Source organism: Chiloscyllium plagiosum, unplaced genomic scaffold (genome assembly GCF_037043375.1).
Source record: "Chiloscyllium plagiosum isolate Xiang-an unplaced genomic scaffold, Cpla_swu_hap1 HiC_scaffold_1, whole genome shotgun sequence".
Lineage (NCBI taxonomy): Eukaryota > Metazoa > Chordata > Chondrichthyes > Orectolobiformes > Hemiscylliidae > Chiloscyllium > Chiloscyllium plagiosum.
The window spans coordinates 83,300,050-83,546,583 of NW_028270139.1; the positions used below are offsets into that span (position 1 = coordinate 83,300,050).

Sequence of the window (246,534 nt, forward strand, 5' to 3'; positions counted from 1 at the left end):
TTTATTTATTCACTCCTGGCACATGGGCATCGCTGACTGGGCCAGCATTTATTCTGGATTAGTGGTGCTGGAAGAGCACAGCAGTTCAGGCAGCATCCAAGGAGCTTCGAAATCGACGTTTCGGGCAAAAGCCCTTCATCAGGAATAAAAGGACTTTTGCCCGAAACGTCGATTTCGAAGCTCCTCGGATGCTGCCTGAACTGCTATGCTCTTCCAGCACCACTAATCCAGAATCTGGTTTCCAGCATCTGCATCATTGTTTTTACTAGCATTTATTGCCCGTCTCTAGTTGCCCTTGTGAAGGCATTGGTGAGCTGCGCCGTTGAACCTCTGCAGTCCATGTACTGTGGGTTGACCCACAATGCGCTCAGACAGCGAGAAATTTCCAAGTTAGGATGGTGAGTGTCATAGAGATGTACAGCATGGAAACAGACCCTTCGGTCCAACCTGTCCATGCCGACCAGATATCCCAACCCAATCTAGTCCCACCTGCCAGCACCTCGCCCATATCCCTCCAAACCCTTCCTATTCATATACCCATCTAAATGCCCCTTAAATTTTGCAATTGTACCAGCCTCCACCACATCCTCTGGCAGCTCATTCCATACACGTACCACCCTCTGTGTGAAACAGTTGCCCCTTAGGTCTCTTTTATATCTTTCCCCTCTCACCCTAAACCTATGCCCTCTAGTTCTGGACTCCCTGACCCCAAGGAAAAGACTTTGTCTATTTATCCTATCCACACCTCTCATAATTTTGTAAACCTCTATAAGATCACTACTCAGCCTCCGACGCTCCAGGGAAAACAGCCCCAGCCTGTTCAGCCTCTCCCTATAGCTCAAATCCTCAAACCCTGGCAACATCCTTTTGTCTTGGAGGGGAACTTGTTGGTGATTGTAATCCCGTGTATTTGCTGCCCTTGTCCTTCTAGATGGAAGTGGTGGTGGGTTTTGAAAGGGCTATATGATGACCTTTGGTGAACCTGTACTTACTAATATGATTGCTGCATGTAGCCAGTCCTAAATGTGTTGTCGAATAACTCCATACCTCGTTAGAGAATCCAAGTTCATGCAACACTCTTAACACCTAAAGCCAGTCTGGGGTATTTAGAGGAGAAAGTGAGGTCTGCAGATGCTGGAGATCAGAGCAGAAAATGTGTTGCTGGAAAAGCGCAGCAGGTCAGGCAGCATCAAGGGAACAGGAGAATCGACGTTTCGGACATAAGCCCTTCTTCAGGAGGGCTGAGTTTCCTGAAGAAGGGCTTATGCCCGAAACATCGATTCTCCTGTTCCCTGGATGCTGCCTGACCTGCTGCGCTTTTCCAGCAACACATTTTCAGCTCTGGGGTATTTAGAGACAGCCTGTAACCCTTAAACACTTTCATTATGATCCCAGGTTCTCACTGCATTTGTGTGAAGTGGAACACATTGTGGAGAGTGAGATTCAGTGTGCTCCTGGCCTTGTATGTGCTGTTGTTCTCCATCTGCTGCAACAGCAATGACTTTATCACAATCATGATTTGGAGATGCCGGTGTTGGACTGGGGTGTACAAAGTTAAAAATCACACAACACTAGGTTATTGTCCAATTAAACTTGTTGGACTATAACCTGGTGTTGTGATTTTTAATTTTATCATTATCTTTTTTTTAATATTGACTCCTGGGAAATGGGCATTGCTGGCAGTGTGAACATTTATTGCCCATCCCTAGTTGCTTTTGAGAAGGCGGTGGTGACCTGTCTTAAACTGCTGCTGTCCAAATGCTGTACATTGATCCACAATGACATTAAGGAGCGAATTTCAGGATTTTGACCCAGTGACAATGAAGTAAAAGTGATAGATTTCCAAGATGGTGGGTGGCTTGGAGGGGAGCTTACAGATGGTGGTGTTCCCATGTCTCTTCTTGATGGAAATAATCATGAGTTTGGAAGGTGCTGTCTGAAGACTTTTGGTGAATTTCTGCAGTGCATCTTGTAGATAGTACACACTATTGCTATTGAGTGTCAGTGTTAGAGACAGTAGATTCTTTTGGATGTAGTGCCAATCAAGCAGGCTACTTTGTCATGTATGGTGTCCAGCTTTTTGAGTGTTGTTGAAGCTGCACCCATCTAGGCAAGTGGGGAGTATTCCACATATTCCTGACTTGTGCCTTGTAGCTGGTGGACAGGCTTTGAGGAGTCAGAAGGTGAGTTTTTTTGCTCCAGTATTCCTAGCAGACAAGCAGGAGGCTGAAAGAATGCAGCAAGCCAGGCAGCATCAGAAGGTGGAGAAGTTGATGTTTCAGGTGTAACCCTTCTTCAGGACTCAGTATTCCGAGCCTCTGACCTGTTCTTGGAGCCACCATGTTTATTGACAGTCAAACTGTGTTTCTTGTCAACAGTAACCCCAAGGATATTGATAGTGGGGGATTCAGTGATGGTAACATTATTGATGTTGAAGAGTGGTGATTAGATTGCCTCGGATTGGGAGATGGTCATAACCTGGTTTTTGTGGAGCATGAATGTTACTTGCCACTTGTCAGCCCAAGCCTGGATATTTTCCTGACCTTGTTGCATTTGAACATGGACTGCTTAAGTATCTGAGGAGTCATGAATGGTGCTAAACTTGGTGCAATGATCAATGAACATCTCCACTTCTGACCTTATGATGGTGGAGAGGACATTGATGAAGCAGCAGAAGGTGGATGGCCTGCAGACACAACTCTGAGGAATTCCTGCAGAGATGCTCTGGAACTGAGATAATTGTCCTTGCACAGCCATGACCATCTTCCTATGTGTAAGCTATGACTCCAACTAGCGGAGAGTTTGCACCCAATACCCATTGTTTCCAGTTTTCCTCGGGGTCCTTGATGCCACACTGAATCAGTGCAGCCTTGATGTCAAGGGTTGTCACTCTCACCTCCTTTCTGGAAATCAGCTCTTTTGTCCATGTTTGAACCAGGCTGTAATGAGGTCAGGGGCTGAGTGGCCCTGGTAGAACTCAAACTGTGTGTCACTGATCAGGTTATTGTGAGCAGGTGCTGCTTGATAACACTGTTGATGACACCTTCCATCACTTTACTGATGATCGAGAGGAGACTGATTGGGGCTATATTTGGCCGGGTTGGATTTGTCTTGCTTTTTATGTACAGGACATACCTGGGCAATTTTTCACATAGACACCAGTGTTATAGCTGTACTGGAACAGATTAGCTAGGGTAGTGGCAAGTTCTGGAGCATGAGTCATCAGTATTATTGAGAGAATGTTGTCAGGACCTATTGTGTATGCAGTATCTAGTGCCTCCAATCATTTCTTGAAGTCATGTGGAGTGAATCAAGTTGGCTGAAGACTGGTATCTGTAATGCCGGAACCATTGGAGAAGGTGAAGATGGATCTTCGACTTGGCACCTCTGGCTGAGGGTTGCTGGGAATGCTTCAGCCTTACCTTTTGCACCGATATGCTGGGTTCTTCCATCATTGAGGATACTGATATTTGTGGTGCTTCCTCCTCCAGTGAGTTGTTTAATTGACCCCCACCATTTATGACTGGATTTGGCAGGACTGCAGAGCTTAGATCTGATCTATAGGTTGTGGTATTACTTTAATCTATCTATCATTTTTTGTTGATACTGTTTGTCATGCAAGTAATTCTGTTTCGTTGCTTCATCAGGTTGACCCCTCATTTTCAGGTATGTCTGCTGCTCCTGGCATGCCCTCCTGCACTCTCCATTGAACCAGCGTTGATCCCCTGGCTTGATAGTAATAGTCTAGTGTGGGGTATGCCGAGCCATGAGGTTGCAGATTGTGCTAGAGTACAGTTCTGCTGCTTTTGATGGCTCACAGCACCTCCTGGATGCCCAGTCTTGAGTTGCCAGATCTGTTCGAAGTCTGTCCCATTTAGCACGGTGATAGTGCCACACAACACGGTGGAGGTTATTCTCAATGTAAAGGCGGGACTTTGTCTCCACAAGGACAATGCAATGGTCACTCTTACCTATACTGTCATAGATACATTTGCAGCTGACAGATTGGTAAGGGTGAGGTCAAGTGTATTTTTCCCTCTTGGTTCCCTCATCGTCTGCCACAGACTCAGTCAAGCAGCTATGTCCTTTAGGACCCAGCCAGTTTGATCAGCTGTCCTGCTGCCGAGCCACTCTTGGTAGTGGACATTGAAATCCCCCACTCAGAGTACATTTTGTATGGCCCTTGCCATCCTCAATGCTTCCTCCAAGTGTTGTTCAATATGGAGAAGTACCAATTCGTCAGTCAAGGGAGGGCGATAAGTGGTAATCAGCATGAGTTTCTTTGTCCATGTTTAATCTAAAGCCACGAAGCTTCATGGGATCCAGAGTGAATGTTAAGAACTCCCAGAGCAACTCCCTCCCGACTGTATACCACTATGCTACCACGTCTGTTGGATGTGTCCTGCCACTGTGACAGGACATATCCAGGGATGGTCATAGTGGTGTCTAGGACAATGTCTGTCAGGTATGATTCTGTGAGTTTGACTGTGTGAGGCTGTTGGGAGACAGCTCTCTCAATGTTGGCATTCGCCCCCAGATTTTACTAAATAGTCTTTACAGAGTCAACTGGGCTGTTCCTGCCATTGTCTTTTCTGGTAGTCAAGCAGGGGGCTGGAAGAACACAGCAAATCAGGCTGTAACCCTTTTTCAGTCCTGAAGAAGGGATATACTCGAAACATTGACTTCTCCACCTCCTGATGCTGCCTGGCTTGCTGTGTTCTTCCAGTCTCCTGCTTGTCTACCTTGGATTCCAGCAACTGCACTTTTATTGTCTTTTCCAGGTCTAAATCGATGCTGGATGGACCAACCAGTTTAATTTCTTTCTTAAGTCTTTGTAGTGATTAATACAACTGAGTGGCTTGCTAGGCCATTTCAGAGGGCAGTTAAGAGTCAACCACATTGCTGTGGGTCTCTAACATTATCATGTCAGACAGTGGGAAGGGGTAGACAGATTGGGAAAAGTCTTGTCAGGAGCTGATCTCTCCACTGCCCAGTTTGGCTGACTGGTTGGCTCTGTGCTGTAGATTTGATTTAATTCTGAACACAGCAGCAAGAGAGGAGGCAGCAAGTTTACAAAGAGGGTAAGGAGCAACTTCATTCTGAGCACGGTACTGAAAGAAGTGGCAGTGAATTTAAAAAGAGCGTGTAGAGCAGGGAGTGACGTTGTTCTGAACACAGTACCAAGAGAGACTAAGTGTGGAAAACAAAATTCAAGAGTGCTGTCACAGGAAATCTGAGTTTATTGGATGTTGAGAAGCTGCTCTTAAGGAGTAGTCTAAATAGCTAAAATCTTAGAACAAAGTATAATTTGTAAAGAATAGGATTTCAGGAAGGAACATGAGCAAAAGGAAGGTCAAATTAAATCAAGTCAAAAGAAAATAACTTTATTTCCTTCAGTTTTACTTTATTAATTTTTTTGTATTTAGTTTATACTTATCCTAAGGATAACAAATAGTTTTTAAGAGTTACGAGATGCTAAATCAATGGGGAAAGTGGAATGTCTCTCCCATGGTATGTGTAAAGTCATGGACATTATTATGTCCCAAACAAACACATCTAAAGGAAATGTCACTGCTTGCACAACCTTGAGCACTTGGTTTCTGAACTTGACCAGCAGCAGGAGACACTGTTGTGTTTCCGTGAGGCAGAGAATTACATAGATAACACATATAGAGGGAGGTTGTCACACCACAGATTAGATTCATCCAGGTGGAGAGGGAATGCCTATTACCAGACAAACTAAGGAAACAAGTGAGGTAATACAGGAGTCTCCTGTGTCTCTTGTGCTTGCTAGGAAGAAGTGAGGACTGCAGATGCTGGAGATCAGCGTCGAGAGTGTGGTGCTGGAAAAGCACAGCAGGTCAGGCAGCATCCAAGGAGCAGGAGAATCGATGTTTTGGGCATAAGCCTTTCATCAAGAATGAGGCTTGTGGATTGGGGGGAGGTAGCTGGGAAAGCGATTGGTGGATGAAGATGAGGGAGAAGGTGATATTTCAGAGGGGGGGGCAGTGATGGACAGACCAGAGGGCGGTGCCAAGTTGGAGGCTTGGGATCGGGATAATATGGGGGGAGGGGAAATGAGGAAGCTGTTGAAATCCACATTTATCCCATATGGCTGCAGGTTCCCAAGACGAAATATGAGGCGTTCTTCCTCCAGGCATTGGTTGGTAACGGTTTGGTGGTAGAGGAGGCCAAGGACCTGCATGTCCTTGATGGAGTGGGTGGTGGGGTTGGTGGGTCTGGGTGTCCCAGAGATGTTCTCTGAAACAATCTGGAAGAAGGTGTTCTGTCTCCCTGATGTAGAGGAGATCACAGCGGGTGCAATGGATGCAGTAGATGACATTGGTAGAGGTACAGGTGAATTTCTGACTGAAGTGGAAGGATCCCTTGGGGCCTTGGATGGGGAATGGTATGGACGCAGGTTTTGCACTCCCTGCAGTGGCAGGGAAAGATGCCAGGTGTGGGCTGGTGGGGGGTGTGGACTGACAAGGGAATCGCAGAAGGAATGGTGTTTTCGGCACACTGATAGGGATGGGGAGGGAAATATATGTCTGGTGTTGGGGTCTGTTTAGAGGTATGCGGAAGTGGCAGAGGATGATGCATTGTATGCGGAGGTTGGTGGAGTGGAAGGTGAGGACCGGGGGGTTCTGTCCTTGTTGCGTTGGGAGGGGTGGGGTTCAAGGGTGGTGGTGTGTGAAGAGGAGGAGATACGCTGGAGGTTATCATCAACCACGTGGGAAGGGAAATTGTGATTGTGGAAGAAGAAGGCCATCTGGGATTTTCTGAGGTGGAATTGGTCATCCTGGGAACAGATGCAGCAGAGGTGGAGGAATTGGGAATAAGGGATGGCGTTTTTACAGGGAGTAGGGTGGGAGGTGGTGAGTCTAGGTAGCTTTGGGAGTCGGTGGCTTGTAGTATATGTTTGTGGTTAGTCACTCCACATTTTATCGACTCTGACTGTGCAGCACACGCAGTCCTCACTATCTGTCAATTGAATCTCTTTCCATGGAGGAGAGGAAACCATCTCATAAAATGAACTGTAGGGGCAGAATTGTTCAGGTAGTGGGGCAAAGAAAATGTAACTCCGCATCTCTTTGACACTTCATGGACTGGAGGTGAGATTTCAGCCTGGACAGGTGGCCTCTACTGAAACTCCAGAGTGTGACAGAACTGCCAGCTGCCCAAATTCAATATACTGTTTGCAATGGTAACTAGAGAGATGCTGTGAGGAACAAGTGCAATGAATAGAGTTGTTTGGAGGGGGGGGGGGTGGATGCTGGTGTATAGGTGGTGATTTGGTGACTGGGTTCGAAAGGCCAGGGCTGTCCCATCTGCTGAGCCTTCCACCCTACCGCTGTTTGACTTCCTCCCACCGGTTTTCTCATCGTGGCTAGGCTAGAAGTTGGATTTAAGTTGCTAGTAATTGGGGTGAAGGTGGATGGGACACTATAACTCTTCCCCACCATCCCATTAAATCTGTGGAGAGGTTTGGGGGATAGGGTGGATGGATGGTGGGAAGGGCACTCTGGGAAATCTCCCAGCTCCTCCTGCTGCAAACTCATCAGTGGGATCCCTTAACTTTTCTGTCCCAGTGTCACTGATTAATGAAGGGGTAAGGAGTAAGTTACTTGAAAGCCGATCATCAGTAATTGAAGTAGGTGGCTTCCCTCAGCCCCCCATCACTCATGTAAGGTGTAGTCAGAGGCAAAGAATTTCCATGTGTTGGAACAGAGCAGCTATGCGAATGAGCGTTTAGTAGCTTTGTTAAGTACAAGATGTGCAATCTTCAAAAGTTTGAGGATTTGAATTTAACACAAATGCATGGGAGCAGAATGTAAGAAAGTTTCCATGATCTTTAAGGCATAATAGCATAATTGATGAACCTGAAGGCTGAGAACAAAATTCATGCCCAGATTAAATAACTAAATGGCACTGATTGTTTTGACTTCAAATATACTTGAAAGCTATTTCAGTTAAATTGTAACAATATACTGTTTGCATCCTGCTAAGATAATGTAAAATGCATTGAAGCCCCACAATCAATTATCTTATGAGTAGTGAGCCACTTTCACTCCTTGTTACAATCCAAACATGATATAAGAGTTGCCAAAGGAAAAACACAAATGGACCACATTATCTGTTCCCAAATAATGTTCATCCTGAACCTGGCAGAGGAATAAGTGTGCAATACAAAGTCCTACTGAAGAAGGTATTGTTATAGAAAACATTGCGATACAATAATACACTGACACTAATTTCAAGAAAGATAGGAACACTCATTCTCTGCTTGGTACAAATTCAGAAGGTCGTATCTTCATAACTGTAGACTTTAATGAATACCACCATCCATGCCAAGTATACCAAACAATTCCATCATCTGTTTTTGAAGAGAAAGGTCCTCTCTTGTAATAATATCCATTCAGGTTAGCAGAGTGACATCTGCAAAATTCAAAATGAAAAATCATTTAACAAATGGAAATATTAAAGAAATTGGCATTTCATGACAGTAACTTCTATTAATATATTTCCCTGATTAATGCTAGTGCAGACAGTCTGTATTTCAAAGTAACACAGACTACCCTATCTAAGTTGCAGCCTTAAAACTTAATGGTGAATAAATTACTGCTTATAATAATTTAATTTATACTAATAGTAGAATGTAACATAATTTCCATTATATCTTTCTTTATTTCCTAAATCTATCTGTGATTATAATAGGTTGCTCTGTTTGTTACTATTCTTTCTCCCATTTTTTTCTCTATAAATCTTTTGTTATTGTGACAATTGGACTTATGAATACTGGTTGGTTGGAGATGGTGTCGATTTTTCTGTTCCTTGGGTGCTGCCTGACCTGCTGTGCTTTTCCAGCACCACTCTTATTCAGTGATATTTTAGCAGGTGGAGGGAAGCCTGTGACTTGGATGCACAAGATCATTTTTGATTATGAGCATTTTATATGGCCTAGAGGTTGTCAAGTTTTTGGAACTGAGTTCCACTGTCACTGTTTGAGAACATCTGTAAACAGATTAATTCCAGTCTGCGGAGCACTTTGTGATATGGACTGCAGGTCTTAGCAAGTTCCCTATGTATTGGCTTCTCTAGTGTTAGAAGTCATGTATGAAAGTCCAAGTATCATATCCCATTGTTAGCGAGTATTTCTTAACATTTGTTCTTCAGATGCAGACCAGACTGGTGAGGCAGAAGGAACAGCTCCTGAATCCATGAGCAGATCTCCTCCAGTCTTTGTTTCTACTCCTCTACGACTACACACCTTTATTGGAGCCGACACAAATATGGAGTAATCTGATTTGCCTCACCAACCTATTCCTAATCCTCCAGATTTCCCTGTCTATATGTTCATGGTTCTGGCAATTAGCTGAGAGTTGTTGACAGCAAAGCAAATAGTTTTTTCTTTTTCCAAAAACATATGTGTGGAGGTGCAGCATCCTAGGAGGTGGAGACAAAGACTGGAGGAGGTCTGCTTATGATTGACAACAGCTACCAGAAGTGCTTTGGAGCCAAGAGCTGTTCCTCTTGTCTTACCTGTCCGAAGAGCTCTTGCATCCGAAGAGCAAATGTTTAGAAATTTTCACTGTCAATCGGATATGACATTGAATTTTCTCAATGACCATAAGCATTTTCCTGGAGTAGGTTAGTCATGAGTGCAAGCGAAAAGCAAGGAATTAACATTGAGCTGATGCTATAGATTTCTTTTGTCAGCTTTATACATGGCCTTTTGACACCAGAGAAACCAATATACAGGGAACTTCCTAAATCCTGCAGTCCATATCACAAAGTGCTCTATAGAGTGGAATTAGTCTGATTACAGATGTTCTGAAATGATTTAAGTGGAGCCCAGTTCCAAAGACTTGATAATCCTGTGGCCGTATAAAATGTTCGTATTCAAAAATGGTCTTGTGCCTCCAAGTCACAGGCCACTAAACCATCACACCATTAACTCACTCAAGTTATTGAAATAATGTCCAAGACCCATTCTGGGATTGGTTTCAAGCTTCCTGTTTGAGCAGCTCACTGTCTCTAATCTGGACTCAAAATCGATCCCAGATTTATCTTTGTTTCTTAGTGTCTACCTGCCCTGTCCCACAACCACTAGATTACCTCATTTGCTGAAAGCACACTGAATATCATTTTTTCACAATGGTAATATTTTTTCATATATTGCAACTGACATGAACATTAGAAAACAGAATTTTTGCGAATGAATGTTGGGACTTCTAAAGGTTACTTTAATATTTTTAAAGACAGGTACAGTGCCCAGCTGCGTCCATTGAGAAGTAAAATTCATCCATCATGAAGGAGAAGGTACTGGGAAAGCTGAAAGGTCTGAAGGTGGATAAATCACCCAGACCCAATGAACTACACAGAGGAAGTGAGGACTGCAGATGTGGGAGATCAGCATTGAGAGTGTGGTGCTGGAAAAGCACAGCAGGTCAGGCAGCATCCGAGGAGCAGGAGAATTGACGTTTCGGGCAAAAACCCTTCATCAGGAATGAGGCTTGTGGGCGGGTGACTGAGGGATAAATGGGAGCGGGAGGTGGGATTGGATGGGAAGGTAGCTGAGAATGTGATAGGTAGGTGAAGATGAGGAAGAAGGTGATGGTCAGAGAGGAGGGTGGAGCAGATAGATGGGAAAGTTGACGGATAGGTCAGGAGGGTGGTGTCAAGTTGGAGGCTTGGGACTGGGATAATGTGGGGAAAGGGGAAATTAGGAAACTGGTGAAATCCACATTTATCCCGTGTGGTTGCAGGGTCCCAAGGCTGGATATGAGGCTTGTGGGCCGGGGAGGGGTTGAAAGATCAATGGGATGGGGGTGGGGTTGTCTCAGCTACGTTCGCACCCCCAACCCCACCCCTATCCCATTGATCTCTCAGCCCTCCAGCCGACAAGCCTCATTCCTGATGAAGGGCTTATGTCCTTCAGGCGTCAGGTCCTAAAGGTTCGGCGATGGAGGAGGCCCAGGACCTGCATGTCCTTGGCAGAGTGGGGGAGTTGAAGTGTGGGTGTCCCATAGATATTTTCTGAAACATTCCACAAGTAGGTGTCCTGTCTCCCCTGATCTTCAGGACATGGCTGAAAAACCTCAGGGCAGAGTAGATGACCTGTGGAGCAGTGAGAGAGCGGCGCACTGAGATCCTTGTAGAGCGAGGAGGATAACTTCTTCAAGGTAGGCATCCTTGGAAGAGCCTTCACAATAGGGTTGAAATCAATTAGGAGAAAGTGAGGACTGCAGATGCTGGAGACCAGAGTCGAGAGTGTGGTGCTGGAAAAGCACAGCAGGTCAGGCAGCATCCGAGGAGCAAGAGAATTGACGTTTTGGGCATAAGCCCTTCATCAGGAATAAGGCTTGTCGGCTGGAGGACTGAGAAATAAATGGAATGGGGATGGGGATGGGGGTGGGGTTGGGGGGTGCAAAGGTAGCTGAGACAACCCCACCCCCATCCCATTGATCTTTCAGCCCCCCCACCGGCCCACAAGCCTCATTCCTGATGAAGGGGTTATGTCCAAAATGTCAATTCTCCTGCCTCTTGGATGCTGCCTGACCCAATGGACTACACCCTAGAGTTCTAAAAAAGATAGTTGACAAGATTCTTGAAGTATTGCTGGTTATCTTTCAGGATTCAGGGAGGGTTCCAGATGACTAGACAATGGCTAAAGTAAAGTTTAAGAAGGGAGAGAGGCAGAAATCAGAAAATTATAGACCAGTTAGCCTGACTTCAGTTGTTGAGAAAATTTTAAGATCCAGTATTAAGGAGAATATCTCAGAGTAATTGGAAGTGCCTGGTAAAATAGGCTGAATCAGAACAGCTTCATGAAGGGAACATCATGCTTGACAAATCTGTGAGAATTCTTTGAGGAAATAACATGCAAGTTAGACAGAGCCAATGGACATCATCTATTTGGATTTCAAGAAGGCCTTTGACAAGGAACCATACAGGAGACTGCCAAATAAAATAAGAGCCCATGGTGTTAGGAGCAAGGTACTAGCATGGATAGAGGTATGGCTGACTGGCAGAAGGCAGAGAGTGGGGTAAAGGGATTTTTTTTCAGGTTGACAACTAGTGAATAGTGGGGTTCTGCAGGGATCAGTGTTCATGTTATGTATTAATGATCTGGATGAAGGAACTGAGGGTACTGTTGCTAAATTTGCAAATGACATCAAAAGTAGGTAGAGGGACAAATAATGTTGAGGAAGCAGGGAGGCTACAGCAGGACTTTGACTGGCTATAAGAGTGGGCAAAGAAGTGGCAGATGGAATAAAATGTGGGTAAGTGTGAGGTTATGCATTTTGGTAGAAAGATCATTTTCTAAATGGGTAAGGTTTCGAAAATCTGAAGTACAAAAAGTCTTAGTTCAGGATTCTCTTAAGGTTGACATGTAGGTTCAGTTGGCAGTTAGGAAGACAAATACAATGCTCGCATTCATTTTAATGGGGTTAGAATACAAGAACAGAGATACTACTGAGGCTGTACAAGACTTTCGTCAGACTGCATTTGGAATATTGTGAGCAGTTCTGGGCACCATATCCAAGGAAGGGTGTGCTGTCATTGGACGGGTCAAGAGGAGGTTGACAAGAATGATTCTGGGGATGTCATATGAGGAGCAGTTGAGGACTCTGGGTCTGTACTCAGTGAAGTTTAGAAGGATAAGGGTGGATCTCATTGGAACTTACAGAATACTGTGGGGCCTGGATAGATGAAGAAGATGTTTCCACTCGTAGGAGAGACTAGAACACATGGGCACAACCTCAGAGTGAAGGGATGACTCTTTTGAACTCAGCCAGCATGTGGTTAACCTGTGGAACTCATTGCTGCTGAAGTCTTTGGAAGCCACATCATTGAGTGTATTTAAGACAGAGATAGATAAGTTCTTGATTAAGGGTTATGTGGGAAGAAGGCAGCAGAATGGCATTGAGAAAGATATCAGCCAATGGTGGAGTAGATTCGATGGGCCAAATGGCCTAATTCTCCATAGGAGAATTCTGCTCCTATATATTATGCTGTTATGGTCTAAATTGTTGTGGTGCTTTAATCCTTGAAACATCATCGTTTCTGTTTGGCATTACAAATTCAATTGTACTTGGCCCTATTTCAAGCAGCAATAAATGTTCTGATCAATAATTCGCTCTCTGAGTGGTTTTCAGGAACTTTGTGTTTTTACCTTGCATGGATGATAATTCAGAGATTGCTGAATTCAGAAACTAAACAGCAGTTAAAATCATGTCAGTGCCTCATATCCTGCAGACACCTTTATCTGATTGAATATCTCTGGTCTCATTTCCTGGAGAAAGTTACATTTAGTTTCATGCATTCTACTGTGAGAGTACAAAATGGAGGAAGGAACATTTAGCTTACATGTAGATGTTCAACTCCACAGTTTCAAATTTCACAGATTCCTGAAGAAGGGCTTATGCCCGAAACGTCGATTCTCCTGTTCCTTTGATGCTGCCTGACCTGCGTTTTTCCAGCAACACATTTTTAAGCTCCACAGTTTCAAATAAAAGGCTCAGTTTGAGTGACTCCCCTATTTGTCAATTGCAAAATTACCTGCTAATGTAGTGTGGACAATTGTCATTGCTGGTTTAATGGATAGAAATTATCCTGTTTAAAAATGAGTGACAGTAAAGTCTTTCACATTCTGGTCTAGCACTAATACCAGTAATATATGAACTATTGGCAAATGCATTCAGCAAGAAAAATAACTAATCTTTCACAAACCTGTTATACCACCAACCAGCTTTGTCTTCCCTTGCACAGTTTCCCTCATAGCGGTCATTATCTCTGTCCTTTGTGCTGAACCTCATGCCATTGTGATTGGCCCACCATGCAACTTCTGGATGAAACGTACCACTCAGTGAGTCTCCTGCAGTTCCAGAATAGTCACCAAAGGTTAACTGGTATGAATTCTGTGAAGGAAAAATAAGCAATGTACATGTGGGTTTGTTTTAATTAGTGTTCCTACAAAGCAGCGTCCATCATTAAGGATGGTATCAAAGTTCTGCCTTTTGCCATGTGAGACCACTGTGTTCTGGTGTGCCACTGTTGGCCCATGAGTTAGACTTCTTGGTTTAGTGAATGCTGTTTCTCAGGACAAGGATTAAAAAAAAGGAGACAATTCAACAAGAGTACATTTGGTACAATGTGTGTCTGCAGATCGCAAGGTTATATCAGGACAGACAAAACTAAGTTGTCAGGCTGATCACCTGACTGAAAAATAATTTTGTTCACAGGCCATCAAGAATTGGATGCAGAGAATGATCCTTGCCATTGAAAGAGGCTGAAAGTTCACCTGACATGGGCCTATTTTGATTGACATCCGAAAATTGCTGACACTTTGATGTCCCCAGGCAGCTCACTCATGGAGTGGACTGAAAGACGTGATCATTGCATCCCTCCAGTAAATGATGAAGAAGATTGAGCAGGGCTGTGATTTGGCTCTGAGGGAGCATAGTGCTGCTCTGGAGAAAGGGTAATTAGATTGGAAGAGAGTTTTTCAAATTTGACAGCATTTATGTATGTAAATTGTTGCCTTATTTGTTTAACCATTACATGAAATGGCGTATTAGTTGGACAATATCTGAGTTCCTTGAATCCACAAAAAGAGCTGCAACATTTTTGACAAGGTTTCTGTTTCAATTACTTAACATCACATTCCTTCTCGAAGTTTATTAAAAGATTTGGTTATTTTCCCTTGAATTTAAAAACATATTTCCATTGCACTCATGCAAACAGGTACAACAATATGAATTACAGCAAAGACCAAAAGATACAATTATAAATTTGATTAGCTCAGACACTTAATAGTCCTCACCTGCTCATTTTGCACTCTGAAACTTCTATATTGGGCATTACGTTTTTCGCCATCCCAGTCAGTAAGATCAATTTTCAAATTATAGTCTCCTGATAGAAAAATATGAAAAACTTAAGTTTTCATCTATTTGTCGGTTAGTTTGTCAAATGACAATCCTGAATGACCTTGGTTGTTTGTGATTAAACTCTGCCCCCACTTCTAGATTCCTCCATAAGAGGAAATATCCTTCAAGGATCTACCCTGCCAAGCCCCCTTGGAATCTTATAGGTTTCATAAGATCACCTCTCAATTTTAGAAACACCACTGAGCAGAAGTCGAACCCACTCAGCCTTTCTTCATGAGACAGCGCCTTCATCCCAAGAACCAGACTAATGAACCTTCTGTAAGTTGCTTTGGGTGCAAAGTTATTGTGTATCCTTCCTACAGTAAACACCAAGCTGCTGTACTCGAAGTGCAGCCTGACCTGTTCCCTGCACAGCTGTAGCCAAACTTCCCACTTTATACTCAATCCAACTTGCAATAAAGTCATAAATTCCATTTGCCTTTCTAATTATTTACTGTACCTCCAGGCAAACATTATGATTCATGGACAAAGATACTCAAATATTTGTATGGTAGCATTCTGCAGTCTTTCAACCTCAAATTTTCCCATATTATTTGATTTGATTTAATTTATTATTGTCACATGTAGCTAGGTACAGCATAAAATTGTGTGTGTGGTACAGGCAAATCATACCATACAAAATGCATTGGGATGACAGAACAGAGTGAAGAATACAATGTTATAGCTGCAGAGAAGATGTACAAAGAGTGAGATCAATGGTTAAGTTTAAAATTTGAGAGGTCCATTCAGATGACTGATAACAGCATCTGTTGGTATGTGTGTTTTTGTATCTTTTGCCTGATGGAAGAGGTTGGAAAAGGTAATAACCAAGGTGGGAGGGGAGTTTGATTATGTTGGCTGCCTTCCCAAAGCAGTGAGGATGTATAGATGGAGTCAATGGATAGAAGGTTGGATTGCATGATGGGCTGTGTTCACAACTCTCTGTAGTTTCTTACGGCCCTAGGAAGAGCAGTTGCCATATCAAGCTGTGAATGCATCCAGATAGAATGCATTCTATGGTGCCTATGAAAATTCTTACGAATATTTATGTACATGCTGATTTTCTTTAGCCTCCGAAGGAAGTAAAGGCATTGTTGGGCTTTCTTGACTGTGGGTGGACCAGAACAGATTGTTGGTAATCATCACTCACAGGAACTTGACACTTTCAACAATTTCCACCTTACCACTGTTGATATAGGCTCTTTGAAACCCCATTCTTTCATACCTAACTTGATATGATTCAAAAAACTTATCTACAATACTGTGTTTCCCTTCATCAAATTCATCACTGCATTTCATAAATTGTTGAGGTCCCAGCACTGATACCTTCAGCAGTCCATGAGTTATACTGGAGTAGTTATCCTTTATCCATGCTGGTATATCAGCCCAATATTATGAAGTCACATCTTGTGCAGTATTGTTTTATGTGGCATCTTAGCGAATCCAAAATTACTAGATGCACTAGTTACCCTCTATCCACCTATGCTGGTTAACATTCTCAAAGAACTTCAATAAATTTATCTGAACAAAATTCATTTAATGAAACTATGACTCTGCCTGATTATTATGATGTTCTAAGCGTGTTAACAACTATCTCGTTCATCATGGATTCCAGCATTTTGTAAATAACACCTCTTAGATAACTAGCATGAGGTTTCCTGACTCTCTCTTGAATTTGTGGTTTTCGAAGCTGCTGGAATCTTTCCAGAGTATCAGAGATTTTGCAAGATTCCAACCACTGCACCAAGTGGTTGCACGGCTATGTTGGTTCAGTTAGCTGGACAGCTAGTCTGCAATACAGAGTGGCGCTAAGAGTATGGGTTCAATTTCCACACTGGCTGAGGTTACAGTGAAGGGTTTTCCTTCTCAAATTGTTCCCTGACCTAAGGTGTGGTGACCCTCAGGTGAAATCACCTTCAGTCATCTCTCTCCAAAGAGACAGCAGCCTGAGTTGGTCTGGTACGAGTTTAGTGATTTTTCTCTCCATCTTACTGTTCTGAATTCATGTGTTCAAGCTGTATAACTGATTTTCAACATTGAGTTCTGCCAACATTTGTGGTTCATAAAATTCTAGGGCACTACAATACATAAACTTAAGATAGCACCAATTTTTGTTCTAGTGAACTGGCACCTACACTGCTCTTGTACTATCTGCTGCAAACTACTTGTATAATGTGTCTTACCACATGCAGGGTCCATCTTAATCTTATTCTCTAAATCAGTACATAGACAGTATCTGACCTTTTTACCAAGTGTAAAATCAAGTGATGATTTTTCTTCACCATGAGTGTCTTGTTGGTCTTTTATCAGTTGCTATTCCTCCATTGCACTGCCAGGTATCAGTCCTTTGGTATCTGAGAGTTTGTGGTGAGGTAAGGTGGGTTGGGGGGTGGGACACATGGAGAGCAAGAAGTGCTCAAACCATTTGAGGTTTGCAAATTAGAAGTTACTGTGGGGTGAAGGTACCTGGAATGTGAAAATACAGTCAACTCAAGGGATTTAACTCTCATTGGCTGTGGCTTCAGCAGTGGATGGTCTGATGTGTTGAGCACCATCTCCTCCATGAAATGTACATGTTGCTGTACCTGTTTACATTCTGCTGCCTTTACTACATGCCTTCTAACTCTGAGAGAGAGGAAAGCACCAGTGAATGTGATAAGTTTGGTCTTGTCAATGTTGAATAACTGTCAGTGTATGCAAGATGTGAGGTGGACGAGAGGCTTGCTACGTATGTGAGAAAGAGGTAAAGCTTTGAAGATTACGTAGGTTATGATTGAAGAGATGAGTAGCTGAGAGATTGATCCAATGAGCAGTGGGAGAGGTAGGAGGTATAGTTGTAAGAAATGCATTTGAACACATGTTCACTGACCTTGATCACTTGCCTGCAATTATTGAATTATTTTATTTTTTCACATTCAGCTCCTTAGAGCTTGACTCCTGTCATAGATATTCTGTCTCATTGCCTTCTGAAAGGCAGTGAGAAAGAGGGAAAGGTCACCCATGAGTTCTGTGGCAAAAGAATTTGTGAAGGGTTTCAATGGGATGGCATAAAAAGAAAGGCTGATACTTGTACCCACTGATTGCTTCATGCATTGACAGGCCTTTCTGTGTACAATGTTTAGGAACATGGAGAAATCCAGCACCATCTTGTTTGAGGGTTTTGCACCAAGCTTAAGTTCATGCTCTCCAGTGTCGTAATCGTGACCCTGTAACCACTTGTGGATGCATCCATTGTGCATAGCCGAGTGGCAATGACTTATCTTTCATTGCAGAAACCAGCCAATATCTGGATGCTGCAGTGGGAGCTCCAACTACTCTCCTACAAGCTCAGCTTGGAACTACCATGAACAGATTGCTGTCACCATAGTTATGAACACCAACATTCAAAAGGGGTTTGTTAGGTTTCATAGAAAGTATGGTGCTCAAACCTATTGTCCTCTATCAGGATGACAGCTTCAACCTCCCCCTGTAATGGTATCTCATCACCAGATCATCCTTTACTTACACATGGAAAGTCCTTGATACTGATCCAGCTCCGAGGAGAAAGTGAGGACTGCAGATGCTGGAGATCAGGCCTCAGCGGTGTAAAGGTCAGTGCGCCAAACTACTACCGCGCATCCCTTGTCTGCCGGTTTGATAGTGAGGTTGGGGTTGGAACGGAGGGAGTGGAGGGCTGCATGTTCCGACAGTGAGAGGTTGGAGTGGTTGAGAGGGGTGGAGATGTTGAGGCGGTTAATGTTGCGGCAGCAGTTGGCTATGAAGAGATCGAGGACGGGTAAGAGGCCAGCACGGGGTGTCCAGGTGAATGGGATGTGTTGGAGGCGGGAGAAGGGGTCGTCAGAGGGTGGGCAAGAATCCTGGTTGAAGAAGTAGGCACGGAGGCGAAGGCGGCAGAAGAATTGTTCAATGTCACGCCGCGTGTTGAACTCGTTAATCCGAGAGCGTAGGGGAATGAAGGTGAGGCCTCTGCTGAGGACTGATCTTTCATCCTCAGAGAGGGGTAGTTCTGGAGGGATAGTGAAAACACGACGGCTGGGAGCTAGGACCTGGTGTGGGGCTGGAGCTGGGAGTGGGGGCGGGGACTGAGATCGGCATGGGGGCGGGTTTGGGCGTGGGGGCGAGGACGGAGATTGGCGTTGTGGCGGGGTTAGGCGTGGTGACGGAGATCGCCGTAGGGGCGGGGTTAGGCATGGTGATAAAGATCGGCGTGGGTGGGGTTAAGCGTGGTGACAGAGATCGGCGTGGGGGCGGAGACACATGCGGCGTGGTGGTTGTGCAGGTTAGTGATATCACTGGGGGCAGAAGTGGCTGCGGCACGGTAGTAGTTTGGTGCACCGACCTTTACACCGCTGAGGCTAAACGCCAGCTTGCGGACACCTCCCCCTACTCACCCCTTAACCATGACCCCACCTTCCATCACCAAACCATCATCTCCCAGACCATCCATAACCTCATCACCTCAGGGGATCTCCCATCAACCGCCTACAACCTCAGTCCCACAACCCTGCACCGTCTGTTTCTACCTCCTGCCCAAAATCCACAAACCTGACTGCCCCGGCCGACCCATTGTCTCAGCCTGCTCCTGCCCCACTGAACTCATCTCTGCATACCTCGACACGGTCCTGTCACCCTTAGTCCAAGAACTCCCCACCTACGTTCGGGACACCACCCATGCCCTCCACCTCCTCCATGATTTTCGCTTCCCCGGTACCCAACGCCTTATCTTCCCAATGGACATCCAGTCCCTGTACACCTCCATCCCCCATCACGAAGGACTCAAAGCCCTCCGCTTCTTCCTTTCCCGCCGTACCAACCAGTACCCTTCCACTGACACCCTCCTTCGACTGACTGAACTGGTCCTCAACCTGAACAACTTCTCTTTCCAATCCTCCCACTTCCTCCAAACCAAAGGAGTAGCCATGGGCACCCGCTTGGGCCCCAGCTATGCCTGCCTCTTTGTAGGATATGTGGAACAGTCCATCTTCCGCAGCTACACTGGCACCACCCCCCACCTTTTCCTCCGCCACATCGATGACTTATCGGCGCTGCCTCGTGCTCCCACGAGGAGGTCGAACAGTTCACCCACTTTACCAATACCTTCCACCCCGACCTCAAATTCACCTGGACCGTCTCATATTCCTCCCTCCCCTTCCTAGACCTTTCCATTTCTATCTCGGGTGACCGAATCAACACGGACATTTACTATAAACCGATCGACTCCCACAGCTACCTAGACTACACCTCCTCCCACCCTGCCCCCTGTACAAATGCCATTCCATATTCCCAATTCCTTCGTCTCCGCCGCATCTGCTCCCAGGAGGACCAGTTCTAATACCGTACAACCCAGATGGCCTCCTTCTTCAAAGACTGCAATTTCCCCCCAGACATGGTCAACGATGCCCTCCACCGCATCTCCCCCACTTCCCGCTCCTCCGCCCTTGAGCCCCGCCCCTCCAACCGCCACCAGGACAGAACCCCACTGGTCCTCACCTACCACCCCAACAACCTCCATATACAGCGTATCATCCACCATCATTTCCGCCACCTCCAAATGGACCCCACCACCAGGGATATATTTCCCTCCCCTCCCCTATCAGTGTTCCGAAAAGACCACTCCCTCCGTGACTCCCTCGTCAGGTCCACACCCCCCACCAACCCAACCTCTACTCCAGGCACCTTCCCCTGCAACCACAAGAAATGCAAAACTTGCGCCCACACCTCCCCCCTTACTTCCCTCCAAGGCCCCAAGGGATCCTTCCATATCCGCCACAAATTCACCTGCACCTCCATACACATCATTTATTGCATCCGCTGCACCTGATGTGGCCTCCTCTATATTTGGGAGACAGGCCGCCTACTTGGGGAACGTTTCAGAGAACACCTCTGGGACACCTGGACCAACCAACCCAACCTCCCTGTGGCTCAACACTTCAACTCCCCCTCCCACTCCACCAAGGACATGCAGGTCCTTGGACTCCTCCATCGCCAGACCATAGCAACACGACGGTTGGAGGAAGAGCGCCTCATCTTCCGCCGAGGAACCCTCCAACCACAAGGGATGAACTCAGATTTCTCCAGTTTCCTCATTTCCCCTCCCCCCACCTTGTCTCAGTCAAATCCCTTGAACTCAGCATCACCTTCCTAACCTGCCATCTTCTTCCTGACCTCTCCACCCCCACCCCACTCCGGCCTATCTCCCTTACCTTGACCTCCTTCCATTTCCAACGCCCCTCTCCCAAGTCCCTCCTCCCTACCTTTTATCTTAGCCTGCTGTACACACTTTCCTCATTCCTGAAGAAGGGCTCATGCCCGAAACGTCGATTCTCCTGCTCCTTGGATACTGATCCAGCTCCCTCAAAGTCAGCTTGCAGAGTGAACAGGATGTCTGACACCCAAGTTTTTAATCAGTCAGCCAGTGCTCCCTGATCAGCCCAGGTGAACAGCCCCAATCAGGGAACACATATTCTATGACGTCCACCTGGCTGAACTTGTTACAATCACTACACTGACCTCTGTGACTATACAGTGTACACGAACACCAACTAGTCACCAAAAGACATGACCCACTATCACTAGCATCCTTGCATTCAGACAAAGAAGGACGTCACTTTGACTGGGACAACACATCAAAGGATAGACCAAACAGAGACACGCACGGGAATTCTTAGAGCCTGGCATTCAAACCGGAACTCCATCAACAAAAACATCAATTTTGACCCCATCTACCATCCTCTGAGAAAAAGAACCGGAAATGATACTACCCACCTTAAGAGACCAAGACACATAAATAGAAAGTGTGACATAACACCAGCACTTCACCGTGCTGAAAAGTCTGAAAACAAATCTGCCAGCGCAGCACGCAAACTTACAACCAGAAAACTTCTCTTCCTATCTGCCATTTCCAACAGGGATTGCAATGTCGTGTCAGAACATTTGGGAACATGCCACTGCACTGTCACATCACAATTTACTCTTCTTCCTATTCAGAATCACTGAACAAACTATTCCAGCAAATAAGATGCAAGTGAGTTGCAAGCTAACTTGAAGTGTGGCATAAATTTGAGTGCCTGGTGAGGCATGCATGTAACCAATAGCACATTTGGCTTGAGCTGTATCGAGGAATTCTGCAAATTAACAGGCAGCGTGAAGTTGGTCAAGCAATCTAAAGGGGCCAAATGGCCTCAGCCTGCTTTTACTTATTACAGGTAGTTCTTCTATAACACAATGGTTGCGTTCTTGTGAAACCTCACATTTTAGAAAAATTGCACTTTCAAAACAGCGCTTAAAGTGTTGGTGATGTAATTATGTTGCAGCCAACATATGTTTTAAATGTTCGTGCTTTAGAAACAGTGTCCCCAGTCCGTCAATTGCATTACAACAAATTTGCGGTAAAGAAACACTTGTTATAGCAGAACAACCTGTATGTCTTTATGGTTGCATGACAAGGAGATGTGGAGATGAAGTACTCATCATAATCCCCAGACCTATTTGCAGCTTTTATCAACTTCTTGGCCCTCTCCCAAGCCAAGTATCTCCAATGTCCTCCAATAATTATAATGGATTATACATGATTTTAAATTTGCAATTTATAAAATTTTTGATTGCCAAGGGTGATGTACATTTTGCATCCAGCACGGTGTCTTTAACTGATACAGTGATGCTTATGTTATCCTTGTAACTGGGTCAGGGATCCCACAATATTGAAAAATCCAATAGATGATTTTTACAGCTCACCAATATATACAAATATTACATTCATAGAAACTTCAGTGTCTGCACTAACATTGAGCTGTTTGTTTACAAGCAGTGGTCTGTTTCCATCAGAATGCCATGTTTCAAATGACCACAGCTGAGATGGAGTCTGAGATCTTTACATCCTCAGGTCACATGCTATGATGATATCCTGCACATGTCTCTTAAAGGTATGTTTACATACTGTGTCTGTTAAAGGTATATAGATTAACTGACTGTGAGATATAACACAAGGTGTATTTAGGGATATGGAACCAATATGATAGTTGGATAGATCAGCTCCTGTTCCTATATTCATATAAGTAAAATGCTTTAAAAAGAAAATGAATGAAAATATTGAAAGAAAATCGTTAATATATATATTGAGTCCCAATCTACATAGTTTCTGGCAGCAGTGGGAAATAAATGTCATCTTTTGTTTATTAATTATCACTTTAGGTGGAAAGGAAATGGGATGCTGGGAATAATTGCAAGTTAAAAGTGAGCAACTGTGTTTGTTGTTCTGTTCCTGTCTTGCAGTGCATTGAGTGTTTATGTTTCTTTTGATGACAAAGGCACTCATTTGATTCAAATAGAATGTTGTGAATAAATCTAAATTGGACTCCTGTGATTAATAGCTGACCACTGAGTTATTTTAGTGGCATAATGAGAGGCACACCCAGTAAAGCCTTTCCCTGAAGATACAGAGGTGCTAAACAACAAGGTTTAAACCTTTTGGTTTGGTACAGAAAAACAAAGGTCCTACAACTAATGCCCAGGTCTCGATCCTTCCCAATTTGCCCTTCCATTTCCCAAGCCCAAAATTTTGGCAGATGTATTGTAACTTCCTTGGGTGTTGAATTTTCCCCTGCAAAGACATATAAATGAAATTCAGTGGTGAATATCAACCAGAGTTCACAGAAACACCTGAGCTTCTGATCTATGCATAGTGCTGGCTTTCTGCTCAAGGTATATTATTGTCTAAACGGATACAGATGGGTGAATTATAATTAGGGGCAAAAGTATAGTCCGCGTTGCAGAACATACTTTCCAAATTAGGACTGGATTTGTTCGGACTATAATCACTGAAGTTTAGAAGAATGAGGGGGGGGGGTCTCATTGAAACTTTTAAAATTCATATAGATTAGACAGGGTAAATGCAGGAAAGATGTTTCTGATGACCAAGGAATCCAGAACCAGGATCATAGTCTAGGCATTTGAGGTGTCCATTTAGTACCTGGGTGAGGAGAAATTTCTTCACCAAGAGTCAGTGAGCCTATGGAATTCTATGCCATAGAAAGGGCTTGAGGCCAAAACATTGCAAGTTTCAAGGAGTTAGATATAGTTCATAGGACTAAAGGGATCAAAGGGTACAGGGAGAAAGAATGAACAGAATGTTGAGTTGGATGATCAGCTATGATCATACTAAATTACAAACCAGGCTTGAAGGACCAAGTGGGCACCTGCACATCCATCAATGTCACTTATTGTATCCATTGCTCCCGATGCGGTCTCTTCTACATTGGGGAGACTGGATGCCTCTTCGCAGAGCGCTTCAGGGAATATCTCCGGGACACCCGCACCAATCAACCCCACTGCCTCATGGCCCAACATTTCAACTCCCCCTCCCACTCGGCCAAGGACATGCAGGTTTTGGGCCTCCTGCACCGCTGCTCCCTCACCACCTGGCGCCTCATTTTCCACCTCGGACCACTTCAACCCCAGGACATCAATGTGGACTTCACCAGTCTCCTCATTTTCCCTCCCATCCCACCTTACCCCAGTTCCAACCTTCCAGCTCAGTACTGTCCTCATGACCTGTCCTACCTGCCAATCTCCCTTCCCACGTATCCGCTCCATCCTCCCCTCTGTCCCATCACCCCCATCCCCATTCACCTATTGTACTCTTTGCTACCTTCTCCCCAGTCCCCCCCGCCCCCATTTATCTTTCCACCCTGGAGACTCTGTGCCTCTATTCCTGATGAAGGGCTTTTGCCCGGAATGTCAATTTTCCTGCTCCTTGGATGCTGCCTGACCTGCTGTGCTTTTCCAGCACCAGTCTAATCTAAACACTTGAAGGACCAAGTGCCCTACTCCTCGTACTGTTTTCTATGTTTCTATGTTTTTTTTTATATTTACAACCCAAAAACATATAAAATGTGCCTTTGCGTCCTGGTGCCCAGTGTTGCTACAGACTGCAGGGGAGTGGGCATGTCATGACTGTATCACTCTACTAATAATCCAGATCAAATGAACTCAAATTTTTGTAACACATTGTTGTAACTTGATATTAAAGTCAATCTAAAAATAAATATTGAAAATAAAAATGCATTCAGCAAAAGTGTTCATGAAGCTGTCAGTTTGCATTAAAAGCCAACTAGTTTAATAATGATCTTCATGTAAGTGAGGTAGGTAGGAGGATTCTGAATTCAGGAGTGGAGGAGCCTCAGCCCTTGACCTTGTTCAACAGGTATGAGATTTTTGCTCCCTATATGGATGAGGAAAAGGGCTCTGGACAGGATGAGCCAGCTGACCATGGCAGCATGGTGCAGAAGGCCATTCAAGAGGGGGGAGCAAAAAGACAAGTAGTTTTTAGAGGGGATTCTATAATTAGGGGGACAGAGCCGGATCGGGAGTCCTGCATGATGTGTTGCCTGCCCAGTGCCAGGGTGCAGAACATCTCTGATCAGCTTGAAAGGATATTGGAGCGGGAGGGAGAAGATCCAGTTGTTGTGGTCCACTTTGGCACTAACAGCATAGGCAAGGCTAGGAAGGAGGACCTGTTTGGGGAGTATCATGTACTAGGAAGGAAATTGAAGAACAGGTCCTCGAGGGTCATAATCTCTGGATTACTGCCCGAGCCATGTACTAATTGGCATAGGGATAAAAAAATTAGGGAAGTAAACATGTGGCTGAGAGATTAGTATCGAAAGAGGGATTCCATTTAATGGGACATTGGCATCAGTTTTAGAATCGGGGTGATCTGTACCGATGGGATGGTCTCCTCCTGAATTGATCTTGAACCAATGTTCTGGCAAAAAGGATAAATAGGGTGGTCACTAGGACTTTAAACTTGTGAGTCTGGGGAAAGGAAAGGAAAAGCAACAGGGAGTATGGAGTCAAGGAGAAAGATAAGCAGCAGGTTAGCATGTGTGCAGGGTTTAAGTTCAAGGCAGACTAGGAATGAAGCAAAAGGGAAGGATAACTTAGGACATATTACAAGAGATGATGGAAATCATGAGGATAAGAAAATTAGCATTAAGGTGCTTTACCTGAATGCTCGTAATATTCGAAACAAAGTCGATGAATTAACGGCACAAATCATCATGAATGATTGTGACGTGGTTGCAGAGGGTTCAGGACTGGCAGTTAAACATCCAAGGATTCACAAATTATCGAAAAGACAGGGATGTGGGCAGTGGAGCAGGGTTGCCTTGTTAGTTAAGAATGAAATTAAATCTATGGCACTGAATGACATAGGATCAGATGATGGGGAGTCTGTTTGGGTGGAGGTGAGGAACCACAAAGGCAAAAAAACCATAATGGGAGTTATGTACAGACCTCCCAGCAGTGGTCAGGACCAGGGGCGCAAGATGTACCAGGAACTAGATAGGGCATGTCAGAAAGGCAAGGTCACGGTGATCATGGGGAACTTCAATATGTAAATGGACTGGATGAACAATGTTGCTGGTGGGTCCAAAGAAAGGGAATTCATGGAATGCTTACAGGATGGGTGTTTGGAACAGCTTGTGATGGAGCCCGCAAGGAAGCAGGCTATTCTGGACTTAATGCTCTGTAATGAGCCAGACTTTATGAAAGATCTTAAAGTAAGGGAACACTTTGGAGGCATTGATCATAATATGGTAGAGTTCAGTCTGCAATCTGAAATAGAGAAGGCAAAATTGGATGTAATGGTGTTATAATTAAATAAAGGTGCATGAGAGGGGCATGAGAAAGGAACTGACGAAAATTGACTGGAAGCAGAGCCTAGTGGGGAAGACAATAGAGCAACAATGGCAGGAGTTTCTGGGTGTAATTGAGAACATAGTGCAGAGGTTCATTCCAAAGAAAAGAAAGATTATCCAGGAGGGGGTTAGACAGCCATGGCTGACAAAAGACATCAGGAAATGTATCAGAGAAAAAGACAGAGCCTATAAAGTGGCCAAGAGCACTGAGAAATCAGAAGATTGGAAAATCTATAAAAACAAACAGTGGATAACAAAGAGAGAAATAAGGAAGGAGAGAATCAAATATGAAGGTAAGCTAGCCAGTAATATTAGAAATGATAGTAAATGTTTCTTTCAATACATAAGAAATAAACGAGGGCAAATGTAGAAATTGGGCCGCTCCAAATTGATGCAGGAAGGCTAGTGCTGGGAGATAAGGAAATAGCTGAAGAACTTAATAAATACTTTGTGTCAGTCTTCACTGTGGAAGACATGAGTAATATCTCAACAATTAAGGAGAGTCAGGGACAGAGTTGAGTGTGGTAGCCATTACAAAAGAGAAAATGCTAGAAAAGCTAAAAGGTCTAAAAGTTGAGAAATCTCCTGGCCCCGATGGGCTACATCCTAGAGTTCTGAGGGAGGTGGCTGAAGAAATAGTGGAGGCGTTGGTTGTGATCTTTCAAAAATCACTGGAGTCAGGGAAAGATCCAGATGATTGGAAAATTGCTGTTGTAACCCCCTTGTTCAAGAAAGGATCAAGACAAAAGATGGAAAATTATAGGCTGATTAGCCTAACCTCAGTTGTAGGTAAAATTCTAAAATCCATCGTTAAGGATGGGATTTCTAAGTTCTTGAATGTGCAGAGTCGGATTAGAACAAGTCAGCATGGATTTAGTCATGCCTGACAAACCTAGAATTCTTTGAAGAGGTAACAAGTAGGTTAGACCAGGGAAACCCAGTAGATGTTATCTATCTAGACTTCCAAAAGGCATTTGATAAGGTGCCTCACGGGAGGCTGCTGAGTAAGGTGAGGGCCCATGGTGTCAAAGGTGAGCTACTGGCATGGATTGAGGATTGGCTGTCTGACAGAAGGCACAGAGTTGGAATAAAAGGTTCTTTTTCGGAAAGGCAGTTCATGACCAGTGGTGTCCCGCAGGGTTCAGTGTTGGAGCCGCAGCTGTTCACTTTATATATTAATGATCTGGATGAAGGGAGTGGGGGCATTCTGGCGAAGTTCGCCGATGATATGAAGTTAGGCGGACAGGCAGGTAGTACTGAGGAAGTGGGGAGGCTGCAGAAAGATTTAGACAGTTTAGGACAGTGGTCCAGGAAATGGCTGATGAAATTCAACGTGAGCAAATGCGAGGTCTTGCACTTCAAAAAAAAAATACAGGGACGGACTATTTACTAAATGGTGAGAAAATTCATAAAGCCAAAGTACAAAGGGATCTTGGAGTGCTCATCCAAGATTCTCTAAGATTGACTTGCAGGTTGAGTCCGTGGTTCAGAAAGCAAATGTAATGTTGTAATTTATCTCGAGGGTTAGAACATAAAAGCAGCGATGTGCTACTGAGACTTCATAAAGCTCTAGTTAGGCCACATTTAGAATACTGTGTTCAATTTTGGGCCTCACACCTCAGGAAGGGCATACTGGCACTGGAGCGTGTCCAGTGGAGATTCACATGGATGATCCCTGGATTAGTAGGCCTAACATACGATGAATGGCTGAGGATCCTGAGACTGTACTCATTAGAATTTAGAAGGTTGAAGGGAGATCTAATAGAAACTTACAAAATAATGCATGGCTTAGAAAGGGTGGATGCTGGGAATTTGTTTCTGTTAGTTGAGGAGACTAGGACCCGTGGGCACAGCCTTAGAATTACAGGAAGTCAATCTAGAACGGAAATGAGACATTTCTTCAACCGGAGAGAGGTGGGCCTGTGCAATTCATTGCCACGGAGTGCAGTGGAGACCGGGACGTTAAGTGTCTTCAAGGCAGATATTGCTAAATTCTTGATCTCACAAGGAATTAAGGGCTATGGGGAGAGTGCAGGTAAGTGGAGTTGAAATGCACATCAGCAATGATTGAATGGCGGAGTGGACTTGATGGGCCAAATGGCCTTATTTTCACTACTATGCCTTATGGTCTTCATGGAAGGAAATAGGCGTTCTGTCTGGCTTGGAAGTGACTCCAGTCCCACACCAACATGGTTTGTTTTTAGCTACTTTCTGAAATAAAGTTGCATCAAACTGCTGGATTGCACTGATTCGAATCAATCATCACTTCCTTAAGGCAACTAAAAACAGGCAAAAAAAATGCCAGTTTGGCCAGTGAAACCCACATCACAAAAATAATTTTGAAAATGGACGAAGGATATTTGTTTAAAAATTAACATAATTTTTTGGCACAATGACCAAGATTGAAAATTTTTTAGAAAAAGACAAAGGATATTTTTGAAAGTTATTTTCTTGTGAGGCTTTAATATCCTTCATAATGTGAAAAGAAAGTGAACCTAAGGATGGTAAGGAATCTGATAATTTAGAAATGCTGAAAAAGAATGAATTAGGTATGAGACTATTTCCCACCACTGTGATGAAAACGTTTGAACACTCAACACATTATAATTTTACAGTGTGACGGGCTGAATGTTGCATTGGAGAGCTTTAGGGGACAAACTAGGCTGGCAAGAGTTTTCACCTGCCCCACGAAAGCCACTCTGACCAAAGCAAACTTTTCAGAGACAAGATCTTCAAATATTTGGAGCTGGTGCTTCTGCCATTTCATGGCACAGCCACAGTGCTTGCCTTGACTGTGCACTGACTACAGCATTAGTGGTCCCAGCTTTTCTGCACAATCTGTTTTAAAAATAAAGTTTTAAACTTCTAAGTGCCTCTCAATCTTTCAGCAATAATGGGACGAAGGGTCAAAGAGGCATCTTTTGTGCAGAATCTTCACTTTTCTTTGAACTCTGAAGACATTAAATTTGTTTCTGTTCTCATGAAAAAACTGGCAGGAGGTCATTGCAGCTATTGTAACCTGTCAGATCAATTTATATTTCAGCTAGAAATTGGTACAGCCCATTATAGCGAAGATATTGGAATACTTACCCTGTGATGTCAGATGATTCAAGTTATCATTTCCAATCCAGTATTCTCCATTGGCAGATTGAAAGTTTCCAAAACCTTCTTTGTAATCAGACCAGACTCTTGATTTAAAAAAAGCAATGTATTATATTTCATTTTTTTTGAGAATTAAATACAAAAGCATGTATAAGAAAAAAGTAACCAGGAATGGAAGTCATTGATGAATACCTCATCTGAGGATACTTTCAAATAGGATTAATTGGTTTCTACATGCTCAGGACCATAAACCATACCTCATGTAAATTGTGAAAAATGATTTAGTACAAAGCACAATTACATATTCAACTGCTGATAAGCTCAACAATATGAACTGTCATTAATGGTCTTGGATTTCTTCAAGCTTAACAAGAATATGCATGTATTATTAATTTGATGTGAGCACATCCATTATGAAATATACACCAACATTCATTATTAATCATCCTGAATATCCATAATTCATTAGAAATGGAAACACCTTATCAATTGAATAATTATGTTTAAAAGTAACCTCCTAGAAGTTATGAACACAATTTTTAAAATGAATCATAGGCTTGGGAACGTAAATACCGAAGGGAGGTAGGAATTTAAGGAAGAAACACTTCTGCTGGGACTTTGGATTGTTCACAATTCTGGGCTATTTACATTGCCCCTATCATTTCTCCTGGCAGAGGTGGTGGGGGTTGAGCAGAGTGTGACAGGTAGCTATCTTCAAGAGTGCTGCGGTGTTGTGTTGCAAGGGGCTTCATTAGTGGCAATGATTAACACTTTCAGAAGAAATAAAGGAGCCAAATATAATTTGAGGTGTCACAAGATGATTCAGCATTCAATAAAAATTAATCAGTAAAAAATATTGGAAAAAAATGAACTTATATTTATTCATTTCTTCTGGTTTTCAATGTTAGAAGAAGTTATCTAGAAGCATTAGATCGTGCTACTAGGGTGAGCAAGCTGATTCAAATATATAGGTACAATCATTAAACTGGGCTGATGCTTTCACATCAATTGATACTTCAAAGTAAATAAAGTAGTTAATACCAGTGCATTTAAAAATATCAATACACCCAGAAAAGAGGATTTTGATTGGACTTTTTGAGTTTTGCCATTCTAAGGACTAAACAAGATTCACAGGCAGATTAAGCAATCAGATGTGTACAGTCATCTGTTTTTATTGAATTGTTCAGTCAATATAAATAATATATATTTCACTGGCTGAAACCACACCCTTTACTACGTATATTAAGATGTATATTTTCACTGGGACTGAGTTGATAGCTCACAATGGTCTGCATGTTCCTTTATTTCTAATCTCCAAGAATCTATTATGTGTAATTTCCTGTTTCAGAGGCACCTTTTTTTTTAAAATAGCCTTATCTTTACAGAATGTGGAACTGTTGGCTTGGAGAACGTGGTGATGACAGTGAACTATCTTCCTGAACTTCTGCAGCCCATGTGGTAAAGTTGTTAGATATAATGTTCCAGGATTTTGACTCAGCAATCATAAAGGAATTGCACTATTCAAATGATGATCTGAGTTCAGCAGCATAAATTTGAATGGATTACTTTCAAAAAGACACTGATAAAAATGGATGAATGATGTTCTTTAAGATCAAATCAGACAACATTTGCTTATTGTTCAAGCAAGTGTTCTTCATTTGTTTCTGACTTTCAGTCATAAAGCACAAATCTCGTATCATACCGACAGTGTGGAAGTGAAATGTAATAATGTGACATGTTCTTTATTATTAAAAGCTCTGATTATTTGGCAGAGGATTTTCCCATTGTGATATTTGCTGCAAAATCCACAGAAATTTTATCTTTATGGAGGTTGTAATTATTTAATTGTTATACTTCAATGAAAAGCAATTTTGTGCATGTTAACAAGTAATTCTATGGGTTTTTTAAAATTACACTCTCCTGCCAATATATGTGAAGTCAAGGTAGCTTGTAAAATACAGTTCACAGCCATGCCTTCTAACTGCCTGCCCAACCAGAACCTGAGATATTGTACAGGGCTTGTGGGTGCATCAGTCATTTTATGGTTAACTCATGGCCAATTAAGTGCCTCATCCCACTCCCATTGTTCTTTTCTCGCGGCAGGAGGAAATCAAATCTAACAGCTTTCATTGCATGGCTGGTGTTGGACAAGGGAATCCTTTGGGGATTGCATGCAACCACCTCCCCTACTTAACACGCCATCTCCAGGCCTTTCAAACTGAGTTCCCTATCCTCCTCATCCCTTTGGATCTGCCACCTTCTCCCTAGTGATACCAGGAATTAGCTGTAGCCCAGCCTGCATTAGCTCCAGTTCTTCATGCAGTAATCCTATCAGTGATGGACCTTTCGTGCTGACCAAGTAAAATGTCAACTCTGGGAAAAGGCTCCTTCCAGATGACAAACATTAAATGTCTACAGGGCAGCTACCTCTCTGTGTGAGAACGTTATGTAATTATGTTTCGTCAGTCAGAAGACCCCTTTTCAGAGCAGGTTTCTGTCACAAGGGACCCCATAAACTCCAGCCCTACATTTTGAGTAACAAATTTTAATGTCAATTAAATTTTCAGTAAACTTCAAATGCTTACATCCTTTCACAAAAACAGTTGTAATTTGTTCAAGAGCAAAGCAACACATTGTACCTCAAAGCAACACATTGTAAGAAAAATTATACTCCTATGAACTATGAAAGATTCAGCTCATTTAGTAACATAAAAATATTAACTTCTGAGAACAGCAACATCAGGTTGAAATTTTGATGGAAAATTGAATGACCATATTATGGAAAGAATTCTGAACGTTTCTACCAAAAGAAGGGTCAATGATATGTGAGCGTTTTCTAAAGGATAGACTCAGCAGGATTATAAGCATTGTCCCCTGCTCTTTGAATGCAGTGTACAGCTGCACATTTAATACTTAATTATTGCTTTGAAATCTTTTTCTCAACAGATTAATTCATTCAAAATACATTCAAGACGTGTTATGTAACATTTAAAATTAGACCAAACCTGTCGAAATTTTCACTGCCATCAGTCCGTCTTTGGATGACTGTCCAGCCACCACCATCTCTCATATCACAGTACACCTTGAAGCTTGTGGGAGATGACAATGGTTGAATTCTATAAAACATACTCCGTCTATTTCCATTGTTGTAGATCTCGGCACAGTCTTTATGGAAAATAAAATTTCAGAATTTTATCAGTTCGCATTACTCCTGAGGAGGAGGTTGAAGGATAGAAGAATAAGTGTAGGGAAACAGGGAGAAGGATAGAAAATAGGCAACATGAAAGACAATTAGAACGATGCAGTTGGTAAAAAATAAACAGTGAAGAGGTGGCAAAGCAAAGAAAATCTTCCAGTAGGGGAATTGGATACGATTCATTCTTGAGAGGGAAATAATAATCTATTTAATCACAACTCCATTGAGGATAACCTGCAAAGGGTATGCTGTTTAGGGTGTGAACCTGACTACAGTGGTTTGGGATAATACATGCTCAAAAGCCTAAGTAGCTTATTATTTTCTTTACTTATTAATGAGATAAGGGCAAATAAATGAACTTTTTAAAAAAAGTGTTATTCTTTCACAGGGTATGGGCAAGACCATTAAGGCCAGCATTGTTGCCCATGACTAATCACCCTTGGCCCAAGTGACTTGCTGGTGCCATATCAGGGGCCAGTTAAGAGTCAATGACCTTGCAATGGATCTGGAGTGACATGTAGGCCAGATCAGATAGGGATGGAAAGCCTCCTTTCCTGAAGGACATTTGTGAATCAAATGGGTTTTTACACCAGTGATAGTAGTCGTAATCACAAAACTGCAATTAGCTTTTTAATCCATATTTCATGAAATGAATTTAAATTTCATCATTTCCCATTCCCTATACTTCTGGATTTCTTGTGTAACAGTACACAGTGTCATCAGAGAAAGAGAGTTCCAGAATTTTTACCCAGCGATAATGAAGATACAGTGATATGATTCGCAGTCTGGATGGTGTATGGTTTCTAGGAGAACTTATAATTGATGATGTTCACATGCATTTGCTGCCTTTATCCCTCTTGGTGGTACAGGTTATGCATTGGAAGATATACTTGAAGACGTGTTGGTGAGATGTTGTAGATCATGTACACTGCAGTCACTGTCTTCCATGGTACAGGGAATTAATGTTTAAGGTTGTAAATGGAATGCCAATAAAACAGTCTGATTTCTCTTCATTAGCAACTTGAGTGTTGATGGAGCTGTAGTCATAGAGGCAAGTGGAGAGTAACACATTCCTGACTTGTGCCTTGTAGGTAGTCTTGCTGCATGTGGGCTAAACTGTTTCAGTATCTGAGGAATTGCGAATGATATCAAACAATGTACTATCAACAGGAGAAACTGTCAATTCTGATCTTCTGATGGGCAGAAGGTCATTGGTAAAGGAGTTGCAAATGCTGGGACTTCTCCCGAGGACTCCTACAGAGAGGCCCTGGTGCTGAGATGATTAACCTTCAACAATTACAACCATCTTCTTTTGTCTTAGGTATAACTACAATCAGCCAAGAGTTCTGCTCAAAACCCCATTGACTTCAAATTTGCGAGAGATCCTTACTGCTATACTTGATAAAAAGTCAAGAGATGTCATTTGAACCCACCTTTGGAGTTTAATCTTCACCAAAACTCTAATGAGGTCACCTTGATGGAATCCAGACCAAACTTCATTGAGCAACGTTAATGATGAGTAAGCACCAGTTCATAGCAATGGCAGAGACAGAAATCATGGGATCTGGTGCTTCTTCTGTTTCCAGGCACCTTGGATCTCTTCCATATTGGTCCCCTTTAATCTTCAACAACTTCTGTGATGCATCATGTTTTGGATCTAATAGAATACAGTCATGGAACAGCGAAGGAGGCTATTTAACCCACCAAGACTTCCATAGTACTTTCAAAGGGAAATTCAGTTAATCCCACTACTACCTTGTTCCATTTATTTTTAATTTCCTCTTCTGCAAATATTCATCACAATTCCTTTTATAACACTCATTGAAACTGTAATTATCACAATAGTTGGAAGGTGTGTATTCTAAATTCTAACCAATGCTTCTGTAAAATCTCTTCCATCTGTTTCATTTGGTTCATTTCTCAATAAATGTAAATAAATTGAATCTGGGCCATCTGATTATCGATCCATCACCCATTGGAAATGCTCTCTACTCTGTACCCTCATAATTTCATATGTCTCCAGCAAATCTACACAGACCTCTTGGCCCTCGGGAGAGCCAACACAGCTTCTCTGTAATCTCTACTCCTGTCGGCATTCTAGTAGATCTCTTCTGAATACTCTATAAAGCCATAACATTCTCCCAGTGCCTCAAATTGGATTCCACAGTCACAGTGGAGTCGAACTGTTTATATAAGGTCAGCAAAACGTCTTTACTTTTTCACTCCAAGCCTTTATTTATAATGATTTAGAGATGCCGGTGTTGGACTGGGGTGTACAAAGTTAAAAATCACAACACCAGGTTATAGTTCAACAGGTTTAATTGGAAGCAGTAGCTTTTGGAGCGCTGCTCCTTCATCAGGTAGTTGTAGTGTATAAGATTGTAAGACATAGAACTTATAGCAGAAGTTTACAATGTCATGGAACTGAAATCATATATTGAAAAAGACCTGGATTGTTTGTTAAGTCTCTCATCTGATAGAATAATCATGTTGGTTTCAGTTCTTTCATATGTAAATCGCAAAACCTTTTTAAAAGTAATATTCTCAAGTGAACTTTAACAATTGGTGTCATGTTGGCCCAGATAATGTATTGAAGGTGTGAACTTCCCTGTGTGACTGTCAGACTGATTCTAATCTAAAAAAACGGATTTACAGAATCTTACATGAATTCATGGACACAAACTCCTATACATACACACTCCGACACACACAAACTCCTACACACTGACACACCGACACACACATACACACAAACTCCTGTACACACACATACACACACTCCTACCGACACACACTCATGCAGACCCTCATACACTCCCACACTTACACATGCACCCTCTCACAGATTTATACCCCTTTACACTCACATATACACACTCTCCCACAGACACCCATAACCTCCCCCCACCCCGACACACACACACACACATATATACGTTTGTGGGGTGAATCTGCAGAACTATGTTTTACTTTGCTGAAAAACTGCATGAATACATGCAAGATTCTGTAAATCCATTTTTTAGGTTAGAATCAGTCTGACCATTGTGACACAGACAGCCTCACAGGGAGCTAACACCTTCAATACCTTATCTGGGCTGACATGACACCAATTGTTTAAGTTCACTTGAGAATGTAACTTTTAAGAAAGTTTTGGGATTTACATATGAAAGAACTGAAACCAACATGATCATTCTAACAAATGAGAGACTTAACAAGCAATCAAGGTCTTTTTCAATATATAATTTCAGTTGCACCATACTGTAAACTTTTGTTATAAATTCTGTTTCTTACAATCTTATACTCCACAACCATCTGATGAAGGAGCAGTGGCCCGAAAGCTAGTGCTTCCAATTAAACCTGTTGAACTATAACCTGGTGTTGTATGATTTTTAACTTTATTTATAATTCCCATTGAAAGTTCAGGATTTCGTAGGACCCACTTCACCATCTTTTTGTTAGACAGTTGCACACATGGTCATTTATATTATGCAATCAATTTTTTGAATGTGGCTTTTTGCAGAATCATATTTTACAAGGGCTCTTTGTGAGATTTTTCTTATAATTTGCAGAGGCTACTTCTTACTTACAGGTGCTTATGTCTCATGAATTCATTTATTTGGTGATGCAGTTAGATCATAACAATATTTTCTGTACTTGACTCACACAGAAACTCAAATTAGAAGAATTCTATTAAACTTAGAACAACAACACACAAAGAAGGCAGTGATTTCCTAGACAGCAGTGTTTAAATTGGCAAAGAGAACAGGCATAATTTTGCAATAAAAGTATTTTTGTTAAAACAACTCACAGACACTTTTGCACAAATAAAACCGTCGCCCTTAACACTGCTTCTGCAAACTGGTGAGGTCATAACTAAAGCTGCTCCATCACATATACCAAACGTTGGAATATTTTAACCAGGCAATTGCAATCTTTTTTACTGCATCTCATGTCTTAACCATAGAATTAAATTTAATAAATAACAGAGCTAATTAAAATGGCATCCAATAAATATTACCCAAATATTATCTCCTGATCTTATGCAGTTTAGAGATTCCACTTTTATTTTTCAAGCAGTTAATTACTTTAGTGATTTTAAGCCTTTCTGGCTCCTAGGTAGTTGAGTGTTCCATTACTGATTGTTCTTTCTTTGCAGCCTCCTCTTCTGCCCACTCTTTTCCAGCTTCCAGCTTCCTTCTTCCCTTCCCCCAACACATAACAGTCTCCTTCTTCGCTCCTACATGACAGCTTCCTTCTTCTCCTTTTCCCAACAGCCTCCTCCTTTCTTTCCATCCACCACCCCTTGAAGTCTCCTCCTTCCACCCCTGTACAGATGTTCCCTGTGAACTCAGCTAACAGCAAACTCCCAGTACCAGATCCATATACAGCAACCTAAGGCCCACGCCAATAACAGAAAATCCAGTGACTTGCTCATCATGATAATTTACCTTCCGGGTTGCTACTGTAAGTATAAGCTGGTTCTGTCTCATGTGAGCCTAGCAGTAAATGTGGGAGATAGATAAACTCTGATAGGAAGAGCATGAGAGATACAGAATCTTTCATGAGAAGAGAAACTCCTCACAAATTTTGTTCTTCTGGTGAGCAGGGATGACCTTGTTCTGACTGGTTGAGCATAGATCCTCTTGAAAGTATTGACATTGTGCACCCCCTTTCTTGGAGCCTGGCTAATTACAGTATTAATTACACTAGTCAGCACTTTGCTGCTGATCAGAAATGGATTGATGGGATGGTAATTTTCTGGATTTGATAGGTCATCCCTTTTGTAGACAGAAAACCTAACTAGGCAACTTTTCACATTGTCAGGTAGATTGCTGTGTTGTAGTTGCACTGGAACAGCTTGGCTCAGGTTACAGCTAATTCTGAAGTTCTGCAATGTTTCTTACCACAGCTCAGATGCTGTTGGCTCCCATGGCCATTGCAATATCCAATGTCCTCCATCATTTCTTAATTTACATATAGTCAATCAAATTGTTTAAAGACTGACATCTGAAATGAGTGAGATCTCATGTTGATGCTGGGATGGAATGTCTATCTGACACTTTGAGGTAAATGGTTCCAAGGCTTTAGTCTTGTCCTTTGCACTGATGGGCTCTCCCTTCATTTAGAATGGGATGTTTTTGGCAGCTCTTCCTCCTCTGGTTAGTTAACTGTTCACCACCAGTCTCAATTGGATGTGGTTGAACTGCCGAATTTTGATTTATTTCAGGATTTTGTTTGTGTGCTGCTTTTGCTGTTCAGCATACATGTAATCCTGTGTAGTAGCTTTTACTGATGCTTCTCCTGATATGCTTTACTACAGTTCTTATTGAAACCAGGATTGATCCCATGGTTAGGTGATGATGCAACAGAATTTTTGACCCAATAATCGTGAAGAACTGAAACATTCAATGTGATGTCATCAGTGTGAAGACAGGGGCTTTGACTGCTCAAGAACGGTGTTGTGGTCATTACTTCCATGTCTGTCATGAATATGGACAGGCAGATTGGTGAAGGGGAGGGCAGCAGATTTTTCCTTCCTGCCTGCTGCTGGCCTGAATTCTGGCAGGTATGTCTTTCAGAACTTGGCCAGTACAGTCAGTCATGATGTTATGTTTATTCTTCTTCCAAATGGTGTTTAACATGATGAGAATCAGCAGTAAGTACATGTGACCATACAAAATGGGAGCAGAATGAGACCCTCAAGCTTGTTCTGGCACTTAATTACACCATGAGTGATCCATTTAATTTTCAAATGCCACATTCCATCTGCCCCGATATCCTTCATTCCCTTTCCTAACAGGAATCAATCTAACTCGGTCTTAAAAATATTTTATTTTATGACCCTGTCTCCACCACATTCTGAGGCAGAGAATTCTGAAGTTGCACAATCCTCTGAGAGAAAAATATTCTATTCTCATGTGGCCTGAGAAGGGGACCCTTAATTTTAAAACAATGCTTCAGGACTCACCCACAAGAGAAAACATCTTTCCATATCCACCTTGTCAAGACGATTCAGGGTCTTATACATTTAAAAGAAGTAATCTCTCATTCTTATAAACTCCAGTAGAAATAACACCAGTCTGTCCAACCAATCTTCATAAGACAAACCACTTAATCCAGGTAACAATCTAGTAAACTTCTTTGAAATTGGTTCCTATGTATTAACATCTTTCCTTAAATAAGGCGAATAAAATGCCACAAAGTATTTTAGATATAACCTTACCGATGCCCTGTATTATTGAAGCATAACATTCTCACAATTATGTTAAGTTTCCCTTGCATTGAAGGATAGCATCCCATTCACCTTTTTGTAACATGCTGTACCTGCATGCTAATTTTTTTGTGATTTGAGCATAAGAACATCTAAATTCCTCTGCATCTCAGAATTCAGCTGTCACTCTCAATTTAAATAATAACTTGGTTCTCAGTTTTCCAACCATATTAAACAACTTCACATTTTCCCACATTATATTCCACCTGCCAGATTCTTGCCCACTCAATCTCTGTGTCGGTCTGAAACCACTTCTTCAAGGGGCAACGGGCAGGTGTTTGCATTTGCTATTGTTGGTGCATAGTTTGATGATAGGTGGTCCATATAACTTTACTCTCCTTATTTGACTTTTCTGTCACAGTTTGATGTGAATTATCTTGCCAGCCAATTTCAAAGGGTGACTGAGAATCCAATATGTTGTGAGTCTGAAGTACACGTAAGACTGGCTGTGCGATTATCCCAGACTTTCGTTCCAACCGTTTAATAGTTTCATGATCATCATTAGGAGTCTTTTTATTCCAGATGGAGTAATTAATTAAATTTGAATTCCATGAACTCCTGTAGTGAACTTGTGTCTTTGATGTAATATTCTGGGACATTGGGATTACTAGTCTTAGTAACACGATCATTACACTACCATTGCTACAAGTGACCTTATACCTGATACCTTGTAGCATTCAATATTTAATATTTCTCTACAATTGGCATGAAATTTTATTTATGTATGCGTTGAATTTTTATTGCTATGTCAAAAGCTTTAAATCCAGTCTCCATGTCTCTTACAAGCAAGTTGTTACTTAGATATTGGAGGATCTTAGAAATAATTTTTGGCTAGTATGGTGGGAAAAATGCAATCTGACTTGTATTAAGAATGTCCAGTGGGAAGGTTTTCATTCTTTCAACTTACAGTAGTTTGCAGGTTAACATTTAGAAACAGAAACATTGACCAATTGCATTTGTCTGTTGCAAAAGAGGTCTCAGGCAACTCCTACATTCCAGCTCTTGGTCTGTAGCTTTGAACATTACAGCATATTAAAGCAGTTCTTAAAAAAAAGTGTTTTTGCTATCACAATCCCTCAGGCAGTAAGTTCCAGACTTCACAATCATCTTGGTATTTTTTTCCCAATTCCTCAATTCCCTTTAAACCTTCACTATGCCTCCCATTATTAACCTCTTTGCTAAGGAGAATTGATCATTCCAATCCAGTCTCTCCAGGCTGATCAGAATTTTATTCACCTCTCAGTCTCCACTTCTCCAAAGAAAACATCTGCAGCCTAAGCAAGCTACCATTCTCCAGGCTTGGCAATTTATTATAAATTGTGCAGAGAAAACAGAGCTAATATTTCAGATCCAGTGACTCTTCTTCAGAAGGTTAGCCATGCTTTCTCTCCACAGATGCTGCCAGACTGGCTGAATTTTCCCAGCAATTTCTGTTTTTGATTCTGATTTCCAGCATCTGCACTTTTTTTTTCATTATAAATTTCTTCTGTGTTTATATCCTTTCTATAATGTGTGCGACTAATGCTGAATGCAGTCCTCTAGCTCTAATATACTAGTGATTATTACAAACACAACATAACCACCTTGTTCTGGTATGTCTCAGCTAATAATAAACAATATCCCTTATGCCTTAACTAACTTATACTGTTGACTGTTCTGTTCTGCTGCCATGTGTAACAGGCAAATGTTCATTCATAAATAGACTTACCTGACTAAGAGTTTCAATAAACTTTGAAAGAAAATATATTTATTTCTTCAATCTTAATATAATTTAAGTAGATGGCCCAGGAAATGTTAAACTGGTTGCTAATTCTGTACCCAAATGTTACTAAACTGATGATGAACTCTAGTAAAACATCCTGGTATTTTCATTAGTTATCTGACTGCTTTGTGCATTTTGTAGTATGTTTCTGTTTGCTTATTTTCAAAGTTTCTATTTCTTTTAAAATCACAGTGACTTTAAGCTTTTTTTGTCATCCTGGTGACTACCAACATAACTTCATGCTTATAGAATCTTAGGGTTAAAACTAAATTATATGTGACCTGCAAAGAGATTTCTTCCTCTGAGATCATTAGTAGCATCATCTTCTGAAGCACCAGTGTCACGCATATTTTCCCTTTCATTTAAGAGCCGCTGAATCTGTAGTTGCTGCTGTTTAATCTGTAATTCCAGAGCTTTCACTTGAGCTCTCAGTCGTTCTTGTTCCTGTTGACAGTCAATTGGTGCCTATGGAATCAAACAAGCTCTTCAGAATATATACCTTCAAAACAATCTCCCAAGAAAATTGTGAGGTATTTCTATGGTCAAATTGTCCTAGGAAATTATCAAGTAGATGGGGACAAACATATTCTGGATGGTGAACCTGGAATGTTGTCTACTCCTTTTAAATCAAAGGCCAGCTTTCTTGCAGTAAATTCCTACCATCACCAGATGTTTGCATTAGTTTATACGACCAAATCAGAAGTAACAGTGCTGACATATCAAGAGTAGACCATGCTTACATCTGAAAATTTAAGTGGTGCCACATCACATCACAGGTAAAATACAGCTGGTATGTGTAGATGTGTGCTGCAAAATATGTTCACTTCTCATTGCAAAATTGAAATTTGAAAGTGCCAGAAAGGACAACAATTTTTTGTCATTTTTTTCTTCAGTTTTAATTTTGAGACAGATATAAGCAGTGATTTGCACGGCTATGATTATCTAACATTTTGTAATTCTGAATCTTGAATTGATTAAAATATTAGTTCAAAGATGATAAATGCAAAAAAGTGAATATTTTAGATATTTCTTTAAATTGTCTATAATACTGCATTTAAATTTAATATTAAACAGCTGTAAACCTCGCTAACTTTGCAAAGTTCTCCCTCTGTAATTACATGGGTTCCCGGGATAACAGGAAAAGTCGAATTGAGGTGAGAATCATTGGGGAATCTTTCTAATTTACATGGACCATTCCTTTCCTGGTACGTATGGCTGAGGAAACTAATTTTTTAAAAGAATAGGGCATTGCCAGAATCAGTGTACTAAACTTCAAATCCCACTCAACTGTTAAGATATCATGCATGCATTTTTCTGTCAAAATAGCAGCCTGGGGTAAACAAAACAGCGACGTAAGCGGAAACCAAATTGGTTTCCTTCAGCGTCGTACTGATCGCTAAAAGCGAAATTGACACTTGTACAGCTCTTTATCCCCAAAGTACTTAAAATTCCTCAACAAGTTCTCTTGTCAGCACCGCTTCTGCAAGCAGTAAGCTATCGGGAGTGTGTATAAGAAGTGCAAAGTTCACGTAAATTGTGAGATGGGAAAAGGATGGGGGGATGTGGGCGGTGTAGGCAGGGCCGAGGTCAGAAATACAATAGAAAACATCTGGCAGTTTTTTTTTCATTCACATCCTCTCTTTCTGTGTTGTGGGAAGGTTTTCCAATGCAACCGCGTTTTTGTATTATAGACGTTCAATGAACTAACCAATAAATACAATAAATAACTTGCGAGAGATGTACTTTGCTATCCGATTGCAATGCTTGAATTTGAAGTCTCTTGGAAAAAGAGAAATGTAGCACGCACACCCACTTCCCATCACATTGTGCTCACTTACCGCGCGGCTGCAGTCCTGCAACAAGACACAGACCAAGAGGGAACACGCACAAACCAAGACTCGCTGCATTTTGGAACTTCTAGTAAACACAACATTAAGAGAGAAATATATTAGCCCCAGCTCAACATTATCACGAGACGAAGATTTCAACTTTATGATATGGAAGCAATCAAAATATACTGAATAACTATTCAAAGAACAAAGATGTAACACTTACTTCGTTCTGAGAATGGGAGTAACAGAACTCCTCCTGTGAGCTCCAAGGCGCGGGGACTTGAAGAGTTTTAGCTTCAGCTGCTTTCAGTGTTTTTGATTTTATCTCTGGTGACTCAGTGGGCAGGAATCTTTTCCAAGACCGTTGTCAGAAGAAAACACGGATCAGCAAAGCCAAGGAAACTCGAGGGTGACCACAAGGAAAACAGAATTAGGAACACATCCCAGTGCACAGATAGCTGGAGCTAATGAGATTGTTTTTTTAGAAGAAAAAACCGCAATTTAGGTTTACACTTCATGCAATGAATTAAGACTTGGCAGTTTCTGCTCGGGGCCGTACTCTGTCCTTCACCAAATGGGATGGTAAACAGGGGAACATCTGTGACCAAATCATGACATTTAAAACAAAATTAAGAAATAGCTCAGTGCAGGAGAATGAAAATAAACCAAACAATGAGGATTTTTAAAAGTGTATTTAACTCAATAACGGGCAGGGTATCACTCTTGCCTTCTAATGGCAGACCAGGGCAGGGAACCTTCTCTGCCGCAGTCGGGCATGAGTAATGATGTCAGAATGGTAACATGAACTTGTCCACCATCTTAGGATGAGATGACTGGGTTTTCAAACTGGCAGGCCAAACTTCTAACAATGCTTACAACTTCTTGTAAGAGTTCATGCAAGTTAGAGGGCTACAGAGAAGGGCAGGAGAGTGGGACTAGCTGAGTAGCTGTTCTGGGAGCCAGTGCAGATACAATGGCATCCTTCCGTCCTGTTAAATTCCCTGATTCTATGATTCTTAGGAAAATCTGTAGAATGGGACACTGTCCATGCCTTCCTCCTTTACCACAAGTCAAGAGAGATTGTCCATCTCAACACTCTGCTAACCTGCCCCTCACCCTGTCAACTCTGACTCACCATCAACCCTGCTCTTTCTGAAAAAAAACATCCAAATTGCTGAGGCAAAGGGAAATTCACCACCACAAGTCGTGGTTCATGAAATAAATTACACACACTGTAAAAAATGTTGGGTATGAAAGAGAACAGTACAGAGAAATATGTTGGTTGTGCGATATTAATTACACAAAGAGAAGGTTTTATTTAAGTAGTATGGACATGCTTCCATTTATTATGGTACCTTACCTTCTTTTAATGACTTCAGCGGTAAGCTTCTTCTCCCAGCCAAAGCCCAGTGAAAGATGGCTTCCAGCAGCCCAGAGTGGCAGTATAGGCCTGGTGCCTGGTGGGGAGGTTTCCCATTTGGTGGTCTTTTTGTGTGGTGATCTTATCCAGGAAGGGTGGTCTTACCCTCGGGTAGAGGTCTTCTTTGGCGGTTTCTGGGTATGCCCGCAGCTCAGCTTGTAGATCTAATGCTGGTGGGGAGGATTCATCTTGGCTTGGAGGTCTCGTTCTTCCTTTAGAGGCAGTTTCCAGTGGCCCAACATTGGAGGTCTAGACCCTGTATGGAGGTCTCATCTCAGTATGGCAGAGCAATCTTGGCATGGTGTAGCAGTCTTGGTCCAGCCCTGTGTGACGGTTTCAGCCTTGTTTTCCAGGGTACCCTGCACCCAGGAGCTATTAATTGATTTGTGATGAACTTTTACTATTCTTCTTATTGTTATTGACTTCTGTCATTAATTTAGGCACCATGGTAGAGTGACTTTTAAAACTTGTCACTGTACGTTTTGTGAAAATACACATGATAATAAATTGCTATATGTTGAATTGCAAAGTCTATTCAATATAAATTATTACCAGGTTCCCCAGCTATCCCAATTTAGTATTATATTTATTTTTGTATTTATTTATAGCCTCTGCTCTTCCTATCATTGTAACATTTCCACTTCTACAAATGCTCCACCTGGGTTTCTAGATCTCTGCTTCTTTCAACCCTCATCTTATGAATGTCATCTCCATTTCAGGTAGCTCAGTGGCTCAGTGGTTCGCACTGCTGCCTCACATCACCAGGGACCCTGGTTCAATTCCTGCCTTGGGCAACTATCTTTGTGGAGTTTCCACATTTTCCTCGTGACCGCCTGGGTTTACTCTGATTTCCTCCCACAATCCAATGATGTGCAAATCAGGTGAATTGGCTATGCTAAATTGGCAAGTCGGGGTAAATATAGGGCAGGTTATTCTTTGGAGGGTTGATGTTGGCTGAAGGGCCAGTTTCCATGCTGTTGGGAATCTAATCTCTTTGGAGGCTTTGTCTTATCCATGAAATGTTAACTCTTTCTCTTTCCACAAATACTGCCTGACTTTCTGCGTATCTTCACCAAATTTTATTTTTATTTTAATTTTTAGGATATCTTTTGGTCACTTTTATCAATAATGACTTCCATGGCTCAGCATTATTTTGTCTGATTACCTTTCAGTGGAGCATTTTTGTGTTGGTTGCAACAATAAAAGCATTTTATAAGAGTGACTTATTTTTATTGTTCACTAAGGGAGAGGCATGGGCTCATATATTTGATCTTATGAAATTTTTCCACCGTCAAAAGTCATTTAATAAAGCTGCAAATATTCATGGATTCATACATGGTATTTTCCCCTTATCTTCCATAAGTTGCTTAAATCTAATTATTCATTTTTCTCTGCATGCAGTCTCTCTAATATGCATAGTGTCTGATTCCAGTTTGATAGGTGATGAAGTGAGAATATTATGCAAATTCCAGTGAGCAATCTTGCTGTTAAATTGGGTAATTGCCTTCAGGCATGAAGCAAATTTCATTTGATATCATATTAAGAAGAGCATAGTCAACTGCTCAGTGGCTTCGTACAACTGTTCAAAGAGAAATAGTGTTCACTATGCCCAAATAATAAAACCTCATAACTGAAAATTTTGCTGGTAAGTATTTTACAAAACTGAAAATAAAATTAAAAATGCAGGATGAAGAATTTACAGAAGGGAGACTTACAAACACTTAAAAAGTGCAAAGAAGCCAAATTGCATTGCATAATTAGAAAAATGGGACAAAGTTGAGAATGTAAGTTCATTTTGTACTGGCACAAAACTAATTAGTTAATTAAAAGCTGTTGGGCAATTCCCTCAGAAGTTGGATTCCAGTTCTTCAGGCCACATCAATGTTGTCCTGTTATCCTGAAAGTTGACTTGACAACTTGAGCCCATTTCAAAGCTGAATCAAAAACATTATATCAAAATGTAGAAATATGAAATGCATTGATACAACAGTGATAGAAAGCCAAATTCCAGTATATTACCTGGAGATGTAGATTGGAAAATTTGTATATATATCACTTGATTCTTTGATGCTATGGAATGCGCTTTGCCTCCAACATTTTTTTAATTCATGGATGTGGCCACCACTGGCTCAGCTAGCATTTATTGCCCACTCATGAATGCCCAGAGGGAAGTTAAGAGTCACCCCATTTCTGTGAATCTGGAGTCACATCTAGGCCAGACCAGATTGGGATGGCAGTTTCTTCCTTAAAGGACATTAGTGAACCAGATGGGTTTTTCCCAACAATCTGGATGGGCTCCAAATTCATGGGCATCATTAAACTCCTAACTCTAGATTTTCATTGAAGTCAAATTCCATCTGCAATTGCAGAATTTGAACTCAGGTCCCTATGTGATAGTGTAAACATCAGAAATTTAATAGCTGTTCATAGATTGAAAGAATCAATAAAGGTAAACTGTTACACACTATGAAGCAGCAATAACTCCATCTGGAATAAACTATTAAGGGGCAAGGATAAACCTAGACAGAATTTGAAAGCAATTACCCATGTCTGGAAAGCGACAGAAAGAAAACCGTTTTATCAACTGCTTGATGAATGGCCACCTATGTCACAAGGACAAATGATTGCCCTGCAGAAGAATTTAAGGAATTAATCACAGGACAGCCGTGTCTTCAAACACACAGTTAAGGCCAGAGGAAGGCAAGCTGCAGATTTGCAATATTTTGGATGAAAGAATTTAAAGGATCATTAATAATATTGCATCATGGACCTGAAGGATGAAAATTTGTATAAGACTCCAACAGCAGAACAACTCAGCAGCAGAATGTTTTGAAGAACAATACTGCATAAGGACTGAACCTTGGGCTCATCCAAGACAGATGTTGTTGGTTGGAATCATAGGTAAATTCCATCTTTAATCAGGGCATAGGTAAATTGAGTTGTGGGATTTAACTTGCTTACTTGACATCTCTTATTTTGGTTGCTACATGTAATAACATTTAAATAATTGTTTCAGTACTTGATTGTGAGATTTTTTAATAAGTAGCTGAATTAAAGGTGATTTACTCACAGTATCCAGAATATTACCTGGGCCTCTGGATTAACAGTTCAGCAGCAGTACAACTAAGCCTCTCCTTCTATGTTGGCATACAAAACAGTTTAGATTAAATTAGATTAGATTCCTGACAGTGTGGAAATAGGCCGTTCAGCCCAACAAGTCCACACTAACCCTCTGAAGAGTAACCCACCCAGACCCATTTCCCTCTGACTATTGCACCTAACACTATGGGCAAGTTAGTATTGGCCCCAAAATGTTAATTCAGAAACTTTGGAATAACTTGATCCAGTAATACGTAAACAGCTATCTCAGGGAGAGCGGGTCAGTCATTCTAGCTTGTTGCTAGTCAGTTCTACAGTGTTTATGCGGGATAGATCTCGTTACCACCTCTGAATAAATAACAATGTCCCTTACCTACTGTTGTTAATGAGTCTTCAGGCATATAACCTGTTTTCTTACTATTATGTAATAAACCACTTCTTGTTACTCAAATATCAGTCTTTTCTGCCAAAGACTTAATTGTGTTTAACCCTTCACCATTAATATTAGTAAGTTTGTGTGCTTGTATTAGAAGAAGGGTTGGGAGAGGTATAGCTAGCCAAAAAAGATTCTACCATGACCAGGTGCCAGCTGCAGGCATCTCTTACAAAGTTTTTAGCATGAACAAATATTTTTGGTTGTGCCCGGCATTAGTGAGTAGGCAAGAAGTATGCAGAGTGCTTGATTGTGAAATAGGAATGTATGTAAAATTAGATGGATGTTTTGCAAACAATGCTGCTATTTTGGAACTCAACATTTCAGCTACCATCCTGTCTTAAGCAACAGTGTATACCTTCAATGTCAGAAGGACCTCATAACAATGCTTTCAAAATGAATCACCTTCCCACTTCAGATGAGATGATAATTACTATCTACTGGCTGTAACTGCAATTGTGGGAATAGTTGGTGGTCTCTGAATTGTTTAAAGTTAGTGAAGTCTACAAGGGTGTTATGGAAGTTACTGGAAAATTTTGTTCTTATGTCAAAGATTCTGCATAATCCATTTGCTTCCAAACATGGCTTCAGTAGTTTATATACCCTTTGGCCTACATCATATTGAGGAGAATGAGCATTGCAATCTGCAAGTTGCATAAACAACAATCAAATGGTACATGTTTACATAAATTGTAGCTTGTGAATCAGAGGAGATTTTCATTTTCAAGGATCTCCTTTCATTTTCACTAACTTCATCAGCTGAGCTGCAGCCATGTAGAGACCATGTAGGTGCTTTCTGTACTTGTGTTGATATCCTACTTGGACAAGTGTGTTGTTCAAATCAAGCAAACTATGCATAAGATGCAACTCCAAGTGTAGCAGGAAGTAGTGATGAAAGAATGGCCCGAAACATCTAGGACACACCTTTCACTATAAGAAAGTTTTGGGCTATAAAGATGCCGTCACTTTAAAAAAGTTATTTTAACCTTGGTTTTTTTGAAGAGGTGTCAGAGAGTCTAGTTTAACAATGGAAGGGGAGTGGCCAGTTCTCTCAGTTCAGTTTTTTTCTAGTTTGTTTTAGCTGTAGCAGTCACAAGACATGTAAGTCCAGGGGAGTTGCAAGCTTCAGTAAAGAATTCCTCTGACTTTCTTCTGAAATCTCTCTTTGGATATTGTTCCCTCCTGCTTGTAAGAATCTGTGTTTGAATTTACCTTTTTGCCAAGGTGTGTTTATGAGATGTTACTGTATTGGAACAGTTAATTAGTAATAGTTGCTGTATCAAGTCAGTTAAGTTTTCCAATAGTTAAGTTATTATAAATTCAGCTTTCTTTTGTTCGTGATTCAAACTGTAGTATTTAAGTAAACTCTGTTTTGCTTAAAGCTGAGCGGTTATGACCAGCTGCAGCATCACACCTGGAACACTCACTTTACATCTGCCTTTAAAGAAAGAGAAAGGGTCTTGGCCACCTTCTTAAAATTTTGAGGGGGTCTGGCCTGATCTATAACAGGGCAGACAGAGATGTAGTGGTTGTTCAAGATGGCAACTGGTAAGAATTAAATTTATCTCAATATTCCTAAGAAAATTAACAGAGACACTGAAGAGCATCCACGTGTGCTATCAAGAAATTGAATCTATTTTGTGGAATGTGAGTGAAGTGTTTGCCTAGCCAAATATAAGCAATTAGATTAAGTACCACATCAGCTGGAACAATGCTTGTAACAGATACTAAGCTATAGAGTTGCCTATGATCCATGATATCCCAGATAGATCACAGCTGAAACTTGGAGTAGACTTCTTCCCTCTCACAATGACTGATAGCTTGTCATTGTTAGCTAATTTTCTGACTACTGAGTGTTGGCATGACCAATTATCAGTATTGCTTTCGAGTGTTTGAAAGAACATTTTAGTCATTACAGCATTCAAGACTGTGATTAGTTTGTGATTTATCTGTATTTTAATATCATTTATTTTCGATTTTGAAATGGTGACATGTAGGTTTTGGTCTACATGTCTGATTGTAATGATTTGTAAATATTCCTGTAGTCATTTCATGGTGATTACAGTGATTTCTTTTAATGCATGGTATTAGTGAGACTTTCTGGAGAGTAATGGTGTTTGGTAACAGTGGGAAAATTCACGAATGAACAAATTAAACAGTGTAGTGCATTAAGATTTCAGATAGAAGATTTTGGGATTTATTGGGGGGAGGTGGGGGTTGAGGGGAAACACCTAAAGTTTGGAACAAAACACTCTTTCACTTCTGTTTGGGCAGTTTGCAAATGCCTTGGCTGAAATTGGATATATAAAACATTTGGCCCTGAGAAATGAGGTAGGTTAGGATTGTTAAGAAAAAGATTACCTCAATGTAAGGAATTCAGTTTTAAAGTTCTAGATTAGAATTGTTTAGTTAAAATGCTGAAAGAATTATGTGAAGCTGAAGAAATCTAAGTTCAGTTATATGACAAATCAAGGAAGATGGGGAATTGAAGCCACAGTTTAATTAAACCCTATAGATACGACAGGAGGGACTCTGGTATGAGTACTGTAAAGGAGTGTTTAGATGATTATTGTATTGGGATTGTATTTTACTGTATGTTTTGAAATCTTTAAATTTGTGTTATATGTAAATAATTGGATTTATTCTATTTTATCTTCATTTCACTTGTGTCATAAATGTTAGTTTTATTGTTAAACCTGAATCTGCAGCATTGTCTGTTTTTGGTTCAGTGAAAGACCACTGAGTTAAAAAAGAAAGATTTATCAAACCAGGTTTCAGGCTGGAACATGACTTGTCTCGAAATCATTTCAGGTAGGATCACAACAAGGCACTGTGATAAGAGACAACAACCCTCAAGTCACAAGTAAAGAATTCAGTGACTTCTTTAAAATTCAATACCATACATCATCTCCACATTTTTCCCAGTCAAATGGAATGGCTAAGGCTGCAGTGAAAATCAGCAAAGGGATCGTAAAGAAATCGAGCAAATCCAGTGCAGACTTGAATAAGGCACTCCTTGGGTGGAGAAGTGACCAACTGAAGGCATCAAAAACATTTTGAGAGCAAAGAAATTTCTAAATTAGGAGTCATAATTGTGAGCAATTTTGGGCCCCATACCTCATGAAAAATGTATTGGCCCTGGACCGGGTCCAGAGGAATATATGAGGATTCTGGGACAGAGTGGACGTTGGAAAGATGTTTCCATTGGCAGCAGAGTCATTGGAGCAGAAATTATGCTATTTGGCCCATCGAGTCTGCTCTGCCATTAAATCATAGCTGATAGGTTTTTCAACCCCGCTTTTCCATTTTAGACAATAGACAATAGGTGCAGGAGTAGGCCATTCAGCCCTTCGAGCCTGCACCGCCATTCAATATAATCATGGCTGATCATTCCTAATCAGTATCCTGTTCCTGCCTTATCTCCATAACCCTTGATTCCACTATCATTGAGAGCTCTATCCAACTCTTTCTTAAATGAATCCAGAGAGTGGGCCTCCACTGCCCTCTGGGGGAGAGCATTCTACACACCCACCACTCTCTGGGTGAAGAAGTTTCTCCTGAGCTCTGTCCTAAATGGTCTACCCCATATTTTTAAGCTGTGTCCTCTGGTTCGGCACTCACCCATCAGTCGAAATATGTTTCCTACTGCCAGAGTGTCCAATCCTTTCATAATCTTATACGTCTCAATCAGATCCCCTCTCAATCTTCGAAACTCAAGGGTATACAAGCCCAGTCGCTTCAGTCTTTCAGTGTAACCCCATAACCTTTGATCCCCTTGGCAATCAAGAAATTATCTATCTCTGTTTTAAATATACTCAATGACCTGGCCTGTACAGCCCTCTGTGGCAATGAATTCCACAGAATCACCACTCCCTGGCTAAAGACAAAAATCACACAACACCAGGTTATAGTCCAATGGGTTTATTTGAAAGCACTAGCTTTCGGAGCGCTGCTCCTTCATCTGGTGGTTGCATGGATAAATAGAGATAGATAATTTCTTGATTGTCAAGGGGATCAAAAGGTTATGGGGAGAAAGTGGAAAAGCGGGGTTGAAAAACCTATCAGCTATGATTTAATGGCAGAGCAGACTTGATGGGCCAAATGGCATAATTTCTGCTCCAATGTCTTATGGTCTTAATTGGTGTGATAAACAAAATCAAGATGAAATATCAAACAATAAATTTTACCTTGATAAAACTAGTAAGTTGTCATATCCACACAGTGTGGAAGCAGACCATTCAGCCCATCGAATCCACACTCCCAGACTCATCCTATCCCTGTAACCCTGCATTTCCCATGATAGTCCAGCTAGCTTGCATATTTCTGGAAACCTTGGGCAATTTAGTGTGGCTAATCCACCTAATTTGCACATCTTTGGACTGTGGGAGTGTACCGGAACAAACCCAGACAGACACAGGGAGGATGTGCAAACCCCACACAGTCAGTCACCCTAGGGTGGAATTAAACCTGGGTCCCTGATGTTATGAGGCAGCAGTGCTAACCACTGAGCCACTACTACCAAATTCATTACCAGAACTGAGAACTGGACAGCCTATAAGGGTACAAATCTTCACTCTCAACAAAAGTTGGGTTATGTGGCATCTTGGGAGCTGTGGACAGCAGTTGTCACCTTTATCGCATATGGTGAATATGAATGACTGGGGGTATTATCACACCCCAAAACATATATAAACAACTTGAGAAGCACTTCCTTCACTGTAGGCAATGGATCAAAAAGAAGTGATTTCATCACCTTCAGAAGATGTGGAACAACTGTCACAGAATCCACTGTTTCCCAGTAACAGAAACGGATCAACAATAATTACTCAAAATAACATTTGCCACGGGAATTATTCTAAACAGAGCAGGAACACCACCCCATATCAAGCAGACAACAGAATAACCGCCAAAGACAGCACACATGTACAAATAGGATACTCGCAAAACTTAAAGATGCATGTGCAAAGACAGACAAAATGGAACTGACTGGAGTTAACATGTTTTTCTGAATGAATTAGATTTTTCTTTGTGACCATGTATATTGTATAACTCATAGACTGTCTACCTGCAAATGATAGGTCATGCATTTTCCTTCATATACAGTAAATGCCTTCTGGACATCCATTGGAAAACCTTACTAGAAACAATTGATAAGTGTTTATTCTATTTTATAAAGAGCTACATTTTCAGCTTTATTTAATGGAAAACTCTGTTAAAATCTGATCACTTTAGTTTCCAGCTGGATTCAATGAGTTGTACTTGGCTGGGCATTTTTTTATTGAATTCCAATTACTGTTTCTCAAGGCAACTTTAGAACACAGTAACCTGAGTCTGCCTAATAATGAGTTTTTGGGTTATGCTCAATACCGGGATTGACATACAGAACTGGAAATGTTACCCATTCAGCCTCAGCTCATGGGCAGCTAGCCACTGATATCTCTGTCAGATTTATCAATAAATTTTTGATTTATTGGCATTATTTGACTCTGACCATTAGACCCTACACAATGGGTTTCCTTGAGGTTGCATTTTGATTTATGAATAGAAAGTATGAAAATCTCCTCTTGGAGAGGTGTTCTTTGATACCTTTAGCTAATCTTTCTAAAGAAGTTCTTTGTTATTTGTACTTACGCAAGGTATTGTTCAACGGGAAGCTATTACAGTGAACTTTACTCTGCAGCGAAGTCTGCAAAACACCATTCTGGCTTCATGCTACACTCTAACTAGAAAAGAAAACATCTTATTCCTGACCACAGTTTGAGCCAGCTGTTTTGAATTAACTTGAGTATTTCATTGATGTTTATGTCATTCCAGACAAGGTCACTCTGCTTGCTCTTCACCCTCTATTCTTTTGATGGTTTATTCTATGTGAAGAAAAATAAAAGTGTACAATTTCAAAAACAGTGGATGTAAAAAGATTTATTGTTTAAATTATTAACAATTGGAGAACTTCATTGAAAAATTCAAACTTCACAAATGGAAACATTCTACCCTATCAAGAATACGATTTATTTAAAAACAGGTTTTATTGTCTTTTCCTTGCCAAATTTCTTTCCTCACTCTGCTCCAGATGTTACTTTCTCCTTCCTAAGTTTTAGGTTTCACAAGTAGCTCATTCAAGTGGCAATTTAAGCTTTGGCAATGACCTCAGAGATCATTATAAATTAGTCTAATCCTATATGGGCATGACGTCTGTACTCACCTCCAGCAGGGGTTCCTGGAAAATAATTAGGAGCCAAAATCCTTGTCAATATTTCCTTCACCCTTAGGTTTCTGAGGCCAATTTTAGCACCATGACAATTGCCTCTGGCAAGATCATCAAATACTGAATTAACCGTGACTCCCTTCTTTTATACGGTTCAATTTATTCAATTTGGATGGGATTATTGAGATGCATTGAAGAAATATTACTATTTTTAAAACTGGAAACAATATTGTTCATCATTGTTTTTTTCTCTTTCTTTAATAAAAATATGGCATAATTTAAAGGGACAAAATAAGCTTGACGTGTGATTTCTATTTCCTACATCGAATAGGAACGTCAGAACAAAAATAGGTCACTCAGCCCCTTAAGGCTGTTCTATCACTGAACAGCATCCCAGCTACCAGCTCTAATGGTTTCTTGCCGTCTGCTCCATCTGTCTATATTTACAGTTTGAAAAGTTCTATTAAATAATTTCAAACAGTTTGGGCAGAGTCTCCCCAACCTTGAATAAAGTAGGAATTGGCCAGTCAACAGGAACATAGGGTGATATTGGCAGAAATATAGTACTTGATTTGGAGAGAAAAAGTTAAATTCTGCAACAAACTTGTAAATGGTGGGATGACAATCTTGCTAATGAGGGGATCAAAAAAACTTAAAGGCAGGGCAGGTACCTGGCAACTCCAGTTCACTGTTTCCTCTTTAGGGACCCTATCTTGGACAGTAGTTCAAAGTTTCTCAGATGGGAATGACTGGCTGCACCCCACTTGCAAGAGTGTGGGCACTGAGTATGTACCAGCCTTTTATCCATCATCATGGTACATCTCCAATCTACTTACAATATGGTTTGCACTCCAATGCTGCACTTTAGAGCACATACCTTTGATTCCTTTAATCCTAAGAAATATAATTAACACCTCTTGGCTTCAACCACTCTCCGCAGCAGAGAATTGCATTGGCTCATCAGTCTGGCTGGACTAAGGATGTGGAGGGATGCAATAGTGCATTGGAGGACACTGGTTACTGTGGGGTGAGTCATTGATGGTTGGGAGAGGGGACAATGAGGAGTGATGGTGAAATAACTGCACAGAGGCTGATATTCTGTGACCAAGTCATCCTTTATTTACATGTGAAGAGTGCACTGCTCTGACCAGCCAGCTCAGAGTCAGTCCCTAAACTGAGGAGATTCTGAATCCCCCGTTTATGTTTTTGTTTTTTTTTACCCATGGTGTGTGTGTGCAGGTGTGAGACACAGTGAAAGACACAAAGTGCACAAATCTTTATTCAAATTCCACCACCAGGAAGATAGGAAAAGACCCGGGTGGCCAGTGACAAACACTGCCCTTCACATCAAAGGGCAGTGCTGTGTGATCAAAAAAATGAAGGGGAGGGTAGGGACTAAATCAAAATAGAGTTGGAGGGAGAAATAATGCACTCCACTCCCTGCGGTGCCCACCTCTCCCTGAACAACTCCAGGGTGTTGGTCGACACCACGTGCTCATTCTCCAAGGACACCCGGGCCCCAACGTAAATCCCCTGTTTATTTTTTTCTTTTTTTAAATTTTTTTTTCTTTTACACTACCACCTAAGTGCGGTAGTGCTTATTTTATCCCCAGCACCCATAGTGTGTGTATACGTGTGAAACACAGTGAAAGACACAAAGTGCACGAATCTTTATTCAATTTCCACCACCAGGAAGACAGGAAAACACCCGGGTGGCCAGTGATAAACACTGCCCTTCACATCAAAGGGCAGTGCTGTGTGATCAAAACAGTGAAGGGGAGGGTAGGGACTAAATCAAAATAGAGTTGGAGGGAGAAATAATGCACTCCACTCCCTGCGGCACCCACCTCTCCCTGAACAACTCCAGGGTGTTGGTGGACACCGCGTGCTCCTTCTCCAAGGATACCCGGGCCCTAACGTAAATCCCCTGTTTATTTCTTTTTCTTTTCTTTTTTTTTCCTTTAAGTGCACGAATCTTTATTCAATTTCCACCACCAGGAAGATAGGAAAACACCCGGGTGGCCAGTGACAAACACTGCCCTTCACATCAAAGGGCAGTGCTGTGTGATCAAAAACAGTGAAGGGGAGGGTAGGGACTAAATCAAAATAGAATTGGAGGGAGAAATGATGCACTCCACTCCCTGCGGCGCCCACCTCTCCCTGAACAACTCCAGGGTGTTGGTCGACACCGCGTGCTCCTTCTCCAAGGACACCCGGGCTCTAACGTAACCGCGGAAGAGGGGCAGGCAGTTGGCCCTAACGACCCCCTCCACGGCCCGCTGCCTGGACCTGTTGATGGCCAGTTTGGCCAGGCCCAGGAGCAGACCCACGAGGAGGTCTTCAGACCTGCCCTCCTTCCTCCGTACCGGGTGCCCAAAGATCAGGATCGTGGGACTGAAGTGCAGCCAAAAACAGAGGAGAAGGTTTTTCAGGAAATCAAAAAGGGAGTGCAAACGCCCACACCCAATATATACGTGGTCCACGGACTCCACAGCGCCACAGAACAAGCAGTTGGGCTGGGAGTCCGTGAACCACCGCAACCTGCGGTTGCAGGGGACTGCTGCGTGCAGCACCCTCCACCCCAGATCCCCGAGAGAAAGGGGGAGGACTCCCGCGTAGAGAGCCCTCCACTGGGGATTCCCACCGCCCGGTGGCAAATGGGCACGCCAAGGCATGTCCGGACGGTGGATGAGGGAGAAGAGGTGGACGGTGTGCAGCAGCAGTCTGTACAGGGTTCTTCTTTTTATATCCCTAAACCAAACAAAGTTAAAATTTCGGAGGCGGCTCAGGTTGTGGGGCAGAGGCTCCCGCGGGAAGTACGGGACCTTGGGGCCAATGTGAAATTCCGTCCGGGCTGGGGTGAGCGTGGACGGGATCCCACCGCACACCTGAGCGTCCTTCAACTGGTGCACTACGTCGGGTCCGAGCACCGCCATTTTAAGGCGTCGGATGGCGGTGGCCACGTACTGGACGTCTACCGCTGTCCTGCCTGCTATGTCCTGCGGCAGCGTCCAGCCCAGGCCCCCGGCACCCAGCACGTCCCCGACCCTGGTCACCCTCGCCGCCACGGCCCTCCCCTCCGACAGACACTCGAACCCGCGAGATCCACTGTTTATTTTTTTTTCTTTCCCACCTCTAATGTCCCATTTATTTTTTTTTCTGTTTTTTTTGGTTTCTTTTTTAAACCTCCACACTACCACCTAAGTGCGGTAGTGTTTATTTTATCCCCAGCACCCATGGTGGATCCCCTGTTTATATTTTCCCTTTGACACTCCTGTTTATTTTTTAAATTAAACAAATTACAAAAAACAGTTTACAACAAAGTTACATTTACAGCTGCAGACAAGAGACAGCAATTTTACAAGGGAGAGGAGCAAAGCCAGGCCCCAAAACCTACCATTCAAACAGTTTACAGGGACATGAGGACAAACCTCAAATCCCAGTTTCACAAAGATATAAAGAGACAACAGCAATGACAGTTGTACATTAGACAGTACTGTTACATACAAAAGTGCAGACAATACAGACTCAGCAAGCCCCCATCCCTCCCACCTTCCGACCACTCTAAGGCAGCCCGCCCCTACCCACCTTCCGGTTCTCGGTCCACCCCACGCCCCTTCCAGTTCTCGGTCCGCCCTGACACATCTTTCGGCCACCTCTAGGACAGCCCGCCCCGGTACCCGCCCAGGGTGACAGCGGTCAGGACAGCCTACCCACCTTCCGGCTTATCCCCCTGTTTATTTTTATTTATTTATTTATTTTTTATCTTCTTTTTTTTTATTTTAACTCCCACACTACCACCTAAGTGCGGTAGTGCTTATTTTATCCCCAGCACTCATGGTGTGTGTGGGTGTGAGACACAGTGAAAGACACAAAGTGCACAAATCTTTATTCAAACTCCATCACCAGGAAGATAGGAAAACACCCGGGTGGCCAGTGACAAACACTGCCCTTCACATCAAAGGACAGTGCTGTGTGATCAAAACAGTGAAGGGGAGGGTAGGGACTAAATCAAAATAGAATTGGAGGGAGAAATGATGCACTCCACTCCCTGCGGCGCCCACCTCTCCCTGAACAACTCCAGGGTGTTGGTGGACACCGCGTGCTCCTTCTCCAAGGACACCCGGGCCCTAACGTAACCGCGGAATCCCCTGTTTATTTTTTATTTTTTTTTAAAAGGAGAGTCCTTGCACATACACTCACAATAGGCAAACACTCAAGTGGCCAGTGACAAACACTGCCCTCCCCTGTTTATATTTTTTTTCTCTTTTATAGTCCCCTTCAAGGAGAGTCCTTACACATACACTCACAATAGGCAAACACCCGGGTGGCCAGTGACAAACACTGCCCTTCAGGCTTGCCTCCATTTTTTTTTCTGTGATCAAAACAGTGAAGGGGAGTGAATTCCTTGTTAATTTTTTTTTTTCTTTTTCCCCTTTCTTTTTTAACCCCCACACTACCACCTAAGTGCGGTAGTGCTTATTTTATCCCCAGCACCCATGGTGATTATGTGCAGGTGTGAGACACAGTGGAAGACACAAAGTGCACCAATCTTTATTCAATTTCCACCACCAGGAAGACAGGAAAACACCCGGGTGGCCAGTGACAAACACTGCCCTTTCTCCTGGTTTTCTATTTTTTTTTATTTTTAACCCCCACACTACCACCTAAGTGCGGTAGTGCTTATTTTATCCCCAGCACCCATGGTGTGTGTGCGCAGGTGGGAGACACAGTGAGAGACACAAGGTGCACGAATCTTTATTCAAATTCCACCACCAGGAAGATAGGAAAACACCCGAGTGGCCAGTGACAAACACTGCCCTTCACATCAAAGGGCAGTGCTGTGTGATCAAAACAGTGAGGGGAAGGGTAGGGACTAAATCAAAATAGAGTTGGAGGGAGAAATGATGCACTCCACTCCCTGCGGCGCCCACCTCTCCCTGAACAACTCCAGCGTGTTGGTGGACACCGCGTGCTCCTTCTCCAAGGACACCCGGGCCCTAACGTAACCGTGGAATCCCCTGTTTATTTTTTTTTTCTTTTCTCTTTTTTATTTTTTTTTTCTTTTTTTCTCAGTGAGGGGTAGGGTGTAATCCCTGTTGATTTTTTAAATTTTTTTTTTCTTTTTATTATTTTTTTTTCTTTTTTCCCGCACTACCACCTAAGTGCGGTAGTGCTTATTTTATCCCCAGCACCCATGGTGTGTGTGCGCAGGTGGGAGACACAGTGAGAGACACAAGGTGCACAAATCTTTATTCAAACTCCATCACCAGGAAGATAGGAAAACACCCGGGTGGCCAGTGACAAACACTGCCCTTCACATCAAAGGACAGTGCTGTGTGATCAAAACAGTGAAGGGGAGGGTAGGGACTAAATCAAAATAGAGTTGGAGGGAGAAATGATGCACTCCACTCCCTGCGGCGCCCACCTCTCCCTGAACAACTCCAGGGTGTTGGTCGACACCGCGTGCTCCTTCTGCAAGGATACCCGGGCCCTAACGTAACCGCGGAATCCCCTGTTTATTTTTTTTTAAGTGGCCAGTGACAAACACTGCCCTTCACCTCAAAGGGCAAGCACACCTGTTTTTTTCTTTTTTTCCTTTACCCCCACACTAACACCCAAGTGTGGTAGTGCTTATTTTATCCCCAGCACCCATGGTGTGTGTGTGCAGGTGTGAGACACAGTGAAAGACACAAAGTGCACGAATCTTTATTCAAATTCCACCACCAGGAAGACAGGAAAACACCCGGGTGGCCAGTGACAAACACTGCCCTTCACATCAGAGGTCAGTGCTGTGTGATCAAAACAGTGAAGGGGAGGGTAGGGACTAAATCAAAATAGAATTGGAGGGAGAAATGATGCACTCCACTCCCTGCGGCGCCCACCTCTCCCTGAACAACTCCAGGGTGTTGGTGGACACCGCGTGCTCCTTCTCCAAGGACACCCGGGCCCTAACGTAACCGCGGAATCCCCTGTTTATTTTTTATTTTTTTTTAAAAGGAGAGTCCTTGCACATACACTCACAATAGGCAAACACTCAAGTGGCCAGTGACAAACACTGCCCTCCCCTGTTTATATTTTTTTTCTCTTTTATAGTCCCCTTCAAGGAGAGTCCTTACACATACACTCACAATAGGCAAACACCCGGGTGGCCTGTGACGAACACTGCCCTTCAGGCTTGCCTCCATTTTTTTTTCTGTGATCAAAACAGTGAAGGGGAGGGAATTCCTTGTTAATTTTTTTTTTTCTTTTTCCCCTTTCTTTTTTAACCCCCACACTACCACCTAAGTGCGGTAGTGCTTATTTTATCCCCAGCACCCATGGTGATTATGTGCAGGTGTGAGACACAGTGGAAGACACAAAGTGCACCAATCTTTATTCAATTTCCACCACCAGGAAGACAGGAAAACACCCGGGTGGCCAGTGACAAACACTGCCCTTTCTCCTGGTTTTCTATTTTTTTTTATTTTTAACCCCCACACTACCACCTAAGTGCGGTAGTGCTTATTTTATCCCCAGCACCCATGGTGTGTGTGCGCAGGTGGGAGACACAGTGAGAGACACAAGGTGCACGAATCTTTATTCAAATTCCACCACCAGGAAGATAGGAAAACACCCGAGTGGCCAGTGACAAACACTGCCCTTCACATCAAAGGGCAGTGCTGTGTGATCAAAACAGGGAGGGGAAGGGTAGGGACTAAATCAAAATAGAGTTGGAGGGAGAAATGATGCACTCCACTCCCTGCGGCGCCCACCTCTCCCTGAACAACTCCAGCGTGTTGGGGGACACCGCCTGCTCCTTCTCCAAGGACACCCGGGCCCTAACGTAACCGCGGAATCCCCTGTTTATTTTTTTTTTTCTTTTCTCTTTTTTATTTTTTTTTCTTTTTTTCTCAGTGAGGGGTAGGGTGTAATCCCTGTTGATTTTTTTAATTATTTTTTTTTCTTTTTATTATTTTTTTTTCTTTTTTCCCGCACTACCACCTAAGTGCGGTAGTGCTTATTTTATCCCCAGCACCCATGGTGTGTGTGTAAATGTGTGAGACACAGTGAAAGGCACAAAGAGCACGAATCTTTATTCAATTTCTACCACCAGGAAGATAGGAAAACACCCGAGTGGCCAGTGACAAACACTGCCCTTCACATCAAAGGGCAGTGCTGTGTGATCAAAACAGTGAGGGGAAGGGTAGGGACTAAATCAAAATAGAGTTGGAGGGAGAAATGATGCACTCCACTCCCTGCGGCGCCCACCTCTCCCTGAACAACTCCAGCGTGTTGGTGGACACCGCGTGCTCCTTCTCCAAGGACACCCGGGCCCTAACGTAACCGCGGAATCCCCTGTTTATTTTTTTTTCTTTTCTCTTTTTTATTTTTTTTTTTCTTTTTTTCTCAGTGAGGGGTAGGGTGTAATCCCTGTTGATTTTTTAAATTTTTTTTTTCTTTTTATTATTTTTTTTTCTTTTTTCCCGCACTACCACCTAAGTGCGGTAGTGCTTATTTTATCCCCAGCACCCATGGTGTGTGTGCGCAGGTGGGAGACACAGTGAGAGACACAAGGTGCACAAATCTTTATTCAAACTCCATCACCAGGAAGATAGGAAAACACCCGGGTGGCCAGTGACAAACACTGCCCTTCACATCAAAGGACAGTGCTGTGTGATGAAAACAGTGAAGGGGAGGGTAGGGACTAAATCAAAATAGAGTTGGAGGGAGAAATGATGCACTCCACTCCCTGCGGCGCCCACCTCTCCCTGAACAACTCCAGGGTGTTGGTGGACACCGCGTGCTCCTTCTCCAAGGACACCCGGGCCCTAACGTAACCGCGGAATCCCCTGTTTATTTTTTATTTTTTTTTAAAAGGAGAGTCCTTGCACATACACTCACAATAGGCAAACACTCAAGTGGCCAGTGACAAACACTGCCCTCCCCTGTTTATATTTTTTTTCTCTTTTATAGTCCCCTTCAAGGAGAGTCCTTACACATACACTCACAATAGGCAAACACCCGGGTGGCCAGTGACAAACACTGCCCTTCAGGCTTGCCTCCATTTTTTTTTCTGTGATCAAAACAGTGAAGGGGAGGGAATTCCTTGTTAATTATTTTTTTTCTTTTTCCCCTTTCTTTTTTAACCCCCACACTACCACCTAAGTGCGGTAGTGCTTATTTTATCCCCAGCACCCATGGTGATTATGTGCAGGTGTGAGACACAGTAGAAGACACAAAGTGCACCAATCTTTATTCAATTTCCACCACCAGGAAGACAGGAAAACACCCGGGTGGCCAGTGACAAACACTGCCCTTTCTCCTGGTTTTCTATTTTTTTTTATTTTTAACCCCCACACTACCACCTAAGTGCGGTAGTGCTTATTTTATCCCCAGCACCCATGGTGTGTGTGCGCAGGTGGGAGACACAGTGAGAGACACAAGGTGCACGAATCTTTATTCAAATTCCACCACCAGGAAGATAGGAAAACACCCGAGTGGCCAGTGACAAACACTGCCCTTCACATCAAAGGGCAGTGCTGTGTGATCAAAACAGTGAGGGGAAGGGTAGGGACTAAATCAAAATAGAGTTGGAGGGAGAAATGATGCACTCCACTCCCTGCGGCACCCACCTCTCCCTGAACAACTCCAGCGTGTTGGTGGACACCGCCTGCTCCTTCTCCAAGGACACCCGGGCCCTAACGTAACCGCGGAATCCCCTGTTTATTTTTTTTTCTTTTCTCTTTTTTATTTTTTTTTCTTTTTTTCTCAGTGAGGGGTAGGGTGTAATCCCTGTTGATTTTTTTAATTTTTTTTTTTCTTTTTATTATTTTTTTTTCTTTTTTCCCGCACTACCACCTAAGTGCGGTAGTGCTTATTTTATCCCCAGCACCCATGGTGTGTGTGTAAACGTGTGAGACACAGTGAAAGGCACAAAGAGCACGAATCTTTATTCAATTTCTACCACCAGGAAGATAGGAAAACACCCGAGTGGCCAGTGACAAACACTGCCCTTCACATCAAAGGGCAGTGCTGTGTGATCAAAACAGTGAGGGGAAGGGTAGGGACTAAATCAAAATAGAGTTGGAGGGAGAAATGATGCACTCCACTCCCTGCGGCGCCCACCTCTCCCTGAACAACTCCAGCGTGTTGGTGGACACCGCGTGCTCCTTCTCCAAGGACACCCGGGCCCTAACGTAACCGCGGAATCCCCTGTTTATTTTTTTTTTCTTTTCTCTTTTTTCTTTTTTTTTTCTTTTTTTCTCAGTGAGGGGTAGGGTGTAATCCCTGTTGATTTTTTTAATTATTTTTTTTTCTTTTTATTATTTTTTTTTCTTTTTTCCCGCACTACCACCTAAGTGCGGTAGTGCTTATTTTATCCCCAGCACCCATGGTGTGTGTGCGCAGGTGGGAGACACAGTGAGAGACACAAGGTGCACAAATCTTTATTCAAACTCCATCAACAAACACTGCCCTTCACATCAAAGGACAGTGCTGTGTGATGAAAACAGTGAAGGGGAGGGTAGGGACTAAATCAAAATAGAGTTGGAGGGAGAAATGATGCACTCCACTCCCTGCGGCGCCCACCTCTCCCTGAACAACTCCAGGGTGTTGGTCGACACCGCGTGCTCCTTCTCCAAGGACACCCGGGCCCTAACGTAACCGCGGAATCCCCTGTTTATTTTTTTTTTAAGTGGCCAGTGACAAACACTGCCCTTCACCTCAAAGGGCAAGCACACCTGTTTTTTTCTTTTTTTCCTTTACCCCCACACTAACACCCAAGTGTGGTAGTGCTTATTTTATCCCCAGCACCCATGGTGTGTGTGTGCAGGTGTGAGACACAGTGAAAGACACAAAGTGCACGAATCTTTATTCAAATTCCACCACCAGGAAGACAGGAAAACACCCGGGTGGCCAGTGACAAACACTGCCCTTCACATCAGAGGTCAGTGCTGTGTGATCAAAACAGTGAAGGGGAGGGTAGGGACTAAATCAAAATAGAATTGGAGGGAGAAATGATGCACTCCACTCCCTGCGGCGCCCACCTCTCCCTGAACAACTCCAGGGTGTTGGTGGACACCGCGTGCTCCTTCTCCAAGGACACCCGGGCCCTAACGTAACCGCGGAATCCCCTGTTTATTTTTTATTTTTTTTTAAAAGGAGAGTCCTTGCACATACACTCACAATAGGCAAACACTCAAGTGGCCAGTGACAAACACTGCCCTCCCCTGTTTATATTTTTTTTCTCTTTTATAGTCCCCTTCAAGGAGAGTCCTTACACATACACTCACAATAGGCAAACACCCGGGTGGCCAGTGACAAACACTGCCCTTCAGGCTTGCCTCCATTTTTTTTTCTGTGATCAAAACAGTGAAGGGGAGGGAATTCCTTGTTAATTTTTTTTTTTCTTTTTCCCCTTTCTTTTTTAACCCCCACACTACCACCTAAGTGCGGTAGTGCTTATTTTATCCCCAGCACCCATGGTGATTATGTGCAGGTGTGAGACACAGTGGAAGACACAAAGTGCACCAATCTTTATTCAATTTCCACCACCAGGAAGACAGGAAAACACTCGGGTGGCCAGTGACAAACACTGCCCTTTCTCCTGGTTTTCTATTTTTTTTTATTTTTAACCCCCACACTACCACCTAAGTGCGGTAGTGCTTATTTTATCCCCAGCACCCATGGTGTGTGTGCGCAGGTGGGAGACACAGTGAGAGACACGAGGTGCACGAATCTTTATTCAAATTCCACCACCAGGAAGATAGGAAAACACCCGAGTGGCCAGTGACAAACACTGCCCTTCACATCAAAGGGCAGTGCTGTGTGATCAAAACAGTGAGGGGAAGGGTAGGGACTAAATCAAAATAGAGTTGGAGGGAGAAATGATGCACTCCACTCCCTGCGGCGCCCACCTCTCCCTGAACAACTCCAGCGTGTTGGTGGACACCGCCTGCTCCTTCTCCAAGGACACCCGGGCCCTAACGTAACCGCGGAATCCCCTGTTTATTTTTTTTTTCTTTTCTCTTTTTTATTTTTTTTTCTTTTTTTCTCAGTGAGGGGTAGGGTGTAATCCCTGTTGATTTTTTTAATTATTTTTTTTTCTTTTTATTATTTTTTTTTCTTTTTTCCCGCACTACCACCTAAGTGCGGTAGTGCTTATTTTATCCCCAGCACCCATGGTGTGTGTGTAAACGTGTGAGACACAGTGAAAGGCACAAAGAGCACGAATCTTTATTCAATTTCTACCACCAGGAAGATAGGAAAACACCCGGGTGGCCAGTGACAAACACTGCCCTTCACATCAAAGGACAGTGCTGTGTGATCAAAACAGTGAAGGGGAGGGTAGGGACTAAATCAAAATAGAGTTGGAGGGAGAAATGATGCACTCCACTCCCTGCGGCGCCCACCTCTCCCTGAACAACTCCAGCGTGTTGGTGGACACCGCGTGCTCCTTCTCCAAGGACACCCGGGCCCTAACGTAACCGCGGAATCCCCTGTTTATTTTTTTTTTCTTTTCTCTTTTTTATTTTTTTTTTCTTTTTTTCTCAGTGAGGGGTAGGGTGTAATCCCTGTTGATTTTTTTAATTATTTTTTTTTCTTTTTATTATTTTTTTTTCTTTTTTCCCGCACTACCACCTAAGTGCGGTAGTGCTTATTTTATCCCCAGCACCCATGGTGTGTGTGCGCAGGTGGGAGACACAGTGAGAGACACAAGGTGCACAAATCTTTATTCAAACTCCATCAACAAACACTGCCCTTCACATCAAAGGACAGTGCTGTGTGATGAAAACAGTGAAGGGGAGGGTAGGGACTAAATCAAAATAGAGTTGGAGGGAGAAATGATGCACTCCACTCCCTGCGGCGCCCACCTCTCCCTGAACAACTCCAGGGTGTTGGTCGACACCGCGTGCTCCTTCTCCAAGGACACCCGGGCCCTAACGTAACCGCGGAATCCCCTGTTTATTTTTTTTTTAAGTGGCCAGTGACAAACACTGCCCTTCACCTCAAAGGGCAAGCACACCTGTTTTTTTCTTTTTTTCCTTTACCCCCACACTAACACCCAAGTGTGGTAGTGCTTATTTTATCCCCAGCACCCATGGTGTGTGTGTGCAGGTGTGAGACACAGTGAAAGACACAAAGTGCACGAATCTTTATTCAAATTCCACCACCAGGAAGACAGGAAAACACCCGGGTGGCCAGTGACAAACACTGCCCTTCACATCAGAGGTCAGTGCTGTGTGATCAAAACAGTGAAGGGGAGGGTAGGGACTAAATCAAAATAGAATTGGAGGGAGAAATGATGCACTCCACTCCCTGCGGCGCCCACCTCTCCCTGAACAACTCCAGGGTGTTGGTGGACACCGCGTGCTCCTTCTCCAAGGACACCCGGGCCCTAACGTAACCGCGGAATCCCCTGTTTATTTTTTATTTTTTTTTAAAAGGAGAGTCCTTGCACATACACTCACAATAGGCAAACACTCAAGTGGCCAGTGACAAACACTGCCCTCCCCTGTTTATATTTTTTTTCTCTTTTATAGTCCCCTTCAAGGAGAGTCCTTACACATACACTCACAATAGGCAAACACCCGGGTGGCCAGTGACAAACACTGCCCTTCAGGCTTGCCTCCATTTTTTTTTCTGTGATCAAAACAGTGAAGGGGAGGGAATTCCTTGTTAATTTTTTTTTTTCTTTTTCCCCTTTCTTTTTTAACCCCCACACTACCACCTAAGTGCGGTAGTGCTTATTTTATCCCCAGCACCCATGGTGATTATGTGCAGGTGTGAGACACAGTGGAAGACACAAAGTGCACCAATCTTTATTCAATTTCCACCACCAGGAAGACAGGAAAACACTCGGGTGGCCAGTGACAAACACTGCCCTTTCTCCTGGTTTTCTATTTTTTTTTATTTTTAACCCCCACACTACCACCTAAGTGCGGTAGTGCTTATTTTATCCCCAGCACCCATGGTGTGTGTGCGCAGGTGGGAGACACAGTGAGAGACACAAGGTGCACGAATCTTTATTCAAATTCCACCACCAGGAAGATAGGAAAACACCCGAGTGGCCAGTGACAAACACTGCCCTTCACATCAAAGGGCAGTGCTGTGTGATCAAAACAGTGAGGGGAAGGGTAGGGACTAAATCAAAATAGAGTTGGAGGGAGAAATGATGCACTCCACTCCCTGCGGCGCCCACCTCTCCCTGAACAACTCCAGCGTGTTGGTGGACACCGCCTGCTCCTTCTCCAAGGACACCCGGGCCCTAACGTAACCGCGGAATCCCCTGTTTATTTTTTTTTTCTTTTCTCTTTTTTATTTTTTTTTCTTTTTTTCTCAGTGAGGGGTAGGGTGTAATCCCTGTTGATTTTTTTAATTATTTTTTTTTCTTTTTATTATTTTTTTTTCTTTTTTCCCGCACTACCACCTAAGTGCGGTAGTGCTTATTTTATCCCCAGCACCCATGGTGTGTGTGTAAACGTGTGAGACACAGTGAAAGGCACAAAGAGCACGAATCTTTATTCAATTTCTACCACCAGGAAGATAGGAAAACACCCGGGTGGCCAGTGACAAACACTGCCCTTCACATCAAAGGACAGTGCTGTGTGATCAAAACAGTGAAGGGGAGGGTAGGGACTAAATCAAAATAGAGTTGGAGGGAGAAATAATGCACTCCACTCCCTGCGGCGCCCACCTCTCCCTGAACAACTCCAGCGTGTTGGTGGACACCGCGTGCTCCTTCTCCAAGGACACCCGGGCCCTAACGTAACCGCGGAATCCCCTGTTTATTTATTTTTTTCTTTTTTTTTATTTTAACCCCCACACTACCACCTAAGTGCGGTAGTGCTTATTTTATCCCCAGCACCCATGGTGTGTGTGTGCAGGTGGGAGACACAGTGGAAGACACAAAGTGCACCAATCTGTATTCAATTTCCACCACCAGGAAGATAGGAAAACACCCGGGTGGCCAGTGACAAACACTGCCCTTCACATCAAAGGGCAGTGCTGTGTGATCAAAACAGTGAAGGGGAGGGTAGGGACTAAATCAAAATAGAGTTGGAGGGAGAAATAATGCACTCCACTCCCTGCGGCGCCCACCTCTCCCTGAACAACTCCAGCCTGTTGGTGGACACCGCGTGCTCCTTCTCCAAGGACACCCGGGCCCTAACGTAACCGCGGAATCCCCTGTTTATTTTTTTTTTTACCCGGGTGGCCAGTGACAAACACTGCCCTTTCTCCTGTTTTTTTTTTCTTCTTTTTAACCCCCACACTACCACCTAAGTGCAGTAGTGCTTTTTTTTTCCCCCAGCGCCCATGGTGTGTGTGTGCAGGTGTGAGACCCCTCCTGTTTATCTTCTTTTTTCCACAGTGAAAGACACAAAGTGCACCAATCTTTATTCAATTTCCACCACCAGGAAGATAGGAAAACACCCGGGTGGCCAGTGACAAGCACTGCCCTTCACATCAAAGGGTAGTGCTGTGTGATCAAAACAGTGAAGGGGAGGGTAGGGACTAAGTCAAAATAGAGTTGGAGGGAGAAATAATGCACTCCACTCCCTGCGGCGCCCACCTCTCCCTGAACAACTCCAGGGTGTTGGTGGACACCGCGTGCTCCTTCTCCAAGGACACCCGGGCCCTAACGTAACCGCGGAATCCCCTGTTTATTTTTTTTTCTTTTTCTTTTCTTTCTTTTTTTCTTTTCTGAGAGTCCTTACACATACTCACAATAGGCAAACACCCCGGTGGCCAGTGAGTCTCCTGGTTTTATTTTTTTATTTTTTTTTGTGAGACACAGTGGAAGACGCAAAGTGCACCAATCTTTATTCAATTTCCACCACCAGGAAGATAGGAAAACACCCCGGTGGCCAGTGAGTCTCCTGGTTTTATTTTTTTTTTTAAAGTGCACAAATCTTTATTCAAATTCCACCACCAGGAAGATAGGAAAACACCCGGGTGGCCAGTGACAAGCACTGCCCTTTCTTTTTTCTCCATGGTGTGTGTGTGCAGGTGTGAGACACAGTGAGAGACACAAGGTGCACGAATCTTTATTCAAATTCCACCACCAGGAAGATAGGAAAACACCCGGGTGGCCAGTGACAAGCACTGCCCTTCACATCAAAGGGCAGTGCTGTGTGATCAAAACAGTGAAGGGGAGGGTAGGGACTAAGTCAAAATAGAATTGGAGGGAGAAATAATGCACTCCACTCCCTGCGGCGCCCACCTCTCCCTGAACAACTCCAGGGTGTTGGTGGACACCGCGTGCTCCTTCTCCAAGGACACCCGGGCCCTAACGTAACCGCGGAATCCCCTGTTTATATTTTTTTTTTTTTTTTTTTTCTTTTTTTTTTTCGGAGAGGGGCAGCACCGCCGGCACACTGCAGGAGAATCCCTCCCTTCCAAGGGCCGGTGCCTCTTCCCCAGAGAGACCGGGGGGGATTTATTTTATTTTTTTTTTTTTTTCTTTTTTTTTTTTTCTTTACCCTACACTACCACCTAACTGCGGTAGTGCTTATTTTATCCCCAGCACCCATGGTGTGTGTGTGCAGGTGTAAGACACTGTGAAAGACACAAAGTGCACGAATCTTTATTCAGTTTCCACCACCAGGAAGACAGGAAAACACCCGGGTGGCCAGTGACAAGCACTGCCCTTCACATCAAAGGGCAGTGCTGTGTGATCAAAACAGTGAAGGGGAGGGTAGGGACTAAGTCAAAATAGAATTGGAGGGAGAAATAATGCACTCCACTCCCTGCGGCGCCCACCTCTCCCTGAACAACTCCAGGGTGTTGGTGGACACCGCGTGCTCCTTCTCCAAGGACACCCGGGCCCTAACGTAACCGCGGAATCCCCTGTTTATATAGGTCAGCCAGGGCTTCTTGATTGGCCAAGGTTAACAACCCCGATTAAGGCATAGTCAATGAGATACATTTGTTTCCAACCACTATAGATGGTTAGCATGACTGAGCTGTTGGGTTAGGGTTCACGAGTAATGTTGTCAGATGGAGGAGTTGACAATGTCCATGCACCTATGCCCGGATCTCAGCCTCTCCGTCCACCTTTTTTCCCCCCTCTTTTCTCTTCAGTTTTTTGACGGAAGGTGGCTTAGTTGGGGTCTGGAGCGTGGTGGCAGCTGGTGAGCCCAGAGCGGGACTCTGGCAGTGGCGTTGAGGAGACAGCTGGCTGAGGGGCAAGCAAGGGAACCCGGTATCAGCTGCTACCTCAGCAGTGGTTGAATAGACAAGGTGGAAGAGGGATATTTTGTGTGGCTACTGCAGTGACGATGGTGGTGCCTCATTACATTGCCGCTATGTCCAGTGGGTGTGTTGGATTGAGTAAAAATCCCCAATCATCTAAAGTACAGGACGGGACCCTGGACTTCCCTAACATCTAAAATACTGGGCCAAAGCCTGAGCTCAGGCTGCAACAAGTACACACAGAGCCAGAATGATTTCAGTCTGTGACTATTGTTCAGCCTGGAATTCCAATGTACACCTCTAAGAGAACAATCAACCAAACCTAAAATTCTAGACTGCAACTAATTTTTAATACCTCAGGCTATCCAGCACAGATAGTACTCTTAGTTATCAGGAAGTCAATTGACCTCAAAGGAAACACCAGAAATACAATGGCAAATGCATATTTGGCACGAGGATGAAGCCCTGAATCAATATCATTGCAGGCCCCGATCACACCCAGACATTTATTCCTGAGCTGCAATCCCCAGAAGAAGAACAGTTATTTTCAAGAGCTATCTCCATGAGGGGAAGCCTGACACCAAATCCGAGAGCTACTGACACAGGCTTGTTCTAAAGTAGGGGAATCAACAGCAGCCGACCAAGTTAACCACGGACCCAAAGACTCCACAAGGCCTCAGAAACGTCCTGAGGGGAAATCAGGCCCACAAAACCAACAGAAAGTAAAGAAAACCAAGTACTCATCCAATAGGTCCAATATGCATCCGACTGCATCAACCCAATCTGAAGGCCTATGCCATCTGAAGTCTTCATACAGGTTCCTGTTATGGCAAGTGGAAACAGCCAGCTGTCTTTCAAAGTTGTGTTTTCCTCAATGGTGAGCTTAAACTCGTGAGACCCCAAAACTTCCAACCTAGCTAGCAAGGTGGTGACAGTGCATGAGACCCCAAGGATGGGAAGCCTGATTAAAGTTTCTGTGATTACAACTACTGTTTAAGTTCCAATAGTGTTTAACCCATGCTTAATTTAACAGTGTGTTTGATTACTGTTCTCTGTATAACCGAGTGTCAATTTCACTGTTTGTTGCATTTACCTTTATTTTTTGTATTACACTTATCTTTTTGTATTTAAATAAATGCAGAGTTTCTTTTGTCCCGAAACACCTGTCTGCTGCCTTCTTCATTTCACCTTCCTAAATAGGTCCAATGTCTAGAACCTGGGATCTGGGAGTGATTCAAACCACCTAAAATCAACAAATTACTGACTGAAAACAAGAACTCGACAGGTGGCTTCAGCAGTGGCTTCCTGCCCAGGATTCCAACGACCCAACATGGAAATCCTGTACCGGTACTGTCTTTTCCCAAACGAGGAGTCGGGAATAGAACTAAGATGAACTTTGTCTTCATTATTTTTCTTATCCATGTCTTCTGCTCTTAATACGAGGCACCATGGTGTGACACCTTAAATGTTTTTCACTTTTTTTTGTAAAATATAGAAATGACAATGAATGACTATTCTATTCATTCAAAGTGGTGTGTGGGAATATGTCGTAGCTCAGCACTGATGGACTCAAAAGGAATGCAAAGAAGAAAGGAACATGGAGGTTTGGTGTTGGGGAGGAGGTCCTTGATTTTCAGGCTAAGCCTGCAACATACAATGCCAAATAGCCTGCTTTTCCTTTTCTTTTTGGTTGTCTTCATTCTCATGAGAATCACGACTGCATAGAAAATGGCTGCAATGACAGATGGAGTGAACAGAGTAGGTTTTCTTTCTCTATCTGAGAACAAGGGCTCTATGTATGAGAGATGTGAAGCCCTTAAGTGGTAATTGTGTTAATCAGGCACTTCCGCTGTATAGGTTACAGTCATTGGTGATCATATTACCTGCATGTGAAAGGCATACAAATCGTGATCACAAACTATCTTGACCATGATTAAATACAGTCATTACTGTGAAGCAGAAGTAATGAGAGGAAATCTTAAAAGTATCACTTACTTGTCACAAATCACAAAGACAATCCAATATCTTAAGAATAAATTCAGAAATTGCTGTACAAGAATTTCTTTAGAAGAAGGATCACTGGACCCAGAACATTAACTCAGCTTTCACTCCATAGATGCTGCCAGACCTGCTGAGGTCCTCCAGCAGTTTCTGATTTTGCTTCTGATTTCCAGCCTCTGTGGTTTTTTGGTCTGATACCTTGAACTGCAGATATTCACCAACATGCTCTTATAGGAAATGCTGCCTTTTTTGGATTATGTGGGAGTAGGAACAAGGTAGCAGCAATCATACAGCATTTAAAATCTCCTACAATATTTTGAATGACATGGTTGTGCTGCATTCACCAAAGTAAGGTGTCTTTGTCAAAGTTCTATCTACAGACATTCCATGGCCACTTTTTTTGTGGAGTCCACCATGTTCCATTGTTTAGAGGAATATGTTTTTTGTCAAGGCTTGGATGCCTTACAAGAATAGTTCTTGGAAGACAAGGGCTACTCTCCACAAGCAAGCCTGACAACTCCATTTTACAAGCATTTGAAGGCTTTCCAGCATGCAATTGTGTGACGTTGAACAATGTAAATACGTTACACCATACTTGGCATTAGGAAAGAGTATCACTCCCTCACACAGGCTTCTAATATGGGTGATACGAATAGTGTAGGATTGATCAGCTTCGGATTGGTTCTGCAGGTCAGCGCTGTAATGTTCTATGTTCTATACTAAAGTGTAATAAACCTGTGTAGCTTGGATTCTAAACAGTAATACATTTAGAAATATGCAACTGTATTTGCAATGAAGCATCAGCCATGCTACCTATGTGGCTTGAGAAGCATTACTCTTTGGTTCCCCTCTGATTATCTGCACAATGAAGGGTAACTCCAGACTGGAAACACTTGAGGGATGCATGACGTTGAGGTGCCAGTGTTGGACTGGAGTGGATCAAGGATGGACATCTGAGTACCTCACTCTAACACAAGTCCGTGGATAACCTGAAGATGCTGCACTTCTCTAGCTTCTACCCTCGACATGTTAAAGAAGCCATTCCCTATGGACAACCCTGAGTAAAGACAGGACTGTTTGGATGAGAAGGAATGCGACGGACACCGAAAGATTTTGAAGAATGCCCTCATAAGAACAGGATACGATGCTCTACTCATCAATTGCCTGTTCCAACATACCACAGTGATAAACAGCACCAAGCTCCTCACAAGACAGACAGGATATGACAGATAAAGTTCCCTTTGTTGTCCAGTACTTCCCTGGAGCACAGGCACTTCACCATGTTCTTCACAGCCTTCAAAATGTCATCAATGATGACAAGCATGTCACCAAAATCATCCCCATGCCTCAATTTCTTGCCTTCCAACAACTACCAAACCTTAAACAAGCTATTATTCGCAGCAAGCTACCTGGCCTTTAGGATAACATCGACCATAACACAACGCAATTCTGAAATGGCAATCTCTGCAAGACATGTCAGATCATTGGCATGGATACTGTCATCACACCTGGAAACAGTGTCCACCATATACATGGCAGATATTCATGTGACTTGGCTAATGTTATCTACCTCATACACTGCAGGTAAGGATGCCCCAAGGCGTGGTATGTTAGCAAGACCATGCAGACACTGCGACAATGGATGAATAGTCACCGCACAATAATCACCAGATAGGGATGTTCCTTTCCAGTCGGGAACATTTCAGTGGTCAAGGACATTCACCCTCCCATCTTCGGGTAAGTGACCTCCCAGGCTGCCTTCGAGATACGCAACAACGCAGAATTACCGAGCAGAAACTCATAGCCAAGTTCCATACCCATGGAGATCACCTCAGCCATGATCCTGAGTCCATGTCATGTTACATGTGACCCCACCACACTGTGCTGTATTTGTAAAATCTTCTTTACTGTCCTGTTTTAACACCATCCCCTTGTTGTTATGATCTCTCTTCCTTAGCTTGTATAGTTTTGGATTACTTATTACTTTAGTTAGACACTCAGCATGCACACTTATACCTATTATGTTATTCCAATCTTTTGATTTGTCTCCAGCACCATTTTATTTTTAGTTTTTTGGAATTATCTCTGCCTCATTTAATTGGATTACATGTCATTTGCTTTTTATTCAGCTACTGACACTTTACTCATGCCATCTGACACTTCTGGTCACCTGCAGAGAGCTATTATTCAGCCTGTCGACATTCCACTCACACCATTTGGATGATCTTTTGCTCCCTCTGACCATTGAACTCTCTGCCTATAAATTCTGTGCCTGTGCACTTCTCTCTCACTTCACCTAACAAATGTTCCGAAAGCTTGTGATTTCAAATAAATCTTTTGGACTATAACCTGGTGTCGTCTGCCTTCTGACCTTGATGAATGCATGGCTGGGCTTTAAAAAATAGCATTGGTGTCAGGAATCCTGGCAAGTTCCAACAGTAGTAAATATCTCCACTGTTGAGAGGGAAGATAGAACGAGCAGCTTGTCATTGGGTAATGGAATTGTAGGTGATGAGGCAGGTCTCAAAGAATAGGCTGAGAAATCTCATGAGGGTTTTTGGAGAGAAACTCACCAAAATTAACATGGCTGAGTTTCAATTACAAGGAATAGTGTTGTCTCTCCTCATCAGTAAATAAGTCAGTTTTTAGACCAGGTATCACTTTGGCAAACTGATAGTGAAATCCCTTCAAAGCTAATCAAAATGTGTACAGTAATTACATGACTATGAATACAAAGATGTGAAATAAATTGAAAAGGCTTGGCAGTACAGAATGCTACAGGGTTGTCAAAAACATGATGCAGTTTCAAAATTAATTTTCCTGAGTTAAGATCAGAGTTTCATTAGGAATCCAGAAAATGTAGAAATAGCTGCAAGTGGCTAATTATGTGACCGTATGTGCATTCCCAGAGACAAGATGCTAAAGGAAGTCAACCTTTTATATAAGCCATCATGATTCAATTAGTCACAGATACAATGCACTCATCTACAGTTACCAAAATTAAAGACAAGCTGAGAGGGTGGTGATGAGCTGGTGCATTGGAATCCACCTCTAAGTTCCACTATTGCCTGACCACTTTGTCTTTTTTACATCCCAAGGGCTGCAGAATTTGGTCTCTTGTTTATTCCATTGGAAATTTGGTCTGACTCAGTAAGTTACTTAGCATGTATATTAAGTTCTGCTCAAATAACAGAACTGTCCATACACAATTTTTATAATTTCTGTGGTATAAGAATTAGTTTGCAGCAAAAGATAGGCAGACATTTTGTTTTTCTCTTCTCCAATGTAATGATTCTTTTCACTTCATCATTACAAATTCTGGTTACAACTTCCAAAAAGATGCATGGAAAATACAAGTTATGTGCCAAACTAAAAATCTGGAGTCCAGATGAAAATATATTTGCTGAACAAGTAAAGCCCCTTAGTGGTGATCTGACAATGATTTATAAAGATGACTTAGTCACAAATTATACAATACTGCACAAAATCAGTTTCTGTGAAAAAGTCAATCTGTTCTCTTTGGCCATTCTGCCTTGTTTATTTTACTTAAAAATACACTACAGGGTGACTCAAAAACTCAAAGTGTCTTGGTGGAATTAAGGCGAGTAGATTGTATTAGGGTTTGGAAAGTGAATTTCAGAAAATTGATATTCGTTTGATCTGTCTTTACTGATGCATCTCTTAGGCAATCAGTCCTCTTAGGTTACATTTCTGTGGTAGTTTGTGTTCTGTCTTATACTGCTGAGAGATTTGTCCCCTCAGACAGTATTGTCCTTACTCTTAATGTGCTACACCTCAATCTCAGAACATTGGTTAGGCAACTTTTAGAATGCTGTGTTCATAGAAACTTGGAGAAGCAGCCTCCTCTGCTATTCATCAGGATCATGGCTGATTGTCCCACTCAACAGCCTAATCCTGCTTTCTCCCCATAATCTTTGATTCCATTCACTCCAAGTGCTATGTCCAACCACCTCTTGAATACGTTCAGTGTTTTGGCACCAACTACTTTCTATGGTAATGAATTCCACAGGCTCACCATTCATTGGGTGAAGAGGCGTCTCCGCATCTCCGTCCTAAATGGTCTACCTCGTATCCTCAGACTGTGACCTCTGGTTCTGTACACACCCACTATTGGGAACATTCACCCTGCATCTAGCCTATCTAGTCCTGTTAGAATTTTGTAAGTCTCTATGAGATCCCCCCATATTCATCTGAACTCCAGCAGAACAAGGTAAAAACAATGACTGCAGATGCTGGAAACCAGATTTGCTGCTCGTCGGATGCTGCCTGAATTGCTGTGCTCTTCCAGCACCACTGATCCAGAGTCCAGCAGCAACAATCCTAACCTAGTCAATCTCTCCTTATACATCAATCGCGCCGACCTGGAATCAGCCTGGTCAACCTTCGCTGTACTTCCTCAGAAATGGTGACCAAAACTGTGCATGATATTCCAGATATGGCCTCACCAAGGCCCTGTATAACTGCGACAACACAATTGAGCCTAGGGACCTGTCACTGTGAGTAGCTAACCACTTAGCCACTGTGTCACCAAGTTATTTGCAGATAAAGTATTTAAACAAAACAGACACTTAATCACGCAACAAAATGGTTTATATATATGCATGTTGCATGATCAGTTTTAATTCTTATTTCTCCCAACTCATTTCTCTTGCAATTAGTGACCAACCAAATGTATTCCATGTTCCTTTCATATTTACCTTAATTGTCTCTGATTCCAGTTATTCTCCAAGGTAGGAAATTTTATTTAATACCTCTTCACTGTGACTGCCTGGTTTTGTAGCTGTTTCAATGCTTCCAAGTTAATTCTGTTTATTCCTTATTTTTGCTACAAGAAACTATTTCCCTTTGGAACAGATGTAAAATTCAGACGAGATCTGATGCAGCTATTTAAAGTCATAAGGAATCTGGACGGAATAGATCAGAAGAAACATTTCCCAATGGTGAAAAGATGAAAAATAAGAGTACACGGATATAAAATAATCATGCAAAGAAGCAATAGTGATATGAGAAAATGTTTTTCATGCAGCAAGCGGTTAAAATCTGGAATACACTGTCTAAGAATGCAGTGGAAAGGTGCATTCAAATGTAAGTTCAGTTGAAGATTAAAAAGGAACAATATACAGGGTTATTGGAGGAAGACTGGAGATCGGAAATCAATGAAAAGCAGCAAGAGAAGAGAGCCAGTGTAAACACCCTTGCACCAAATATATTCCTTTTGTGCTCTAATAATTCTATCAAATTTTTGTGAAATTATGTTAAAATAATGATAAAATTTCTCTTCTTCCTGCATTCAGCTACCATTCCTATCATCAAATTAGTAGTTGATTCCTGTAACTCTCCTCAGTGATAAGCATCTTTCATTCCTTCATTCTTTCATGAAATCTTATTTGTCAGAAATTTCCCTCACTTTGAAAAGACTTATTAATATATTTTTCTGAGACTCCCTTTTAATTGCTCAATTTCTAAATTATTTCCTATGTTAGTTTTTCAGGATACTGTCTTTAGAGTAAAATATGTTGCAAATATATCAATGTTTGAAATCTCTAGGCGTATTAATTTGCACCAATGTAATTCATGGTGGAATGCCATCTAGTGAGAAGGCTGCAGTACTGCACTCTACAAGAATTTAATCTTTGATTATCTTGGTTATTCTAGTGGAAGTACTTTCAGTCTTTTTTATGGACATAGAATTACACTTTGAAATTTTTAACAATAAAGCAGCGATCTCATTACTCCTTGTTTACTCTTTGATTCAAGTAACATAAAGCAGCAACCGTTCCCTCAGCAACCGTGCTGTCAGTAATGAAAGTGCTAAACATGAAACCTGAACTATCAAATTCGAATTGAGCCTGAACACAACAGTCAGAAACACCATCAGGTGATTGAATGTAGAATGTGTACGTGGCAGACCTAAACACTTGAAACAATAGAGAATATGTTTTTTGAAAAAATGCAAACCCCAAGTACACCACACTTACTGTGGGGCGTAGAATTGAAAAGTGGGAAAGTTATGCTAAAAACTTATCAAAGTTTGGTGAGAGCACGTTTGGAGTATTCTATGCAGTTCTGATGTGCCATTTTAAAAAAGATATCGAAGCACTAGGAAGGTAAAAACAATTTTTATTCAAGAAGTATACCAGAAATGAAATATCAGAAAAAGGATTGATTGGCTGAACCTGTTTCCCTTGTCAAAAATTTTTTTTTTGAATTGTGGAAGGTTTGGGTGAGTGAAAGGTTTCCTTTTTAGGGGAAGGATGTAACCATAGACTGTCAGTAAGAGATAGTCAGTGAGAAATCCAATAGAGAATTCAGAAGAAACTTCTTCACCAAAAGAATAGTGACAATTTCAGTCTCACTACTACTATTAATAAAGTTAAAAATCACATAACACCAGCTCCTCCACATTAGGAGTATTAAAAACAGAGAAGGGAGTAGAGGGCCAGTGATTTAGATAAGGAAAGATTAGAGGAGGCTCAACTGAAACATGAACTCCACAATTGGTTGGGATGAATGAGATTTCTGGAATGATTCTGTGTCTAATAACCTTGGAACATGAGAACTTAAGTGTAAGTATAGGCCATTCAGCTCCTCTAAGTAATCCTATGACATAATTATGATCTTCGTTAAGACTAGTAAATACTTTTAATATAAGAAATCTAAAATCCTAATACTTTACTAAAATGATAAAATCACAATATTCCACAGTTAAACAAAATAAATTGTCCAATACAAGAATCAAGTTAAGGCAAACACTAAATAGTTGGATCATCATCTACACTCAAAGTCAAAATCAACATAATGTCAACATGAATTAATATGCAAATTGTTGTTGATTATTGAGAAATTACACATTAAATGGCAGATACAATGGAGGCACATTTTACGAAGTGGCTCCACACTCCACTCAGGAATGTATATCATCAATCTCAATTAGAAATTGTTTCCAAACTTGTCCTCCTTGCAAGGAATTTCAGCTCTTCCAGAATTCAAGTTTTATATGTTTCTATAAATGCCAAGTGATTAATGTTACCATATATAAGCATTTATAGAGTCACAGAGTCATAGAGATGTACAGCATGGAAACAGACCCTTCGGTCCAACCTGTCCATGCTGACCAGATATTCCAACCCAATCTAATCCCACCTGCCAGCACCCGGCCCATATCCCTCCAAACCCTTCCTATTCATATACCCATCCAAATGCCTATTGCAACTGTACCAGCCTCCACCACTTCCTCTGGCAGCTCATTCCATACACGTACCACCCTCTGTGTGAAAACGTTGGCCCGCAGGTCTCTTTTATATCTTTCCCCTCTCACCCTAAACCTATGCCCTCTCATTCTGGACTTCCCGACCCCAGGGAAAAGACTTTGTCTATTTATCTTATCCATGCCCCTCATGATTTTGTAAACCTCTATAAGGACACCCCTCAGCCTCCGACGCTCCAGGGAAAACAGCCCCAGCCTGTTCAGCCTCTCCCTGTAGCTCAAGTCCTCCAACCCTGGCAACATCCTTGTAAATCTTTTCTGAACCCTTTCAAGTTTCACAACATCTTTCCAATAGGAAGGAGACCAGAATTGCACACAATATTCCAACAGTGGCCTAACCAATGTCTTGTACAGCTGCAGCATGACCTCCCAACTCCTGTACTCAATACTCTAACCAATAAAGGAAAGCATACCAAACGCTGCCTTCACTATGCTATCTACCTGCGACTCCACTTTCAAGGAGCTATTAACCTGCACTCCAAGGTCTCTTTGTTCAGCAACACTCCCTAGGACCTTACCATTAAGTGTATAAGTCCTGCTAGGATTTGCTTTCCCAAAATGCAGCACCTCGCATTTATCTGAATTAAACTCCATCTGCCACTTCTCATTGTGACAAAATTTTCAAAATGTTTAACAACAAGTAATAATCTTAGAGTTTCTTTTTCCACTTAGAGTTCTCTTCTGATACTGGTTACATTTCTTTGAAAACTGCTCCGCTGGTTTCTCTACTACTAATTAATCATCTTGAAATAAAAAACACACTCACCCCACGTCATTCATATCAATTGTCACGTTAAAAGATTGAGTGAAAACGGGTTTGGATGTAAGTTTGCTTGCTGAGCTGGAAGGTTCATTTGCAGACGTTTTGTCACTCTACTAGGTAACATCTTCAGTGTGCCTCCAGGCAAAGCACTGCTGATGATTCCTTCTTTCTATTTATATGTTTGGGGGTTTCTTTGGGTTGGTGATGTCATTTCCTGTTCTTTTTCTCAGGGGATGGTAGATGGGGTCTAACTCGATATGTTTGTTGATAGAGTTCCGGTTGGAATTAGATTAGATTACATTACAGTGTGGAAACAGGCCCTTCAGCCCAACAAGTCCACACCGACCCGCCGAAGCGAAACCCACCCATACCCCTACATTTACCCCTTACCTAACACTACGGGCAATTTAGCATGTCCAATTCACTTGACCTGCACATCTTTGGACTGTGGGAGGAAACTGGAGCACCCGGAGGAAACCCACGCAGACACAGGGAGAACGTGCAAACTCCACACAGTCAGTGTGGCGGGAATTGAACCCGGGTCTCTAGCGCTGTGAGGCAGCAGTGCTAGAGAATGTCATGCTTCTAAGAATTCTCGTGCGTATCTCTGTTTGGCTTGTCCTAGGATGGATGTGTTGTCGCAGTCGAAGTAGCGTCCTTCCTTATCTGTAGGTAAGGATTCTAGTGAGAGAGGGTCATGTCATTTTGTGGCTAGTTGATGTTTATGTAGCCTGGTGGCTAGTTTTCTGCCTATTTGCCCAATGTAGTGTCAGTTACAGTTCTTGTCTGGTATTTTGTAAACGACATTAGTTTTGCTTGTCTGTATAGGGTCTTTCAAGTTCATAAGCTGCTATTTTAGTGTGTTGGTGGGTTTGTGGGCTACCATGGTGCCAATGGGTCCGAGTAGTCTGGCAGTCATTTCCGAGATGTCTTTGATGTAGGGAAGAGAGTTTCTGGACGTGTTATGTTTGCTTCTTTGGGTTTGTTGCTGAGAAATCGGCGGACTGTGTTCATGTAAATAGAAAGCAGGAATCATCAACAGTGCTTCGCCCGGAGGCCCACTGAAGATGTTACCTAGTAGGATGACGAAATGTCTGGAAATGAACCTTCCAGCTTAGCGAGCAAACCTATATTCAGAACCTCAACCTGAGCTACAAATCTTCTCAAAACTTGTCAAGTTCATTCATTAGGATTGCGTTCAGCTTGACGAAAAATATTTTGGAACTCTTTTTGTCAATACCACCTTTGCTTAATTTTATAATAAACCTGTTAAAAGTGCAAATGAAGTCCTAAAATAATGCATGAATTTCTGATTTAAAAAAAAACACACATCCCCAGACATATTAAGGATTAGTTTCATGAACATAGAATTCTTTCAAATCAGTCTTTTACTGTTCTTGGCAACATTTGCCCTTGCCTTACGATGTGTCCCACTTCCACCACTTGACTGAGTTTACTCTTGACAATATTTATTATGAAGCCAGTTCAATGTAATGGTTTAAATAATTATGCTAATTGTTTTACATGTTATTCGCAGATGTTTCTCTGTATTCAGACAGTGTCTAAATAAATTACATATTTAGGCACACCAGCTACCACTTGATTCATAAGTGTTTGGAAAGTAACTGGGACACTTTTAAACCCAAATAGTATAATTTAACTCTGATAGAAACCAGAGTCGAGAGTGTGATGCTAGAAAAGCACAGCAAGTCAGGCAGCATCAGAGAAGGCAGGAGAACCCCTTCATCAGGAAACCCCTCGATTCCGATCTCCAGCATCTGCAGTCCTCACTTTCTCCTCTGATAGAAACCACTTGGTCTAACAAAAGCTGATATCTCTTTAGCTTTTGGTGATAATGTGACTTGTTCTGATGAAGGACTTATGCCCGAAAGGTCAGTTCTGACTTGCTGTGCTTTTCCAGCACCACACTCTCGACTCTGATTTCCAGCATCTGCAGTCCTCACATTCTACTTTGATAGAAACCACCTGGTCTAACAAAAGCTGATATCTCTTTAGCTTTTGATGATAATGCGACTTGTCAATACCCCTTCAATGTAACATTTTAGTAATGAATGAGACATTGCCAAACCTATCAATACAATCCTCTATCAAGGAATTGAATATAGATCTGCTTTTATTACTGCATTTTATTTTTAGAAAATCTATTTGACTTATCCAATTTAGGAACTACTGCCATTGGTGAAGTATAATTGCTTTGACTCAATAAAGAGACTTTTTCACTTTAAATCTCCATCTCTTCTTGAGCTTGTTTTACTGAGCTTAAATTATGTTGTTTTATTGGTATTGATTCTGCTACTATAAAGATGACTTACTTTTATTTTTCTTTATCTTGGATTGTGGATCAAAATTGGGAAATAACTGTTTTAGTTGAAGGACTGTGGAAGCACTTGCTGGATTTATGAAAACAAGCTACAGGAACTCATTCTCAGTTATGTTTACACTGTGGCTTTGTTCGAGCAGTGGACAAAGATGTTGAGTCTGCTCACGTTCTTGTGCATGTGTGTGGAAGAATGATTCTAGCATGTTGATCAGCCAATCATGGTTAATAAGTTAAGGATGGCATCAAATTGAAAGAAAAAAAAATCCAATGTGGCAAAGATTCCTGGTAAGCCAAAGGACAGGGAAAGAGTTATGGACTAACAAATGACAACCAAACAAAAAGTAAAATTGTAAGTTATATCAAAATTTAGATAGCAAGACCTTCTTTAAATATATAAAAAGGAAGAGAGATGCCAAAGTTAACATAGGCCCCTTAGAGAACAAAGCTGGGGAAATAACAATAGGCAACCAGGAAATGGCAGAGGAGTTCAGTGAATATTTTGCATGTGTCTTCATGGTAAATTATTCTAATAGCATTCCAAAATAATCAAGAGCAAAAAGAGATGAGGAAATAAAACAATAATGATCACAAGAGAAAAAGTGTTCCGGAAACTAATAGAGCTAAGGACTGATAAGTCCCTTGGACCTGATGGGATCTGTGTGGTCTCAACAGAGACAGCAGTTGATTGCTGAAGATGAGCTGCATGACTGAGTAAGGCTTTGAATTTTGGCTAGTCTTTGAGAATGATGTCTTCAATTTGAACACAAATCTTCCTTCTTGAAGCACGTTTTATATTGAAAGAAAAGATCCCATGTCTGTGCGGAGAATTTCCAGCCAATATTAGACATTCTTGGTTAGATGAAGTGTGGTGAACTTTTCTCCATGCCCCAAAATTTCAAATATCAGATCAGCAATCCCTTACATATTTGTATTCCAACCAGCTTGCTGATTTTGTGTACAAAACATTCTGGACTTTAAGGTAGTGACTTTGCCCACCAGCTGAAAGGTTTGGGCACAACGATTTTCAGTGATTTAGGAAAACATGACTACTTTTGGGACTGAAGTAGTTACTTCTGCAGTGAGAGAATGGGGATTTCAGAGTGTAATTGGGATTGGAAGGTGACCTTGGATGCAGTGACCCAAAGCCTTAAGAAATTAAGAACATAAACAGGAGCAGGAGTAGACCATTCAACCTCTCAAGTTTAGCCTGCCATTCAACAAATCATCTGCCATAGGCCACAACCTTTGATCTTTCAAACATCCATCTACCTCCTTGAAATATTTAGAGTCATAGAGTCAGAACAGAAACAGGCCCAACTCATCTGTGCTGCCCAGATTTCCGAGTGATCGAGTGTCCACAACTCTGTGGGATCAAGAATTATTTTCTTAACACCTTCACACTCTTCTCATATTAACTTTTTAGACTTGAGGAATGCTTGGTCTGTCAGACAGTATATTCTGGTGGGCATCAAGCAGGGGGAAGAGGTGCCAGTGGTGCTAAGAGTTGAGGGTTTGGGAATGAATGTTGTGTTGGTCATAGGTACCCTGGCTATTGATGCCCACTCACATGCACAAAAGCTACAGCAGGCAGCAATGGTAGCTCAGTGGTTAACACTGCTGCCTCACAGCATTAAGGACCTGGGTTCAATTCCATCCTCAAGGGACATTCTGCGTGGAGTTTGTACAATCTCCAAAGATGTGCAGTTAGGTGAATTGGCCATGGGAAATTACCCATAGCGTCCAGGGATCTGTAGTGAGGTGCATGAACCATGGGGAATTGCAGGATTACAGGGATAGCGTCTGTATGGGGGATGGGATGCTCTTCGGAGGGTTGGTGTGGACTCGTTGGGCCGAATGGCCTGTTTCTACACTGTAGGGATTCTCCGGGATCAAAGGCAGGAGATACTTGGCTCACTGTGTTGGAAGGTGTCCTAACCAGAAATAAGAAGCAAAAGGCCTCCTTGGAGGGCAATTAAAATCAAGGGAAATCCCTGAAAATACAGGACAATTGGTCATTGGTTTTACTTTCACAAAATCACTTGAAAACCCAAGGTCAGTAAGCAAGTTTTGTTTTAAAACACCAAAACAATGTACATGTGTGTCTGTGCAGATGTTTTTTAAATCTCCACCTCCCGCCACACACCAAAACTACTCTAGTTCACCTCTATCCGAATATTTCGGTTTGCCGGGCGGTCAGAGGCGGTTAAGATTTATGTACCCGGATGCGGAAGTGGCGGCTGACCCCCGCTACCTCGCGCTGGTTGTTGTTGTCCTGCACGTGCGTCATTTCCGGCTCCATCTCTATGGTTTCGGTAACGGTTGCGGCGGCGCTCGTGGGGGGTTTGGCGGGAGAGAGCGCGCTCGAGCCCGCGAGGCGCAGAGGGGGTTCCGTTACTGAGCTCGGCCCTTCCCCCACCTCTCCAGAGCCAGAACCAGGGAGCCGCTTCCCCGGGAAGCTGAGTGAGGAGCGGACATCGAGCCGGGCCGGCGGGGACAGGGGAAGAGCTCCTGCTCCTGCTCCTGTTGTTGCAGGTAGGGATCGCCTCGTCGTTGTCAGGGCCTTCGCTTCGCCTTGGGGCTCCAGTCCCCTCCCCCCGCCCGTTGCCCGGGGTGACGACTCCACCGAGCCGCCGCGATTGCCACCATCCCCGATCGGTCTGAATACAACAACTCGTGGAAGTAAATTATTCTTTAAAACACGTTCTTGTTTCTAATTACAGGGATAGTTGGTTGTAATTTTTTTTGTACACCTGTGCTTGTTGGATGTTTCCCTTTGCGATCCCGCATGTGTAGATTTTGGGATGGAAGGAGGAGCATGTGACAGCACCTTTCACTGTCTCAGGATGCTTTGAAGAACATGAGAATCAGTGAAGTATTCCGAACTTGTTATTCAGGCAGGTTGGCAGTCAGTTTACAGACCGTAGAGTCTGATAAACAGCAGTGTGGTAAGAGTTAAAAATCACACAACACCCGGTTTAGTCCAACAGGTTTACTTGGAAGGATAAGGTTTCGGAGCGCTGCTCCTTCGTCAGGTAGCTAACGGGCAGGATCATAGGACACAGAATTCATAGTAAAAGATCAAAGGGTCAAACTAACAAATACACATTTAGTGTATAAACTCAAAACATTAACTCTGTTTTCTCTCTGTGGATGGTACCAAACCTCTATTTTTGTGTGTAAAACATTTTTGTTTTTGAATGAGAAATAAACTAGGTTCTTCTATAATGAATGCATTGAAATATATCTACCTGACAGGGTAAACAAGGCCACAGTTTAATGCCTATGACAGGGCAGCACTTCCTTGGTCAAGCTAGATTTGGCGCCCAAATCTCTGGATTGGGACATCAGCACACTATCTTCTGATTCAAGCTAGGATGTGAGAATTCAGCCTTGGTTGAAGACAATAGAAGAGACATTAAATGATGTACTGTATTAGAAGGCATTTTTGATTAAATATTTTCACTTAAATGTTAAAATAATCTGTGTGATCTTCAAATGTAATGCTAAATTATGTACCAACTGTCTTGTCTCTAGTAATTGGAGATGGCAACTGGTGGTGATCCTTTGTTTGAGGAAAGTATTGAAGATCATAACTGCACTGTGAATAATGGAAGTCTGGATGATCAACTTAATAACCGGGTAAGTCAAAGTTATTTCAGTTGAGTTAAGATTCCAAGAAAATATGTTAATATTAAATTGGTGATTATCAACAGGATGATGCATTATGGTAGAAATTCATTGCTGGGAATTTTTTCATTGGTGTCAAGGACAGATAAGTCTGTCAAATATAAGGCAGCTTGGTTTTGAAATAATCAGTTTGTTTATTCCATTTGCTTCCTTTGTGATTTCAAAATACTGGCAAAACCGGTGAACAGATAGTGTGGAGCCATAGGAATTACGAATTCTCTGCAAATGCCCTGACTGGATAACTTTGTGATATTGTGATGTAAGGTGTGTGTTTTGAACAAGTGACATATAGGTTTTTAAAAATTTACTTGTGTGATGAGGCCAACTCTGGCTAGGTAAGCATTTATTGACCACCCCACGTTGCTGTTCAGAAGATGATGGCGCCTTGAACCACTGCGATGTTTTTGGTCTCGATACATTTTCTATGCTGTTGTAGGATTTTGACTCAACAACACCGAAGGAATAATATATTTTCAAGTTAGGATGGTGAGTGGCTTGAAAAGGAATTTGCAAGTGATAGTATTCTCATATGTTTGTGCCTTTGTCCTTCTAGGTAGTAGCGTTTGAGAGTTTGGAAGATGCTGTCTAAGGAGCTTTGCTGAATTTCTGCAGTGCATCTTGAAGAGGGTACCTACTGCTACTGAGCTTTGCTGATGGAGGAAGTGAATGTTTGTGCATGTGGTGTGAATCAAGGTTGCTTTGTCCTGGTTGAATGTTGTTGGAGCTGTGCCTATCCAGGCAAGTGGGGAGTATTCTGTTTCACGCTCCTGACTCGTCCCTTGGAGATAATGGGCAGGCTTTGGGAATTAGGAGGTGGGTTACTCACTGCAGGATTCCTAACCTCTGACCTGCTCTTGCTGCTACGGTAGTTCACTGACGACACGGCTGTTGTAGGTCGGATCGCAAACAATGACAAGACAGAATACAGGAATGAGGGAGAGTGTTTGCTGACATGGTATAAAGATAAAAATGTCTTCCTCAACGTCAGCAAAACGCAAGATCTCTCATTACTTGAGGGAACAAGTTGCAGGGCATGTCCCTTTCAACTTCACTGGTGCTGAAGTCGAGATGGGTCAAAAGCGTCACATCCTTAGTAGTGATGATCACTGACAATCTAGTTAAGCATTCAGGAGTGATCTGGAGCAGTTTCTATGTCAGAAACAGTCCTTGTTTGAATAAAGGAGCTAGTTAATTTGAGACCGAGATGAGGAAACATTTTTTCGCTCAGAGGGCTAAGAGACTTTGGAATTCCCTTTCTTAAAAGGCTGTGGATGCAAGATCTTTAAATATGTTTAAGGCAGATGTAGATAAATCCTTGATTATCAAGGATCCAGAAAATTACTGGGGGGTATGTGTCAATGTAGAGTTGAGGTTGAAATCAGATCAGCCATGATCTTTTTGAATAGTTGAGCAGGTCCAAAGACTTAGTCTTGTTTCTTGTTTGTATGAATTAATGCATGCAAGCATAATTTGTGTAGTGAAGCTCAGTGATTGCATTTGAAGTGACGATGGTGTAAATTGCAAAGTTCCCTGTCCATGTGTAATTTAAATGAGTCATCTCCATGCCTGTAGTAATTTGCTGGAGGAGAGAGACACTATTTCAGCAATCATGATGGAGAACAGGGGTGATGTGATGTCACAGCCTTGTTTGACCCCCAGCCTGCACGAGATAGGGTTTGTGATGGTGACTTTGTTTGGGCTTGCAGCTTGCATGTTATCAGGGAGTTTCCAGAACACTGTCACAAATGTCGGAAGGCAGTCAACTTTGAGTCTACATACTTGACAGTCTAAGGATTTGGTAAAGTTCAGTAATGTAGAACTATTAATGCTGTTCTTTTCATTTTTCTTATTGCTATGCAGTGAAGGGCATGTTTATGGTGCTCCTGTATGTGAAAATGGTGTTGCCACTCCTTGGCCACTTTTTGGAGGTAAATGAGGAGAACTCTGCAATAATTTTTCCTGTTTCAGATAACAAGAAGACTCCAGTTTTGGATAATTTCTGCAGTTAATATTGACTGCCTTTGGCAACCTGATGAAGACAGTCCACATATATGGCTTTCACTGGGTTAAGTCCTTAAGTGCTTGGGCCATAGATCATTTTGACAGCACTGAAGAAGCCTTGAATCTTATTGGGTAATTGAGAGTTGCTGAAGTTTCTGTGGGTACTCTTTGTACTCAGCAATTGTTCTTTGTGGTGAGTCTTATGGCGGGACTACCTACTGCAGAAAGACTGGAGTGACTGGGCTTGTATACCCTTGAGTTTAGAAGACTGAGAGGGGATCTGATTGAGACATATTAGATTATTAAAGGATTGGACACTCTGGAGGCAGGAAACATGTTTCCGCTGATGGGTGAGTGCCGAACCAGAGGACACAGCTTAAAAATACGGGGTAGACCGTTTAGGACAGAGATGAGGAGAAACTTCTTCACCCAGAGAGTGGTGGCTGTGTGGAGTGCTCTGCCCCAGAGGGCAGTGGAAGCCCAGTCTCTGGATTCATTTAAGAAAGAGTTGGATAGAGCTCAAGGATTGTGGAATCAAGGGTTATGGAGATAAGGCAGGAACAGGACACTGATTAAGGATGATCAGCCATGAGCATATTGAATGGTGGTGCAGGCTCGAAGGGCAGAATGGCCTACTCCTGCACCTATTGTCACTGAGTCCTTGCTGGATCTCGCCACTGCAGGTGCCATCAATGCCATTGGGTACTGCACTGGTACCTCCATGAGCCCGCTTTGGGTCCACCCCAAACTTGCCTTTGCAACAGCAGCCATGAATCGGTGCTAGAATAATCTCATCAGTGCAGAAGCCATTGGGAATCCGCAATCTCTTCCAGTGTCACTGCCACAAATCTGCACCGGGCTAACCTGCTGCAGCCAATGCAGTTGCCGAGAGCTTTTCAACAATAAGTAAATAAAATAAAAAAGAAGCAAAAGCAAAGAAAGATAAGAGGATAAAAAGAGAAGAAACAAGAAGAATAGATGGTCCCCAGGATCAGTAGTCCTACTCCACAGCCACCTTAGCAGATGTTTTTGGTGACTAGGCAATGGCAAATATTTGAAGAATGCATAGAGGATTTTCAACAACTCTTCATTCCTCTCTGGCACAAAAAGAAAGCCAGAAAGGTGGCCTAACTCTGGCTCAGAAAGGGAAATTAGGCATAATATTAGATTCAAGGAATACAAATGCACCAAAAATCATGGTAAAACCTGAGGATTGGGGACACCTTAGATTTCAGCATAGGAGGATAAAGGGATTGATTAAGAGAAGGAAAATAGAGCATCACTGTAAGCTTGCAGGGAAAACTATTGAACTTTAACACTCCTATAGGTAAATTAATAGAAAAAGACAACAAATGAAGGTCCCTTACATCAGAAACAGAGTTAAAAATCACACAACACCAGATTATAGTCCAACAGGTTTAATTGGAAGCACACTAGCTTTTGGAGCGCTTATCCTTCATCAGGTGTTTGTGAAGGATTCTGAAGGACTTGTTTCTTATTCCTGTATTTATCTACATGTCTTTTAAAAGTTGTAACTGTACCCGCATCGACCACTTCGTGTGCAAGTTCATTCCACTCTTCGAAAAAAAATTGCCCCTTGTGTCTTTTTTAAAATCTTTTTCCTCTCATCTTAAACATATGTCCACTAGTCTTAAAAAAAGCCCCACCCAAGGGAAAAGACACCTGCCTTTCACCTTCTCTATATCCCTCACAATTTTATAAACCTCTGCAAGGTCGCCCTCCCTATGTTGAGATTGGCCTTGCTGGACGTCTTGACTAATTCTGCCACAAATCTCACTGTGGCCCATGTAGTCCAGGCTCCTCTGAAATTCCAATGCATAATTTTTCAAATCTAGAGATATTTTCCCAAAGATGACTCCACAAAGGCACATTATTATGATTGGTATTCAGTCATCTCAGTTGCAGGTATACTGTGTGCAAGAGATAGGCATGCATGGGGTTGGACTGAAGAGTCTGTTTCCATGTTGTATGCCTTGATGTCATGAAAATTTGTGGAGTTGTGGATAGTGAGGAAGGATATCAAAAGATACAGAAGGATATAGACCAGTTGGAAAATTGGGCGGAGAAATGGCAGATGGAGTTTAATCCGACAGGTGTGAAGTGATGCAGTTTGGGAGGTCAAATGCGAGAGAAAAATACACGGTAAATGGCAGAACCCTTAGGAGCATTGTTATAGGGAGGGGTCTTGGGGTGAAGTCCATAGCTCCCTGAATGTGGCAACATAAATGGATCAAGTGCAAAAGAAGGTTTATGGCATTCTTGCCTTTATTGGTTGGAGCATTGAGTATAAAAGTTGGTAAGTTGTGATGCAGCTCTAAAACACTTCAATTAGATGATATTTGGAATATTTTGTGCAGTTCTGGTTACCATCCTATAGGAAGAATGTGGAATCTGGAGAGAGTGCAAAAGACAATGTTGCCTGGATTGGAGTGAATTAGCTATGGACAAATTTGGGTTATTTTAGTTTTAAGATTTGGGTTTAAGTTCTGAGGAACGGTCACTGGACCCAAAATGTTAACTCTGATTTCTCACCACAGATGCTGCCAGACCTGTTTAGCTTTTTCAGCAGTTTTTGGTTTTGAATTTGGTTGTTTTGGTTACTGCATCAGAGGCTGAGGGGCTACCTGATACAAGTATCAAAAATTGAGAGGCAGCAATAACTTGAAATCTTTTTCCCAAATTGGAAATGTCAAATGCTAGGGGCATAGGGGAAAAGTTTGAAAGTGATGTGCGAGGAAAGTTTTATTACACGGCGGTAGGTGGATACCTTAAAGGTTAAGTGCTAGAAGTAGAGATGATAGCAGTGTTTAAGAGGCACTTGGACAGACATGTGAACAAGGGCATAGAGGAATATGGGCAATGTGATTTAGTTTAGAATGGTGTCATGGTCAGCTGAAGGGTCTGTTCCTTTGTTGTACTATTTTGTGATAAGAAACATTTTTGCCACGCAAATATTGCATAATAACCATCTCTGCTGAGAGAAAATTCAACCATCATCCTTGATATTCAATGGCCTTATTATTGCTGAATCTCCCAATTTCAACATCCGAGGGGCTATTATTGACTAAGGAGCTGTGCTGGATCAGCTGTTTCAATAATGAAGCTACAAGAACAAGTCAGATCCTCCGAATTCCGTGGAAAATAACTTTCCTCAAAGCTTGTGCAGTATGATGTGTCAACATTGGGAATGTGATGGAACAGCCTCCATTTTACTGAGGGGGACCTTTGCAGACATTTATAAATAGACAAGGTCTTTTCCCTGGGATGGGGAAGCCCAGAACTAGAGGGCATAAATTTAGGGTGAGAGGGGGAAGATATAAAAGGGACGTAAGAAGAGGCACCTTTTCACATCGAAGGTGTTGCATGTATGGAATGAGCTGCCATAGGATGTGGTGAAGGTTGGTACAATTACAATAGTTAAAGGGCATCTGGACGGTATATGAATAGGAAGGGTTTAGAGGATTGTCAGGGATGAGATTTCTGAACACTTGGAAGTGTATGGTAAAATAGGGCAAAGTCAGCATGGTCTCATCAAGGGGAGTCATGTCTGACAAATCTGCTAGAATCTTTTTGAGGGCGTAACAGGCAGTTTAGACCAAGGAGAGCCGATAGATGTTATCTACCTGGACTTCAAGAAGGTGCTGCACACGAGGCTACTGAATAAAATAAGGGCCCATGGTGTCAGAGGCAAGGTATGGATAGAAGCTTGGCTATCCATGCTGACAAAAGCAGAGAGTGGGAATAAAAAGGTCCTTCTCAAGCTGGCAGCTGGTGACGAATGGTCATCTGCAAGGGTCAGTGTTGGGACTGCAACCTTTCACTTAATGCGTTATTGATCTAGATGAAGGAGCTGAGGGCTTTCTGGCTAAGTTTGCAGATGATACAAAGATAGGTAGAGGGCAGGTGAGCATTGAGGAGGCGGAGAGTCTGCACGAGGATTTAGTCACATTAGGAGGTTGGGCAAAGAAATGGCATATGGATTACAATGTGGAAAAGAGATATAGATTACTTTCAAAATTGGGAGAAAATGCAGAAGTTTGAAGTGCAAAGAGACCAGGATTCTCTCAACGTAAACTTACAGGTTGAGTCAGTACTTAGGAAGACAAATACAATGATGGCATTTATTTTGAGAGGACTTGAATATAAAAGCAGGGATGTACTTCTGAGGCTCTATAAGGCTCTGATCAGCCCACGTTTGGAGTATTGTGTGCAGTTTTGGGCCCTATATTTTCAGTAAGGTTGTACTGGCCGTGGAGTGTGTTCAGACGGGGTTCATTAGAATGGTCCCAGGAATGAAAAGCTTAACATATAAGGAACCTTTTAAGACTCTTGGTTTATATTCAGTGGAGTTGAGAAGGATGAGGGGAGATCATTTTGAAACATACAGAATACTCTGGACAGAGTAAATGTTGGGAAGATGTTTCCATTGATAGGAGAGACTAGGACCTGAGGGCATAGCCTGAGAATCGATGTTTCTGGCATAGGAAGAAGGGCTTATGCCTGAAAAGTCGATTCTCCTGCTCCTTGGATGCTGCCTGGCCTGCTATGTTTTTCCAGCACTACAGTTTTCAACTCTGGTACTCCAGCATCTGCAGTCCTCACTTTCTCCATATCCTGAGAATAAAGGGAAGACTTTTTAGAATGGAGATAAAGAGAGACTTCAGCTCGAGAGTGGTGAATCTGTGAAATTCATTGCCACAGAAGGCTATGGAGGCCAGGTCATTGAGTACCGTTAAGAATGAGATAGATAGGTTCTTCAATATCAAGGGGATCAAGGATTGCGGGGAGAATGGGGTTGAGAAACTTATCAGCCATGATTGAATGGTGGAGCAGACTCCATGGGCTGAATGATTTAATTTCTGCTCCTATGTCTTATGGATATGGGTGAAGTGCTGGTAAATACAACTAGATTAGTTTAGGATATCATGGATGAGTTGGACCGAAGGATCTGTTTTCATGCTGTATATCTCTATAACTGGACAATAGCAACTCCAAAAATACTCAAGAATCTCCAGACCATTCTGGGCAAAGCAGTTTGCTTGATTGGCACCCTATCCAACACTTCCACAATTGGTGACTGAGCAACAGCAAACGGTAAAAGTAAAGTTGCTGTAGTGTTGCATCTCATTAGAAAGAAACAACTGGTGGTAGTTTAACCTGAGGGTCAGCATGCTTCAGGACAGGGGAGGGGTTGAGAAGGAAAATCCTTCATGGTAACTTCAGCTGGAGTGGGAATTGAACCCACACTGTTGGCATCACTCTGCATTACAAACTAGTTGCTCAGCGAACAGACACTCCAAAGTGTGTACCATTTATAAGATACAAAGATGCTCTTTGTACAGCATCTTCCACATGCACAACTTCTACAATCTAGAATAAAAAGGTAGAAGATGTATGGGAGCACCACCCCTGCAGGTTCCCTGCCAGCCACACTAATTTGGCGATTTATCATCATTCTTTGACTGTGGCTGGGTCATCTGAAATTATCTCAGTAACAGCACTGTAGATATAGTGATGCTGTGTGGACCGCCACCACTTTTTCATTAGGAATTGCGGATGTGCAGTGAAGACTGGTCTAGTCAGCAAATCCCACATTCTTAGGAAGGAATTTAAAAAATATCAAATTGCCTTCATACGTATTGACCCATTTTGACAAGTCAGCTTTGACTCTGATTGCTCTAACTTTCTTACTGGGAGATAGATTTTTAAAACTCTGGTTTGACCAAGTATTTCATTATCTGTCATTTTTCCTTATGTGACTAACCTTTTAGTTCTCTGAGAAGTGCCCTGAAATTCAATTATATTAAATGTGCAATATCAGTACGAATTCTTGTTCTTCCCAGAGAGATCATTCTATTTCAGTAAGGGTTATTTCATGGTCACTGCAGTTTACTTTGAGTTCTTTGGCTAGTGCTCTTGCTTCATTGCTGATCACAAATTCTCTGCCATTGGGTTTGCAATGAAGCAAAATGACTTAGACATTGACCAACTATAGTATATATAGGAGACAACCATGCTGAATGTTAGAGAAACAGTTTTCAAAAAGCAGGCAGGATAGTACTTGTTAATCTTTACACAATTTCTAGAATAGCAGTGCATTTTTGCAAATACATGTGTTTTTCACTTCAACTGTATCTGGATAAAATTGGAAGATTGTAAGTCGTCCTATATCCACCCTCATATCTTGTGTAACCTGGGGTAAAAACTACCCAGACTAGACCTAGACCACCTGTAGCTCTAAACATGGCCAAACATTTCAAGATTGCCTATCAATTTTCACCACAAAAGTTAACTACCATCTCCATTTATACTGATATTGTTAGTATGCTTTTTTTTGTGTATGCGGTGAATATTTGAGCCTTGTCCTTCATCTCAGCTTGTATCACTCTTTTTGCCCCAACTAGGTCACATAAACTTGACTTCCTTGACAATCAAAAATCTGTCTAACTTAACTGTGACCCCAGTTCTGATTCCGTCATGAGGGGAATCTTCCTCTTAACGGTCAAACTCCCCTTAGAATCTTGCATTTCAATAAGATTGTTTCTTGTTCTGTTAGAAGCTCCAATGTCTATCGACATATTCTTTCTCCACTAGAAAACCCCTTTGACCCCAGAATCAGACTAGTGAATCGTTGCATGCATCCATTACAAGTATGTCCCTCCTTAAAGGTGACCAGAACTGCACACAATTTTCTCTGATCTTCCCAATGCCCTCTGAAATTGTAGCAAAGCCTCTTTACGAATGTTTTTAGTTCCCATTGCAATAAAGGTCAAAGTTGTACTTGCTTTGAGTCTGTACTATAGCTGCATGCTTACTTTTTTATGATTATAAGCACACCCACATTTATCTATACCATAGTATTCTGCTGTGACTATCTGTTTTGGATGATTAGTGGCTTTTATTTAACACAAGTAATCAAAAAGTCACTGCACTGGTAGCCATAGAACAATGTGATAAAGGCTCAAAATATATTGTATTTTTGAAAATTAGGTTGTAATATAAAGCAAAAATGGATTTTATTTTTCAGTTCTGTGATATATAACTTATTTGTATCACTGATAAAGCCATAAAACCATTTTGAACAGTGAACTAAACAAACCATTTCCAAGAATTCATGTGTGTATAGCTAAATGACAGGTAAGGTATCCTTCCTGTTCCAAAACTCTGAGGAGTAATTACTGAGATGTTTTCTGGCTTGAGGTTTACAATATACCAAGAAAGGGGGACAGAAAACTGCCTCTTTTCGAGAGAGGAGGTGTATTACAGAGGTGCTGTAATTGACAGTGTCAAAAATTGTCATGACGCAGGACTGGAGAGAAATCAAAGTTGGAAACATCAAGACTGAAGAAGTAAAGTGCTTTGGTGATGTCAGTGAGAAGTGCATCATACAAGACAGTTAGATAAATGAGTGTGTGGAACTTGTGTTCAATATAAACAGTGAACAAGAAAGCAGCAAAAGATGTCAGAGGCATATTAATTGATGAAAATTGCATACAGTCATAGAGTCATTGAGATTTACTGTGTGGAAACAGACTCTTTGGTCCAAATTGTCCATGCTGACCAGATATCCTAAATTAATCTAGTCCCATTTGCCAGCAGACAGCCCATATCTCACCCAACCCTTCCTATTTGTGCCTTTTATATGTTGGAATTGTATCAGCCTCCTCTGGCAGCTCATTCCATATACACATACCCTGTGCGTGGAAAAGTTAAATCTTTCCCCATCTCAACTTAAACCGATGCCCTCTAGTTCTGGACTCCCCCATCCCAGGGAAAAGACCTTATCTATTTACCCTATCCATGCCTCTCATTATTTTGTAAACCTCTACAAGGTCACCCCTCAGCCTCTGACACTCTGCAGAAAACAGTCCCAGCCTATTCAACATCTCCCAATAGCTCAAACCCTCTAACTCTGGCAACTTCCTTGTAAATCATTTTTAAGTCCTTTCAGGTTTCACAACATCCTTTTCATAGGAGGGAGACCAGAATTGCACACAACATTCCAAAAGTGGCCTAACCAGTGTCCTGTACAGCTGAAACATGACCTCCTAACTCCTAAACGCAATGCTCTGACCAATAAAAGAAAAGCATAACAAACGCTTTCTTCATTGTTCTACACACCTGCAACTCTGCTTTCAAGGATCAATGAATGCACAGGAATTTTCCATAAAAACAACTCAAGCCATGCCAGCTTTAGCATAGAAAAAGCAGCCACCTTCAGTGAAATTTGGGTACCCCTGAGGTTATAATTGGGATATAAGGGTTGCCTCTTTACTGCTGATATTTGTAATGTATATGTTTCAAATAATTCTTTGTACTATAGTTTGTTCCTTTGTCTTTGATGTAATAACCATTTTTGTTCTTTTGTGGAAAATACATTATCTCTTGTGAAAATGTTCAGGGACTGACTACCACTGTAAACAAATGGAAAATCAAAACTTGTCTATCAAGTCAAGTTACATTTTGGGATTTGATTGTCCAGTGTTGCAGTCAGCTGGGATCATGACAACATTTGTATTTTTATTTTCAGGATTGGAGTCTTCAGTACAAGAAAGCTAACAGGTCATCTGAGAAGAACAAGAAAAAGTTAAGTGCAGGAAGTGAAAGCCGACTTACAAATGACATCTCTCCTGAATCCTCTCCAGGGGTTGGTCGACGAAGGGCTAAAACCCCCAAGAGTTATCCTCCCACAAAGCATGCGTCTCATTTCTCTGTTGCAGACTCGGCAGAGCTTGAAAGGCTGAAACAGCGTATAAATTTCAGTGATTTGGATGAGGTAAGTTAAGAGATGAAATCTTGCCTGAGAGATATTTTAATCTTCATTTTCTGTAACCTTTTTGGAAAATATTTGGTAAGTTCAATTTTTCCTATCAAAATCTCAAGAGGAAGTGTTCAAAATCGCAAATATGTTTGATGTGTGTTTGTGGGTGGAAAGGGAATGTCCATCCTTCCTTTGTTCAGTAAAAAATAGAAATTTCACTGTCCCAATGCTGGTTTAGTCTTTATGTGCTGACCTTCTCGAAGAAAGTTTGAGATAATGCAGCAAACACAACACTGAGATTGTAGAAATTAGTTAAACTGAATAAGTCATATGTTTGGTTGATCTGCTAGCCAACATTTCCTTCTTGTAGGGGCTTTGGGAACATGAACTGTTGTGTTTAAACCCACCAGCCACAACTGAAGTAGTATCATTTGTCACATTTATAGATACTGTTCAGGTTCCCTTAAGTTGTGCAAATTAGAAATGTAGAGTATTCTATCACACTTTGATTTTTGCTCTGAAGAAGGCGGAAAGGCTTTGAGAAGTCAGGAAGTGCGCTATGTGTCATTGAATTTCCTACCTCTCAGCTGCACTTGAAGCCACAGCTGTGATATTATTGGTCCAGTTCAGTTTCTGGTTAATGGTAAGCCCCAGGATGATAGTAAAGCTGTTGAATGTCTCAAGAGGAGATAATGTAAACTTTTCTTGTTGCTGGTGGTCATTGTCTGTCATTTGTTTGACAGGAATGCAACTTGCCGGTTTAAAAATAGAAGCCTGAAAGTTGAAAAATTGAAACTGGAAGCAAAATTAATATACTTAATAAGAATAAAGGCTTGTTATTAGTCTGAATGAAAAGATTTGCATACTAGAATTAATGTATTTTGCACTAAATATTGTGATGTTTTTGGTCAGCGGAGTATTGGGAGTGATTCTCATGGCAGAGCCACAGCTGCAAACAACCAGCGTCCACCTGTTGAAAATAGAAAGCCTTTCAACTTTCTCCAGCAACAAATTAACAGCAACAAAAGCAAGGAACTTGATATCAATCCACAAAGAAGTGAAACTAAGCTGTCTACGTCAAGGATGGACTTGTTCGCATCCATAAGCAAAGATTCGTTGCCCAGCGATCAGATCTCACTTGGAGATGATCAAGGAGAATCTGAAATAAAGAGTAGTCAGGTGAGATATCGAAACTTCCAGATATGTTTTGATGGGTTAAAATAAACGAATGACTCTTGCTGATTTGGAGGATGAAAGAAATGGATCCAAGTAATTAAGTATTTGAACTGAAAGTTACTAGTTCTCTTCATTCGGGTCACTTAAAGGTATTGCTGTTCATAATGAGGCAAAAAAGATAGAAATGTCAAATAGCAGGGGACATGAGTTTAATGTGAGAAGGGAAAATGTTTATAGGAGATGTGTGAGGAAAATGTTTTATACAGCGGGTGGTAGGTGTCTGATATGAGCTGCCAGGGGAACTGGTAAAAGCAGATTTATTAGCAAAGTTTAAGAGGTATTTAGACAGACACATGAATAAACAGGCATTGTGGGATATGGGTAATGAGCAGGCAGATGGGATTAGTTTAGAATGACATCATGGTCAGTGGGACTAACAACAAGTTCATGTGCTGTACTGTTTTATGTTTGAAAAAGGTAATCTTGCGTCATTCCATTCCCATTATGAAGGATTAACTTGTTTAATAGTTTGGTGCTTTATTTAATATAGCGAATAATGAATTGTTTCAGAATTGGTGAAGCGTTAATCTGCTAATATCTTTCTACATGTTAAGTTGCTTTCTAAGTTGTGTCCTACATTTCTGTTGCATCCTACTTGTTCACATTGAATGGTTCTAGAGTGATGTTGTCTTGCCTCAATGGTCGACATGATTATTTCAAAAATTATACTTGGTCTCAATTGATTTTTGTCTTCACAATGCCAGAGTTTTTACTCTAAGAATTACTCAATTCGCATTCATCCAAAAATATGATTTTGTTTACTTTACCTGATCTCTTTGCTCATTTAAAGTAACTTTGCAACAAGGAATTCAGTCAGCTGTGAACTTTTGAATGAAGGTTGCACAATATGAACTCACTTGCAGGTGCTGGACAAGCCTCACTCACTGATCTGAGTGAGAAGGTTATGGCTTGAGTAAAAGTCTAGCCGCTTGAATATAGCACTGAGGAAACACTTTTTTTGAAAATTATAAATTAAGCTAATTAACATCTGCCACTCCTCCTGACAGGCAGTTGACTAAGCAACTAAGATAGTTCTTTACCTTGGTAATGCATCTTAACAGTGTTCTAATGATGCACCAAATGTATTGTAATAGTGTACCCCAGCCCTCCAATTTGCCTTGATCCACTGTGGTTCACCTACCGTGTCATCTTCCTGGCCTTACATTCGTCCCTGAGACATTTGGATATCAAAGACATTGATAGAACATGGAGTAATGCAGCGCAGAACAGGCCCTTCGGCCCTCGATGTTGCACTGACCTGTGAACTATTCTCAGCTTGTCCCCCTACACTATCCCAAAATCATCCATGTGCTTATCTAAGGATTGTTTAAATCTCCCTAATGTGGCTGAGTTGACTACATTAGCAGGTAGTGCATTTCACACCCTTACCATTCTCTGCGTAAAGAACCTGCCTCTGACATCTGTCTTAAATCTATCACTCCTCAATTTGTAGTTACGCCCCCTCGTGCACGCTGACATCATCATCCTAGGAAAAAGACTTTCACTGTCTACCTTCTCTAATCCTCTGGTCACCTTGTATGTCTCTACCAAATCCCCTCTTAGCCTTCTTCTTGCCAATGAGAACAGGTTCAAGTCTCTCAGCCTTTCATCATAAGACCTTCTCTCCAGACCAGGCAACATCCTGATAAACCTGCTCTGCACCTTTTCCAATGCTTCCACATCCTTCTCGAAATATGGGGACCAGAACTGTACACAACATTCCAAGAGTGGCCACACCAGTGTTTTGTATAGTTGCAGCATGATATTGCGGCTCCGGAACTCAATCCCTCTACGGATGAAACCTAACACACCGTATGCCTTCGTAACAGCACTATCCACCTGGGTGCCAACTTTCAGGGATCTATGTACATGGACTCCAAGATCCCTCTGCACATCCACACTACCAAGAACCTTTCCATTGACCCAGTACTCTGCCTTCCTGTTATTCTTCCCAAAGTGCATCACCTCACATTTAGCTGCATTGAACTCCATTTGCCACCTCTCAACCCAATTCTGCAGTTTATCCACGTCCCCCTGCAACCTGTAACATTCTTCCACACTGTCCACTACTCCACCGACTTTAATGTCATCTGCAAATGTACTAATCCATCCATCTATGCCTGCATTTATAAAAAAGACAAACAGCAGTGGTCCCAAAACAGATCCTTGTGGCACACCACTAGTAACTGGACTCCAGGTTGAATATTTTCCATCAACCACAACTTGCTGTCTTCTTTCAGAAAGCCAGTTTCTAATCCAAACTGCTAAATCACCCTCAATTCCATGCCCCTGAATTTTCTCCAACAGCCTACCATGTGAAACCTTATACTGGATACCCTGTCAACTGTCCTACCCTCATCTACGTGCCTGGTCACCTTCTCAAAAAACTCAATGAGGTTTGTGAGACACGACCTGCCCTTGACGAAACCATGTTAACCATCTGGATAGTGAGGAGGGCTATTGTCGGCTGCAAAGGGACTTAGATATGATGCAGAGCTGGACTGAGGAGTGGCAGATGGAGTTCAACCCTGCCAAGTGTGAGGTTGTCCATTTTGGAAAGACAAATAAGAATGCGGAATACAGGGTTAACGGTAGGGTTCTTAGTGAGGTGGAGGAACAGAGGGATCTTGGGGTCTATGTTCGTAGATCTTTGAAAGTTGCCACTCAGGTGGATAGAGCTGGTAAGAAGGCCAATGGTGTATTAGCGTTCATTAGCAGAGGGATTGAATTCAAGAGTCGTGAAGTGATGTTGCAACTGTACAGGTCTTTGGTTAGGCCACATTTGGAGTACTGTGTGCAGTTCTGGTCGCCTCACTTTAGGAAAGATGTGGAAGCTTTGGAGAGGGTGCAGAGAAGATTTACCAGGATGTTGCCTGGAATGGAGAATAGGTCGTACGAGGATAGGTTGAGAGTGCTAGGCCTTTTCTCGTTGGAACGGCGAAGGATGAGGGGTGACTTGATAGAGGTTTATAAGATGATCAGAGGAATAGATAGAGTAGACAGTCAGAAACTTTTTCCCCGGGTACAACAGAGTGTTACAAGGGGACATAAATTTAAGGTGAAGGGTGGAAGGTATAGGGGAGATGTCAGGGGTGGGTTCTTTACCCAGAGAGTGGTGGGGGCATGGAATGCGCTGCCTGTGGGAGTGGTAGAGTCAGAATCTTTGGTGACCTTTAAGCGGCAATTGGATAGGTACATGGATGGGTGCTTAAGCTAGGACAAATGTTCGGCACAACATCGTGGGCCGAAGGGCCTGTTCTGTGCTGTATTGTTCTATGTTCTATGTTCTATCTCCAATCAAATTGTTGCTTGTTCGATGATTATAAATCTAATCTCTTATAATCCTTTCCAAAAACCTTTCCTACAACAGAAGTAAGGCTCACTGGTCTATAATTACCTGTGTCATCTCTACTGCCCTTCTTGAACAAGGGCACAACATTTGCAATCCTCCAAACCTGTAGACAATGACGATTCAAATATCAAAGCCAAAGGCTCTGATGTCTCCTCCCTAGCTTCCCAGAGAATCCTCTGATAAATCCCATCCGGCCGAGGGGACTTGTTTACTTTCACTGCTTCTAGAATTGATAACACCTGTTCATAACTAACCTCGATCTTTCCTAGTCTTAATATCTCGTACCTCATTCTTCTCCTCTACAATATTCTCCTTTTCCTGAGTGAAAAACGATGAGAAATGTTCGTTTAGCACCTCTCCGATCTCCACAGGGTCCTCACTCAATTTCCTGCTTCTGTCTTTGACTGGCCCTATTCCTACCCGAATCATCCTTTTATTCCTCACATACCTATAGAAAGCTTTAGGGTTCTCCTTTATTCTACTTGCTAAAGACTGTGCGTGTCCTCTCTTTGCTCTTCTTAACTCTCTCTTTATAACCCTTCCTAGCTGATCTGTAACTCTCCATCGCCTCATCTGAACCATCTTGCCTCATCAACGCATAACAAGAGATGCACTTTCTGTTGTAAACCACGGTTCCCTTACCTTACAACTCACTCTTACTTGTTGACTTTAGTTCTGCCTTCAACACCATAATTCCAACCAAATTCATCTCCAAAGTACGAGACAAAGGACTCTGCTCCCTCTCCCCCTGCAACTGGATCCTTTGACTTGCTAATCCGCAGACTGCAATCACATAGGATAGGCAACAGCACCTCCTACACAATTATCCTCAATACTGATGCCCCACAAAGCTGTGCACTCAGTCCCTTGCTACACTTTTTATGCACTCACAACTGTGTGGCCAAATTCAGTTCAAACTCCATTTACACATTTGCTGATGACACCGCTGTAGAGGGTCAGACCTCAAACAACACTGAGACAGAGTATAGGAAGGAGACAGGCAGCTTAGTGGCATGGTCTAAAGACAACAATCTCTCCCTTAATGTCAGTAAAATGAAGGAGCTGGTCATGGACTTGGGAAAGCAGAGTGGAGGGCAATGGTACTGAGGTGAAGGTAGTAGAGAGCTTCAAGCTTGTAGGAGTAAATTTCACCAATGGCCATGTCGACGCTACAATCAAGAAAGCTCATTAATACCTCTACAGCCTCAGAAGGGTAAGGAATTTCAGCATTTCCTTAATGACTCTTATCAATTTTTATAGATGTAGAAAGCATCCTATCCAGATGCATCACAGTTTGGTATGGCAATTATTGTGCCCAAGACCGCAAGAAATTAGAGAGTTGGGAGTGCTGCTCAGACTAGCAGGAAAACTAGCCTTCTTCCCATTTAGGAGAAAGTGAGGACTGCAGATGCTGGAGATCAGAGCTGAAAATGTGTTGCTAGAAAAGCGCAGCAGGTCAGGCAGCATCCAAGGAACAGGAGAATCGACGTTTCGGGCATAAGCCCTTCTTCAGATTCCTGACTTGCTGCGCTTTTCCAGCAACACATATTCAGCTTCCTCCCATTTACTCAGTCTGTGCTTCCCACTATCTTGGGAAAGCAGCCAGCATAATCAAAGACCCCTCCCATCCCGGTTAAACTTTCTTCTATCCTCTTTCATCAGGCAGAAGATACAACAGATTCAAGAACAGCCACTTCACTGCTTTTATCAGACATGTGAATGGACCTCTCATATATTGGAGTTGATCTTTCTCTGCACCTTCTCTGTAGCTGTAATGCTATATGCTGCATTGTCTATCACCCTGATGTATTTATGTAAAGTATGATTTGTCTGGTTAGCATGCAATATAACGTGTCACATGCAACAAGAAACAGTGAAAATAACAAATCAAATCAGAGAGTCAGAGAGACCCTTTGGTCCAATTCATCCATGCCGACCAGATATCCCAACCCAATCTAGTCCCTCCTGCAAGCACCCGGCCCAAATCCCTCCAAACTCTTCCTATTTATACACCCATCCAGATGCCCTTTTAAATGTTGCCATTGTACTAGCCTAACCATTTCCTCCGGCAGCTCATTCCATACACATACCTCCCTCTGCATGAAAAAGTTACCCCTTAGGTCTCTTTTATATCTTTCCCCTCTCTCCCTAAACTTCTGCCCTCTAGTTCTGGACTCTCCCACTTCAGGGAAAAGACCTTGTCTATTTATCCTATCCATGCCCCTCATGATTCTGTAAACCTCTATAAGGTCAGCCATTAGCCTCCGAAGCTCCAGGGAAAACAGCCCCAGCCTGTTCAGCCTCTCCCTAAAGCTCAAATCCTCCAACCCTGGCAACATCCTTGTAAATCTTTTCTGAACCCTTTCAAGTTTCACAACATCTTTCTGATAGGAAGGAGACCAGAATTGCACGCAATATTCCAAAAGTGGCCTAATCAATGTTCTGTACAGCCGCAACATGACCTCCCAACTCCTGTACTCAATACTCTGACCAATAAAAGAAAGCACACCAAACACTTTGTTCACTGTCCTATCTGTCTGCTACTCTACTTTCAAGGTCTCTTTGTTCAGTTATGCTCCCTCGGACCTTACCATTAAGTGTATGTGTTGTGCTAAGATTTGCTTCCCCAAAATGCAGCACCTTGCATTTATCTGAATTAAACTCCGTCTGCCACTCCTCAGCCCATTGGGTCATCTGATCAAGATCCCGTTACAATCTGAGATAACCTTCTTCGTTGTTCACTGCACCTCCAAATTTGGTATCATCTGCAAACTTACTAAATATACCTGTTATGCTCACATCAAAATCATTTATGTAAATGACGGAAAGTTGTGGACCCAGCACCGATCTTTGTGGCACGCCATTGGTCACAGGTCTCCAGTCTGAAAAACAATCCTCCACCACCACCTTCTGTCTTCTACCTTTGAGCCAGTTCTGTATCCAAATGGCTAGTTCTCCCTGTATTCCATGAGATCTAACCTTGCCGACCAGTCTCCCATGGGGAACCTTGTTGAACGCCTTACTGAAGTCCATATAGATCACATTCATTGCTCTGCCTTCATCAATTCTCTTTGTTACTTCGTCAATAAATGTTTGTGAGACATGATTTCCCACGCACAAAGCCATGTTGACTATCCCTAATTAGTCCTTGCCTTTCTAAATGCATGTACATCCTGTCCCTCAGGATTCCCTCCAACAACTTGCCCACCACCGACGTCAGGCTCACTAGGCTATAGTTCCCTGGCTTGTCCTTACCACCTTTCTTAAATAGGGGCACCACATTAGCCAACCTCCAGTCTTCCGGCACCTCACCTGTGACTATCGATGATATAAATATCTCAGCAATCACTTCCATAGCTTCCCATAGAGTTCTGGAGTACACCTGATCAGGTCCTCGGGATTTATCCACTTTTATGTGTTTCAACACATCCAGCACTTCCTCCTCTGTAATTTGGACATTTTGCAAGATGTCACCATCTATTTCCCTACAGTCTATATCTTCCATGTCCTTTTCCACAATAAACATTGATGTAAACTACTCATTTAATATTCCCACATCTCCTGCAGCTCCACACAAAGGCCGCCTTGCTGATCTTTGAGGGGTCCTGTTCTCTCCCTAGTTACCCTTTTGTCCTTAATATATTTGTAAAAACCCATTTACAAGTTTGGATTCTCCTTAATTCTATTTACCGAAGCTATCTCATGTCCCCTTTTTTGCCCTCCTGGTTTCCTACTTAAGTCTACTCCTACTGCCTTTGTACTCTTCTAAGGATTCACTTGATCTACCCTGTCTATACCTGACATATGCTTCCTTTTTTTTCTTAACCAAACCCTCAATTTCTTTTGTCATTCATCCAGAATTCTCTACACCTACCAGCCTTTCCTTTCACCCTAACAGGAATATACTGTCACTGGACCTGTTATGTCATTTCTGAAGGCTTCCCTTTTTTCAGCCATCCCTTTACCTGCAAATGTCTGCCCCCCCATCAGCTTTTGAAAGTTCTTGCTTAATACTTTCAAAATTGGCCTTCCTCCAATTTTGAACTAGATCTAGTCTATCCTTTTTCCTCACTATTTTAAAACAAATAGACTTATGGTCGCTGGCCCCAAAGTACTCCCCCAATGACACCTCAGTCACGTGCCCTTATTTCCCAAGTGCAGATCAAGTTTTGCATTTTCTCTCGTAGGTACATCCACATACTGAATCAGAAACATTTCTTGTCCACACTTCATAAATTCCTCTTCATCTAAACCCTTACCACTCTGGTCGTCCCAGTCAATGTTTGGAAAGTTGAAATCCCCTTCTTACAGATAACTGAGATCTCTTTACAAATTTGTTTCTCAATTTCCCGCTGACTATTAGGGGGTCTATAATACAATCCCAATAAGGTGACATCTCTTTCTTATTTCTCAGTTCCACCTGAATAACTTCCCTGGATGTATTTCCAGAAATATCCTCCTGCAATGCGTCTGTAATGCTATTCCTTATGAAAAATGCCAGTCCTCCTCCTGTCTTGCCTCCCTTTTTGTCCTTCCTGTAGCATTTATATCCTGGAATATTAAGCTGCCAATCCTGTCCATCCCTCAGCCATATTTCAGTATTTGCTATGATATCCCAGTCCCTTGTTCCTTACCATGCCTTGAGCTCATCCGCCTTCCTTGTTAGGCCTCTTGCATTGAAGTAGATGCAGTTTAATTTATCAGTCTTACCTTGTTCTCTGTTTTGTCCCTGCCTGCCCTGACTGTTTGACTCACTTCTTGTCTCAACTGTGCCAGTCTCGGATTGATGTCTTCCCTCACTATCTCCCTGGTGCTCACGCCCCCACCTTAATAGTTTAAATCCTCCCGAGCAGTTATAGTAAATTTCCCTGCCAGTATGTTAGTCCCCTTCCAATTCAGGTGCAATCCATCCTTCTTGTACAGGTCACTTCTACCCCTGAAGAGATTTGAATGATCCAAAAATGGTGAATCCTTCTCCCATACACCAGCTCCTTAGCCTTGCGTACATCTGCTATATCCTCCTATTCCTACTCTCACTAGCTCGCAGCACTGGGAGTAATCCAGGTATTACTACTCTTGAGGACCTTTTTACGTTCCTGCCTTATTCTCTATATTCTCCTTTCAGAATCTCATCCTTTCTCCTTCCCATTTCATTAGTTCCAATGTATACAGTGACCTCCTGCTGAGCCGTCTCCTCCCTGAGAACATTCTGTCCCTCTGTGAGACATCCTTGATCCTGACACCAGGGAGGCACCACACCATTCTGATTTCTGCTCCTGACCACAGAAATGTCTGTATTTGCCTCTGCCTAGACAGTCCCCTAACACAATTGATCTCTTGGAACCCGGCGTATCTCTCGTCGCATTAGAGCCTGTCTTGATACCAGAAACTTGGCTGTTCATGCAATATTCCCCTGAGAATCAATCACCCCCTACATTTCCCAAAACATCATACTTGTTTGAAATAGGGATAGCCACACAAGAGTCCTGCAGTACCTGCCTACCTTTCCTGGAATTAACCCATCTATGTGACTGTATCTGCAAATTTTCTCCCTTCCTATAACCGCCATCCATCACACCCCCTTGTTCTTGTAATTTCCTCATTGCCTCTAACTGTCTCTATAACTGATCTATTCTATCTGATAGGATTTGCAACCAGTGGCATTTATTGCAGTATAATCGTCAGTATCATGTAAGCTCTCCCTAAACTCTCGCATTCAACAAGAGCATATCACTCTACTAAGGGTCATTTTTGCTTCTTTCAGTCTACCGACAATCAATTAGAAATTGCACTTTTTTAAACAGACTGCATATATTTGTTCTGCTTAATAGGTTGTGAGCAGGCTCATCCAGATTCGGGATTATATCAGCAAAGCTCATTCTATGCGAGATGACCTTATGGAAAAAAATGAAAGATCTGCTAATGTTGAACGCTTGTCTCAGCTGATAGACCATTTGAAAGAACAAGAAAAATCCTACATGAAATTTTTACAGAAAATGCTGGTATGTTTTAGAACTTTGGCAGTTTTTTGTCATAAAATGAATGTATTTCTGGCTTATTTGCATAATCATACGGAATTTGATTTCATAACCCATAAAATGTAGCGCATGGGGTTTGTACTCTTTTTCTACTGCTCCAATCAGTTCTCTTTTCTCTCTTGAAGTTGATTTATGCTTTTTGGTTCTGAGTGTAATTTCAGCCAATGAAATGACTGACATCGGATGAGTAAAGAGATGGTCTCAGCCGGTTGTTTGCAAATGGCGAACATTAGAGCCAAGTTTGATGTTCATTAGTAACATGGAATGAATGTTACTGGAATGTTTTCAGAAATTGTGGCCTATGTTTCAATGTAGATTTACTTTATGAAATTATTCTGGAGGAAATTACCATCCTTCGATACAAGTGCAACATGTTATAGAATATTGATCATAAAGAAGCCTCATCTTTATTGGAACACATAAGACTCTTGTCAGGGCTTGATGTGGTAGTCTTGTGTAATTGCCACCTCTTGAGGGAGAGCCTAGAACCAGAGGACATAATCTCAGAATAAGGGATCAACTATTTCAGACAGAATGGGGAAGAATTTCTTCTGAGGGTTGTGAATCTGTTGAACTTTTTTCTGCAAAAAGCTATCAAGGTTGGGTCGTTAAATATATTCAAAGCTAAGATAAGCAGATTTCTAATTCAATCATGAAATCCAGGATTGGAGTCTGAGGCTGGAAAGTGGATTTGAGGATTGTTAGATTAGCATTGATCTAATTAAATGGTCGAGCAGAGTTGATGGGCCAAACGGCCTACTTGTGCTCCTGTGTGTGTGTGTAAATTTGTTCATAAAACATTGCTAACACCTACGTCGTAAAATCTTCATCTTCCATCTTCATGAAGGATTAGTATGTGATTTTCCTGGTTTGTAACAAATTGTTCTTAGATGAGAAAAGAATCCTTCTTGAAAATCTTTTCTACTCCCCATTACTGCTGGTTGGACATTTTATCCACACAAACCGAAGTATGCTATTTGATCACAAATTTGAGGACATGACTTGAGTTTGAAATCTATAAATTATTACTGCAACTGACTGGAGTACTTTTGTGATTGCCTAGCACCTTACTGTAATTTTGTCTTTTTATCTCTTTTTCTTTACCACCTCCTCTCCATCCCCATGCTGGATATTTTATATTTTTTTTGAGTAGATTAGATAAAGTTTGAATATATCATCAGTCATTGAAATCTATGAAAGTGTAAAAATTGAACATTTTCATAAATGTAAAGTTCTCAACACTAAGTTAATTAGATCTTTTCTAAGTGATTGTTTCACAATACAGAGCTTAAAATTGCTAAAAGGAGGCAAGTAGCCAAAGATTTTCAACTTGGGCCCATCAGGGATGAGTTTGCATGAAACAGTCTTGAAGAAAAGGATGTTAAGCTGTATGGTGTGAGAAGAGGGTGCTCATTCGTTGGGCCAACATTGGCATGAAAATACATGAAGAAGAATTAGCTAAAAGTAATTGTTCTTGAAACAGGCATGAAGATTCTGCTGAGTCTTCATGATACACTAGAATTGCAGCAGAGGTTGGCAGTCTCCAATTTTCAAGTCTCTTTCTTGCATCTTATTCATGATGTGTGCAAGATAAAAAGATTAGACCTTTTGTCTCCTTTTTGCAGTTTTTTATAAAATGTTTGCAATTGCTTAATTCATGGTGCTTTAACAACATTGACGCAGTCTGAAAGCATTAGAGTTTCATCATAGGTAGTGAGAAGACACTACAGTGAATTTGCTACTTTGTGCTCTAATGTGTACATGATTCCTTGATGCAAAATATTTGAACCTTTTCAGTTGATCTCATTCCTGAAGACAAATAATTTGTTTATCGAAAAATCATTATGGTGTTAGTTTCACTTTTAATGATGCAGATAAAACAGTTGATTATAATTCATGACCTGGCTATTGGCAATGGCTGAAATAAAATCAATTTAAAAATAATAAATGGATTACACAATTGTCAACAATTTAGTTCTGCAAATAATAGCTGGATCTTGCAAAATTTACAGAATAGAAATTAAAGGTCTAATGCATCATGAATTTTTGGTTAAAGTCCATAGATCATTATGTTAGAATGATGGTAGTTCATGGAATTTTGAACTATTAACATATTTTGTAAGATTTTTTCATAATCCATGCACTCTGTTTGTTATTTGTTAAATGGTGTGAAACCAACTATTTGCTTTCTTAAGCATTTGATTTGGTAATCCCATTTAAGATTACTGTTTGTTGTGCAGTCTCGGCATCATGTAAGTTCATGACTGGGTGTTTGGAATGAAGTGGGGTTGTGCATGAACTGCTTTAACTTATTGCACTTTTGGGGATTCGTAATCAGAAAGAACAGAAACAGATCCTTCAGTCTAACTCACCCATGCTAACCAGGTTTCCCAAACTAGTTCCCATTTGCCTGTGTTTGGTCCATGTCCCTCTCAACTTTTCCTATTCACGTACCTATCCAAATTTTTTAAAAATGTTGAAATTGCACCTGCATCAACCACTTCGTCTGGCAGTTCATTCCATATACAAACCACTGATTGTGTGTAAAGGTTGCCCCTTGAGTCCCTTTTTAAATTTTTCTCCTCTGGCCTTAAAATTATGCCCTCACTTTTTGAACTCCCCTACCCTATGAAAAAGACCTATGCTATTCACCTTATCTATGTCCCTCATGATTTTATAAACCTCCATAAGTTCAACCCTCAACCACCTCTGCTCCAGGGAAAAATGTCCCAGCCTATTCAGACTCTCCAGTCCGGGTAACATCCTTGTAAATTTTTTTTGTGCCCTCTCCAGTTTAATAATGTCTTTCCTATGGGTGGAACTTAGACATAAGAAGGGGATTCAATCCCTCTTCTCTTGACAATCACGAAGTCCTGGCTGACCAATATAAACAGGGGATTTGGAATCTCCTCAACTCAAGGCATAGACTCAGAGCTGGCTGGCCACAGCCAGTGTACTGTGGACACGTCAATAAAGGGTGACTTGGTGATGGGATACCAGCCTCTGTGCAGTTATTACATCAGGGTAAGGTGAAGGATAATTGCAAGAGATTGTGCAAGTACATGAAGGGCAAAAGAGCAACTAGGGATAGAATAAGGCTGCTTAAAGATCAACGCGGTCATCTATGCGTAGAACCAGAGGAGATGGGAGATTCAATCTCGCATGATTGAATCCCCTTCATTATGATATTTCAATGTGTCCCCTTAATTATGATATTTCAAGAAAGTCACACATTTGCACATTTCTAGTGGAAAAATAAGTATCACCATACCATTGATTATGATGGCTAAAAATATTATAGTGTCGAATTCAGTGAAGACCCTAGCTTGTGGTGTATTTTAAGTAGATGTATTGGTACTGAATTTGTATAGAACACTTGGTTGCCAATTATAGTGAGGGTGGGATGATAGTATTATGTTTTGGATTGTTCCAACAAAGAACTCGGGCAGACATGATCACAAAAGGCCACTTTCTGTGTTGTAATTTTTAAGGATTGCAGGAGGATATGGTGTGCCCAAACGCAGGCAGGTAGAACTAGTTTAGTTTGGGAAACATGGTTAGCAAGGACTTGTTGGACCAAAGGATCTATTTCCATGCTGCATGAGTCTTTGGATGTTATAGTGCACGTTTAGTATGGATTACGAAAACCACTTCTTTTATTTATGATGTTCAGCTGACATGGTTTTTTTTTCTAAAAATTGTTTCAGGCGAGAGAGAATGAGGAGGATGAAGTTGGCACAACGGACTCTGCAGTGGGATCTGGTTCTGTTGCTGATAGTACATCTCTAAATCTAGATGTTCAGTCTGAGGCATCAGATGCAACGGTAAGGTGGAAGTCATGTTTGCAAATACTAAGTTAAGTGCAGTTGATTTTATAACCTGGACTTTAGAACATGTTTGCAGTCTACTGTGGATAGCATATTTTGGAGATAGATTGTACTGAATTTTATCCTCACACACTGCTTTTATTAAACAAAGTGTATTAAAGTGAGAGCAGATTTTGTTTAAAAGTTGCTTATCTTGGGTTTCATGAGCGTTTTAATCATAAATGTCTTAACTAAACTGTTTAATAAAGGAGGCATCTCGTAGTCTGAGTGTTCGGCCCTGCATTGAGGACAAGCTAGGAAATGCAGCCTCCCAAGCACAGGGCTCTTCAGTTACTTCAACTCCAAAAGGGGAAACTGACAGGCTTGGTCTGAAAGACAGGAGAGTCTGGCATAGTGGGATTAATGGCAAGGAACATGGAATTTCCTCCAAGGTACCATTTCATTGCATAGTCCTTGAAACATGTAATCTATTAACTTTCAAGTCTAAAGTTTTTTTTTGTTCTGCTGATCCTTTTATAATTTTAAGTTGATTTCATTATTTGGGTGATTTTTTTTTCTTATTGGCAGCTGTTCAAATGCATGTAAGAGTTATATCTGAATTAGTTAGAATTATTTTAATTTTGAGATTGAAACACTAATTGAAAGTTACCTAGTACCGTGAAGACAATCATGGAGCCTTAATTTTGTGAAGACAATCATGGAACCTTAATTTATATATTCTATCAGAAACGTAAAAAAATGTTTATTACGACTTGTAATCAAATATTTCAAGTCTAATCAATTGACCAATTCATTGAAACAAAAGATTATACTTGAGTATGTCAACTTAAAAGTACTTCTTTTCACCCTTTTCTCCCTGCCACACCTTCCTCCCAACAAGGTTTCTCTAAGTTTATGTCCAATTAGGATATTAGTTTCAATCTGTAGCTTCCCTATTCAGGCAACTAATCCATTCACATCAATAATTGTTGATCAAGTAACAAAAGAAAATATTTCTTTTAAAAGTTGATACTACGTTTTACAAAACTTATTAAGATGTAACTTATCATGCTAGATACAGGGCTTCCTGTTTGGTGTCAGTAAAATAGAAAGGAACTTGTGAAAGCCTGTACCTACGTGTAGGAGATTGACTTTGTGCTGCCATATGGAAATTTTTATTACACCCCAAGGAGTAGGAGAACCAACACATTGAAAGTTGTCCATGGTCAAAACTCTTAACATCTGAAGAATTGTGCATAAGTTTGATACCAATTGTTAATCTTGATTAGTGGCCTCATCGTAGGCTAATTTAGATGGCTGAATTAACACAATTTGAAACCTTGATGTTGGTTTGTGATCTTTTGTGGGGAAAATAAAAAGAAGTATCCTGTTTAATGTTTACATTTTTGGGCCTCAGCATCCTGAATCTTGGTAGAATCTTTAATCTATCAAATTTGAGCTGTTAGTGTCACGACACTTCTAACATGAAAAATAGGTAAGTAGAAGTGTATTACAGGTTTTATTTTGTAATTCTGAAACGAGCCTCTCAAATTGAGCTACCTTTGAGACCAAGTAGGTTGAGAAATGTTGAGGGAAGGTGAGAATGATAAAAATGAGGTCATAAACAAGCAAGGAATATGTTGAAGTATTAAGTTTAAATTTGACAATGTACTTCATGACATTGATTTTAAGAAACCCTATCTATAAGTAGGGTTGCAACTTGGAAAACCGTGGGCTGCTCAAACATGATGTTTTGTTTGGCACAACGTTGAATAAGTCAATGTACTTGTGCAATTGCACATTGAGATAACTTTAATTTTTCAAATTTGTAGTTAAAAAGCAGGCTGGTGGGTTGGTGGTGGTGGATGAGCTGATGCAAACATTAATTATTGTTTAATTATTATGGTTTAATTATTTTCTTGGATTTCAAATGTAAGGGCATATTTAAACCCATCTGAAATGTGTTGCTGTGGAACATGCTGTTTTGGCCTGGTTGTTTACACCACAAAACTGGGAATTAGATTATGTATGAAAATCTCGTTGTTTAAACATGATGACTCTTAATTTATTTTCCCTTATGAATTTTAAAATTAATTTGTCAAGAAGGTGGAACCTTTTATATAAAATTAAGCCAATGGCGATTAAATAAAATTGCTTGCTGAGCTGCTCAGATTTATGACGTTTCAAGGTTTGTGAATGAATTCCTAGCTATCTGTTCACAGTGCAGGCGTGATATTGCATTAGGGTTCATCAGAATGGCTCAGTAGTTCGCACTGCTGCCTCACAGCACAAGACACCCGGGTTCGATCCCTGCCTCCGATGACCCTCTGAGAAATTTGCACGTTCTCCTCGTGTCTGCGTGGAATTCCTCCTCTTGTTCTCGTTTCCTCCCACAGTCCAATGATGTGCAGCTTAGGTGAATTGGCCATACTAAATTATCTATGGTGTTCAGGGATGTGTAGGTTAGGAGCATTAATCAGGGATAAATGTAGAATAATAGGGTAGAGGAATAGGTCTGGGTCGGTTACTCTTCAGAGGGTCGGTGTAGACCTGTTGGACCAAATAGCCCGTTTCCGTACTCGAGGGATTCTATGATTCAATCCTATGACGTGATGACTGCCCTGATCAGAGAATTTCTCTGTGTATATTGTGCAAGTTAATGAATGATTCTGAAGCAGCCTGTTTTGGTCCTCAAAAGTCCCCAGTCTACTTCAAAGTAAGGTATCATAAAAATTTGAACAACAGGTGAAACAGCATACAGCAGCAACAAGAGTGGTGGTCACGTGGAACAGGATGCCATTGTCAAGCCAAAAAGATATTGAGCCGATTGCAAAGAAGAATAAGCCTCTTTTTGAATTCAGTGCCCCTATGCTTTCATCTGGGTTGGTCGTATGTCTCAAAAGACTGGCAGAATACATTCAAAAGCATATTGCTTTCATTGTTTACAGCAAACGAATTGGGACGCTGCTTCTAAAGCACAAACTTTTAAAGCATGCGTTAGCTGTAACGCGATTACGTCGCCAACACTTTAAGCTCTTAATTTCTAAAGGGTGTTTTTTTCTATATTATGGGATTACACAAGAATGCAATCATCATGTTATAGAAGAACTACCTGTATACTCAACTAAGTATCCTCCAAAATCTGGAACAAAGAATTTCAATGACTTATAAACATGTGAGCAAAAAACGTTGTTCTTATCTCCATCCAAAATGACTGATCCTTTAACCTAAAACCAGTCTGTCCAACAAGGGAGAAACAGTCGCTCACTATATGGTGTTATGGGAACAAATATTTCTTGAAAGGGAAAATTTACGTTGCTTGTTTGGTAACCAAAGACCTCCTGAAATGCTATCCATGAACAGACAGATATGATCAAAAATGCTTTTGTATGGATCTATTACACTATTATACGATATGGAACCTTTAACTGAATATTTTGACATCTGGTCGATTGTTAAATTATTTCACCTCCAAATAACATGAGCGTTATGCCAGGTACTGTGCATGTGGAATCCTAATATCAAGAAATCAATTATTAGGTCAAAGAATCCCTATAGTGTGGAAACAGGCCATCTGGCCCAACAAGTCCACACTGACCCTCCGAACAGTAACCCACCCTGACCCATTCCCCTTGCCCTATTGCTCTATATTTACCCTTGACTAATGCATCTAACTTACACATCCCTGAATTCTATGGGCAATTTAGCATGGCCGATTCATCTAAGCTGCACATCTTTGGGCTGTGGGGGAAAACCACAACACCTGGAGGAAACCCACGCAGACATGGGGAGAATGTGCAAACTCCAGACAGACAGTCACCTGAGGCTGGAACTGAACCTGGGTCCTGGTGCTGTGAGGCAGCAGCGCTAACCACTGTGCCACCTAAAATGGGTATTTTGGGGGTTTTTTTGAGATTGTGGAAACGATCTCTGCAGTGATTATAATACATACTTGACAATGAGAACTGAACAGTGAAGAAGCTTCTCAGTTCAAGCTGGAAAAAATGCAAATCGTCATTTTATACTACAGGAGTTGAGTGCTGAAGGCTTCCCATTTTCCAACAGTTCTTTTACCTGCAAACACCTGCCCCCAAACAGCTTTCGAAAGTTCTTGCCTAATACCATCAAAATTCAAAACGTTCTTCTGTAACGTGATGGTTGCATTCTTGTGTAACCCTATATTATAGAAAAACCACCCTTTTGAAATTAAGAGCTTAAAGTGTTGGCGATGTAATCACATTACAGCCAGCACACGCTTTAAACGTTCATGCTTTAGAAGCAGCGTCACCAATTCGTCAATCATGTTACTGCAAATTTGTATTAACAAAATGTGCGTTATAGCAGAACGACCTGTATTCAGATCATCAATTAAATTTTGGACATGAGATTGATCAAAGCATTTGGGGATGGAATGGGCAAAGGTTTTGGTATAAATGAACCATGGTATATTGAATGACAGTATATGCAGCTCTGGAGCCTGCTTGTACTCCTAATTCTTGTGTAATTTACATGGTGCAGCTACTCTTCTCATTTTTGAGAACTGACAGTCCATTCTAGTATTCTTGAGGGCAAAACATTTGTATTTTGTTTAACCTCCCTTTTCACAAATTCTGGTGGCTTCCCAAAAGAAAAATGACAATGGGCAATACACTGACAGGTTTAAATATTCCACAAAGGTTTTTTAAACAGTTATTCTTAAATGTTGCAATTCTCAACAAAGTGATAAGTATGCAAAGAGAGAATGCATGTACAATAAGCAATTAGAAAGGCAAATGACATTGTGGTTTTTATTGCAAGGTTATTGGAGTTCCTGAAAAAGCAAATATTGGTTTTACAGAGCTTAAGGTGAGATCGTTCCTGAAGTTCGGTACTTAGTTTTGGTCTCCATGATTTAAGAACAATGTTCATGGACTGGAAGAGTTAGAGGTAATGTTCACAAGATGGGTTCTTGAGATAAGAAGTGATTAGATTGTGCCAATACTTCCTGGACCTCAGGCAAATGAAAGTGATTTCATTGAAACAAGAAATGAAAGGATTTAATAAGGTAGGAGCTACTTATTGAATGATTAACATTAGAAGAAAACTGGCTAATTTGTTCTAAGGGACCTTGCATGGTTGCTGAAATAAGTTGTCTACTTGGCACGTCTCTGAATGATGGCTGCAAGTGCTTTGTATTTTACATTCCTCTTTGGCTCTGCCATTATTGAGAATTTATGGAACCACTCTTATTTCATAGAGCCCACCAGAGTGGCATTGTGGTTCAGTGGTTCGCTCTTCAGCGTGTCGGTGCGGACTCAGTGGGCCAAATGGCTTATACCTGCACTGTGTAGGGATTCTATGATTCTATTCTATTTTGAAGTGTTTTAATAGAATTTGTGTGTCGTTGGCAAGGTCAATATTTATTATCCATCTCCTAATTGTCCTTAACTTAGACTTACTAGGTTATTTCAAATCTCAGTCAAAAAGTGTGGTGCTGGAAAAGCACAGCCAGTCAGGCAGCATCTGAGGAGCAGGAGAGTCGACATTTCGAGCATATTCCCTTATAGGAATCAACTGCATTGCTCTGGAGTTGGAACCACTTATTGGCCAAACAGGAGATTTCTCTGGCAAAAGGACATCAGTGAACTAGATATGACAAGAAGGCAATTATGTTGTCCTCAATAGGGCAGGAGTGAATGTTTAAGGTGATAGTTGGGATGCCAATTAAACATTAGGTAGTATCTTAGGTCACGGGACCTGAAACATTAACTTTGCTTTTTCTGCACAGCTGCTGCCATAGCTGCTGAGTTGTTCCAGCAATTTCTGAGTTCCAACATTCACAGTTGTTTGATTATCTTGTTAAGCATTAGGTAGAGATTATTAGTTCAGTAACATAACCTCAATGGTGCCATTTTTACTAACTGGAATAGTTCACCACAATTTGCGTCAGGACGAGGAAAGGTAGAATGTGGTAAAGTTTGATCTGAGGAATTGGTTGTAGGATTAGTGTGCATACATTCTTAATTTATTAGTTACACCATGTAGCAATGCATAATTCACCCACACTTACTTTCTAAAATGTATGAACCTCCATTTTAAAATTAACAAATGATCTTCTGTTGATTGCCATTTGAGAAAGAAAGTATCAAACTGCTCCCACACTTGCTGTGAGCAAGTGTTTCCAAATTGCTCTTCGAAAGGTCTTGTACTAATCTGTGGACCATGCCTCTTGTCCTGGACTGCTCATTAGCACAAATGAATAGGCTAGATGAGGAAAAACTGTTCTCATCAATATTTTACATTTGAGTCATATCACAACCCTCAGCTTTTTGGGCTACTCCTATGTGTAGTGATCTGCAAAAGAGGGTTAGTGTTTCATCTAGTAGAATTATATGTTGACATTTCATGGTTGTTTACACGTTAGTATTTCATTATTCATAATGTAATGGTAGATCTTGTTGGATACAGAAATCTCGGCAGTGTGTTCTGTTAATTTGAGTTTATCAGGCAAATAAATTAGGGTCTTCATCTACTTTGATTAAATCTTTAACTTTTGTGATGACCCTGGGAATAGTGGAACTTGAGCATCAGAACACTTTCCTAAATGAGTCATCACAGTCCAAATCAAGAGGGCTGCTTTGTCTCAGGTGGCATGAGGCTTCTTGAGTTTTTTTAATTAGTCTGTTGGGTGTGAGCATCGCTAGTTGGGCCAGCATTAGTTGCCCTTGAGAATGTGGTGTTGAGCTGCCTTCTTGCACTGCGGCATTGTGTTTGGTGTAGGTGCAACTACAATGATGTTCTGGAGGGAGTTCCAAGATATTGGTAGAACAGGAATGGTGACATATTCCCAAATAGGATGGTGAGTGGCTTGGACAGGAACTTACAGGTGATAGTGTTTACATTTATCTGTTGCCCTTGTCCTTCTTGGTGGTAGTAATTGTTAGTTCGAGAGGTGCTGTGTAAGGAGTCTTGGTGAATTTCAGCAAATCATTTCGTAGGTGATACATTCTGATGCTTTGAGTGTCACTGGTGAATGCCAAGCATTCAAACAGTGAATGTTTGTGCATGTGACAGCAATCCGTGAATTGCTTTGTCCTGGTGGGGTGTCAGGTCTCTGAGTGTTGCTGGACTGGCATTCATCCAGGCAAGTGGGAGTATTCTATCTACCATCTGACTTGTGCCTTGTTGTTGGTGGACATGTTTTGGGGAGTTAGTAGGTGAGTTGCTTATTGCAGGATTCTTAGCATATGCCCTGCTCTTAACCTATTTTTCAAAAATCAAATGTTCAGAGATGTTATTACACCCCTCTGGACAAGATAGGACTTGAAACCAGGCCTCCTGGTCCAGGGGTAATGACACTACCACTGTGCCACAAGAGAATCCCAGTTACCGTATTGTTTATATGGTTAGTCCTGTTCAGTTTCTGGTCAGTGGTGCCCCAATCAGCAGTTGATAGTGGGGGATTCAGTGTAATTCTCTGTCTTAGTGGAGATGGTCATTGCCTAGCAATTAGATGGCAGATATGATGCTTGCCACTTGTCAGTCCAAGCCTTTGCTATTCCCTGGTCTTGTTCCATTTGAGTATGAACTGCTTCAATATTTGAGGAATTATGATTTGCAGTCATCAGCGAACAACCCCACTCATCATCTAATGATGGAGGGAAAGTCGTTGATGAAGCACATGAAGATGGTTGGGTTAGGACACTACCTTGATGAATTTCTGCAATAATCTACTGGAGCTGAGATGACTGACTTCCAACAACAACAACAACAACCATCTTACTTTGTATCAAGTATGAACTCCCATCTCCATGGAAAGTTTTCCCTCTGATTCCCATTGACTCCAGTTTTGCTCGGGCTCCATGATTACATAAAGCAGTTAAATGTAGCATTGATGTTAAGGGCAGTCACTGTCTCCTCTCTCTGGAATTCAACTCTTTTGTCCATGTTTGAACCAAGGCTGTGGTGAGATCAGGAGCTGTGTGGCCCTGGTGCAACTCGTACAGAGCATCAGTGAGCAGGGATTTGCTCAGCAATTGTCGCCTAATGGCATTATTAAAGCTTTCCATCCCAGCTAATACTATGAGAGTTGTCTTATGGCTTCTTGTAGCTTAACCTTTTGAAGTCCACATATCATTTTGTGCACTGACCTAAGAATCAGGTGCAACAGTTTTCCACATAACCCTGCAAACCTGTTCCACCTTTCCAGACAATCATGGCTGATCGCCACATTGCTGCAACCCTGATAACCTTTCTCCCAAAGCTTAGTGAAAATGCATCTACCCAGGATAAAAAATATTCAAAGATTCTGCTTCAACCATCTTTTGAGGAAGAGAGTTTCAAAGACACTTGGCCCGCTATATAGTTTGATGTTTTGGTATATGTGGTCAAGTTACTGAAGTCTTCTAGACACAGCTTGCTCAGGAAAGAATCTTGGGATATTCTTTCGATTACTCTTTCAAAAAAATAGGTTTAACCCTGAACTGATGAAGAGCGTTTCCTTTCAAAAATGGGAGAGATTAGTTGGGTGACTTGTTCATAGCGAGTCTTCTCCAACTCTGCTTGTTCATAGCATGCCGTCCTCCATCTCAGCTTGTTCTTTGTAAACTTTCCTTCAGCTGAACCAGATGAAACAAGAACCTTGTCAAGCCAGTCACTTTTCAAAACTTCCTTCAGTGACAACATGTTTAGCATTCATTCTCTCTGCCACCAAGACACAGCGACAGCATTGTATGAGATACACACGATGCATTGCAACAACTGTCAAAGACGTTTTTGACAACATCTTCCAAACTCAACCTCTTCCCAGCTGGAAGGACAGGGGCAGCAGAACATGAGAATATCATCACCTGTAATTATATCACCATTCCATCTCTCCCTGTGGGTCAAAATCATGGTATGCCCTTCCAATAGCACTTCAGGTGTACCTATACAATATGGACTGCAGCAGTTCAAGAATGCATCTCACTACCTTGAGGACAATTAAGTATGAGCCATAAATATGAGCCTACCCAGTAATGTCCACATCCTATGAATGAACAGAAAAAAGTGAGTTGTGTGTCGATAAGCAAGAGTAGAGGCATAGAGATGTACAGCATGGAAACAGATCCTTTGGTCCAACATATCCATGCCGACCAGATATCCCAACCCAATCTAGTCCCATCAGCCAGCACCTGGCCCATAATCCCTCCAAATCCTTCCTGTTCATATACTCTTCCAAATGCCTTTTAAATGTTGCAATTGTACTAGCCTCCACCACTTCCTCTGGCAGCTCATACCATACAGGTACCACTCTCTGTGTGGAAAAGTTGCCCCTTAGATCTCTTTTATGTCTTTTCCCTCTCACCCTAACCATATACTGTCTAGTTCTGGACTCCCCCATTCCAGGCAAGAGTCTTTGTCTATTTATCCTATCCATTCCTCTCATGATTTTATAAACCTCAATAAGGCCAGCCTCTGACGCTCCAGGGAAAACAACCCCAGCCTATTCAACCTCTCCCTATAGCTCAATTCCTCCAACCTTGGCAAATCTTTTCTGAAACCTTGCAAGTTTCACAAAATCCTTCCAATAGGAAGGAGACCAGAATTGTACGCAATGTTCCAAAAGTGGCCTAACCACTGCAACATGACCTCCCAACTCCTGTACTCCATACTCTGACCAATAAAGGAAAGCATACCAAAAGCCTTTTTCACTATCCTATCTACCTGTGACTCTACTTTCAAGGAGCAATGAACTTGCACTCCAAGGTCCCTTTGTTCAGCAACACTCCTTATACACTTAATGGTAAAGTCCTAAGTTCTGCTGAGATTTGTTTTCCCAAAATGCAGCATCTTGCATTTATTTAAATTAAACTCCATTTGCCACTTCTCAACCCATTGGCCCATCTGATCAAGCTCCTGTTGTAATCTGAGGTAACCTTCTTCATTGTCCAGTGCACCTCCAATTTTGGCATTGTCTGCAAACTTACTAACTATACCTCTTATGTTCAGATCCAAATACCTCTTATGCCATAAGGGCTCATGAATGTTTCGCGTGTCTTGTAGATTAACCTACTTTTTAAAGTAATTGCAGATTTTCATGTCATCTTCAGGAAGATGATCAGCATCGGAACGCAAAAGAAGAATTGGAAAATTTGAAAAAGCAACATGAACTTTTGAAGAGAATGTTAGAACAACAAGAACAGTTAAAGACACTTCAAGGAAGACAGGCAGCACTTCTGGCACTGCAGCATAAAGCAGAACAGACTATAGTTGGAATGGAAGAATCTGGTATACCACACATTTATGTACAATAGCATGCACGTTTGATTTGTCGTGGCATATTTAACATGTTTGAGATGATCATATTGCAGTAACTTTTGAGGAAGGAGGACTGTGTATCACTGATTTCTGTCTTGTCCTTTCCTGATTCAGGTTGTCCCTCATTGGCCTGATGTATTGAATTTTGCTTGATGATGTGGACTTAGTGAAGGAAGGATATAAAGAAAGAAATAGGAAAGTAAAGCTTTTCCTCAAATGTGGCAGATTTAGAACTGACTTTGAGAGAGGAAAGAGGACTTGTTGGTTTAATTTCATACTTGCTTCAGTTCTGATTATTAAAAACTTAATAACAGAAAGTACTTTTTGTGGTGCTAGTTCTATATTCAATTGATGAAGCAAGTAGAGTACAGCATCTCTTTACATATGATGTTAGGATATTTGGCTACTGTTCATCAGATTTTATGGTTCTGTTGCTTGGAACTAAAATGATTGGTTATGTTCAATGCATTAGTCAAACTTGGTTGAAATCAGGCAACTGAAATTGATGGAATGAGAATTGGGTTCACTGAGCAGAGAAGATTTGGATGGGCATTGCACTAGCTAGACCTAAGTGTCCTAGAATTTAGAAGAAAAAACGATCGCATTTTTGGATGATGTTATTCCAGTGTAGATGGAAGTTGAACGTGGAGACCTTGCTGAAATCCATTGCAGCAGACTTGAAACGAATTGCCAAAAAATTGAAGTTTCCCCTGGACAATTTCTCTACCATAGGTACCCTCCAAAAGTATCTATTTAACTTCAAGATTCATGAGGGTTCCGATGAAATTAAATCAGTAGTTATTCCAGAAAGATTAAACTATTAAGTACATAGAAAATTTCATCATCTAACTCCTGAATATCTAATCAAATGACCTCAAACTTCACACTCACATTGCTAAGCTATACCACCCCCAGTCCACTTACACTTCCCAAACCCTGTAATGCTATTTAGCCACTCTAGACTCACTATTCCTCAAGTCTTTGGTTTCCCTCCTACCCCACCCTCCATGGACCTGTCCTTCCGTCCCCTCCTCTGAACCCAAACTGCCTACCTGGGACCCCTTACTCAGGTCCTAATCTCCCTTGCCTGACCTGCCACTAGAACCATAACATGAAAAATGTACTAATGTTTCCTGCCCCTTGACAGATGTGGTACTCCACAACCACCCACTCTGACCTGCCCTAATTACTGCATCACTTACCTGGTCCAGTTGCCACCTGTGCCTACCCCTACTTGTCATCCTACATACCTGTGTGGAAACATTGCATATAAAATGTCATATACTGGCTAAATTTGGCAATTGGTTAAAAAGTCAGTATGTAATTTAGACTAAAGTAAGGAAAGGGTAGTTGACCTGTCATTTATGTTGTACTTCACTAAAACTTGAAGAGAACCCAAGAGTCTTATAATTCCTGATAGTTATTGCAGCTTACCCTGTTATCCAGAAACTTGCTGAGATAACTTCCAAATGATTGTATTAAACTATACCATGGTATGTTTTGAATTTTCCCAAAGGATAACTTAAAAGGAACTACTTGCAAACAATTCCCTTCAAAAACAGTTGTTTCATTTATAATTCCTAATATATTGGTCAATCTAATCTTCAGTTCAAAAGCCTGAGATTTTGAAGCTTGTAGCAACTTTAGATGAGACCAAGACATAATTTCTTATAACAATTTGAATTTCCTTGTTAGGCCAGATATTGTCTAGTGGCTGCACTTGAGTAGAGGAATAATACGATACTTTGTGATATAGCCCCTTTTCACGGGTCTTGATCAAAAAATTGAATGAAGTGCAGATGATTGACTAAATTTCATGCTGTCTAGTAGTTAGTGTTTTGTGCTGAAAAGTTATATAAACTAGCACTAATACAAAGTTGTATTGTGAAACAAAACCCTTAAATATACTTTGGATGCAAAATACTGTTGATTTTTGTTTTGTTACCTAATAGTTGTAACTGAGACAACTGGTAGTGTCTCGGGACTAAGCTTAACATCCGAGCTCAATGAAGAACTGAATGATTTGATCCAGAGATTCCACAACCAGCTCCAGAACTCCCAGGTATGGAATCTCATAATGATAAATTATCATTGCCAGAAGGCTGAGATTTTTTTCAAAGTTGTACACAACTTTATGCTACCATCTTTAGTTTATTCTGGGAAACTGGAGAAGGGACTTAGTAGCTGGGGAAATGACGGGAAAACAGGTGTGGTGGTAAAGGATGATGGACAGGTGAGATAGCTGCAGAAAGGCAGAACAAGATGGAGGAGTTGAACAAAAGATTGGGGGGCTCTTGTGGAAAAAGATTGATGGAGAGAGAAGGTGAAAGGCCTGGTGATGTGAAGGTGAGATCAACTGATGAAAGCTGCAGAAAGCGAGAGGCAGATGTAACTTTTATTTTAAGCTGATGTAATGTTCTTAATAAGTTTTACAACACCTTTGCAATTTGCTTCTGTTGAAATTATTCATGCTCTAGTCAATATGCGTTGTTTTGCAACTACAGTCAGTCCCTGACAACAGGAGACAAGCAGAAAGTCTGTCACTGACACAAGAGGTTTCCAGGAGCAGAGGTTCCTCTACATCAGACCACTTGTCAGAACAAAAAGTCCAGCTGGTTAATAAGCTGAAAGTTTTGCAAGGCAAGAAGGAGAGAATGGATAAACTACTTGATGAATTGCATATACTCAGAGACCAGCATGTTAACAATAGTTCCAGTAAGTGCCAAGATTACCATTTGGACAATGTGATTGCAAATGCAAGACAGATGATCTATGATGCTAAATGTCATTAAAATGTTTTTATATCCTGAGTTATATATTTAAATATTGGGACCAGCTTATGGCATTTCTGGCTTCATAAATAAGAGGCATAGACTAACAAACCAAGGAAGTTACAGTGAACGTTGGTAGAACTTTGGCTGGAGTTTTGTGTCTGGTTTTGGGTACCACTCTTCAGAGAGGATATGGCTGCAGAGAAGATTAAGTAGAATGGTTTCACAGATAAGAATTGTTAGTTATGTGGGTAGATGGAAAAAGGGTCCTTTTTCTCATGTTTGAGAGAAGAATTGATTGGTGTTCCAAATCATAATGGATCCATTCAGAATGATTAGAGAGAAACTATTCCATTGGCATTAGGGCCAGGAATCAGAGGAGATAAATTTAAGATAATTGAAGAAGCAATCATGTCATAAGAAAAGCTTGTTTTGCTGCAAGTAGTATGGATTTGGAATGCTTTGTTTGAGAGCATGGTCGAGGCAGATTCTGTCGTGACTTTAAAAAGAGAATTGGCTAAGTGCCTATAATTTTAAAAAGTTGCAGGGCTCTGGGAAAGGATGGGATAGTGGGACTAGTTTAATTGCCCTTGCAGAGTTGGCAAGGACTTGATTGGCAGAATGTCTTCTTTGAGGAGAAAGTGAGGTCTGCAGATGCTGGAGATCAGAGCTGAAGGGCTTATGCCCGAAACGTCGATTCTCCTGTTCCTTGGATGCTGCCTGACCTGCTGTGCTTTACCAGCAACACATTTTCAGCTCAGAATGTCTTCTTTCCCCACTGTAAAATCAATCTATGATTACTTCATTCCAGCTCTGAAGTATCAGATTGTTTGACACAAATGTGGTTATTGATTATTTGTTGAAACTACAGTCCATGTCACATCAATTCCAATTCATCTAACGCCAGTGTGCACATTGATTTAATTTGATTTTCAATTTCCAGATTCCTTAAATCCTCCCTATTTATAATCTGTTTGAATCCCACCCTAGTGCAGTCTCTGCTTGTTTGATCATGATCTTTGATTGTGCAGCCCTGTCTTCACACACCTGCTTGTGACTATTTCTTGAAGCCTACTGGCTGAAAACATTCTCTTATTTCAAATCTATCATTTTGCTTTCCTTCAACATCCACGGTTCATAGAATATGATTATATTATATCCTGCTCCGCCATATAATAAGCTCATAACTGATCTATTTTTGTTCGAATTCCACATTCCTGTCTATCCCAATAAAGTTTGATCCCATTGCATTACAAAAATCTTTCCTTCTGTTTTGAAAGGCTGTATTTGCTGACACTAAGAAGTATGCATAGTAGCAGTGAAATCTGAAATAAATTGAAATTAAGGATGATAAACACTGACCAAGCTCTTAAAAGTGAAAAAATTAGACAGATGAAGAGAAAACCACTCTCTTAAAAGACATTTTTATTAATTTTAAAAATTCGCTTTATTTTAGGAAGTGACCACGTGCAGCTGGGATTTAGCATTAGTTGGTTGGTGTGAGTAAACCATTTAATTGTGAAAATATTCAGTGACACCACTTCCACTGCCTTCTGAGGCCAAGTGTTCCAAAGTTGCACAACCTTCACAAGAAAAACGTTCCCAATTCTCTGTCTGAGAAGCATGACCCCTTATTTTAAAACTGTGATCCCTAGTTTTGGACTCACCAACTCCTTCTCATACCTTATCAACACTACCTAAATTCATTAATTCTCGGACCACTTCCTTAAGTACTCTGAGATGTAAATTCTTGTGCCCTAGGGATTTATCAGCCTTTAATCCCATCAATTTTCCCAACACTGTTTCCCTACTAATACTCATTTCCTTCCGTTTCTCCTTCTCAATATTTTTGAGATGTTATTTGTCTTCATTGTGAAGACGGAAGCAATCCTTTATTAATGGGGCTAGCCCTCCCCCTTCACCTAGTTTTTTATTCTGCTTGAATGTCATGTATCCCTCAATATTCAGGACCCAGTCCTTATGCTGTAGCCACTTGTCTAGAATGTCTATCAGATCATATTTACTTCAATGTGTGCAATCAAATCGCTTGATTTATGAATAATAGACGCATTCAGAAATTTAGTTTTTGTCTTTTTGTTGTCTTTCAAGTATCTAGCTTTTGATTAATGAGGCATTCTGTGGTTCTTTATTCTCTGCTCCTTCCTATCATTCATATAGACTGCTGTTGTGCAGCTTTTGGTGGGTCCTCAGAGGTTTGGGAGAGGATAGGAGATCAGGATGCGGGTTGCGTTAAGAGATTGGGATGGTAACGGCAGGGAGGGAGGTCAAGAGGATCAATGGAGGGTGGAAGAGTGCAGAGGTCAGGGTGTAGATCAGATCAGATCAGGACAGGACAGGAGAGAGAGAGAGAGAGCCAGTGAGGAGTGTGCAGAGTGTCTCCCTTACCCCTCACTCCACTAGTTTCTGTGACCTCTGCATGCTCTCTCCTGAGTTAATTAGTTCACAAAATATTGGTTTTAGCACCATTCAAATGTACATAGTCTCAACAGTACAATCCCCACTTGCTCAGTACTGGAACCCATTTCTTCCACACCAGTCCTTGAACCACATTTTGATCTCTTTAATATTCTGTACTTTCTGCCAATTTGAGCGTGAGATTACATCTGTTTGAGTAGACAAGATGACATTTGGCCAAATCTGCCTTGGATAGTTTCTCAAAAGAACTATCCAATTAGCTGTATCCTTGTATTTTTAAGAGAGACCCATGCAAATGTTTGTGCTTTGTGTAAAATCATATCAGTTGACTGAAAAATGAATTATTAGCTTGTTAAAAATAATCTAGTGTTGTTTTGAACCAGAGAACAAACACCATGTGTCAAGTGGATGATCCAGGGGCAAGTTTTAAATTTAAGTGTGAAGTTGCTTTGGTTTGAGTTGAGGAGTTTGTTCTCCCGTTCAAAGGTTGTGAATCTTGGAAATGTTGCACACCAGAGAGCTGTGGAAGCTCAAATAACTGACTATGTTTAAATTAGAGATTGGTATTTAGAAATATGTCAGTGACATAAAGGAGCTGGTGTGCAATTAAGGCATTGAAGTGGATGATCAGCCATGATTGTATTGAATGACTGAATATTTGAGATGGATTGAATGGCTAACTCCTGTTCCTGTGTTCCTAATTAGTGCATCACTCCATTTGTCTTATGTTTTCAATGTCAAACTTTCAGGTCTTGGTTAAATGCTTATTTCTTTGTGACTGTTCAAGGAGCTCAGCATGTATGAAATATATAAATTTTATCACTGATGTTTAAGTCAGTAAGATCATATCACTGTACCTTTATGGTAAAGTTAGTTGGTTAATGTAATGACAGCTATGTTGAAGGTAATTAAAAACTAAATTTTGGTCTTGCTTTCTAGTTTCCTCCAGTGTTCCTGCTGTACCTTGCTCATCTCACAAGAGTGATCAAAGAAGTTGTCTTTCTGCACCAGCAGAAGCTGGCGCTGCCATCAACAGGGAACCCAGTAGCTTGGCCTCCTCAGCATGCATTTTGGAGTCACAGCATGAGAATGATGCACAAGATAATTCTAATCCTAGGAAGAAGTTAAAGTATGATTCAAAACCAGATTTTAAAATCAATCTATACTTCAGCATAATCCTATATCCATGGTTACAGCAGGCGATCCATACAAGTGCTCAGGGTTTCATTTATTTCTTGAGAGTTGTCATTAAAGTTTGCAATTAAGAACATAAGTCTAAAACATATATTTGCCCTTTTCCTCAATTTTGGTTTATTAAAACTATGTGAGAGGATGGACTTTGAATCCCTATTGTTTGGGATGAAGTTAATTAATTAAGAATGGGAAACCTGATGTGCCACAAATGCATCTGCTGGCATTTTTAATTGTGTCATTTTTATGGGTTTGCAAAGAACCACTGCCAACAGGTAATTGGTGATTGTCATATGTATTTTGGTAACTTTTAAATTTTACAATGGGTTTCCCAGGGATTGGTAAACCTAGCAAAATTTCATGGAAGAAACAGGTAGATGTGACATCTATGTTTTATTTTTAATTGCATTGCCTTTCGGTAATGAAGAGCATCATGCTAATCTCAGATCTACCAGCTAGTGTTTTCCAAGTTGTTTGACATTCACCAACTGTTCTTGGCTGCGGCTTTCTGGCAGCATGTCAATTTGTCCAGCTGTCAGACAGGGAACGGAGTAAAATCATTATGACATAATATAAACGTCAACAGTTCGCACCGGAACAGTTTGTATGCAGATCATGAAACCGTTCTAAACTAATCCCATCTGCTTGCACTTGATCCTTATCCTTCTATTCTCTGTCTATTTATGTGTTTGTCTAAATGCCTCTTTTGATCTGCTTCTACCACCTCTCAGGCACTACCACTCTGTGTAAAAACAACTTGCCTTGCACATCCCTCTGTAAACTTTCTTCCTTCTCACCCTAATATTTGATATTTCCACCTGGGAAAAAGACTCCCACTATCTGCCCTATCCATGCCCCTCATATTTTACTTACCTCCAGCAGATTGCCTTTAGCATCCAACACTAGTGAAAATAATCCTAGTTTGTCCAACCTCTCCTCAGAGCTAATGCACTTCATTCCAGGCCACATCCTGATAAACCAGTGGCAACCAGAACAGCACACAATACACCAAATGTGAGCTAACTAAAATCTTGTACAACTGCAATGTGACTTATCAACTTCTATACGCCAATGTCCTGACTGACACTACTTTAGATGTTGCTGACTTACAGTCTGGAACAAGTGACAGTTTCAGTAATTTAATTTTTTTACTGAAATAGAATTTAACTCCTTTTTAATAAAGAAAAAGTAAAGGTTTAAGCTTTCACTCAAATTCTTAGCAAAAACTTTTCATTGCAAGGTGTGACACTGATTTTGCATATACTATATAACAAAATCTTGGTTTATTGTCTACTTCCTTGCAAACTGCCAGTTAGGTTTGTTGAGTTGGAGTTTATTCAATGTGCTCCCACACTTTTGCCTGCACTGCAGTGCCATTGACTGGAAAATGCAAAAGACAAAAGAGCAATTCCTTTCTTTAGAACAGCAATATTGCATCTGGTTAATTCCCCATCTTATCTAAAGCTCAGATTAGAGCACAAATGGAAAACCTGCTTGGTAACACTTGGGCATTATGCTACACCAGGAGCTAAGATATTAAATGATGTTTTGAGATGTGTGAAAGCAACCTTTAATGGTTTTTATGGAAAGAAATCTGAGCAAATAATAATATTCAAAAACTATGACTAACAATATAATAAATTATTTTTTATTGTGAAAGGAACTCTTAGCTAATGTCTTTTATTGGAAGTATATACCATTCAATGCATCTCCTGTAAATTACATTAGAAGATGTTTGTAGCTCTTGACTGCTTAGAATTCATCCTCCAAGTAGCTGGGCCAAACAACATAATATGATTCCAAGTTCACTGATCTAATCTTTGGTGTAGATAGTGGTACAGTTGGCCTCTCTGCCCCTGCTTAGTGGAAGAAAGGTTATTCTGACTTTCCAATGTAAACACTATCCAGTGCTGAACTATGTACATAGAATGAACAAAACGCTCACTCATGTGGTCCCAGGCTGAATAATCTGTTGACATGCCAAATGTAGTATAATGGAGGTTAGTGATTCCCATAACTCTTTCTATGGAAAGGTATCAATGCCTTCAGGAGAGGTGAGAGAAAATAAGAGGAAAATATATTTGTATCAAAAGTTGTGTCCAAATAAAATTTATCAGATTGAGCAATTTCACATTTTATTGTATTTTTTTTTCCAATAACTTAAACTGTGGTAACAAGTGAAAACTTGACATTATTCAAATAATAGAATGTATGCACATTGCTGTTGTTACAGAATTTTAAGTGAGCAGACTCAAGCAAAAAGTTACATTTGAAATTAATGTTAATTAAATGTGAAAAGTTATGTTATTTTCTATTTTATATCATTGCAGTGGATTTCATTGTTGAAATTTATGGTTTACTCATTGAGAGCATATCCTAAAAGTATATTTTGGAATTAATTTATTTGACATTTGGAACAATGATAAAACACTGTGAGAACTCTGCATTATTTTTCAGAATTCTGTGTTGATACAGTACTGTTCACTATATTAAATTAAGTGTATGATAAATTTTATTATTTGGAATTAACTACACTTAACATATTTAAGTTTCTCCCCCTCTGTTGTTAAGGGATTAACTGATTTTGAGGTGAGGATTCCATGATTTAATGGAAGACTCTGCAATATACCAACTCATGAATTTCATTGGTACCTGAATTTGGAACAGGGTCATATTTTAACAGCAGTCTCTCATATAGCTCAACTTCCAATTCAGCCATGAAGTTACAGCTTTTGGCAGAATAAGTCGGTTGATAATGTCATTATTTTATCTATTTCTCTTTGGTAGCTTGGGTTTATCATTCCAAGCTCTACTTTTTTTTTCTAAAACTGTTTTAAATCAAATTGGCATGATGAACTGTTTGAAACTCCTTTCCTTAGAAAACTCAAGGAAGTTCACAAGAGGCTAAATGAATTGCGTGAATTGATTGATTATTATCAGCAAACTTCTGACATGATGACTGATGCGGTCAATGAGCATACAAACGAAGATGATAATGAGACTGAGGAAGAATCTTTGTATTACTCTGACCAGGGGAATCCAGAAACAGTCACAAACATCAGGTGAGAATAAGTAAGCAGTGGGATAAATATTTTTTGTTATTTTGCTGAAGTGATAAAGAACAGAAGAACTCAATGTGTGGATTTATCAGTAGTTTAGAAGATTATGATGTGATAAGTATTGTTTGTTCATGATTTAATATGGATATGAAAATTGTTGGAGGCCTGCTTTTATTCCTCATCCCAAATTGCCCTTGAGTTTTCCTATTTTCTGTGGTGTTGGTGAACTGCCTCCTTGAACTGCTGTTGTCCCTGTGCCTCAAGGTCTGCAAACAGTTCAAGAAGTTGAAAAGTATAGCGTTGGAAATGTACAGCAGGTCAGGCAGCATCCTTGGAGCAGGAGGATCGACTTTTCGGACATAAACCCTTCATCAGGAATGTTAATGAAGGGCTTATGCCAGAACCGTTGATCCTCTTGCTTCTCAGATGCTGCCTGGCCTGCTGTGCTTTCCCAGGGCCACACTTTTCGACCCTGACCTCCAGCATCTGCAGTCCTCACTTTCTCATTAAGAGTTCAAGAAGGCAGCTTGCCATCACTTTCTCCTAGAGATGGGTAATGAATGCAGTCGTAGTCAGTGGAGTCCACATCCCATGAGCAAATATACTCAAAACATTAGGTATGCTGTCTGTACAGCAGTTCCAGGGATATGACCCAGCCATAATTATGGTTCCATGTCAGAATGTATGTGGCTTGGAGGGCAGCTTGCTGCTGTTGGCTGTCTGATGCATTATTGCTCGTGTCCTTCTAGGTGTTAGTAGTGTTGGTGATGCATCTTCTGGATGGTACTCTCTGCAGCCACTGTGTGTACCAGTAGTGGAGGGATTAAATGTTCAGTGTGGTGGATGAGTTGCCAGTCAGAAGGGCTGCTTTTCCCTGTGTTGTCAAGTTTATTGAGTATTATGGACACTGAGACCAAAACAAATACGAACACGATAAGGCCTTTTGACTTTTCCAGCCTGCTTTGCCATTTAGTAGGGTCTTAGCTGAACCAACATTCCCCACATCAACTTTACATCCCCATAACCTTTGATTCCACTACAGGTCAAAAATCTTTCTATCTCAGCCATAAATATATGCAAGCTGTCCCACAGCCCTCTGTGGTATGGAGTTCCAAAGACACTCCACTCCCTGAGAGACAAAAATCCTTCTCATCTCCGTTTTAAATTAGCGCCCCTCAATTCTGAGATTATGCTCTCTGATCCGAGAATCTCCCATGAGGGGAAACCTCCTCTCAGTGTTTACCCTGTCAAGTCCCTGAAGAATCCTATATGTTTCAATAAGATCACCTCTCATTCTCTAAATTCTAGTGAATAAAGTCCCAAAGTGTTTAGCCTTTGCTCATAAGACAATCCCTCCATATCAAGGATCGTCGTAATGTATCTTCTCTGAACTGCGTCCAATTAAAGATGTATACTTTTAAATAAATGGATCAAAACTACTGTCAGTACTTGAGATACGGTCTCACCAGCACCTTTTACAATTGCAATAATAAGGACATAAGAGTAGGCCATCAGGTACTTGAGCCTGCTCTACCATTCAATAAGATCGTGCATGATCTTTTTGTGGCCTGAACTCCACTTACCTTCCCTAATTCCTTCACTGTTCAAAAAATTATCTACCTTGGCTTTAAAAGCATTTACTGAGGAAGCCTCAACCACTTCAGTGGGCAGGGAATTCCATCGATTTATAACCCTCTGAGTGAAGATGTTCCTTCTCAATTCAGTCCTAAATCTACTATCCCTAATTTTGAGGCCATGCCCTCTTGTCCTAGTTTCATCCGCCAGTGGAAAAATCCTCTCTGCTTCTATCTTATCTATTCTGCTCATAATTTTATATGTATCTGTAAGATTCCCCCCCTCACTCTTCTAAATTCCAATAATATAATCCCAGTCTACTCTGTCCTCATAGTGCCCTTCTAGTGCCAGTACATTCTTTCTCAAGGAGGCTAAAACTGCTAATAGTACTCCAATGTGGCCTCTTCAGCACCTTATACAGCTGCAACATAACCTCTCTGCTTTTCAACTCCATCCCTTTAGCAATGAAGGACAAAATTCCATTTGCCTTCTTGATTACCCGTTGCACCTGCAGACCAACCTTCAGTGACACATGAAGAAAGATACACAGCTCCCTCTGCAGAGCAGCGTGCTGCAATTTCTTGCCATTCGGGTAATAGTCCTTTTTATTGTTATCCTATCAAAATGGATGACTTCACATTTATTAACATTGTACTCCATCTGCCAGAACTTTGCCCACTCACTGAAGCTATCTTTATCCCTCTGCAAAGTTTCACAGTCTTCTGCACACTTTGCTCTACCACTCATCTTGGTGTCCTCCACAAATTTTGACAGACTACACGTGGTCCCCAACTCCAAATCATCTATGTAAATTGTGAATAATTGCAGTCCCAACACCGATCCCTGAGGCACACCACCAGTCACTGATTGTCAACCAGAATAGCACTCATTTATTCCTGCTATTTCCTTCCAATTGGTTAACCAATCCTCTATCCATGCTAATACATTTCCCGTAATGTCTTGCATTCTTATCTTATGCGGCCACCTTTTGTGTGGCACCGTGTTGAATGCCTTTTGCAAATCTAGATACACCACCGACTAGGCCCCTGTTGTCCACTGTGTTTGTAATTTCATAAAATTCCAAATAATTATTTCCAGGTGCTCACCTACCTTTGTCTCTATGTCCAATTACTGGCACCGTGAAGACCAACACAAAATACCTATTCAGTGCCTCAGCCATTTCCGCATATACCATTACTAAATTACCCGTCTCATCCTCTGAAGGACCAATGTTTACTTGAGCCACTTTTTTTTGTTTTATATATTTATGGAAACCTTTGCTACCTTTCTTTATATTCTGAGCTAATCTTTTCTCATAATCTAGATTACTTTTCTTTATAGCACTTCTTGCGGCTTTCTGTTTACTTTTACATCTTTCCCAACCTTCTAGTTTCCTGCTGATGTTGGCCACTTTGTATATCTTCCCTTTCAATTTTATAGCCTCCCTTATTTCCTTAGACACTCATGGCAGATTATCCCTTTTCCTACACTCTTTCCTTTTCAGTAGGATATACTTTTGCTGATAACTTCGAAAAAATTGCTTTGAAAGTCATCCACTGTTTGTTAACTGTCCCACCATTGAACCTTTGCTTCCAGTCTTCCCTCATCCTGTTGTAGTCTCCCTTGTTTAAGCACGGATCCTAGTATTGGATTTTATTTTCGCACTTTCCATCTAAATTCTAAATTCAATCATACTGTGATCACTCCTTCCAAGCGGATCCTGAACTCTGACATCATTAATTATTTCTGTCTCATTATACAGGACCAAATCTAGGATAGCCTGCTGTTTCGTTGGCTCCATTACATGCTAGTCAAGAAAACTATCGAGGATTCTTTGAATGAACTCCTCCTCAAGGCTACTCTGACCGAGCTGGTTCGACCAATTGATATGTAGATTAAAATCTCTAAAGAGAATTGCCCTACTGTTTTTTTGGGCATTAGTTATTTCTTTGTTTATTGTCTGCCCCAATGTGGTGATATTATTTGGTGGCCTATAGACTACAAGTGTCAGTGACTTTTTCTTCTGAGAATTTCTAATTTCCACCCAAATGGATTTGACTTTACTCTTCATAGAACTCATATCATCTCTCTCCAGCGCCCTTATGTTGTCCTTAAATATCAGAGCTATACCACAACCCCCTTACCTCCCGGTCTGTCCTTCTGAATAGTTTGGTACCCCTGGATATTAAACTCCCAGTTGTGACCATCCTGCAATTGTGTCTCTACAATGGCTGCGCAATCATGTTCGTTTGTGATGATTTGTGCCGTTAACTCATTCATCTTGTTACGAATGCCAAGAGTGTTCAGATAAAGTGCCCTTATGCCCTCTTTATGAATTCCAATGTCTCCAATAATAGTATCTCCTGAGGTATCCTTCCTTTTTTACTTCTTTCGTAGTCTGCCATGTAGTTAAATCTCCAGCACATGTGCTAACTGGCTGCTTTCCTTTTTAGTTGCCACCATACTTTGTTGTATTCCCCTTTCCCTTCCTCCTGACTTCCTACTCTTATGCCATTGGAAATAAGGGCCACATTTTCATCAGCCTTCCTGATTACATATTGCATCTATGTGCTAGCTTTGAGTTTCATGTACAGGTCCCTCTGTGTTGCAGCTTACTGCAGTTTTTTCCATTTTAAATAGTACTGTGCTCTTTAGTTCTCCTTTCCAAATTAAATATCTTCACACTTTGACATGATACTCTATTTCCCAATTCTTTACCAACTTACTTAGCCTATCAATATTTCTGTGCAAACTGTTTCATCACATTATTGATTCATGCGCTATAGATGGCAGTCCATCTTGGCCAGTCAAAGAAGGTGTGTCATGAGTTGAGTTCTTGCCTTATATTTCCTAACCTCTGACCTGCTCTTGTCACCGCATTTTTTATGTGACTGGTGCAATTCAGTTTTTGGTCAGTGGTAAACTACAGGATATTGACAGTAAAAGGGAGGGAGGATCAGTGCTGGTCCATTGCATGTCAAGGACGAGGTTGAATTCTCTCTTGCTGGAAATGGTCATTGCCAGCATTTGTGTCGCATGTAACTTATCAGTCTAAATCTGAATATTGACCAGGTATTGCTGCACAGGTAGGTACTGCTTCCATATCTGAGAACTTACGGATGGTACTGTACTTTATGAACAGCAGCAGGTATCCCCACTTCTGACTTAGTTGAAGAGAGGTAATTCATGAAACAGTTGAAGATGGTTGGGACTAGAACGCTGTCTGAGGACTGTGAAGGTTCTTATGGTGCAACGCTAAGAGCCCCTACCTCTATGAGAGAAGGTCCAGGTTCAAGTCCCAACTGCCCCAGACATGTATCATAACATATCTGAACAAGTTGATTAAATATCTACTCTGAAGATTAACAGAGAGGAAGATAGTCCTGATTGTGGATATTCTGGGATTGGGATGACACACATCCAACAATCATGACTATCTTCCTCTCTGCTCTGCATAATTCCAACCCATTGATTAACTATTGACAAATTGTCCCATTGATTTCAGTTTTGATGGGCTTCTTGAAGCCATGCTCAAGTGCTGACAAAGATGGTCTCTTATCTTACACCTGGAGTTGAGCTCTTTTGTCTGTGTTTAGACACTAGTTGTTTTGACCTTAGAGCTGAGTGGTGCTGGTGTGACTCACTGTTTGCATTGTGTTTGAATTTGTACAAGCTAGTATATTTAATCATGTTATTTGTATAACCAGTAAGCTTTAAAAACTTGAAAAGTAAGAAGGTTTATTAATATCATGTTTTAGATGAGCAGTCGTTCAACTTTGTGACCTAGCTTTGGATCCAGTACAGGGTGATGCAATGAAACTCTGCTGTTGTCGCATGGTTTGAAAAAATGTTTCTGATTAGCACTAACCTTATAATGATCTGAGTGGTTCAAGAATGGCTGTGGAAACTGTCATCTGTTCAAAGCAACAGTCATTGTTTGAGGCTACCTTACATTTTTGGAGCAGTTTAAACAGCTTTGCTTTGTGTTTGGCTGTATCTCACCTGGAAGTGTTGCCCAACACTTCTGCTGGAAATAGCATTGTACAGTTTGCCAGTACTGTTGCTGCTTTGAGCACAAAGCATAAATAAAAAATAAATTCTAATTGTGAATGTTTTTTGAGGCTATGTCCGTATGAATTATTTCAAGACACGTATTGAATCTGATGTTCATGATTTTTCAAAGTGAAGAACTAGAACTAGTTATATAACTTCTGCATCATTCTGCAAGAGGTGGAGAAATTCATTTAAGGGAATGGAGTTCTTTGGAGCAGTAGCATGTCAAGAAGTATTTTCATTGAAGAAATTGTAGGTGTTGCTAGGTTTGCAAGAGATATACTTGGAAAACCAGTCTCTCGAGATAGAAATAAGTCTTTTGGGGAAGAGTGAGATAGACCACACAGAGTTGAAAATGTGAAGGAAACTTACTTCAAATCTGTTGTTCAGGATAATAGCACAAAACAGCCTTGGCACATGTATTACTATAATGGCTAAAAGTGGGAGGTTGATTAGCATATGAGCAAAATGATCCATGTTTCATATGGAAAAACTGACATAGCAAAATGAAATTCATACTCTTTCTGCTGTACTATATATATTGAGTTGAAAGAAATGTTCAATCTGCAAACAAGTTCAGCTCAGTAAATATCAGTGAAAATGCGTGGGGGTTGGTTGAGCCATTATTTGTGGAAGAATTGGAGAGTTTCCAGGCTGGAGTATGAAAACAAATTTGCAGTAAGAAAATTTAGTGTATGAAAACAAAATTGTATGTAAACAACAACAACCTAAATTTTAGTATTCCATCAGATGCAGAATGTCAGAACTGTTGACATTAATCAAACTGAGGTGATGACAGCCTTGCTGATCTGCATTAGAGGAAGAGGAATGCTAGACATCCTAGGGAAAATATTTAATGAATTGGGAATAGGATTCCATAAAATGATGTTTGCAAGATAACAGTCACGGGAAAGATAAAGTGTGATAAATCCTTGAGGTCAGCTAGTTTCTACTCCAGAGTTTTAAAAGAAGTTGTTTGAAAAATTGCAGAAGACGACAATTTCCTGAATCAACAGAACTTTAGAACAATTGGTTTAGGTTGAATAATTGCACATATCACACCATTATTTCCAAACAATCACAGATCAAAATCAGTTTATTTCAGGCCAGTTTGTTTAATCGTTTTTGCTAGAGTTCATCATAGAGAATAAGATAACTGTGTACATTGATTTTTTTTTAATGGCGAAACAAACTGTGTTAGGATAATTTGTTTTTTAGTTGATATAAGGGATATGACTGTCTCTTGAATGCTTGCATTTGTGACTATTCCTAATTACTTTTGGATAAGTAATCAAATAGGCCAATGAAATGCTGATATTAAATGTAGAGGATTAAAATAAATTAAAAGGGAATAGAAATTTTGCTTAAGCTATCTGAACCTTTGATCAAATCAGAATTGCAATATTGTGAACACCCCTGGTCACCACATCTTAAGAAGGATATTTTGGTTTGGAGGGAAAACTGCAAAGAATGACCTCAAAGACTCCCAAGCGTTGAACTGAGAGGAGAAATTATGCATGTGATACTTGGGTTGTATTCCCTGTAATTTTTAGAAGGTAAAAGAGTTATTTGGGTGAAGATTTCAAGACATGAATGGGACCAAAGAGGGTTATTTGTGTGAAATTATTTCCAACACTTGGGAAGTTTAAACCTTGGCTGCATAGTCAAAATAATTGGACACACAGCTTTCAACAGTGACTTAGGAAACAGTCTTTTCATGCTAAGAATGGTAGAAATTTGGAACTTGCGACTTCACTTGTTAATCGAAACATGTGATGGTAGATATTTGTAACCTAAAGGTCTTATGGGATGTGAGGCAATGGTGGGATTGTGGTGTTGGTTTATAATTAACCATGATCACAAGGAATAGTGGAGCAAGTTCAGCAGCTAAGTTGGCTAACTTGTTTTTGTGTTGTCAAGGTGAGAAATAGAGGAGTTTTATGTTATGTTGAAAATGAGGCCAGAAAACTAGAATCTGTTCCACTTTTTATCAGATGTAACTGCATAAAGACTGTATGACAGAGTTTAAAAAATAAATATAGAAATAAATTGATGAGTTGGGACAAGAATGGATGGAAATAGTTAATGAAGTTGAAGTCAGTGGTGGGAAGATCTCAAGACAAGCTGAAGTCAGCAATGATGAAGGAAGTGAAGGCTTAGTATTCATACATAGAGCCATGGCTCAGAGTCAAGCAGGAGCAGTTAAGAGAATGAGCATTAAGTCTTAACAATATGAAAGGTTTTCTATCCGTGAACAACCTTGACTCCTTTGTGTTGCAGATTTAGTGTTGCAAGCTCAGAGGAGACTTGATGAAGTGAATGAAATGCAGAGACTAACATGGTTGATATCCCACTCCTATCTATTATTTCTTTTATTCATTCATGGAATGAGGGTGTCACTGGCTAGTCTAGCAGTTATTGCCCATCCCTAATTGGCCATAAGGCAGTTTAAGAGTCAACCATATTGCTGAATCACATGTAGGCCAATGCAGGTAAGAATGGCAGTTTTTGTACCTGCACTACCATGTCTAAAAGGCATTAGTGAACCAGATGGGTTTTTCCAATAATCGACTCTCAATTCCAGATTTTTTTTAAAAAAAATTCAAATTTCACCATCTGCCATGGCAGAATTCGAACCTGCGTCCCCGGGATGTTGCCTGTGTCTTTGATTAATAGTCTAATGATAATACCACGAGGTTGTCATCTTCCTCAATAAAATGATCCAGAGATGAGAAGACCACTTGGAAAGATTGCACATTCTAAATAAATGTAAAAGTGTCAGATGTATGCAAAAAAGCCTTATGACTAACATAAACATCATTGGAAATTTGCAACAAAAAGGAATTTTAATAGTTTGAGGAGCTGTACCTATTGTAAAGCATCAATGCTTATTCATATATGTGGTCTGAACAATTGTACACAATTTCCTTTTAATGTCTCCCAACCCTTTTTGACAGGTGACAGGCATTATTATTTGGGATATGGAATATGTAATACTTTCATTCTGTAGTTTTTACGTTTGTTGTGGTTTTGATTAAAGTGGGTTTGAGCTTGATGATATATCTGAATAAATGTATCATTATAAAAATAGCTATTTAAGGCATTGTTTACACCTATATTTTAACAACTACTATGTAATTCCTGTAGAAACCCACAGAGGAGTAACTGGACAGATATCAGTGGCTCTTCCAGGATCGTGGCACAAAATAGAACCAGTTGCCGGAATGGGAGACTTCTGAACACAGAATGTGAAATCAACAATAGGCCAACAAATCTACAAACTTCAAAGATGCCACTTCCTTCAGATGAACCTCATGCGAGCTACACTGAGTGTAAGATCAAACATCTCTTGGAAGAATTCCATGTCCCTATGTGCTGTACCATTGATCCTTGTGTGAAGAAGTCTGCGTACAAAGAAATGATCTTGCTTTTCTAATTCCAAATTGTGTCAGTTTTAAAAAAATTAATATGGTTAGCGCATTTTGAATCTTAATATTGTAAGTTTTGAAGTGCACACAGTCAACCTGCTCATAATCAATCCGTTAGTTTCCTTGGTGCATAGAAATATCTTTTAAGTTTCATACTCTCACACCACAAATCACCATCTTGAGATGGTTGGGTTATCAAGCTCTAAAATGACTCATGGCATTAGGCTGGTTTGGTCTCATTGCATCTAGATCGTGGTACAAAGCTACTGATACTTGCAGCTTTGAAGCTGGTTTTGGCACATTTGTTCCATTAGTGGCTCAGTGGTTAGCACTGCTGCCTCACAGCACCAGAGTCCCAGGTTCGATTCCAGCCTTGGGTGACTGTCTGTGTGGAGTTTGCACATTCTCCCTTTGTCTGTGTGGTTTCCTCCAGGTGCTCTAGTTTCCTCCCACAGTGCAAAGATGTGCAGGTCAGGTGAATTGGCCATACTAAATTGACTAGTGTTAGGGGCACGAGTCAGAGGGGAATGGGACTGGGTGGGTTACTCTTCGGAGGGTTGGTGTGGACTTGTTGGGGTGAAGGGCCTGTTTCCATACTGTAGGGAATCTAATCTAATCTAATCTAAGTTGATGCTTTGCACTTATTGTTGTCGAAAATCATAGTATGAGTCATCAGGGACCACATTATGAGCCATGATTCTAGCTGGTGCCTTTCTATTTATCAGTCTTGTTGCTGAATTGCATCTATCAGATCATGAAAACAGAGACAGTTGTTGTCTGGTCTGAAAGCCAACATGTGTGCTTTGCTCCATTTGATCCACAATTCCTTCATCGCTGTGCGGGCAGTAAAATCAGAGCTGTTAATGGTACAGAAAGATTACCATTGGACTTGTTGAGTCCATGCCAGCTCTGTCCAGAGCAACCTAGTCAGTTCCACTGTGTGCTCACTCTCAATAGCCCTGAGAGACACCAGCTGGACACTGAATAAAAAATAAAAACTGCAAGGACTGTGAATACTGTAAATCAGAATCTAAAGCTTAAATTGCTGGTAAAGCTTCACAGGTCCGGCAGCATCTGTTGAGAGCAATCAGAGTTAACATTTCAGGTCGAGTGACCCTTCCTCAGTTCTAATGAATTGTGCCTCGTAAATAAAAGCATTCTGATTACTTCAAACTGAGAATAACAACATATCTGAACCCCTTTTGTTTATCTTCAATGTGTAGTTTTGTTTCGTGCGTCCAAATTGGATGCATTTTAAGTCCTTCATGTTCAAAAACTTATTGACGCAAAGCAGATTTTATTTTTGCTATTTACTATACAGGTGCCCGTTACGATGATGAAAAGGGTGAAGATAGGAATGGTGTTACAGTGCAGGAACAAGAGATCCAGGGGGAGTGTGCAAGTGAGGGCACCATATCGAGTCGAAGAAGTAGTTTTATAGAAGAAACTGACCAGGATTTTGAAATACAACAGAAAATTAACAGATTAAATGCTGCTAAACAAAAACTCAGACAATTGCAGGAACTTGTCGCCATGGTACAAGTAAGAACTTGAGATTTTGCTGTCCAGATGTACATATGGTGTTGAATATCAAAAATGTGCCAGTGTTGTGTATTTTTGTCTTCACAGTTAGAACAGGTGTAGGCCACTCAGCCCTTGGAGTCTGCCTCACCATTCTGGAACGTCGTTAAGCATCTCCATAACAGCATATTCCCACACTATTTCCACTTCAGTGGAGTTGTGAACAGTGCTGAAGGATGTTGCCAGTTAATTTGTTTGAATTTGTTTTGAACATTCTCATGATTAAGCTTCCACCGCACACTGGAGTAAAAAATTCTGAAGATGCACAACTCTGAGTGAAGAAATTCTTCTTTACTTTGATCTTCAATAGCCTGCCCCGTATCATGAGATTATGTACAGTTCAAGATGTTTCCTGTTATATGCCTCTGTTTCAAGATTAAAAGGTACGCTCAGGACATACAACAAATTGTAAAAGTACACACAAAACTATGGACAAAACTTAATCCCAAAGTGATGTATCAGTGTGTTGCACATTTAGAAAGTGACTGTTTCTTTTTAAGGCAATTTAAATTTAGCCAAATTAGGACACAACTGTGGCTTCAAATCTGAAGCTGTCTTTTATTGCCCAGACAATTTACTTTGATCCAGTTTTCTAATCAACCTGATCAGAGATGTTACTACACACCTGTGGAGCAGGTGGGACTTGAATCTGGACTCCTGCTCCAGGGGTAGGGACACTAGCACTGCACCACAAGAGGGCCCTGACAATTTGCTTTGACAATTAAACTACAAAGTGGCGTCACTTTTAGAACATAGAACATTATTGCGTAGTGCAGGCCCTTCGGCCCTCAATGTTGTGCCGACCTGTGGAATCAATCTGTAGCATATCTACCCTACACTATTCCACTTCCATCCATATGTTTATCCAATGACCATTTAAATGCCCTTAAAGTTGGCGAGTCTACTGCTGTTGCAGGCAGTGCATTCCACGCCCCTACTACTCTCTGAGTAAAGAAACTACCTCTGACATCTGTCCTATATCTATCACCCTTCAATTTAAAGCTATGTCCCCTCATGCTAGCCATCTCCATCCAAGGAAAAGGGCTCTCACTGTCCACCCTGTCTAACCCTCTGATTATCTTGAATGTCTCAATTAAGTCACCTCTCAACCCTCTTCTCTCTTAACAAAAACAGCCCCAAGTCCCTCAGCCTTTCCTCATAAGACCTTCCCTTTATACCAATCAACATCCTAATAAATCTCCTCTGAACCCTTTCCAGAGCTTCCGCATCCTTCCCATAATGCAGTGACCAGAACAATACGCAATACTCAAGTACAGCCGCACCAGAGTTTGTACAGCTGCAACATGACCTCATGGCTCCGAAACTCAATCCCTCTACCAATACAAGCTAACACACTGTATGCCTTCTTAACAATCCTATCAACCTGGATGGCAACTTTCAGGCATCTGTGTACATGGACACCGAGATCTCTCTGCTCATCTGCACTGCCGATAATCTTACCAGTAGCCCAGTATTCTTTATTCCTGTTGCTCTTCCAAAGTGAATGTCCTCACACTTTTCCGCATTAAACTCCATTTGCCATCTCTCAGTCCAGCTCTGCAGTTTATGTATGTCCCTCTGTAACTTGAAACATCCTTCAGCACTGTTCACAGATCCACTGACCTTAGTGTCACCTGCAAGTTTACTTAACCCATCCTTCTACATGCTCATCTAGGTTAGATTAGATTCCCTACAGTATGGAAACAGGCCCTTTGGCGCAACAAGTCCACACCAGCCTTCTGAAGAGTAACCCACCCAGACCCATTCCCCTACATTTACCCTTGACTAACACACCTAACACTATGGACAATTTAGCATGGCCAATTCACCTCACCTGCACATCTTTGGATTGTGGGAGGAAACCCACTCAGGCATGTGGAGAATGTGCAAACTCCACACAGACAGTTGCCAGAGGCTGGAATTGAACCCTGGTCCCTGGCGCTGTGAGGCAGCAGTGCTAACCACTGAGCCACCGTGCTCGGTCATTTATAAAAATGACCAACAGCCCAATGGCCCCGAATCAGATCCTTGCAGTATACCACTAGGAACTGAACTCCAGGATGAACATTTCCCATCAACCATCACACTCTGTCTTCATTCAGCTAGCCAATTTCTGATCCAAACCACTAAATCACCCTCAATTCCATGCCTCCGTATTTTGTGCAATAGCCTATCATGGTGAACCTTATCAAACACCTTACTGAAATTCATATACACCACATCAACTGCTTCACCCTCATCCATCTGTTTGGTCACCATCTCAAAGAACTCAAAGTTTGTGAGACACGGCCTATCCTTCACTAATCTGTGTTGACTACCCCATATCAACCTATTCCTCTCTAGATGATTATAAATCCTATCTCTTAGAACCTTTTCGAACACTTTACCCACAACCGAAATAAGGCTCACTGGTCTTTAATTACCAGGGTTGTCTCTCCTCCCCTTCTTGAACAATGGGGCAGTGTTTGCTATCCTCCAGTCTTCTGGCACTATTCCTGTCGACAATGACGACATAATGATTAAAGCCAAAGGCTCTGCATTCTCCTCCCTGGCTTCCCAGAGAATCCTAGGATAGGTCCCATCTGGCTGAGGGGATTTATCTATTTTCATCTATTGCTAACGCCGCTTCCTTGTGAACCTCAACCCCACCTCGTCTAGTAGCCTGTATCTCTATTTTGACAACATTGTCTTTTTCCAGTGTGAATACTGAAGAAAAATATTCATTTTGTGCTTCCCCGATCTCCTCGGACTCCACACACAACTTCCCACTACTATCCTTGATTGGCCCGAATCTTTCTCTAGTCATTGTTTTTATTCCTGATATACCGAGAGAAAGCTTTAGGATTTTCCTTGATCGTATCTGCTTACAATGTTTCATGTCCCCCCAGTCTTTTCTTAGCTCTCTCTTTAGGTCATTCCTGGCTAACATATAACTCTGAAGTGCCCTAACTGTGCCTTCACGTCTCATCCTAAAATAAGCTGCCTCCTTCCCCTTGACAAGAGATTCAATTTCTTAGTAAACCATGGCTCCCTTGCTTGACCATTTCCTCCCTGCCTGACAGGTACATGCTTATCAAGGACACGCAGTAGCTGTTCCTTGAATATGCTCCACATTTCAATTGTGCCCATCCCCTGTGGTTTCCTTCCCCATCCTATGCATCCTAAAACTTGCCTAATTGCATCATAATCGCCTTTCCCCCAGCAATAACTCTTGCCTTGCGGTATATACCTATCCCTTCCAACTCTAAAATAAACATAACTGAATCGTTGTCACTATCATCAAAGTGTTCACCTACCTCCAAATCGAACACCTGGCCAGGTTCATTACCCAGTACCAAATTCAATGTGGCCCTTTGTTGACCTGTCTGTACACTGTCAGGAAACCATCCTGCACACATTGGACAAAAGCTGACCCATCGACAATACATGAACTACAGTATTTCTGTAAATATTTGGAAAGTTAAAGTCCTCCATAACAACTACCCTGTTACTCTTGCCCCTATCCAGAATTATCATTACTATCCTTTCCTCTACATCTCTGGAACTATTTGGAGACCTACAGAAAACTCCCAACAAGATGACCTCTCCTTTCTAACCTGAGCCCACACTACCTCAGTAGATGAGTCCTCAAATGTCCTTTCTAACACCGTATTACTGTCCTTGACTAACAATGCCACATCTCCCCCTCTTTTACCATCTTCTCTGTTCTTACCGAAACATCTAAATCCTGGAACCTGCAACGACCATTCCTGGTCCTGCTCTATCCATGTCTTAGAAATGGCCACAACATTGAAGTCCTGGGTACCAACACATGCAGCAAGTTCGCCCACCTTATTCCAATGCTCCTGGCGTTGAAGTCAACACTTCAAACCACCTTCCTGCTTGCCAGTGAAATCTAATTTCTGACCTTAGTACTTTAAACCTCCTAGACACTGGAACTACAATTTAGGTTCCCGTCCCCCTGCTGAATTAGTTTAAACCTTCCTGAAGAGCGTTAGCAAATATCCCCCCCCCCCCCCCCCAGGATATTGATATCCCTCTGGTCAGGTGCAGACCATCCTGTTTGTTGAGGTCCCACCTACCCCAAATTTATTTTGTAATCACGTCATAGTAGTAATTAAATGTATCATCTACTTGAAATCGAATTCATGGGTAAAGCGATGTGCGCATTCCCAGCACATGGAGTAATAATTTTTTCTGTATTCATTTTGTGTGATGTCGGTGTCACTGGGTGAATCTGCATTTATAGCCTGTCACTAGTTGCCCGTGAGAAGGTGGTGGTGAGTTGCCTTCTTGAATCGTTGCAATTCACCTGCTGTGAGTTGACCCACAATGCTATTCGGGAGGGAATTTGATGATTTTGACCCAGCAACAAGGAAGGAACGCTGATATATTTTCAAGTCAGGATGGTGAGTGGCTTGGAGGGGAACTTGAAGATGGTGATGTTCACATATACCCTTGTCCTTCTAGATGGAAATGGTTGTGGGTTTGAAAGGTGCTGTCTGAGGATGTTTAGTTAATTTCTACAGTGCATCTTGTAGATGGGACAAGGGTTGCTACTGATTATCGGTGGTAGAGGGAGCAGATGCTTGTGGGTACAGTGCCAGTCAAGCAGGCTGCTTTGTCTTGGATGGTTTCAAGCTTCTTGACTTGTTGGGCTGCACTCATCCAGGCAATTGGGAGTATTCCATCACACTCCTGACATGTGCCTTGTAGATAGTGGTCAGGCTTTGGCAGTCGGGAGATGAGTTACTCTCTGCAATGTTCCTAGCTTCTGACCTGCTCTTGTAGCCATTGTGTTAATGTGAGTCCAGTTGACTTTCTGATCAATGATAATTCCCAGGATGTCGATATTGGGGACTGCAATGATGGTAACACCATTGAATGTCAAGGGGTAGTAGTTAGTTTGTTTCTTATTGGTGATGGTCATAGTCTGGCATTTGTGTGTTGCGAATGTTACGTACCACTTGTCAGCCCAAGTCTAGATATTGTCCAGATCTTGTTGCATTTGAACGCTGATTGATTCAGTGAACGGTGCTGAACATTGTGCAATCATCAGTGAACATCCCCACTTCTGATTTTATGATGCAACGACAGTCATTGGTGAAGAAGCTAAAGATGATTGAGCCTAGGACACTACCATGACAAACATCCTGTGAGATGACTGATCTCCAACAACCATAGCCATCTTCGTTTGTGCCAGGCATGACATTAACCAGTACAGAGTTTGATACCCATTGATTCCAGTTTTGCTAGGACTCCTTTATGCCATACTCAGTTGAATGCAGCCTTGATGTCAAGGGCTGTCACTCTCACCTCATCTTTGGAACTCAGCTCTTTTGTCCATGTTTGAGCCAACGGCTGTAATGAGGTTAGGAGCTGAGTGGCCCTGGCAGAACCCAACTGGGCATCACTTTACTGATGACTGAGAGTAGACTGATTGGGGCGGTAATAGGCTGGGTTGGAATTGTTCTGCTTTCTGTGTACTGGACATAGCTGGGAAATTTTCCACATTGTTGGGTAGATGCCACTATTGTAACTACTGGAACAGCTTGGCTAAAGGAGCGACATGTTCTGGAGCACAGGTCTTCAGTACGATTGCCAAAATGTTGGCAGGTCCTGTAGCCTTTGTAGAATCCAGTGCCTTTAACAAGTCTTGATATCACATGGAGTGAATTGAATTGGCTAAAGACTGGTATTTGTAATGCTGGGGACCATCCACTTGGCTCTTCTGGCTGAAAGTTGCTGTGAAGGCTTCAGCCTTATCTTTTACACTGATGTGCTGGGCGCTGCTATCATTGAGGAAGGGAATATTTGTGGAGCATCTTGTCCAGTGAGTTGTTTAATTGTGCACCATCATTGACGACTGGGTGTGACAGGACCGCAGAGCTTAGATCTGATCTGTTGGTTGTAGGATTGCTTAGCTCTATCTGTCACTTGCTGCTTATGCTGTTTGGCATGCAAGTAGTCCTGTTTGGGAGCTTCACCAGGTTGACACCTCATCTACATGTATGTCTGATGCTGCTCTTGGCATACCTCCTGCACTCTCCATTGAACCAGGCATGATGGTCATGGTTGAGTGGGGGATATGCCAGGCCATGAGACTACAGATTGTGCTGGAATATAACTCTGCTGTTGATAGCCCACAGCGCCTCCTGGATGTCCAGTCTTGAGTTGCTGTCTGTTTGAATTCTGTCACATTTGGCATTGTGATAGTGCCACACAACATGATGGAGATTATTCTCAATGTGAAGGTGGGACTTCATCTCCACAAAGACTGTGTGCAATGGTAACTCTTACTGATAATGTCATGGACAGATGCATCTGCAGCTGGCAGAAATGTTAAGGATGAGATCAAGTTATGTTTTTCATTCCTGTTTGTTTTCTCACCGCTTGCCACCAACCCAGTCTAGGTGTGATGTCCTTTCGGAGCTGACCAGTTCGATCAGTAGTAATTAAGAATTCAACATCTGTTTGACAGAAGTCTTGCCTGGGGATGAACACATTGTTTTCGCTTTAATTGCCACAGTTGCTCCTTGAAAGGGTTTGGAGTAAAAGTGTCCAGAGCATGATATATCCAATCATTCTCATTGCAGGAAGTCCCAGATGCAACTGATATTGATATTTCTAACTTACCTGACTTCTCATTAATTGAGGAGGATCAGCACAGACAGCAACCAAACAATACTAGAACAAATGCATCAAGAAGTTCAAAGGAAGTGTCACTGGATGAAGAAAAAAGGTACTTTTTTTTCATTCAAGTAGAGCAGACTTTCTACTCAAAGTAATGGCAAATCTTATAGTCACTGTCACTGTATCTATTGTGCTAAACTGGCTCATTGGTAGCAACCTTTCTTTTTGAATTAGATTAATTTTTGAGAGTTTGAGTTCAACATTTTTTCGGTTTATTCAGTGTAAATGGGGCATTAAATTTTAATCTGTTAGCTCAAATTAACTTTGAAGATCTCATATTATGAGATGAGTAAAATGTATTTTTGAATGTCCTGGTGATGTCTCAATGTTACTTTGTGCAATTTGTAATTTGATTGTACTAACAAAAGGAGACATCACCAGGACATTCAAAAACACATTTTACTCATCTAGTAATATGAGATCTTCAAAGTTAATTTGAGCTACCAGATTAAAATTGAATGCCCCATTTACACTGAATAAGCAGACAAAATGTTGAACTCAAACTCTGAAAAATCAATCATCTAACTCGAAAAAGCAAGGTTGCTACCAATGAGCCAATTTAGCACAATAGGTATAGTGACTAAAAGATTGCTGATACAATTATGTAAGAAATAAGAGCAGGAGTTGCCTATTGACCTCTTAAGCCTGCTTTATTATTCATTAAAATAATGGCAAATATGATTGTGACCCTAACTTCTCTTTCCTGCTTACCGTAAAATCATTGCCTCCTCTGCAGATCAAAAATGTGCTAACTCTGTCTTGAATAATTCAATGACTTTAACATAGCTCCTCTCTGGAGAGGTGACTTGCAACGATTAACAGTTTGAGAAGAAATTCCTTCTTTCTCCTTAGAGAAGGGAAGGTTGAAAGGAGATTTAGAGGAATGATTTTTTAAAAAATGAGGGACTAGACCAAGTAAAACTGTTCCAATTAACATAAAGCTGAAGAATTTGAGAACACTGAATCTTGATAAAGGAACAAGATTGATGTGGATCAAGAATATGCACCCTAAAAGTGTTGTGGCAACAGCTGCAATTAGAGTTTTTTAAAAAGGAATTGAGTAAGATTTCAAGAGAAAGTTTGCAGTGCAGCAGAGAAGGCATGGAAAGTTGGGACTTAGAGTTGCTCTTGCAGAACTGGCATTGAATTCATGAATTCAGTGGTTTCCTGGATTGTAACTGTTCTACTAATCAATGATCCTGATCCGCAAAAGGTAAAAGCATTAAAATTAATGTAGTACAGATTCTCGAAATTTCTGAGATGAGCAGGAAAATGTTTGTTGGCTCAATTCCCTCAATTATTGAAAATGGTCCCTCTGAACCATTTCTGCGACCCAGAATATGATCAGTTAGGTCATGACACTGTGACCTCAGTGAGGTGGGCTCATTACCAATTATTGTAAGGAATGCATAATCAATCTTTAAATACCTTATCAGGGTAATGGACATTAACTGATGTCATCTTCCAGTGTCTCCTGACTAGTTCCTTCAGGTGTAAATTATCCATGGGCACATCCTCTTCATTGTAGTCTATTATTGTTACTTATGATTTCCTCTTAATATTAGATATAGTATGATGTTGTCTTTGACCATCTGCTTAAGGCAGGGAGCTATATGCTGTCACGTTCTTATGATTGAGACGATGAGGTTATTGTCTGTTGTGGCTTAATTGGTCCAAGTCCTCATTGAACCAAATTTCTTTAGTGAATGTTTACGTTAGAGACCAACTGCTCTGATGTTTTTCTATCTGTTGTGCATTGAATGAGTTTTTAAGGGAAAGGATATAGTGAAAAAAAAATTGCCAATTTCTAAGTTCTGTATAACCAATACAGAAGATAACAAAACAGTGCAAGAATAGATAATAATTAAATGATACAGGTCGTGTATCAAGATTAAGATAACCATTGAGTTTTAAGTAGTAAAATTCAGAAGGATTCTACAATTACAAATTTAGACGCGCCCACTGATATTGAAATTATTCACACCGAAATTACATTTAGCCAAATCTAAAATAGCTTCTCTTTTAATACATTATGAATTAAAACAAAGTCACTGCAGAACACTGCTGTTGTATTTTTTAATTTTTTAATACGGGGCGGCACGGTGGCACAGTGGTTAGCACTGCTGCCTCACAGCGCCAGAGACCCAGGTTCAATTCCCGCCTTGGGTGACTGACTGTGTGGAGTTTGCACATTCTCCCTGTGTCTGCGTGGGTTTCCTCCGGGTGCTCCGGTTTCCTCCCACAGTCCAAAAATGTGCAGGTCAGGTGAATTGGCCATTCTAAATTGCCCGTAGTGTTAGGTGCAGGGGTAAATATAGGGGAATGGGTCTGGGTGGGTTGCGCTTCGGCGGGTCGGTGTGGACTTGTTGGGCCGAAGGGCCTGTTTTCACACTGTAAGTAATCTAATCTAATCTAATCTAAAAAACACCAACTTTTTTTGATAAGGTTTTAATAAGCTGGGAAGACAAATTTGCCTCTTTACCCTTGAAGGTTTTGAGTTCTCACTATCTGTTTCTGTTAAATGGAAATAAGCTTAACAGGGGTGTCAGGCATTTGACCGATATCCTATAACACAAGTGAGGGAAGTTATAGGCCATGGGTTAAAAGGGTCAATAGAAATATGGTTTCAAAATTAGTTGAGGGATAGGAAACAGAGTAATTGTCAACTAGTATTTTCGGGTTGGAGGAAAATTTGTAGATGAGTTCCCCAGTGATTGATATTGGGACCATTGCTTTCTGTTCTATAAATTAATCTGGATTGTGTTGTGCAGAGGACAGTTTTAATGTTTGCTGGTGATCCTAACTTTGGAAGAATTGTGAACTGACAACAATGTAGAACTCCAAAAGAACGGTGACAAGTTGATGTGCTCATTAGATGGGTGCAAGTGATTTCAATGTAAAGACATGTGAGGTGATCAATTTCGGTATAAAGAACACTCGAATGACAACATAAAACAGATAGTACAATTCTAAAGAAGATGCAGGAGCAAAAAGAGCTGGGTGTATATGTACAAGGTCATTGAAGATGACAGGGCAAGTGGAGAGATTAGTAAGTAAAGCATACTGTATCCTTTTATTAAAAAGGAGCACAGAGTACAGGAGTGAAGAGATGCTGATGAACCTGTATAAAATGCTTATTGGACCTTAGATGGAGTCCAATGTTCAAGTTGACAGATTATTGGAAGAATGTTTATGCATTGAAGGGAGTGCAGAAAGGATTTATGAGAATGATTCCAGAGATGAGAACAGTAATGAGGATAGATTGAAGAAGGCTGAGGGGATATTTCACTTTCAAAATCAAGAGCAGGCTGAATACAATTGATAAGGAGAAATTCTTCCTGTTTGTAAAAGGAACAAGAAAGAGAGCACATATTTTCAAGTGATTTGCAACAGAAGCAAGGATGATATGAGAACTTTCTTTTCACTTGGTGAGTAGTGAAGGTATGGAATGTTCTACGTAGAAGAGGTAGGTTGCATTGAGGCATTCAAGAGGGCATTGGACAATTACTTGAATAAAGAAATGTGCAAGGATATGGGGAAAAAGCAGGAGATTGATGATGGTCATTGGAAAAGACAGTGCAGGCACTATGGGCCAAATGGTGGCCTCCTGTGTTGTAATTTCTGTGATTTCGTGATAGTGTGTTTTATTCTTTCTGTTTCCCTGGTATGTTTCTTTGTCAAGTAAGGCTAAATGAGTCACCTCATATTAAAAGTACTAAAATGTATATCTGTTATAGTTTAGCAGAATAATATGAAATTAATCAATGAATATATTTTGTGAAAGTATCTAAAACTAAATGAATAATGAAATGTTAATTTCTACTCGTCAAATTCTACTAGTCCTAATAGTGGACAGAAATGGGCAGATGGAATAGCGTTTTGGAAAATATTAAGTTATTCACGTAGGTGGGGAAAATGGAATGACAGACTATTATCTCAGTGGAGAATGACTGCACAGTTCTGAGTTGCAGTGGGATTTATGTGTTCTGGTGCATGAGTCCTAAAACGTTACTGGCAGGTGCAGCATGTAATCAAGAAGGCTAATGGAATGCTATGCTTTATAACAAAAGGGATTGAACATCCAAGTAAGGATGGTGAGCTTAGTTATGCAGGGAATTAGTGAGACCATGTCTAGAATACTGTGTGCATTTTAGATCTCTTTATTTAAGGAAATATGTCAATGTATTGGGGGCCGTTCAGAGGAGGTTTATTAGGTTGATACCTGGAATGTACAGGTTCTCTTCTGAGAATATGTTAGCCAGGCTGGGCTTGTTTCCTTGAAGTTTAGAATCGTAAGTGGTGTGTAAATCCTGAATGATCTTGACAAGATGGACCTCTAATACATTAATACCAAATTCAAGGCACTGTTTCAGAATTAGCGATTATCATTTCAGGATAGATATGTGAAGACAGTTTTCTTTTCTCTGGGGATTTTTTGACTTTGTAACTCTGACTCAGATGGTGGAGGCGGGATCATTAAATACTTTTAAGACGGAGGTGATTAAATTCTTGTTAGGCCAGGAAATTGAAACTCATCAGAGGGTAGATCGAATGTTTATTTCCAAACATGAACAGATTTGCCATGAGTTGAATGGTCTACTCCTATTTTGAATGTTTGTATGTATGTTCTGCGCCTCCGAGAAATCACGTTGGAGGGTTTGTTACTGCCAAATGTGCACTCTCATTTTTAGTTTTCTTATCTTATTTGCCCGTCTTTGAGTTTTCCCATAATATTGAAGTAAAATAATCTATTAACATGAGTAGATATAATTTCCCATCAGTCTTTTTTAAAAATGTCAAGAAAGATGTCATTATGAATAATAACATCAATGTTTTACCAAAATAATTGTCTCAACTTGTGCTTGCTGTCAATCTCTTAGTTTAGAACTACATTTGATCTTGTAGCATTTTGTTTTATTTGGGGCAATTTCTGAATTTAGCTTTGGGATATATGATCATGGTTTTACTTCTAGTAACTATAAAAGGTGGTATTGATTGAATTTTTTTCTAATTTCTTCTAATCCTGTAATAGAGAGAAGTTTTATGAGGCAAAACTTCAGCAACAACAACAAGAGTTGAAGCAATTACAAGAAGAAAGAAAAAGGTTGATGGAAATTCAAGAGAAGATTAGGCATCTGCAGAAATCATGCCCTGATCTGCAGGTGGTTTTAAGTTTGATTTCTTTAAATAAAATTTGGAACAGGCACAAATCTCTACTTTTATCAGATATGATGCATTTCAGAAATATGTTAATATTTTTCTTAAAATTACTTGTGCTTTTAACTTCTTTACTTTACTTTCATATCACTTCAAGAACAGAGATCGATAAATTAAACTCTAGTTAATGACTTGACAAGTAATAGGTGAATTTTTTAAAAAAAATCATGTTTTGTTCAAAACTTGCATAGAAAGTAAATGTTCACATATTTCAAATGAAAGTTAATACATTGCGAGGGATCTTACTGATTAGTGCTGTGTATTACATATAAACTTTGTTCACTTGCAGTTGTCAACATCTTGTGCAGGAAACTTGTCAAAAATAAAAGTTCCCATTGTTACGTCTACCCCAGCGATCAGTGGTCAGACTGCAACAGCAAAAGCTCTACCTGACCCAGTTGCGGCTCCACCCCCTGATAGTGAGGTAAAGAACAACTATTAATATATTATATTTCTTTATGCAGGTACTTTATTTGTGCAGCATTTGTTCGACAAGGAATGATTTACCATAAATGTGCTCAGTTATTCCTTTTAGTTAGAAAACATATCATGACCTTTATAGAACATTATAGCTGCAGAGTTGGAAGCAGGTGAGAAATGGTGAGCACACCGTTGCACCCGGTGTGGTTCCCTCTACATCGGGAAGACAGGATGCCTTCTTGCGCAACATCTCTGGGACACCCACACCCATCAACCCCACCGCCCCATGGCTGAACATTTCAACTCCCCCTCCCACTCTGTTGAGGACATGCAGGCCCTGGGCTGCCTCCACCGCCAAACTATTACTACCTGACGCTTGGAGGAAGAACGCCTCATATTCCACCTTGGGAACCTGCAACCACACAGGATAGATGTGGATTTCAACAGCTTCCTCATTTTCTCTCCACCACATCATCCCAGTCCCAAACCTCCAACTCGGCACCGCCTTCCTGACCTGTCCGTCGCTCTCCTCTCTGATCTATCACCTTCTCCCTCACCTTCATCCACCTATTGCTTTCCCAGCCACCTTCCCCCAAGCCCACCCCCCTCCCAATTATCTCTCAGCTCTGACCCAGAAGCCTAATTCCTGATGAAGGGTTTGTGCCTGCACAGTTGATTCTTCTGCTCCTCTGATGTGGTCTGACCTGCTGTGCTTTTCCAGCAACACATTCTCCAGGATCTGCAGTCCTCACTTTCTCCTCCCTGAGAATTCAAATAGTCATGAAAGGTTGGTTTTTGAAGAACTTTTCAAGTTGTTGAGAGAGAGGGCATCAGTCAACAGTATTTAGGAAACAATTCTCATGGTTGTTATTGTGCCAAAACTGAGTGAGGATGGTAGGGAATACACTGTACACCAATGCTACAATACAAGAATGTGTTCTAGCCAGTTGATTGGAGAAGATGACAGAGGTGAGCAGGGAATTAAACCATTGAATGTGAAAAATAAGGATAAAACCTTTAATTTGTTTGCATGAAGTGGCAGGGATTCAAAGCTCTAGTGAGGATTGTCATGTGGAATATAGTGGGGCATTGTGGAAGATTTCCCCTGGTCTTAGCCCTGGACTTATCTCTCTCCATCCAGGTTTGCCTCTATTATCCTTTATGCTGTCTCTGAGCTCATCAATAAGACTCACTTCAATCAACCAAGTTAGCTCCATATGTGTTTCAGTATATATTGCTTATATTATGATGCTCCCATCAAGTGCCTCGAGGCACTTCACTACATTAAAGATAGAATATAAGTGCACATTGCTGCCATGGTTTATGTACAGTCACTTCTGAGGAGAAATAATAAGTCTGGTGGCATTGACCACAGATGTAATGATGGTGTTAGTGAGGATTTTGCTTATAGTGTAATAGGTGTACAAGTCACTAACACTTGTTTGTGATGACAGCAGTATGTAATATTTATGGACAAATTGTGCACTTTAGAACACCGCTAGATGTGAAACAGGATCACTGTAATGCTTTTCATGGAAATGCTAAACTTCGTGGATTCTTATTTTTCCACTTGTGTATAAAGAGACTACTGGTTCACATGTGGTATCAAACAGCACATCAATGTTCGTCAAGTTGGAGATGATGAGAAGTCTAAGATAAGCTTGTAACACTGGAGTGGTCAGGTTGACATTTTCAGAAGTGACTGATCGTCCTATTGAAAGGTACCCAGATCATTTTTAAAGTAGTTATTGGTTGCTGACATGTCGTTACTTGGCTATGGAAAGTTCATTGCTTAGTAGGGCACTGGATTGGAAGGAGGCAATTGAAAGAGATTTGTGACAACTCTAATTTGATATTGTTTGGATGGAAAGCCAGTTTATTAATACTGACTAAAGGTAAAAAATGCTGGAGAAACTTGGCAGATCTGATGGCATCAGTGGACAGAGAACAGAGTTAATGTTTTGAGTTCAATATGACTATGGGTCTCAACTGACTGGAGTGCATTTTAATATTGATAGTATGGTGTTAATACTTTGGGATTATGAATTCAGAGACATTACTTCAATTTCCATCATGACATAGAACATAGAACAATACAGCACAGAACAGGCCCTTCGGCCCATGATGTTGTGCCGTACATTTGTACTAGCATTTGACAGCCCAAGGAATTCCAACTAACTTATTTAACAGAAATTAATCTCTAAAATGTTCATGATGCTAATTCTGAATTGTGATTGCAATCCATCTGTTGCACTCATGTCTTTCAGGGAAAGAAATCTCCCCCTTTATCTCAGTGACTCCAGCTCTTTAACAACTACCCTCTAAATTGGCCTAATAAGTCACTCACTTTCTAACATGGACAGCAGTGGTTCAAGGCAGTCCTTCACTACTGCCTTCTAAACAAGTGCTGCTCATATAAATTGATGCACTTTGATTTTAACAATGAGTATTACGTTGCTTGATTAAGTGATTTTCAATGATAATTAGCTGTGGTCTGAGATGCGCAGACATCAAATTCTCCGTGAAGAATTGCGTCAAAGAAGAAAACAACTTGAAGCATTGATGGCAGAGCATCAGCGGCAAAAAACACTGACTGAAAACAACTCCATTGTTGCTGCATCGGTTAAAAGTGAAGGCACAGAGACACAGGATACTCAGCAGCTCAGCAGAACTGAAAGGTTAGAATAGAGTATATAAGCAAAATTTGCTCAATTGAGCTTTGTACTATCTGCACTTGACCTGGAATAGGCAGGTTAATTGGAACTTGATAGTTGTCAACATCCAATAATTGCTCAGCTGTGGTTAATCAAATGGCTACAGTGTGCTAAAGTTCAAAATAATTTTGTTTTTTTCTTATTTGAAATGGATCAGTGGATTGATTTTTGTAAGCTAATTGTATTAATTGTTGTTTTACCACCTCTTCTTACCTCATCAAATTGTCAGAGACACTAATTGGGCTATTTTCCATTTTTTGATGTGTGTTCTCCACAATAAGCACTCCATGTCAACTAAAGCTCAGCCAGGATATTGAATTGGTTCTCTCTTTCATGCTGACACAAAGCAGGAGAAATTCAGCCTAGCCAATTGCCGCCACATCAGTCTACTTTTGATTGTCATGAAAGTCATGGAAGGTGTCTTCAAAAGTAACCTGCTCACTGACACCCAGTTTAGATTCTGTTGGGCCACTTGGCTCCTGATCTCATTCCAACCTTGGTTTAAACAAGGAAGAAGAGTGGGATTCCAGATGTGAGGTGGGCGTGACTGCCCTTGACATGTAAGCTGCATTTGATCAGGTGGCATTAAAGAGCAAACCTGGAGTATATGGGAATCAGGTGAAATCTGTCTGCTGGCACATAGGAAGATGATTGTGGTTATTGGAGGTCTGCTGTAGACTCAATTATCTTCGTCAATGACCTTCCCCTCGTCCTAAGGTCAGAAATAGGGACGTTTACTGATAACTGCACAATGTTCAGCACTATTTGCGACCCCTTGGGTTCTGAAGCACATATCCAAATATAGCAAGACCTGGTCAATACTTCACTGACAAATGACAGTTAATAACACCCTGGACTAGAAATATAAAGTTAAAAATCACACAACACCAGGTTATAGTCCAACAGGTTTATTTGGAAGTACAAGCTTTTGGAGCACTACTCCTTCATCAGACAGCTAGTGGGCAGAATCAAAGGACACAAGGATGTGGCCAGGGTTGGAGGATCAGAGCTACAGGGAGAGGCTGAACAGGCTGGGGCTGTTTCCCCTGGAGCGTCGGAGGCTGAGGGGTGACCTTATAGAGGTTTACAAAATTATGAGGGGCATGGATAGGATAAATAGACAAAGTCTGTTCCCTGGGGTCGGGGAGTCCAGGACTAGAGGGCATAGGCTTAGGGTGAGAGGGGAAAGATATAAATGAGACCTGAGGGGCAACTTTTTCATACAGAGGGTGGTATGTGTATGGAATGAGCTGCCAGAGGATATGGTGGAGGTTGGTACAATTGCAACATTTAAGAGGTATTTAGATGGGTATATGAACAAGAAGGGTTTGGAGAGATATGGGCTGGGTGTTGGCAGGTGGGACTAGATTGGGTTGGGATATCTGGTCGGCATGGACGGATTGGATCGAAGAGTCTGTTTCCATGCTGTACATTTCTATGACTATGACACAGAATTAATAGTATAAGATCAAAGTCTCATACAAATGATGCGATGTATTGAACAAACCTATATTGCTGTTAAGTCTTTCATCTTTTAGAATGGGTTGCAGGTTTCGATTCATTAATATGTAAATGCCTGAACTTCTTTCAAGTCACATTCCTGAGATAACTTAAGGTTTTATTTAAAAAGTGACATCTCAGCTCAGACAGTGCATTAAAGATGTGAGGTTAGAATCTGTATCTCAACCTTGAGTCAGACTGGTTCTGTTTCCAAAGTAAGAATTGATAAAATGTCACATGGACTGACTGCCTACAGATTGTGTACTTTTTGAACAAAAGCAGAGCTCTGAATGCTTGTACTTCCAAATAAACCTGTTTAATTATAACGTGGTGTTGTGAAATTTTTAACTTTGTCCATCCAGTCCAACACCGGCACTTCCACATCATAGGAATAAAAATACAGTGGCTTAGAGAGCAGATCAGAGATTAGGAATACTGGAGCTCCCGACTCCTCAAAGCCTGTCCACCATCGGTAAGGTTCAAGTGAGGAATTTAATGGTCTACACCCTCATTTGCCTGGATGAGTGCAGTTCCAGCTACAGTGAAGAAGCTGGACACCATTGCTATCAAATCAGCCCACTTGATTGGCACCACATCCACCACCACCACCACTGGTACTCAGTAGCAGCAGTATGCACTATCTATAAGATGTACTGCAAACAATTTACTGAAGATCCTCAGGGGCAGCTCGGGATGGGCAATAAATGCTGATTCAGCCAGCAGCACCTTTATCCCACAAGTGAATAAAGGAAAAAAAATTGACCACCTATTAATTCAAAGAAAATTTCTTCAATTTATATATTTCTTTCATATCCTCTCGACAGTCCAAAGCATGTCATATCAATTTCTTTTTCAATCACTGTTGACAAATGTAACAGCTAGTTTTACACAGCAATGTTGCGCAAACAACTGTTTGTTAAATTATTAGCAAATCTGTTTCTGAAGTATAGATGTTGACCAGAACACAACAAGAATTTCCAACGTTTTCTTTGGACTGTCACTTGATCTGAATCTCATCCAGATCAAGTGCTAACATAAACCTTGTATTTAATTCCTGCATGCCATTTGTCTGAACTAATTTATTTTGTAACTTGGAGGTAATAGTGCCACCACTAAACATAGATCATTATTATACTGAAAAGTTATTTGGCACTCCTATGAACTAGGAATGTAAATGATGCATCAGTGTGTGGCTATAATATTAATTAGAATTGATTCGAGGCAAATTGACATTTCCAACTTCAACTATTGCCAACAGTGATAATCAATGTTGATCTGAAATGATTGTTTTACCACACTTAGAATAGATTCCTTTGCCATGAACTCAAGTTTACCAAGAAATGGGTTACAGCCAAATAATACAATTTTATTTGCAGCTCTTATGACTAGAAGAGAAAAAATAATTTTATTTTTGTTCATCCTTCAGTGTTTGTTTTGGAGCTCATTCCCATTGATGGACAACCTAGGCATTTATCCATTCTTAGTGGTTTTGGAGTCGTGAGAAAAAGTAAGCCTTAGGGAATTTTGCTGTTGATACCTTAGAACAGAATAGGTAGGGTAAATTTTTATGCAAAATGAGAAATTTTATTTTGAACCTTTCTTTGTGTTTGCAAGGCCCTTATTTATCTACAGGAGTGTCCAAAGGGGTTGGGATAGTAATTTAAATTAATATTAAAATTTTTCATTTTTCCCAGGACCATGGCCACTTGGGGTGGTTCTACCCAGGGTGCATTAGATGATGATGAGGAGGAGGAGGAGGATGACGAAGAGGAAGAGAATAACAATGATGCTGGTGATGAAGAGGAGAATGATGAACGATCCGATGCCATTGCCAACTCAGAAGTTGAAACAAGCTCTCATGAAACATATACAGTGTATCCCAATCAAGAAAGAAGCCAAGGAACACGCAATTCCAGAGAGAGCAAGAAAAGGTGGGCTGTAGTTCAGAACTATTCAAAGAATATATGTAGTTGTGAACAGTTTACCCAACCATAAGCAACGTAACCTAAAATGTCCTCTCAGCAAAGATAGACTTGTCAATTCCACATTCATGAAAGCACCACCACCTTCTCTCACAGTTCGTAGCATATGGAGGAGAGAAAGCACAGGCTTATATTCCATTCCATATCTAGTTTTTCCCATGATAGGCCACAAGCCTGTCACTCGAGACTGTAGCTTCAGGGCACCACATCACATCAAGCTTGCTTGACGAAGAGACTCCTGTTCTCACTGTTCACATATTGTGTGTGAAGGATTTACAAATGATAATTGCTGCCTTCTGTCCTCAGATCATAGGTATAATGTTTTGACAATTGTCAAAAAGCCAGAGTTTGTAGCTTTAACCTGTCCTCTGAATTAAATTCTATTTGAGATATTAATTTTCTGCATTATAGTTACTTTAATGTTTTCTAATATAGTTTCTGCTACTTAATTTCTTGCTATAAATACCAAGTAAGGAAGTTGTAAAAAGGTTGGCTGTAGGATTGCCATATTGGCTTTCAAGAAATTTTTGAGACAAGCTATATTCAAGAGTCCTAATTATGAGACTTCTCTGTAGAGTAAGCTGACAAGTAAACAGTACAGGTGCATTTTTCAATTTTTTTTCATAAATAATTAGCCCATTTGCTGTTTACAGTTGTGTTTATTCCTTCTGAGGGTGTAATACCTGTTCCAGGTTTTATAAGTTTCTCTTGTGGGAGACCAGGTCTAAGTTTGTTTATGATTGACCTTTCCAAGATTTCAGTAAAATATTTGTATTTTTGTTGTGATGTGTGGAGTCATGGGACTAGTGCTGTGTCTGTCTCAGTTGTAACACCTATTGGCACTGATTTATGTTAATAAATAACTTATATTCAAGTAAATTTGTTTCGATGAACTCTCATTTAAACTGTTGACTGTATTAGTTGTTGACTGACTTTCAAATAATACTAAGCTTCTTGTTAAATATAATTTCCCTTCTGTCACTTCTACAGGTGGAAAGATAAGCGAACATGTTCCTCTGATGGGAACTATCGTTCGTTCCACAAAAACAAACAACATAATGTTGGTATGCGTCGTCAGGAAAACTTGCGCTGGGCAGCTGATCTTTCCTATGTGGAGGAGAGGGAGCACTGGCAAGAGCAAGTAAACCAACTCACCAGGCAATTAGAATTCAGCACAAATATGTGCCAAACCCTGATGCAGGACCAGCAGGTGGGAAGTATTTTTGGAATTTTTCCTTTTGTCTCCCCCATTGCCTGAAAAGAGTTTGCAGCTTTCATATTTGGTTTCCTGTTATTTTGTATAGATTGTCATTTGAACAGTTTGTATCTTTTCATTGTGAGAGACACACAGATTAGAAGTACTTTGACAGTTATTCAAACCTGAAATGTCTGTTATTGGGAAGAAAATATGGTCCATGGTAGTTCACATTTGGAAAGAGGAATTTAGTGGGAATTTTCTGACAATACTTAAAAGTATAAAGTGTGTCCATCAGCAAACTATAATGAACTTCTCTGGAGAATGCAGTTTAAACACATAGTTGAAAGCAAGCATTTATTGTGGGGAAGTGTGAAGTAATATATTTTGAGGGGAAGACAATTAAGTGATACATACTCAAAAAAAAGCAATGAATTTGGGTATAAACAGTCCAAGCTTGGAATATATAGTTTCTTGCAAAAGTAAACCAATCAAGAGGCTTTATAAAGAGGCCTGAGGTGTGCAAGACAAAAAGATTATAGTACATTCAATATAGTACAAGGCAATAGTTGAGCCACAGTTGATATAATGTATATCATTTTATGCTCTGTGATAGAAAGGACAGTGAACTGTGACTGTCAATCTATCAGGTGACACACTAAAATTATGAGGAAAAACTATGATGATTTATATTGAAGTACGACATGGAGTATAAAAGACATTCCAAAGGAAGGATTGCACTCAGGTTATTCTAGTTAAAGTTAGCAATTTAAGGTCTTCAATTCAAAATCATCACATTAAAATAGTAAAATTCAGAGAAATGTATTCAAGTAGAAAGTTGTTGGAGCACTAAATGCTTGGCTACATGGAATTGAGCCAGAGAAAAATCTAATTAAAATTAATACTTAAATCTGAAAGAAGATCATAAGATCCATTTCAGAGACAAAAGGATCAACTTAGATTGTTTGAAATGTTGGAAGACTGAAATATTCTAAAGTTATTCTGAAGGTGAAAGGATTTTGTTGACGACTCTCAAATTGATGCAATAAAAGTATCAGCATGTATTTGGAGAGAGGTCTGGTTTCATGGGATGTAAATATGCTAATGATAACAAAAACAATGATGCTACTCTGACATCAGCAGAGCATGTTATGGAACAGGGAAGAAACCCTGTATTCTTAACATGAAGTGCAAATGAAGAGTGTTGCTGCCTTGAAAATAGTTAGAGAGCCTTACTCTAAGATGAGGATGAAGCAAGGATGCTGGGAACTTAGAATAGTAGCACAATTGAGAGTGTGGGCATCCAATGTTTTGGAGAAAAAAAAGTAAAGAATTGATGAAAGGACAAACAACCCAATGCATCACAGTGCACTTAAAAGTTATACTGACAATCATATTATCTCAAGCAGTCAAATAGGGTAAAATTAAAATTCAAAATGCTCGGCTCTTTAAAAAGACCATGTCAAGGATTTGATTTATTTTTGCCTTGTTAAAATAAAACAAGTGCTCCACTTGTGTGTTGCTAGCTTAATGCTTGTTGAGTGGGAAAACTGAGTTTTAATCATCTTACTGTGCTGCCTAGTTGGAAAAATCAGTATTCTGCTCTTCTAAATACAGTTTGCAAAGGCTTCTATTACTGGAAGAATGAACTGGTCTAAAACTTAATAATTTTGTTTAGGATTGTTATGTTGTATATTATGTATTGATGTATAACAACAGATTGCAGTTCATTTCAAATAAATGCCTGCTTTAATGAGGCAATCTAGGACAAATGTATTTTTTAGCTAACAGGCATTGTAGGCAAATAGGCAAAATACTTAGAAATTTCTGATGCTCTTATCAGTTGTTTTCTTTCATACTATAATTTTTTTTGTCTGATCATTTGCTTTGAAGATTTTGTGTTGTATGTCTTTTTGAAATAGATGCTCTCCAAATAGAACTTGAGATGTCGCATAAACATGCCTAGATTGCAGAAACCTATTTTTCTTTAGGAAGTATACTTTGTTGCAGTTTAAATATGTATTATTTGGTGGACCGATTAAAAGAACTCTTTACTTCCACACAGGCACTTTCATGTCTCCTGCAAACATTCCTCACTGGTCCTTACAGTGTCATGCCCAGTAATGTTGGATCACCACAGGTGCATATCATTATGCACCAGTTAAACCAATGTTACACGCAGTTGGCATGGCAACAGAACCACGTGCAACGGTATGTAGACATTCAAAATTGTTATTACAAGTATTGCATATTGAAGCCAATGCTTCCTGAAAAGGGATAGTGAATGTTTACCTTAGACGTGAAAAGGTTTAAACAAAACACTGATAAATTGAAGTTCAGCTGACCTAAAGATCTTTGTGAATGGCTTGTCAGTTTTGGGTTATTTTATTGGTACAGTGGCATGGTCGTAGCATTATCAGGTCAATGTCTGGGTCTTGGTAATTTGAGAACTGGCACATGAGCTCTGAATAATTATTAAAACAAATCACAGAATCACCATTGCCATTCATGGAAGTACGTTTGCTTGGTCTGGCCTGCAAGTGACTCCATGTGTTATTTACATGGTTGCGTCTTAATTACCTCCAAAGTGGCCCAGGACACTTAGTAAAGGTTAAACCTTCGTAAAAATTTCAAAAATAAGACAAGGGCACTACACCAATAAATGCTTAGATGTATATACTGCCTTTAATAAAATAAATTTTCTGGGAGTATAATGAACTGACATCAAGCCATATTCAGTGACCAAAACTTTTGTCAAAGAGGTAGATTTGAAGGAATGTATAAGAGGATGAAAGTGAGGCAGAAGAGTTGTAGGGAAGTTATCCTAGATCTTGCGTACAAGACAACAGAAGACCGTGCCATCAGTAATGAAATTATTAAAATCTAAAATTACTAAAAGTCAGAATTAGAGGAACATGGGCATCTTAGAGGCTCCTGGGGTTCAGTGTGGTGAGCCATGGAAGGATTTGAAAATAAGAATGAGAATTTTGAAGTCATGATGTTTCACACATCTTTAGTTCTGTAAGAAAAGGGTATTAGCTTAACAGGACTTTATGCAAGTTATGAAACAAGCAGTAAAGTTGTGAATGGCCTCAATTGCATAAGTGTTCAAATCTGGAGTGTCAAATTTAGAAAATCTAAAGACATGATGAGCAGAGACTGACAAAGTTTAGCAATGTACCAAGCTGGAAATAGGTAGTCTTAGTGCAAATGTAGAGCCAGAATCTTGGTATTAAATGTCACACCAGGTTCATTCACAGATTTGCTCAATCACTGACTTTTCAGCGAATGGGATGGAGACTGAAAATAACAACTGTAGTCTTCACAGTATTTAATTGGAGGTCATTTGTGCTCTTCCAGTACTAGATGTTGGTCAGCAGTTGGATTTAGTACCAATGAAGCAGTCGAGACATGATAGTGACAGGGAGCTAAATATCTTTGCCATACATATGAAAATTAATGCTGTGCTCCTAAATGATGTCACCGAGCAGCAGTACATAGATTAAAAATAGGAAGCAATCAAGGATAGATTCTAGTGGGGCAACAAACATCCTAGAGTAGGAAGAGAAGTCATTGAAGTGGTTCTGCAGAGAAAGTTAGATCGGGAAGAATGGAATCACCATGTGAGAGCAGTCCACAGCTGCATGACAGCTTGGCAGGGTTGCATTCAATTGGTTTAAACCTTAACTATTTAGTCTTAACCAGAGAATTGATTGATCCTGGACAGTTCCTCGGGGTCATCAGATCTTTGTCCTCCTATTTCTTATCTATTTGCTATCTCTCAGTACCATTATCAGACGACACCTATGTGTTCTGCCAATGTGTTCTGCCAAGACCTACCTCTGCTGTACCATCATATCTCTTGACACTTCCCTCATTTCTAAACTTAAAAATTCTTTTTTATATTCAATAATTAATGAGTAGAAATTTTCCCCCAATGAATAACAAGAAAAGCAAAGCTTATATCTTTCAGTTTTGGCCATAAGCTCCATTCCACATCCAGTGGTTCTCCCATTACTACTCCACTAGTTGCATCCTTAAAATACTCCAGTAGATTTGTTAAACCCTTTTAGATCCCTGCAATTTTACATGCTTACTCTATTTTGGCCATCTTGTTCAAATGTTTTGTCCTCTTTGTGAATCCTAAACTGATCCCCAGACCTCAAGCTTGCTGGTTTTTCTAGCAATTTTGTATGTCTTATAATTGGATCCAAGATTATACTAAATTTATTTTTTCAGACATGGTTGAACTACCTTTTTCCTTTTTAATTTTGCACCACATAGGAATGAATAATTATAATCATGCAAATGTTCTCTAACTACATTCTTGCATAGTGTGGAGGTAAGTTACCCACCATCTTGACTGATCATTGCTGGTCACTATGACACTATGGCTTTGTGTCTGTGTTAAAAGATAAGGCAAGACGGAAGTGCATTGAGCTTTAAGTTCTGGAAATGGTAGCAAGGTACCAAAAAGGAAATAAAATAAAACAAAGATCTGTGAATGTTGGAGATCTGAAACAAAAACAGAAATTGCTGAAGAACCCCTCCGATATCTTGCCCTACTTCCCCCTTGTCCACGATCCCAATCTGACCCATCATGCCAAAATCACTCACAATGTCTGTGCCCTCATTGCCTCCGGTGATGTCCCCTCCACTGCCTCCAGTCTCATAGTCCCCCAGCCCTGCACTGCCCAGTTCTACCTGCTTCCCAAGATGCACAAGCCCAACTACCCTGGTTGATCTATCATCTTGGCATGCTCCTGCCCCACCAAACACATTTTGTCGTATCTCGACTCTATCCTCTCCCTCTTGATTCAGGCAGTTCCCATCTACATCTGTGACACCAAATACGCCCTCCATTTCTTCAGTAACTTTCAGTTCCCTGGCCCCCAGTACTTTATCTTCACTATGGGCATGCAGTCCTTATGCACGTCCATAACCCATAAGGATGGCCTCTTGGCCCTCAGCTTTTTCCTCTCCAATAGACCGATCCAGTCCCCCTCCGCCTCGCCAAATTGGCCCTCACCCTTAATTTTTCCTTTAACTCCTCCCATTTTCTCTAAACCATGGGGTGGTTATGGGCACTCGGATTGGCCTTTTTGTCGTCTATGTCGAACATTCCGTCTTCAGTACCTATACAGACACTGCGCTCCAAATCTTCCACTGTTACATTGATGTCTGCATCGGTGCAGTGTCTTGCACTCAGGCTGAATTGGAGCAGTTCATTGACTTTGCCCACAACTTGCACCCCGCCCTCAAATTTACTTGGTCCATGTTAGACACGTCTCTCCCTTTTCTTGACCTTTCCATTTCTGTCTCTGGCAACAGTCTCCAGACATATGTTTACTATAAATCTACAGACTCTCACAACTGTTTGAACTACACCCCCCCCCCCCCCCCCCCCCAACCCAGCAACACCATCCCATTCTCCCAGTTGGAGAAAGTGAGGTCTGCAGATGCTGGAGATCAAAGTTGAAACTTTATTGCTGGAACAGCACAGCAGGTCAGGCAGCATCCAGGGAACAGGAGATTCGACGTTTCGGGCACAGGCCCTTCTTCAGGAATTCCTGAAGAAGGGCCTGTGCCCGAAACGTCGAATCTCCTGTTCCCTGGATGCTGCCTGACCTGCTGTGCTGTTCCAGCAATAAAGTTTCAACATTCTCCCAGTTGCTCCATCTCCATCGCATCCACTTGGAAGAGTGGACATTCCACTCCCAAACATTCTATATGTCCACTTATTTTGACCAATGTGCTGGCCCCCCCCCCCCCCCCCCCCCCCCCACCCATCATCCAGACAGCCCTCCAATGCACCACCTCCATTCCCCATTCCATTGCTCTAAACCCCCATTCTCCAAATGCAATAACGACGGAGTTCCTCTTGTCCTCATCTACCACTCCGCCAGTCTCCCTGTCCAATGCATCATCCTTAAACACTTCCGCCAACTTCAACTAGATCCCGCTACCAAGAACATCTTACCTCCACCCTTCTCTGCCTTCTGCAAGGACTGTTCCACTCACCCCCTGAACCCACAGGTACCTTCCCCTGCAACCGGAAAAGATGCAACCAGCCAGTAAACCACCCCCTCACCTCCATTCAGGCCCCAAAAGAGTCCTTCTAAGTGATACAAAGTTTCACCTGCCTCTCTTCCAACCTAGTTTACTGCATCAGGTGCTCCTGATGTGGTCTTCTCTACAATGGGGAGACCAAACGTAAACTTAGGGTACAGTTTGCCGAGCATCTCAGGCAGGCTGTGGGGGCCTACTGGAGCTCCCCGTCACTGTCCATTTTTTAATTCCTCTTCCCACTCCCTTTCCCACATGACTATCCTTGGCCTCCTCCATTGCCACAACGGACCAAACTGCAAATTGAAGGAGCAACATCCCATCTACCACTGAAGCAGCCTACAGCTCGGAGGACTCAACATTGAGTTCTCCAATTTCAGATAACGTCCGTTCCCATCCCCCGACTTCCTTCCACTCCACCCAGCCAACTACTGGATTCAATCCTTGCATTGACCAACCAGATCGTGCAGTCCACCTGTCTTCACCTATTCCCACTTCACTACCTGCCATACTTATACCTGCAGCTCCCCTTACATCCACCCCCAGTCCTGAGGAGGGGTTACACCTCTCCATCTCCTGATGCTGCCTGGCTTGCTGTTTTCTTCCAGCCTCCTGCTTGTCTGCCGAAGAAGCTCAACAAGCCTGAGAATACCTGGGGAGAGAAGAACAAGTTTGTATGTCAAGTCCAGTCTGGTCTGAGTTTCTGCAGCAATTTCTGTTATTGCTAAAAGGCAAAGCAGAACAGGGATGCTGTCCGTATTCAAATTGGTACACAGTGATTGAGCGCTGAGAGCAAACTAAGTGTCCCCCAAGTTGCATCCTGCTCCAATCTATCACATGAGTCCCTGCTTGACAGCAGCATTGGAATGCAAAGTTTGCAAACACAAAATTAAAAGGCACCCTGTTTTCTTTGTGTGTGAGCAAGAGCCTGCTTTTGGCTTCTGACTTTTGATTAGACTAAATTAGATTCCCTACAGTGTGGAAACAGGCCCTTCAGCCCAACAAGTTCACACCGACCCTCTGAAGAGTAACCCACCCAGACCCATTTCTCTCTGACTAATGCACCTAACACTAAGGGCAATTTAGCGTGGCCAATCCACCTGACCTGCACATCTTTGGACTGTGGAAGGAAACCGGAGCACCCAGAGGAAACCCACGCAGACACGGGGAGAATGTGCAAACTCCACACAGTCACCCGAGGCTAGAGTCGAACCTGGGACCCTGGTGCTGTGAGGCAGTGGATTTAATTTTTTTTTATGTTGTTAGTTCTTGGGAGAAACATGTAACAATCACTAGCTAAACCTGAGGAAACATGCCAGCTTCATTAAAGCTGACCATTGGGAAAGCTGTTCTTATTTAATCCATATCTTTCTAGAGTGTTATGCCAACCAAGATAACAGTATGAGCTCTCTGCCAAAGCCAATTTAAAAGTTATTACTGCCAGAATTTGAGTAGTTTTTGTATGTTTTTATCTTTTATTTTACTTTATTGTCGTACAAAAAGTTTACATTTTAATCATTTCTTTGTCAATGTAATCTACCTGAAGTTTTATTAGTAAACAGTGCTTTTTGCTATATTTTGTTAGGCTAAAACAAATGCTGAATGACCTTCTCCATCAACAACATCAAGAGAAGAAGCCAGAAAACCAACGAGACAGTGGTGTGCCACCTCCATCTCCCAATAGTTTTGTCTTCCCTCCATGTAGCTTTCCTTCGCCACCTTTTAATCCATTAAGTATGTCACGATTTCCAAATTGTCCTCCTTTTGTTCATGGTAAGTACTGCTACGTGTATGAATAGTTGTCCTTGTTTTCTCTAAATTCCAGATTTTATGATGCAACTAAGAGAGAGTGAACAACCATTTTATAATTGACTTGTTTATACAAGTAAGATTTGTTTTTAAACACAGAATTTACTTCAAGCTGAGGTAAGTTTAATCTAAACAGAAGCCAAGCATTTCTGCATTGAGTATTACAAATTGGACAGTCTGCCTATGGGCAGGACTGGAACCAATGTCCCAGGGGGTACTTTCACTAATGCTGTTGAGGAGGGTTTACACTAATGTGGTGGGGGATGGGAACCAAATGAGGAGGTTAGTGGACAGTAAGGAGGTAGTAACTAAAGCCTGTAAGGACCTAGTTAATGAAGTTAGTGTGACAAAGGGGAAGAGTACAAGACAATTTTCTGATTCAGTATGTGGATGTACCTACTAGATAAGGTGCAAAACTTGACCTACTCTTGGAAAATAAGGCAGGCAGGTGACTGAGTGTCAGTGGGGGAGCACTTTGCGGCCAGCGATCATAATTCTATTTGTTTAAAATCGTGATGGAAAAGGATAGACCAGATCTAAAAGTTAAAGTTCTAAATTGGAGAAAGGCCAATTTTGACGGTATTAGGCAAGACCTTTCAAAAGCTGATTGGAGGCAGATGTTCGCAGGTAAAGGGACGGCCTTCAGAAATGAGGTAACGAGAATCCAGAGAAAGTATATTCCTGTCAGGGTGAAAGGGAAGGCTGGTAGGTATAGGGAATGCTGGATGACTTAAGAAATTGAGGGTTTGGTTAAGAAAAAGAAGGAAGCATATGTCAGGTATAGACAGGATAGATCGAGTGAATCCTTAGAAGAGTATAAAGGAAATAGGAGTATACTTAAGAGGGAAATCAGGAGGGCAAAAAGGGGACATGATATAGCGTTGGCAAATAGACTTAAGGAGAATCCAAAGGGTTTTTACAAATATATTAAGGAGAAAAGGGTAACTAGGGTGAGAAGAGGGCCCCTCAAAGATCAGCAAGGCGGCCTTTGTGTAGAGCCACAGAAAATGGGGGGAGGTACTAAGTGAATATTTTGCATCAGTATTTACTGTGGCAAAGGATATGGAAGATATAGACTGTAGAGAAGTAGATGGTGACACCTTGCAAAATGTCTAGATTACAGAGGAGGAAGTGCTGGATGTCTTCAAACGCCTAAAGGTGGATACATCCCCAGGACCTGATCAGGTGTACCCGAGAACCCTGTGGGAAGCTAGAAAAGTGATTGCTGGGCCTCTTGCTAAGATATTTGTATCATCGATAGTCACAGGTGAGGTGCCAGAAGACTGGAGGTTGGCAAGCGTGGTGCCGCTGTTTAAGAAGGGCGGTAAAGACAAACCAGGGAACTACAGACCGGTGAGCCTGACCTCAGTGGTGGGCAAGTTGTTGGAGGGAATCCTGAGGAACAGAATGTACATGAATTTGGAAAGGCAAGGACTGATTAGGGATAGTCAACATGGCTTTGTGCGTGGGAAATCATATCTCACAAACTTGATTGAGTTTTTTGAAGAAGTAACAAAGAAGATTGATGAGGGCAGAGCAGTAGATGTGATCTATATGGACTTCAGTAAGGCGTTCGACAAGGTTCCCCATGGGAGACTGATTAGCAAGTTTAGATCTCATGGAGTAAAGGGAGAACTAGCCATTTGGGTACAGAACTGGCTCAAAGGTAGAAGACAGAGGGTGGTGGTGGAGGGTTGTTTTTCAGACTGGAAACCTGTGACCAGTGGAGTGCCACAAGGATCGGTGCAGGGTCCTCTATTTTTTGTCATTTACATAAATGATTTGGATGCGAGCATAAGAGGTACAGTTAGTAAGTTTGCAGATGACACCAAAATTGGAGGTGTAGTGGACAGCGAAGAGGGTTACCTCAGATTACAACATGATCTGGACCAGATGGGCCAATGGGCTGAGAAGTGGCAGATGGAGTTTAATTCAGATAAATGCGAGGTGCTGCATTTTGGGAAAGCAAATCTTAGCAGGACTTATATTCTTAATGGTAAAGTCCTAGGGAGTGTTGCTGAACAAGGAGACCTTGGAGTGCAGTTTCATATCTCCTTGAAAGTGGAATCGCAGGTAGATAGGATAGTGAAGGCGGTGTTTGGTATGCTTTCCTTTACTGGTCAGAGTATTCAGTACAGGAGGTGGGAGGTCATTGGTTAGGCCACTGTTGGAATATTGTATGCAGTTCTGGTCTCCTTCCTATCGGAAAGATGTTGTGAAACTTGAAAGGGTTCAGAAAAGATTTACAAGAATGTTGCCAGAATTGGAGGATTTGAGCTATAGGGAGAAGCTGAACAGGCTTGGGCTGTATTCCCTGGAGTGTCGGAGCCTGAGGGGTGATCTTATAGAGGTTTACAAAATTATGAAGGGCATGGATAGGATAAATAGGGTCGGGGAATCCAGAACTAGAGGGCATAGGTTTAGGGTGAGACGGGAAAGATATAAAAGAGATCTAAGGGGCAACATTTTCATGCATAGGGTGGTACGTGTATGGAATGAGCTGCCAGAGGATGTGGTGGAGGCTGGTACAATTGCAACATTTAAAAGGCATTTGGATGGGTACATGAATAGGAAGGGTTTGGAGGGATATGGGCCAGGTACTGGCAGGTGGGACTAGATTGGGTTGGGATATCTGGTCGGTGTGGACCGGTTGGACCGAAGGGTCTGTTTCCATGCTGTACGTCTCTACGCCTCTATAACTCTATGAGTAGGCAGGGAGCAGATGATGAATGCAAAAGGACAGGTGATCTGAGGTACATTTGTTTTAATGTGAAAAGTGTAGTATGTAAGGCAGCTGAAGTTAGAGCTTGGATTAGTACCTGGGAGTATGATGTTATTGCTATTACGAAAACTTGGTTGAGGGAAGGACATGATTGGCAACTAAATATCCCACGATATAAATGCTTCAGGCAGGATAGAGATGGAGGTAAAAGTGGTGGAGATGTTACATGACTGGTGGGAGAGGATGTCACAGCTGTGCTGAAGGAGGGCACTATGGAGAACTCGAGCAGTGAGGCAATACGGGCAGAGCTGTGGAATAGCAATGGTGCAGTAACAATGTTGGGGCTGTACTACAGACCTCCCAACAGTGAGCGTGAAATAGAGGTACAAATACATACCTCTTGTTGTTTGGGAATGAGCTTGGCCAGGTGGTTGAAGTTTCAAAGGGGATTACTTTGGGAATAGTGATCACAATTCTGTAAGTTTTAGTATACTCCTGGACAAAGACAAAGGAAGAGGGCTAAATTGGAGGAAGGCCATCTATAGCAAAATTAGGCAGGATCTGGGGAATGTGGATTGTGAGCAGTTGTTTGAGGGTAAATCGGCATTTGATATGTGGGAGGCTTTTAAGGAGAGGTTGATTAGAGTGCAGGACAGACATGTCCCTGTGAAAGTGAGGGATAGAAATGGCAAGGTTAGGGAACCATGGATGACATGGTGAAATTGAGAGACGAGCTAAGAGGGAAAAGAAAACATTACAGTCTAAGCGACTGAAAACGGCCAAAGCTTTGGAAGAGTATCTGGAAAGTAGGACAAACTTGAAATGAGGAATCAAGAGGGCGAAAAGGGGTCATGAAATATCTTTCGTAAACTGGGTTAAGGAAAAATCCCAAAGCCTTTTATTCAGATATAAGGAGCAAGAGGGTAACTAGAGAAAAGGTAGGCCCACTCGAGGACAAAGGAAGAAAGTTATGTGTGGAGTCAGAGAAAATGGGTGAGATTCCTAATGAGTACATTGTGTTGGTAATCACTTAGGAGAGGGACATGATGGATTTTGATGTTTAGGGATAGATGTTTGATTATTCTAGGTGAAGTCGGCATAAGGAGGGAGGAAGTGTTAGGTATTCTAAAAGGCATTAAGGTGGACAAGTTCTCAGGTCCGGATGGGATCTATCTCAGTTTCTTGAGGGAAATGAGAAAGGAAATAACTAGGGCCCTTAACAGATATCTTTGCAGCATCCTTGAACATGGCTTAGGTTCTGGAGGACTGGAGAATTGCTAATGTTGTCCTCTTGTTAAAGAAGGGTAGCAAGGATAATCCAGGTAATTGTAGACCAGTGAGCCTGACATCAGTGTTAGGGAAGTTGCTGGAGAAGATACTGAGGGCTAGGATCTACTTACATTTGAAGAAAATGGGCTTGTCAGTGATAGGCAGCCTGGTTTTGTGCAGGGATGTTCATGTCTTAACTTAATAGAATACTTTGAGGAAGTGACAAGTTGATTCATGAGGGAAGGACTGTAGATGTCATATACATGGACTTCAGTCAGGCATTTGATAAAGTTCCCCATGGTAGACTGATGGAGAAAGTGAAGTCGCGTGGGATCCATGGTGTGCTGGCTAAATGGTTAAAGAATTGGCTGAGCAGCAGGAGACAGAGAATAGTAGTGGAAGGGAGTTTCTCAAAATGGAGAACTGTGACCACTGGTGATCCACAGGGATCCATGTTGGGGCCACTGTTATTTATGATATATATAAATGAATTGGAGGAAGGTATAGTGGTCTGATTAGCAAGTTTGCAGATGGCACTAAGATTGTTGGAGTAGCAGATAGTGAACAGGACTGTCGGAGAATGCAGCAGAGTATAGATAGGTTAGAGAAATGGTTGGTGGAGTTCACCTGGGCAATGCAAGGTGGTGCATTTTGGAAGATCTAATTCAAGAGTGAGCTATATAGTGAATGGAAAAGTCCTGGGGAAAATTGATGTACAGAGAGATCTGAGTGTTTAGGTCCATTGTATCCTGAAGGTGACAACGCAGGTTGATAGAGTGGTCAAGAAAGCATACAGCATGCCTTCCTTCATCGGACGGGGTATTGAGTACAAGAGTTAGCAGGTCATGTTTTGGTTCGGCCACATTACCAAAAGGATGTGGATGCTTTGGAGAGGGTGCAGAATATGTTGCCTGGTATGGAAGGTGCTAGCTAGGAAGAGAGGTTGAGTAGATTAGGATTATTTTCATTAGAAAGAAAGGCTGAGGTGGGGGGAGGAACCTGATTGACGTCTAGAAATTCATGAGTGGTCTAGACATGGTGGATAGCAAGAAGCTTTTTCCTGGAGTGGGGAACTCAATTATTAGGAGTCACGAGTTCAAGGCGAGAGGGAAAAGATTTAAAGGAGATACACGTAGAAAGGTCTTTACGCAAAGGGTGGTGGGTGCCTGCAACATGTTTCCAACAGAGGTTGTAGAGGCAGGCATGATAGCATCATTTACAGATACATGAATGGGCAGGGAGCAGAGGAATACAGATCCTTAGAAAATAGGCAACACGTTTAGATCTAGGATCTGGATCAGTACAGGCTTGAAGGGCTGAAGGGTCTGTTCCTGTGGTCTAATTTTCTTTGTTCTTTGTGCTTTGTATATAGGAAGCAAACATTTTGGGATATTAATATTATGCAACACCAGCAGTTCTTTAAAGAAAAATTGACGGCTTGGACAATTGTGTGGGGACTTTGGACTAAAATGAGTGATATTTAAATAGACTTTTAAAAGGCTATTATGAGGGAATAAAAATGTTAATTTATCTTTCCTCTTAGTTTTCTTTATGAAACTGTAACTTGGTGATTGTGGAAATAAGTGGTATACAATCTCAAGCTACTTGATGTGTCACCAATAGTTAAGTTAAGCTGTGAGTCTGTGCAAGTGGTGATGTTGGGAAGCTAAAGGATTTTAGAAGGTTGGACCAATAAACATGATTCCCTATGTTGCAGGTTTTCCTGCAACTGGGACTTTATAAGTTGCTGCAGTAGCAGATTCCCTGGCAGTCCAGCATTTTCAGTAACACAGTTTGTGTTGTCAACTTCTGAAGATTTAACCCGATGCATAATATAGGAAGACTTACTGAAACGGTTGGGGTTTCAAAACCCACAAATAAGCCTATGTTAGTTGCAGGCCACTTTTCTCAACCCAGGTTGCAATGTGAAAGGTCCTTTAAATCAGAGCATCTCTACAGTGTGGAAGCAGGCCATTTGGCCACTCAAATCCACATCGACAGTCCAAAGAACATCCCACCCAGACTCACCGGCCTATCCGTTCCCTGTAACACTCCATTTCCCATGGCTAATCCGCCTAGCCTACACATCCCTGGACACTGTGGGCCAGTTTAACATGGTCAATCCACTTAACCTGCACACCTTTGGAGTGTGGGAGGAAACCAAAGTACCCAGTGGAAACGCATGCAGACACGAGGAGAATGTGCAAACTCCACACAAACACTCGCCCGAGGGTGGAATTGAAACTAGGACTTTGGGTGTTTCTATTCTTAATGCATTAGTGTGAACAAATGGATCAAATAGGTAACATAAAAGTCAGTTTATTTGCTTTGAATGACAATGAAACTTTTGAGTGTTGCATCTGTTTTTTAATGTGCATCAGCTTAGTTCTTTTACTATTGCAGCTATTTTCATTAGCTGTTATATGCCTTCCCTTGCATAATTAGAGGTTGTTACAAATTCTGTTCTGGTACTGTTGAAAATTACACTCAATAAACTAGAAAGAAAAAGGGTTTCCAGTACTTTAGCTTGTGAAGGCTAAGTTTGCAAGCTGTTAATCACTTGCTTTCTGCCAAGAAGATGAGCAACCTGATCACCTAAAATTGTCTCAAGGATGCTGAGTGCATTTCGTCAGTTATAAATTTAGTTACTCAGTGTAGTGTTGCAGGGGAATCTGATTCAAGTTTTGTGCCCTTCATTGTGTCACTGAATGCCTAATGCTATGATTAGAGGCTGTAGTTGCAACTTATGCTTAGAAGAAAATGCAAAGTAAGAAGTGCACCATTTAAATTCATTTTATGATTCCTAGCTTTCTCCTATTTTACCAGTGGCTTATGTATTTGTTTGTGCAATAGTTCAAAACATTGTTGACTGTTTGAGATATTTTGGCCTTTCAAGTCCAGTGTTAAAATGCCAATATTTTCATTTTATGCATAATTCAAACATGTGTTTCTATTATTCAGTCTTTCATAATTAGCATTATCTTGTGTCCTTAACAGTCCATTTTACAATCTCTTCAGTGAAGCAGCATTTTCTGGTGTGGAGTGAACACGTTGTTTCTTGACCTTCTGCTCTCCCAGCTGTCGTAACCAAATTGTGACGATACAGTTGTATTATGTTTGGATTGTTATACAACTGTGGCAGTTACATCAGTGAAGGGATTTTATCAAAGTTCAGTTCACTTCAACAATCTAACACTGCATTGTAGTTGTTATTTTATTTATAATCTAAATGATGAGTTGAATCTCGGAACTTGCCTAGCGATTAACAGCTATTGTAATTCTACTATTTATTCAAATGCAACACAGTTCAGTAATTGATAATCAATTTATATTTTCTCCATTACAGGTTTTAACCTTAACCCAGTATTTCCTCCTGGGTTTAGTGATCTGTCCCAAAATGTCAGCGTCCAGAGCAATGAACAACAACCAGTTGTAAGTGAGCACAGCATTTCTGGAAAAACAGAGTATTTGGCCTTCCCAAAGCCATTTGAAAGTAATTCTCCAAAATACAGAGAGAACAAGTGGTATGTACCAAACTTAAACTTTGCGTAGGTCTTACTGCTTTCACTTCGTACAGTGGTTTTGTTTCCCTTATTTCTGAGATGATCAGTTTCAAACTAGGAATTTTAAATCAGCATATTAACAATTTATTATTAAAGTATATTTTGAGAAAACTAGAGAATTTTGCTGTGTACCTATGTTTGCTGTAAAAATTGTGAAGAGCAAGACATTACTTTAATCTTCTAGTATTTTTCAAGAGTCTGGGACCTATAATTTTGATTGCTCAAACATCAAACTGAAAAATGAACACAGATGGGAAGGCCCGGTCAAATTCCTCCTGAATCATTTTTAAAATAATTAATGATCTAACCCGATGAAGATTCATGTGGTGGCATATAATGCAGCCTCAGGAGAGGAATTAAAAAGGTCACCAAAACCATGAGCCTTGAGAGAAAATCTTCAGTCAATCATGTCAAACCTTCTAACTATCCATTAGTATGTAGCATCAAAACTTGTATTTACACTTCTTCAATGTCATCATATGATCTATGGTGCTTCATTGGAACTTTCCAAAGAAAGCCAAGACAATTGGCCATGTACTTGCTAAAATGCTGAAACAGGATGTTTATTTAAGATCACTCTCAGGGGATATTAAGAAAGCTTGTGACATTGGATAGTTACATTTCCTCCCTGTGAGCAATAGTTGCCAATGTTTTGATTAAATTACCAAACTAGTTGACATGAGTTCCTAAAGAAGGCTGAATATACAAAGTAATTACACTATACTGGAGAAACCCAGCAGATCAGGCAGCATCAGTGCAGAGGAACTGAGTTAATGTTTCCAGTCTAGTTCTTCGGAACTGGAAGGAACTGCAAAATGCTGTGTTTTTTTTTAATACTGTAGACAAAGGGAGAAGAGGAGCAAGTTAAATGGGTTGTTCAGGTGCCTAGAGCAATAGACTAAGGCAGTGATCATGCTCGTCAAGGTTCTGTGAAATAGATGTAAATTTTTGCTATGAAAAAGAAAAAAAAGAAACACTTTGCTGAGAGTGAAACCAACAAGACACAAAGAAGACACAGCCAGAGAAGGGTGCGGAATGTAAGAACAATGAAATATAGAGGCTGTACTTGAAGTTTTGTGACTCGTGGAAAGATTGTGGCTTTTTACATTACTCAATTTCCCTGATGAGTGTTCTCCATAGATTATAACTTGAGGGAATGTTCCACCCATCTCTCCAATTAAAGTCATAGAGATGTACAGCACAGAAACAGACCCTTCAGTCCAACTCGTCCATGCCAACCAGATATCCCAACCTAATCTCGTCCCACCTGCCAGCACCTGGTCCATATCCCTCCAAACCCTTCCTTTTATTATACCCATCCAAATGCCTATTAAATGTTGCAATTGTACCAACCTCCACCACTTCCTCCAGCAGCTCATTCCATACACATATCACCCTCTGCATGAAAAAGTTGCCCCTTAGGTCCCTTTTATATCTTTCCCCTCTCACCCTAAACCTATGCTCTATAGTTCTGAACTCCCCCACCCCAAGAAAGACTTGTCTATTTATCCTATCCATGCTCCTCATAATTTTGTAAACCTCTATAAGGCCACCCCTCAGCCTCCGACGCTTCAGGGAAGACAACCCCAGTCTGTTCAACCTCTCCCCATAGCTCAAATCCTCCAACCCTGGCAGCATCCTTGTAAATCTTTTGTGAACCCTTTCAAGTTTCACACCATCCTTTTGATGGGATGGAGACCAGAATTGCATGCAATATTCCAATAGTAGCCTAACCAATGTCCTGTACAGCCACAACATGACGTCCCAACTCCTGTACTCAATACTCTGACCATAAAAGAAAGCATACCAAATGCCTTCACTATCCTATCTACCTGCGACCCCACTTTCAAGGAGCTATGAACTGCACTTCAAGGTCTCTTTGTTCAGCAACACTCCCTAGGACCTTACCATTAAGTGTATAAGTCCTGCTAAGGTTTGCCTTATCAAAATGCAGCACCTCGCATTTATCTGAATTAAACTCCATCTGCCACATCTCAGCCCATTGGCCCATCTGATCAAGATCCTGTTGTAATCTGAATCTAATCCAGTCCCATTTGCTAGCACTTGACCCATAGTCTTCCAAACCCTTCCTCTTCATGTACCCATCCAGATGCCTTTTAAATGCTGTAATTGTACCAGCTTCCACCACTTCCTTTTGCAGCTCATTCCATACATGCAACACCCTCTGGGTCAAAAATTTACCCTTTAGGTCACTTTTAAATTTTTCCCCTCTCACCCTAAACCTATGCCCTCTATTTCTGGACTCCCCCACTCCAAGGAAAAGACCTTGTCTATTTACCCTATCCATGCCCCTCATGATTTTATAAACCTCTCTCATGTCCCCCCTCAGCTCCTACACTCCAGGGAAAGCACCCCAGCCTGTTCAGCCTCTTCCTGTTTTTCAAATCTTCCAATTCTGGCAACACCTTTGTAAATCTTTTCTGAGCCCTTTCAAGTTTCACAACATCCTTCCAATTGGAGGGAGAGTAGAATTGCCTGCAATATTCCAAATGTGGCCGAACCAATGTCCTATATAGCTGCAACATGACCTCCCAACTTCTATACTCAATGCTATGACCATTAAAAGCAAACATACCGAACGCCTTCTTCACTAGCCTATCTACCTGAGACTTCACTTTCAAGGCGCAATAAACCTGCACTCCAAGGTCTCTTTGTTCATTAAGTGTATACATCCTGCTGAGAGTTGCCTTTCCAAAATGCAGCACCTCACATTTATCTAAATTAAACTCCATCTGCCACTCAGCCCATTGTTTGCAGTTTTTGATTACCTCCCCTACCTCTATTTTCAATAGAGTAATTTTCTTTGCTCATGGACTTAAAGCCTTTTTGATACCTTCTTGATGTTCCCAATGTCAATAATATCTGGATAGTCTGGCAGAGTCCAGGTGAGATCCAGTTGTCATTTGTATATTGCCCACGAGCACATTGGCCTTCATAGAACATTGTAGCACAGGAATGGGCTCTTCAGCCCATGATGTTGTGCCGAACATGATGTCAGTCTAATCCTTTCTGCTTGCCCTTTGTCCATATCCCTCCATTCCTTGCATATTCATGTGCTTATCTAAAAGTCTCTTAAACTCTCCTATCATATCTACCTCTATCACTACTCTGGCAGGGCATTCCAGAGCCTACCACTCTTGATGTAAAGAAAACTTGGCCCTCACCTCTCTTTTGACTTTCCCCTTCTCATCTTAAATGCATGTCCTCTAGTATTAGACATTTCAACTCTGGGGGAAGAAAGATTCTGACAGTCAACCCTAACTCTGCATCTCATAATTTTATAGATTTCTCTCAAGTCTCCCCTCAGCCTCTAATGCTCCAGAAAACCAACCCAAGTTGTACTGGCCTGTTCTTACAGCTCATAACCTCTAATCCCAACAGCTTCCTGATAAACATCTTGTGCATCCTCTCCAAAACCTTCATATCCTTGCCATAATATGGCAACCAAAATTGAATGCAATTCTCATTGTGGCTGAACCAAAATCTTTTACAGCTGCACCATGATATCCTGACTTTTGTGCTTAGTTCCCCAACCAATAAAGACAAGCACGCTATATGCAATGCTGTTCAGTGTCCTGCCATTGATTATATATTTTTCCTTAACATTTGATCTCCCCAAGTGCAGCATTCACACTTACATAGATTAAACTCCATTTGCCATTTCTCTGCCCATATCTGCAACTGATCGACATCCCACTCTATCTTTTGACAACCTTCTACACTATCCACACGTTCCTGATCTCTGTATCACCTGCAATTGCATCCAAGTCATTCATATATAATATATATGTAGTGTGTGTGTATTTATGATGTAACATAGCACCGTTTGATCCTGTTGCCTTTCAGAGTTCTGCCGTTGAATATGAGAGCTTATGGCTAAGTCTCAGTTCTTGCTAGGGTCAGACAGGTTGCTGAATTGTAAATCCCAGGCCTGTATGACAAACCCAGCTGGAATGATTGGCTGGGAGCTCAATATATATCAATACATATATATATCACAAACAGTAGAGATCCCAGTACAGATCCCTGTGGAACATCACGAGTCACAGACCTCCAGTCAGAAAAACACCCTTTCACCAGTACCCTCTACCTTTTATGGCCAAGCCAATTCTGAATTCAAGTCATCATGGATCCCATGCATCTTAATCTTCTGGTTCAGCCTACCATGAGGGACTTTATCATCGACAATATCCACTACTGTACTCTCTTCCATCACCTTCGGCACCACCTCAAAAAAAATTCAATCAAGCAAGTAAAACCTGACCTTCTCCGCCCCACCCAAAGCCATTCTGACTGTCCCTAATTAGGCCATGCTTTTCCAATTGCACGTAAATCCAATCCTTAAGAATTCTCTCCAGTAGCTTCCCCAACACCATGTGAGACTCAGCACTCTATAGTTTCCTGGATTATCCCTATTTCACTATTTGAGCAGAGGAACAGCATTAGCTATTTGCCAGTCCTCCAGGACATCTCCACTAGCTTGTGAGGATACAAAGATCTTGATCAAGGCACCAGCAATTTCCTGTTGCCTCTCTGTGACTGGGCTAGGTACTATCAGGCCCTGGGGACTTAATAAAGTTAACACTCTTCAAAAGACCCAACATCACTTCTTTCTTGACTTCATATTACCATGATCCACACTAATCTCACTAACCTCCTTATCCTTCTCCTAGGTAAATACCAGTGCAAAGTACTCATTTAAGATCTTGCACACAACCTCTCACTCCAAGCACGAGTTCCCTCCTTTGTCCTCGATTGGTCTGACCTTCTCCCTAATTATCGTCTAGGTTTTTATGTTGGTATAATTCATAGCTCCTTCTTGCTCTCCTAATTCCCTGCTTAAATTCTTTTCTGCTTTTTTTATATTCCTCACAGACCCTGTCTGACTTTAGCTTACTAAGCCTTACATATGGTTCTTTTTACCTTTTTGGTTAAATTCACAGTCTCACCTGTTATCCAAGGGTCCCTTAGCTTATCATCCTTGTCCTTCCTCCTTCCTGGAACATGCCAGTCCTGAACTCTCATCAGCAGATCTTTAAACAACACCCACATATCAAATGGGGACTTGCCTGATAACAGTCCCTCCCAATTAACATTCCCTAATATTGATGTAATTTGCCCTCCCCCAATTTAGTATCTCCCTGAAAGATCCTGACTTATCCTTATTCATAGCTATTTTAAAACTTAAGGAGTTGTGATAACTGTTTCCAAAATGCTCTCCCACTGAAAGTCAGTCACCTGGTCAGGCTCATTAACCAATACAAAGTCCAGTATGGCTCCTCCTCTAGTTGGACAATGCACATATTGTTTCAAGAAACCCTCTTGGGTGCACTTAACAAATTCTGCCCTGTCTCAGCTCCTAAGGGCTCCCAGTCAATATTGGGGAAGTTAAAATCACCTACTAAGGCAACCCTGTGCTTATTGCATTTGTCCATAATATGTCTATATATTTGTTCCTCAGTGTCTTGGTGACTGCTGAGCGGTCTTGTAGTATAATCCTATCAGAGTGATTGCATCCATAGTACTTTAACCATATTGCCTCTATGGTTGAGCCCTCCAGTATGTCCTCTCTCAGTGCAGATGTGACAACTGTGGACATGTAAGGTTTAAACAAATCAGCGTCAAAATGGAACTGTACATCAGCCACTCCAAGGGAAGGATATTCAGTTTTGTTCCCTTGTGGACGTTTCTGAATTAGTTGGGTGTTTGACAGTTGTATTCATCGTGCTCATTTAGTTTAAAGCAGCAGCTTATTTCCAGGTATATTTTGAATTGAATTTAAATTCTTAGACTGTTCTGGTATGGTTTGAACTCATTTTCTATTAATAATGGAATGCTTTTTTCCAAGTTATTATTTGGAACAAGTAAGTTTTGATTGTTTATTGTCAACATCCAAATTTGACTATGGCAAATGATGCTTGTGTTAGGTTCATCGTGGCAACAAAGCAAGATTCTTCTGGAGGACCGTCATCTCTCCAGAAGTGATTCTGCTTCAGTACATTCCTGGATTATGTGTGATTTGAACAAGAAATACCACACATCCTATAAATCTGTTTTTGTGTTACTACACACTTGAAGAAGCCATAATTTATTTGGTGGGAGCTGAGGTTTGATTGGTGGATGTTGATTCAGCAGTTGGCTAGTTGTTTACTTTTATCGCAAATAACCTGATTGAATATTAGTAAACCCACTGTTTTAAAAGATGTGGTTTTGATAGTTAGAGTTAATGTTTTAGGTTCAGTGACCCGTCTTCAATTCTAAAGAATTGCCGCCAGATCTGCTGAGTTTTTTCCCAGCAATTTTTGGTTTTCTTTCTGATTTTTAGTATTTGTGGGGTTTTTTTTTGGTTTTAATAGTTCATATATATTAAAAAGCTGAACATGGAATAAAATTCCAGTCGATGTTTCAAAATTCCTTGACTGTGTTTGCACTTTGTTCTACCTCAGTTGTGAAACTTGCCTTGGTGTTGTTTTAAACCAGTATAATGTTTCATCATGTTAACCTTCTCAAATTATTACAATTTGTGAAGGTTGGCCGAGCTCGCAACACCCACACCCAACGAATAACTATATTATATACATAAATGCATGTGCAAGCTATACTGATACAGCTATCTTTTCTATATAAAGGATCCACAAACAGGCTAAAGGTGAGGCAGAGCAGAGTGAATTAATATGGTTGCATGATACAAGAGGTGAATTTGGGGAATCGCCAAGACAAATGCAACCACATACATCTCTTACACAGATGAAAACGAACAAACCAAAGCAGCAAGTTCAAAACAAAAAAAGGAAGAATTTTGAAGAATCTTCCCTCGAAAGTTTTAGTAGTATGCCAGATCCAGTTGATCCTACTACTGTAACAAAAACGTTTAAATCTAGGAAAGCCTGTGCACAGGCTAGCCTTGCTTCCAAGGATAAAACTCCAAAGGGAAAATGTAAAAAGACTTACTTTCACCAGAAAAACCAGCAAGAAATTGCTGCAGGTATGACTCGATCTACTGTCCATTTGATGAGTACCTTAATTATTAATGATAACAGTTTGTCATTTGCAGATTCAATGATAGTGTATGATTTCATTTGAAAAATAAATCACAAATTAATAAGAAAATGACTTTTGGAAAGTTGGAACTTGTACTATATTAGAACAACAGACCTAGGATGGATGACCGTGTTTGTCTGCTTCTTTCTGTGGAGCTTGGTTTAAACTAAACTTCTTTTATCAATGCTTGTATATTTTCACTTTTTCAGAACAGACTAGTTTGTGTGTACCTGATTACTGCTTTTCAATTTCTAAAACTGCCCTGCCCTTAATACAATGACAGAATTTTAGACCAACATAAAGTAGGTCAAACCCCTACTATTCGGATAAATTTTTAACAACTTACAACGGAGTTTCAACTCTTCTGTAGTTGAAAGTAACATGCCATTGTAGAAGCATCTTGTTTGCAAGTGTTAATTATTTGCTGCAAGGAGAAAGCTGGTCTAATATTAACAAATTGATTGATTTATATTTATGTTTTACTTCCTAATGTGAAGTTTAAATTTATGTGAGCACTAATTGGATGAATTTGGTGATCCCGTAATTTAGGAATGAAATTAGTTTCAATAGACTTTGCTTCTGCATTTGATATGCTTTTTTTTGCTCAATCAGTGGCAATCCCAAAGGTCACTTCTGGTAAAAAAAAAACCTCATCTTTGATTTGAAATGTAAGTTCTGTTCCTGTTTGCAGAGATACTGCCAGATCTGCTGGGTATTCCCAGCACTTTATTTTCACTCCCAAAGCTTTCTTTATGGATTTATTGGGGCCAGGTGTACAATCTTTGACTGAGCCTTTCCAGCAATGGATGTCCGCAAGTTCGCAAATTTACTTTTGGTTGACATCAGCTGCACAAGACAAAAGCATTGAGAACTGATGTCACTCTTTCCACACACAACTGACATAAAAGTAGCTGCTAATATCTTTTATCATAGATTCCAAACCCTCTTCTCTGAAGTGTGGATTTAATTCATTCTTCTGTACAAAGTTTACGTGGTATTCTATCTGACTCTGAGATGGGAATTACTATACTATAATACTTAGCAATTGTTCTCATCATTGTAGCATGATGAAAAACATGTAATGGCAAAAACTGGCATCAGGCTGCCACTGCACCAACTAATTTTGCACTAATATTTTGCAATATGTCGTACAGTTTTTGAACATCAGTTTAATTGAATGTTTTTATTATGATAAATGATATTGATAGCAATATTAAATGTTTTGCAGTCAAAATTCCTGCCATACTCTAAAGATGTTATTGTAGGAACCTGATAGTCCACTAACATCAACTAGAAAAGATTTAGAGTCATAGTCATAGAGATGTGCAGCATGGAAACAGATCCTTTGGTCGAGCTCGTCCATGCTGACCAGATATCCTAATCTAATCTAGTCCTATTTGCCAGCACTTGGCCCATATCTCTCTAAACCCTTCCTATTCGTATGACCATCCAGATGCCTTTTAAATGCTGTAATTGAACCAGCCTCCACCACTTCTTCTGGCAGCTCATTCCATACATGCACCAACTTCTGTGTGAAAAAGTTGCCCTTTTGGTCCCTTTTATATCTTTCTCCTCTCACCCTAAACCTATGCCTTCTAATTCTGGATTCCCCCACCCCAGGGAAAAGACCTTGTCTATTTATCCTATCCATTCTCCTCATGATTTTATAAACCTCTGTGGGTCACCCCACAGCCTCTGATGTTACAGGGAAAACAGTCCCAGCCTATTTAGCCTCTCCCCATAGCTCGAAGCCTCTAACCCTGGCAACGTCCTTGTAAATCTTCTCTGAACCCTTACAAGTTTCACAGATTCTTCCAATAGGAAGGAGACCAGAATTGGACACAATATTCCAAAAGTGGCCTAAACAATGTCCTGTACAGCTGCAACATAACCTCCCAACTCCTATACTCAATGCTCTGACCAATAAAGGGAAGCATACCGAACACCGCCTTCTCTATCCTATCTACCTGGGACTCTACTTTCAAGGAGCTGTGAATCTGCATTCCAAGTTCTCTTTATTCAGCAACACTCCCCAGGACCTTAACATTAAGTGTATAAGTCCTTCTCTGATTTGCTTTTACAAAATGCAGCACCACACATTTATTTAAATTAAACTCCATCTCAGATAATTCAAATTTTTCCATATAAATGTTCAATTATCCCTAATTCTACTTAAATATCGTAGTACAAAACTTTAGAAAATACTTATGCGTGTGATTGACCTTTTCTACATTTGCTATAAGTTCAAGCACTTTTTTTGTAGGTTTTGAATCTGCAAGTAACGCTAGTGCTAGTGAAAGTTGTCAAGGAAAAGTCTGCCACTCCACACAAACAGACGAATTTTTGAAACCTCGAACTTGCAGCACAACCAAAGATGAATTAGAGGAAAAATCCAAACGAAAAAATTCAAGTGACCTCTCTTCTGGTATGTTAATATGATCATTGATATTAGTTCATATTTTATCAGAAAGTGAAAATCAAATAAAGTTTACCAAATAAACAGGGTGTATTCAATCTTGTAAGTGTTCTCCATTACAAGAATTTGATCTTTGGAAGGTGTTGTGAGTTATTCACTGCCTGATGTCATAGGTTAAGGCTGTCATGTCTTATTTGTAATTTAGTTATTGCATGTTCATGGCTTTGGTTGACTAAACAATCCCACTAAAGATACTATATTTTGTTAAAGAGAAGTATTTAGACTTAGATTAATTACAGCGTGGAAACAGACCCTTCGGCCCAGCAAGTCCACACTGACCCTCCGAAGAGCAACCCACCCAGACCCATTCTTCACCTAACACTACGGGCAATTTAGCATGGCCAATTCACCTAACCTGCACATTCTTGGACGTGGGAGGAAACCGGAGCACCCGGAGGAAACCCACGCAGACATGGGGAGAATGTGCAAACTCTGCATTTAATTCTGCATTCCAACATGGAATTTGTAGCTTATTGCTTGTTCCTGTTTATGTCATCAGTTATTTCAAGTTTTGTTATTTTGACAAATTTAAACTTTACTAAATTGTTGATATATTAAAAATTAGATTTAATCTGTGCATTGTGTTAAAGAAGACTGTTCAATTATTTTTCTTAAGCTATTCTATTTTTTCTGTGATATGCTGACGTAAGTGTTCACTTCCCAGTGAATGTTTCTCAACATATTATGAATATCTCTAAAAGCCATTATTAACCTCAGAAGTGCTTTTGCTTCTGAAGTATTATTTTTTCAAAAGACCTTCATTTAATTTTACGCTTGCATTTTTTAAACTCGTTTAACTTCGCACATGAAATCTCTTTCCTACAATACGAATTGTAGTGCGGTATACAGTGTTCAATACAAATTACTACCTGTCTCTGTCCCCCTTTCCTACAGAATATGCTAAGGGAGCTTTGTTGGAATCTAACAGAAACGCATGCAGTGAAGCACCAGGTAAAGTGCCGATATTACTTTTAAGCAAATAACTGACAGAAATTGTTGCTTCTGGGCTGTGCTGTTATGTTTTTGTTTTTCCTTAGCACTTTCTGGTTAGACTATTTAATGAAGTAACATCCAGTTGAATAAAACTAGTTTTTCTCTGCAATTCAATTCTAAATAATTTTCAAAACTGAGTCTGATTAAAATGGTGTACTAAGTTTGCTCAAGATGTTTAAATGAACGAACAAACAAAGTTAACCTTAAAACGAAAAGTTGACTGTAATATTTATTCTTGAAATCAGAAAAAGTCAACAAAGCCAGTCTGTGCAGCCTTTGCCCAATTATCTTTGGAAATTGGTGAGCTGCCATGTCATGAAGATCATCCCAGTGTTGTCAAGTGGGACATTCTAGGATTTTTGACTCAGTGAAATTTAAGGAACTGTTATATAGTAGCCACATTTCATATTTGGCTAAATACGCATTCTCTGTAACTTCAAAGTACTGGAGCAAAGAACACTATTATATTCAAGTTACCTCCGAGCCACACATCATCCTGACTCTGAACTATATTGCTAATATTTCAATGTCACTGTTTCAAAATCCTGGAACTCCTTAACAGCATTTTGAGTGTATCCAAACACGAAGAATTACAAGGTGGTCAAGCAGGTAACCTGCTGCAACTTTCTGAAGGGCATTTAGACATTGTCAGTACATGCTGCCGTAACCGGCAATGCTCTCATCCCATCAATAGGTAAAAGCTTGAATTGATAATATATGTTTCATAACATTTTACAAACAGCGTTATCAAATAAAATTTGACACCAAACCATTGGAGCACTGGAACAAGCACTTCATCAAAGAGTTGAATTATAAGAAGTACCTTAAAGAAAAGCAGAGCTTTGGAGAATTTAGGTAGCTGCTAATGACTGCTAGTAGAGCAATTAAAATGCTGCTTAAAAGGCCAGAATTGGAGTTAGCTCATGTGTGGTAATTTAAATGGGTTCATCTGTGTGTGACTTATGTGGAAATATTGAATTATTGTGTGGCCAAACAGCTGATAACCTTAAAGGGCATGTTGTTGTAAGTATATGTCCATGTAAGAACGGTGCAACTTGGAGGAGATTATGTTCCTGGGTCCCTTTAGTTGTTCATCTGGGTATTGGAGATCATGCATTTGGAAGGGTAAAATGGAGCAATTTTCTGGGTATAAACTTTGTTTTAATCTGAAGTAATTCATTGGTCAGAGCTACTGAAATATGAAATCTAATTAAAGATTTAAAATATTGCTCACCTTTAATATTTCTAAATTTGAATGAACAGTTAATTAGTCTGGAAAATTATGATCAGTATTTCATGATCAGCTTTTAAATATTTTTAAAAATAAACTGGATGCTGGTGATCTGAAACAAAAGTAGAAATTGCTGACAAAACTCAGCAGCTTTGGCAGCATCTGAAGAAAGAACAATAACAGGAGAAAGTGAGGACTGCAGATGCTGGAGATTAGAGTTGAAAAGTGTGCTGCAGAAAAGCACAACTGGTCAGGCAGTATCTAAGGAGCAGGAGAATCGATGTTACGGGCATAAACCTTTCATCAGGAATGTCATCAAGAACAATATAGCACAAGCACGACCCAGGCCCTCCAAGCCTGCGCAACACATTTTGTCCTTCCATGCTGAAGCTGTCCTCTCTTAGGGGACCTGTGTCCCTGTATTCCCTTCATATTCATGTATTCATCCAGGTGTTTTTAGATTGGATTAGATTCCCTACAGAATGGAACCGGGCCTTTCAGCCTAACAAGTCCACACCGACCCACCGAAGAGTAACCCACCCAGACCCATTTCCCTCTGACTAATACACCTGACGCTATGGGCAATTTAACATGGCCAGTTCACCTGATCTGTACATCTTTGGATTGCTGCTTTTAAGTCTGCTTCCACCACCACCTTTGGCAGCTTGGGAAAAAGCCTCATACTTTCCACTTTATCCATGCCATTCATAATTTTATAAACTTCTATCAGGTTACCCCTCAACCTCTCCTGCATTCCAATGAAAAAAAAATCCCAGTCTATCCAATCTTTCTTCCTAGCTAAAATCCCCCATCCCAGGCAACCTCCTGAGAAACCTTTTCTGTACCCTCTCCAAAGCATCCACATCCTTCTGATAGTGTGACCAGAACTGTCTGCAATATCCTAAAGCTATATAAAACTGCAGCATAACTTGTCTATCCTTATACTCAGTGCCCCTTCCAATGAAGGCAAGTATGCCATAGGCCGTTTTTACAACTTTACCTACCTGCACTGTCACTTTCAGTGATCTCTGAACATGTACACCCAGATCCCTCTGCATAACCATACTCCTTTGGGTTCTGCCATTCACTGCATAATTTCTACCTGTACTTGACCTTCCAAAATGCATCACCTCACATATGTTCAGATTAAACTCCACCAGCCATTTTTCTGCTTATGCCTCCAACGATCTATATTCTGCTGTATCCTCTGACACTCCTCCTCACTATCCACAACTCCACCAGTCTTTGTATAATCTGCAAACTTACTAATTAGATCCAGCTACATTTTCCTCCAACTCATTTATGAAGACCTTGATCAGCAGAGGTCCGAGACTGATCCGTGTGGAACACCCTTGTCACAAGCCTCCATTCCGAAAAGCATCCTTTCATTGCTCCCCTCCGTCTCCTATGATTAAGCCAGTTCTGTATCCACCTTGCCAGCTCACCTCTGATACTATGTGACTTAATCTTTTGTACCACTCTACATCTTGTCAAATGAAGTCCATGTGGATAACATCAGCCGCTTTTACTTTATCAATCATCATCATCTCCTCAAAAAACTTGATTAAGTTAGTGAAGCATGACCTTCTCTGCACAAAACTATGCTGTTTATCAGTAATAAGTCAATTTGCTCCTAAATGTGTATAGATAGTTTCCCTGAGAACCTTTTCCAATAATTTCCCTACTATTGATATGAGGGCCACAGGCCTGTAATTTCCAGCATTGTTCCTGCTACCCTTCTTGAGCAATGAGGCAACATTGGTTATTCTCCAGTCCTTTGGGACCTCACCTGTGGCCAGAGAGGGTACAAAGATGTCTGTCAATGCTCTAGCAACTTGTTCTCTTGCCTCGCTCAATATTTTATGCTAGATCCTATCAGGATCTGGGAACTTATATACTTTAATACTTTCTAAGACTCACAACACCTCTTCCTTTTTAATAGCAACTTGGCTTAGAGATTCGACACTCCCTTCCCTGGGATCATTCTTCACCAATTCCTTCTCTTTGGTGAATGCTGGCTCAAAGTATTTGTTTAGGACCTCAGCTACCTCTACTGGCTCCACACACACATTCCCTCCTTTGTCCTTGCATGGGCTAACCCTTACCAAAGCTACCCTCTTGCTTTTTATGCATGTAAGAAAAGCCTTGGGATTCTCCTCAATCCTGTTTGCTAATGACTTTTCATGACCCCTTTTTGACCTTTTTGATTCGTTGTTTTGATTTCTTTCCTACTTTCCTTATACACTTCAAGGGCTTCGTCAGTTCCCATCCTCCTCAACCTTAAATATGCTTCCTTTTTTTTTTGACCAAAGTCATAACATCCCTAATCATCCAAGATTCACGTAACTTGCCATACCTATCCTCCATTTTAGCAGGAACGTGCTGCTCCTGAACTCTGAACAATTCCGTTTGAAATACTCCCACATGTGGACTTACCCTCAAACAACATTCTCCGATTCCTGCCTAATACTGTTGTAGTTTGCTTTCCCCCAATTTAACACTTTCACCTAAGGACTGCTGTTATCCCTATCCATGACCCTCTTAAAACTCATGGTTTTATGGTCATTGTTCCCAAAATGCTCCTACACTGAAACTTCACTCAGCTGGCTGGGCTCATTTTGCAAAACCAGCTTCAGTATAACCCCCTCCCTGGTTGGACTATTTACATATTGTATCAAGAAGTCCTCCTGAATGGTCCGTACAAATTCTGCTCCATCCAAGCATGAAGTGTGTCGCAGTCAATATAGGGGAAGATAAAGTCATCCATCACAACAGCCCTGGTGCTTTTACATCTTTCCAAAGTCTGCATATTCTCTCCTCTATCTCCTGCTGGCTTTTGGGAGGCCTGTAGTATATCCCCAGCACTGTGATTTCACTTTTCCTATACCCATATTGCTTTGCTGCACAAGTCCTTTGTTGCATCCTCTCTCAGTATAGCTGTAATGCAACTCCCCCACCCTTTCAGCCAAAACCTGTGGAGTAAAAGGCGCGTTAATGTTGTTTCAGGTCCAGTAACCCTTGTTTAGAATTGATAGTAGCTAGGTAAAGGTGAAACGTGCTGATGACAGATGGGGTTTGGGGGGTGTAGCAAGTGAATGCAGAGGTGGAGAGGGAGAGAATGACAGTTCTCAGACAAGGAATGGATAATGGGTGAGCCAAGGAGAAAGAAAAGTTGATAATGGTGATCCTTAGTAGGTGAAAATGAGTTGGCTGTGATGAAAGTAGTTCATGTCAGGACGGGGTCAGGATTGTTGGGATGAGTATAGGGCACAGATGAAGGTATTCAGGCCCTAAATTTGTTGCACTCAGTATTGAATCCTGTAGGCTTCAAGCCTCTAAGTGGAAATACTGTTGTTTGCTGCTAAGTTATTTAAATTCTTCTTTCTCTGTTACAGAAACAGGCAGTGACTTCTCCCTCTTTGAAGCTCTGCGTGATAATATCTATTCTGAAGTGGCAACTTTAATATCTCAGAATGAATCGCGACCCCATTTTCTGATTGAACTTTTCCATGAGCTTCAGTTGCTTAACACTGACTACCTTCGACAGCGAGCCCTTTATGCTTTACAGGTACTGGTATTTAAATAGTTTAAATATATCAAAAATGTGATACTTTATCTCTTTGTCAAAAATCAAGTTGTGGATGTAGGTTGGTTCACTGAGCTTGAAGGTTCATTTCCAGACGTTTCATCACCCTACTACGTAACATCTTCAGTGGACCTTCGGGCGAAGCACTGCTGATGATTCCTGCTTTCTGTTTATATGTTTGGGTTTCTTTGGGTTGGTCATGTCATTTCCGGTTCTTTTTCTCAGGGGGTGGTAAATGGGATCTAACTCGATGTGTTTGTTGATAGAGTTCTAGTTGGAATGCCATGCTCCTAGGAACTCTCGTGCGTGTCTCTGTTTGGCTTGTCCTAGGATGGATGTGTTGTCCCAGTCAGTGGTTTCCTTCCTTATCTGTATGTAAGAATACTAATGAGAGAGGGTCATGTCGTATGAGAGGGACAACACATCCATATTAGGACGATCCAAACTGAGACACACACGAGAATTCCTAGAAGCATGGTATTCCACCCAGAACTCTATCAACAAACACATGGACCTGCACCTGATTTACCACCCCTTGAGAAAAAGAACAGGAAATGACATCACCATAGGAAATGACATCACATAGGAAATGACATCACCCACACAAAGAAACCCAAACATATAAACAGAAAGCATGAATCATCAGCAGTGCTTTGCCCGGAGGTCCACTGAAGATGTTACCTAGTAGGGTGACAAAACGTCTGGAAATGAACCTTCCAGCTGAGCGAGCAAACCTACATCCAGAACCTCAACCTGAGCTACAAATCTTCTCAAAACTCACAAATGAAGTTGTTTTCTCATCCAGGATATAGTTACAAGACATCTTTCAGATAAGAGCTATAAAGAAGGGAAGCACACTTTATCACAGAATTCAGCGGTATGGATGACATGTAATTCAGAACTGACTCCGAGTGAAAGCCTAGCTACAAGTGATGATGAGGTGAGTACTTTTATGAGATACTAAGTAAACATTCTAAGGTTTTTCAATCCTATGTTGTGGTGAAGAAATCAAAATCTGAATATGTTGTGTTTTTACTCTTGGTACTGTTATGTCATTTTTTTCAAGAATTTCATGTTTTAATTGCGGATATTTTATGAGTCCATCTGCAATGTGAGTTATTTTGATAACTCCAGGAATGTGTTACTGCTCCTGGATCGTGATATGCACAGCTGGTGACAAACAAAAAGTATACTTGCCACTTCATTTGTTGCACAATCAGCTGTATCTGAAAACTCATTGATTATTTTGCATTTACCTTAACTGTGGTGAAGGGTTACGTATATGGCTATCGACATCAGATTTCTGGTAAATGTATGACATTTTTAGGTCAGAGGTATAAAGTGAGTTGAATCTGCTACTACAGAAGATCAGTGAATCAGTGAAATAGATACATTTAAGAGGAAGCTGGGCAAATGTATGAGAAAGAAGGGAATATAAGGTTACAATGATAGATTTATGTAAGGAAACATGGGTAAGAGGTGCAAGTGGATCTGCCCTGTTTCTGTTCTGTGTACTTGATATATATAATACATAATTTTTTGGGGGGTGACAATTGATTAGGCTTTGTGCACTTTTGGGCAGTGCATTCCAATCAAAAGGAAGTTGAATGTTGACTTTGAAAGCAGCAATGTGCAGGGTCATAGGAAGAAAGGACAATGGGGAACTCATTCATAGAGCTGTTGCACAGACGGTAGATTGAGGGAAATATTGCAGCAATCTTGCCTAGTTGCTTAAATTAGTTTTAGATTCTAGATAGCTTGAAAAAAACTTGTATTTTAGGAGTATTTTATCAGAACAAAAACCTATTTAAAACAAAGTCAGATGTCACGATTTTGGCTCAACCATTATGATTATTTATTTATTCTCAAGTAGCGTTCTTAGCTGACTACTTCCTAGGATAAGTGTACAACAGCTGCTTGACAGCAGAAAAAAAATTGAAGAAACTTGAGGTAAGAAAAACATCTCTTTTAAAATAAGTAGACAAGGTATGAAGAAAGGGAGAGTGAGAAGAATTAACCACTTGCAATATCCAACACCTTCCATTTAGTAAAGTGGTTCAAGATACTTCATGGAAGTGTTATGAAGGGAAATGTGACACCTGATTTGATGTACTACATAGGAAGAGAAGATAGGAGCAGAAGTAAGCCATTTGGCTCTTTAACCTTGCTCTGCCATTTAATATGATCATTCAGTTCAATGTCCTGTTCCCACTTTCTCCCATACCTTTTTGATTGGTTTAGCCTTAAGAGAAAGGAATATTTGGACAGCGATAAATTCTAGGAAACGCCTTCAAAAAGAAAAGTGTGTCAGAGATGGAAAGGTTCACAAAGAATAGTCAAGAGTTTAGATGGTGGAGCTTTTAGAGATGGCATGTGCAAGTTGGAGCAACACAGATGTCAAAACATTGTTGGGATGGAGGAGGCTTAAAAGATGGGAGGGTGAAACCCAAGGAGGGATTTGGAAACTGAGATGAAGATTTTTAAAATCAAATAATTGATAATGAATTAGTGAATGAGATTTAATGTAACTGAGTTAATGGACAGCAGAGTTTTGGATTATTTCTGAAATTTTCTGTAATGTGGAAGGTCAGCCCCACTTGTCAGGAGTACTTTGTGATAGTTGAGTCTTGAGATTACATTTGGTTAAGATTTTCAACTGCAGATAAGCTGAGACAGGGTTGGAGACTAGCAAAGTTAGAGTTCAAAATAGGTGATTTTAATAATATGTGGACTGGTCAGAAGTTGCAATGTTCTGATTTCTCTCATTCTACCTTGGGCGATGACAATCAAGAGCAGTGAAATGAGTGGCTAAGAATTAGAATTTGCCTAATATTTTAGTACGCATCCAACACTAGTAGTTGCAAAAGTAGTGTGAGCATTCCGGGACACAAGGTTCAAGGGAAGTGGCAGTGAGTTAGAGTTGGATATTTTCAGCATACGTGTGAAATCTGATGTATTCTTGGTTGTCATTTGAGGCTGTATACAGATGAGAAGTACAATAGGAGCCAAAATAATGTTGTGAAAGTAAAAACAGAAGCCACTGCAAGTTATCCTTTGTCTATAACTAGGCAGGCAAGACTGGAACCATTTGAGAGCAGGAATATTCAGCTGGAAAATAGAGGAAAAACATTGGAGTGTGACTTCAGTCGAGGAGAAAGTGAGGACTGCAGATGCTGGAGATCAGAGTCGAGAGTGTGGTTCTGGAAAAGCACAGCAGGTCAGGCAGCATCCGAGAAACAGGAGAATCGACGTTTTGGGCATAAATCTGTCTATCATCGGCACTGCCCTCCTGATCTGTCCATTGTTGGCACTGCCCTCCCTGACCTGTACATTGTTGGCACCGCACCCTTGGCCTGTCCTTCGTCTTTCCCATCTATCCACTCCACCTGCCTCTCTGATCTAACACCTCCCACCTTCATCTACCTATTGCATTCTCTGCTACCTTCCCTCCCAACCACACAGCCCCCTCCAAATGGCAGAGCCCACTGACCCACAAGTCTTCTCATCCCTGATGAAGGGCTTATGCCCGAAATGTCGATTCTCCTGCTCCTCGGATGCTGCCTGACCTGCTGAGCTTTTCCAGCATCACACCCTCGAGTGTGTTTTTGTGACAGTCATGTTAAAGAGAGCTCTCATGATTCTAGCTGGTGGTAAATACTGCACAAGTCAGATCCCAGGCAGTCGCAGAACACACATACATATGCCTGTTAATGTTCATGAACCAAAAAAAGCAAGTTTATTGCAAGAGAAAAGAAACCAAAACTATACGAATGTATATAGGATCTTAACATTATCGGCAACATCAAATTTCAACCAGTTTCACAATATTGCAGCTCCCGAGCACACATCAATATATCATCAAAATGACCTACTTCAACCTTTGTAACATTGCTATTTTGCAACTCTCTCTCAGCTCATCTTCAGCTGAAAATCTCAGTCATTTGTAATCTCAACACTCAACTCTGACAAAGTATTCCTCATAATATATGTACAGTATGCACCTTTATCATGGAACATATATGGCAAGAAGGATGAGGAAGGATAATTTGCCATGGACATAGTTATACACAATGTTATTTTTGACTTTTGAGTTGGGTTTTCCGGAGCTATGATGCAACAGACTACTTGAGGATTCAAACATTGCTGAAAAGCTGAAAGGAGGTCAAGAATGTACAATTAAAAGAAGTAAAAGTGAAATTTCAACAAGTGAAAAAACCAAAGACCAGCAATTAAGGAACTGATGACGTGAAAAGAATATGGCAAAGGACAAATCCGCAGAAGAACATGTGGGAACCCGAGGCACAATTAAAGCGGCAAATGAATGCAAAGGGAGCTGGAAAGTGAAGTATTAGGTTGAAGTGCCTATCTGATTAATCAGTGGAGGGAAGAATGAGAGATTTTGTAATACGAAAAAAGAGTTGCTTTATTTTTGTGTGATTTGGGTTTCATTTGAAAATTTGGCAATATTATCTGCACTTCATGGCTTGGAGAGTAGCAAGGCACATGGGGAGAAGTGAGAAGAGAATCCATTGAAGTATAAATAAAAATTTAAGAACGGATCTGATTAAGAGTGCAAAGGGATAGTTGGGACAGGGAAGAAAATGAACAGGCTTGCATTCATAATGTCCCCTCCATGACCTAAGTATATTAATATTTTGCAGCCTATTAATTGCTTTTGAAATATGTTTGCTTTATGAAGACGAATTCACTGGCCGAATTGTGCGTAAGAGGTTCTCTGAAATGACATAATAAAGGGTCAGCTAATCTGTTTCAGTGAAATTATTTGAAGGGTAAGTGTTGACTAGTCTGTCAGAAGAATCACTGTGCTCCTCAAATGTTACAGGTGGCAATTATTGCACAATACTTGCAGCTGAGTCATATTTTCCCGTAATGCATTTATAGGACGTCTGTGGAAAAGCTACTGACCATCAAGCCAAGATAGATCTTCAGCAGCATGAAGATGCAGAATATATAGAATCCTTAAAAAATGCCAGCATGTTGTCTTCTACTTCCAACTTAGAACCCTTTGCTAATGATGATCTAGGTAAGGTTCCATATATATTATTGTTTAAACAAATTTTCAATTGAACAATAATCTTTTCATGAATGTAATGAAATAAGATTTAAATTTCCTGAATTTATCAGATTACTTCATGCGACATTGGATTGTGTTATAATATAATTTTTTTAAAAATGCTTGTTAAATGTCATTTTAATATAAATTCTGAATTTGGTAGTTAAGGTGCAATTTCCTAATACCGTGTGTAATGGTCGTTTTTAGTCTCTATTGTCAACAGTTAGGAAAGCTGTTCTTATGACTTCAACATACGCATCTCTATAATGTTCAGATTAGAAGTGTTGCTTTGTAATTTGGTCTCCTGTCACTGTTTCAAATGTCTGCAAAAAATCTGTCTTTCTACAACATGTGTTTTTTATGAATACAGGTAATACTGTCATTCACTTAGACAAGGCCTTGTCTCGGATGAGAGAGTATGAACACATGAAATTTGAAAATAACCAGATTGATCTCTGTACCAGTGCCATTGAATGTGTTGAAGGTAATTTAGAATAACTGTTGAATGTGAAATGATGTGAATGTGTGCTTAGTGCATAAATAGTTGGGTAGCTAGTAACATATTTTCCAATCACTCAGTTGTAAGGTTTTTGAAAGGCAGTCGATGAGATAGTTTCAAACACTGAGAATGCTGATTGTACTCCAGAAGTCTAGCAGCATCTGGGAAGAGAAATACAGTTAATTCTTCATGACTCATGTTCAGAACAGTTCTTGATTGATGGCTGAAGGTATTGGAACATTATTACCCTCATTTGTTTAGTTTCTAATCACAAATACATGGATAATTATCAATGCAAGAGAAAAAGAATGATTTCTGTGTCCAGTTCTGATCTTGAATCTGTCTCTTCTGGTTCTTGATCCTTCCACTAACGGGCATAGTTTTTCCCTGTCTTCTCTGTTAATCTGTCGTGATTTTGATCAGCTTTGCCAAAGATTGCCACTATTTTAACCAATAATTACACCCCTCGCTTCTACAATCCATCCATGTAACTGAAGTTCCTCAGCTCCAGAGTTTCATCTGCATCAATCTTTTCTGCATATTTCATGCCTTCATGTCCTTTCAAACATGTAGTTCCTAGAATTGGACATAATTGAGTCCAAACTAGTGATTTATACCACTTATCAAACATTCTAATTTTTGGAGTTCATGCTCCTATTTGTAAGGCTCAGAATTCTGTATGTTTTATTAACAGCTTTCTCAATTTGCTGTGCCCTCGCACCTCCTTGACAATTTTACACTTCCTTTTATATTGGCTGTCTTTGTTCTTCCAACCTCACAGTTCAGAATACATTTAAGTTTTGTGTCATTTCAATTTATTAGAATTTTCCTTCAGGGATGTAAGTAGTAGCTGAGGAGGAGTCAGTAATGATGTACTTGGATTTCCAAAATGTCTTAAGATGCATAGAATATGGGGTAATACGACATGAATAGAGAACTAGTTAATGGACAGGAAGTAGAGAGCAAGAATTAGATGGCATTTTCAAGTCAGCAAGCTGATATTAGAGGAGTGCTACACGGATCCATATTGGGGCCTAGGCTACTTGTAATCTTTATTAACAACTTGGACAAAGAGTCTGAGAGTTTTCAGGCAATACAAAACTAGCAGCGAATGTAAACTGACAGCAAGGCACAAACACTGCAGAGAAATATAGACAGTTAAATGTATGAGCTTCAAGGTGGCAGAGTGAGTATAATGTGCAGCAGTGAGGTTATTCACTTTGGTAGTAAGTAGAAAAGCAAATGCATGTTGCTTTATTGTAAGGAACCTAGCATACAGGAACAAGCAAGTCCTGCTACAGCTATTACAGGGCACTAGCAAAACCATGTCTGGTTTACTGTGTGCAGTTTTGATCCCTGTTTACTTCCATTTTAGGTGTTCATGCGATCAGAATTCTCCTGTGAGGCTGGTAAATTGAACCTTTTATATGCTTGAATTTAAAAGAATGAGAGCTGATCTCATCGAAAAGTATAATTGCTTGGAGAATCTGTAACACACAGACACAGTTTCAGGATAAGAGGATAATTCGTTGATTGAGATAATGAGAAACTTCTGTTCAGAAGGTTGTGAATCCTTGAAATTGTCCACCCTAGATAATTGTGGATGCTCAGTTGTTGAGTATATTTACAGCAGAGAGAGATGTTGATATCTCAAAATTGGGATGTGGTGTTGAGCAGTAGATCAGTCATGATCTGGGGCTCTATGGGGTAGACCTGAGGGACAGTTTGGTCACTTGCTCATACTTCTTGTGTTTTTATTTGTTAAACCCTGTCTAAGCAATAGCAAGCAAGGTTGAAAAATCAAATCAGTGCACTGATCTGACTCAAATTCCCATTCAAATTGGCAAAGTCTGTCTAAGTAACTGGATAAAAATTTCAGAGGTCTGAAGAACAGGAGGGTCAGATATTTAAGGTCATCATAACATGGAATATCAACTACACATTTAGCTGGAGTGTCAACCTCCTTTCGTCAGAAGTCGTCACTTCGTCTTGTCACCACATACTTGCAAATTCTACCTTCCTATGGTCATCTGTGAAGTGACTGTGGGGAATTGTGTCACAGTTGTTCACTCTGAAAATGAACAAATTAACCTCTGGAAAATATTGATTTACCTACTTTTTGTACAATTTCTTGTGACTTTGCCATGTTTGACAAATGCAAGATACTTCCCAGAAAAGAAAAATCCACTGGAAGCAACAATGAATACTAATGTTAAATAATTAGGCTGTGGTTTGTTTTTAACTGAATTGATTCATTGCTGTAGATTATTAAACTCATTCTGCTAATGACATGAAGCTCTATCTTGGCTGACTTCCTTGATTTAACTCTAGAGTCCACAATACCAATGAGACAATAAATTCTGAGTAAAGCAGAACCTTTCTTAATGCAATCGTAATTCCAACTTTGACCCCTAAGTTGTGTTTTGGAAGAAATATCAATACTATTATTGAAGACTATCTTTTTCTACCCCTGAAACAGTGTAAGTCTTCAGTTTGTTTGCTGCTGAAACCTTTATCCACACATTTATTTCATTCCCTCTCCTCATCCAATTAGTTTAAATCCCTCTCTGCAGTTCTAGATATGCCAGTGAATTGGTTCCAGTATGGTTCATGTGAAGCTGATCCCATCAAGCTAACTTCTTCCAACCCAGTACTGGTACCGGTGCCTCTCAAACTGAAAGTCATTGTACCTACACCAATCTTTGAGCCACGAATTTAACTCCTTGACTTTATTTACCCCACGTCAGTTTGGCTGTGGCTCAGGTTGTAATCCGGAGATTATTACCTTGGAGGTATTCTTTCTAATTTAGCTCCTAATCGTTCAAGGCCTTGCAGTGAAATCTCCTTTTTCATCCTACCAGTGTCATTGGTACCAACGTGGTCAACAATACTGGACCCCTCTCATCCCTCTACAAGTTTTTCAGCCAAGAGGAGGTGTCCTTAACCCTGATACACGACATGCAGTATTGCCTTCCTGACTGTACGAAGGTCCCATAGTTAGTTTCCTTTCCCTCCCTGCCATCTACACAACCTGCAAGAATCTCATAAATGTTGGACACTTGCAGGAGTTGAGGTTCCTCTCTTTTAACCTCCTGGAACCTTATATCTGCCTCACCTGCAGTCACATACTCCTGTTCCTGATCACAAACCAATTTTGAATTATCTAATCTCAAGACTGCCTCCTGGAGCCTAGGGTCGAGGTAATTTTCCTGTTCCCTGATGTAGTGCAATAATGATTCAACACCTTGAACTTACGAAGTCTCAAACCATTCTCTGTTCCGTTTTTCCACAATTTCTATGATATTCATACACTGATGATGGCGCTATGTTTCATATTAGGATGGTGAGTGAAATTTGCATACCTCCTGCCCTTGTTTTTCTAGAAAATAGAGGTTCCATCTTTGGAAGGTGTTGTTGAAGGAACCCTTATTGCTGAAATGCAACTTCTAGATTGTATGCACTGCTGCCTATGCTCTCGTGCAAGAGGAGGGAACTAATATTCAAGGTGGTGGATGGAGTACCAATCAAGTGGGTTTATCTTGGGTGGTATCAAGCTTGTTGAGTGCTTGTTGGAGCTGCACTCATCCAGGGAAGTCTAGAGTACATTGAACATAGAACTGTTCGGCACAGGACAGGCCCTTCAGCCCTTGTTGTTGTGCTGATCCTTTATCCTACTCTAAGATCAAACTAACCTATGTAGCCTTCATTTTACTATCATCCATGTGTCTATCCAAAAGTCACTTAAATTTCCCTAATGTACCTTACTCTATTACCACCGCTGGTAGTGCATTCCATGCATCTGCCACTCTCTGTGTAAAGAAACGACCTCTGACATCTCCCCTACACCTTCCTCCATTCACCTCAAAATTATGCCCCCTTGTGATGGTCATTTCTGCCCTGGGAAAAAGTCTCTAACTATTCATTCTGTCCAGGCCTCTCATCATGTTGTACACCTCTATCAAGTTACCTCACACCCTTCTTCGCTCCAATAAGAAAACCTTTAGCTCCCTCAACCTTTTATCATAAGACATGCTATCCAGTCCATGCAGCATCCTAGTAAATCTCCTCTGCACCTCTAAAGTTACCACATCCTTCCTATAACGAGGTGATCAAAACTGAACACAATATTCCAAGTATGGTTTAACCAGGACTGTATAAAGCTGCAGCATAACCTCGCGGCCCTTAACCTCAATCCCACCCACTAATAAAAGCCAACACACCAGATGCTTTCTAAACAACCCTATCAACTTGGGTGGCAAACTTTCAGGGATCTGTGGACATGGACCCAGGATCCCTCTGTTCCCCCACACTGCTAAGAATCCCTTTTATCTTGTATTCTGCATTCAAATTCAACCTACCAAAATGAATCATGTCACACTTTTCCAGGTTGAACTCTTGCCACTTATTCCCCAGCCCAGTTCTGCACCCTGTCAATATCTCGTTGCAACCTGCAACATCCCTTCGCACTATCCAAGATGTTTATAAAAATCGTAAAGAGTCAAGATCCCAGAACAGATTCCTGCAGAACACCACTGGACACCAAGCTCTAAGCTGAATACTTTCCATCTACTACCACGATATGTCTTCTGTGGGCCAGCCAGTTCTGTATCCAGACAGCTAAATTCCCTTGTATCCCATGCCACCTTACTTTCTGAATGAGCCTACCATGGGGAATCTTATTAAACACCTTGCTAAAATCGACGTACACCACATCCACTGCTCTAGCTTCATCAATTAGATTAGATTACATTACATTACATTACATTACATTACAGTATGGAAACAGGCCCTTCGGCCCAACAAGTTTACACCGACCTGCCGAAGCGCAACCCACCCATACCCCTACATTTACCCCTATACCTAACACTACGTGCAATTTAGCATGGCCAATTCACCTGACCTGCACATCTTTGGACTGTGGAAGGAAACCGGAGCACCCGGAGGAAACCCACGCAGACACGGGGAGAACGTGCAAACTCCACACAGTCAGTCGCCTGAGGCGGGAATTGAACCCGGGTCTCTGGCGCTGTGAGGCAACACTGCTAACCACTGTGCCACCGTGCTGCCCACTGTGCCGTCACATCCTCAAGAATTCAACAAGGCTTGTGAGGCATGACCCACCCCTCTCAAAGCCATGCTAACTATCTCTAATCAAACTATGGTTTTCCAAGTAATCATAAATCCTGTCTGTCGGAATCCTCTCTGATAATTTGCCGGCCACAGACGTAAGACTGACTGACTGACTGGTCTGTAATTCCTAGGATTATCCCTATTCCCTTTGTTAAACAAGGAAATAACATTCGCTACCCACCGATCATCTGATACTACTCCAATGGACAGTGAAGATGCGAAGATCATTGCCAAAGACGCAGCAATCTCCTCCCTTGCCTCCTGTAGTAACCTTGGGTATATCCTGTCCCTATCCCAGGGGACTTATCTATCCTCATGTTTTCCAAATATTCAGCATATCCTCCTTCTTAACATCAACCTGTTCCAGCATATAAACCTGTTTCACGCTGTATTCCATCGTACTCCTGATTTGTCTATGTTGAATAGGTTTTAAAAATCAAATGGTGAATTACTGCAGAATTTCCTGCCTCTGACCTGCTCCTGTAGCCACTGTACTTGTATATCTGGTCCAATTAAAATTCTGAGCAGTGATGCTCAAGGTGTTGCTAATGAGAGGTGTGATGATGCATTTGAATGTCACAGAGAGTTGCAGATGGCTATTGTTTGCTACGAGCCTGGATATTGTCCGCAGTCACTTGAAAATAAAATTTCTTTTTTAGATCACTTTATTTTTAATGTGACAAAGTAGAACAATTAAATATCTGTACTTTTCCTTCTGTGATAAATTCAGATGGGTATAACGCTGGAAATAGCTGTACAACAGACAGTGTTCCTGATGCTTCTAATGTTACTTGCCCTCGCGTAGACACACAACAACTGGACAAGCAAATAAAGGCCATCATGGCAGAAGTAATTCCGTTTCTGAAGGTGAGCTACAAGTAAAACAGTGTTTTAATGAAGCATTTGCTTCTTTAAAGTTTTTTTTCTCAACTTTTAACATCATTTAGAAACTTGGTAATTTCTGTTTCATTTCTTAACATTATAAATACGTAGATTCCAGATTTGGTAACATGTGAGAAAGCATTCATCTTGTTATTTTAGCACATTATACTGATAACACCTCTTATTCACTTAATTGCAAAAGTTGAACAAAATGGCGTCCAAACAGGATAAACCATTTTTATTATTTTCATTTAGAGTACAGTTACAAACACCTTACCTTGCATGCTTTCTGCTAAAGTGGATAAGTTCATTTTCCCACGCTAAAGTTGATCTGCCAGATCTTTGCTCACTATTCCGCTTGCTCTGATCTATGTACCATCTTCTGATTTCAGTGCCCTGGTTACAATTTTGCTTTTGTTATGGTCTCAGCTGATGGTGCCACTAGCCAAGTTGAAACCCAAACCTGGCCCCATAGACAATTGGTTATTTTTATTTAAGTGAATGGGATGGTCAGATCTCAGCCCTGAATATGCTTAACAATCCAGCCTTAACATTATTCTGTGGTAGAGAATTCCACAAATTCATCATCCTGTGAGAGAAAGAACTCCCTCCTCATCTGTCTTCAATGGGTGACAGACTCTTGAGATTCTGCTGTCTGGTCTGAGATTTTCCCACAACAGGAGATGACTTTTGGCATCAACAATCTGAAGCTCCCCAAGAATCTTATGGTTCAATAATGCAACATTCTTCAAAACTCCAGTGGCTATAAGTCCAATCTACTCAAGCTCTCCTTCGTGAGAAAACCCTTCCATACCCAGAATCAACCTAGGAACCCTCTCAACCAATGCCAGTTCTTCTGACCTTAGATAAAGAGACAAAACTGTTCACAGTATTCCAGCTGTGGTCTGACTAGTGCCTGTGTAGTTTAGCAAGATCTCTCTATTCTTATACTCCAATCCATTTGAAGTAAAGATCAACATTCTATTGCCTTCCCTGTTACCTGCTGAACCTGAGTACAGGGAATGTGGGTGTAGTGTCTGCAGGCAGGGGGTGGTCAGGTGTTGAGGGTGTTCATGTCTGGTGGCAGGGGAACAAGGAAAGCATGTCTAACAGTGGGGGGGAAACGGTTACAGAGCAGGGGAACATGGAGGCGCGATCTGCACTGTGAAGAAGGGGGCGGGGTTGAGTATTGAACAGGTGGTGATTGCAGTGAACAGTCACACCAGGTCTGGAGAAGGGGAAGTCTTGGGGGCAATGGATGTTGAGAGTGAAGCATGGGGAGGGAGTTTAGGTGCTTAGTGGGGAATGGGTCCAGTGAAGGGGAGCACGAGACCAATGCAGTGTGTGTGAAGGGGTGATTGTATGCAGCAGCAGGGGTGATGAGGAGTCGGGTGCAGCCCCTGGGAAGAGGGAGTTGGGTTGAGGTCTGGTGACGCAATTCATCTCACAAAGGTGTAGTTGGGAGTTTAATGAGTATGTATGAGGTCATTTGAATATTTACCTCTCAGGAGTTTATGTATTTAATAATTTAACTTTTCCTGAGTAGTAATTTACATAATTTTGTCAGAACCCCATTGAATTCTCTGATTTCACTGAAAAGTTCCAAGCATAGAGCAATTTCCTGGGCAATTTCACTGCTGCAATAGGGACACTGCAGGGATCCCACGCACAACTTTCGTCTACGCTGGAATAATGACTGTCAAGCCATCAGAAAATCCATGCCAATATATATTGCAAATAATTGTCCCCAGCACTGATCCCTGTGGCACTCTGCGAGTTACAGTTCACCATCCTGAAAATGTTGCCCGTACACCTTTTTACTCTGTCTATCAGGTAGCCAGTTTTCTGTCCAAGCTCATTTCCTACCCAAACACTGTGGGCTCTTATTAAGTAACCTTCTGTGTAGTACCTGACCAAACACCTTCTGGAAATCCAAATATATCTACTGATTAACATTTCGCTATCCTGCTTGATACATTCTCCATGAATTGTAATGAATTTGTGAGGCATGATTCCCTTCGTGAACTCTGCTTGATCACCTTTTGTATTTCCAAATGCTGTTTGTTTGCGTCCTTTATAATAGATTCTAACATCTTCCCAAGATGCTTTGCTATCATCTACAAGTCACACTGCCTCAACTCACCCAAGCTCCTTTGACATATTCCAAATTTATGAACTCTGTGTTTAGAAGGACAGGCAGAAGATACATGAATACAACACCACCTGCAAGTTCCCCTCCAAGATGAACACAATCCTGCTGAGGAACTAGGTCATCATTCCTTCAGTGTCATAGAATCTCCCTTCTTTATAGCTCATTAGGTGCACCTCCACCACATGGAGTGCAATGGATTATAAAGGTGGCTTACTACTACCTTCTGATGTGCGATTAGAATTGCTCTTTTTTTCTTTCTGCCTTTTGATTAGCAAAATTGCTTTTGTGTCAGACAGAGAGAAAAACCTTGGAAAGTTGAAGTTTGAGAAAAGTTTTCATTTTCACACAGCTACAGAAACTCTGTCTTGAGTTAAGTGATGCTGATCTATGCATGAAGCTTGTACTTGAGCCAAAGAATGGAAAAAAAATCAATATAAATAAGCCAATGATGTTCCTAATGATAAACATACAATTACAACTTTGTTCTGCTAACTTGTTCTTTTCAGGAACATATGGATGATGTGTGCTCCCCACAGTTACTAACTACTATTGGACGCATGGTCTTGGCCCTCACACAACAGAATGATGAAAGCAAGGAGTTTGTCAAGTTCTTCCATGATCAACTTGGTGCCATACTTCAGGTTTGTTTTTTAACTGCCCATTACAGTTCAGTTTGTTTTGAAATATTTTTTAAATGCACTTAATATATATTGACATCATCATCTGAGTTTGTTTGTTTCTGAATGTACTAGTGCACTGGGTAGATTGAAAACCACACTTACGACTTCCCCTAAGCTGTATGATCTTGTAGCAACCAGAACCTTCCATTTAGGCAATGTGCAAGTTGGCCTTTAAATTAATGTATGTGTTAAGCTATGCAGAAGAATTTAAAGGGACTACATAATTAAATCATCCAAGCAATCCAAATAAAAATGCATGTTGCTGTAAACTAAAGTCCAAAAAGGATCAGTTGAATAACTGATCCTGGTTTAGATAATTATCCAAATGAGAGTATTGCGTGTGTGTGTGTGTATAATATATATATATATAAAATCTGGTGAATTAAAGACAAGAATTCAGCATAAAACCTCATGATGCAGTTTCATTATCACCTCTTGGCTACAAGCTGAGCATGATGGGAGCTAAGTATTCCAGGCTTTAGGATCATTGTAAAGAATAGGGAAATTGTGAAAGGAGGTGTAGCAGCGATACTGATCACTTATTTAATTACTGCAGTACAAAAAGGATTTGTGTATGGATGATCAGGGAATAGTATAGTATGTAAGTCTATGGTAGGAGCTGCTTGAGATATTCTGACACTTGTGTTGAATTGGGTTATCTATAAATACATAGAATTATGCAGATCTCTACAGCACAGAAACATGCCCATGGTCCCACAAATGTATAATGGTGTTTCTGATTTATGTGAGCCTTCTCTCACCTTATCTTATTCTTATAACAGCCTTGCATTCCTTTTACTGTTCTGCCTGATCTAGCTTACTCTGAAATGCATCTATTCAAATCACCTCAACTTCCAGAATGTAGCACATTCCACGTTCTTACTGCTCCATATCAAGAGGTTTTTTCTGAACTTATTTTTATTTCTATTTCTATTATATCCAACAACCTTTTTGTTTATTTAAGGATTTTGCCAGTGTTTATTCCCATCCCTAGATTCCCCAGAGAAACTACTAGCGAGTTGCCTTCTTGCAGTCCATTTGGCGTCAGCATGCCCCACAATGCTATTGGGGAAGGAATTCCATTTTGGCTCTAAAACAGTCAAGGAACAGTGATATAGTTCCAACTAGGGATGGTGAAATGACTGTGAGAATTCTCAAGTGGCTGTGTTCCCAATTATCTGTTGCCCATGTCATTCTAAATGGCAGTAGGTTTGGGTTTGGAAGGTGCAGTCTAAGCAACTTTAGTGAGTTTCTGCAGTACACCTTGTGTTAATTAGCCTCAAACAGATCTTTTTTTCCAGAGAAAAGAACCCCAGTCTGTTCACTCTATCATGATAATTGTGTCTTCTCAATTCTAATGACAGACTTGTAATTTTTTTTGCACTTTTCCAGTGCTTCTGTGATCTCATGTGATATCATAATTGTGATCTAATCAAGGTTCTTTATAACCCAACTTCTCTACTTTTGATTTGGATATCTGTAGAGGTGAATCCTTTGAACATTTAAATCACCGGATGAGAAGTGCAGATTAGCAGCAATTCATGATGCCACTGAATTCCTTTGTATCTGACCCATTTAGAAATTCCAGGAATTTCTAGAACAATGTTTTACAAAGAACAACGCAGCACAGGAACAGGTCATGCAGCCCTCCAAGCTTGCGCTGCCACATTTTGCCCTTCCATACTTAAACTGTCTTCTCTTACAGGATCCATATCCCTCTGTTCTCTTCCTATTCATGTTTTCTTCTAGGTGCTTCTTGAATGCTGCTGTTGTGTCTCTTTCTGTCACCGCCACCTCTGGCAGCATGTTTCAGGCACTCACCACCCCTTGTGTGAAAAACTTGTCACGCATAGCTCTTCTAACCATCCCCCACTGCACCTTGAACTTGTGTCTGCTAATAATTGACCTCTCCATCCTGGGGGAAAAGCCTCATACTTTCCACTCTCCATGTCATTCACAATGTTATAAACTTTTACCAGGTCACCTCCACCTCCTGCGTTCCATTGAAAACAAACCCAGTGTATCCAGCCTTTCTTCATAGCTAAAATCCCCCAAGTTTTAGAACTAACTTGGTAACGGGCCAAATGACATAATGCTGAGTAACACATCAGAATTAGTTATCAATTTGGTAAACAGGGAACATCTTTTAAATAATATGCAATAGCCCAGATTTTACGTTAGGTGGTAGTGTACAAACCCAGACCTAAGATAAAAATATAAGTTTGTGATAGCTTGGACAGGAATCTCACTTGTGTGGAAGCAAGTTGCAGTATTATCCTGCAATGGTGTTCAAGGGGGATGAAAGAAACAGATTGCACGCTATGGTAAATCAAAGCCACATGAACAAAATCTGTCCAAAGTTGTTATCTGCACTATCTGTTCTAAATTATTAAAAGTTTATTGCAATGAAAAATGAGGATAACTATAAATAAATAATTTTTAAAAGTCAGGCATTGTAGTATTTAGGTTGTCAGATAAGTCATGTTTAATCTCATAGGCATCTAGGCATTTACACATTTAAGAAGTCTGTTAGAGGCAGATTTAACTCAATTTGTTAGACTGTGCTTTAGTAATGCCAACAGCACAGATTCAGTCCTCATAATGACCAAGGTTGCTCTTGGAATCTGTCTTTCTTATACCATTGTAATACCATGACAGTGGACTCGTGACTAGCAATCTTTGGGCAGCAAATAGGGCGAGAGAGGGAGATAAATCATTTGAAATTTCAGTTATTAGTCTTATGGAGAGTTGAAACGGTCAGACAGCTGTTTGAACACTTAAATCATTTCTCTGGTATTGGTGTTCTCAGCATATATTTGTTAACTGCTCCTGGAGGCCTTATGTGTTCATACAGGTTCAGGCTTTATATGTTCTTTTTTCCTCATTTCATGTGATTTCATTAACATCATTTTGGCTATCCCAGCAAATTTGGATTAATATCTTAAAAATGGAGATATTCAGCAAAGTGCGTGTTTGTAGAAAATATCATGTTATGTGCAGTCAATGTCTTAGAGAGTTAAATTGCAAGAAGTACAAGTAAATTTTTATTGATTTGGTTGTACAGAACTTTAGTGATGAAAATAAACACATTTTGTCAAAACATTTTGTCTTGCAATAATCAAGAAAAAACTCAATGTATTGATATAAAGAACAAGCTACATATGTATCTTAAGAGTAGTACCTGATTGGCTATCAAATAGACTCTAATTGGTGGAGGTGTTGCCATGGGAAATCCACCAGTCATCACTAACTGAGCATGCACTGGCACTTGTGCCTGAAGCTGATGGCAAATGCTTCACAAACAAAATATTCTTGAAGCTGGATGCCTGAAATAAAAACTTGAATAACTCATCACAGCCGGCAGCATAGGTGGAGAGAGAAGCAGTTTCAGCTCATGACTTTTTTAATGGAATCGCAAATGCTTCAGCCTTGTTCTTTGCACTGATTTGCTAGGCTGCACATTCACACAGGATAAGTGTATATTTGGAGTTACTCCATCTCGTGAGTAATTTATTCACCATATTCATGATTGGACATGGAAGGGCTGCAGAGTTTTCATCTCATCCAGAAGAGCAAGGGTTATGTTTTTATGGAATTAGTTTAAATGATTTATTTATCTAATTTTGGAGTACCAAGGGAACTCTTCGGTGTCACAATTCAAAAGAGAGAAATCAAGGTTCTTTAGGGGTGAACTCAGAAAGCGTTTTCACACCTGTAATGGGTGGGGTGAAACCTGGAACTCATTCACTAACAAAAATTGTAGATTCTGTATCAACTGAAAATTTCAAAATTGATACTGATTTTTTTTCAGTTAAGAAATGGGTTATTAATCAACCATGATCAAATGAATTGTTGACTTCTGATTACATGTTCCATGATTGAAGCTTTGATTTATTCATGTAGGATTCACTGGCAAAGTTTGCTGGTAGAAAACTCAAGGAATGTGGGGAGGATTTGCTGGTGGAAATCTCAGAGATTTTGTTTAATGAACTCGCATTCTTCAGACTTATGCAAGATTTGGATAACAGCAGTGTGGCAGCAAAGCAAAGATGCAAAAGACTAAAGGAAGTTGCATCTTTTAAACAACGTTATACAACTGAGGTGTGGTAATGCGCTTGTGTTTACATACACTTTCTAAACTTGCAAATATGTTTGTTTGAATATTTGTGTGGCTTGAACAATAATTGTAAGTGAGAAAAAGAATTCATTGGCATTTGTAAGTAGATATTGAAATAATTTTAATCTGGAAAATGTTCAAACTGGGAATATAATCTCTGTACAATTTCTTTACTGGATGCTTGTGGACTAAGAAGTCTAAGCATGAGATTGTTCTTTTTATTCATTCTTGGGGCAGGGGCATCGCTGGATTAACCAGCATTTGTTACTTGTCCCTTATTTTTTCAAGGCAGTTAAGAGTCAACTACATTGTTGTGGGTCTGGAGGTAGGCCAGACCAGATAAGAAAGGCAGCTACCTTCCCTCAAGGACATTAGTGAACCAAGTAGCTTTTTTTTCCCCAACTGACAATGGTTTTATGGTTATCATTTAGATGCTTAATTCAGATTTTTACTGAGTTAAAATTTCACCCTCTACCATGGCGGTATTTTAAACTGCATCTCTGCATTACTAGTCTAGCGATGATAATATTAGCGATGATAATATTAGGGCATCTCCCCATTTTTGGTCATATGAAAGTGTATTCTGTTGTTGGAATTTGCCCAGGTCTATGAAAGGAATAGTAAAGGCATATTTTTTAGACAACCAGCATGAAATGATACATACTTTAGTTTGCTGTGAAAGCTGTTTTATAAGGTATTGTACTAAAAATATTCCTTTTAACAGGAGAAACAGCATTTCAAAGAGAATGGTTCCTCTGCAGAAGAGCTTGAAGATGAAGACAAAGTAAGTCTGACTGAAAAAAAGAAATCAGTGAATGGTCACTGTTGACTGTGGCTTTTGTTGTTCTGATTTTTTAAAAGAAATCTGACTTTTGATGGCTTAATGAAGTAATTGCTTCAACAAATGTTTTCGGTTCTATCAGAGTCCTCTCAACCGCCGTGGAATATTATGCAAGATGAATAATTTGCTTTAGAAGTTTGGATTTATCAACATTTTTGTTCAAATTCTTTGAACAAATTAAATGTTTAAACTAATAGTATTCCTGGTAGATTTTTGTGAGCTTTTTAATATTCTAGGTAACAAACTTGGTTTAACTGTTAATTTTTGATTTTGTAGGATAAGGATGAAAGTGAAACAGCAAATGCAGATGGTCTCAAAGTAAATGAGTCAACTGAAGCTGAGCTCTTATTGAAAAGTGCTTTGTCTGACAGAGAGGAGGATGATGTCGACAGTGAAGTACTGCCTGCAAAATGTGTCTCTATAAGTAAGAAGCTTTTCAACAGAATAATTTACCTGTTATGCAGGTAAAATGCATATTATGTTTCGTGTGTTGAAAACCACCTCCCATACGCAAGTTCTCTCCTCTGGGGGGATTGGGGCAACTAAGACACAGGATTTCTCATGGTTTATGCTATCAAGGTCAGAGTGCCGCCGCCTCTTTCCTCAGCCAACCAAAATTTGATGCATCATTTGTACAGGTATGTAAAAATGAAGAGTAAGCCACAGATAGTGTGGAATTTGAGCTCACACCAAGGTCTGCCAGGTTTGATCTAAAACGCTTCCATAAGCTCAATGGCGAAATATGGTTTTTCAACCCCACTTCACTGTGTCCTGTATGAACTCTGGGTATTTCTGTTTTGTGTGCCATCCAATAAATTGAATATTAATTTTAAAATAGGTAAAGCAGTTTTTCAGGAATTTATGAAGTTAATTTGGTTTGACTAAAATGAACAAAATGGAGGTGAACTGGTGAACTGTAGAACTATGTAAATACACTTTAAGATGCTTAAGTGGGAAGCACAACTTAATGCAAAATTTTGGACGATTGTAGCCCTGTGGAAAGAAAATATATAAGTGTTAAAAAATCTAGGAAAGCTTAAAATCTGAATGACTCGCAATTTCAGTTTGTGATTTACTTAGTATAGTGCAAGTTTAATTCACGATAGAAAAGGAATATAAAACTGATCTTTTAATTTATTGAAATCATCAGGTCTGTCCAAGGCTGAAACTCAGGCCCTGACTAATTATGGCAGTGGGGAGGATGAGAATGAAGAAGACGAAATAGAAGATTTTGACGCTGGAACTATTGATGTCCAAACGTCACTTCAAGCCAGCAATGAAATTGCTGATGAAAATGATCCTGAACAGGTAATGTATTCAATGAGTATTATTATGACTGCGATGAGAGTGCCCTTAATTGTGCCTGATTGTTCTAAAAGCGATCCTAGGCTGGATAAAATCCTAATTAGAACACCAAATTGTCCAATTTGCATTTCTGTCTGCTATTGAGGACAAAAGCAATTCAAACATAGTTTTGTTATTAACAGAAAATAACTTTTTTGCAGCACACTTAACCAAAAGTAGGGAAAGAAGAATTTTTGAATAATTACTATGCAGCCGAAACAATATTCCTCCCAAAACCCTAACTGCACATACAGCATTCACAATTATGACAGACACGTGACAAAGGGTTTGACACAGATACTACAGGTGGAAAAAAATTACGGACAAGGTAAAGAAAATTCTGAAGATTAAAAGCCCATATTTCTGGGATGGATTCAGATGTCTCTCAGTACTTTTTGAGTAAGAAGAAAATGAAAGCTTTGAGTTTGCAGGCTGCCCTGGCTCTTACAGCTTTTTAGCACTCTGCAGCTCAACCAATTAGAGGGCTGTCACCTGAGAATATTCTGAACTCAGAGGAACTCAGCCTCAGATTCTCCCTTACTGCTTGAAAAAGCATTTGTCAGGCATTGACTGAAGCACTTCATCTTCAAGTTGCAAACTGTCCTGGCATTCCATTTATGTAACAGTCCAACTTCCGTTTACAATCCTAAAAAAGAAAAATATGTGGCCTTTTATAGCATATTGACTTCCCTTTGCATTTCAAAGTTAACTTTAGGATTATTAGTCCAAAAATGTGCAGGTTAGAAGGATTAGCCATGCTAAATTGTAGTGTCTAGAGGATGGATTAGTCATGATAATATGTGGGGTTACAGGGATGGAGTATGGGGCTGAGGCCAGGTGGGATGCTCTTACAGAATCACACCACTGAAACAGACCCTTCAGTCCATGCCAACCATAATCCCAAACTAAACTCGTCCTACCACCTGCACCTGGTCCATATCCCTCCAAATCTTTCCTATTCATGTACTTATCCAAGTGTCTTTTAAACATTGCTGAAAATGTGTTGCTGGAAGAGCGCAGCAGGTCAGGCAGCATCCAAGGAGCAGGAGAATCGACGTTTCGGGCATTAGCCCTTCTTCAGGAATGAGGAGAGTGTGCCAAGCAGGCTAAGATAAAAGGTAGGGAGGAGGGACTTGGGGGAGGGGCGTTGGAAATGTGATAGGTGGAAGGAGGTTAAGATGAGGATGATAGGCCAGAGTGGGGATGGGGGCAGAGAAGTCAGGAAGAAGATAGCAAGTTAGGAAGGCGGTGCTGAGTTCGAGGGTTGGGACTGAGACAAGGTGGGGGGGAGGGGAAATGAGGAAACTGGAGAAATCTGAGTTCATCCCTTGTGGTTGGAGGGTTCCTAGGCTGAAGATGAGGCGCTCTTCCTCTAGCCGTCGTGTTGCTATGGTCTGGCGATGGAGGAGTCCAAGGACCTACATGTCCTTGGTGGAGTGGGAGGGGGAGTTGAAGTGTTGAGCCATGGGGTGGTTGGGAAGGTTGGTCCGGGTGTCCCAGAGGTGGTCTCTGAAACGTTCCGCAAGTAGGCGGCCTGTCTCCCCAATATAGAGGAGGCCACATCGGGTGCAGCGGATGCAGTAAATGATGTGTGTGGAGGTGCAGTTGAATTTGTGGTGGATATGGAAGGATCCCTTGGGGCCTTGGATGGAAGTAAGGGGGGAGGTGTGGGCAAAAGTTTCGCATTTCTTGCGGTTGCAGGGGAAGGTGCCGGGAGTGGAGGTTAGGTTGGTGGGGGGGGTGTGGACCTGACAAGGGAGTCACGGAGGGAGTGGTCTTTCCGGAACGCTGATAGGGGAGGGGAGGGAAATATATCCGTTTGGAGGTGGCGGAAATGACGACGGATGATATGATGTATATGGGGGTTGGTGGGGTGGTAGGTGAGGACCAGTGGGGTTCTGTCCTGGTGGCGATTGGAGGGGCAGGGCTCAAGGGCGGAGGAGCGGAAAGTGGAGGAGATGCGGTGAAGAGCATCGTCGATCACGTCTGGGGGGATATTGCGGTCTTTGAAGAAGGAGGCCATCTGGGTTGTTTGGTATTGGAACTGGTCCTGCTGGGAGCAGATGTGGCAGAGACGAAGGAATTGGGAATATGGGATGGCGTTTTTACAGGGGGCAGGGTGGGAGGAGGTGTAGTCTAGGTAGCTGTGGGAGTCGGTCAGTTTATAGTAAATGTCCGTGTTGATTCGGTCGCCCAAGATAGAAATGGAGAGGTCTAGGAAGGGGAGGGAGAAGTCTGAGACGGTCCAGGTAAATTTGAGGTCGGGGTGGAAGGTGTTGGTAAAGTGGGTGAACTGTTCAACCTCCTCGCGGGAGCACGAGGCAGCGCCGATACAGTCATCGATGTAGCGGAGGAAAAGGTGGGGGGTGGTGCCAGTGTAGCTGCGGAAGATGGACTGTTCCATATATCCTACGAAGAGGCAGGCATAGCTGGGGCCCATGCGGTGCCCATGGCTACTCCTTTGGTTTGGAGGAAGTGGGCGAATTGGAAAGAGAAGTTGTTCAGAGTGAGGGCCAGTTCAGTCAGTCGAAGGAGGGTGTCAGTGGAAGGGTACTAGTTGGTACGGCAGGAAAGGAAGAAGCGGAGGGCTTTGAGCCCTTCGTGATGGGGGATGGAGGTGTCCATGGTGAAGATAAGGCGTTGGGGACCGGGGAAGCGAAAATCATGGAGGAGGTGGAGGGCGTGGGTGGTGTCCCGAACGTAGGTGGGGAGTTCTTGGACTTAGGGGGACAGGACCGTGTCGAGGTATGCAGAGATGAGTTCGGTGGGGCAGGAGCAGGCTGAGACAATAGGTCGGCCGGGGCAGTCAGATTTGTGGATTTTGGGCAGGAGGTAGAAATGGGCGGTGTGGGGTTGTGGGACTATGAGGTTGGAGGCGGTGGATGGGAGATCCCCTGAGGCGATGAGGTTATGGATGGTCTGGGAGATGATGGTTTGTTGGTGGGAGGTGGGGGTCATGGTCGAGGGGGCAGTAGGAGGAGGTGTCCGTGAGCTGGCGTTTAGCGGTGTAAAGGTCGGTGCGCCAAACTACTACCGCGCCTCCCATGTCTGCCGGTTTGATAGTGAGGTTGGGGTTGGAACGGAGGGAGTGGAGGGCTGCACATTCCGAGCGTGAGAGGTTGGAGTGGGTGAGAGGGGTGGGGAGGTTGAGGCGGTTCATGTCGCGGCGGCAGTTGGCTATGAAGAGATCGAGGGCAGGTAAGAGGCTAGCACGGGGTGCCCAAGTGGATGGGGTGTGTTGGAGGCGGGAGAAGGGGTCGTCAGAGGGTGGGCGAGAATCCTGGTTGAAGAAGTAGGCGCGGAGGCAAAGGCGGCGTAAGAATTGTTCGATGTTTCGCCGCGTGTTGAACTCGTTAATCCGAGAGCGTAGGGGAATGAAGGTGAGGCCTCTGCCGAGGACTGATCTTTCATCCTCCGAGAGAGGTAGTTCTGGAGGGATGGTGAAAACACGGCAGGGCTGGGAGCTAGGACCTGGTGTGGGGCTGGAGCTGGGAGTGGGGGCGGGGTTAGGCGTGGGGGCAGGAATCGGGGCGGGGACGGAGATCGGGGCGTGGTGGAGGGGTTAGGCGTGCAAACAGAGATAGGTGTGGGGGCGGGGTTAGGCATGCGGACAGAGATCGGCGTGGGGGCGGGGTTAGGCGTGACTGAGATTGGCGTGGGGGCGGAGACGCATGGGGCGTGGTCATTGTGCAGGTGAGTGCTGTCTCTGGGGGCGGAAGTGGCTGTGGCGACGGCAGAAACGGTGTTGTTCCCGATAGCCATGGACACCGCGGAGGCCGCGAACCTGTCGGCGATGGTCTTCCTGGCGATTGTGGCGGCGGTTGTCTGGGCGGCGATCGCGGAGGCTGCAAGGTCGGTGGGGGTGGAAGTAAGGACATGGTTCGCAGCGGCGGTTGCTGCCGTGAGCGCTGCAGCAGCCGCATGGTTAATGGCGCCTGAGTGATTTCGGAGGCCGATGGAAGATTCTGGAGCAGTTAAGGAACCCAGAGTGTGGGGGTAAGTACATGAAAGTTTTTGGTACTTACTGTCTTTAATTTCCAATATGGCTAGGAAGAACTGTTTGTTTAGTGTATGGATTCTTCTGTGGATGAAGAACAGTAGAGGTCCTTTGCAAGTCTGTGAGAGTGTTGTCCTGAGCTGGGGTAGGGCTAATTGCAGGGAATGTAGTAGCGGCGCATGGCTGCAAGCGTGGAGCGGAGGATCCAGAGGGAGGTCTGATACTGGAGGCTTCGGATTTGTTGTAGGTACTGGTTGTCCTGGTTGGGTCCAAATTTTGTTGGTCTGAACGTAGTCCAAATTTTGTTTGTCTTTTAAACATTGTAATTATACTCGCATCCAACACTTGCTCACAAAGTTCATTCGCACGCAAATCCCAATCTATAAAAAAAATTTGCCCCATATGTCTTTTTAAAATCTCTTTCCTCTCACCATAACAATGTGCTCCCGAGTCTTGAAATCTTCCATCCTCGGAAAAAGGCATCTACCACTAACCCTATCTATACCCCTCATGATTTTATAAACCTCTATCAGATCACCTCTCTACCTTCTATGCGCCAGTGAAAGAAGTTCCAGCCTGTCCAGCCTTTCTCTATAACTCAAACCTTCCATACATGGCAACATCCTGGTAAATCTCTTCTGAAACAACTCCAGCTTTATAATATCCTTCCTATAACTGTGTTACAAGAACTGGATACAATACTCCAGGAAAGGCTTCACCAATATGCTGTACAGCCTCAACATAACTTTTCAACTGAGCAATAAAGACAAGCATGCTAAATGCCTTTTTAACCATCCTGTCTTTGTGTTGCAAACTTCAAAGAATTATGTACCTGATCCACTAGGTCGCTCTGTTCTACAACACTTCCCAAGGCCCAACCATTACGTCGCATTTATCTATGTGCCATTTTTCAGCTCATTGACCCATTTGATCAAGGTCCTTTTATAATCTTAGGAAACATTCTTCACCGTCTACTATCCCACCAATTTTGGTGTCGTCCACAAATTTACTAACCATTTTCTCATCCAAATCTTTTATATAAATGCCAAACAAAAGAGGAGCTGAAAAATGTGTTGCTGGAAAAGCGCAGCAGGTCAGGCAGCATCCAAGGAGCAGGAGAATCGGCATTTCGGGCATAAGCCCTTTTTCATGAAGGCTTATGCCCGAAACGTCGATTCTCCTGCTCCTTGGATGTTGCCTGACGTGCTGCGCTTTTCCTGCAACACATTTTTCAGCTCTGATCCCCAGCATCTGCAGTCCTCACTTTCTCCTAAACAAAAGAGGACCCAGAACCAATCCCAGGGACAACGCTGCTGGCAGGCCTCTAGTCCGAAAAGCAAGTCCTGTCTCCTGCTGTTAAGCTTCTGAGGGTCAGTGTGACTCGATGGATTAAATGGCTTCTTTCCACACTGTAGGGATAAATATATTGCAGGGCTTCCCAATCCTTGGTTTATATAAATTTGAATTATTATAAACATATAGAATACTGGAGAAACTCAGCTTGTATGGCAGCATCTGTGGAGAGCAAAACAGTGATAATGCTTAGAGTTTGGCTTGTGACTTCTTCAGTCCTTGAGAAGAGTGATACCTGGATTTGAAACATTAACTATTTTCTCTCCACATGTGCCAGACTGGCTGAGTTTCTCCAGCATTTTCTGTTTGTTTCAGATTTCCAGCATCTACTGTATTTTGTTTTTAAATTAAAACTATTATTTTCTTTGGTGGTTCAAAATTGCTTTATCCTTATTGTTTGGGACGTATTGCCTGAGAAGTAGAGCAAAACCCAAAGTTGATAAAGTTGACTTCAGAGGTTGAGTAAAGATGACTGTAAAGGTGACCATTCTGAAGAGGAGTCATGCTGGATTCAAAAAGTTAGCTCTGTTTCTTTGTACAGTTGCTGCCAGATCTGTTGAGTTTCTCCAACTTTTTCTGTATTTGTTTTGATAAAATGACATGTACTGTACTGATTCAGAGCCAACTTGAATACCCTGTGTACTAAACTAATCATTATCCCCTCGTGTTTGAGGGCTCAGTGGTTACAAAAGAGGCTAGTTAAACAGAATCCTAAAGCTAGTGATAGAGTTGATCATTCAGAAAACTTATTGTTGACAAAGCATTCATCTTAAACATGCTAACCATCCACACAGAGTAATATGTATAAGCTCCATAGACATTATTAAACAACCAGTTCAGATGTGTTATGCATTCCTCTGGAGCAGGTAAGACTTGGATCTGGGTTTTCTGCCTTCTGTCTCAGAGATATGGACACTATTCCTGCACTGCAAGAACTTTCACATCAACCCTGTATCAAAAACTCATGCAAATAATCATGAGGAGAGTGAAAATGACATCTCCAAACCTGTCAACATCAGAGATCTCCAAATTTAGACATGGCATCTCTTTATGCCATTCTCTCTGATAATTTCTTTCCTGTTTGATGAATTTCAGCTGATATGCACCAAATTGTTAAAATTAGTTAATAGTAATGAAAGACTACATGCCTACTCAAGCTGAACAATTATTTCCTCATTGCTTAGATGGACTGACTTTGAGTACAGCACTTATAGTCGTGTATTGCCTTTTATATTGTATCAATTCCGAGTCTCTATGCTACCGTCATCTGTAAGAAGCTTGTATTCAAAGCCACGTTCATTGTATCAGCATTAGTGTTTAGGATATGGGGCGGCATGGTGGCTCAGTGGTTAGCACTGCTGCCTCACAGCACCAGGGACCCGGGTTCAATTCCCATCTCGAGTGACTGTGTGAAGTTTGCACGTTCTCCGTGTCTTCATGGGTGTTTCCTCCCCCCATCCAGAGATGTGCAAGTTAGGTGAAATGGCCACACTAAATTACCCATAGTGTTAGGTACATTAGTCAGGGGTAAATGTAGGGGAATAGGGTCGGTGTGGACTTGTTGGGTCGAAGGGCCTGATTCCATACTGTAAGAATTCTTAAAAAAAGGCTTTATCGGAATGCATTTTAAACAAGTTCTGTCCATGTTACTATTTTGAGTTTGGTAGAAATAAAAATAATGGCAAACATTAGTATTTTGACATTTTCTTCCATGCTTATTGACATTAAGAACTTTCCTCTTTATAGGATGCTCGTCCTGAACCCAATAAGGATGATGTGATTAGTCAATCCATGAAAACAAATTTACCTATGGTTGCAGGTAGTGTTTAATCTTTTGTCTGTTTTTCAAAAAGTGGACAGGATAGGTTTCAACAACTCTGAATTTATTTCGTTATCAAATTAGAATATGAAAGATTTGATTATTGTTTGCTTGTGTAAACAAAATAATTGTGTTAAATGAACTTTTCTTTTCATTTTGTAACAGAAAATGAAAGTAACTCAAATCCTGATCTTCCTACTGAGTCTTTCCAAACTAATCTGTTTGATGTAGCTAATGAAGGCAAGAAAAGTCCAAAGTCATCATTGCCTTTTTGTGAAAATGCAAATGCTGGAACAGCAATACAAATGGAACGAGAAAATGACCTGCAAGGAACACCAGAAAGCTCATTGGCTGGCAGTCCTGACACAGATTCCCCTGTGTTAGTGAATGATTTTGTAAGCACTGACATTTCAATGTTGGAAATATGTTGTAATATATGTTCTGTTTCGGCCAAAAGTGTATAGATGGGCTGATTAGCCTCTAGGGAAGTTATGTGCTCAATATGACATGTAGATGGTACACAATTATGTTCTAGAAAAGCTCAGAACTTGCCTGTTGGAGCTGTTTGTTTTTCTCCATCAGTCGAAGGTATGCAGGCTAGGTGGATTAACCATGAGAAATGTAGGGTTACAGGGATAGGGTTGGGGGATGTGTCTGGGTGGAGTGCTGTTTGGAGGGTTAGTGTGGACTAGTGGGGTTGAATGGCCTGATTCCACATTGTAGGGATTCTATGATTCTTTGAAGCTGCTTGCATCAGAATTCTTGTCTAAATTTTTAAAAGTATCTTTCACTAGCCTCTCCATAGGGTAAATTAAGCAGAGAGAACTTCTGATATTCTGGTCTTTCTAGGGTTTTATTTCTCTTTTTAGGTTTCTTGGGAGTTTAAAGTATCGACAACATGAGAGACAAACCTTCAGAAAGGGTAATAATAGATTATCCTTTTAGGACAAGAAAAGAGAAGCGAAGGCTGACCTACGTTATATGGTAATCATCAGTCAATTCTTATCTTCCAAGGAAGCCAGTTAGAGAGAGAATGAATCAGGCAGGACTAAATATGTTAGCATGCAAGCAGCAAGAGAACTATGCAAAATTTCTTTCATTCAAGAAAGCGTGATGCATTGAGTACACTGAGATACTCGCCTTAGCCTGAAAAACAATTTGAATAACTCATTAGTTGGTCAATACATCTGAATCACTAATTGCCAAAGATTGCAACATTTGATAATTCATTCACAATTACTGTAGAGGATCTTGTCGCAAATTAGTAATGTATAGAAATGTACCCATTACAAATGTGTACATTCTTCTGCATTTATCAAATTAGAAATGAACACACTACTTGAGAAAAACAACCATTTGGTGTTATTGGACAGGCATTTACACTAGTTCCTACCAAGATCTTGATTTAATTAGTGGCACGTTAACATCGAACAGAATAGTATTAATGGCCTTTTTATATCCTTATGGCTGACAGACCACTGAATGTCTGCAACAAGACAGCTATCTCACTGATTGACATACACCCTACCTTTTAAGTACAGTTTATCTAGTATCTCCAAGATGATAATGAATATTCAATAAATTGGACTCTGCAAACAAGCATCTGTCAACCTAGAGGTCCCAGCATCATCGACAGCCTAGAATTGAAGAAATCCTTACACAAGTTGGCTACTCTTCTGAGGTAATGATTTTTGGAAGAACGAATATGGAAAGACAGTAGGTGGATCATTTTTAATGTAGTGCAGATGAACATTAATGTTCATATGCACAAATCCTTGAAGTTGAAAATGTGGATAAATGGCATACAAGTTATTTGGTTTAATAATAATAAGCGACGTAGAATATAAATGCAAACATGTTAAAACTTTATAAATCTGGTTAGACCTTAGCTAGCGTAATACAAGCCATGGTGAACTCCGCACTGCAGGGTGGTTCTTCGGGTCAATGGAAGATTATTAAAGGTTGTAAAGGAGGTTTACTGGACTGTTGTCAAGGATGAGGAACTTCTGTTATGAAAAGAGGTTGGAAAGGTTAGAATAGTTATCCATGAACCAGAAAGGTTAAGCTAATCTAAGTTTTCAAGATGATAAATTTTGATAGAATAAATAAGGGAAAAAATTCTTGGTAAGTAGTTCAATGACAAGAGAGCATGGAATAAAAAAAATGAAATTTAGAGGTGAAATGTTATTCAGGTATGAAATGCACTACATGGTAGTGGACGTCAATTCTATAAGTTATTTAAAGAGTGAGTTGGACGAATACTAGAGGAAGATGAACTTTAAGGATGACAGATGACAAGCAAGGACGGAAGACTAAGCACAAAGCTCTTTCAGTGTGCTAATACAGGATGAGAACCAAATGGTCTTCTGTTCTTCCGCAGTCACCCGTGATTTGATGAACTGCATAAGATAATTGCTTGTATAAACTGATGTTGGGAAGGTATGTCATCAGATAGAGGGCTCCCTCTTCTATTCTATTCTATTCTATTCTATTCTATTCTATTCTATTCTATTCTATTCTATTCTATATTCTATTCTATTCTATTTTCCCATTAACCCCAACTTCCTGTCATCAGCATAAATGCCATCATTTCCTAGCTGCTACCAGTTCTGAAGAAGAGTTAACTCTCTTTTTACTCCATAGATGTTGCCACACCTGCTGAATTTCTCCAACACTTCCTGTTTGTGTGTTTCGGATCTCCAGCATCTGCAGTTCTTTGTTTTATTTTGGGAGGTGGTGCATTTTAAGTATAATCTTTAAATTTTGCTTAGACTTTTTTGTTTCTTTTGATGTTTCTATTGGTCAAATTAATTTTTGAATTGTGTGAAGTTGTTCTTGCCATTCCAATGTTAACAATCTCATTTTCTCATTCAATTTTGCTTAATTGTGTATGAGATTTTAACTAAAACCTTTGTAATGTATTTCTCTACTCCCTTCAGCAGGAAGCTGGATCTGGCAATTTGAGCCAGAAATCAGATGAAGATGACTTTGTTAAAGTGGAAAACTTGCCTCCAAGTCTTTCAGCCCTCTCTGAGGTAATCGCTGTACTGAGATTACATAGTATGTACAGCATAGAAGTGGGATCAATGAGCATAAAAGCTCCATTCTGCTATTGTGCTTCACTTGAGCCTCTTTGCATTCTCATTTCTTTGACATGATTGACATAACGTCTATGCCTTTCTGCCCCATGTTCTTAAATGCCCCCAAATGTGCCAACACTTGTTCGTTCTATTTTTGTTAGTCATAGTGAGTTCACATTCTGCCCACTCTTAAACATATCACCTGAATTCCCTGTTAGATTTATTAGACTATCTTCAGTTTATGACCCTTGTCTGTCCTCTGCTACAAGTAGAAACATTTTCTGTACATTACCTCTATCAATCCCTTTTATAATCTTGAAGACTTTGATTTTTTTTTGTGAAGAAGTGATCCCCACACTGTTTAATCTTTCCTGGTAGATATGGCCCCTCGGTTCCATTAGAATTCCAGTAAAGCTTGTTTGCAACTTCTCAATTTTTGAATGCCATATTTGAGTATTGTTGAGAATAGACACATTTTGTCAATGCTTTTCATCTTGTACTGATCAGGACAATTCGTAATAATACCAAAAAGGGGAAAAGCAATTTTTATACATTGAGAAGAGAATGTTGTTTGGTTGGCAAGTGGTCTGAGAGTGCTAGAGGTGTTGCAGAGGAGATGTCACAGTTATTGCTGATTAACCGCTAACTGTCAAGCTTTGCTTAAATTTCAAATAGAAATATAGAAAGTAGGGGCAGGATTAGGCCATTTGGCTCTCTGAGCCGCCTCTGCAATTCATTATGATCATAGCTGATCATCCAAGTCTGTTCCTATTTAGCTCCCATCTCCTTGGATCTTTTTAGACCCAAGTACTATATCCAACTTCTTGAAATCATGATTTGGCCTCGATTGCTTTCTGTGATAGTGAATTCCACAGGCTCGCCATCTCTCGGTTAAAAAATTTCTTCTCATCTCAGGCTTAAATAGTCTACCACAGACCTTTAGTCTGTGATCCCTGGTTCTAGACTGCCCATCATTAGGAACATCCATCCTGCATCTACCCTGTCTAATCCTGTTCGAATCTTATAGGTTTCTGAGATCCCCACGTTATTCTTCTGAACTGCAGTGAATAAAATCCCAATTGATTCAAACTTTCTTCGTATGTCAGTCCTGTCATCTATGGAATCTGTCTTTTTTGCACTCCCTCCATAGCCATAATAACCTTTCTCAGATAAAGAAATCAAAGTTGCATACAGTATTCCATGTGTGGTCTTTCCAACAAGACTTCCCTGCTCCTGTGCTTATCCTGTCACTATGAAGGGCAACTACTTGTCGTCTTCACCGCCTGCTACATCTGCAACCCAGGTCTCGTTGCACATTCACCACTCTCAACATATTGCCAGTCAGATAATAATGTGCAATTCTGTTGTCATGGATCAACCTACAAGCCTTCCCGCTCCCCATTGTCAGGCGATAGTCTTTTATATTTATTTACAAGCAAGTGTAAGGTTTGTGAGCCAGATGTGGTTCAATTGGTCCGCCACTAGGCTTTAATCAGAACACACTTTATTCTTACAACAGTTAAAATACAAAGTTAAAAGTCGCACAACGCCAGGTTATTGTCCAACATGTTTATTTGGAAGCACTAGCTTTTGGAGTGCTGCTCCTTTATCAGATGGTTGTGGAGAATAAGATTCTAAGACCCTTGTAAGATTGTCTTACAATCTTATTCTCCACAACCACCTGATGAAGGAGCAGCTCTCTGAAAGCTAGTGCTTCCAAATAAACCTGTTGGACCATACCCTAGTATTGTGTGATATTTTAACTTTGTACACCCCAGTCCAACACCGGCGTCTCCAAATTGTTAAAATACAAAAATTACTTGGTTGAAATTCCTAACAAGATAAAATATTACTTAACTGCTAATCTCCAACTGTTCCAGTATAGGCAGCATCTTTGCCAAACATGTTACATTTCTCGTGTGCTGCATCTCTAGTCCAGAAGAAAGAAAAAATCCACTCTTTTTGATTTTAAGAAGAAGCCTCGCTGTCTAAGACTTCACCCTAGCAGCTGGGTACTCCAAGTTTTTAGCTTAGCCAGCAGAAACCACTTAACTGAAAGCAAAATTAATAGCCTTTATGGATCTGTGTGAGTCCTGACTCTCCTCGCTCATGATTCTTTTGTCCCATTTTAGAAAAAAAAATCCAACGATAACTGAAAAATCTGTTTACTTACTGCCAGCCTGAAGGAGACACATTTCAGCACCAGTGTGACAACACCCTTCTGCAAGAGAGAACAGCACAAAACACCTCTCTTAAAGGCACAGTACTTTCACACTGTTCTTGCTCCCAAAGTGGATAACCTCCCATTTATCCAGATTCTATTGACCTGCCATGCATTTACACACAACTCAACTCATTCAAATCAAACTGAAGAATCTCTGCAGCCTCCTCGCAGCTCATCCTTCCACCCGGCTTTGTGTCATCTGCAAATTTTGAGGTATTACATTTAGTTCACTCATCTAAATCATTAATAAATTGCTCATCTGGCAGATTGACTCTGTTCATTGTTCGGTACAATGCCTTGACCAGGAAATGGTTGTCATCTTTTTTTTCAGTTGAAACAAGCACAGTGCAGGCACACACTTTGTCTGCAACAAACAAGGACAGATTTAGATTCAGAGACATTTACAGCACAGAAGGAGGTTGTTTGGCCCATCATGTCAGCACCAGTAAAGAAAGATCTGATGACACTAATCCCATTTTCCAGCTTTTGTCCATTGCTCTGGAGGATTTGGCAATACAAATGAATATCCATATACTGTTTCAGTGTTTCAAGAGCTTCTGACTCAACCATTTGAGGCAGAGTTTCAGACTCCCACCTGCTTCTGAGTGAAAACAAGAATTTTCTTCAACTCACATTTTAGCCTTCTACCTCTGACCATTAATAGAATATAGAACATTACAGCGCAGTACAGGCCCTTTGGCCCTCAATGTTGCGCTGACCTGTCATACCAATCTGAAGCCCATCTAACCTACACTATTCCATGTATGTCCATATGATTGTCCAATGACGACTTAAATGCACTTAAAGTTGGTGAATCTCCTACCGTTGCAGGCAAAACATTCCATACCCTTACTACTCTCTGAGTAAAGAAACTACCTCTGACATCTGTCCTATATCTCTCACCCCTCAATTTGAAGCTATGCCCCCTCGTGTTCACCGTCACCATACTTGGAAAAAGGCTCTCCCTGTCCACCCTATCTAACCCTCTGATTATCTTATATGTCTCTATTAAGTCACCTCTCAACCTCCTTCTCTCTAACGAGAACAGCCTCAAGGCCCTCAGCCTTTCCTCTTAAGACATTCCTTCCATACCAGGCAACATCCTAGTAAATCTCCTCTGCACCCTTTCCAAAGCTTCCACATCCTTCTTATAATGCGGTGACCAGAACTGTACACAATACTCCCAAGTGTGGCCATACCAGAGCTTTGTACAGCTGCAGCATAACCTTCTGGTTCCAGAACTCAATTCCTCTATTAATAAAAGCTAAAACACTGTATGCCTCCTTAACAGCCCTGTTGACCTGGGTGGCAACTTTCAAGGATCTGTGTACCTGGACACCGAGATCTTTCTGCTCATCTACACTACCAAGAATCTTACCATTAGCCCAGTACTTTACATTGCGGTTACTCTGACCAAAGTGAATCGCCTCACACTTGTCCGCATTAAACTCCATTTGCCACCTCTCAGCCCAGCTGTGCAACTTATCCTAATATTAAAGTAATCTTGATCAATTGAGCCAATGGGCTGAAGAGTGGCAGATGAATTTGGATAATTGCAAGGTATTGCATTTTGGTAAGACAAACAAGGACAGGACTTAAACTGTTAATGCTAAGGCCCTAGGTAATATTATGGAACAGAGAGACACCGGGGTTCAGGTACTTAGTTCTTTGATAGTGTGTCACAAGTAAACAGGGTGGTTTATAAGGCATTGCTTGCCTTCATCGCTCAGAGCATTGAGTATAGGAGTTGGAATGTCATGTTGAGACCATTTTTGGAGTACTGTGTACAGTTATGGTCACCCTGCTGTAGGAAGGATATTATTAAATTGGAGAGGGTGCAAAAACATTTGCAAGGATGTTACTAGAACTGAAAGTTATGAGGAAAGGCTGGAGCGACTGGTGATTTTTCAGTGGAGCATAGGAGGTTGAGGGTTGACCATATAGAGGTTTATAAAGTCATGAGGGGCATAGATAAGGTGAATAGCAAGTATAGGAAGGTACAAAACTGAAGGGCATAGGTTTAAGATGAGAGGAGGAGGATTTAAAAGGGACGACAACTTTTTCACGCAGGGTGGTTTGTATGTGGAGTTAACAGCAAGAGGAAGTGGTAGATGCAGTACAGTTAGAACACTTAAAAGACATTTGGACAATTATGTGAATAGAAAAGGTTTGGACAGATATGAGACAAAGGTAACTAGTTTAGTTTGGGAAACTTTGTCGGCCTGGATGAGTTGGACCAAAGGGTCTATTTCTATGCTGTCTGACTCTTGACCTTCTTATTCACTCTATCTGTGCTTCTCACAATCTTGTACACATTTCTTAGGTCTCCTGTCAACCTTCACTGCTTCACTTCACTTCAGTGCTCTGGGAAAACATTTCTAGCCTATCCAATTTCTTCTCATAATTCAGATCTTGCAGCACAGATAGCATCCTGGTAAATCTTCTGTGCACCGTCTCTAGTGTAATCACATCCTTCCTTATAATCTGGTAGCCAGAAATGCCAGCATATGTCAGTTGTGGCTTAACTAGTGTACTGTGTGTTATATTCTGTTGGGGAAAATAAATCTTGTGCCGAATCGTTTAAAACAAAATAGTCAGGAGACGAGACCTTGAGCAATTAACTAGCTTTATCATGGCCGTGGGGAATACATCTTCGTTCAGAACAAAGTCCAATGTATTCCAAAGAAATACAGAATGTTACAAGTTATATCGTAAAAAAGAAGCCCCCATTGCCCATTAGTTACACAACCTAGGGGCAGTTGTAAGGTCCCATACATTGTCCAAACCTACATTTGTTAATGTCTACAAAACCGAACATTCTCTTATATTGCAATTTCAGCTAGGCTACAACAACTGATAAGGGACAAGAGAAACGATATATCATTCTTTGAAACACCATTATTTAATGGCACTGAGGAGAAGAGACAGCCTGCAGCTGCATGGTCAGGCTATCAAAACAGAATTCTTCAGCCAGGGCTCAGACAGAACTATGGCTAACAGGCTAAACTCTTACTGGGAAAAATTGCTTTGTGACACAATGGCTTCTATGCAGTTTTGTGTCAATTTTGGTCAAATTCTCCCACATATGCCAACATAATCTCCTAGCTCCTGCATTCTGTGCCTCTACTAATAAACACAAGTCTCCCATCTATCACCTTAACCATATCTACTGCTCTTTTATCTTCAGGGATCTGTGGATATGCACATCAAGCCCCCTTTGATTTTCAGTACTTGCCAGGTTCCTACCATTTATACAATGATCCCTTCCCTTGTTAGCCCTTCACAAATGCATTATCTCACTTTTCCAAGTTGAATCCCATCTGACCAGTGCAATGATATCCTCCTGCAGTTTACAGCTATCTTCCTCACTATTTATCACCCTACAAGTTTTCATATTAATATGTACTGCAAGCTAGATGTCCTGTTAAATGCCGTCATAAGAACATGTGCATGTGCTGCACCTGCTTCATTTCAATAAAACTGAGTAACAGCCATTTGCCAGTTACTTGCTGAGGGCAGTACCCTGACTGAACTAAGTCAACATGCCTGGTTTGATACTAAACAAAGCCTGGCAGTTAACAGTCAATAGTCATTAATTGCTTCGTTTTCTTTGGCAATACCTTTGCCAACCAATTAGCATGACATGTTGGCTGTACCCTTTATAATATTCTCACGAATTGTCCTGATGGATGCAGGTTTTCATAACATTGTGTATTTTCAGTAATGCTGTCCATAGGGTTCTACATAAGGTTGTTATTCTATCACGTTTGATATGAATCTCAGTGTTTTTGACTTTATGAACTTTGTTGCACTTTTAATGATTGTTTTTATCTATTCAGTAAGTATCTGTTTAAAGTTGACTCAGTTAATGGGTCAAAATCTTGGAATTCCCCTCCTAACAACATTCAGCACATGGACTGCAGCAGTTTACCACCACCACCACCTCAAGGGTAACTAGGGCAGGCAATAAATGCTGCCCCATCCAACAACACCCACGTCCCATGAGTGAATATAAGTAGATTTTGTTTTGATTTAATGTTGTTCATAAAATAATGACAATGTTCTCAATTAACTTTGAAAGTTTCAGTTTAATGGTTGCGGCAGACTTCCTGTTGTATGGTCTGTAAGCTCTCAAAGCCTATTCCCATATTGAGTCCTGAAGGACCCTTGCCTTCCTCTGGTTCATACCCCTGGTCTCAATCCCTCTTCACCACTTCAGCTTCTGTTCCCAGTCTGTCTGCGGTTTTTATTAACATGTACACTTATCTATTTTTCTCATAACTTTTATTTTGAGCTTGCACTGAACTCCTGGGATACACCTAGTGACGAAGTTGGTCAGTGCAGGTAGTGCAGCCCACACCAACCAGTTCTGTTACTAATTGAAACTGGTGTAATTAATAATTATATCCTGTTAAAGTTAACAAGTATTTACAGTACTTTTATATATTTTTAACATTTTATTTTGAAGGTCATTTTGTTTATATTTTACTGTTTACAAATGTAAACCATCTCAACTTAATCTTTTGAAGTTGTTCTTTGTACAGTAAGATCGTTAAGTGTCTACTAACTGCATAGAGTGTCTCTTAGATTTAGTAATGTCTCTGTAAATATGTATGGTACAATTTTTCAACTTGAGCATTATTTTCTAAGCACTGTCTAAAGGAATGTAATTCCAGTTTTAACACTGGTTAGTGTGTAAGTGGTGCTTCACATAGAATTGTGTCTGCATTTGTGAGAATCACAACCTTAAGTGAGGATTTACAGTACCTTTAAATCCTTCTGAACCTCTCCCCCATTTGAACACTTATTTTCAAAAAGAATACAGCATTGTTATTCTTTTGACCAAAGTGTCCCACCTCACACTTAGCTATATTGAAGTTCATATGTTATAAATGCCTGTTCTGCTAATTTATTAATGTTCCCTTTTATCTTGGCACAATCCATCCCCAAATTGACTGTGTTCCCAATTTGGTGGTGCCCATAAATTTAGAAATTGTACTTTGAGATGACTGACTAGAGATACTAATAGGCACTAATTTAAAAACCTATTCCATCATTTGTTTTCAAATCTCCACAGGATGAATTGGTTAGGAGAATTTCTGAGGAAGAGCAGCATAACGATTTAGCATGTGTTCTGCTGAACGCAGATGGAGCACAAGAACTTGCAGGCAACCCAGATACTCTAAAAGAACCAGGTAACAAGTGAATTAGACTTTTGCAATAACTTGCCTGCAGTTTGTAGTTTAATTGCTCAGTAGGGTTTCAGATAATATTGGATTTCTTAAAGCCTTCTCATTGGTTTATGAAAATAATTAATCTACAACCTAAGTCCTGATGTGCAATATGTGAAGATGCTTTAGGGATAAACAACTACACCATTATCATTCAGCTTGTGGGATCCTCAGAATTCTTTTGAGGAGGTAACGAGCAAGTTAGACAAAGGATAGCCAGTATATGTGATCTATTTGGATTTCAGAAGGCCTTTGGCAAGGTGTCACACAGGAGACTGTTAAATAAGATGAGAACTCATGACATTTGGAGCGAGATACTGTCATGGATAGAGAATTGGCTCACTGGCAGAAGGCAGAGTGTAGGGATAAAGGGTCTTTTTCAGGATGGCAACAAGTAACTAGTGGAGTTCTGCAGTGGTCCATGTTGGGACCACAACTATTCACATTATATGTTAATGATCTGGAAAAAGGAACTGAGGGCATTGTTGCTAAGTTAAGAGATGACACAAACATAGGTGAAGGGACAGGTAGTGTTCAGAAAGGAGGGTGACTGCAGAAGGATTTGAACAGGCTAGCAGAGTGGGCAAAAAAGTGGCAGAAGTAAAACTATGTGGGAAAATGAGAGGTTACGTACTTTGGTAAGCCAAAGTCAGAAGTCACAAGACACCAGGTTGTAGTCCAACAGGTTTATTTGAAATCACAAGGCTTTCAGGGCACAGCCCCTTCGACAGCTGTCCCTGCCCAAGGACACAGGTTCACAATGAAGAGACAACCCTTCAGAACTGAAATGAGGAACTTCTTCAGCCAGAAGGTGATTAATCTGTGTAACTTGTCATCGTAGAAGGCTTTGGCGGCCAAGTCATTGAGTGTATTTTAAGACAGAGATAGAAAGGTTTTTGTTTGGTAAGGGGATCAAGAATATTGGGGAGAAAGCAGGAGAATGGGGTCGAGAAGCATATCAGCCATGATCAAATGGCAGATCAGACTCTATAGGATGAATGGTTTAATTCTGTTCCTATGCCTTATAGCCTTCAGATCCAGAATGTTCTTTAAAAATGGCAATTTTGCAAATGAAATGATTTTTCTTTGCCTTTTTAACACAGTTACTGATAGTAAGGAGTAATGTTTTCAGTTTCTACCTTTGATCTGTTTACACTCTGAAGAATTGTACAACTGCTTCATATGCTTCTCTAGGGTAGAATCACAGACTGAAGTCAAATATCAGAGATAAAAATTAGAAGGATGTGGGGAAATTCAGAGGAAACAGAGCCAAGGTGTGATGTTTTGAGCTCAAAATTCTTCCTTAATTTTTTTCTTGGGTAAAATGTATCGTAAAGAAAAGTTCCCTCTGACATATGTTTACTCTACATGATTTGGTACCCTCATATACTAGGAGAACAATCCATCTCCTGGATCATGCTATTTATTCTGATCTTTATTAACTGGAAGGAGTGTGGGCCTGTAGCAGAGGAATATTAATTCACATACCTGAACTAGATAAAAGTTAAATTTAACAGATATATAGTGTATGATTACTGTATTTAGTATTATTGATTTGTAAGCTATCAACAATATTAATTTTTTCCCCTTTGTTTTAGAAAATGGTGGAGCCCGAAGTGCATGAATGAATATTTATTGATCTTCATCACTGTAATGTTTGGTTTGAATACATTAATTAAATTTAATCCTTGTTTACGGCTAAAAACATTTTCTTTTAATTAGCCTTCTGCTAGAATTGTTGTCCCCTTATTTAGTTAAGACTGACCAGTATTTCCTGCTCCATAAGCTACAATGCATCATAATACTTTAAAAAATTTTGTTTTTAAATAGTCTAGCTTCAAGTTTTACAAGTGAATGACACACAACCCTGTTTTATAATAAAATAAATCCACTTTTATAATTAAAGTCTGTAGTCCCAACACAACTATATTTTGACATTTGGAAGATGGTGAATGTGATAAGTTCATTAGATTTTCCTCAGTCCATTTTACCTAGATTGAATAACTCCATCTGCTGTTTCATATGCTGCTGTTCTTTAAAATAGCACCAATTTCGATCTATTTTTCAAGAGATTTTATTGGGCTTGTTCATTGGGGAGCAATTTTTGAGACTCTCTACAATGTTTGCAAGTATTTTTGTTATGGATAACGTTTCCCCATATGCAGTTCATGGGAATCTGCTATTGTCTTCTGACATAACGCTCACCTTGCAAATAACAATAAGGTAACCTCAATATATCTGCTGTGTTCAATGCAACATTTTGGCACAGATGATCTCATTCTTCATTAGTTGGGTTCACCAGTCGTAGTTAAACTGTTCCAATTGACTTGTGCTGCTGTCTTTTCAGTAGACCCTCTTCTCATCTACCAAACAAACCTGTAAATCTGAAATGTGATAATGAATGTTGGATATATAAATAACTTGCCCTACTTTTGTTAATATTGCAACTCATTTGCAAATTAGAAAGAGCCACAGTATTGATGTGTTGCAGGAAAAAGTGAGTTGTATTGGTCTTAACACTGAATTACTGATCTCAAATCTTTTTTTTTCTGCTTTCATATTCTAGTGTAGAATTATGTACAAACACAGTGTAAGATTGATATTTTCAAGAACTAAAGAAATTGATTTGTTATTTCAAAGTACTGTCATCTGCTAAAATTCTCAAACGTTTGGTTAAAACTGCTTACTATTTTTATACATATATTCGAGTGAGAGTCATTGGATGCCACTCAACTGAATCTAATTGCAAGTGAGCAATGACTATTAATTTAAAACTTCAGTGTCAAAAGCAAGATCTGAATTAGTTCCAAAACTTCCAAGGTGGTGTCACAATGGAAAACTGCATATTCTAGTTAGTTCAAGAGCTGAGATGCCATCCAGATTTAAGCAATTGTATCATTCGCATGCATGCAAGTTTTGTGTGATTTATTTTCATTTTCATAAGCCCTAATAGCATACAAGGACATATTCATTTCACATGCATATAATACTAACACAGTGCTATTTTAAGAACATCATTGCAGCTGATGTTTTCCCAGGTCTTAGTAAAACAGGTCAGGCCTTGATAACAGGCTGTACTATGCTTTTCTTGAAGATTTTGAGATGTTTTTACTTTATTAGAGCCTAAAATAAAGTGTGCATAAAATTGTCAGTCAGTAGTATGATCTATCTAGAAGTTAATATAATTTACTGGAACTATTGCTTTTGTAAATTGGGTAAAAGCATGTTAAGTGGAAATATTACAAATTATTCAAACAAGCAACATTTCATCCCTCATAACAATCATTCTTAAACCTTTTTGATTTCTAAATTTCTTACAAGAGTGACTCTAACAATATGTTTCTGTCTGCAGCATGCTACTACACTAGACACAAAGGAGGAGTTGATTTACTTTTCTGCAAATGCCTGAGGGCAGTTAGAAGTGACTCCTACAGAAAAAGACTTTTGTGAAGTTGAGTACAGATTTGTCTTTGACACTATTTAGACGAGGTGCACTGTTTCAGCTAGTGGCAGCACAAACCACTTTTTGAAGAATTAGACATGCTAAGTTACCTTTCAACGCTTTTCATTTTTGCATCTTAAATGTTTTGATGGTTTGTGCATTTAAATTTAGACTTTTTGACAGGCATGTTGCTGTGTTGTGTAATCAGTCTTTAACCTGCATTTTATATGTATGATTTTAAAATGTTTACTATGCAATTTCAAAATAAAGTAACATCCTTTGTGTTTGTCATTACTGATGTGAGAAAATCATACTCAATTTGTACAATAGACTGACTTAAGAATTCAAGTTTTATTTGAAAACGAGCCTAGATTTTCTGATCAGGTTCAGAAACCCTATTTCCAACCTGATTAGACAAAAACATCATTTGCATTCAACATTCTCTCTACGTTGCGTGACCACTCCAAAAGTCTCTGCACACCTATCAGCATGCTGATGCCACGCCCAGCATTGATTTCTGGTGTTGAACGTTGCTGGCACATACAGACCTCCCAGATCTGTATAGAAGAAATCAAAATGAGATGGAATGCAGCTTACGTTTAGATGAATTTTCAGAACAGGAGACTTCCAAAGCAGCATAGATGAACTATGCCAAGAATTCATGAAAACCAAAGTGAGAATATCAGCATGGTAACCACATTTTTTTTCAGTAAGTAATGCTATATCCTGTTATTTAAAGATCCTGTAGCCACTTTGTAAGCTATAAAGAGAAAGTAAGTGTTTTTTATTTACTTGTGGGATGTGGGTATTTTGGTTGGCCAGTGTTTTCATTGCCTATCCCTCGTTTAGGAGTTGAATTGCATGGCAATAGACCCTTTGTGCAACTCATCCATGCTTAACCAAGTTTCCCAAATCAAATTAGTCCCATTTGGCCCATATCCCTCTAAACCTTTCCTGTCCAAATGTCTTTTAAATGTTGTAACCATGCCTACATCTATCACCTCCTGTGGCAGTTCATATCCTTTGTATGAAAAGGTTACCCCTTAGGACCCCTTTCAGCTTTTCTCCTCTCACCTTAAAAATCTGCTCTTTAGTTTTGAGTGCCCCTGTCCTAGGGAAAAGACTTTCCTAAGCACCTTATCTGCGCCCTCATGATTTTATAAATCTCTCTAAGGCCACCCCACAAACTTCCCATTTCCGGTGATAAAAGTCCTAGACTATCCAGCCTCTCCTTATAACTCAAACTCTCCAGTCCCCCTCCAATTTAATCAGATCTGTCTTCTAGCAGGGCACCAAAACTGTACACAGTACTCCAAAAGTGGCCCCAGCAACGTCCTGTACAAATACAACATCCTGTCTCAATTCCAATATGCAGTGGTCTGAGCGATAAAGGCAAGCATGTCAAATGCCTTCTTTATCACCTTGTCTACCTATTGCCCTTGAGAAGGTGGTCATGAACTGCCTCCTTGAACCCACTACAGTCCATATTCTGTAGATTGACCCACAATACCATGAAGGAATACCACAATTTTGACCCAGCAACAGTATAGGAATGGGGATATTTCTAAGTCAGGATAGTGAGTAGCTTGGAGGGGAACCTGTGGGCGGTGATGCTACAATGTGTCTATACCCTTGTTCTTGTACATGGAAGTGGTCATGGATTTGGAAGGTACTGTCAAAGGATTTATGATGCCCTGCAGAAATTCATTTTCTGTATCCTCGACACTGCTGCAACTGAGTGTTGGTGATGGAGGGAGTGGATGTTGTGCCAATCGAATGGACTGCTTTCTCCTGGATGATGTCAAGCTTCTTGAGTGTTGGAAGTTGCACCCATCCAGACGAGAGGGGAGTATTCCATCATATTACTAACTTGTGCCTTGTGGATAATGGTTAGGCTTTGGGGAGTACTCACTGCAGTATTCCTAGCCTCTAGCCTGCTCTCTCAGCCACTGTGTTTATGGTAAGTCAAGTTGAATTTCTGGTCAATGGTAATCCCAACAGACACCATTGAATGTCATGGGGCAGTGATTATATTATCTCTTATAGGAGATGTTTGTTGTCTGATATTGTCACATTCGGTTGAATGTAATCTTAATGTCAAGGGCTGTCACTCACCTCACTTCTGGAATTCTGTTCTTTTATCTATGTTGAACCAAGGCTATAATGAAGTCAGGACATGAAAAGCCCTGGCAGAACCCAAACCGGGTGGCACTGGGTAGCTGCTGCTTGATAACACTTATTGACACCTTCCATCACTTCACTGATGATCGAGAGTAGACTGATGGGATATTGGAGTGGATTTGTTCTTTTTTGTGTGCAACAGGACATATCTGGGTACTTTTCCACACTGGCGGGTAGATGCCAATATTGTGACTGTACTGGAAGAGGTTGGCTAGGGGAGAGATAAGTTTTGAAGATTTATGCTCCAGAACCTTTGCCAGAATGTTGGCAGGGCCTGAAGCCTTTGCAGAATTCCAGTGCCTCCAATCATTTCTTGATATTATGTGGGGTGAATTGAGTTGGCTGAAGACTAGTATTTTTGCTGGAGATCACTGGAGAAGGCCAAAATGGATCATCCACGTGTTTTTTCTGAGTGAAGATTGTTGAGAATGCTTCAGTCTTATCATTTGCACTGATGTATTGGAGAATGGGAATTTTTATGGTGGCTCCTTCAGCGAGTTGTTTAATTGACTATCACCATTCATTACTGGGTGTGACAGGACTGCAGAGCTTTGATTCCACGAGCAACAGATCAGATCCATCAGTTCTGTCACTTGCTGGTCGTGCTGTTTGGAAGCTTCACCAGGTTGACACCTCATTTTAAGGTGTGGCTGGTGCTGTTCCTGGCATTCCCTCCTGCAGTCTCCAATGAACCAGTGTTGATCCCCTGGCTTATTGGTAATAGTTGTGTATGGAATATGCCAGACCATAAGGTTGCAATTGTACTGGAGTACAGTTCTGCTGCTGTTGATGGCTCATTGTGCCTCATGAATACTCAGTCTTAACTCGTCAGATCTATTTGAAGTCTGTCCCATTTAGTACGTTAATTGAGAATACCCTCCATTGTTTTGTGTGGTACAGTGTGAAGATAGGACTTCAGCGATGATCACTCTTTCTTACTGTTATGGGCAGATGCATCTGCAGCCAAAAGATTAGTAAGGATGTGCTGGAGTATATTTTTCTCTTTTTGGTTTTGTCACCATCTACCACAGACCCTGACCAGCGCGTTCCTGGTGGTGGATAGTGAAATCCCCTACCTAGAGTATATTTTGCTTCCTTGTTCAACATGGAGGAGCATTGATGCATTAGCTAAGGGAGGACAGTACTTGGCAACCAGCAGAACGTTTCCTTACCCATGTTTAATGTGAAGTCTTTAGACTTAAGGTCTGGAGTCAATATTGAGGACTCTCAGGGCACATCCAGGGAAGTGTTGAATCTTTTGAAAAGCATTAAGAAAGAACAGTCCACAAGCCCTGATAGAGTATATCCCAGAATGCTGAGGGAGACAGCTGAGGAAATTGCAACCTTGTACGAAATCTTTGTATCCTCTTTAGTCACAGGAGAGGCCCCATAGGATAGCCAACGTTGTTCCTTTGTTTAATAAGGGCAACAGGAATAATCCAGGAAATTATAGGCCAGTGAGCCTTACATTAGTAGTAGGGAAACTATTGGAGAAAATTGTTAAGGATAAGGATTTACTCTCATTTGAAAAAATATGGACTTACTCGAGAGAGACAGCATGGTTTTGTGTGGGGAATATCATGTCTCATGAACAAAAACAACTTGCAGGTCTGGCAGCATCTGTGAAGAGAAATCTGAGTTAACGTTTCAGGTCCAGTGACCCTTCCTCAGAACTGATGGTAGCTAGGAAAATGTCAATTTTAATGCAGAAGACAGAGGTGGAGGGCTGGGGGTATAAGGAATAAACGATAGGTGGGGATAGAGCCCAAAGAGAGAGAACAGTTGGACACACAAAGGAGTGGATAACAATCTGCCTTGGAAGGCAAATACCTGTAATTGGAGATTTTAGTGATCTAGATGTATAGGTCAACGGTTCCCTAAAAGTGATAATACAAAGTGGATAAGGTGATCAAGAACGTATATGGAATGCTTGTCTTCATTGATCAAAGTATAAATATTGGCAAGTCATGTTACTGCTGTTTAGAATTTTGGTTGGGCCACATTTGGAATACTGTGTACAATTCTGGTTGCCACACTCTCAGAAGGATGTGGAGGATTTGGGATACAGAAACCAGGTTTACCAGGATGTACCCTGGTTTGGAGGGTATTAGCTGTGAGGAGAGATTGGACAAACTGGTTTTCAGTTGAACAGCAAAAGATGGTAGAATTTGAGAGGCTTGGATAGAGTGCATAGTTGGAGTTTTTCTCCAGGGTAGAAATGTCAGTTGCCAGGGGTCATAGATTTAAGGTAAAAAGGGAGAAAGTTTGGAAATGTGAGAAGCAAGTCCTACCAACCTCTGGAGTGGAGGTGTGTTGGAAGCAAATACAATAACAACATTCAAGATCCAAATATGTAGGCAATAGAGGGAATACAGGCTGAGTGAAGCCAAAAAGGTTTTTAAATCAAGAAAGGCATCATGTCTTGGTGCTGTATTGTTCTTTCATCTGTGTTCAGAATTGTAAAATAGGATGAGGCTGGCTACCACATTCAACCAACATAGACTTAGAACACACGTGAGATCCTTGAGTAGATACATTCTCATGAGCCTATTCAGTGATATTACACACCTCTGGAGCAGATGGGACTTGAACCCAGGTCTCCTAGTCTAGAGGTAGGGACACTACTACTGTAGAAGAAAGCTTGGCCTTCAAATCATGAAAATGAGTAGCTAATGGAAAGCAGTGTACTGTTCTACATCAGATTAAGTTTACAATACAATCCATGTTCTAGATTAATCTAACATCCCAGAAATACTGTAATTGGTTTTACCACATCTAAATAATTAGAGGGAATAGTGCCACACGAGACAGTTAAATTGAAAAGTTATTTTAATTGAAAAGTTATTAAAAATGGATTCCTGGGGATCTAGGATGGCAGCGATCTAAGAAGATCGCACTGCAGAGCTCCCCATCGCAGCGCAAGCGGGACGAACCTTTAAACCGCCCAACCCAGACCATCATGACATCTTGGGACTCCAGAAAGATCGTGAAGTCCCGAGAAACTTTAAAAAAAATTAAACTTATCTGCATTTCCAGCTGCCAGAAATGCCGAAAAAGGGAGGAGGAACATCAGAGGCCGGACCTGCAGGATCCTCGGAGTCTATTACTTTCCAGGCTCTGTTGAACGAGCTCGTGAAATCTCATGAGATACTGGAGAAACAAATTGAAGAGAAGTTGGCTCCAATCTCTTTCATGCTGCAGAAGCATGAGCAGCAGCTGGGAGACGTGGAGAAGAGGATGGATGAGGTGGAGCAGAGGGTCACGGTGGAAGCTGATGCCAGTTCATCCAAGGATAGGATCCAAGCCCTGGAGACACAGGTCTGTAATTTGCATGGAGAAAGTGAGGACTGTAGATGGAGATCAGAGCTGAAAAATGTGTTGCTGGAAAAGCTCAGCAGGTGAGGCAGCATCCAAGGAGCAGGTGATTCGACGTTTCGGGCATAAGCCCTTCTTCAGGAATTTGCATGACCAAGTAATGGATCTTGAGAACAGGGGCAGGAGAAAAAACATTTGGACCATCGGCCTTAGGGTGAGGAAGGTGAGTGGCCTGCGGAATTTGTTGAGGATTGGCTGCTGAAATTCCTTGACCTGGAGGCTGGCATGAGAGGATTGAAGGTAGAGAGGGCTCACCGGGTTGCAGCATGGAGATCGGTTCTGGGTCAATGTCTTCGTCCTCTCCTAGTGCGGTACCATCATTACCGGTATAAGGGGAGAGTCGTGGAGGCTTCCAGAGTCCAGGGGAAGGATCCGAATGCCCTAATTTAAGAGGGCTCTAAGATCATGTTCTTTCAGGACTTCTCAGTGGCAGTGATCCAGAAACAAAAATCTTACAGCGGTGTCAAGAGAAGATGGTGGGAGCTTGGGATTCGGTACTCCGAGGTATCTGGCAGTGCTTCGGTTCACCTTAGATGGATCTGTACATCTCTTTGACATGTCGGAGAAGTCAAGAGACGTTGTGGACAAATTAACCTAATTTGAACAATTTTAGTATGTATAAAGAGTGTTGTTTGGGTATGTCTTTAGCATCTTGTAAAAGAAACGGAGGAAGTCGGTTGGAGCTTTTTTTTTCCATTTTTTTTCCCTCTATTGATAATTTTGCTTAAACTTGTATTTGGCGGTGGTTGTGATGTACATTTTCAATTTCTAAGTTAGGATGTACCAAAGGATGGGTGGGGTATTTCCCCCTTTAAAATAATTTTTTTTTATTCATATTGGTATTCTGCAGGGTGTGTTTGCCCTTTACTGCTTGTGTTTGCAGTATGGCTCTAGCTGGGAGAAGTGAAGGTGGCTGGATGGTTGGATGCATACTTATGGGCATTTGGGATGGATAGATGCCCCTCTGGACAGGGGTGAGTTTCCCTACTCAGCGCTGTTGGTGCTTTAGATGTTGGTTTTTTTTTTGGTTTTAGTTTTTAATTTTTAATAGTTTTGTAGGTTTGTCAAATGTAGTGGTTTTAGTTTATGTAGTTTTTATATTTGGTGGATCATATGACTAAGGTTCAGCAGTTTGTGGTTCGGGTTCCTCCTCTCTGGAATTTAAATGTTATCGCAGGAGGCTATGGCTAATGACTTGATCAAATAGTGTACCTGGAATATCAAGGAAGTCACTCACCAATTAAGAAAGTACTCTAGAGTCTTAGAAAGGAGAAGGTGGATATTGCTTTGTTACAGTAGACACATTTGGATGACAAGGAGCATCTGAAGTTATAGGAGAATGGCTTTGACCAAGTTTATTTTTCATAATTTAATACCAGAAGTAAGGGAGTGGTTATATTGGTTAGGAAGAATCTCCCATTTAAGTTGTTGGAGTGTGTTAAAGACACACACGGGAGGTTTGTAATTCTTAAATGGAGAAGAATGTGGTGTTTTAAATGTTTATTGTCCTCCAGTTCATCCCCTTAAATTTTTGGTAGACGTTTTTTCTAAACTGATAAGTCTAGAGTCCCGGCACATCATTAGAGGAGGAGATTTTAACTGTCTCATGGATCCCACAGTAGACAGGTTTGCTTTTTACGTTGTTGACTGAACCATTGGCAGAGGCCATTTGTGGGGATCCTAATATATCAGCTCCAGAAGTAGGGTCAAAATTGCATAAGATTTCATCGTATGCAGATGATGTCCTAATTTTTTTTGACAAATCCAGCAGTTTCAGTGCCTCGCCTGATACAATACATTCATGCGTTTGGCACTTTTTCAGGGTACAAGATTAATTTTACGAAATCAGCGGCTATACCTACGGATGGTCTCATGAAAGAGCTAGGTCTGGAAGGTGACCATAGATTCCCATTTAGGTGGTCACATGGGGGGTGTGTGTATTTGGGTATATTCATTCAGTAGACCTTCCGGACATTAAAATTTACCAATTGAGCTCGCTTTTGTCCTACGTGAGTGATTGGGTTTGTGGAGATCCTCTTTCAATATGGCTAGATATTGAAGCCTCCCAGGCAAGATGTCCCCTTACCAGTTTGCTGTTTTTGGACAAAATGAGGACAGTTAGGGAATATTGCCATAACTCAATAGTTGCCAATACTGTTAAAGCATGGAGGGCAATTTGGCAGAGGGAAGGTAAAATATCTTTGTTTATGCCTTTGTGGGTATGCCAGGTTTTCAATCAGCAAAGATATATTTAGGATTTAAATGTTGGGCAGCTGAGGGTGTGTCTTGCATAGGTGATTTATTTAAGGGAGCTTGGTTGACCAAGAGACTCCCGTTCTCACTGCTTGCATATTGTATATGAAGGATTTAAAATGATAATTGCTGCCTTCTATCCTCTGATCATAGGTATAATGTCTTGACAATTGCCAAAAAGCCAGAGTTTGTAGCTTTAACCTGTCCTCTGAATTAGAATTCAATTTGAGATATTAATTTTCTGCATTTTAGTTACTTTAATGCTTTCTAATGTAACTTCTGCTACTTAATTTCTTGCTATAAATATCAAATAAGGAAGTTGTAAAAAGGTCAGTCGTAGGATTGCCATATTGGCTTTCATGAAATGTTTGAGACAAACTATATTCAATAGTTCTAATTATGAGACTTCCCTTTAGAGTAAGGTGACAAGTAAACAGGACAGGTGCATTTCTCAATATTTTTTCATAAATGATGAGGGTTTAGCCACTGCCAAATATAAATTAAGCCCTTACCTTCCCAGCAGCCCTCGCTTCACTCCACCTCTCCTCACCGCTCTGTAAAAATGGAGCTTGTGCCTCTTGCTTGACTCGTAAGGCTATAGTCATAGGGAATTCTATCGTAAGGGGAGTAGATAGGCGGTTCTGTGGCTGAAAACAGGACTCCCAGATGGTATGTTGCCTCCCAGGTGCTCGGGTCAGGGATGTTATTGATCAGCTGTAGAGCATTCTAAAAAAGGGGAGGGTGTACAGCCAGTTGTCTTGGTGCATGTAGGCACCAATGATACAAGTAAAAAATGAGATGAGGTCCTGAAAGAAGAATTCAGGGAGCTAGGAAAGAAGTTAAAGAGGAGGATCTCAAAAAGTAGCGATCTTGGGATTACTACTAGTGCCACGTGCTGGCCAGTATAGGCAGGATGAACATGTGTCTTGAGGGATGGTGTCGGAGGGAGGGGTTCAGATTTGGACATTGGGACTGGTTCTGGGGAAGGTGGGACTATTACAAAATGGACAGTCTACATCTGAACCAGACTGGAATCAATGTCCTTGGGGGAATTTTTGCTACTGCTGTTGGGGAGGTTTTAAACTAATGTGGCAGGGAGCTGGGAACCAGAAAAGGAAACAAGTAGGCATTGAGGTGGAAACTGGAGACTGTAAGAATCATGAAGATAGCATTAATAAGGGAGGGGAGGGAGAGAAGAGTACGCAGAGAGCAGATGAATGCAAAAGAACTGGTGGCCTGAAATGCATCTACTTTAATGCAAGGAGTATAGTGTGTAAGGCAGATGAACTTAGGGCTTCGATTGGGAGTATGACGTTATTGCAATCATAGACTTGGTTGAAGGAAAGGCATGATTGGCAACTAAATGTTCCAGGATATAGACACTTCTGACAGGACAGGGAGGGAAGTAAGGGGGGGGGGGGTGGAGTTGCATTGCTGGTCAGAGGTGATATCACTGCTCTGCTCGAGGTGGACACTATGGAGGTCTTGGGTAATGAGGCATTATGGGTGGAGCTGAGAAATAAGAAGGGTGCAGTTACATTGTTGGGGCTGTATTACAGGCCTCCCAACAGTGAGCGTGAGGTAGAAGAGGTAAACAGATTATGGAAAGATGTAGAGGCAATAGGGTAGTGTTGATGGGAAATTTTGAATTTTCCCAACATTGACTGGGATACACTTAGCATCAGAGGTCTGACGAGGGAAGGGACCATACTGGACCTGGTACTGGGGAATGAGCCAGGTCAGGTGCTAGAAGTTGCAGTGGGGGATTTCTTAGGGAACAGTGACCACAATTCAGTAAGTTTTAGAATACTCTTAGATAAAGATGAGAGTGATCCTAAGGGAAGAGTACTAAACTGGGTCAAGGCCAATTATATCAAATTAGGCAGGAGCTCGGAAATGTGGATTGGACACAGCTATTTGAAGGTAAGTCCACATTTGAGATAGATTAAAAGAATAGGCATGTCCCATTGAAGGCAAAGTATAGGACGGGTAAGATTCATGAACCGTGGATGACAGGAGAAATTGTACAACTAGCCAAGAGGAAAAGGGAAGCGTACATAAGGTCTAGGCAGTTGAGAACAAAACAGGCCCTGGAGGAATATCGGAAAAGTAGGACATCTTAAACGAGAAATCAAGCGAGCTATAAGAGGTCACAAAATAGTTTTAGTGAGCAGAATTAAGCAGAATCCCAAAGCATTTTATTCTTATATAAGCAGCAAGCAGGTAATTAGAGAAAGGATTGGTCCACTAAAGGATAATGAAGGAAGGCTGTGTTTTGAACCAGAGAGAATGGGTGAGATTCTGAATGATTACTTTGCATCAATGTTCACTGAGGAGAGGAACATGATGAATCTTGAGATTAGAGATAGAAGTTTGATTAGTCTGAATCACCTTGACTTTAGGAAAGATGTGTTGGGTAGGCTAGAGGTTATTAAGGTAGACAAATCCCCAGGGCCAGATGGGATCTATCCCAGGTTGCTGAGGCAGGCGAGAGAGGAAATAGCTGGAGAACTGGAAGGTTGCTCATATTGTCCCCCTGTACAAGGAGGGTAGTAGGGATATTCTGGGTAACTACAGACAAGTGAGCCTGACTTGAGTGGTGGGAAAGTTGCTGGAGAAGGTATTGAGGGATAGGATCTATTTATATTTGGAAAAGAATGGGCTTATCAGTGATAGGCAACATGGTTTTGTACAGGGGAGATCGTGCCTTACCAACTTAATAGAGCTCTTCGAGGAAGTGACCAAGTTGATAGATGAAGGAAGGGCTGTTGATGTCATATACATGGACTTTAGCAAGGCATTTGATGAGCTTCCCCAGGGTAAACCAATAGAGCAAGTGAAGTCACATGGTGTGCAGGGTGTTCTAGCTAGGTGGATAAAGAATTGGTTGAGTAACAGGAGACAGAAGTAGTAGTTGAAGGGAGTTTCTCGAAATGGAGAAAGGTGACCAGTGGTGTTCCACAGGGGTCAGTGTTGGGGTCACTGTTGTTTGTGATACACATAAATTATTTGGAAGAGGGCACTGTTGGTATGATCAGCAAGTTTGCAGATGACAAAGATTGGTGGAGTAGCAGAAAGCATAAGAGACTGTCAAAGAATACAGGAGGTTATAGTTGGGCAGAAAAATGGCAGATGGATTTCAATCCAGACAAAAATGTGAGGTGATGCATTTAGGCAAGACTAATTCTAGAGCGAATTATACAATGAACAGAAGAACCTTAGGAAAGGTTGATGGGCAGAAAGATCAGGGAGTGCAGGTCTGTTGTACCCTGAAGGTTGCTGCACAGGTGGATAGAGTGGTCAAGAAGGTATATAGTATGCTTGCCTTCATTCGATGGGGTATTGAATATAAGAACTGGCAAGTCATGTTAGAATTGTATGAGACATTGGTTCAGCCACATTTAGAATACGGTGTACGGTTCTGGTCGCCACATTACCAAAAGGATGTGGAAGCTTTGGAGAGGGTGCAGAGAAGGTTTGAGGATGTTGCCTGATATGGAAGGTGCTAGCTATGAAGAGAGGTTGAGTAGGTTTGTTTTCATTAGAAAAAAGGAGATTGCGGGGGGACCTGATTCAGGTTTACAAAATCATGAAGGGTATAGACAGGGTGGATAGAGACAAGCATTTTCCCAGGGTGAAGGATTCAATAACGAGAGGTCATGCACTCAAGGTGAGAGGTGAAAAGTTCAAGGGGGATACACACAGCAAGTACTTCCCAGAGAGTGGTGGGCGTTTGGAACGAGTTGCCAGCAGAGGTGGTAGAGGCAGGCACGGTAGATTCATTTAAGATGCATCTGGATAGATGCACAAGCAGAGGGATACAGATGCCAAGGAATTGGGCGATAGGTTTAGACAGTAGATTTGGATCAGCTCAGGCCAATTATATCAAAATTAGGCAGGAGCTGGGAAATGTGGATTGGACACAGCGATTTGAAGGGAATTCCACATTTGAGATGTGGGAGGCTTCCAGAGGTAGGTTAATGGCAGTGCAGGATAGGCATGTCCCGTTGAAGGCAAAGGATAGGAAGGGCAAGATTAGTGAACAGTGGATGACAGGAGAAATTGTACGACTCGCCAAGAGGAAAAGGGAAGCGTATATAAGATCTAGGCAGCTGAGAACAGAACGGGCCCTGGAGGAATATCAGAAGAGTAGGACAAGTCTGAAACAAGGAATCAAGCGGGCTAAAAGGGGTCATGAAATTGCTTTAGCTAGCAGAATTAAAGAAAATCCAAAAGCATTTTATTCTTATATAAGAAGCAAGCGGGTAACTAGAGAAAGGATTGGTTCACTAAAAGATAATGAAGGAAGGCTGTGTGCCGAACCTGAGAGAATGGGTGAGATTCTGAATGATTACTTTGCATCAGTGTTCACTGAGGAAATGAACATGAATCTTGAGATTAGAGATAGAAGTTTGATTAGTCTGGATCACGTTGGCGTAAGTAGGGAAGATGTGTTGGGTATGCTAGAAATTATTAAGGTGGACAAATCCCTAGGGCCAGATGATATCTGTCCCAGGTTGCTGAGGGAGGCGAGACAGGAAATATCTGGGGCCCTGACAGAAATCTTTGT

General features: G+C 41.0%; 2 protein-coding genes across 8 annotated transcripts; one reads left to right on the forward strand and one right to left on the reverse strand.

The window, feature by feature from the left end:
* Positions 1–5,383: 5,383 nt before the first annotated feature.
* fgl1 (fibrinogen-like 1) lies at positions 5,384–43,167 on the reverse strand. The gene is made up of 8 exons (XM_043690033.2): positions 43,016–43,167; positions 42,799–42,877; positions 41,242–41,425; positions 32,737–32,896; positions 29,720–29,817; positions 14,831–14,919; positions 13,738–13,925; positions 5,384–8,439 (listed from the first exon to the last, which is right to left on the reverse strand). The coding sequence occupies exons 2-8, from the start codon at positions 42,865–42,867 to the stop codon at positions 8,277–8,279; spliced, it is 951 nt and encodes a 316-aa protein (XP_043545968.1). The 5' UTR covers positions 42,868–42,877; positions 43,016–43,167; the 3' UTR covers positions 5,384–8,276.
* Positions 43,168–84,841: 41,674 nt separating this feature from the next.
* Positions 84,842–234,449, forward strand: pcm1 (pericentriolar material 1). Of its 7 annotated transcripts, XM_087988539.1 has the most exons (42): positions 84,842–85,050; positions 86,053–86,157; positions 96,758–97,003; positions 97,901–98,167; positions 107,408–107,578; positions 111,322–111,438; positions 111,690–111,872; positions 121,491–121,668; positions 123,651–123,760; positions 124,203–124,413; positions 127,845–128,034; positions 130,976–131,158; positions 139,931–140,115; positions 141,533–141,753; positions 148,389–148,534; positions 153,518–153,647; positions 153,992–154,126; positions 156,610–156,800; positions 160,031–160,267; positions 161,309–161,528; positions 163,579–163,724; positions 169,165–169,352; positions 176,726–176,903; positions 183,593–183,948; positions 186,268–186,429; positions 187,375–187,431; positions 192,100–192,272; positions 193,096–193,230; positions 197,193–197,334; positions 197,735–197,848; positions 203,724–203,860; positions 206,534–206,668; positions 210,611–210,808; positions 211,549–211,608; positions 211,942–212,089; positions 212,816–212,973; positions 220,106–220,178; positions 220,344–220,573; positions 223,118–223,213; positions 230,560–230,677; positions 232,312–232,363; positions 234,066–234,449. In XM_087988539.1, the coding sequence occupies exons 2-41, from the start codon at positions 86,062–86,064 to the stop codon at positions 232,335–232,337; spliced, it is 6,447 nt and encodes a 2,148-aa protein (XP_087844665.1). In that variant the 5' UTR covers positions 84,842–85,050; positions 86,053–86,061; the 3' UTR covers positions 232,338–232,363; positions 234,066–234,449. The 7 variants fall into 7 exon arrangements, with proteins under 7 accessions (XP_087844665.1, XP_043545852.1, XP_043545877.1 ...); XM_043689917.2 differs by having other exon boundaries at positions 232,312–234,449; XM_043689942.2 differs by having other exon boundaries at positions 223,121–223,213; positions 232,312–234,449.
* Positions 234,450–246,534: the final 12,085 nt, after the last annotated feature.

Excerpts from the sequence above, each read along its gene's own strand:
- fgl1 (XM_043690033.2), bottom strand. The coding sequence starts at position 42,867 with ATGCAGCGAGTCTTGGTTTGTGCGTGTTCCCTCTTGGTCTGTGTCTTG. Across the intron at positions 41,426-42,798 it reads TGCAGGACTGCAGCCGCGCG|GCACCAATTGACTGTCAACA; the intron begins GTAAGTGAGCAC and ends TTGATTCCATAG. Across the intron at positions 8,440-13,737 it reads GCTGGTTGGTGGTATAACAG|ATGTCACTCTGCTAACCTGA; the intron begins GTTTGTGAAAGA and ends TGAATTTTGCAG.
- pcm1 (XM_043689917.2), top strand. The coding sequence starts at position 86,062 with ATGGCAACTGGTGGTGATCCTTTGTTTGAGGAAAGTATTGAAGATCAT. Across the intron at positions 124,414-127,844 it reads GCATGTTAACAATAGTTCCA|TTTCCTCCAGTGTTCCTGCT; the intron begins GTAAGTGCCAAG and ends CTTGCTTTCTAG. Across the intron at positions 128,035-130,975 it reads AATCCTAGGAAGAAGTTAAA|AAAACTCAAGGAAGTTCACA; the intron begins GTATGATTCAAA and ends TCCTTTCCTTAG.